Genomic DNA, 288358 nt, shown 5'->3' on the forward strand with positions numbered 1-288358 from the left:
TTGATCCCTTCTAATTTTGACTGGCATGTGAGTGAGTGCCATTTGGGAATCTATTTGAAACCAACAGCTACATCAGGGCGTCTTACATGTTTTCAGCATTATGCAACCGGTCTCACTTTTATTTGCTGCAACACTTAAAGATGTAGTCCGGGATCTTAAGCACAAAAATTCGTAACATATTGTATGAATTTGATTATAATGATGTTTTGGCAGTACATACTTTTAGTTATGTAGTGTATGTGGACAGCTGCTCGTCGTACATCTCCTTCCAAAATCATGGGCATTAATATGGAGTTGGTCCCGCCTTTGCTGCTATAACAGCCTTCACTCTTCTGGGAAGGCTTTCCACTAGATGTTGGAACATTGCTGTGGGGACTTACTTCCATTCAGCCACAAGAGCATTAGTGATGTCGGGCACTGATGTTGGGCGATTAGGCCTGGCTCGCAATTGGCGTTCCAATTAATCCAAAATATGTTCGATGGGGTTGAGGTCAGGGCTCTGTGCAGGCCAGTCAAGTTCTTCCACATCGATCTCAACAAACCATTTCTGTATGGACCTCGCTTTGTGTACAGGGGTATTATCATTCTGAAACAGGAAAGGGCCTTCCCCAAACTGTTGCCACAAAGTTGGAAGCACAGAATCATCTAGAATGTCATTGTATGCTGTAGTGTTACGATTTCCTTTCACTTGAAGGGGTGAAAGGGGGTCTAGCCCGAACCATGAAAAATAGCCCCAGACCATTATTCCTCCTCCACCAAACTTTACAGTTGGCACTATGCATTGGGGCAGGTAGCGTTCTCCTGGCATCCGCCAAACCCAGATTCGTCCGTCGGACTGCCAGATGATGAAGCATGATTCATCACTCCAGAGAACGTGTTTCCACTGCTCCAGATTCCAATGGTGGCAAGCTTTACACCACTCCAGCTGACGCTTGGCATTGTGCATGGTGAGGTTAGGCTTGTGTGCGGTTGCTCGGCCATGGAAACCCATTTCAGGAAGCTCCCGACTAACAGTTCTTGTGCTGACGTTGCTTCCACAGGCAGTTTGGAACTCGGCAGTGAGTGTTGCAACTGAGTTTTCAGCACTCAGCGTTCCCGTTGTGTGAGTTTGTGTGGCCTACCACTTTGCAGCTGAGCCGTTGTTGCTCCTAGACCTTTCCACTTCAGAATAACATTACTTACAGTTGACCGGGGCAGCTGTAGCAGAGCAGAAATTTGATGAACTGATTTGTTGGAAAGGTGGCATCCTATGGCGGTACCACATTGAAAGTCACTGAGCTCTTCAGTATGGCCATTCTACTGCCAATGTTTGTCTATGGAGATTGTATGGCTGTGTGCTCGATTTTATATACCTGTCAGCAACGGGTGTGGCTGAAATAGCCGAATCCACTCATTTGAAGGGGTGTCCACATACTTTTGTGTATATATAGTGTAGCTTAATTTATCAGTCTCCCATTTCTTCAGGTTTGTTGTGTGCAAATGAGTAACAAATGAGTAACTAAAACACAAATTATTGAGTAACTCTTTATAATACATGAATAATCCATTATACATGTTTATATATTTTAAATGCTTATGAATATTAATAATGCTTAAGCTATAAGTTTCTAAATGTTAACAAATAATTAGTTATTTAATAATAGTTTATAGTTAGACATGATTGAGCCAAAGCATTTGGGATAAAAGCTTCTGCCAAATTGCATACATTAAAAAAAAAGTAAATTCTGTACAAAAAAAACTGGTTTCAGGTTTGATTATCAGGTTTGAGAAATGTGCACTGAAACGAGGGTAAATGTGAATGAGAGGGCAGACAAACAGCTTGGGGGCATGCCACTCAACAGTGTGTTGTGCATTAGCACTCTTGATGGGAACACTCATCAATGAGCATCAGACTTATATTCGTCATTACATTCACTAAACAAACAGGTTAAAGAGGCTGATTGAACTTATCCCTTTAATCCATAGTCATGGAAACAGAGTGCTCTGCTGGATCTGGGCCCATATTTATAATGCTTGTCAGAGTAGGAGTTCTGATCTAAGATCATGCCCCAATCAACTTGGGCTTGTGCCTTACGATGGGGAGGGATCTACACTCCCCAGATCAAGGTATGATAACCAAAGCATGAAGAATTACTGTTGCTTCTACACTGATAACGATTGATCATAAAGTTACTGGTCCCCTCCCCATGTCAAACACTTCGATTCAGGAGGCAGGACTATTGAGGGGATAGGGTGACATCTCCCTAACTCTTACCTCAACTCCATCGAACACCTTTGGGATGAATTGTAACGCCAACAGGGAGCCAAGTCTAATCGCCCGACCTCACTAACACTCTTGTAGCTGGAGGCAATGTTCCAACATCTAGTGAAAAGCCTTCACAGAAGAGTGGAGGCTGTTGTAGCGGCAATGGGGGGGACCAACTCATTATTAATACCCAGGATTTTGGAATTCGATGTTCGACAAGCAGGTGTCCACATACCTTTGGTTTACGTATGGCTCAGTTGGTAGAGCATGGCACTTGCAACGCCAGGGTTGTGGGTTCGATTCCGACAGGGGAGTAGTAAGAATGAAAAATGTATGCATTCACTAAGTCGCTTTGGATAAGAGCGTCTGCTTAATGACTAAAATGTCAACGTAGTATATCATTCATGTCACTCAACACACACGGTCAACCCAATGTATGTTAGTTTTTTTTTATCATGTTTTTTTTACTTCTGTAGTACCTTGTGGTGGGGCATTTTAATAATACTCCAATATATCAGGGTAAATAAGCAAAAATATAAATAATATAAGACAAATATAAACAATACATTCAAATTCCATTAAACGATGACAGCAGCAGGAATATTAAGTTACCTTAACAAAAAAATATAAAATAATCATATTAATTAACATTGTATATGGCCTAATCAAGACACACGGGGTGGCAGGTAGCCTAGTGGTTAGAGCGTTGGACTAGTAACTGAAAGGTTGCAAGATTGAATCCCCGAGCTGACAAGGTAAAAATCTGTTGTTCTGTCCCTGAATAAGGCCCACTGTTCCTAGGCATCATTGAAAATAAGAATTTGTTCTTAATTGACTTGCCTAGTTAAATAAACGTTTTTAAATAACACAACATCCCACTGGGCACAGACATCAACATCTATTTCACATTGTATCAATGTAATTTCATTGAAATTACGTGGAAACAACATTAATTCAACCAGTGTAGTCTATACTGGAAAGAAAAAAACTAAGATGAATAAGGTTTATATAAAAATGAGGGACCTCGTGCCTATTGTCTAACATTCCAGTTTATCAGACATATATGCGTAGACTAGGGCTTTTTTGATTGTTGATTCCCTTGATTGTTGATTCCCTTGGATCCAGTCGGACAGTAGCTGCGCATGACGTTGCTGTACACTGCTTCACCGGCGATGCAATGGTTTATACACACAAACTGCCATGACAATCATCACCACCAGCAGGATAGATAAGACGCTAATAAGTACAACTGCAATAGAAAAAAAATACAATGTTACAAGCACATACATGAAAGAGATTTTAGACCATTCGTTGCGGCTCCGCCCTCTCACGAGAACACATCGCAAATAAAGAACTACAGGTAGGAGGACTTTGCTGAAAAAACATGGCACTTAATAGGCTTCAATTAACATTAAAATAACAAAATCATGGTTGCATACATCTACACACGTTATTTAGAAGATAAGCCTACGTTCTTATTTTATTGCCAACAGGTGCGCCCCTGTTGTCTAGGAACACGGGCCTGCAATAGGCTACACATTAACCCGCATAAAACCTTACCCAAATTTTGATTCTGTAGGACTACATACGGCCTTTCGTTTAGTTTAGAGTCACCTAGTTGTCCGTTCCCGTTCACAAACGCGCCAAAGGATAGAAAATACAGAATTAGGCTTTGTCGGCTAGGATACAACATGATTATGCGAGTGGGAAAATAAGCTTCCACTTTCCCAGCATAATAATAGCAAAGACAATACAGTATGAAGATGGACAGAAACTGCTTCTCCAATACAACATCCCCGATCACGCTTGTAGGTGACGTCATGTTGACGTTGGCTAGCTAAGATCATGCGCAGAAACTCGTCATCGAGTCTAACGATCGTCTCGCGCAGAACTGCGTATGTGCAGACCGTCAAATCGAAGGCAATCCTTTGATATAAAGTTGTTTTTCACGAAAATGAAAACCTTTCAGTTTATCACTTTCACAAGGTTGGAGTAATAACATGTTCAGCTACTTAAGACATTGGCTCGAATCTCGGTTGTGCCTTTAGATTTTGAGAAAATTAACAACCAAGGAATAATTTTTCACTTCTCTTATTGGCTTCTCAAACTCCATACTGCCGACTGGTCTGCCCATTGAGCTGAGTGTCTGCAGAGTCCCAGTGGCCAAGTTTGATTCGCATGCGTTCCCGGAAGTTTCGCGACACCCTCGTGATATCACATTAGCCTACACTGGGTCCTAAAGCTGCTAGGTAGTACTACAAATAAACAGTCTCTACGCCGCAGTATTTCAGTTTCATATCCAGTCTATCGCTCAGTGTTATCTAGTCTAATGATTGTACTCGGTTACTTATTTAATTAGGCCTACAGTGTGACTTGCGGATAATATATTTTTTAACTTCATTGTGATTTTAACTGGTACTGAATACGGAATTATGTAGAGGAGGGTTATCGGATAGAATATAAAGGATGTGTTACTCTTTCGGTATTTTGTTCTCGGTTCTCTTATATAAGGAATTCTATAGCCTAATAAACATCTGGTACAGAAAGAAAACAATTCAGTTCTTATAGTGCATATATAAGTCATTACTTTCCCTACGTTCCTGAAATGTCAAAGAGCAATGGGGTAAAGTTATAAAGGTTAAGATGCTTGGGGTTATAGAGACTTACATCATTACTGTGCATGACTGATGTATTTGGCCTTTACCACATCATCTGTTGCCACGAGTAAAGCACATGTACCAGTACCAATACAAACACTATTTTCTTGTAATGAGCCCCAGAAGCATAATTGTTTCTGGAAAGTGTCTCTCTACCAAATAGGTCTGGAAATAAATTTGGAGGCTTCCTGGCCCCATAAATCATCACTGCAACAAGGAACCTGTAGGGAAACCGAAAACGAAGCACCGTGGAACTAGACTTCGCCACCAGTGATTTTGTGCTTGGGGTAAGATGGGAGGGATGAGGTATTGTTCAGAGGCCAACGAGTTGGTGGGTTGATGTTACATTTTGCAAGGATGGGTGATTATGGCAATTATACATTATGCTTGCTCTCTCGCCCCCACCCCCTCCCCCTCTATGTTGTTCATTGTTGCTTAGGAGGTTTGACCGATGAGAAGGCATGCAATCAGGCTCTGGACCAAATTATCCATTTGTAAGCAATCACGGGCACATGTAGTAGGTTCCATCAATTGTCCGAACTCTGTTTTTGTCTTTAATTATGTTATTTTTCTATCTTTGGAACATTAACTTAGACCCCAGGTTAATTAACGTTGTATCTCTCTTCTTCCCTAAACACCAGATGGTTCATCTACTCTGTATTTACGCCTCATATTGATTGACACCCTTGAAATGAAACATGACAGATTGCATAGTGGTAGCCTAGAGGTTAGAAAGGCAGGACTGCAATTAGAGGGTTGCTACTTCGAATAGCAAAATCAAATCCCTGATCTGAAAATGACGAGACAAAATATTCCCCTTCTTGTTCGTCATGTTATACATTATACACTGAGGGTGTCCGCCTTTTGTCTAACATTGTGGCCAGCTGTGTAGTTCTTTTGGTGACAGTGTAGTCCTTAAATTTCTCTGCAGCGTTTCTTCACACAGTGAAGTAATAAGCAGATGGTAATATAGGAGCAGCCATTGAGCCAGCGCTCCTTTCATGTCTCTTCTGCAGGTCTGTTTGAGATACAAGTCTACTGCAACGGCCCACACAAAGGGGCTTTGATGTGTGGCGCTCAGCTCCCCTATGTAGAAATACCCAAATGAGGAATTGTGTAAACAAACCCATTGATATTCTGTTCTCCTCATACCAGAAGACCTTGACGCGATCAAGGTCCTCTGGGGCAGGGGGAGTTGTTCTGTTTAATAAAACATTTAATTAAAACCATTTGAGGCCGTTCTATTCCGTTGTATGTTGATGATTTCTGGATATTGCAAATCAGGCTTTTAATTAGAATCGCTCATTAGGGTGTACAGCGACGGCAACCACAATGACATGAGAGGGACAGCTATCTATAATGGACACTCCTGCCTCCGCACACGTTCAGCTCTGAACATTTACTTACGTTTACTGTTTCTGTCAAGTTGAACAGTAGCAAGCGATCAAATCATGGTTTTGTTGTTATAAAAAAAAATATATATATAGTAATGGTAAGAAGAAGAAGAAGACAAAGAATAAGAAAGTGGACAAAAACACAAGGATGTAATACATATGTTTATATATATATTTTACTTCTCATGACATGTATACGATAACATTTGCTGCCACATCCTACAAATACAGGGACCTACATGCTTCCTTTTCTATTTAGAAAGACCGAAATCACAAAACATTCCAAATATTATATAGCATAATTAAAACGGCTTACCACATTATTCTCTGAAGATAAATGAAACTAAGGTTGAGAATAAATGGAGACATGTTACAATCTCTGATAGGCTTTGATTTGGGATTGACTAACAGTTCAAACAGTCTTATCAAATAGAGAGACAGTAAAAGTTTTTTTGTTTTATGTCTGGAGAGGCGAAATATCAATACATGTTATATAATGCTTTGACCTATCTACAATATTTAGGCAGATTTAAGGCAGAAAACACTGGAAGTTGTTTATCCCAACAACAAACACTTGGGAGAAAATATGTTGTAGTCCCTTTGCAACTGGTATTTACTAAGAAACTGGTAAAATGGGTACCAACTGGTTCAAAACCATTGGGAAAGGCCCAGAAACCAAATGCATAACAATAATTATGTAAATATCATTTAACCTATATTTCCTAGTAAATTCCAGGTAAATAAAGGACTATGAAATAAAGCATAACCAAAAATGAAATACTTTTAGCAGCTTATTTGGTCTCATCTGCTAACTGCATTCTTTGAGGTAGGCCTAATCCTTTTAACTTACATCTTGGTGAGAAACTATTGTTGGTTAAAATCCATTGAAAAAACGTTTAAGACATCAACCATTTGTCAGCCACACAGTATAACTTGTTTTACTTATCACACATAACAAATTACATTATCTGTATGAAAAACAGTTATTGACATGTATATTAATACATATTTTTGGTTATTCATCTTATTGAACTAATACTCTTAAAAAATATCCCCTGCATTTTATGTTTTGGGATGTTGATGAGATATTTTCCAAAACTGCTTCTTACTGTGGTTGCTTAAAAGGGTACGCCATAAAAACAAAACAAAAATACAATGGTAATTTAATGTGACTGGGTCATGTTTTTGAACTCTTAATAATAACCTAGCAAAAATAAGTCATTGATGAGAAGTGACTGCATTGTGTCCTTCAGTCTTACAACCTTATCTTATTATGACAGTCTTAGTAAGATGCTCTTTGTGATTGTGTGGTTGTCTCAAGCTGTAGAAACATGTCTTGAGATCCGCCCTGCATTTTCTGTCCAAAATAAACTGTATTTTATGGATGCTTTCAGACTGAATATTCATTCAAATTTCATTTTATTCTCTTTACATTAAAGTCCCCTGCTACACTTTATTTGGATAGTCATACTATCAACAAACTATCTGTTGATAAGCAACTGCTTGCTAAGGTTACAGTTAGGGTAAGGTTTAGAATAAGGGTTAGGGTGAAGGTTAGAGTTAGAGCTAGGGTTGGGATAAGGGTTAAGGTTAGGGTTAGGATTAGTAGATAGTTGAAATGTTACCGATAGTCTGTAGATATTCTGTAGAGCATCTACAGATGTACTAACAGACTATTTGTGTTTATTGTACTCATTGAGCTACAGAAAAAAGATTTGTTGAACGCTCCATGAGATTGATCTGTGTCTGCTGATTTGGCTCTCGTTCAGAAGTCTGTTGGTAGCAACATAATGTGCCTGGCTGGGTTCTTGGCAACGTGGGTGCTTCTATGGAACAGTACTCATGTTGAGGGAGTCTGTGTGGATCTCTGGCATAATGGTCCTCTCAGGTCTCAGACACACAGCTAGGCGCTGGGGACAACAACAGGTAGACACCAAGGATGTGGAACAACAGATAGTTAAACCATGTGTCATCCACTTATCACATATTGATACTGTATACAGTATATAAGATATATGCTGCTTTTAGGACCACAAATTACACACTACTAATCTAGGTCTTGTCAATAGCCAGCACAGTGCATGACTGTACATACAGTTGAAGTCAGAAGTTTACATACACTTAGGTTGGAGTCAGTAAAACTCTTTTTTCAACGACTCCACAAATTTCTTGTTAACAAACAATAGTTTTGGCAAGTCGGTTAGGACATCTACTTTGTGCATGACACAAGTAATTTTTCCAACAATTGTTTACAGACACATTATTTCACTTATAATTCACTGTATCACAATTCCTGTTGGTCAGAAGTTTACATACACTAAGTTGACTGTGCCTTTAAACAGCTTGGAAAATTCCAGAAAATGATGTCATGGCTTTAGAAGCTTCTGATCGGCTAATTGACATCATTTGAGTCAATTGGAGGTGTACCTGTGGATGTATTTTAAGGCCTACCTTCAAACTCAGTGCCTCTTTGCTTGACATCACAGGACAATCAAAATAAATCAGCCAAGTCCTCAGACAAAAAATTGTACACCTCCACAAATCTGGTTCATACTTGGGAGTAATTTCCAAACGCCTGAAGTTACCACATTCATCTGTACAAAAAAATAGTACGCAACTATAAACACCACGGGACCACGCAGCCATCATACCACTCAGGAAGGAGACGCGTTCTGTTTCCTAGAGATGAACGTACTTTGTTGCGAAAAGTACAAATCAATCCCAAAACAACAGCAAAGGACCTTGTGAAGATGTTGGTGGAAACAGGTATAAAAGTCTCTATATCCACAGTAAAATGAGTCCTATATCGACATAACCTGAAAGGCCGCTCAGCAAGGAAGAAGCCACTGCTCCAAAACCGCCATAAAAAAGCCAGACTACGGTTTGCAACTGCACATGGGGACAAAGATCGTACTTTTTGGAGAAATGTCCTCTGGTCTGATGAAACAAAAATATAACTGTTTGGCCATAATGATCATTGTTAAGTTTGGAGGAAAAGTCGGGGAGGCTTGCAAGCGTAAGAACACCATCCCAACCGTGAAGCACGGGGGTGGCAGCATCATGTTGTGGGGGTACTTTGCTGCAGGAGGGACTGGTGCACTTCACAAAATAGATGGCATCATGAGGTAGGAAAATTATGTAGATCTATTGAAGCAACATCTCAAGACATCAGTCAGGAAGTTATAGCTTGGACGCAAATGGGTCTTCCAAATGGACAATGACCCCAAGCATACTTCCAAAGTTGTGGCAAAATGGCTTAAGGACAACAAAGTCAAGGTATTGGAGTAGCCATCACAAAGCCCTGACCTCAATTCTTTAGAATATTTGTGGGCAGAACTGAAAAAGCGTGTGCAAGCAAGGAGGCCTACAAACCAGACTCAGTTACACCAGCTCTGTCAGGAGGAATGGGCCAAAATTCACCCAACTTATTGTGGGAAGCTTGTGGAAAAGGCTACCACAAATGTTTGACCCAAGTTAAACAATTTAAAGGCATTGCTACCAAATACTAATTGAGTGTATGTAAACTTCTGACCCACTGGGAATGTGATGAAAGAAATTAAAGCTGAAATAAAGCATTCTCTCTACTATCCTTCTGACATTTCACATTCTTAAAATAAAGTGGTGATCCTAACTGACCTAAGACAGGGAATATTTACTATGATTAAATGTCAGGAATTGTGAAAAACTGAGTTTAAATGTATTTGGCTAAGGTGTATGTAAACTTCCAACTTCAACTGTACAACACCAGGCTGTATCAAGTCTTGTAGATTCCATTAGAGCAGTGCTTCTCAGCTGGTTTACTCTCGGCACCCAAACTGAACCAGGTTGTCTCAGTCGCGACCCAATATTGGCATTGCGAAAAATAATCGCTAAAATACAATTTGGGAAACTATTTGTAATGTAGTAAATGTAGCAATTAAATGACAAGGGAACAACATTCCAACTTCTTTGGAAGTCAATAATAACATTTTGTCCATATTCTTGATGAAGATTGTTAATAAACTCACTGGTTTGAGACACAAAGTCAACCAAAATAGTGCTGCTAATAGCTCTATATTGAAAATACTGTGATTGAAGAAAAACATTTCAGAGATGTTTAAAAATGTAAGTTCATTATCATTTCTACCACAGGAGGTTGGTGGCACCTTAACTGGAGCGGTATCACTGGAATGGCATCAAATACATCAAACACATGGTTTCCATTTGTTTGATGCCATTTCATTTACTCCATTCCAGCCTTTATTATGAGCCGTCCTCCCCTCAACAGCCTCCACTTATTTCTACACACTTTCTACCTGGTTTAAGCCGTTTAAGTTCAGACTGGAGTATTTTTGTTGTCAAAAAACAAACGTCCCAGGTCGCGACCCACCAGTTGAGAATCGCTGCATTAGGGCCTGACCTGTTTCAGTGATCCGGGGGTCCACACCAGCTTGTAGACCATATAGATGGGGATCCACATGAAGGACGAGGCACCGATGATGTAGCCCACCGTAATGCTCCAGTCTGGGTACTTGTAGTCAAAGAGTTGGAGGGGTGCAGGCTTGAGCAGGGAGCTCACTATTATATACTGTGAAAGCAGAGCGACAAAGACAATCAGTAAAGTCTCACACGCCACACTCATATTTTTCTCAATTAGAATTTACATGTGACAATGGCATGCACCCTATTAGATGCCCGTTGTGCCTCTACAAATGTTTCTCTTTATTTTGTGAGATGATCACAGACCATCTAGGGAGATGAGGGCAGAAACAATTTAGCCCATACAAAAAAGGGAGAATAATAAAGAAAGCTAGCTCGATGAAAATGTCAGCTCTTTCAGCAGCGGAAGGCTAAGAGATATTAAAGGAGATGTATGCAAAGTGAAGGCAGTGATATTAAGTTATGCAGGTGAATGAAATTGACATTTAGAAGGGTTCTATGCTGAAATGCTTAAATTCTGCAGGTATAACCCATTATGGTGTAGTTATAATACATTGTAATTCTTGCCATGTGCATTTATGACCCTTTTATAATGTCTTATAATCAACTCATAATGAGTCTGAGTAAATAACAACCATTTTGAGTCAGTTGAAATTATGATAGTCCTTAGAGACATAACATTTTACAAGCTGTATTTTAAGCCACTTTAAAGACTTATACATGCTTATTACAAGTTATAAAGCATTATACCTGTAGGATTTAAGCAAAGTGTAACCATACAGTCTCTGGCAAAGTCCAAATGAAATGTTAGCACATCTGATCCTACACTAACCATCCACCCATGTCATTTAACCTGCCATGGCCATTGGTATGTTAGGGCAAGTTACCCAAAAGGGCCATGTGGAAGATTTGACATTTGAGATCTTTGAGAGGTTTACAAAAAACTGATAGGGCGCTGTAGGTCAATCAGATTGAATCAGATTTGTGATCTAATGGATGGCTAACAATGTTAAATACGTTTTAATTGTTACAGTATGATGACAATGCTTGCTTTAATGTGAATCCAGTAGTTCATTGTACAATATATTCCATAATTTCAAATCTTATCGGTTGGTTGCCCTATGGTTGTGCTTACCGCTAGAAATGCAGGACTAATAGCCACCCAGCACACCTTCCAGAATAATCCAGGATAATAGCCTAACATGGATTTAATGTCATTGCTGAATCTTGTGATACCTGAAACAAATGAAAATTGAAGAGAGAGGGTTAAACAACACTATGACAACAACTTGAAAAAATTATTCTAAAAATAACTTTGTCATGTGCAATCTGAAAAATGTATTGTTAGCAGGATGCATAATGCATTTCTTCAGCTTTTACAACCACAACAAAATAGGGATTTACATGTTAGTCATTTTAGCAGACACTCTTATCCAGAGCAATTTACATTAGTAATTAGGGTTAAGTGCCTTGCTCAAGGGCACACCGTCAGATTTTTCACCGGATCGGGGATTCGAACCAGCGACCGTTTGGTTACTGACCCAACGCTTTTAAACGCTGGGATACCTGCAGTATAAATGAGGCAGTATGAATTAAAATGTCTTTCTAATGCAAGATACTACTAGGAGTATAGGAAGCATAAACTGTAATATCACCATTAGTTCACCATTCTTACCATAGAACCAGGAAACAGCGATGGCCTCAAGAAAACCAACAGCAATGATGGAGGAACCCACCCCAAATTCCTCCAGCAGTTTCACCACATAGGCCCCACCCTGAGAGAAACACATACTTGTCACTCGTTTGGCAAATGTATCATTCTAATCAAGTTACTCAAAATAGAACGGATTGTTAATTTACTACTAATTTATATTAGATTATTTAGCCTGTCTACAGTGCCATCTTGAGATGACAACTGTAGCATCAGCCGCTTCCACATCCTAGTCCTCAAGTGCCCTAAAAAAATATTTTCTTAACCTGTTGTAGTCTGTCTTCAAAGTGCTAAATTCTTATTTACATTGGTAAGAGTGCTGAGGGAGCCCAAAAAGCACACAACGACCAAGCCCAGTACAAACAGCTCCCGTCTGTGCGCCAGGTATTCAGGGTATTCATCCATCACAGCAGTAATGATAGCCTCCAGTCCTCCGAACTTAGACAGAAATTAGAGCGGGCTACGTCAATGAGAGTGACATACAACAATTAAAGATCACTTCATTTAGAGATAATCTGATAAATCAAGTTAGACAAGTCTTCATACCGTGCTGTCAAGCCCAAGAGTGATCATCATCACGAAGAAGATAATGGCGAAGAACGTTGATCCTGTCATGTTGGCTATGGCCTCTGGATATGTGATGAAGAGTAGGCTTGGACCTGGGGGGTGGGGATGAGGTAAATCCCAGGTTGAGAACAATCTCAAAGCTACAATGTCCTATTCTTGTTGTAGATATAGAAATACATTCTTATTGAACATGTACAGTCAGTTACAGCAGTGTATAAAAAACATATAAATACACTAAAAACAGGTATTGAAGAAACTTTTTAAGTGGTTTTAGAGAGTTAGAGAGTTTTGGCCACTTACCTTTGTCCCTGGCTACATCCTCCACATTCACATTTCTCTTCTCTGCCATGTACCCCAGCATAGTGAAGATCACAAACCCAGACATGAAGCTGGTCAGGCAGTTCACCAGGCTAGTCACTATGGCGTCACTACAGCGTCACAACACAGAGGCAAACATGGTGCCTGTCTGATCATCTCAAGTATTGTCATTCATATACCTTACTCTGGTTTGGTTGTGAACAGTTGTTACATTGGGATTTTGTAAATGTGGCAACTGTCCCCAAAATGGATTACCTTTGTAAGACATGTTCTTGACCAAACTCGCTAGCCAGCAAGCAAACATAGACAGTGGACCATTGAGATACACAGTATTCTAAATACCCTTTTTAATTTCTATGGGGTGGGCATTCACTTTCTTTTCATTAGGATAACCCTGTCAGCAAGAGTAAGTCCATTCACATTCTGTGTGATTCATGAATGTCTCTGAGAAGCAGCAGTGCCACAGTTTCCTCACCTCTACCACTGTTACACTACTAACCACATTAACCACGTCCACGCCAGCCGTCTTACAGGGAGCTTACAATTCAATTTCTCCTTCAGGTGAGCCCCGTCACCCATTCATCTCCCAGGACGCTGGACTCACCATTCCCTCTTTCTAATTATAATTACATTGTCTTAAAGAGTTGCTGTGGGACATCCGTTTAAGCCTATCTATTCAACACATTGTAAATTAATCCCTGTGGTTGGCCGGTGCTTCCTCCCTCCCCTCCTACATGGGGCTGATGTGTATAAAAGTGAGAGCTATAGTTAGCCTGCCCGAGACACATGTTTTAGTCACTGGATGTCAATGCATGACGGCCTTTTGTGAGAGAGATTGGAAACGCTATTGTGGAGATCCAGCCTCACTTCTACCTACCTCACTGGTGTGTGGGGCATTCAGGAGGAGGAGCAACTTCCTTTTCCACCCTGGACAAGCTTACCTCCTCTAAGTCATACTGGGTTTTACTTTTGAATTGTTTGGAAGTGATTGATTGATTGATTGATGTGGTTCACAGTTTCATATGCTCTCACCGGTGTGGCTCAGTTGGTATGGTGCTAGCAATGGAAGGTTTGTGGGTTTGGTTCCCACTGGGGCCATCCTTAGTGTAAGTTGCTTCGAATATAAGCGTCTACTAAATGGCATATGTGAATACAGGCAGATATACTGTAGCTTAATTTATCAAAGTCTCCCATTTCTCCAGGTGTGTTGTGTGCAAAAGACCCAAAAGATTGAGTAACACTTTATAATACATTTCATGAATAATTCATTATACATGTTTATAAGTGGTTTATATATTTTAAATGCTTATGAATATGAATGTTAATAAGGCTTAGGCTATATGTTTCTAAATGCTACCAAATAATTACAGTTATTTAATAATAGTTTATAAATAGTTAATTTAATGCTTTTTCATGAAGGTTATCACAAAGAGTTAGGCATAATTGAGCCAAATCGTTAGGGATAAAACTTCTGCCAAATTGCATACCTTTTTAAAAAAGTTACTTCTGTAAAAATAGATAATCAGAAGTGTGTATTTACTATTATTCAAAGGAGTTTTAGTATCAGCTCTTACCGATAACAGTTGTTGGTGAAGGGGTTGTAGCTAGAGAGGGCAAGGAGTACCCCAAAGCCTGGCCCCAGGGAGAAGAAGATCTGAGCCGCAGCATCTACCCACACCTACAAAACACATGGAGATTAATTACACTCACATGACCCAACCTGTGGGATTCTATCTCACCATATTCACTAAATAAGCACTTAGGAAATGTACCTGCACTCTCATAATGTCAGACTTGGTGCTTTGACCTGTAAAGTCAGCGTGCATTACTCGACAGAATGAAGACCTGTATCAAGCTACTGAAGCCTAACTGTTCCTGTCTGTCTGTCTCTCTACCTGTCTGTCTGTCCAACCTCGACTCAGGGATCGACTAAACATAGTAAATGAACATTTGTATCCCTCCATTTAGTATACAGTATGTTACTTTTCATATGGTATGTATTCATTTGTGGATGTCCATCATCCATTTCGTATGATATGTTAAGTACTGAATTTCATACAATATGTTACGAATTTGCAATATGCATGATATATAACTAATTCCAATTTGTTGTGGCTAAAGTTAGCTAGGTTCAGGCCCATGCACAGACCTTTGGTGGAGCAGGTGCTTAAAGTAAAAAAAGGGCACCCCCAAAAATACACTGAGTGTAAAAAACATTAAGGACACCTGCTCTTTCCATGTCATAGACCGACCAGGTGAATCCAGGTGAAAGCTATGATCCCTTATTGATGTCACTTATTAAATCCACTTCAATCAGTGCAAATGAAGGAGAGGAGACAGGTTAAAGAATGCTTTTTAAGCCTTGAGACAATTGAGACATGGATTGTGTATGTGTGCCATTCAGAGGGTGAATGGGCAAGACAACATATTTAAGTCCCTTTGAATGGGGTATGGTAGTAGGTGCCAGGCGCACCGGTTTGTGTCAAGAGCTGCTGGGTTTTCCACACTCAAGAGTTTCATGTGTGTATCAAGAATGGGCCACCACCCAAAGGACATTCAGCCAACTTGACACAACTGTGGGAAACATTGAAGCTAGCATGGGCCAGAATCGATGCAGCGCGACACATCTCCGTCGCATAGAGTTGATCAGGTTGTTGATTGTGGCCTGTGGAATGGTGTCCCAATTCTCTTCAATATTCAATGGCTGTGCAAAGTTGCTGGATATTGGCGGGATATCCTCAATGGGTTACATGTCTGGTTAATTTGCAGGCCATGTAAGAACAGCTTCAAGGAATTGTGTACAGATCCTTGTGACATGGGGCCGTGCATTATCATGCTGAAACATGAGATGAATGGCAGGGGATAAATGGTATGACAATGGACCTCAGGATCTCTTGTCACTGCACCTCTGTGCGTTAAAATTGCCATAGATAAAATGCAATTGTGTTTGCCTGCCCATACCATAAACCCACCGCCACCATGGGGCACTCTGTTCACAATGTTGACATCAGCAAACCGCTCGCCCACACGACGCTATACACGTGGTCTGCGGTTGTGAGGCTGGTTGAGGTACTGCCAAATTCTCTAAAACGATGTTGGAGACAGCTTATGGTAGAGAAATGAACATTCAATTATCTTGCAACAGCTCTGGTGGACATTCCTGCAGTCAGCATGCCATTTGCATGCTCCCTCAAAACTTGAGACATCTGTGGTATTGTGTTGTGTGACAAAACTGCACATTTTAGAGTGGCCTTTTATTGTCCCCAGCACAAGGGGCACCTGTGTAATGATCATGCTGTTGAATCAGCTTCTTCATATGCCACACCAGTGAGGTGGATGGATTATCTTGGCAAATGACAAATGCTCACTAACAGGGATGTAAACTAAATTGTGTACAAAATTTGACATAAATTATATTTTTGTGCATATGGGAAATTTCTGGAATCTTTTATTTCAGCTCATGAAACATGGGACCAGAACTTTACATGTGACATTAATATTTTTGGTCGGTGTATATCTATACAGTACCAGTCAAACTCATTCATGTGTTTTTCTTTATTTTTACTATTTTCTATATTGTAGAATAATCCAAACTATGAAATAATACATATGGAATCATGTAGTAACCAAAAAAGTGTCCAACAAATCTAAATATATGTTTTATTTGAGATTCTTCAAATAGCCACCATTTGCCTTGATGACAGCTTTGGATGCTCTTCACATTCTCTCAACCAGATTCCCCTGGAATGATTTCCAACAGTCTTGAAGGAGTTCCCACATACGCTGAGCACTTGTTGGCTGCTTTTCCTTCACTCTGCGGTCCGACTCATCCCAAACCATCTCCATTTGGTTGAGGTCGGGGGATTGTGGAGGCCAGGTCATCTGATGCAGCACTCTCCTTCTTGGTAAAATAGCCCTTACACAGCGTGGAGGTGTGTTGGGTCATTGTCCTGTTGAAAAACAAATGAGAGTCCCACTAAGCCCAAACCAGATGGGATAGAGTTGTAAATAAATCCCAGACAGTGTCACCAGCAAAGCACCCCCACACCATAACACCTCCTCCACACATGCGGAGATCATCCGTTCACCCACACTCCAATTTGGACTCCAGACCAAACGACAAATTTCCACCAGTCTAATGTCCATTGCTCGTGTTTCTTGGCCCAAGCAAGTCTCTTGGTATTATTGGTGTCCTTTAGTAGTGGTTTCTTTGCTGCAAATCGACCATGAAGGCCTGATTCACACAGTCTCCTCTGAACAGTTTATGTTCAGATGTGTCTGTTACTTGAACTCTGTGAAGCATTTATTTGGGCTGCAATTTCTGAGGCTGGTAACCCTAATGAACTTATCCTCTGCAGCAGAGGTAACTCTGGTTATTCCTTTCCTGTGGCGGTCCTCATGAGAGTCAGTTTCATCATAGCGCTTGATGGTTTTTTGACTGCACTTGAAGAAACTTTCAAAGTTCTTGAAATATTCCGCATTGACTGACCTTCATGTCTTAAAGTAACGTTGGACTGTCGTTTCTCATTGCTTATTTGAGCTGTTCTTGCCATAATATGTACTTGGTCTTTTACCAAGTAGGGCTATCTTCTGTATACCCCCCTACCCTGTCACAACACAACTGATTGGCTCAAACGCATTAATTAAGAAGGAAAGAAACTCCACAAATTAACTTTTAAGAAGGAACACCTATTCATTTAAATGCATTCCAGGTGACTACCTCATGAAGCTGCTTGAGAGAATGTCAAGTGTGTGCAAAGCTGTCATCAAGGCAAAGGGTGGCTATTTGAAAAATCTCAAATATAAAATATATTTTGATTTTATTAACACTTTTCTGGTTATTACATGATTCCATATGTGTTATTTCATAGTTTTGATGTCTTCACTATTATTCTACAATGTAGAAAATAGTAAAAATAAAGAAAAACCCTTGAATGAGTAGGTGTTCAAAAACGTTTGACCAGTAGTGTATAAACAGTGCATTCGGAAAGTATTCAGACCCCTTCACTTTTTCCACATTTTGTTACGTTACAGCCTTATTCTAAAATTGATTTAAAAAAAAAACAAATCCCATCATTCTACACACAATACCCCATAATGACAACGTGAAAACAGGTTGTTAGAAATATTTGCAAATGTATAATTTAAAAAAAACTTAAATACCTTATTCACATAAGTATTCAGACTCTTTGCTATGAGACTCGAAATTGAGCTCAGGTGCATCCTGTTTCCATTGATCATCCTTGAGATGTTTCTACAACTTGATTGGAGTCATCCTGTGGTGAATTCTATTGATTGGACATGATTTGGAAGGGCACACACATGTCTATATAAAGTCCTACAGTTGACAGTGCATGTCAGAGCAAAAACCAAGCCATGAGGTTGAAGGAATTGTCCGTAGCGCTCCAAGACATGATTGGAAGAAGTTTGGAACCACCAAGACTCTTCCTAGAGCTGGCCGTTCAACCAAACTAAGCAATCAGGGGAGAAGGGCCTTGGTAAGGGAAGTGACCAAGAACCCGATGGTCACTCTGACAGGGCTCCAGAGTTCCTCTGTGGAGCTGGGAGAATCTTCCAGAAGGACAACCATCTGTGCAGCCCTCCACCAATCAGGTCTTTATTGTAGAGTGAGATATGTAGTTGTAGATGTAAATGTAGATAACACTTTTATTTCCCCTTTGACCCCCATTTTAATTGCATAGACAATCAGGAGAAATCCAGATTATCAAATGTGTCAAACGAGCATGAGGATGTCGTGCTCGAAGAGGGTGTTCATGAAGGAACCAATGGGATGCTCGGGGGGGGGGGGGGGGGCGTTTATGCAGCAACCCATGGGATACGCCAATGGGACAAGTGCATTAGTGCATTGCTCTGCATTCACGGTGACGGAAGGGCAGAGGAGGGGACTTTTTTCAAGATTTATGAGTTTATGAAAAATTATCTAATTTGATGGGCAATTTGTTGCATTTAAAGTTACAAGGCCACCAATCAAGAGAGCACTTTTTTCACAGGAGGGCAAAAGGGCAGGCGCTCCAGCATCCCTATGGCTCTATCTGTGCACGTGCCTGGCTAGGTGGCTAGGTGGCTAACATTAGCTAGGGTTAGGGTTAGGGGTTAAGGTTATGTCTTTGAGGCCAGGCTGGTCTGCCTGCCTGCCTGCCTGCCTGTCTGTCTATGATAATCCTCTGCTATTCTAGAGATTTAAATGCTATGCAATTTATGTTCTCATTTTAAAATTGTTCAATTTCGGACAGCTGATTTCATCCAAGCATCAAATTATATAAAATCAAATCAAGCACAGTGTTTCTTGCTGAATACATAATAAATACCATGTAACACTTCAAATTAAAGTCTGCACATAATAATATATAACTTTTTATTAGCATGTATTCACCTTTATGTCTGTTTTGTAGTCAGGATAATGATAAGATATTTTAAAGGGGGTCATACATGCTGATGTCAAGTCTTGTATAATGCATAATGCATTATACCTGCAGCGTAAGCACAAATTAAAGGGTGTTCATTGAATTGAATTCCAAGATTGTAATTTTCTGTATTTTCCGATGGATTTCTGTGACCTGTTGTGTCCAGTGACAGTTGTGCTGAATAATAGCCTCATACGGATCCTATTTCACAGCTGTACTGAGTGATCTGAAGAGGAGCATGCATTTGGAGAGGGAGAGGACGAAAAGAGAAAGTGTATGTGTGATTGCGAGAGAATGGAGTGGGGGGCTTTGTTAATGTAAAAAACATCTAAACCAATTACGCATCTCATTATCGCATGCTGTGGCTTATTTATGCATCTCATCTCATCATTATTCCCTTGAACCAAAGCGCTCACTCATACTGAGCCACAACACAGCACTGGACCATCAGACACTAGAAATTAAAGGACATATGATAGACTGTTCCCAATATACTGGTTGCAATGAACTCAGGCTGCCATCCCCATCACCAGAAAGGCAAGTTTACAGATGCAGTATTTTTTGTGCCGCGCATCACAGCACAGCATACTGCACTGGCCTGGGTCAAAATCGCCTGGGGAAAAACATTTTACTGCATTGAATCGAAATAACAAATGCCACACATCCTCTTCATCACCAGGGAAATTACATTATTTTGTATGAGATTGACTGTGTTTGACCACTGCTGTGCACTTCCTTTCTTTGATGGATTTTGACACAGGCAGGTGTAGAATGCTGTGCTGTGACGTGCAAAAAAAACTACTGCGTCTGTACAACCAAATAATGACATAATTCTAACATCCCATGACAAATTTTTGCCCGCTCAGTCTACTATACCAACTCCCATTTAGTACCAAAATTATCAGACAAGCTATTTGACAGTGTTTCCTGCTCCAAACAGATGATCATATGGAATTGATGTGATCATGTGGAATCTTATCATAACTCACACTGGTCTCGAAGAGTTTCTCCCACTTGGGCTGGAGGTAGAAGACCACTCCCTTCCATGCACCTGGTAGGGTGGCACCACGGATCAACAGGATGAAGAGCACCACATAGGGCAAGGTGGCTGTCACCCACACTACCTGGCACGGGACGGGCAAAGCAGCAGACAGAGAGAGAGAGAGCGATTAGAAGGGAAGAGAAATTGAGATTATAGCCTTGTGAATCACACTGGACATGGTATTGTAATGACCCTAGTCTATGAATGTCCCCGACTGAAATATCTGTCTGTGGCCAGTGTGTTTGCCTTTGGGTCAAATGACCTGGTACTAACCACCACCGTTTTGCTATAATATGCTCTGGTAATTGACCCCACACACTGACACCCCTTTCCTGGAAGAGTGGCTTGGACTTGTTACCTTCCCTGATGTCTTCACTCCCTTCCAGAGACTGAAGTAAACGATAGTGAAGATGAGGAAGAGGCAGAGCATCAGCTGCCAGCGAACACCCCCCACGTTACGCAGCCCATCGGACTTGTGGATTTCCAGAACATTCCTCCTAAGGTGGAACAATATATGAGTTGTTTACATGTACTTCCTTTGTCTGTGAGCCTCGGCCTACATACACTGCTAAAACTAAGGCTGCTTTGTGGTTCGATATAGATCCTTTTTGAGGGCCATATAATACAGATGTAGGATCTTAATTTGATCACCCTGTTGCAGGAGGAAATATAATATTTGTAGTGTATTTGAGGTTTCAAAAGGCTTTCCACTTTCCACTTTGACATTTCAGACTTAATTTACCAAACCCTACAAAAATATCAATGAATTATAATCCACATAATAATTCACATCCTGTTGCTGCAGGATTATTTTCCTGCTGTAGCAAATTGGCTCAAATTAAGATGCTACATCTGTGTAAGCGAGCCATTTAACTATCATTGGTTAGCTAAATAGAGCACCAGTTCTTCTTGCAGTGTGCTAAGTTAATTTCCTGTTTTCTATATAGCTTTACATAATCACAGCATGTTTAAACACTTGTAAGCAAGTGTTTGATGAAAAAACGAAAATGACAATGCACTATTGTGAAATGTAAAAGATGTCTAAATATTTAAATGCAATGAAATGATAACAATGATGTCAACCCATTGACGTGGCTTTTCGAGATCATGGTAACAGTATTTCACCGTGCTGTCTGCCACTTACATGCACTTACGTGTAAAATTCCTCAGCAGGTGACCTGGAGTAGTTATTCCAGGTCACGTTGTCTTTCAGGAAGTAGTTGGTGCAGTTTTCAGTGTTCCAGGCATTGTCACAGTTGGTCCAGGGCAGGACGCTGGCGAAGGACGAGTAGAAGTAGAAAAGTGCCCAGGCGATGATGGTGTTGTAGTAGAAGGAGACGTAGAGCGAGATGACACAGATCGCATACCCAATGCCTGAAACCATGGACAGATGGATCAATACCATCAGAGAGTAGAGGTGTGTGCCTCAGTGTCAATAGGCCTATTATGCCATTTTGAAATGACCAATTACTTTGTAGTAGGCCTAGTGTAAATGTAATTGTACTGTACTTCAATTGACCCACTTTACAAATTATTCTACAGTCACCTTGTGCTGTAAATACACTGTAAATACACTGTTGAATTGTCAACAGTAAGGGTCACCACGTGAACGTGATAAGAAGATGTGTAGTATGCAGGTAATGTAAAGATGTGCACTAGTGTGGGGTCAGTGAGTTGTGAGGTGGGTTGTGTATGAAGGTAGATGATGCCAGTCCTACCTTTGAAGATGGGGCATATGTGTTTCCATATGGATATGGCACCAGTTCTGTGGAACTGTCCCAGTGCCAGTTCCATGTAAAAGAGTGGCACCCCTCCAAAAATCGCCATGACAATGTAGGGGATTAGGAAAGCCCCTGTACATAGATGTAGAGAGGCGAAATCACAGGTCTGACTCATCACTTTAAGGGGATCACATTGTGTAGATGAAGATGTAGGTCTAACCTCCTCCTCGGGCTATTGCCACAGCGCATAAAGTGTCTGGTGTGCAAGCTAAGATGTGAGACATATTAGGAAGGACAGGCCCTTTACAAATAGTTGCTTCTACTACTTCGTAGTTTAATATCTGAGTAAGAAAATCATCCATGGCATGCATTATGATGCAATTATAATGTATTGTAAGACTTTTAAGTCGTATATGAGGCACTATATTATGTATTATAATAATTTATTAATGATCTAAACTAAATAACAGCCAGTTTGATACAGTTAAGATGTTATGCATAGAGATACTTAACATATTATTTAGAAGCCTTGCTATAAGACATTATAAAGGCTCATACATTTTTATTAAACAGGTTATAAAGCATTATTTATCTTTAGATACACTTAAAATACTTTTTAGTATTTTATTCGAAAGGAAATGTTATTGCTCACATATTTGGGTAACGTTATAGCGTCTACGTTTTGGTGACAGATATTTTAATTGAAATTAATTACATTATTAAAATATGTGAAATATCTTTACTTTTCAAAATAATCCGCTAAATGATTGGAAGTTTTTTTATATATATATATATAAACTGTATATCCTACACATGTTATAACTTTAAAAAAAATATTTATTCAGAACAGTTATACATGCAAATGGCTACATGGGCTACTTTTAGAGAAGCAGTTCTGTCACTATGGTGGATAAAATCATTGCATCAAGAAATACTCCCTCGAGTCAAATTGCAAACGATAGTCTTCTACAAATGTGGTGTAAACATAACGGTACATACAGATGAGAGACAAAATAACACAAAAAAAGACATTAATCAGAGACTGTTTAATTCGTTTATAGCCTATAACCTCGATAGGATATACATTTTCCACTTTCCGTTTTCTATAATAGTGATTAGATTAGAGGTAGGCCTATGCTTTGTAGCCTCATTCAGCGTCCAACAACATTTGGGACATCGAAACTCGTCTCTTTCGAACTAATCTTGGCGGATGAACTCTCCTAGCTAATATTCTAGGCTATATTTCAATCATAAACAGGAAAAACTATGGTACTGTATACGTAGTTCAATGTTTTAATTTGAAGATGAACTAAAAAAAAAAAAATTAAGTTTGTTTCAGTGAGTTTATTATAGTGGGTTGCAGGCTATACACCCTGTGAAGCTTATTTCAGGACCATGGACAGCACAAGGTATATCCTGGCTACCCTGGTGCGCGCATAAGAGCAACTATCATTTTCAAATTCTTTATTACAAACAGGTTATGTAAAGAATAATATTTATTAATGGCAGCCTACTATCATATCTTCTATCAAAAAAGACGAGACCACATAAATGTAACTAAGGGCATAGATTAGCCCACTAAAATATAAAGCAAATATATCAGTAATTAGAAAAACTCTTACCGCCTCCGTTTTGGTAACAAATGTATGGAAATCTCCACACATTTCCCAAGTCTACCGCGAAGCCAATGACTGATAAAAGAAAATCCATCTTTTTGCTCCATTTGTCTCGTGTGTCCGTCTGTGTGATCACAGGTACCGGCACAGGGTTGGTGTTGTAACCGGGGTTTGAGGGGCCCTGGACGCTCAAGCTTCCCGCTGGGGCCGCTGAGTCTTGGCGGGTCATGGTTGGCGGACTATCAAAACTCAGTCCGCCGTCTGAGCAGGTAAGTTTTAAAAAACTGACAAGCTTCAGAGGCACTGAAGATTCTCGTATTGTGGGCGATGATAGGTCAGACTGGGAGGAGTAAATTGTCAATCACTAGGCTAGTGGAGTAGAACTCCCTCTGCGCACACTAATCAACAAAATGAGCTCCACTCCAACGTCGACGAGAATTTAGGGAACCTAGAAGTAGGGAACCTAATGTTCTAAAATAACATTTTAGACACCCCACCTTTTTAATGTTGAATTCAAAAGGCGTACAGCCTATTCAAGAGTAGGCCTACTAGGCTATTTGATAAGCAGTTTGGTTGAATTGATGTTTTGTTTTAGGTTACCAATATCATTGTTAGGTCACAACAAGTGTCATGATGTATCTTGTCAATATTAAATTGAGAAGGAATTTGACTGGCTGTGGATCTGAATGGTAACTGGCTATGGAGGGATGGAGGAACTAGCTGGCTACTCAAACTCAATGTTAGCAAATGTTCTAATCTGAAACATCTTTGAAGAGGTCTTGATGTTACAGTTCAGGTGGTAGTGTGTTTGCCCATGCAATGTCCCCTGACAAAAGATTACAGTTTTTTCCAATTGCTAACACACTAAAATGACATGCACAGCACAATTATTTAAACTGACACACAGAGAGCAAAACCTCTTCTCAAGTCTCCAAAAGTCTAAACACATTTTCTGCTTTACACACATTTTGCAATTCAAAATGGCACTTTTTAAATGCACTGCACACGATTCTCTGCATAAGACACAACAATCTGACAAAGTCACATGTTTGCCATTTCAAAACACTGCCATTCAAAATGACACTACATGAGCTAATTGGCCAATACATGCGCCACCTGGCCAAACACCTCAATGGTTAATTGTTACCACTTCAATCAGGAAGTAAGCACTATGAAAAGACCACAGGTGAGCACCTTTTGTTTTACAACAACAATTGAAACCGTTGCAGAGAGGAAGAAGAAGAGGGAGGGTGAGAATGAGAGGGGGAGGAAGAGTGAGAGGTAGGGGTAGAGCTGGTAGAGGAGTTCGTGGCCAAAGAAGACAACAACTTTCAAATGAAATCAGAGCAACCTTAGTTGATCATGTCATCAACCCTGGGCTGACAATGTGAGAGGCTGGACAGAGAGTGCAGCCCAACTTGAGCCGTTTTACTGTCGCCTGTGTTATCCGGACATTTAGACTGGAGTACAGGTATGTAACCAAAATTTCTTTCACACTATGTAGTACACCCCATGTCATGGTGTATCAGTTGGGTGACACCTGTTTACTTCATGAATGGCTGATGTCATACACTAACTGCACAAATTTCCTGTAGAATTTACTCTACTGTGGGGGAAATATATTTAGGCTGCATTGTCCAAGCCCTATATTTTAGTTTTTTTGTTTTTCTAAAGGACTGAGAGACGCAACCATGGTGGAGGAAGGGGCCAAATGTTCACCGGGGTACAGGAAGCTGCCATTATAAACTTGGTTTTGGAAAATAATGAAGTCAGATTACAATAAATTCAAAGCCACATCATCCAAGACAACACCATATTCAACAACATTCAACAAGTCAGTCTGTCCACATTGGCTCGCATTCTCAAGCGAAACCAAATCAGAATGAAACAACTTTATAAGGTGCCGTTTGAGAGAAACTCTCAAAGAAACAAAGAGGTCAGACGAGCATATGTGGATGTAAGTACAATATTGACTGCAGTACACTACACACAGCATTGTTTCCCAGTGTACTGGATAACACCATATTGACTGCTTTTGTTCTTTGTTTTCAGGGAGTACTGGAAATACATGCTCATGCAATCCCACATGAGTTCATCTTTATAGATGAGGCTGGGTTCAACCTAGCAAAGACCAGAAGAAGGGGGAGAAACGTCATTGGCCACAGAGCCATTATAGATGTTCCTGGCCAACGTGGTGGGAACATCACAATGTGCGCTGCCATCTCCAATACGCATGGTGTCCTCCACCGTCATGCCAACCTTGGACCATACGACACAGCCCATATTCTCACATTTCTGGACAGACTCCACAACATTCTCATACCACCAGAGCGTATGAATGATGCAGACCATCAAAGAACCCGGTACGTTGTAGTATGGGACAACGTGAGCTTTCATCGTGCAGCCCCAGTCCAAAACTGGTTTGCTGACCACCCACCATTTCTCGTGCAATACCTCCCACCATACTCACCATTTCTGAACCCCATAGAAGAGTTATTTTCGGCATGGCGGTGGAAGGTATACGACCGGCAGCCCTTTGTGCGCATGCCTCTTGTGCAGGCTATGGAAGAGGCATGTGATGAGATTGATGTGGGTGTGATTCAGGGATGGATAAGGCACTCAAGGCGCTTCTTCCCTCGATGTCTGGCAAGGGAAGATATTGCTTGTGATGTGGACGAGGCGTTGTGGCCAGACCCAGCTGTGGCCTGTGATGTGGACGAGGCGTTGTGGCCAGACCCAGCTGTGAGACGAGGCGTTGTGACCAGACCCAGCTGTGAGATGAGGCGTTGTGGCCAGACCCAGCTGTGAGACGAGGCGTTGTGGCCAGACCCAGCTGTGGCCTGTGATGTGGACGAGGCGTTGTGGCCAGACCCAGCTGTGAGACGAGGCGTTGTGGCCAGACCCAGCTGTGAGACGAGGCGTTGTGGCCAGACCCAGCTGTGAGACGAGGCGTTGTGGCCAGACCCAGCTGTGAGACGAGGCGTTGTGGCCAGACCCAGCTGTGAGACGAGGCGTTGTGGCCAGACCCAGCTGTGAGACGAGGCGTTGTGGCCAGACCCAGCTGTGAGACGAGGCGTTGTGGCCAGACCCAGCTGTGAGACGAGGCGTTGTGGCCAGACCCAGCTGTGAGGCGAGGCGTTGTGGCCAGACCCAGCTGTGAGACGAGGCGTTGTGGCCAGACCCAGCTGTGAGGCGAGGCGTTGTGACCAGACCCAGCTGTGAGGCGAGGCGTTGTGGCCAGACCCAGCTGTGAGACGAGGCGTTGTGGCCAGACCCAGCTGTGAGGCGAGGCGTTGTGGCCAGACCCAGCTGTGAGGCGAGGCGTTGTGACCAGACCCAGCTGTGCGGCAAGATGCTGCCTAATTATTTTTCTTGACTCTTTTTTTCTATATATTTTTTCTGAAATTTTTTTCTGAAATTTTCTTTTTCAGTTTACTGTTTTTTTGTGAGCATATTTTTATTCAGTCCAATGTAAATACACTGCTCAAAAAAATAAAGGGAACACTTAAACAACACAATGTAACTCCAAGTCAATCACACTTCTGTGAAATCAAACTGTCCACTTAGGAAGCAACACTGATTGACAATAAATTTCACATGCTGTTGTGCAAATGGAATAGACAAAAGGTGAAAATTATAGGCAATTAACAAGACACCCCCAAAAAAGGAGTGATTCTGCAGGTGGTGACCACAGACCACTTCTCAGTTCCTATGCTTACTGGCTGATGTTTTGGTCACTTTTGAATGCTGGCGGTGCTCTCACTCTAGTGGTAGCATGAGACGGAGTCTATAACCCACACAAGTGGCTCAGGTAGTGCAGTTCATCCAGGATGGCACATCAATGCGAGCTGTGGCAAAAAGGTTTGCTGTGTCTGTCAGCGTAGTGTCCAGAGCATGGAGGCGCTACCAGGAGACAGGCCAGTACATCAGGAGACGTGGAGGAGGCCGTAGGAGGGCAACAACCCAGCAGCAGGACCGCTACCTCCGCCTTTGTGCAAGGAGGTGCACTGCCAGCGCCCTGCAAAATGACCTCCAGCAGGCCAAAACTGTAATAACGACATTTACATACATTTACATTATTTAGCAGACGCTCTTATCCAGAGCGACTTACAAATTGGTGCATTCACCTTATGATATCCAGTGGAACAGCTAAGTGTGTGTGTATGTGTGTGAGTGTGTGAATGTGTATGTGTGTGTGTGTGTGTGTGTGTGTGTGTCTCTGTGTGTGTGTGTGTGTGTGTGTGTGTGTGTGTGTGTGTGTGTGTGTGTGTGTGTGTGTGTGTGTGTGTGTGTGTGTGTGTGTGTGTGTGTGTGTGTGTGTGTGTGTGTGTGTGTGTGTGTGTGTGTGTGTGTGTGTGTGTGTGTGTGTGTGTGTGAGAAATAAACCTTGACCATTTTGACCTCTTTAAGTAGACAAAGTCTCAAAGGGTCTTTGCTTCCTGAGTATAGGGAAATGCTTTTGGTGAGGAGACAACAGCTTAACTGAAGTAGTTAGGGAATCCACCACTTTTAGCACAGGCCAATTTCAAAAGTCCTAAAGAGTCCTAACCAAATATACATACTGTTGTAATCTTGCAGGTCATTGAGTCGAGAGTGCACCAAATTAGGTTAGTTTGGAAAATGGATATGACAACGAGATAGGACCAGCAGCATTTAAAGCCATCATGAACTTTACACTTAATGCGGTCTGACTTGTCGTGAAGAGTTCTAATGTAGGCTTCTGATGCTACACTATTGTTTTATACCATTTATAAAGCAAATTATTTAATTAGAACACTCTATGTGTCAAAAGCTGTCTTGTTTTTTTAATAATCATTCATATCTCATGATGAGGATCTTGTCAACGGCTCCTGTAGCTCAAACTTTATTATATTTCAAACGTCAACTCGCTGCCAACGCTGTGACTGGAGACTGAGGATAGGGTAAGGAGCTAGTCAGGGGGAAACGTCATGGCTGCTCAGGCAAAGACTGCGGGGCCCTGAGGGTCAAACCACTACAGTCACAGATCCTGCACTATATGGCACAGGCCATCTTCCACATACAGGCCTGTCAATCTGCGTTGGCACATGGTCAAAAGAACATCGGACTGACAGGGCCTCCCTGCACATGCCCTGGTGCCCATTAGAGACTGTCGACTCTGATCACACATGGACGTGTGCATGATGGCGGCCTTACACTCATATCTCAGGGGAGCTGTCACTGACATCACCGCTCCCACAATCAGAGCGATATGGATATGCACCATTGTTGTTTCTTTCTTACGATTTTTTGCATTTGTGGTTGCTGGCCTTATTCTTGTTGGTCTTGGTACTGTTATACATGTATTACTTCTTATTTTTCTTCTTGTTCTTCTTGTTCTTCTTGTTCTTTTCTGTTCCTATCCTCATTGGTGTCCGCATTGTTTTTCTCCGGTGCGTCAGAAGCCCAGATTTTTTTAACTGTCTTCTGTGAACTCATCCTTTCTGATTCAGAGGAATGCCCTATGTGTTGTTATCAATCTAAGCAGAGATTTCCAGCCATCTACTGGTTCTGTAGTCAGCCTGGGTTTACAGGGGATTCCAGACAAGCGATGCCATCATTTGGCTGCATTCCTATGAGGTTTAAGGGCATTAGGTACCAAACAAAAGAAAACAGACTGAAACATTGCTAAAAGCTTTAAAACAGCTTCTCTTGTGTACCTAATTGAATACAACCTTGTTGTGCTTTGTGTATTGTGCTGGTGTGAGCGTTGTGATGGCGTGATAATTGATGGGCCTCCCATCCATGAGTAAGCGAATGGAAGCTGGTACAATGTGTAGTCAGGCAGAAGTTCTGGCATGGCATTAAGGTTACTACATGATCTAAAGCAACAGTAATGAGTGAGTCAACCCAGGAGGGGAATCCCAGTTTTAAAGGCACACTACAGATTTTATGCTGTCGGTAGAAAAAGAGCAATCACACAATAAGTAATTGTGATTACAACATGATTATAACTCTCATTATTATCGCATTAGCCAGAATTTAGTGGAAGAAGAGCGCTGTCCTTTTGAGGCTGTGAAGAGGTATAATAATAATAATAATAATAATAATAATAGGGTAAGAAGAGGTATTACATTTCACTGCCAGCATAGCCACTTTGACAGGAGCCATTCAGTGTCTATTGGAATTGTGAAATTAGAGTACCTAGAAGCATGGCTATTTCACACTCTTAGTTTCCTAGTTATTTAATAAAGATAACTAGGAAGAGTTGGCAAATAGTGTCAGGCTCACCAGTGAAGAGGGTTGCAAAATCTGAGACAGTATCGCTTTCCCCTGGCTTTATTCCAGCTCCGAGTTCATTTCAAACTCAAGTGACCACACCTTGACCCTCTTCAAAACGAGTATGTGAACATGTCTACATGTCATGATGTAAAGCATGTGTCTCCTCTTTGGTATTTTGACAGGCATCAGAGAGTAGAAAGAATCAAACGTCCTCAGAGGACAGGAAGGCAATGAGAGAGAATGGTCCAGGCCCACAGAGTAGGAGGCCTGTGTCTGGCCTTGCTAAGCAATGTCCACCTCGTCCTCTGTCATCCTACATTACCTGCCTGCCCTTTCACCACCTGATCTAGCTGACAGGTTGGCCCCCCAGGGACTAGTGTTTTGCTGTTTACACTCCAATGGGCTGTTCCACCAAGGGTTTAGTCAAGTCCACAACCATCACATCCACTGTACTACCTGTCCTCGTCCTTAGACAAGCCCAAACATAGAGTTTCACTTACCGTGCTGTCAGTAAATGATACACACTGAGTTTTCTAGGACCCCCCCCCCCCCCCCTTGCCCTCAGAACAACCTCAATTCATCGGGGAATGTACTCTACAAGGTATCGAAAGTGTTCCACAGGGATGCTGGCCCATGTTGACCATCTGAATGACACACAAACACAATCCATGCCTCAATTGTCTCAAGACTTAAAAATCCTTCTTTAACATGTCTCCTCCCTTTCATCTACACTGATTGAAGTGGATTTAGGGATTTCACCTTGATTCACCTGGTCAGCCTATGTCATGGAAAGAGCAGGTGTTCTTAATGTTTTGTATACTCAGTGTAATTATGGGCCAACCAAACAGAAGAAACTACTGTTTGGTGCCATCTAAAATTATGCAGTAGGAAATCATTGTAACGTTAATGACTTAAGAATGACTCTAGCATGAAATATATGCATTCATGATCTATTTTGGTCTAGAAAAATTCTCACTTTCGTTCCTGAAGAAATAATTTCCAATGACACTGTCACCATCTACTGGACAATGCCAACTCTACAAGTTATTTCTCAAAAACGTCCATAAAATGTTTTAGGATTTCACCAATCAAAACGTAAATGTAAAAAAAATAAAATTGAATTAGGTATATGTATATGTATATGTATATATATAGGTATATGTATATATATTTTTTTTTTTACATATATATATATATACACTACCGGTCAACATTTTTAGAACACCTACTCATTCAAGGGTTTTTCTTTATTTTTACTATTTTCTACATTGTAGAATAATAACACATGGAATCATGTAGTAACCAAAAAGAGTTAAACATATCAAAATCTATTTTGTATTTGAGATTCTTCAAATAGTCACTCTTTGCCTTGATGGCAGCTTTGCAGACTCTTGGCATTCTGCCTAGAAGGCCAGCATCCTGGAGTGGCCTGTTCACTGTTGACGTTGAGACTGGTGTTTTGCGGGTACTAAACTCAGCAGAAAAAGAAACATCCCTTTTTCAGGACCCTGTCTTTCAAAGATAATCAGTAAAAATCCAAATAACTTCACAGATCGTCATTGTAAAGGGTTTAAACACTGTTTCCCATGCGTGTTCAATGAACCATAAACAATTAATGAACATGCACCTGTGGAACGGTTGTTAAGACACTAACAGCTTACAGATGGTATGCAATTAAGGTCACAGTTATGAAAACTTAGGACACTAAAGAGCCTTTCTACTGACTAAAAAACACCAAAAGAAAGATGCCCAGGGTCCCTGCTCATCTGCGGGAACGTGCCTTAGGCATGCTGCAAGGAGGCATGAGGACTGCAGATGTGGCCAGGGCAATAAATTGCAATGTCCGTACTGTGAGACGCCTAAGACAGCGCTACAGACAGACAGGACGGACAGCTGATCGTCCTCTCAGTGGCAGACCACATGTAACAACACCTGCACAGGATCGGTACATCCGAACATCACACCTGCGGGACAAGTACAGGATGGCAACAACAACTGCCTGAGTTACACCAGGAACGCACAATCCCTCCATCAGTGCTCAGACTGTCCGCAATAGGCTGAGAGAGGCTGGACTGAGGGCTTTTAGGCCTGTTGTAAGGCAGGTCCTCACCAGACATCACCGGCAACAACGTTGCCTATGGGCACAAACCCACCGTCCCTAGACCAGACAGGACTGGCAAAAAAGTGCTCTTCACTGACGAGTCGCGGTTTTGTCTCATGAGAGGTGATGTTTGGATTCGCATTTATCGTCGAAGGAATGAGCGTTACACCGAGGGCTGTACTCTGGAGCGGGATCGATTTGGAGGTGGAGCGTCCGTCATGGTCTGGGGCAGTGTGTCACAGCGTCATCGGACTGAGCTTTTTGTCATTGCAGGCAATCTCGACACTGTGCATTACAGTGAAGACATCCTCCTCCCTCATGTGGTACCCTTCCTACAGTCTCATCCTGACATGACCCTCCAGCATGACAATGCCACCAGCCATACTGCTCGTTCTGTACATGATTTCCTGCAAGACAGAAATGTCAGTGTTCTGTCATGGCCAGTGAAGAGCCCGGATCTCAATCCCATTGAGCACGTCTGAGACTTTTTGGATCGGAGGGTGAGGGCTAGGGCCATTCCCTCAGAAATGTCCAGTAACTTGCAGGTGCCTTGGTGGAAGAGTGGGTTAGCATCTCACAGCAAGAACTGGCTAATCTGGTGCAGTCCATGAGGAGGAGATGCACTGCAGTAATTGCAGCTTGTGGCCACACCAGATACTGACTGTTATTTTTGATTTTGAGCCCCCCCTTTGCTCAGGGACGGATTATTCCATTTCTGTTCGTCACATGTCTGTGGAACTTGTTCAGTTTATGTCTCAGTTGTTAAATCTTGTTATGTTCATACATATATTTACACATGTTAAGTTTGCTGAAATCAACGCAGCTGGCAGTGAGAGGACGTTTCTTTTTTTGCTGAGTTTATTTAATGAAGTTGCCAGTTGAGGACTTGTGAGGAGTGTTTCTCAAACTAGACACTAATGTACCTCTTGTCCTCTTGCTCAGTTGTGCACCGGGCCTCCCACTCCTCTTTCTATTCTGGTTATAACCAGTTTGCACTGTTTTGTGAAGGGAGTAGTACACAGCGTTCTTGGCAATTTCTCGCATGAAATAGCCTTCATTTCTCAGAACAAGAATAGACTGGCAAGTTTCAGAAAAAAAGTTATTTGTTTCTGGCCATTTTGAACCTGTAATCAAACCCACAAATGCTGATGCTTCAGATACTTAACTAGTCTAAAGAAGGCCAGTTTTATTGCTTCTTTAATCAGGACAACAGTTTTCAGTTGTGCTAACATAATTGCTAAAGGGTTTTCTAATGATCAATTAGCCTTTTAAATGATAAACTTGGATTAGCTAACACAATGTGCCATTGGAACACAGGAGTGATGGTTGCTGATAATGGTCCTCTGTACGCCTATGTAGATATTCCATAAAAAAAGCTGCTGTTTTCAACTACAATAGTCATTTACAACATTAACAATGTCTACACTGTATTCCTGATCAATTTGATGTTATTTTAATGGGCAGAAAATGTGCTTTTCTTTCAAAAACAAGGACATTTCTAAGTGACCCCAAACTTTTGAACGGTAGTGCATATATATGTATATTACCCTTAATGCACAGACAGTGCAGCCTACAAAAGGAACTGATCTTAAGGAAATGCAGAATGAATAATGTTTTTAGTACTCTTAGATAGCATTTCAATGCTTTTTTTTCAATCCTGTATGTGAATAAGTGCAGTTCAGAGGAGGCTGGTGGGAGGAACCAAAGGAGGACGGGCTCATTGTAAAGACTGGAATGGAATATCCGTGTACTCTAGGACAGTGGTTTCCAAACTGAGGGATCGGCAGGGGAGGTGCGGGGTCCCCCCCCCCTAAAAAAAATAACTATTGAAAGTTGTAATAGTACAACAATTTCAAAATTGGGTAGTGCATCATCAGTTTTCCTCTTGTCATGTCAGTCATTGCATACCTTAGAGAACTATTATTAACTTGTCAGAAATCAACTAGCCCATGCCAGCTAATGTTTTTTAGCTTGTTTTTTTTAGCCCATAGATTTTGTTGTAATGTTTGAGTCACTCAAATATCACATAAATACACTTTAGACATGGCAAAATGTATAGAAGTGCAAGAAAATTAGCTTTAAAATGGCAACATTTTCTCTGCCCCATGATAAAATGTGTAGAATTTCAGGAAATACGCTTTAAACTTACAACAACAACAAAAAATCTGCCAACAAGAGGGGTGTGAACAGTTTGTGTCATGAACAGTGCTTGTGCCCATAGAAATATATGTGGTGTGCACAGGGAGAGGCGGGGATGTTCCCCAAAACTGAAAGGGCAGCCTGAGTGGAAATGTTTGGGAACCCCTGCGTCTAGGTCTACCAGAATCACGGTTCAACATTTCACCACAAGACGGAGTAATAATAAAAGGAGATGCTACTGAGTGTCTAAAACAAAATACATGTGGAAACCGCACAGTTTAATTAAGCAATAAGACCCGAGGGGGTGTGGTATATGGCCAATATACCACGGCTAAGGGCTGTTCTTAGGTACGACGCAAACCCCCGATGTGCCTTATTGCTATTATAAACTGGTTACCAATGTAATTAGTAAAAATAGTAAAAATGTATGTTTTGTCAAACCCATGGTATATGATCTGATATACCTTATTATAAACTGGGTGGTTCGAGCCCTGAATGCTGATTGGCTGACAGCAGAGGTATATCAGACCGTATACCACAGGTATGACAAAACAGTTATTTTTACTGCTCTAATTACGTTGGTAAACAGTTTATAATAGCAATAAGGCACCTCAGGGTTTTGTGATATATGGGAAATATAACATGGCTAAGGGCTGTGTCCAGGCACTCCGCATTGTGTCGTACGTAAAACAGCTCTTAGCCGTGGTATATTGGCCATATACCACACCCCCTCAGGCCTTATTGCTTAAATATACACCGAGTACACAAAACACCAAGAATACCTGCTCTTTCCATGATTTAGACTGACCAGGTAAATCCAGGTGAAAGCTATGATCCCTTATGGATGTCACTTGTTAAATCCACTTCAATCAGTTTAGATGGAGGGAAGAAGACAAGTTAAAGAATGATTTTTAAGCCTTGAGACGTTTGAGACATGGATTGTGTATGTGTGCCATTCAGGGTGAATGGGCAAGACAAAATATGTAAGTGCCTTTGAACGGGGTATGGTAGTAGGTGCCAGGTGCACTGATTTGTGTCAAGAACTGGTTTTTCATGCTTAACAGTTTTCTGTGTGTATCAAGGATGATCTACCACCCAAAAGACATCCAGACAAATTGACTCAACTGTGGAAAGCAATTGGAGTCAACATGGGCCAGCATTCCAGTGGAATGCTTTCGACACCTTGTAGAGTCCAAGCCCCGATGAATTGAGGTTGTACTGAGGGAGGTCCAACTCAATATTAGAAAGTTGTTCCTATACACACACCTCAAGTGACATCATTTTGATTCACCAATGAACCAAGACTATATCCCTGTGGCATGTTTAATTAATTCTAATCTATATGAAAGAATGTTGTGTCCCCACTCTGCTACCTGAAGGCAAATGGGATATGTGAATTTAGATATGATATCCCCAGCGCACAAGATTCTATTCACACCACTATTGTCCACAGCTTTTGGAACTCCTCCTGACCACCACGGCTTTATTCAAGTCTAGAATAAACAACATGGATCTGATGATTTTTATTGCAGTATTTAATTCCCAGTGAGTCCAGATCAATGTCTTTAAACAGGAATATTGATTTCTCGGTATATGATAGTGTCATTTACCCCAGAGATAGAGGCTGTAAGACCAGGACACCAAATCTACTGGATCTGCTCAATTAGCTCTGCTAATATGTTTCAGGGGGTTGCTTAGCAACACATCTTATTGGTGAGGGAAGGCTTTTGTGTATTTTGTAACAAAATGTGCTCTAGACTAGGGCTCCGGATGTCTACTTCTCTGCAGGATATGGTGAGGATGGATAAATGAGACATTTGAAAATGGTAGGCCTAGAATTCTGTGTCTAAACATCTAGACACACGTGTAGGACAAATGTCCAAACATATCCAATGCATATGATTAGGCCTATGCAGAAAATACAGTATTTCCTGCTGTCTCTGGCTATTTTGTCTTCTCAGTTTTGTTATGGATGATGGTGCATCATCTGTAAAAACTGGCATACATGTGAAAATATGCATGAAGAATATGATGAAGCCATGATAAAAGTTATAGGAATGCTTCATTATTATGGAAATGATTCTAGAAATGAATGGTTAATGATATGCTCCTGACTTTATAAGGCCTCGTGAAGAATACGTCACCTGTTTGGACAAAATCAGGCTATTCAATAACGAATAGGTTACATAATGCCTAAATGGCACTGTCTTTGACTTGTACTCACAGACAATGCAGAACTAAATGTGAAACATCACGGCAAACATGTGTAAAAGAGTCACTTATTCTTCTTGTGTATAATTTTTATCTTGCGTTTCTGGAAAAAGTCTATAGACTTAATCGAATTTAAGAGATTACTGTAGCTTTAAGAGGTGTGCGTAAAGTCTCGAGCGCTGGCTCCTTCCTTTGCTCCACACAGCCACATTGGACTGATGGGAGCAGTGTGAAGGAGCTACATAAAGTGGACCCGATTCCATAGCAACATAAACAACAACATAAACAACAACAGCAGCAACCACAATGGCAGGTGAGAGAACACAGGACCGTATAGAACATAATCAAATTAAATATCCATCATGTGCTGAAGATGTAAATGTAAAAGGAAATGTGTTATAAAAGAAATGACATGAAACCCTTTCTGTTATGTTTTACAAGCAGAGACGCGACAGAAGCTGCTGCGCACGGTCAAGAAGGAGGTGGGTATTTTTTGGCCAGTTTGCAACAATTATCAAATAGGAGAAACAAACACTTTGGTTATGCGTATGGCTAAAATACTCCCTCCCTGAGTAGATACGCTATGCTTGTTTTTTGTTCATTCATTTACTTTTACAGTAACTGTTACCATTTTCTTTTTGTGTGCACATTTTATGAAAATAGTAGGCTACTTCATCCACTCGTGTATTTGCTGTCAATCTTTGCAAATAAGATGAACATTAGGACAAGGTGTAATATATATTTTGAAGTTGACCATATTCTTATAACTAATTAAGTATTTAATGATGGGTTAATGTATATAGTTGAACTATAAATAATCTATGTATAGGGAGGGTCCTGTCATGGAAATCCAGCTAGCCTGTAGAATGCAGTCATGCAGGACTGCATTTGCCCTCTAATGTCTTACTAGCATCTCATTATGATACTAACTAAACAAGCTATAGATGTTGAAGAATTGAAGAAGTGTTGCAAAGAAATGCTTGTCATTTTAAAGGTATAGTGCAGTTTTAGATCATTTTCGACTTCCCAAAACGTTTTTTCCCCGTGCATTTGAATGCACCGCTAACGGATACAATCCGTGACAACAAGTATTGCTACATTCCCCAAACATGTCTAGCCAAAACAACTCGAACATTTTTAAAACGGTTCAGAAGAAGATTAGCTAAAACGGTCAAATAAATTATTATCACTTTAATAATAAGGGCTCATACATGCGATAACAAGTGATACGGCATTATACGTGTCAGTTTTAAGTAAACAGTTATCAACCCATTTGGATTAAAGAGTCCACCCTAACCCCATCGCACAGTTGTGAAATCTTGTGAATAACTTTTTTTGTTTTATTCAACCTTTATTTAACTAGGCAAGTCAGTTAAAGAACAAATTATTATGTACAGTGATGGCCTACCAAAAGGCCTCCTGTGGAGACAGGCGCTGGGATTAAAAATAAATATATGTGCAGTGATGTGTCCTGCAAGGAGTATTGGTGGCAAATCTGATGGCCGAATGGTAAGGTACATCTTATCTGCCGATCTATCAATTACCTCTCCATAATCTAGCATGGGTAGGATGGTCATCTGAATCAGGGTTAGTTTGGCAGCTGGTGTGAAAGAGGAGCGATTACGATAGAGGAAACCAAGTTGAGATAACCTTAGCCTGCAGCTTTGATATGTGCTGAGAGAAGGACAGTGTACCATTGAGCCATACTCCCAAGTACTTGTATGAGGTGACTAACTCAAGCTCTAAACCCTCAGAGGTAGTAATCACACCTGTGGGGAGAGGGGAATTGTTCTTACCAAACCACATGACCTTTGTTTTGGAGATGTCAGACCAAGGTTAAGGGTAGAGAAAGCTTGTTGGACACTAAGAAAGCTTTGTTGTAGAGCATTTAACACAAAATCCGAGGAGGGGCCAGCTGAGTATAAGACCGTATCATCTGCATATAAATGAATGAGAGAGCTTCCTACTGCCTTAGCTAAATTATTGATATAAATTGAGAAGAGCGTGGGGCTTAGGATCAAGCCTTGGGGTGGCTGAGACAGCAGATGTTCTGATTTTATACACTGCACTCGTTGAGAAAGGTAGTTAGCAAACCAAGCCAAAAACCCCTCAGAGACACCAATACTCCTTGCACTCAACTCTGAAGTGGAGGCTGAGGTTTCCCCCGCTCTATTTCTATTGTCATCATCAGCATCTTCTTCATCAAACAATTTCAATCTTTCCAGGATGTCTTTGGGTCAGATTGTTAAACGTCTCAGACTTGGTGTAGTAGACCAATAACGGATCAGAGAAATTAAGTTATTTTCCTCTCCTGTCTTCAGGGGTTATTTGTGAAGTGATTGGTCGGTTTTGTCGGAAGATTCAGACTTTATCTTTATTGGTCTCATAAAAGCACAAGACCTTGTGTCAACCAAACAAAGGCATCAAATTGTCCAAGTCTGGGTATGAATGAAAGAGAGATTTAATCTCCCATCACTTACTCCTGATCTTCATAAATGCCTGTCACCAGCCTTATCAGCAGAGTACAGACCAACCCTGTATTTAAACCTACCTGTGTTAAGAGGGCCTACTGAGATTCACTTTCCCCAGGATCCCCCCCAGGTTTAGCTCCCTAGTGCTCAGCGCTTACAATGTAGCTGCTTTTTAAATAAACTGCAGTGGAGTGGAGACGGACCACATGACCAGAGCAGTCTGTGTTTCTCCAATTATACAATATGATTGCTAGACTCTCCAGCACACCACTGAGGCACACAGAACAGCCTGAGCCAGTGATATGATTGCTCAGTAGCAACTATTGGAGTGAAAATGGAAGTAAACGGATTTAGATTATTATTTTTTTAAAGCACAGATGCCTCTGAAAATATATCTTTACGCCAGGTGATATCCTCTGAAGAGAGCCTTTATGGTAAGAGGTAGAGCACCCTGCACAAGAGGTTGCTGAAAGGAAATGGAACTTGAGTCACTAAAAGTGGGTTAATATAAGCTTCTTTGTTTGCCATTTCAATGCAAATAGTAGGCATAAAGGACAAAGGCAGTGGGCATCTGTTGAGCTTTTAGCTTAATGAACATTCAGCTGCTAGGCTACATGCATTGTAAGAAACTATGTCATATGAAGCATACCACCAACAAATGTACATTTTAGTAATTTATCAGACACTCTTATCCAGAGCAATTAGGGTTAAGTGCTTTACTCAAGGGCACATCAACAGATTTTTCACTTAGTCATCTCAGGGATTCGAACCACCAACCTTTCAGTTACTGGCCCCATCACAAATATGATGCAGCAGGGAATGTTCACCTGGACATATAAGCCAGTAATGATAGTGATTCAGATGTACTCACTCTGTTTGTATTCATTAATTATTTCTCTAATTTCTTAGCTTGGGTACTGTTTGTCTGGTGGCTTGGCAGTGAATGCTGAAAGCTCTCCCTTACCAACTGGTTATGTTCCACTTTGTACAATGTCTACCTGGGTCTACACACAAAAAAAGTGCTTTATAGAACCTGAAAGGGTTCTTCGGCTGTCCCCATAGGAGAACCCTTTGCAGAAGGTCCCAGTTCCAGATAAAACCCTTTTTTGTTCCAGGTTGAACCCTTTTCGGATCTATGTAGAACCCTTCCACAGAGGGTTCTACATGGAACCCAAAAGGGTTATACCTGGAACCCAAAAGGGTTCTACTCTCCAAGGTGGCTTAGCAGTTCAGACGTCTTTTCCGTATTGTCTTGTCGTGTCCTGTATATATATATATATTTACACCTTTTCTTCACATATCTTTTATTTATTTTATTATCCAAGAACTCAACTACAAAAGCTTTCCTGCAAAAGCTTTCCTGCAACCCGCTTCACCAATTACAATTAAGTAATATTTACCTCAATCTGAAAATCCATCGTGGAAGATAGCCAGGGGCTAATTCAGAAGCTAGCCTGATAGCTAACCAGAAGCTACTCCGATAGCTAGCCAGAAGCTAATCTGTAGCCGCCCCGAAATTAGCCGGTTTGCTAGCTAGCGTTGGTGTTTCAGCTGCCCACGTTTTGCGGTCATCAGCTATTCCTTTAGCTCGATAATCTACCGGCACTTTTGTGCAACGCGACTCGGACCGGAGCATTCCGGGACTTTTTTTCTCCCAGTTTCCCCGGATTCCAACCGCAGGCTCTGGACACTTGCACCTTGATTTCGCAGCTAGCTAGCTGCATACCGTGTGACTATTGGCTTACGTCGACCCCGGAGCAAACTCAAATCATGCTGGAGCTAGCCAGCTGAGGAGTTCCATCACCATCCGGACCCGTTTCTTTTGTTGCTGCTGCAGATACGGAACCCCACCGGGCCTTCACGACTGACTGCCGACGTTATCTGCCCGAGGGATGTATCCAACCGGCAAATCCGTCCCGACGTTACCTGAACGCTCACCTGAGGCCCGCTAATCGTTAGCTGTCCTATCGGCTGCTATCTGAACAAAACCCCACTACACGGAACCTACCGACGGAAACGCACGAGGTATCTACAAACAGACCTCCATCCTATGCTGCTACCGATAGCCATATACCCGGCCAGCTGTCTGGATCGCCACGACCCCAACCAACCTCTACTCACTGGACCCTTACTGATCACTCGATTAAGCATGCCTCTCCTTAATGTAAATATGCCTTGTCCATTGCTGTTCTGGTTAGTGTTTATTGGCTTATTTCACTGTAGAGATTCTAGCCCTGCTCTCTATACCATATCCAACCTATCAGTTCCACCACCCACATATGCGATGACATCACCTGGTTTCAATGATGTTTCTAGAGACAAGATCTCTCTCATCATCACTCAATACCTAGGTTTACCTCCACTGTATTCACATCCTACCATACCTTTGTCTGTACATTATTCCTTTAAACTATTTTATCACCCCCAGAAACTTCCTTTTACTCTCTGCTCTAGTAGCTCTAGGCGACCAATTCTCATAGCTTTTAGCCGTACCATTATCCTACTTCTCCTCTGTTCCTCTGGTGATGTAGAGGTGAATCCAGGCCCTGCAGTACCTGGCTCCACTCCTATTCCCCAGGCGCTCTCTTTTGATGACTTCTGTAACCGTAATAGCCTTGGCTTCATGCATGTTAACATTAGAAGCCTCCTCCCTAAGTTTGTTTTGTTCACTGCTTTAGCACACTCTACCAACCCGGATGTTTTAGCCGTGTCTGAATCCTGGCTTAGAAAGACCACCAAAAATTCAGACATTTTTATCCCCAATTACAATATTTTCAGACAAGATAGAACGGCCAAAGGGGGCGGTGTTGCAATCTACTGCAAAGACTGCCTGCAGAGTTCTGTTATACTATCCAGGTCTGTTCCCAAACAATTTGAACTTCTACTTTTAAAAATCCACCTCTCTAAAAACAAGTCTCTCACCGTTGCCGCCTGCTATAGACCACCCTCTGCCCCCAGCTGTGCTCTGGACACTATATGTGAACTGATTGCCCCCCATCTATCTTCAGAGCTCGTGCTGCTAGGCGACCTAAATTTGAACATGCTCAACACCCCAGCCACCCTACAATCTAAGCTTGATGCCCTCAATCTCACACAAATTATCAATGAACCTACCAGGTACCACCCCAATTCCGTAAACACGGGTACCCTCATAGATATCATCCTAACAAACTTGCCCTCCAAATACACCTCTGCTGTTTTCAACCAAGATCTCAGCGATCACTGCCTCATTGCCTGCATCCGTAATGGGTCAGCGGTCAAACGACCTCCACTCATCACTGTCAAACGCTCCCTGAAACACTTCAGCGAGCAGGCCTTCCTAATCGACCTGGCCGGGATATCCTGGAAGGATATTGATCTCATCCCGTCAGTAGAGGATGCCTGGTCATTTTTTAAAAATGCCTTCCTCACCATCTTGAATAAGCATGCCCCATTCAAGAAATTTAGAACCAGGAACAGATATAGCCCTTGGTTCTCTCCTGACCTGACTGCCCTTAACCATCAGAAAAACATCCTATGGCGTTCTGCATTAGCATCGAACAGCCCCCGTGATATGCAACTTTTCAGGGAAGCCAGAAACCAATATACACAGGCAGTTAGAACAGCCAAGGCTAGCTTTTTCAAGCAGAAATTTGCTTCCTGCAACACAAATTCAAAAAAGTTCTGGGACACCGTAAAGTCCATGGAGAATAAGAACACCTCCTCCCAGCTTCCAACCGCTCTGAAGATAGGAAACACTGTCACCACCGACAAATCCACTATAATTGAGAATTTCAATAAGCATTTTTCTACGGCTGGCCATGCTTTCCACCTGGCTACCCCTACCCCGGACAACAGCACTGCCCTCCCCTCTGCTACTCGCCCAAGCCTTCCCCATTTCTCTTTCTCCCAAATACAGTCAGCTGATGTTCTTAATGAGCTGCAAAATCTGGACCCTTACAAATCAGCCGGGCTAGATAATCTGGACCCTTTCTTTCTAAAACTATCTGCTGAAATTGTTGCCACCCCTATTACTAGCCTCTTCAACCTCTCTTTCGTGTCGTCTGAGATCCCCAAAGATTGGAAAGCAGCTGCGGTTATCCCCCTCTTCAAAGGGGGGGACACCCTTGACCCTAACTGCTACAGACCTATATCTATCCTACCCTGCCTTTCTAAGGTCTTCGAAAGCCAAGTCAACAAACAGATTACCGACCATTTCGAATCACACCACACCTTCTCCGCTATGCAATCTGGTTTCAGAGCTGGTCATGGGTGCACCTCAGCCACGCTCAAGGTCATAAACGATATCGTAACCGCCATCGATAGGAAACAATACTGTGCAGCCGTATTCATTGACCTGGCCAAGGCTTTTGACTCTGTCAATCACCACATCCTCATTGGCAGACTCGACAGCCTTGGTTTCTCTAATGATTGCCTCGCCTGGTTCACCAACTACTTCTCTGATAGAGTTCAGTGTGTCAAATCGGAGGGTCTGTTGTCCGGGCCTCTGGCAGTCTCTATGGGGGTGCCACAGGGTTCAATTCTTGGACCGACCCTCTTCTCTGTTTACATCAATGATGTCGCTCTTGCTGCTGGTGATTCTCTGATCCACCTCTACGCAGACGACACTATTCTGTATACTTCTGGCCCTTCTTTTGACACTGTGTTAACAACCCTCCAGACGAGCTTCAATGCCATACAACTCTCCTTCCGTGGCCTCCAACTGCTCTTAAATACAAGTAAAACCAAATGCATGCTCTTCAACCGATCGCTGCCTGCTCCTGCCCGCCTGTCCAACATCACTACTTTGGACGGCTCTGACTTAGAATATGTGGACAACTACAAATACCTAGGTGTCTGGTTAGACTGTAAACTCTCCTTCCAGACCCACATCAAACATCTCCAATCCAAAGTCAAATCTAGAATTGGCTTCCTATTCCGCAACAAAGCATCCTTTACTCATGCTGCCAAACATACCCTTGTAAAACTGACCATCCTACCAATCCTCGACTTCGGTGATGTCATTTACAAAATAGCCTCCAAAACCCTACTCAATAAATTGGATGCAGTCTATCACAGTGCCATCCGTTTTGTCACCAAAGCCCCATATACTACCCACCACTGCGACCTGTACACTCTCGTTGGCTGGCCCTCGCTTCATACTCGTCGCCAAACCCACTGGTTCCAGGTCATCTACAAGACCCTGCTAGGTAAAGTCCCCCCTTATCTCAGCTCGCTGGTCACCATAGCAGCACCTACCTGTAGCACGCGCTCCAGCAGGTATATCTCTCTAGTCACCCCCAAAACCAATTCTTCCTTTGGACGCCTCTCCTTCCAGTTCTCTGCTGCCAATGACTGGAACGAACTACAAAAATCTCTGAAACTGGAAACACCTATCTCCCTCACTAGCTTTAAGCACCAGCTGTCAGAGCAGCTCATAGATTACTGCACCTGTACATAACCCATCTACAATTTAGCCCAAACAACTACCTCTTTACCTACTGTATTTATTTATTAATTTATTTTGCTCCTTTGCACCCCATTATTTCTGTCTCTACTTTGCACTTTCTTCCAATGCAAACCAACCATTCCAGTGTTTTTTTAGTTTTTATTTTACTTGCTGTGTTGTACTCACTTCGCCTCCATGGCCTTTTTATATTTTATTTATTTATACATATATCTGTTTGCCTTCACCTCCCTTATCTCACCTCACTTGCTCACATTGTATATAGACTTATTTTTTTTCACTGTATTATTGACTATATGTTTGTTTTTACTCCATGTGTAACTATGTGTTGTTGTATGTGTCGAACTGCTTTGCTTTATCTTGGCCAGGTCGCAATTGTAAATGAGAACGTGTTCTCAATTTGCCTACCTGGTTAAATAAAGGTTAAATAAAAAAATAAAAAAATAAAGTAGTGTATAAACAGTGCAGTCGGAAAGTATTCAGACCCCTTCACTTTTTCCACATTTTGTTACGTTACATCCTTATTCTAAAATTGGTTAAATAAAAAAAATCACATAATTCTACACACAATACCCATAATGACAACGTGAAAACAGGTTGTTAGAAATATTTGCAAATGTATAATAAAAAAAAAAAAATGAAATACCTTATTCACATACGTATTCAGACTTTTGACTGGTACTGTATATATTTTCAAATAACTGGCCTTTTTCTGGTCTCGCAATAGATTTTGAAAAATGTTCAAAAACAAATCTGTGCGGCCCTCAAAAAACCAATGTAGCCCTTGAGCCAAAAAGTGTGTTATTACCTGGGTGAGACACATGACGGATCACAGGAAAGGAAATCCTCTGTTGTCATTGATAATGAGGTAATCACCCAGGTTCCCATAGCTACATGGTTTTGCGTATTTAACCTATTTTACTCAGGGGAATGTGTTATCAAGCTTTGTGAATAAACAATGGTTATTACTAGTGTTGGCAGATTCATAATATACACTACAAAATAGTAATTAGTTGAACTACCTTTTTACCCTATTCATTTTACTGTGAATGAATTCATCAGTCTTGTCTCAAGTCTATCACTTCTCAGTATGATGTGAGTCATTCACTCTAAACATGCACTGTAGGAACTGTCAACAGATGATGTTAGCCACCTACAACCCTTTTCTGTCATATAAAATCTGTGAACAGTCCATGTAGGAGTATGCATTTGTATGCCTGAGTGATAGGTAAGTCGCTCTGGATAAGAGCGTCTGCAAATGAAAATGTATTCTTGGTAAGGCTGACATGATTGTGCAAGTTGTTTTTCACTATAACAGCCCATGGGGATGAGGAATGGTGTGTCTTCCCTCTGTTCTAATTGTGGCTGTAAAGCAGGAGTTCATGTGCAGACTGTGTAAATTCTGCATCTGCTCTATCCAAGCCCCCTTACGAGGTAGTGGAGGGTTGCCAGGTTTGATATGATATTGTCCCCACTGTGACAGCAGAGATGTAGAGTGATACTTGAGAGAGAACATACTGAATGCTCCTCATCTAATGATGCCAGCCCTTGAGGAACGCAACAGTAAAAATTCACATTGTTTCAGCATGGATGTGATCTTGTCCTTTGGGCATAAACAAGGCTGCTGTTAGCTGTCAAAACTATCATTGCTCATAGGGGGTACCAAATAGATTTAGTCTAAATGTCATACAAGAGAAATGTTAGAAAAGAGGACTCCAGCCTCAAACGTGCACATAAGGATGAAATTTCAACTTTTTGGGAAAGAATAATTTGCACAGTTTCCAGGGTCCAATATATTTATTGTTCTGGAATGATGAAATTACACAGTCTGTATCCTTCCACCTAACTGTTTCCTATCCTGATGAAAAGAAATGTGAACCAATGATTATGCGTGATACCAGTTATCTGTGTTATGAATGGGCTTGTTGACGTACTCTATCTCTCAGAGATAGCTGCTGTGGACTCTGCTCAGGTGACAATGTGACTCGTGCTGTCGCCATAGAAACCTGCAGCTTGTCTGCTAAGACATCTCACCAGTTAGATTCTGTGATGGCTGGATGGCATCCAGATTCTGACTGATGGGAGGATAGAACTGGTAAGACTTGAGAGAAGTGACGTGCCCTGCAGTTTGCACATTTACTTTAGCTGCCTACCAATCAATGCACATGAAATCAAAGTTTATTTGTCATGTACACAGATTTGCAGATGTTAAAGTACACTACATGACCAAAAGTATGTGGACACCTGCTCGTCGAACATATCATTCCAAAATCATGGGCATTAATATGGAGTTGGTCCCACCTTTGCTGCTATAACAGCCTCCACTCTTATGGAAAGGCTTTCCACTAGATGTTGGAACATTGCTGCAGGGACTTGCTTCCATTCAGCCACGAGCATTAGTGAGGTCGGGAACTGATGTTGGGCGATTAGGCCTGGCTCGCAGTTGGGGTTCCAATTAATCCAAAAGGTGTTCGATGGGGTTGAGGTCAGGGCTCTCTGCAGGCCAGTGAAGTTTTTCCACACTGATCTCGACAAATCATTTTTGTATGGACCTCGCTTTGTGCACAGGGGCATTGTCATGCTGAAGTAGAAAAGGACCTTCTCCAAACTGTTGCCACAAAGTTGGAAGCAAGGAATTGTCTACAATGTCATTGTATATATGCTGTACTTATACACTTCACTTCATTACACACTTCAAGTCTCAGTTCGCATACTTCATGAGTCACCAATATTTTCCACTTTTCAGAAAACTATGTAAAGCGACTTTCGGTCCTAGAAAAGCGCGATATACATAACATGTACTGTAGTAGTAATAACAATAATAATAATGATTAGTAGTAGTGGTAGTAGTATTTCTGAAAGCATATTGAAAATATCTACCCTATATGTTCACTGTTCAAATTGACAAATCTTACTATTGTCACGCCCTGACCTTAGTATTCTTTGTTTTCTTTATTATTTTGGTTAGGTCAGGGTGTGACATGTGTGATATATGTTTTTTGTCCTGTCTAGGGTTTTTGTATGTTTATGGGGTTGGGCCAGTCTAGGGGTTTTTGTATGTCTATGGTTGCCTAGATTGGTTCTCAATTAGAGGCAGATGTTTATCGTTGTCTCTGATTGGGAACCATATTTAGGCAGCCATATTCCTTGAGTATTTCGTGGGTGATTATCTATGTCTATGGTTAGTTGCTTGTGTCAGCACTATGATTATATAGCTTCACGTTCGTTTTGTTGTTTTTGTATAGTTCATTCCGTGTTCTTTCTTTATTAAAAGAAGATGCATTCAAATCACGCTGCGCTTTGGTCTCATCGCTATAACGAACGTGACAACAATATTGCAATCGTTTTTATTTCAAAGCATTTTGAAAATGTTTCCTAAAGATAACAGCCATATTAGTCAATGGCTAACGCTTCCTTTCAGATCTCAATCTGTCTGGAGTGACTCATAGATGGCGGGCACCCAAGAGCGAGTGCAATCAGGGCTAGTTTTATTATAGGGTTCTGTTGTTGTTGTTTTCTCTTGTTGCTCTCTCCATCAGTAGTCTTGTGGGAGAAAAGCAGGTGCTTCCTTTGAAATGACTGCTTCCTGCTTTCCAAGCACCTGGATGGGGAGGGCTCAGGGACAAAACAAGGGGATTTGGGTATTCAGAGCTACTTCACTTTTGTATAAAATGTATGCTTTTAATTTAAATTCTTAAAGAAAAACTACAGTATCAGGAGTACATTACAACACTGTGAAGCTTTGCTTCAAAATGTTAATAGAGGACAGACAATCCTGTAATCCGTTCCAGAGAAATATATTGAAGCACAAAGGTTAACGCACCAAAAATGACTTTGTGTGTGTGTGAAAAAAATAAAAAGATGGAAGGTGATATCTTCAGCCAGTCAACTAGTCCGATATCATATCAGTGATGTCAGACAAATGAGACAGATTTGCTCTCAAGGCCTCGGGTTGTCTCATTGAATCAGGGTCTGGAGAGAGTGGCAGAACTGTCAGGACAGGGCAGTCTGAACATTATACGCTAGCTAGCACACTGCGGGCTATTGTGTGTGTGTGTGTTGGGGCGAATAACACATTTAGTTCCTTTTTTTATTATTTTTGTACTTATATTTTTATTGTTTTTCAAGCGTGGGTTTACAGCACAGCAATTCATTATAGAGGTAGTGGAAACATCATGATCAGCGTCATCATTATTATTATCTGAATCGCCTACCCATTCCCCAGCTACCTTGAGTCAGTAGGCGTGATCTCCGACAGCAGCGGGGGTCTAGGTTGCTGTGTGTCCAGCTCCCGTACCCTTTCCCAACTACTGCGGAGTGAGTGTCAGTACTATGTGTCAGTACTGTGTCAGTATTATGTCAATACTATGTGTCAGTACTATGTGTCGGTACTGTGTCAGTACTATGTGTCAGTACTATGTGTCAGTATTATGTCAATACTATGTGTCAGTACTATGTGTCTGTACTATGTGTCAGTACTATGTGTCTCTACTATGTGTCTGTACTATGTGGCAGTACTATGTGGCAGTACTATGTGTCTGTACTATGTGTCTGTATTATGTGTCTGTACCATGTGTCTGTACCATGCGTCTGTACTATGCGCAGTCAAGATAGTATAATTAGTGTTTATGAAGTAAATACACTGCTCAAAAAAATAAAGGGAACACTTAAACAACACAATGTAACTCCAAGTCAATTACACTTCTGTGAAATCAAACTGTCCACTTAGGAAGCAACACTGATTGAAAATAAATTTCACATGCTGTTGTGCAAATGGAATAGAAAAAAGGTGGAATTAGCAAGTCACCCCCTGGCCGTGCTCCTCCTTGCACAAAGGCGAAGGTAGCGGTCCTGCTGCTGGGTTGTTGCCCTCCTACGGCCTCCTCCACGTCTCCTGATGTACTGGCCTGTCTCCTGGTAGCGCCTCCATGCTCTGGACACTACGCTGACAGACACAGCGAACCTTCTTGCCATAGCTCGCATTGATGTGCCATCCTGGATGAGCTGCACTACCTGAGCCACTTGTGTGGGTTGTAGACTCCGTCTCATGCTACCACTAGAGTGAAAGCACCGCCAGCATTCAAAAGTGACCAAAACATCAGCCAGGAAGCATAGGAACTGAGAAGTGGTCTGTGGTCACCACATGCAGAACGACTCCTTTATTAGGGGTGTCTTGCTAATTGCCTATAATTTCCACCTTTTGTCTATTCCATTTGCACAACAGCATGTGAAATTTATTGTCAATCAGTGTTGCTTCCTAAGTGGACAGTTTGATTTCACAGAAGTGTGATTGACTTGGAGTTACATTGTGTTGTTTAAGTGTTCCCTTTATTTTTTTGAGCAGTGTATGATGGATATTATTAAGGATATGGTCTTCTGAGATACAAACAGGTACAAAACAAACCAAATAACTATACAATTACAATTAGGAAAAATAAATAAATACCAAAGTCATCACCTTTATCATATATTTCATTGCTTTTTTTGACCATTTATTTAACTAGGCAAGTCAATTAAAAAAACATTTCACATCCTACCAAACGGCAAAAGGCCTCCTGCGGGGACAGGGGGGATTAATGTTATTTTATTTTTAAATATAGGACAAAACACACATCACGACAAGAGAGACAACACAACACTACATAAAGAGAGACCTACGACAACAACATAGCAAGGTAGCAACTCATGACAACACAGCATGGTAGCAACACAACATGACAACAACATGGTAGAAACACAACATGGCAGCAGCACAACATGGTAGCAGCACAAAATATGGTACAAACATTATTGGGCACAGACAACAGCACAAAGGACAAGAAGGTAGAGACAACAATACATCATGCAAAGCAGCCACAACTGTCAGTAAGAGTGTCCATGATTGAGTCTTTGAATGAAGAGATTGAGATAACATTGTCCAGTTTGAGTGCCTGTTGCAGCTCATTCCAGTCGCTAGCTGCAGCGAACTAGAAAGACGACCGACCTAGGGATGTGTGTGCTTTGGGGACCTTTAACAGAATGTGACTGGCAGAACGGATGTTGTATTTGGAGGATGACGGCTGCAGTAGATATCTCAGATAGGGGGAAGTGAGGCCTAAGAGGGTTTTATAAATAAGCTTCAACCAGTGGGTCTTGTGACGGGTATACAGAGATGACCAGTTTACAGAGGAGTATAGAGTGCAGTGATGTGTTCTATAAAGAGCATTGGTGGCAAATCTGATGGCCGAATGGTAAAGAACATCTAGTCGCTCGAGAGCACCCATCCCTGGCGATCTATAAATTACGTCTCCATAATCTAGCATGGGTAGGATGGCCATCTGAATCAGGGTTACTTTGGCAGCTGGGGTGAAAGAGTCTAGATTTAACTTTAGCCTGCAGCTTTGAAATGTGCTGAGAGAAGGACAGTGTACCGTCTAGCCATACTCCCAAGTACTTATATGAGGTAACTACCTCAAGCTCTAAACCCTCAGAGGTAGTAATAACACCTGTGGGAAGAGGGGCATTCTTCTTACCAAACCACATGACCTTTGTTTTGGAGGTGTTCTGAACCAAGGTTAAGGGTAGAGAATGCTTGTTGGACACTAAGAAAGCTTTGTTGTAGAGCGTTTAACACAAATTCCAGGGAGGGGCCAGCTGAGTATAAACTGTATCATCTGCATATAAATGAATGAGAGAGCTTCCTACTGCCTGAGCTATGTTGTTGATGTAAATTGAGAAGAGGGTGGGGCCTAGGATTGAGCCTTGGGGTACTCCCATGGTGACAGGCAGTGGCTGAGACAGCAGATGTGTTCTGACTTTATACACTGCACTCTTTGAGAGAGAGTGTTAGCAAACCAGGCCAAAGACCCATCAGAGACACCAATACACAAGAATGGAATGGGGAGTCAAAACACAGGGAGTCGAAACTTCCCGATTCTACTATTATAATGAAAATGTGCTAGTTCTAGCTTGTGGTTTGAATAATTGTGATGTTTATGATAAAAACGTAATGTTAAAATACTAATGACTACATGCCGTGGCAGAGCCAGGTTGAAATTCCCCTTTAAGTGCCTTTGAACCGGGTATGGTAGTAGGTTTGTGTCAAGAACTGCAATGCTGCTGGATTTTTCATGTTCAGTTTCCCGTGTGTATCAACAGTGGTCAACCACAAAAAGGACATCCAGCCAACTAGACACAACTTTGGGAAACAATGGAGTCAACATGGGCCAACATCCCTGTAGAATGCTTTCAACACCTTGTAGAATCCATGCCCCAACAAATTGAGGCTGTTCTGAGGGCAAAAGGGGGGATGTTTTAGCCAACAGAGCAACAAAACTGGAACTCGGGAAAGGTGGTGTCACCAATGTACTCCAGCCAACATGTTATGGGCAAATTTCACATCCACAAATTGAAATGGCTGATTTTATCCTTATGTGACCTGACCTCAAACTCCTGTTAGCTTGCCTCTTACACTTTACACCCCTTTGAGCTCTTTCTCCTCACAGAGACCATATACACCAATGTGACCATCTGGGTTCAAATACTGCGTTCTCCTGTATGCCAAAAGACTGTGTTTGCACACTGATCTGATTCTAGGGCATTAGCAAGTCTACAGGGGCAAGGTTACTCATCACATGATCATAGTTCACTGAACCACCTCTATTACACTTATGACAGATTATTTTACCTTCAGGGCCTGATTTCCCGATAGCAATTGAACTTGTGTTTTAACGATGCAACTTGTGTTTTAACGAAGTGTTTTAACGATGCAACTTTCCTACAATGGCCGAAGATGTAACATACATTTCCCAAAACACCATGCAGAAAGAACATTCGGTAAGTGTTAAGAAAGAAAGGCAGCGCTGCTGTCTGATCAGCTTTCTCCATTCAAATTCTACCTTAACATTATAATTTTTCCACAATACTGACGACGGATCAGCTCCTAGAGCAATATTATCACCTAATTGCTGCAAATATTGAGGTTGCTTATTCTAATGCTTACCCTATAATAATGCAATCAATCACAGATGAATTTAGCACATCATTGTGCACATGTTGTTACACATCATTCAATATATTTAGGCAAATTACAGGCAGTAGCCTACAATTAGAAAAATAGAACTCAATTGAATGAACATGAAATTGATTTCAATAAAAAAAATATATATAGGCCTATGTAGCCTATACTGTAGGCTATTTATATTTTACTGCAGTCATCCCAGTTTTCATTTGAAGCATCTTTTTATCCTTTGCTTGTTTTTAACAATTGCAAAGACATTGGCAACTCTGTGTTTGCAGTCAACTTCGTTTGGGGGTCACAGAGAGACAGTTAAACATCTTGATTCTATGTTTAGTGGATATCTTCTGTGTATAAAGTGATGTGGTAGGGAAAAAACACATCGAACGATGCACTTAGTGGTCTGAGGCAGTCGGTAAATAACAAGAAATTTCAAGTGCAACTTTAGAAACTATGGTTTTGGGAAACAGCTTGGCGATTTAACAATGATTCGTTCGAAGGTCCTAACGATGAACATAGCCTTAAGATGCTTTTGGGAAACCAGGCCCAGGTTTGTTTAACCATACTAGATTTACAATCAGAGATTGCAACATAGAGGCAGTTAAACAATCAAGTAATTATAAATATTTTTGCTTGAATGGAGCATTATTTGTTTAATCTGCCCCCTGTAGTGATATTCAAAGCTCCTCTATGTCTGCACAGATGTTTGGGTATCTGTGTGTTTGTGTGTGTGGCATTGTTCTCTAGGCAGGCACCACCTCTCTTTGTGCAATGTAATATCTCCTCTGAGAAAAGACCTATTACAACAGGAAATTAGTGCTATCTGGGCTGCTCTATCTGCAGGCTGATTTCCAGGATACAGAGCAATGGCAGTGCTAGGAGATGTCCCCATATTCAACAGGGTCAGAGTTATCAGGCATCTGGGGCGCAGGTCTGATGTTGTCTCTGTGAGCAGCCTGTGTCCGGGTCAGCAAGAGGGAAACCTTGGTGTTGATTAAACCAAACGTTTGTACTCTAAAACTCTCCTCCCGCTTGTTTTTCCGAAGCTGTGTGTTTGAGTGAAGTTTCTGCTGGTTGCGACGTCACTGAATCAATTAGAGGTGTCGTATAGTGCCAGCCCTGGTGAGACATGAAAAGCGTGTGACACTGTGCTCTCACTCTCTCTTTCTCAATTCACATCTAAAGAGGTTTGATTGTAAAGCTAGTCTGTGAGGTGGGCCCCAGAGGTGTGGATAAATTAGCCCCCCACCCACCAACATCAGCCCTCTTCAGGCCTATCCATCTGAGATCTGCTTGATGCGAGTTGGGTGACTCATCCTTCAAACTTTGCATGCACTCTTCCCGCTCAGCTTAATCTCTCTCTCTCTCTCTCTCTCTCTCTCTCTCTCTCTCTCTCTCTCTCTCTCTCTCTCTCTCTCTCTCTCTCTCTCTCTCTCTCTCTCTCTCACCCTCCCTTCCTGCCTCCCTCCCCCCTGTATGTTCCCAATGTAAAACAAATTCTGTACATGTTTCCTGATAAATCCTTCCCTCCTCCTCACTCCCGTAGATAAGGGGTTTTGTAGAGAAGGTCTGAGTGTCTCCTCCCCATGTCATTCACAGGTGAAGCAGATCATGGAAGAGGCTGTCACCAGGAAGTTTGTACATGAAGACAGCAGCCACATCGTCTCATTTTGTGGTGAGTTTCAACTATTGGGACATATTTGGTGGTATTTGCTCATTAATCACCTGCACTACAACAGAAAAAAAATCTAACCTTTTGTCATTGTGCCAATCAGAAGGAACAGATATCCTATCAGACACAAGTCAGTCAGATTTCAATGGTCAGGCTGTTTTTCCCAACATACAGTGCATTCGGAAAGTATTCAGACCCCTTGACTTTTTCTACATTTTGTTACGCTACAGCCTTATTCTAAAATGAATTAAATAGTTTTTTCCCTCATCAATACACACAATAGCCCATAATGACAAAGCAAAAACAGGTTTTTAGACATTTTTGCTAATTTATAAAAAATAAAAAAGTTTTTACATACAGTACCAATCAAAAGTTTGGACACACCTACTCATTCAAGGATTGTTCTTATTTTTTTACTATGTTCTACATTGTAGAATAATAACACATAATGAATAATGTAGTACCAAAAAATATATTTAAGATTCTTCAAAGTAACCATCCTTTGCCTTGATGACAGCTTTGCATTCAGGCTAAATAGTTCAATCTTGGTTTCATCAGACCAGAGAATCTTGTTTTTCATGGTCTGAGAGTCTTTAGGTGCCTTTTGGCAAACTCCAAGCGGGCTGTCATGTGCCTTTAACTGAAGAGTGGCTTCCGTCTGACCACTACCATTAAGGCCTGATTGGTGGAGTGCTGCAGAAATGGTTGTCCCCCTGGAAGGTTCTTCCATCTCCATAGAGGAACTCTGGAGCTCTGTCAGAGTGGCCATCGGGTTCTTGGTCGCCTCCCTGACCAAAGCTCTTCTCCCCCGATTGCTCAGTTTGGCCGGGCAGCCAGCGCTAGGAAGAGTCTTGGTGGTTCCAAACTTCTTCCATTTAAGAATGATGGAGGCCACTGTGTTCTTGGGGATCTTCAATGCTGCAGAAATTTTTTGGTACCCTTTCCCAGATCTGTGCCTCGACACAATCCTGTCTCGAAGCTCTATGGACAATTCCTTTGACCTCATGGCTTGGTTTTTGCTCTAACATGCACTGTCAATCATCAATCAATCAAGTTTATTTTATATAGCCCTTCGTACATCAGCTAATATCTCGAAGTGCTGTACAGAAACCCAGCCTAAAACCCCAAACAGCAAGCAATGCAGGTGTAGAAGCACGGTGGCTAGGAAAAACTCCCTAGAAAGGCCAAAACCTAGGAAGAAACCTAGAGAGTGTAACAGTCCTGACCTGTTTTATGTTGTTTTTTATGTGTTTATGGTCAGGGCATGTGTTTTGGGTGGGCAGTCTATGTTATCTGTTTCTATGTTGGTTTTGGGTTACCTGGTATGGCTCTTGATTAGAGGCAGGTGGTTTGCGTTTTCCTCTAATTAAGAGTCATATTTAGGTAGGGCGTTCTCACTGTTTGTTTGTGGGTGATTGTCTCCTGTGATGTCTCTCGTGTTCGTTGTATTTTCACATATGGGACTGTTTGGCTGTTCATTACGTTTCGATGTCGTCTGTTTCCTGTTCGTGAGTTTACGTTCAGTTATGTAAGTTTATGTTCAGGTTTCGTTCTACGTCGTTTTGTTATTTTGTAAGTTTGTTTAAGTGTTTGTTTTCGTGTTGCCATCTTCATCGTTGTTATAAAATAAAAGATGGCTTATTTCCCGCAAACCGCATTTTGGTCTGAAGATCCTTCTCTCCTCACCTCATCCGAGGATGAGGAGAGCGACAGCCTTAACAGAATCACCCAACCACGCTAAGACCAAGCGGTATGGGAATGCTCTACGGAGCAACAAGGACTTCTGGACTTGGGAGGAGATCCTGGACGGTAGAGGACCTTGGGCTCAACCAGGGGAATATCGCCGTCCAAAGGAGGAGTTGGAAGCAGCGAAGGCTGAGAGGCGCTGGTATGAGGAGGCAGCGCGACGACGCGGTTGGGAGCCCGTGAGTCAGACCAAAAAATTTCTTGGGGGGGGGCACACGAGGAGTGTGGCAAAGCCGGGTAGGATACCCGAGCCAACTCCCCGTGCTTACCGTGGAGGTAGAAGGCGTCGTACTGGTAAGACACCGTGTTATGCGGTAAAGCGCACGGTGTCCCCAGTACGCGTGCTTAGCCCAGTGCGGGCTATTCCACCTTGCCGCACTGGGAGGGCTAGGTTGGGCATCGAGCCGGATGTCATGAAGCCGGCCCAACGTATCTGGCCTCCAGTACGTCTCCTCGGGCCGGCGTACATGGCACCAGCCTTACAGGTGGTGTCCCCGGTTCGCCTGCATAGGCCAGTGCGGGCTATTCCACCTCGCTGCACTGGCAGGGCTACGGGGATCATTCAACCTGGTAGGGTTGGGGAGGCTCGGTGCTCAAGAGCACGTGTCCTCCTTCACGGTCCGGTAGACCCGGTGCCACCTCCATGTACCAGTCCTCCGGTGGCAGCCCCCCGTACCAGGCTGTCTCTCAGGGTTCTCTCTCCTGCTGTTTCCTCCTCTCCAGCGCAGCCAGTGCCTAGACCACGCACCAGGCTGTCTCTCCTTCTCCTTCCTACAGAGCCATCCGTCTCCCCAGCGCCATCTGAGCCATCCGTCTCCCCAGCGCCATCTGAGCCATCCGTCTCCCCAGCGCCATCTGAGCCATCCGTCTCCCCAGCGCCGTCTGAGCCATCCGTCTCCCCAGCGCCATCTGAGCCATCCGTCTCCCCAGCGCCGTCTGAGCCATCCGTCTGCCATGAGCCTGCAAAGCCGCCCGTCTGTCATGAGCCTGCAAAGCCGCCCGTCTGCCATGAGCCTACAGAGCCGTCCGCCAGACAGGAGCCGCTAGAGCCGCCCGCCAGACAGGAGCCGCTAGAGCCGCCCGCCAGACAGGATCTGCCAGAGCCGCCAACCAGACAGGATCTGCCAGAGCCGCCAACTAGACAGGATCTGCCAGAGCCGCCAACTAGACAGGATCTGCCAGAGCCGCCAACCAGACAGGATCTGCCTGAGCCAGAGCCGTCCAGCCAGGACCTGCCAGAGCCGTCCAGCCAGGACCTGCCAGAGCCGTCCAGCCAGGACCTGCCAGAGCCGTCCAGCCAGGACCTGCCAGAGCCGTCCAGCCAGGACCTGCCAGAGCCGTCCAGCCAGGACCTGCCAGAGCCGTCCTGCTATGACCTGCCAGAGCCGTCCAGCCAGGACCTGCCAGAGCCGTCCAGCCAGGACCTGCCAGAGCCGTCCAAACAGGACCTGCCAGAGTTCCTCAGCCAGGACCTGCCAGAGTCCTTCAGCCGGGATCTGCCCCTTGTCCCGGTGCTGCCCCTTGTCCCGGTGCTGCCCCTTGTCCCGGTGCTGCCCCTTGTCCCGGTGCTGCCCCTTGTCCCGGTGCTGCCCCTTGTCCCGGTGCTGCCCCTTGTCCCGGTGCTGCCCCTTGTCCCGGTGCTGCCCCTTGTCCCGGTGCTGCCCCTTATTCCGGTGCTGGTCCTTATCCTGGTGCTGCCCCTTGTTCCGGTGCTGCCCCTTGTCCCGGTGCTACCCCTTGTCCCGGTGCTGCCCCTTGTCCCGGTGCTGGCTGTTTATTTAGGGGAAGGTAGTTTTAGGGTGGTCAGTGGAAGGGGTAGACAGAAGAGGGGAGTGACTATGGTGGTGTGGGGAGAGCGTCCTGAGCCGGAGCCACCACCGTGGTCAACTGCCCACCCAGACCCTCCCCTGGACTTTGTGCTGGTGCGCCCGGCGTTCGCACCTTGAGGGGGGGGTTCTGTAACAGTCCTGACCTGTTTTATGTTGTTTTTTATGTGTTTATGGTCAGGGCATGTGTTTTGGGTGGGCAGTCTATGTTATCTGTTTCTATGTTGGTTTTGGGTTACCTGGTATGGCTCTTGATTAGAGGCAGGTGGTTTGCGTTTTCCTCTAATTAAGAGTCATATTTAGGTAGGGCGTTCTCACTGTTTGTTTGTGGGTGATTGTCTCCTGTGATGTCTCTCGTGTTCGTTGTATTTTCACATATGGGACTGTTTGGCTGTTCATTACGTTTCGATGTCGTCTGTTTCCTGTTCGTGAGTTTACGTTCAGTTATGTAAGTTTATGTTCAGGTTTCGTTCTACGTCGTTTTGTTATTTTGTAAGTTTGTTTAAGTGTTTGTTTTCGTGTTGCCATCTTCATCGTTGTTATAAAATAAAAGATGGCTTATTTCCCGCAAACCGCATTTTGGTCTGAAGATCCTTCTCTCCTCACCTCATCCGAGGATGAGGAGAGCGACAGCCTTAACAGAGAGGAACCAGGCTATGAGGGGTGGCCAGTCCTCTTCTGGCTGTGCCGGGTGGAGATAATAACAGAACAAGGCCAAGATGTTCAAAATGTTCATAAATGACAAGCATGGTCAAATAATAATCAGGAATAAATGTCAGTTGGCTTTTCATAGCCGATCATTAAGAGTTGAAAACAGCAGGTCTGGGACAGGTAGGGGTTCCATAACCGCAGGCAGAACAGTTGAAACTGGAACAGCAGCAAGGCCAGGTGGACTGGGGACAGTCAACTGTGGAACCTTATTTAAACAGATGTGGGCCTTTCCAAATCATGTCCAATCAATTTAATTTACCACAAGTGGATTCCAATCAAGTTGTAGAAACATCTCAAGGATGATCAATTGAAACAGGATGCACCTGAGCTCAATTTGGAGTCTCGAAGCAAAGGGTCTGAATATCTATGTAAATAAGTTATCTGTTTTTTATTTTGAATATGTTTGGAAATATTTCTAAAAACGTAACAAAATGTGGAAAAAGTCAAGTGGTCTGAATACTTTCCGAACGCACTGTATACAGTATATGGTATAAGAACCGTTCCGGTTTCCCTTTTTCTGATCCATTAAAAGACTTCTGTAAAACCTGACATCACAATGAAAACCTGTCAGAATTACATCATTGCAACTATTGCTGGGACGCCTCTTATGCAACACAGCCAGGGAACAAGGTCGTCAAGCCCCGTCAAGAGTTTAGTGATTTAACACTTTGTTGTTGGTAGAAAAAAGGCTTGTTGAAAGCATAAGTATAGGTGATAAATCAAATCAAAGTTTATTTGTCACGTGCGCCGAATACAACAAGTGTAGGTAGACCTTATAGTGAAATGCTTACTTACCAACAGTGCAATTTTTAAGTAAAAAACAGGTATTAGGTGAACAGTAGTTAAGTAAAGAAATAAAAAACAACATTAAAAAGACAGTGAAAAATAACGGTGGCGAGGCTATATACAAGCACCGCTTAGTCAAGGTTAATTGAGGTGGTATGTACATGTAGGTATGGTTAAAGTGACTATGCATATTTGATAAACAGAGAGTAGCAGTAGCGTAAAAGAGGGGTTGGCGGGTGGTGGGACACAATGCAGATAGTCTTGGTAGCCAATGTGCGGGGGCACCGGTTAGTCTGGCTAATTGAGGTAGTATGTACATGAATGTATGGTTAAAGTGACTATGCATGTATGATAGACAGAGAGTAGCAGCAGCGTAAAAGAGGGGTTGGGGGGGCACACACAATGCAAATAGTCCGGGTAGCCATTTGATTACCTGTTCAGGAGTCTTATGGCTTGGGGGTAAAAGCTGTTGAGAAGCCTTTTGGTCCCAAACGTGATGCTCTGGTACCGCTTGCCATGCGGTAGTAGAGAGAACAGTCTATGACTGGGGTGGCTGGGGTCTTTGACAATTTATAGGGCCTTCCTTCGGCACCGCCTGGTGTAGAGGTCCTGGAGTTCAGGCAGCTTAGCCCCAGTGATGTACTGGGCTGTTCGCACTACCCTCTTCATGTACAGTCACTGTGGGGACGACGTCCTCGATGCACTTATTGATAAAGCCAGTGACTGATATGGTGTACTCCTCAATGCATTCTGAAGAATCCCGGAACATGCTCCAGTCTGTAATTGCAAAACAGTCCTGTAGTTTAGCATCTGCTTCATCTGACCACTTTTTTATAGACCGAGTCATTGGTGCTTCCTGCTTGAATTTTTGCTTGTAAGCAGGAATCAGGAGGATAGAATTGTGGTCAGATTTACCAAATGGAGGGAGAGGGAGAGCTTTGTATGCGTCTCTGTGTGTGGAGTACAGGTGATCTAGAATTTGTTTCCCTCTGGTTGCGCATTTAACATGTTGATAGAGATTAGGTAAAACTGATTTAAGTTTCCCTGCAGTAAAGTCTCCGGCCAGTAGGAGCGCCGCCTCTGGGTGAGCGGTTTCTTGTTTGCTTATTTCCTTATACAGCTGACTGTGTGCGGTCTTAGTGCCAGCATCCGTGGTGGTAAATAAACAGCCATGAAAAGTATAGATGAAAACTCTCTTGGCAAATAGTGTGGTCTATAGTTTATCATAAGATATTTTACTTCAGACGAGCAAAATCTAGAGACTTCCTTAGATTTCGTGCACCAGCTGTTGTTTACAACAGCTGTAAGATACGGTGGCAGAAAGATACGGTGGCAGAAACATTATGTACAAAAGAAGTTACAGATAATGTGAAAAAAAAACACATAATAGCACAATTGGGTAGGCGCCCGTAAAACTGCTGCCATTTCTTCCGGCGCCATTTTAATTAGTGACTATCTGCTGTACTGCATAGGGGGGTGAAATAATAATTTCATAGTCCCTCAGACATTCTTCACAGGCTCATCAAGCCTCACTGACATCCTACCGAAGTCGCAGGATATTTTATCAACTGATAAAAGTGGTAGAGAAAAGGACCAAATCTGCATATCACATCAACCTGTGGGTGGAGGGTTTGAGGGTCTGCTAGCCAGGTGGGTGGAGGGTTTGAGGGTCTGCTAGCCAGGTGGGTGGTGGGTTTGAGGGTCTGCTAGCCAGGTGGGTGGTGGGTTTGAGGGTCTGCTAGCCAGGTGGGTGGTGGGTTTGAGGGTCTGCTAGCCAGGTGGGTGGTGGGTTTGAGGGTCTGCTAGCCAGGTGGGTGGTGGGTTTGAGGGTCTGCTAGCCAGGTGGGTGGTGGGTTTGAGGGTCTGCTAGCCAGGTGGGTGGTGGGTTTGAGGGTCTGCTAGCCAGGTGGGTGGTGGGTTTGAGGGTCTGCTAGCCAGGTGGGTGGTGGGTTTGAGGGTCTGCTAGCCAGGTGGGTGGTGGGTTTGAGGGTCTGCTAGCCAGGTGGGTGGTGGGTTTGAGGGTCTGCTAGCCAGGTGGGTGGTGGGTTTGAGGGTCTGCTAGCCAGGTGGGTGGTGGGTTTGAGGGTCTGCTAGCCAGGTGGGTGGTGGGTTTGAGGGTCTGCTAGCCAGGTGGGTGGTGGGTTTGAGGGTCTGCTAGCCAGGTGGGTGGAGGGTTTGAGGGTCTGCTAGCCAGGTGGGTGGAGGGTTTGAGGGTCTGCTAGCCAGGTGGGTGGTGGGTTTGAGGGTCTGCTAGCCAGGTGGGTGGTGGGTTTGAGGGTCTGCTAGCCAGGTGGGTGGTGGGTTTGAGGGTCTGCTAGCCAGGTGGGTGGTGGGTTTGAGGGTCTGCTAGCCAGGTGGGTGGTGGGTGCTCAAAGTTTAAAAAAGGCACCTTAATAACATTACATTTTCTGCAAAAATACACTCACTCATCACACATTGTAAGCTAAGCAAGCTAGAACCAAAGATGAAATTAACTAACTTTGCTAGAAGCGGGACTGGGCTTGGCTTTATCAGCTGATCATCACTAATCTGTGTTTCCTCTGGACATTTTTGTTGCAGTGTCGTTTATAGAACAACTGTGAAAAGGTCAGATTTTTGTTGCAGTGTCGTTTATAGAACAACTGTGAAAAGGTCAGCTCAAGTGACTTTTTAAAAGTACTTCCCGATTTGTTTTATTTTATGAACATGCCATAAGCCAACATGTCATTGCAATAAATTAGCTTTAAAACTGCAACATTTTCTCTCAGCCTCATGCCAAAAAATTTAGAATAACATGAGATTAGCTATAAAACAGAAAATGTTCTCTCTGCACCATGGTAAAATGTATAGAATTGAAGGAAATTAGCTTTAAAACAGCAACATTTTCTGTCTGCCTCATGGCAAAATGTGCAGGGTTGAGACTTGACTAGGTGAGGGGTGATATCTGAGGAGGATTGACAAAGTTACTAATATGTAGGCCATACCACAAACTATGGGCTGTCTCTAGGGAAAAATCTAATTTGCATACTCCTCGAGTAATCTCTCCAAAACCACATTGGAGGAGAAGATCAGAGGGGTGGGACCTCTGGCTTTCTCATCCAATGGGTTTTGAGAAGGAGAGAGGACGAGAGCAGTATGCAATTAAGATCTTCTCAGAGTCTCTCCAAAGACTAGTGCTCTGTCTTGAAGACAGTGCACTGAGTTTTCTGCACAGGCAGTTTTGGCTGCCACAGTGGCACAAAGAGCCAAATAACCTTTAAACCGGTGCTGTACTCGGACATATTATTGAAAGTATGTTTGGTAGAAATATTATGATGTAACATTTTAGTTTTTTTTGTTTGCAGTGGCTACAATTACCAAATGAATGAATGCAGCGGAAACAATGTTGCTAATGTTGGCTAGATTAATCAGCTAGTTAGCTAGGCTATGCTAATCTTTACTTGAATTTGTTATGCTACTGACAAACAGTCGAACTGCTGTTGCCCCCTCAGACAACACATGCTAGCAACTCCAAAGTATCCTACTACTGGCCGTATTAATTTCAAACTCACCGCTCTGCACCGGTGGGTAGCTCGTGCATGCAACGAGGAAGAGTGCAGCAATGCACTGCCGCTCTCACGGCCGCAGAAGGGCAGGGGAGGGGACTTTTTTTTTTTAAGATTCCTGCTTTTTATGAGAAATGATCTAGTTTGATAGGCAATTCGTTGCCTTTAAATTTACAAGAGAGAAAACAGATACAAAAATGTAATAAAAAGTCATTCGTTTTTTTTAAACGCCACCAATCATAAGGACACTTTTTTCATAGGAGGACAAAAGGGCAGGTGCTCCAGCACCCATAGGGCTCTATCTGTGCATGTGCCCACTGCTAGCTGATAACTGTGTGATCAATCTCCAAGGAAGGTCTCTTCCTCCCCGACTACAACAGGAGAGTATCCTGACTATTAACAGACCTCGAAGTAAGAGCTTTCCCTTTACCTCATATGGCTGTTAGTGTTAGCTCCCCCCACGTTCTACAATGCTGTCCCAGGTTTTACACCAAGCTGTCACACAAATATGTCTGTGTGCAGAGATCACAGGATGGAGATGGAGGGAGAGGGGAGGGGGAAAGGGAAGGCGTGAGGCGAGGACTTGCTCAGGCAGGTCACCGGGGAGTAATTAGCCTCTATCATCATGGTCAAATATTCAAGTCGCCTAGGCAGGAGCGCCCGGGAAATATCAAGTGTTAGTCACGCCCCGTCCCTTCTTCCTGTTCTCCTCACCAAAATAGCTATTTTTCCCTTCCCTTCACATTGCTGTGACAGAGATAGTAACCATAGACTTAGGAAATAGAATACTAATTTAATAGGATCTTTATTTAGTTAAGCCATCCAATTGTTAATGAAGCCAATCTTTAAATGTGTATCTTTCTCAACGTGGTCATGAAGTAGCCTGAGTGCCAATCTGTTTCTGCACTCTTATCAACTCGTTATGGAATTGCCATACCATTTCAATAAGGATATAGCAAGAGACCAGAAACAGACTGGCACCCAGGGTAGGCATGATGTTGGCATTGAATAATTAATCTAAGCCAATAGTGTGGTTGGCCGTATTTAGAATGTGTTGAGTGTGTCGTAGTGCTGAGAATTCCTGGTCAGTGGCAACACAGACACTCTGAGTCCCTTAATGTGTTCTGTTGCCACAGATACGGGGCTGATTAGGGGTCATTACTCCAGCAGCTGTAATTACCTTTTAAATAAGAGTGCCTCCTGTGTGGAAAGTGGACAGGGTCCAGCCACTCGTTTCCTTTAAGGGTTTATTTGACACAAAGGATATTGCTTTGGTTGTATGGCTCCCGGGCTTATGTTAGGCCAAAGTACCGCAAAGCCAAGGAGGTTTCACCCTCTGGAAATGCTGATTTATTTTCAATATTGCAGTGTATTTTCTAGTAGTTTGAAAGATGAGGGGCATCCTATTGAGACATCTTTGTCACGGAATTACATTTCTCGCTCCTCTAATAATAAGGAAGAAAACAGAGACGTGCACCAAGATAAAGAGAAAGGAAGGAAGAAAGAGAGAGCGAGGAAGAGATGAAGTACATACTGTATTAGTGAGAATATACACAACACTGCTCCAACATTAGGATTATAAAGCTACAGAATAGCTGGAAAATATAGTAAATATATACAGTACCAGTCAAAAGTTTGGAACACACCTACTCATTCAAGGGTTTTACTATTTTCTACATTGTAGAATAATAGGGAAGACATCAAAACTAGGAAATAACACATATGGAATCATGTAGTAACTAAAAAAGCAAACAAATCAAAATATAGTTTAGATTTTAGATTCTTCAAAGTAGCCACCCTTTGCCTTGATGAGAACTTTGCACACTCTTTGAATTCTCTCAACCAGCTTCACCTGGAATGCTTTTCCAACAGTTGTTGGCACTTGTTGGCTGCTTTCCCTTCATTCTGCGGTCCAACTCATCCCTAACCATCTCAATTGGGTTGAGGTCGGGTGATTGTGGAGGCCAGGTCATCTGATGCAGCACCCCATCACTCTCCATCTTGGTCAAATTGCCCTTACACAGCCTGGAGGTGTGTTGGGTCATTGACCTGTTGAAAAACAAATGATAGTCCCACCAAGCGCAAACCAGATTAGATGGCTTATCGCTGCAAAATGCTGTGGTAGCCATGCTGGTTAAGTGTGCCTTGAATTGTAAATAAATCACTTACAGTGTCACAAACAAAGCACCCCCACACAATCACACCTCCTCCTCCATGCTTCATGGTGGGAACCACACATACGGAGATCATCCATTCAGATTACATAGTTTTATGAACTCTGATTACTCGGTTTTTATTTAGATTTAAATACATTATAAGTAAAGTTTAGTTATTCAGTGCAATAATGGACATGGTATGGGAATTATTTTGATATAGGCTAGGTTATAGCTGTATTGGCAAAGTTGGTTGAAAGTACATCACAGGCAGAGAGAGATTCTCCCTCCACTGCTTTCTTTCTCAGCACTGGTGCACTCCATCAGCAGGGGTTTCCATGACAACCACGGGATTAGTCATGAGAGAGAGCTCAAATGTCAAAATTGCTCAAGGCACTGCCACATAGGCCTTATAGAAAGACGTGTCTGTTCGTGTGTATGTGTGCATGCGGTGCGTGTGTGCACTAGTGTTTACTGGATAAGCTCTTGGCTTAGGAAAATATAATTATGTTTAAGTATAACGTAATAAAAAGGATTGCCTTATTTGAACCACTTTCATAACAGCCTCAAGCCGCAGAACTTTGTCTGAAGTGTCCATCATACGGCTCAGTCACAATTACACAGAAGCTAAGTACTATAATAGGCAGATTCTCTATGGGTATTGAGAGATTTTTATTTAGGACCATGTATCATATTTTTTACAACACAGTATGATGGTGGATGTGTTTTTTAAGAATGTGAATCCCCTTCTATTGACACTACATGTGTGTGCATCACAGGAGGTTGGTGGCAACTTAATTGGGGAGGACCAGCTCTGGCGGCTCATAGTAATGGCTGGAACGTAATAAATGTAATGGTATTGAACTCATTAAACACGTAGTTTTCATGTGTTTAATATCATTCCATTCACTCCATTCCAGACATTATGAGCCGTCCTCTCCTCAGCAGCCTTCTGTGGTGTGCATTCATCATCGTATGTCATATAATGTATTGCATCTTGTAACTCAACACCAGCATCATACAGTGATATTACATTTTTAATAAAGTTTAATGAAATATTAAAATGCAGAACATAAATGATTCATAATGGTGACAAGTTTCAGTGAATTCTCAAACTGTTTCTCATCTAGATTTTGAAATGTACTATTATTTCTGTGCCTATTTGTGTGTGTGTGTGCAGCTGCGGTGGAGGCGTGCATTCTCCATGGGCTTAAGCGGCGAGCGGCGGGATTCCTGCGTAGCAACAAGATAGCAGCGCTCTTCATGAAGGTGGGGAAGAGCTTCGCCCCGGCAGAGGAGCTGTGCAGAAAGGCTCAGGAGCTGGAACAGATCACGGAGAGCAAGTGAGAGCACACACACCTTTGTACAGACACAAACACACCACCGAATCCCTGTACAGACACAGACCATAGCACTCAAAAGCAAAGAGCTGTTACTGTATATTACTGCTAACAAATCCTAAACATGATCTCTGTCATACATGACAACTCTACTCACACATAATTATAGTTTACTGATGCAATGCAGGTGTCACATAATAAATTATCACTGGTAGAAAATAACCAAAGGTAACCTCTGAGTTCCTCCCTCCCTCCCTCTCCCCTGTTTCTACGTTGCAGACGGAACCAAAGTTTGCCCAACCAGGATAGCTTACGGATACTGTCCAGGCTGCCCAGCCTCAGCCCGCAGGTGGTCAGAAACCTTTGGATCCGCACGGCCCTCATCGAGAAGGTGCTGGACAAGATCGTGCTCTACCTCGTGGAGAACAGCAGGTGAGTCACAAGAGGGTGAAATGGCATGGTCACCTGCAGGGAGGAGGCAAAGGAAATCCAGAAATGCACAGCTCACCTCCATAACGTTTTTATGTTCCAGTAAATTCTATGAAAAAGAGGCTATTCTGATGGATCCGGTGGACGGACCCATTCTGGCCTCTTTGTTAGGTAATGATTCCACATGGTTAAGCTTTTATTCATAAACATCTCATCTCAGACAATATACCAGTGTAGTAGGGGATTTCCTCTCACACGGGGCACCAATTAATGTAAGTGATTCTCCTCACACTGGGCACCGATGCGTCTTTTCACGCTATTATTCTGTACTCTGGCAGTGGGGCCCTGTGCCTTGGAGTACACAAAGATGAAGACGGCGGACCACTTCTGGACAGACCCCTCGGCCGATGAGCTGGTCCAGAGACACCGCATCCACAGTGGCCACTGCAGACAGGACTCCCCCACCAAGAGGCCTGCTCTCTGTGTAAGTTTCCTGGGAAGGGTAGGGGTTCTAAATAATGTCCCACTACTCTTCCAAACTCCCCCAAATAAGATTGAACATGACCACATTATCCCCTGGTATACATTTCTCTATTGATTATTTCATATCTTTGTTTTGCTGACACTGCACACTATTAGCTCAAACGTAGCGGGGATATCCGTGACCAATCCTGTCATTGAAGCCTCCCCCAGCCTCTCTCTTTCAGTAGAAGAAGACCTGCTGCTGTCAATGCATTAAGGAGCACATTGTGTCCTGTGGGAGAGGACAGAGTGTATTTTCTGGAACTACTCTTCACATTATCATTGACCCCTGCAGCTAGAATCATCTCACCATGTACCACCATTCTCATTCGACATTGACAACTGAGAGCTGTTTATTGCAGCACTGTATCTTTTGTACCCTAGAGGCAAACATAATGGGCTTTGTCATCAGAAACAGAGTGGCAAATGGTTTCCCATTTCATTTTTCTTCAATCAACCAAACACATTTCTGATGTTACATCGTTTGAGTCAGTGTAGCAGCCTGAAATCAAATACATGGCTGAAAGGGTTTCTAAGAGCTGTATAAGCTGGGTAACATTATAATACTTGATTAGCCGTTGCTAATTCATTCCCAGTGGATGATCATTGTGGTTAACTGTATGGAATAAACTAAATGTGCTCAATGGTGGATGAACAATATGGCATCATACATTCATTTTGCAACAGTGATGTGTGAAACTAACTGGCCAATATATGGAAGTTGGATGGACGGATGGGAGGATGGATTGAGATGGGGTAAATACAAACACACTCTCTGTGTTTCCAGATCCAGAAGAGGCATTCCAGTAACAGCATGGAGGAGCGGCCCTCACCTTCAGCGCGGGACTACGTGGAGTCCCTGCACCAGAACAACAGAGCCACCCTGCTGTTTGGAAAGAACAACGTGCTGGTGCAGCCGGTAAACAATTCATCCTCCTCTCATCTCTAGGAGGCTCACCAGTTTGAGTGTGTCAAGAACTGCAACGCTGTTGGGTTTTTCATGCTTAACAATTTCCTGTGTGTATCGAGAATGGTCCACCACCCAAAGGACATCCAGTCAACTTGACACAACTGTGGGAAGCATTGGAGTCAACATGGGCTAGACAAACTGAGACTAAGGGCAAAAGGGGGTGCAACTCAATATTAGGAAGGTGTATCTAAGGTTTTGTACACTCAGTGTATCTATAGAGAGATTCGCCATACCGCGGTTTCTGTGGAAGATGATCTCTCAGTGCCCCAACTCCTCCATATTTATGATAGCATTCAGAAACTCAAATATTCAGTGAAAGCAAATATGCCAGTGGTTAACACCACAACATAGTAGACCTATTTGGAGACACTGTGAATGCCAATCTGTAAAATCCAGAACAGCTCGGTAGGAGCTTATCTCCTGTTTTTGTAGCATAAGGCAGTTTGAAGTATATGGTGTCAAATCTGATTCAAAAGTCGAACGGGCACAAGATGAATCATCATTGCACGAGCAAACACTTGAGTGGAGAAAGAAGAAATGTGGTCGAGCGAGCAGAGGAAGGGTCCCCCGAGCGCAGGCCAGCGTGGTGCGCGCAAGTTTTTATTTTTTATTTCACCTTTATTTAACCTGGTAGGCCAGTAGAGAACAAGTTCTCATTTACAACTGCGACCTGGCCAAGATAAAGTAAAACAGTGCGACACAAACAACACCGAGTTACACATGGGATAAACAAACGTACAGTCAATAACACAATAGAAACGTCTATATACAGTGTGTGCCAATGTAGCAAGATTAGGGAGGTAAGGCAATAAATAGGCCATAGTGGTGAAATAATTACAATTTAGCATTAACACTGGAGTGATAGATGTGCAGAAGATGAATGGGCAAGTAGAGATACTGGGGTGCAAAGGAGCAAAAAAATAAATACCAATATGGGGATGAGGTAGTTGGGTGGGCTATTTACAGATGGGCTGTGTACAGGTACAATGATCGGTAAGCTGCTCTAACAGCTGAAGCTTAAAGTTAGTGAGGGAGATATAAGACTCCAGCTTCTGTGATTTTTGCAATTTGTTCCAGTCATTGGCAGCAGAGAACTGGAAGGAAAGGCGGCCAAAGGAGGTGTTGGCTTTAGGGGATGACCAGTGAAATATACCTGCTGGAGCGCGTGCTACGGTGGGTGCTGCTATGGTGACCAGTGAGCTGAGATAAGGCGCGGCTTTACCTAGCAAAGACTTATAGATGACCTGGAGCCAATGGGTTTGGCGTCGAATATGAAGCGAGGGCCAGCCAACGAGAGCATACAAGTCGCAGTGGTGGGTGGTATATGGGGCTTTGGTGACAAAACGGATGGCACTGTGATAGACTGCATCTAACTTGCTGAGTAGAGTGTTAGAGGCTATTTTGTAAATGACATCGTCGAAGTCAAGGATCGGTAGGATAGTCAGTTTTACGAGGGTATGTTTGGCAGCATGAGTGAAGGATGCTTTGTTGCGAAAGCCGATTCTAGATTTAATTTTGGATTGGAGATGCTTAATGTGAGCCTGGAAGGAGAGTTTACAGTCTAACCAGACATCTAGGTATTTGTAGTTGTCCACATATTCTAAGTCAGAACCGTCCAGAGTAGTGATGCTAGACGGGCGGGCAGGTGCGGGCAGCGGTCGGTTGAAGAGCATGCATTTAGTTTTACTTGCATTTAAGAGCAGTTGGAGGCCACGGAAGGAGTGTTGTATGGCATTGAAGCCTGTTTAACGCAGTGTCCAAAGAAGGGCCAGAAGTATACAGAATGGTGTCGTCTGCGTAGAGGTGGATCGGAGAATCACCAGCAGCAAGAGCGACACCATTGATGCATACAGAGAAAAGAGTCAGCCCGAGAATTGAACCCTTTGGCACCCCCATAGAGACTGCCAGAGGTCCGGACAACAGGCCCTCCGATTTGACACACTGAACTCTATCTGAGAAGTAGTTGGTGAACCAGGCGAGGCAGTCATTTGAGAGTTAAACTTGAGAGCTTGCGAGTGTGACTTTGAACAGCTCTTCCGCATGCAGTAAATTAATTTGAGAGCAGAGATTTTTGCTCACCTGAAGAAATACATACTACATGTCAAGACTGCACTCTCACAAACACGCCGTGTCCCCACATGGATGTCTTCTCTCCCTCTCACACCAACTTTCCAGTTTCCTCTCCAAAATCTATTTTGCTCTCACAACTGCTTACTATAATTGTATAATAGGTATAATTCTAACCAATGAACATAGCCTGTAGCAGTCTACTGAAACGCAATTGGTCAAGTTTTTGGACCAATCGCGTCTTGACTGCTCTTTAATCTAATTTTTTTACCATAGAGATGAAAGGGGACGGTGAAAGGTGAACGATGTCTGACAATGAAGAGGTAAGTTCCATAGTTTTTCAGTAGAGAAACTAGCTAACCAACTAGCTAGCTAATTAACTATGATTTCAATATTGAAATTGAGTAAGTAGTTATTTGATCTTCTGTTATTAAAGCAGGGTATTGATGAGGCAAGCTAGGTTAACATCAGCTAGCTAGGAAACGAACTAGCTAACGGTAGCTAGCTAGCTAACATTTAACCATGTGGTTTAACTACTGGATCAGTGTCCCGAAATCGGGAGAGTTGCTGCTCAATATGCGATATTTGACTAGAATGGCATTGTAAACAAAAGCCAACTTTCTGGGACATAGACATGTCTTATATGGTCAGAAAGCTGAAATGATTGTTAATCTAACTGCAGTGTCTAATTTACAGTAGCTACTACAGTGAAAAAATACCATGCTGTTGTTTGAGGATAGTGCACAACAACAAAACACTTTTATCAAGGCAACTGCTTTGATACATTCACCTGACGGTATATAATTTACTTACATTCAGTAATCTTGCTCTGATTTGTCATCCTGAGGGTCCCAGAGATAAAATGTAGCATTGTTTTGTTTGATAAAATACATTTTTATACCCTAACACGATCCATGTTGTATACAGCGTTTCGCATGAATTTCGACTCTTTCAACTTGCAACAAAACAATCTATGAAATCTAAACAGCAATCCTCAGACACTCTAGAAGGCAACCAAACTTTGTTTCATCATTCTACATTACGTATTGGCTACACAACATGTCTAATAGCCCACAAAGGACAGCCATCATAATGCACCAATGAGACGGGCAGTGTTCCCTTGATTGACAGTCTCTTGGGCCAATGACCACCTATCGTTTTGAAACATAGCTAGTTAGATAGCCAATGAGCTGGGCTTTACATGAGTATGTGATGGACCTTTGTTGGAGTAATGGCCATTGTCATATGGCTGCGTGCAACACAAGTCATTCTCCATTGAAAATCTATAGGACACAGGGGAGTTTACGTTACGCAGCGCTCGCTTTCTTCTACAAAGTTTTCTCAAAGTTAAAAAGTACAACATGGCTACTAACAGTATAAACTTCAAGTATACACATTTGGATGAGATTATTGAAGAAATTGACCGGGAGAGTGACACGAGAAGTCCTGCGCATAAGAAAGATCGGAAGGAGAAGGTAACATTGTTTTTTTAAATCAGTAAGTAAAATACGTTTTTGCTTCTCGTGCTAATCCAGTTTTTTAAATGGTTTCATATTAATTTAAGATTTGTCTTTGATTTCTATATATGTATATACAGTGTAATGTATAGACCTGATGCATACAGTATATTAGTACAGTCTATGTGTCTTATTGCCTATTGATCCAGATATTTCATTATAGTGGTTGTGTTCCCCATACTTTATATATATATATACACACACTACTGTTCAAACGTTTGGGGTCACTTTGGGAAAAAAGCACATATTTTGTCTATTCAAATAACATCATATTGATCAGAAAAACAGTGTAGACATTGTTAATGTTGTAAATGACTATTGTAGCTGGAAACGGCAGATTTATTTATGGAATATCTACATAGGCGTACAGAGGCCCATTATCAGCAACCATCACTCCTGTGTTCCAATGGCACGTTGTGTTAGCTAATCCAAGTTTATAATTTTAAAAGGCTAATTGATCATTAGAAAACCCATTTGCAATTATGTTAGCACAGCTGAAAACTGTTGTCCTGATTAATGAAGCAATAAAACTGGCCTTCTTTAGACTAGTTGAGTATCTGAAGCATCAGAATTTGTGGTTTCAATAAATGGCCAGAAACAAAGAACTTTCTTCTGAAACTCGTCAGTCTATTCTTGTTCTGAGAAATGAAGGCTATTCCATGCGAGAAATTGCCAAGAAACTGAAGATCTCGTACAACACTGTGTACTGTACTACTCCCTTCACAGAACAGCGCAAACTGACTCTAATTAGAATAGAAAGAGGAGTGGGAGGCCCCGGTGCACAACTGAGCAAGAGGACAAGTACATTAGAGTGTCTAGTTTGAGAAAGACGCCTCACAAGTCCTCAACTGGCAGCTTCATAAAATAGTACCCGCAAAACACCAGTCTCAACGTCAACAGTGAAGAGGCGACTCTGGGATGTTTCTCTGTACAGTGTCTGTGTTATTTTGCCCATCTTAATCTTTTATTTTTATTGGCCAGTCTGAGATATGGCTTTTTTTTGTAACTCTGTCTAGAAGGCGTGTGAATAAGTGTTCTAGAATGTGTATTTCTATGTTGGTGGTTTTGTATGGTTCCCAATTAGAGGCAGCTGGTAATCGTTGCTTAATTGGGGATCATATTTAGGAAGCCCTATCTCCCACCTGCTTTGTGGGATAGTGTTTGTGTTAGTGTATTTGTGCACTACGACTTCACGGTCTTTGTACGTTTTGTTTCTAGTTTCACTTTGTATTAAAAAGATGTGGAACTCAATGCATGCTGCGCCTTAGTCCGCTCATTTTGAAGATCGTGACAACACTGTATTTCTGATCAATTTGATGTTATTTTAATGGACAAAAACAAGGACATTTCTAAGTGAATCATCTTTTGAACGTTAGTATATATATATATATTGTTAAGGTCGGAAATTTACATACACTTAGGTTGGAGTCATTAAAACTTGTTTTTCAACCACTCCACAAATTTCTTGGAAACGAACTATAGTTTTGGCAAGTCGGTTAGGACATCTACTTTGTGCATGACACAAGTAATTTTTCTAACATTTGTTTACAGACAGATTATTTCACTTATAATTCACTGTATCACAATCCCAGTGGGTCAGAAGTTTACAGACACTAAATTGACTGTGCCTTTAAACAGCTTGGAAAATTCCAGAAAATGATGTCATGGCTTTAGAAGCTTCTGATAGGCTAATTGACATAATTTAAGTCAATTGAAGGTGAACTTGTGGATGTATTTCAAGGCCCACCTTCAAACTCAGTGCCTCTTTGCTTGACATCATGGGAAACTCAAAAGACATCTGCCAAGACCTCAGAAAAATTATTGTAGACCTCCACAAGTCTGGTTCATCCTTGGGAGTATTTTCCAAATGCCTGAAGGTACCATGTTCATCTGTACAAATAATAGTACGCAAGTATAAGCACCATGGGACCACGCAGCCGTCATACCGCTCAGGAAGGAGACGCGTTCTGTCTCCTAGAGATGAACGTACTTTCGTGCGAAAGTGCAAATCAATCCCAGAAAAACAGCAAAGGACCTTGTGAAGATGCTGGAGGAAACAGGTACAAAAGTATCTATATCCACAGTAAAACGAGTCCTATATCGACATAACCTGAAAGGCCGCTCAGCAAGGAAGAAGCCACTGCTCTAAAAGCCAGGTTTGCAACTGCACATGGGGAAAAATATCATACTTTTTGGAAAAATGTCCTCTGGTCTGATGAAGCAAAAATAGAACTGTTTGGCCATAATGACCACCGTTATGTTTGGAGGAAAAAGGGGGAGGCTTGCAAGCCGAAGAACACCATCCCAACCGTGAAGCACGGGGTGGCTGCATCATGTTGTGGGGGTGCTTTGCTGCAGGAGGGACTGGTGCACTTCACAAAATAGATGGCATCATGAGGTAGGAAAATTATGTAGATATATTGAAGCAACATCTCAAGACATCAGTCAGGAAGTTAAAGCTTGGTCGCAAATGGGTCTTCCAAATGGACAATGACCCCAAGCATACTTCCAAGGTTGTGGCAAAATGGCTTAAGGACAACAAAGTCAAGGTATTGGAGTGGCCATCACAAAGCCCTGACCTCAATCCTATAGAAAATTTGTGGGCAGAAATAAAAAAAGCGTGTGTGAGCAAGGAGGCCTACAAACCTGACTCACTTACACCAGCTCTGTCAGGAGGAATGGGCCAAAATTCACCCAACTTATTCTGGGAAGCTTGTGGAAGGCTACCCGAAACGTTTGACCCAAGTTAAACAATTTAAAGGCAATGCTACCAAATACTAATTGAGTGTATGTAAACTTCTGACCAACTGGGAATGTGATGAAAGAAATAAAAGCTGAAATAAATCATTCTCTCTACTATTATTCGGATATTTCACATTCTTAAAATAAAGTGGTGATCCTAACTGACCTAAGACAGGGAATTTTTACTAGGATTAAATGTCAGGAATTGTGAAAAACTGAGTATAAATGTATCTGGCTAAGGTGTATGCAAACTTATGACTTCAACTGTATATATATATATATTTTTATATTTTTATAGATGTGTTATATATTTGATGTATTGATGCAGTGCTCACCTCCTACTAAAATAAAGGATAAATAAAATAAGTCATAGTAAAATTGAGTTCTAACTGATTTAAAAAAAATCTTTAATAGATGTTAGAGAGTAAGATGACCTGTGGGAGCCAACTTCAAAGACACCTCATTCAAGTTCATCCCCCACTCAATCAAATGTAGGAACTGGTTTCTCCAGTCAGACCCCTCTGCTGTCTCTGGCTCCACACCCACCCCCGTCACGGCCATCTAGAGGTGTGAAGGTTAGTACCTTTTATGTACGGAAGCTAATGATCCATCATGTATGACATTCCTAGGAGTATGTTAACTTTAATTTTGTATTACCATAGCATTTTTGTATGTTCTCTATAGTTATGTACTTTGAAATGTATCAATTTACCATTTCGGCCACTTGGGTACATTTGGTTAAATTCGTGAGGGACACCTGGGAGACTTGATACAAAATATAATGTAGAGCTCTCATTCTTGAATGTATCAGTAAGAAACGTTGCACACCCACTGCTGCCCCTTGTGGACAATGCCTAAATTGCACCTAGATTCCTTGGTCAATGTATGGCCTTTATTTTGCATTTCAAAGATGATTTAGAAAACTGATGTTTTTTGTTTGTTTTATTTTTCACTAGATCTAATGTGTTATTCTCCTACATTAACTTCACATTTCCACAAACTTCAAAGTGTTTCCTTTCAAATAGTATCAAGAATATGCATATCTTTGCTTCAGGTCCTGAGCTACAGGCAGTTAGATTTGGGTATGTCATTTTAGGCGGAAATTGAGATGAAGGGTTCAAGCCTTAAGAAGTTTTAACCAAAGCCAAGGTAGTTTAGTTTTCTATACCGTCTCTGGTTAAAATAAGAGCATTGTTCATAAGTTGAGGAGGGATTTAGTAGAGTAGAAGGACTTGGAAGACCAGCAGAAGAGGGGGGAGAGGCAGGGTGAGAACAGATAGGGAAGAGGTCAGTGATTGAGGAGGGAGAGCCAAGAGAGGTCAGGCGCTGAACCAAATAATAGCCAATATTGTTAACGGCATAGCTACTTTGAAATCCAATCTGATTTAAATAAAGATTCAATAACTTTTACTCTGTCAGTTTTTGTGCAGTTGCAATAAATGAGAATGATCTCAAACCATTTCTCTCTCTCCATCCCTCATTCCATGCAGGTCCACTGTCACTAATGGTGGTGAAGTTGTTCTCTGCTCAGCTGACAGAAACAGGAGATACAGGAGTCCATTCTGTTCCAAGTAGCTTACCTAGGCTCTCCTCTATGCACAACTCCATAGTGGTTGTTCCTCTAATTTCTTTGACGCTGTATGAAGGCATTGTGCATAGGACATTTGTCAAGTAGAAAGATGATGACCAGCTGCTGTCTATCGTTTAGAAAGATAGTTCTATACTGAATGTATGTGATAGTCATTGGTAAAGAATATGAGCAGTGTAGGTAAGGGAAGAAGTGAAAACCTAGAGGAGGATATCTTTCCCACAAGGTGCGTTAGGCATGAAATGACAGCAGGCTGTTTAATACTGAGCCAAGCTGACTCACAAGTGGTATGTACAGGGTAATTCTACAGTAAGAGTGATGCTGACATACATTTTAAATTGTATGTCAAAGAAACCAATGATTGCAAATTGTTAAAATTAGTACTTGTGCATAGTTGTATTGTTTCACTTTGAAATCCTTGGTTTTTGTTTGACATACAGTACCAGTCAAAAGTTTGGACACACCTACTCATTCAAGGGTTTTTCTTTATTTTTACTATTTTCTACATTTTCTAGAATAATAGTGAAGACATCAAGACTATGAAGTAACACATATGGAATCATGTAGTAATCAAAAGTGCTAATCAAATCAGAATATATTTTATATTAAACATTATTATTTTTTATTTTTTATTATTTTTTAAAAAATTTATCCCCTTTTCTCCCCAATTTTCGTGGTATCCAATCACTAGTAATTACTATCTTGTCTCATCGCTACAACTCCCGTACGGGCTCAGGAGAGATGAAGGTCGAAAGCCACGCGTCCTCCGAAGCACAACCCGACCAAGCCGCACTGCTTCTTAACACAGCGCGCCTCCAACCCGGAAGTAAGCCGCACCAATGTGTCGGAGGAAACACCTTGCAACTGGCCCCCTTGGTTAGCGCGCACTGCGCCCGGCCCGCCACAGGAGTCGCTGGAGCGCGATGAGACAAGGATATCCCTACCGACCAAACCCGGACGACGCTAGGCCAATTGTGCGTCGCCCCACGGACCTCCCGGTCGCGGCCGGCTGCGACAGAGCCTGGGTGCGAATCCAGAGACTCTGGTGGTGCAGCTAGCACTATGATGCAGTGCCCTAGACGACTGTGCCACCCGGGAGGCATATATTAAACATTTTCAAAGTAGCCACCCTAAGTAAAGAGAAACGACAGTCCATCATTACTTTAAGACATGAAGGTCAGTCAATGCGGAACATTTCAAGAACTTTGAAAGTTTCTTCAAGTGCAGTTGCAAAAAAACATCAAGCACTATGATGAAACTGGCTCATGAGGACCGCCACAGGAAAGGAAGACCCAGAGTTACCTTTGCTACAGAGGATAAGTTAAGTAGAGTTAACTGCGCCTCAGATTGCAGCCCAAATAAATGCTTCACAGAGTTCACGTAACAGCCACATGTCAACATCAACTGTTCAGAGGAGACTGCATGAATCAGGCCTTCATGGTTGAATTGTTGCAAAGAAACCACTACTAAAGCACACCAATAAGAATAAGAGACTTGCTTGGGCCAAGAAACACAAGCAATGGACATTAGACCGGTGGAAATCTATCCTTTGGTCTGATGAGTCCAAATTTGCGATTTTTGGTTCCAACCGCCATATCTTTGTGAGAGACGCAGAGTAGGTGAACGGATGATCTCTGCATGTGTGGTTCCCACAGTGAAGCATGTAGGAGGAGGTGTGATGGTGTGGGTGTGCTTTGCTGGTGACTGTCAGTGATTTATTTAGAATTCAAGGCTCATTTAACCAGCATGGCTACCATAGCATTCTGCAGCGATAAGCCATCCCATCTGGTTTGCGCTTAGTGGGACTATCATTTGTTTTTCAACAGGACAATGACCCAAAACACACCTCCAGGCTGTGTAAGGGCACTTTGACCAAGATGGAGAGTGATGTAGTGCTGCATCAGATGACCTGGCCTCCACAATCACCCGACCTCAACCCAATTCAATCAATCAATCAAATTTATTTTATATAGCCCTTTATATCAGCTAATATCTCGAAGTGCTGTACAGAAACCCAGCCTAAAACCCCAAACAGCAAGCAATGCAGGTGTAGAAGCACGGTGGCTAGGAAAAACTCCCTAGAAAGGCAAAAACCTAGGAAGAAACCTAGAGAGGAACCAGGCTATGAGGGGTGCCCAGTCCTCTTCTGGCTGTGCTGGGTGGAGATTATAACAGAACATGGCCAAGATGTTCAAATGTTCATAAATGACCAGCATGGTCAAATAATAATAATCACAGAAGTTATCGAGGGTGTAGCAAATCAGCACCTCAGGAGTAAATGTCAGTTGGCTTTTCATAGCCGATCATTAAGAGTATCTCTACCGCCCCTGCGGTCTCTAGAGAGTTGAAAACAGCAGGTCTGGGACAGGTAGCACGTCCGGTGGACAGGTCAGGGTTCCATAGCCGCAGGCAGAACAGTTGAAACTGGAACAGCAGCAAGGCCAGGTGGACTGGGGACAGCAAGGAGTCATCATGCCCGGTAGTCCTGACGCATGGTCCTAGGGCTCAGGTCCTCTGAGAGAGAGAAAGAAAGAGAGAAGGAGAGAATTAGAGAGAGCACACTTAAATTCACACAGGACACCGGATAAGACAGGAGAAGTACTCCAGATATAACAAACTGACCCTAGCCCCCCGACACATAAACTACTGCAGCATAAATACTGGAGGCTGAGACAGGAGGGGTCAGGAGACACTGTGGCCCCATCCGATGATACCCCCGGACAGGGCCAAACAGGAAGGATATAACCCCACCCACTTTGCCAAAGCACAGCCCCCGCACCACTAGAGGGATATCTTCAACCATCAACTTACAATCCTGAGACAAGGCCTAGTATAGCCCACAAAGATCTCCGCCACGGCACAAACTAAGGGGGTGCGCCAACCCAGACAGGAAGATCACGTCAGTGACTCAACCCACTCAAGTGACGCACCCCTCCTAGGGACGACATGAAAGAGCACCAGTAAGCCAGTGACTCAGCCCCTGTAATAGGGTTAGAGGCAGAGAATCCCAGTGGAGAGAGGGTAACCGGCCAGGCAGAGACAGCAAGGGCGGTTCGTTGCTCCAGAGCCTTTCCGTTCACCTTCACACTCCTGGGCCAGACTACACTCAATCATATGACCTACTGAAGAGATAAGTCTTCAGTAAAGACTTAAAGTTTGAGACCGAGTCTGCGTCTCTCACATGGGTAGGCAGACCATTCCATAAAAATGGATATCTATAGGAGAAAGCCCTGCCTCCAGCTGTTTGCTTAGAAATTCTAGGGACAATTAGGAGGCCGGCGTCTTGTGACCGTAGCGTACGTGTAGGTATGTATGGCAGGACCAACTCGGAAAGATAGGTAGGAGCAAGCCCATGTAATGCTTTGTAGGTTAACAGTAAAACCTTGAAATCAGCCCTTGCCTTAACAGGAAGCCAGTGTAGGGAAGCTAGCACTGGAGTAATATGATCAATGTTTTTGGTTCTAGTCAGGATTCTAGTAGCCGTATTTAGCACTAACTGAAGTTTATTTAGTGCTTTATCCGGGTAGCCGGAAAGTAGAGCATTGCAGTAGTCTAACCTAGAAGTAACAAAAGCATGGATTCATTTTTCTGCATCATTTTTGGACAGAAAATGTCAGATTTTTGCAATGTTACGTAGATGGAAATAAGCTGTCCTTGAAACAGTCTTGATATTTTCGTCAAAAGAGAGATCAGGGTCCAGAGTAACGCCGAGTTCCTTCACAGTTTTATTTGAGACGACTTTACAACCATCAAGATTAATTGTCAGATTTAACAGAAGATCTCTTTGTTTCTTGGGACCTAGAACAAGCATCTCTGTTTTGTACGAGTTTAAAAGTAGAACGTTTTCAGCCATCCACTTCCTTATGTCTGAAACACAGGCTTCTAGCGAAGGCAATTTGGGGGCTTCACCATGTTTCATTGAAATGTACAGCTGTGTGTCATCTGCATAGCAGTGAAAGTTAACATTATGTTTTCGAATGACATCCCCAAGAGGTAAAATATATAGTGAAAACAATAGTGGTCCTAAAACGGAACCTTGAGGAACACCGAACAAAGGACAAACCATTCAGAGACAAACTGATATCTTTCCGACAGATAAGATCTAAACCAGGCCAGAACTTGTCCGTGTAGACCAATTTGGGTTTCCAATCTCTCCAAAAGAATGTGGTGATCGATGGTATCAAAGGCAGCACTAAGGTCTAGTAGCACGAGGACAGATGCAGAGCCTCGGTCTGACGCCATTAAAAGGTCATTTACCACCTTCACAAGTGCAGTCTCAGTGCTATGATGGGGTCTAAAACCAGACTGAAGCATTTCGTATACATTGTTTGTCTTCAGGAAGGCAGTGAGTTGAGATGGTTTGGGATGAGTTGGACCGCAGAGTGAAGGAAAAGCAGCCAACAAGTGCTCAGCATATGTGGGAACTCCTTCAAGACTGTTGGAAAAGCATTCCAGGTGAAGCTGGTTGAGAGAATGCAAAGAGTGTGCAAAGTTGTCATCAAGGCAAAGGGTGGCTACTTTGAAGAATCTAAGATCTAAACTATATTTTGATTTGTTTAACAATTTTTTAGTTACTACATGATTCCATATGTGTTATTTAATAGTTTTGATGTCTTCACTATTATTCTACAATGTAAAAAAAATAGTAAAAATAAAGAAAACCTTTGCCTATTACTGTACATTTTAAAGTGAAAAATCTGAGTGACAGAATCACTCTGTACCCTGGAATTTCCCTACAGCTCAGCTCAGTCCAGTCCCACATCCTGTGTTATCATTTATTTGGCAACATTCTTTTCCATAGTTGCATATTTTGATATAGCCACAGCAGTCTTAAAATTGACTGTTACCTTGAATGCAACATTTAAGATGTTAAAACATTTAAACTCCAATTGAACACTGGGACATTTCCTGACATCTTATTTTCCTCTCTCTCTCTCACTCCAATTGTTCTCAGGAGACCGGTCAGTGTGTGTAGAGAACACATTTGACCAGGTGGAGTCAGGTTTCTACTCAGGGGACAGGTCAGTGTGTGTAGAGAACACATTTGACGAGGTAGAGTCAGGTTTCTATTCAGGAGACAGGTCAGTGTGTGTAGAGAGAACACATTTGACCAGGTGGAGTCAGGTTTCTACTCAGGAGACAGGTCAGTGTGTGTAGAGAACACATTTGACGAGGTAGAGTCAGGTTTCTACTCAGGAGACAGGTCAGTGTGTGTAGAGAACACATTTGACAAGGTAGAGTCAGGTTTCTACTCAGGAGACAGGTCAGTGTGTGTAGAGAACACATTTGACGAGGTAGAGTCAGGTTTCTACTCAGGAGACAGGTCAGTGTGTGTAGAGAGAACACATTTGACGAGGTAGAGTCAGGTTTCTACTCAGGAGACAGGTCAGTGTGTGTAGAGAACACATTTGACGAGGTAGAGTCAGGTTTCTACTCAGGAGACAGGTCAGTGTGTGTAGAGAACACATTTGACGAGGTAGAGTCAGGTTTCTACTCAGGAGACAGGTCAGTGTGTGTAGAGAACACATTTGACGAGGTAGAGTCAGGTTTCTACTCAGGAGACAGGTCAGTGTGTGTAGAGAACACATTTGACCAGGTAGAGTCAGGTTTCTACTCAGGAGACAGGTCAGTGTGTGTAGAGAACACATTTGACGAGGTAGAGTCAGGTTTCTATTCAGGAGACAGGTCAGTGTGTGTAGAGAACACATTTGACGAGGTAGAGTCAGGTTTCTAGTCAGGAGACAGGTCAGTGTGTGTAGAGAACACATTTGACGAGGTAGAGTCAGGTTTCTACTCAGGAGACAGGTCAGTGTGTGTAGAGAACACATTTGACCAGGTGGAGTCAGGTTTCTACTCAGGACACAGGTCAGTGTGTGTAGAGAACACATTTGACGAGGTAGAGTCAGGTTTCTACTCAGGACACAGGTCAGTGTGTGTAGAGAGAACACATTTGACCAGGTAGAGTCAGGTTTCTACTCAGGAGACAGGTCAGTGTGTGTAGAGAACACATTTGACCAGGTGGAGTCAGGTTTCTACTCAGGAGACAGGTCAGTGTGTGTAGAGAACACATTTGACCAGGTGGAGTCAGGTTTCTACTCAGGAGACAGGTCAGTGTGTGTAGAGAACACATTTGACCAGGTGGAGTCAGGTTTCTACTCAGGAGACAGGTCAGTGTGTGTAGAGAACACATTTGACCAGGTGGAGTCAGGTTTCTACTCAGGAGACAGGTCAGTGTGTGTAGAGAACACATTTGACGAGGTAGAGTCAGGTTTTTACTCAGGAGACAGGTCAGTGTGTGTAGAGAACACATTTGACCAGGTAGAGTCAGGTTTCTACTCAGGAGACAGGTCAGTGTGTGTAGAGAACACATTTGACCAGGTAGAGTCAGGTTTCTACTCAGGAGACAGGTCAGTGTGTGTAGAGAACACATTTGACCAGGTGGAGTCAGGTTTCTACTCAGGAGACAGGTCAGTGTGTGTAGAGAACACATTTGACGAGGTAGAGTCAGGTTTCTACTCAGGAGACAGGTCAGTGTGTGTAGAGAACACATTTGACGAGGTAGAGTCAGGTTTTTACTCAGGAGACAGGTCAGTGTGTGTAGAGAACACATTTGACCAGGTAGAGTCAGGTTTCTACTCAGGAGACAGGTCAGTGTGTGTAGAGAACACATTTGACCAGGTAGAGTCAGGTTTCTACTCAGGAGACAGGTCAGTGTGTGTAGAGAACACATTTGACGAGGTAGAGTCAGGTTTCTATTCAGGAGACAGGTCAGTGTGTGTAGAGAACACATTTGACGAGGTAGAGTCAGGTTTCTATTCAGGAGACAGGTCAGTGTGTGTAGAGAACACATTTGACGAGGTAGAGTCAGGTTTCTACTCAGGACACAGGTCAGTGTGTGTAGAGAACACATTTGACGAGGTAGAGTCAGGTTTCTACTCAGGAGACAGGTCAGTGTGTGTAGAGAACACATTTGACCAGGTAGAGTCAGGTTTCTACTCAGGAGACAGGTCAGTGTGTGTAGAGAACACATTTGACCAGGTGGAGTCAGGTTTCTACTCAGGAGACAGGTCAGTGTGTGTAGAGAACACATTTGACCAGGTGGAGTCAGGTTTCTACTCAGGAGACAGGTCAGTGTGTGTAGAGAACACATTTGACCAGGTGGAGTCAGGTTTCTACTCAGGAGACAGGTCAGTGTGTGTAGAGAACACATTTGACCAGGTGGAGTCAGGTTTCTACTCAGGAGACAGGTCAGTGTGTGTAGAGAACACATTTGACCAGGTGGAGTCAGGTTTCTACTCAGGAGACAGGTCAGTGTGTGTAGAGAACACATTTGACGAGGTAGAGTCAGGTTTTTACTCAGGAGACAGGTCAGTGTGTGTAGAGAACACATTTGACGAGGTAGAGTCAGGTTTCTACTCAGGAGACAGGTCAGTGTGTGTAGAGAACACATTTGACCAGGTAGAGTCAGGTTTCTACTCAGGAGACAGGTCAGTGTGTGTAGAGAACACATTTGACGAGGTAGAGTCAGGTTTCTATTCAGGAGACAGGTCAGTGTGTGTAGAGAACACATTTGACGAGGTAGAGTCAGGTTTCTATTCAGGAGACAGGTCAGTGTGTGTAGAGAACACATTTGACGAGGTAGAGTCAGGTTTTTACTCAGGAGACAGGTCAGTGTGTGTAGAGAACACATTTGACGAGGTAGAGTCAGGTTTCTACTCAGGAGACAGGTCAGTGTGTGTAGAGAACACATTTGACCAGGTAGAGTCAGGTTTCTACTCAGGAGACAGGTCAGTGTGTGTAGAGAACACATTTGACGAGGTAGAGTCAGGTTTCTATTCAGGAGACAGGTCAGTGTGTGTAGAGAACACATTTGACGAGGTAGAGTCAGGTTTCTATTCAGGAGACAGGTCAGTGTGTGTAGAGAACACATTTGACGAGGTAGAGTCAGGTTTCTACTCAGGACACAGGTCAGTGTGTGTAGAGAACACATTTGACGAGGTAGAGTCAGGTTTCTACTCAGGAGACAGGTCAGTGTGTGTAGAGAACACATTTGACCAGGTAGAGTCAGGTTTCTACTCAGGAGACAGGTCAGTGTGTGTAGAGAACACATTTGACCAGGTGGAGTCAGGTTTCTACTCAGGACACAGGTCAGTGTGTGTAGAGAACACATTTGACGAGGTAGAGTCAGGTTTCTACTCAGGACACAGGTCAGTGTGTGTAGAGAGAACACATTTGACCAGGTAGAGTCAGGTTTCTACTCAGGAGACAGGTCAGTGTGTGTAGAGGACACATTTGACGAGGTAGAGTCAGGTTTCTACTCAGGAGACAGGTCAGTGTGTGTAGAGAACACATTTGACCAGGTAGAGTCAGGTTTCTACTCAGGAGACAGGTCAGTGTGTGTAGAGAACACATTTGACCAGGTGGAGTCAGGTTTCTACTCAGGAGACAGGTCAGTGTGTGTAGAGAACACATTTGACGAGGTAGAGTCAGGTTTTTACTCAGGAGACAGGTCAGTGTGTGTAGAGAACACATTTGACCAGGTGGAGTCAGGTTTCTACTCAGGAGACAGGTCAGTGTGTGTAGAGAACACATTTGACGAGGTAGAGTCAGGTTTTTACTCAGGAGACAGGTCAGTGTGTGTAGAGAACACATTTGACCAGGTGGAGTCAGGTTTCTACTCAGGAGACAGGTCAGTGTGTGTAGAGAACACATTTGACCAGGTGGAGTCAGGTTTCTACTCAGGAGACAGGTCAGTGTGTGTAGAGAACACATTTGACGAGGTAGAGTCAGGTTTTTACTCAGGAGACAGGTCAGTGTGTGTAGAGAACACATTTGACCAGGTGGAGTCAGGTTTCTACTCAGGAGACAGGTCAGTGTGTGTAGAGAACACATTTGACGAGGTAGAGTCTGGTTTTTACTCAGGAGACAGGTCAGTGTGTGTAGAGAACACATTTGACCAGGTGGAGTCAGGTTTCTACTCAGGAGACAGGTCAGTGTGTGTAGAGAACACATTTGACCAGGTGGAGTCAGGTTTCTACTCAGGAGACAGGTCAGTGTGTGTAGAGAACACATTTGACCAGGTGGAGTCAGGTTTCTACTCAGGAGACAGGTCAGTGTGTGTAGAGAACACATTTGACCAGGTGGAGTCAGGTTTCTACTCAGGAGACAGGTCAGTGTGTGTAGAGAACACATTTGACGAGGTAGAGTCAGGTTTTTACTCAGGAGACAGGTCAGTGTGTGTAGAGAACACATTTGACCAGGTGGAGTCAGGTTTCTACTCAGGAGACAGGTCAGTGTGTGTAGAGAACACATTTGACCAGGTGGAGTCAGGTTTCTACTCAGGAGACAGGTCAGTGTGTGTAGAGAACACATTTGACCAGGTAGAGTCAGGTTTCTACTCAGGAGACAGGTCAGTGTGTGTAGAGAACACATTTGACCAGGTGGAGTCAAGCTTCTACTTCATCACCTTGGACCACTACACCAACGAGGCAGAGGACACCAAGTTTGGACCAGTGAGTCACCAACTCATCTTAAGATTTACACATCGCACCGCCTTCCTCACACTTCAGTGCCCTACTTTTGTTAATCTTTTTACCAATGTCTATGGATTGTACAAGGGTTTTAAGTTGGGACTTGGACTCCATATTGCATTTAATTATATCTCCTGTATTGTTCTGCCCTCTCTATATATTGTGCTGATGCACCACTATAAGAACCTGGAGATCTTCACTGGTTCTGAGGGAGGTGACGTGGCCACAAACAGTGCCTGGGACACCTTCCAGTGCTACCACTGTCTGGAGAACAGCCAGAGGGTGGTCAAAACATCTGACTGGAGAACAGCCAGAGGGTGGTCAAAACATCTGACTGGAGAACAGCCAGAGGGTGGTCAAGACATCTGCTGCTACTTCATCTTAATTGTGTCAGCTCTGCTGCACCTGAGCGCTAAAGGTATGGCACCACACTCCCAACAGTCCTGTAGGCTTAAACATACTTGTATACTCATTGATGTGTTTCTTAAAGTGGCAATCAGCAGTTGAAACAATAACAAAGCGTCCACCCAGCCCCTGTTTCGGTAAAAAGCTGAGGGATGGGGCTGGAGAAATGTAACGACTCAAATTCATAGACAGAGCTATGGGTGCATAGGACTGACCATCGTGCCTCCTAAAACCCCACTAGAGGAACGACCCAAGGTTCGTCGCATCAGACATCCTCCAACGGGTTTTGAGAAGAATGCGAGTAGAGAGGAGGTCAGGAATTGAGCAGAGATTTATTAGGACAGAGCTCATGTCATTGTTTTAGGTGGAATCTGATGTTGAATGATACATTTATTCTGTTTGCACGTATATCTTTGTTATACTTGTGCTCTTTCCACAGATGGCTCTGGCTTGCTGATAACATCTGATCTGATGAAATTCTTTATGCAGTTTGACTCCTACTGATTGTATTCAATAAAACTTCGAATGCCAAATTGAAATAATTTGAGATTCTGTAATTGATAGACAATAGTAGCTACCAATCACATGATTATTATAAAACAAATGTTTTCCTCAGTTCACTGTTTGGTGACTGCATGGTGTTGTTTTGTCCTCAGTCCTCCTTTGAATGCTGTGTGTACTGATTCAGTTCTAAACAACCATCATCGAGTCCTTCCTCACCTCCTCCATCACTGCAACGGATTGTCCGGTCTGCTGAGAGGGTCATTAGCTGCCACCTGCGTTCCATCAAGGTCTTTCATGACTCCAGGGCAAGGAAGCGTGCAGGAAAGATCATCGCCGACCCCTTCCACCCCATCTTCCAAAGACTCCCCTCTGGCAAACGGTTCAGGTCATTCACAAACAAAACCTCCCACCACCTGAACAGTTTCTTCCCCGTGACGTGGCCTTCACCAACAGTCCATGATGATCCTCTCATCCATGGACTTCACACTCTGCATTATTCATTCACGACTATGCACCTTGTACTATCATCCCAGAACTGCACATTGCTCTTTGCACATCTCTTATATGCAGAATTTAGAACGTTGATTATTTAGAACGTCGATTATTTAGCGTTCATAGTGTACATACTGTATGTTTCAGAGTCAAATTCCTGTACATGCAAATATATTTGGCATATAAATCTGATTCTGACATGTTAACTTGAGTTTAGCTGGTTTATCATGCGAGTTTACGTTCTATTATTTGGGACTGGTTATGTACTGGATGAACTGTAGCAGGTAGCAGATTCTCCCCTTTGTGTCTTCATATAATTCAAAATACACTATGTGTGTTCTTGAGTTAATACCCTAAATATTGGCTCCTGCCTGCAATTAGTGGACTCGTTTTGTGGTGTTTGCTAGAGCTGACTGTCTGCTTTTCATTTTACAGACGAACGTTGCTGGCTAACAAGTAATTAGCTACCTAACGTTAGTACGTAGATTCCACTCAACTCAAGGTATAGTATACCTATTATAATGTATTTCCCAGTTCATTTGGTTATCAAGTTGCTGGGTTTTTTGGCGCTTACTGCTCAAGCCGGTTAGCTAGCTAAGCAGACTTCCCTACAGTGCATTGCAAACAGAAGGCTCGAAATAGCCAATCACAACACTGGACTGGCCAATGGCAGGAATTTGTTAGTTCGTCCATCACTCCGGTAAAAGTGACCAATCTAAGGTTTTAGACTCGCCTTTAAGCCTGCCCAAGGAACGCACTCGAGGGACCCGTCCTCTGGTCTGTCGACCACATTTCTTCTCTCTCGACTCAGTGTTTGCTCGCGCAATAATGTTTCTTCTTGCTCGTGCGGGTTCGACTTTTGAATCAGATTTGACACCATACAGGTACACCCCCTGGACAGGAAGCTAGTCAATCGCAGGGCCTAACCTCTGTCTATCTCCCTAATGCTGAGTGCCAAGTAGAGACACGTCACGTTCCATTTTTATAGTCTTTGGTATTCGGCCAGGGATCGAACTCCCAACCTTCCAATCTCAGGGCAGACATTCTAACTACAAGGACACTGAGTTGGTGAAACTGTAAAAAATATATATAATAAGAGGGGGAAAATTACTTTCAATATTGCCTCTGTATACTCTTATTAACAGGTATTAGTTATTTTAAAAAATATATATATATTTCACCTTTATTTAAACCAGGTTAGCTAGTTGAGAACAAGTTCTCATTTGCAACTGCGACCTGGCCAAGATAAAGCATAGCAATTCGACACATACAACAACACAGAGTTACACATGGAATAAACAAAACATACAGTCAATAATACAGTAGAAAAATAAGTCTATATACAATGTGAGCAAATGAGGTAAGATAAGGAAGGTAAAGGCAAAAAAAAGGCCATGGTTGCAAGGTAAATACAATATAGCAAGTAAACACTGGAATGGTAGATTTTCAGTGGAAGAATGTGCAAAGTAGAAATAATGGGATGCAAAGGAGCAAAATAAATACAGTAGGGGAAGAGTTGTTTGGGACCAGAGTTGTTTGGGCTAAATTATAGATGGGCTATGTACAGGTGCAGTAATCTGTGAGCTGCTCTGACAGCTGGTGCTTAAAGCTAGTGAGGGAGATAAGTGTTTCCAGCTTCAGAGATTTTTGCAGTTCGTTCCAGTCCTTGGCAGCAGAGAACTGGAAGGAAAGACGACCAAAGGAGGAATTGGCTTTGGGGGTGATCAGTGAGATATACCTGCTGGAGCGTGTGCTACGAGTGGGTGCTGCTATGGTGACCAGTGAGCTGAGATAAGGCGGGGCTTTACCTAGCAGAGACTTGTAGATAACCTGTAGCCAGTGGGTTTGGCGACGAGTATGAAGCGAGGGCCAACCAACGAGAGTGTACAGGTCGCAATGGTGGGTAGTGTATGGGACTTTGGTGACAAAACGGATGGCACTGTGATAGACTGCATCCAGTTTGTCGAGTAGAGTGTTGGAGGCTATTTTATAGATGACATCACCGAAGTCGAGGATCGGTAGGATGGTCAGTTTTACGAGGGTATGTTTGGCAGCATGAGTGAAGGATGCTTTGTTGCGATATAGGAAGCCGATTCTAGATTACATTTTGGATTGGAGATGCTTAATGTGATTCTGGAAGGAGAGTTTACAGTCTAACCAGACACCTAGGTATTTGTAGTTGTCCACGTATTCTCAGTCAGAGCCGTCCAGAGTAGTGATGCTGGACGGGCGAGCAGGTGCGGGCAGTGATCGGTTGAAGAGCATGCATTTAGTTTTACTTGCGTTTAAGAGCAGTTGGAGGCCACGGAAGGAGAGTTGTATGGCATTGAAGCTCGTCTGGAGGTTAGTTAACACAGTGTCCAAAGAGGGGCCAGAAGTATACAGAATGGTGTCGTCTGCGTAGAGGTGTATCAGAGAATCACCAGCAGCAAGAGCAACATCATTGATATATACAGAGAATAGAGTCGGCCCGAGGATTGAACCCTGTGGCACCCCCATAGAGACTGCCAGAGGTCCGGACAACGGGCCCTCCGATTTGACACACTGAACTCTATCAGAGAAGTAGTTGGTAAACCAGCCGAGGCAATCATTTGAGAAACCAAGGCTGTCGAGTCTGCCAATAAGAATGTGGTGATTGACAGTGTCGAAAGCCTTGGCCAGGTCGATGAATACGGCTGCACAGTAATGTCTCTTATCGATGGCGGTTATGATGTCGTTTAGGACCTTGAGCATGGCTGAGGTGCACCCATGACCAGCTCTGAAACCAGATTGCATAGCGGAGAAGGTACGGTGGGATTCGAAATGGTCGGTAATCTGTTTGTTAACTTGGCTTTTGAAGACCTTAGAAAGACAGGGTAGGATAGATATAGGTCTGTAGCAGTTTGGGTCTAGAGTGTCACCCCTTTTGAAGAGGGGGATGACCGCGGCAGCTTTCCAATCTTTGGGAATCTCAGACGATACGAAAGAGAGTTTGAACAGGCTAGTAATGGGGGTTGCAACAATTTCGGCAGATCATTTTAGAAAGAGAGGGTCCAGATTGACTAGCCCGGCTGATTTGTAGGGGTCCAGATTTTGCTGCTCTTTCAGAACATTAATGAATAGTGTGTCTATAATCTTTTTTTCTTCTTGGTCTTGGTTCCAGTAGTTCATATATTTTTTTCTAAGAGATTGTCAGTTGGATATGCTCTCTGTAAGGTTTTGTATATCTAACCTATCATATGAATATCCTTTTCTGACTCAAATTGGATTCCCTCAGATTGCTCTGATGTCCAAAACATTTCCAATAGAAATGTATTGATATGAAACTATTAAGTTGCATGTATTTGAAAATATCTACATTGGTCAGTCCAAAATTGCTTTTTATTTCTGTCATGGAAATAAATGTATTTCCTATTACCAAGTCATTTATGGTTTCTATGCTTTTAGTTTTCCATGTAGACCAATTTATCAGAGATTTCTGAAAAGCTATCCAAGGATTGTTCCATAAGGTTGTGTTTTTAGGGAGTGATATTGGTTCTTGTAGAATAGATTTAATGCTCTTCCATATTGTTATAGTGTTCTTAACTATGTAGAATAGATTTAATGTTCTTCCATATTGTTATAGTGTTTTTAACTATGTAGAATAGATTTAATGTGCTTCCATATTGTTATAGTGTTCTTAACTATGTAGAATAGATTTAATGTGCTTCCATTTTGTTATAGTGTTCTTAACTATGTAGAATAGATTTAATGTTCTTCCATATTGTTATAGTGTTCTTAACTATGTAGAATAGATTTAATGTTCTTCCATATTGTTATAGTGTTCTTAACTATGTAGAATAGATTTAATGTGCTTCCATATTGTTATAGTGTTCTTAACTATGTAGAATAGATTTAATGTTCTTCCATATTGTTATAGTGTTTTTAACTATGTAGAATAGATTTAATGTTCTTCCATATTGTTATAGTGTTCTTAACTATGTAGAATAGATTTAATTTTCTTCCATATTGTTATAGTGTTTTTAACTGTAGAATAGATTTAATGTTCTTCCATATTGTTATAGTGTTCTTAACTATGTAGAATAGATTTAATGTTCTTCCATATTGTTATAGGTTTTTTAACTATGTAGAATAGATTTAATGTTCTTCCATATTGTTATAGTGTTTTTAACTATGTAGAATAGATTTAATGCTCTTCCATATTGTTATAGTGTTCTTAACTATGTAGAATAGATTTAATGTTCTTCCATATTGTTATAGTGTTCTTAACTATGTAGAATAGATTTAATGTTCTTCCATATTGTTACAGCGTTCTTAACTATGACTTTCTTAGCTTTATCCGTAGAAAATATACATGCAAAAAGATCCTGGGGATTAGCATGCACATCTTAATTATGTACCCAATGTTCTACTTAAGTGCATTTAACTATATGTCGCAAGTGACAACTTGATACAATTCCAAGTCTGGAAGGTTAAAACCACCCCCTGACTTAGGAAGATGTAAAACGCTCCTTTTTAGTCTATGAGTTTTATTTCCCCATATAAAGTCTGTTATGATGAGTATACTTTTTCAAATAATGTCTTCGGTGGGGTAATTGGTATAGAATTTCTTCATAGTTCACTTTAGAAAACAGATCCTCAAACTATTATCCTTCTTGGCATTACAGAGGGATGACATGGAGGCTATTCCAGGATACCTGTCTCTCCACCAGACCGCTCACATCATGACGCTGAAGTGGACGCCCAATCAGCTGATGAACGGCTCTGTGGGAGACCTGGACTATGAGCACAGGTGTGGAGAGCAATTCACTAATGATCATATCTCTCACTTATGTACATCCAGATGGCACAACAAGGGGATGACTGTTTGTAGGAACACCATACACCACCTGTGTGTTTAAGTTGATGTCTACAGTTGGTGCAGCGGTTCAGTGTGACTAAATCATGCAGCGTGTCTGTCTGAGTGTTACTCAGGAGGGCTCTGTGTCCAGAGGTCAACTCTGGAGAGGGGAATATGATGAGGGTTGTTTGTAGGGGCAGCAGGGGGACATGTTCAAGCATACTTCAAAGTAACTAGTCATATCATTTTAGTGACTTTGGTTCTTAGCCCGTTGTATTGTTTGCTGTGTATCACTTAAGCTTTTATCAAAGAGCACTTTTGAGAGCAGCAAACACTCTACCTACTTATGCAAAATACTGAACCCCAACTTTAATAATTTCTACATTCAGTAACACAGACTGTATTCAGAGTTCTGCACACACCAAGAGAGATCAACAACACACATGTCCCTATGGCGATCTTTGTTGTTCAACTCAGTGTGACAAGGTGAGTGATGTCTCAATAACCCCGGCTTTGATTCCATCTCTTTCAGTGTGTACTGGGACTACGCTATGACCATACGTCTGGAGGAGATTGTTTATTTGCACTGTCATCAGCAGGGTAGGTCTACCAATGGAGGCTAGTGGAGAGAGACTTTGGGAGGACAGGCTCATTGTAATGTCTGGATTGTAATCGGCACATCTTGTATGGAGCTCAACTACTTGCTACTGCTATCAACGACAGCTAGTTCTGGTTCATTTACAGAGTTGTTCATATCATTTTTGGATATTTAAAAGGTCCATAAAATATATAAATTATTCTCTGCAGTGGACACCGGGGGCACGGTGGTGCTGGTGAGCCAGGACGGCATCCAGAGACCCCCACTGCGCTTCCCCAGAGGGGGGCACTTGCTCCAGTTCCTCTCCTGCCTGGAGAACGGCCTCCTGCCCCACGGCCAGCTCGACCCTCCGCTCTGGTCCCAGAGGGGAAAGGTCATTCCTATTTCATTTGATTATTTTTTTTAAAGACATCTTGAGTTATTTTAGCCCAGGTACATGTGTTAGTACATGTGTTAGACTGCTTAAAGCCTATATCATGTCTACTGGGCAGAATAAATAATGAAACCCCCCCACACAAGGCTGCTTTAAGCCAGACCTTATTAAGTATTGCTTAAATAGGCAGTCCTTCAGTTTGGTGAAAGTGTGGATGTTTTACAAATCTAGACTATTTAAAGACCCTGTGCTATCAAAATCTTAATTAACAAAGAATGCTGTTAATCATTTTAAATTTTGACAGTTTGTCATATTTTTGGGGAATTTACTGTATCTAACATTCCCCTAATTTCTGACTACAGGGGAAAGTGTTCCCTAAACTGAGAAACAGGTGTTCACAGGGATCCTCCGACTCCGTGTCTGATAAGGAGGAGGACGAGGCCACGGACTATGTCTTCCGCATCCTGTTCCCCAACAGCCAATCAGAGTTTGGTAAGTGACCTCAACCCCTCCTCCATTCGTGTGATCACTTCAGGTGGCCACGGAGTGATGTCCTCATTGTCCATTCCAGTGACTATAACCCAACCTCCCCGTCTTCCCCCGGGGGCTCCTCTCCTGTCCCGCTCCTTCTCCCTCCACCTGAGAGGACAGTCCCCAACCAAAGGGAACCTTGTGGTCCCTAAGCGCTCCTTCAGTTGTCCCGGAGACCCCCCATCGCCCACCACAGGGAACAGCTGTAACGTTACCACACCTCAGCTCCTCCTTCAGTCTGTACGTCCACTTGCTTTGCTTCAATCACTGCCTCGCCCTCTGTCTCCTTCCTGCAAAGCTTACAAATGAGTCCCCTAATCAAGCGCTCTCTGTCCTCTTCCCTTAACCTCAGTCCCTCTTGGATAATAGGTGGACGACTGACTGGCCATGGGCCTTCCAATAGAAAAAAAACACAGCGTTATGTCGAAGTACACAGTAGTTTACAGTAGTAGAAAAAGCTAATGTTGAGCAAGCAAATTGTCATGCTTAGGGACGAATTCTAACTTCAGATGCACACACTTAACATAAACATTTTGTATTAATCATGCCTTGATGTCAATGGAAGATATGCCTGAGAACTTGAGTTAGTATGTGCCCATAAAGAGAATATAGAAACATGAAGACCAATAAGAATGTCCTCATTACCATGCCAACAGACCGTTGTTCACCCTCCACAGATTGAAATGCCTTGATTCCCCAAATGTCATTGCTGATGTGCTTGATTTGCTCTCTAACGCCACCTCTATGGCAGCTATTAACCTCTCTGGGATATGTGGGACGCTAGCGACCAACATCCAGTGAAAATGTAGAGCGCCAAATTCAAATAAATTACTATAAAAATGTAACTTTCATGAAATCACACATGCAATACACCAAATTAAAGCTACACTTGTTGTGAATCCAGCCAACGTGTCAGATTTCAAAAAGGCTTTACGGCAAAAGCAAACAACGCTATTATCTGAGGATAGCACCCCAGCAAACAAACACAGACAATCATATTTCAACCCTCCAGGCGCGACACAAAACGCAAAAATAAAGATATAATTCATGCCTTACCTTTGACGAGCTTCTTCTGTTGGCACTCCAATATGAACCATAAACATCACATTGTTCGATTAATTCTGTCTATATATATCCAAAATGTCCATTTATTTGGCACGTTTGATCCAGAAAAGCACCGGTTCAAACTCGCGCAACGTGACTACAAAATATCTCATAAGTTACCTGTAAGCTTTGTCCAAACATTTCAAACTATTTTCCTAAAACAACTTTAGGTATTTTTTTACGTAAATAATCAATCAAATTTAAGACGGGATGATCTGTGTTCAATACCGGAGGAAAACAAAGTGTAGCGAGCTTTCAGGTCATGCGCCTCTAACAAAGAGTACACTTCTCTCTACCCTCATTCTGAACAGTGCTACTTCTTCATTTCTCAAAGGAAAAACATCAATCAATTTCTAAAGACTGTTGACATCCAGTGGAAGTGATAGGAACTGCAAGAAGGTCCCTTAGAAATATGGATTTCCAATGAAGATTCATTGAAAAGAGAGTGACCTCAAAAAAACAAATCTGAATGGTTTGTCCTCTGGGTTTCGCCTGCCAAATAAGTTATGTTATACTCACAGACATGATTCAAACCGTTTTAGACACTTCAGAGTGTTTTCTATCCAAATCTACTAATAATATGCATATCTTAGCTTCTGGGCCTGAGTAGCAGGCAGTTTACTTTGGACACGCTTTTCATCCGGATGTGAAAATACTGCCACCTATCCCAGAGAAGTTAACACTTCCTCAAATCAAGTTACAGATCTTGCCCAATTTGTCTAATTCAGCTGTGATCGTGTCTTGAGAATCGTCTCCAGAGGTGTCCAAATCATGACTGAACAATGTTATTCTGGCTGGGAGTTTGAACCTGTGCAGTTACAGTATAGCACAGAGTTTCAGACCAGGGTCAAATACATATACCGATGTAGGATCTTTATTTGATAAAAATCCTAAATAACAAATGTAACCTTTGTTTAGCCAGGCAAGTCAGTGAAGACAAATTCTTATTTACAATGACGGCCTACACCGGCCAAAGACTGACGACACTGAGACAATTGTGCACCGCCCTGTGGGACCCCCAATCACGGCCGGTTGTGATACAGCCTGTATTCCAACCAGGGTGTCTGTAGTTTGAAACAAATCAAAATATATTTCATATTTGAGATTCTTCAAAGTAACCACCCTTTGCCTTGATGACAGATTTGCATACTCTTGGCATTCTCTCAACCAGCTTCACCTGGAATGCATTTCCAACAGCCTGGAGGTGTGTTGGGTCATTGTCCTGTTGAAAACAAATGTATACCTTGAATTGTAAATTAATCACTGACAGTGTCACCAGAAAAGCACCCCCACACCATCACACCTCCTCTTCTATGCTTCACGGACGGGAACCACAGGTGGAGATCATCCGTTCACCTACTCTGCGTCTGACAAAGACACGGCGGTTGGAACCAAAAATCTCTCATTTGGACTCCTTGGTGTCCTTTAGTAGTGGTTTCTTTGCAGCAATTCGAACATGAAGGCCTGATTCACGCAGTCTCCTCTGAACAGTTGATGTTGAGATGTGTCTGTTACTTAAACTCTGTGAAGCATTTATTTGGGCTGCAATCTGAGGTGCAGTTAACTCTAATGAACTTATCCTCTGCAGCAGAGGTAACTCTGGGTCTTCCTTTCCTGTGGCGCTCCTCATGAGAGCCAGTTTCATCATAGAGCTTGAGATGTTAAAAGTTATTTTGTGGAATTTCTTTCCAAGGCACACCTGTTAATTGAAATGCATTCCAGGTGACTACCTCGTGAAGCTGGTTGAGAGAATGCCAAGCGTGTGCAAAGCTGTCATCAAGGCAAAGGATGGCTACTTTCAAAAATATCAAATATCAAATATATTTGATTTGTTTAACACTTTTTTTGGTTACTACATGATTCCATATGTGTTATTTCATAGTTGTGTTGTCTTCACTATTATTCTACAATGTAGAAAATAGTCCAAATAAAGAAAAATTCATGAATAATTAGGTGTGTTCAAACTTTTGACTGGTGTGTGTGTGTGTTCTGTGGTGCAGTGGCCCCAGAGCTGATGGACCAGGAGGCCAACATCTGGCAGCCCACAACCAGGAAATCCTCCTGCTCGTCCTGTACCCAGTGCAGCTTCTCAGACGGAGGGCCTCCCAATGGGTGCAACCATGAAAGGTCAGAGACAGAGACACACACTGCTGGTTACCCAGATATCATCCCTGGACTTTACCGATCCCACTGGCCTGAGAAGGATACAAGATCCCCAGACCCTGGTTCAAATACTACTTCAAATCTTTCAAATACTTTGGTATTTTTCTTTAACCTGCCTGGAGTGCCAGGTGGGCGGGGTATGCACTTTTTGGACTTTTCTATTGGTTCCATAGCAATAGGCACCCTTAATCAAGCACATATACAGTATTTTATATGATTTCAAATCATATTTGAACCCAGGTTTATTACATGTTGATACTGTAGTGCAGGGGTGTCAAACTCATTCCACGGAGGGCCTAGTGTCTGCAGGTTTTTGGTTTTTCCTTTCAATAAAGCCCTAGACAACCAGGTGTGGGGAGTTCCTAACTAATTAGTGATGTTAATTCATCAATCAAGTATAAGGGAGGAGCGAAAACCCGCAGACACTCGGCCCCCCGTGGAATGAGTTTGACACCTGTGCTGTAGTGCATGCATTTATCTCATCGTTTGAAATGTACTGTTTTATTACGCAATTACGGTTTTGATGTCCTTATGAACAGTGAATGGAGAAGGATATCTATTTAATCCATATTGTAGTTCATTTGAGGTAATATTTCATAAATAATTGGTAACGCTGGACAGTTACTTTAAAATGTTCTTGTGGAGAATAGAGACTGTTTGGGATCAAAAGGAAAGTCTTGGACATGTTTAAGACGAGGTGGAGCCAGTATGGAGAACACTTTGACTTGTGTGCTGTTTCCCTTTGCAGAGCCCCTTTGAAGCTGCTGTGTGACCAAATGAAGTATCAGATCATCTCCCGGGCTTTCTATGGCTGTATGTAATTGTGAACACAAATCTTGTATCTTCTGTCCCCCTAGATGACTTGCAACGTTTTGCAACAGATTTTAATTTAAAGCAGCTCATCAATTAGTCTAGCATCCAACTATTAATTAAATGTCGGATGTGTGATCGTCTTATTTAGATACTGTATCACATAAAATTTCGGAATTTGATAGCGGTTGTGTTTTTGTATTCCAGGGCTGGCTTATTGTCGTCACCTGTCCACCGTACGTACACACCTCTCGGCACTGGTCAACCACACTATCGTGACGCCCGACGCGCCCGGCGATGCCTTAGGGGGCCTCACTGCTGAGGTGTGGCAGAGGTTCCTTCAGGACTGCACCGTAAGCAGCATCACCGTCACATCATTAGCAGTGTCGCTAAGGTTGTCACTTAGTCATCACACACACACATTTTTTACATTTTACATTTTTAGTCATTTAGCAGACGCTCTTATCCAGAGCGACTTACAGTAGAGTGCATACATTTTTTACATTTTTTACACACACACACACACACACACACACACACACACACACACACACACACACACACACACACACACACACACACACACACACACACACACACTGTGCAGTACCAGATAGCTCAAACCCCCTGGCGACGAGATGCGCACACACACACATACGCACGCACGTACACATGCACACAAACACACTCATCTGTATTCATCCGTTAGTCATCACATTGCTCACACATTCTTAGTCACACAACCAGCCATATGCAAGCGTAACTAATGCCCTGCCTGTCAGCGTATCAACAGCATACATACATACATTTTCATTGGAGGGATTTTGTTGAATAATCAACCAATGGGAGGGATTCAGTTGACTTCGTCTCAAGTTCATCCACGTGTGTCCAATCTGTGTTTGTAGAGTTATACTGGATGTAGTCAATCTTGTCATTTTTTTCACAATTTTAGTTAAGTATTATTCATTATTCAACAGGGGATTAGGGCCCCCACTGGCATCCAGTGGTACACAACCATTCTGCACGTTGATTGATCAAATCAAATCAAATAGTATACAACAGGTGCGCCGAATACAACAGGTGTAGACCTTACCGTGAAATGATTACTTACACCAACAATGCAGTTTTAAGAAAAATGAAGTTAAGAAAAAATGGACTAAATAAACTAAAGTAAAAAAATAAAAGAGCAACAATAAAATAAGAATAACAATAATGAGGCTATATACAGGGGGTACCGGTACCAAGTCAATGTGCTGGGTACAGGTTAGTTGAGGTAATAGAGGTAATATGTACATGTAGGTAGGGATAAAGTGACTATGCATAGATAATAAACAGTGAGTAGCAATAGCATAAAAAAGGGGTCAATGCAAATAGTCCGGGTAGCCATTTGATTAACTGTTCAGCAGTCTTATGGCTTGGGGGCAGATGCTGTTAAGCCTTTGGGACCTAGACTTGGCGCTCCGGTACCGCTTGCCGTGCGGTAGCAGAGAGAACGGTGGCTGGAGTCTTTGGCAATTTTTAGGGCTACTGAGGGGATACTGGTGAAGAATTTAATAAGCCACTGGCTTCCTCTTTTGTTTTTTATACACGTACAGTACCAGTCAACAGTTTGGACACACCTACTCATTCAAGGGTTTTTCTTTATTTTTGCTATTTTCTACATTGTAGAATAATAGTGAAGACATCACAACTATGAAATAACACATATGGAATCATGTAGTAACCGAAAAAGTGTTAAACAAATCAAAATATATTTTACATTTTAGATTCTTAAAAGTAGCAACCATTTGCCTTGATGACAGCTTTGCACAATCTTGGCATTCTCTCAACCAGCTTCATGAGGAATGCTTTTCCAACGGTGTTGAAGGAGTTCCCACATATGCTGTGCACTTGTTGGCTGATTTTCCTTCACTCTACGGTCTAACTCATCCCAAACCATCTCAATTGGGTTGAGGTCGGGTGATTGTGAAGACCAGGTCATCTGATGCAGCACTCCATCACTCTCCTTCTTGGTCAAATAGCCCTTACACAGCCTGGAGGTGTCACGTTCCTGACCTATTGTTCCTTTTCCTTTTATTTATTTAGTTGGTCAAGGCGTGAGTTGGGGTGGCTTGTCTTTGTGTGTTTTGTTTAGCCTATGGGTGTTGTATGTGTATGGGGTAGAGAAGAGTGAGGTTGTCTAGTTATGTCTATGGCTGCCTGGATTGGGTCTCAATCAGAGACAGCTGTCATTCATTGTCTCTGATTGGGAGCCATATTTAAGGCAGCCATAGGCAGTAGGCTTTTGTGGGTAGTTGTCTATGTCTAGTCTATGTTGCATGTTTGCACTTAGTCATTTATAGCTTCACGTTCGTCGTTTTGTTTTTTCATTTGTTCTTCTTCAAAATAAAGAGAAGATGTATTTTGCACACGCTGCGCCTTGGTCCACTCTCTCTAAAGAAGACGTTCGTGACAGAACTACCCACCAACCATGGATCAAGCAGCAGGCCTACAGTGCGTCTCAGCCGGCCAGAGTATGCCGTCTGCCCAGCGGCGCCTGAACTGCCCGTCTGCCCAACGGCGCCTGAACTGTCTGTCTGCCCAACGCCGTCTGAACTGTCCGTCTGCCAAGTGCCGCATGAACTGCCCGTCTGTATTGAGCCTTCAAAGCCGCCCGTCTGCCATGAGCCTGCAAAGCCGCCCGTCTGCCATGAGCCTACAGAGCCGTCCGCCAGACAGGAGCCGCTAGAGCCTTCCGCCAGACAGGAGCAGCCAAAGCCTTCCGCCAGACAGGAGCAGCCAAAGCCTTCCGCCAGACAGGAGCAGCCAGAGCCTTCCGCCAGACAGGAGCAGCCAGAGCCTTCCGCCAGACAGGATCAGCCAGAGCCGTCAGCGAGCCAGGATCAGCCAGAGCCGTCAGCGAGCCAGGATCAGCCAGAGCCGTCAGCGAGCCAGGATCAGCCAGAGCCGTCAGCGAGCCAGGATCAGCCAGAGCCGTCAGCGAGCCATGACCAGCCAGAGCCGTCATCCAGCCATGACCAGCCAGAGCCGTCATCCAGCCATGACCAGCCAGAGCCGTCATCCAGCATTAAGCCATCATCCAGCCAGGATCCGCCAGAGCCAGCCAGCCAGGATCCGCCAGAGCCAGCCAGCAGGATCCGCCAGAGCCAGCCAGCCAGGATCCGCCAGCCAGCCAGGATCCGCCAGAGCCAGCCAGCCAGGATCCGCCAGTCATTCTGGTGTTGCCCCTCATCCTGGTGCTGCCCCTTATCCTGGTGCTGCCCCTTATCCTGGTGCTGCCCCTTATCCTGGTGCTGCCCCTTATCCTGGTGCTGCCCCTCATCCTGGTGCTGCCCCTTATCCTGGTGCTGCCCCTTATCCTGGTGCTGCCCCTTATCCTGGTGCTGCCCCTCAGTCCGGTGCTGCCCCTCAGTCCGGTGCTGCCCCTCAGTCCGGTGCTGCCCCTCAGTCCGGTGCTGCCCCTCAGTCCGGTGCTGCCCCTCAGTCCGGTGCTGCCCCTTAATCCAGTGGGGTTTATTTGGAGGGTGGCCATTTGGAGGAGGCTACTAAAGCGGGTAGTGACTATGGTGGGGTGGGGACCACGACCAGCGCCAGAGCCGCCACCGTGGACATACGCCCACCCAGACCCTCCCCTAGACTTTATGCTGGTGCGCCCCGGAGTTCGCACCTTAAGGGGGGGGTTATGTCACGTTCCTGACCTATTGTTCCTTTTCCTTTTATTTATTTAGTTGGTCAGGGCGTGAGTTGGGGTGGGTTGTCTTTGTGTGTTTTGTTTAGTCTATGGGTGTTGTATGTGTATGGGGTAGAGAAGAGTGAGGTTGTCTAGTTATGTCTATGGCTGCCTGGATTGGGTCTCAATCAGAGACAGCTGTCATTCATTGTCTCTGATTGGGAGCCATATTTAAGGCAGCCATAGGCAGTAGGCTTTTGTGGGTAGTTGTCTATGTCTAGTCTATGTTGCATGTTTGCACTTAGTCATTTATAGCTTCACGTTCGTCGTTTTGTTTTTTCGTTTGTTCTTCTTCAAAATAAAGAGAAGATGTATTTTGCACACGCTGCGCCTTGGTCCACTCTCTCTAAAGAAGACGTTCGTGACAGAACTACCCACCAACCATGGATCAAGCAGCATGAGCGGAACCAACAACAGCGGCAAAGTAACCAGGACTCGTGGACATGGGAGGATGTATTGGACGGCAAGGGTTGCTACACATGGGAGGAGATCCGAGCTAGAAGAGATCGCCTCCCATGGGAACAGCTGGAGGCGATTAGGAGAGCAGAGGCAACCGGAGAGAGGAACCGGAGTTATGAGGGTACGCGACTAGCAAGGAAGCCTGTGAGTAAACCCCAAAAATTTCTTGGGGGGGGCTTAGAGGGAGAGTGGCGAAGTCAGGTAGGAAACCTGCGCCCACTCCCTGTACTTACCGTGGAGAGCGAGAGTACGGGCAGACACCGTGTTACGCAGTAGAGCGCATGGTGTCTCCTGTACGTGTGCACAGCCCGGTGCGGTACATACCAGCTCCTCGTATCGGCCGGGCCAGATTGAGCATTGAGCCAAGTACATGGCACCAGCCTTACGCATGGTGTCCCCGGTTCGCCTACATAGCCCGGTGTGGGTTATTCCACCTCCCCGCACTGGTCGGGCGACGGGGAGCATACAACCAGATAAGGTTGGGCAGGCTCAGTGCTCAAGGGAGCCAGTACACCTGCACGGTCCGGTATTTCCGGCGCCACCTCCCCGCTCCAGACCAGTACCTACACCACGCACCAGGCTTCCAGTGCGTCTCCAGAGCCCTGTTCCCCCTCCACGCACTAGCCCTGTGGTGCGTGTCTCCAGTCCAGTACCACCAGTGCCTCCAGTCCCGGCACCACGCACTAAGCCTCCTGTGCATCTCCAGAGTCCTGTACGCACTGTTTCTTCTCCCGTACTCGCCCTGATGTGCGTGCCCTCAGCCCGGTAACACCAGTGCCGGTACCACGCACCAGGCCTATAGTACGCCTTGAGAGTCCAGTGTGCCCTGTTGTTGTTCCCCGCACTAGCCTGAAGGTGCGTGTCCTTAGCCCGGTACCTCCAGTTCCGGTACCACGCACCAGGCCTACAGTGCGTCTCAGCCGGCCAGAGTCTGCCGTCTGCCCAGCGGCGCCTGAACTGCCCGTCTGCCCAACGGCGCCTGAACTGTCTGTCTGCCCAACGCCGTCTGAACTGTCCGTCTGCCAAGTGCCGCATGAACTGCCCGTCTGTATTGAGCCTTCAAAGCCGCCCGTCTGCCATGAGCCTGCAAAGCCGCCCGTCTGCCATGAGCCTACAGAGCCGTCCGCCAGACAGGAGCCGCTAGAGCCTTCCGCCAGACAGGAGCAGCCAAAGCCTTTCGCCAGACAGGAGCAGCCAAAGCCTTCCGCCAGACAGGAGCAGCCAGAGCCTTCCGCCAGACAGGAGCAGCCAGAGCCTTCCGCCAGACAGGATCAGCCAGAGCCGTCAGCGAGCCAGGATCAGCCAGAGCCGTCAGCGAGCCAGGATCAGCCAGAGCCGTCAGCGAGCCATGACCAGCCAGAGCCGTCATCCAGCCATGACCAGCCAGAGCCGTCATCCAGCCATGACCAGCCAGAGCCGTCATCCAGCCATGACCAGCCAGAGCCGTCATCCAGCATTAAGCCATCATCCAGCCAGGATCCGCCAGAGCCAGCCAGCCAGGATCCGCCAGAGCCAGCCAGCAGGATCCGCCAGAGCCAGCCAGCCAGGATCCGCCAGCCAGCCAGGATCCGCCAGAGCCAGCCAGCCAGGATCCGCCAGTCATTCTGGTGTTGCCCCTCATCCTGGTGCTGCCCCTTATCCTGGTGCTGCCCCTTATCCTGGTGCTGCCCCTTATCCTGGTGCTGCCCCTTATCCTGGTGCTGCCCCTTATCCTGGTGCTGCCCCTTATCCTGGTGCTGCCCCTTATCCTGGTGCTGCCCCTCAGTCCGGTGCTGCCCCTCAGTCCGGTGCTGCCCCTCAGTCCGGTGCTGCCCCTCAGTCCGGTGCTGCCCCTCAGTCCGGTGCTGCCCCTTAATCCAGTGGGGTTTATTTGGAGGGTGGCCAGTTGGAGGAGGCTACTAAAGCGGGTAGTGACTATGGTGGGGTGGGGACCACGACCAGCGCCAGAGCCGCCACCGTGGACATACGCCCACCCAGACCCTCCCCTAGACTTTATGCTGGTGCGCCCCGGAGTTCGCACCTTAAGGGGGGGGTTATGTCACGTTCCTGACCTATTGTTCCTTTTCCTTTTATTTATTTAGTTGGTCAGGGCGTGATTTGGGGTGGGTTGTCTTTGTGTGTTTTGTTTAGTCTATTTGTGTTGTATGTGTATGGGGTAGAGAAGAGTGAGGTTGTCTAGTTATGTCTATGGCTGCCTGGATTGGGTCTCAATCAGAGACAGCTGTCATTCATTGTCTCTGATTGGGAGCCATATTTAAGGCAGCCATAGGCAGTAGGCTTTTGTGGGTAGTTGTCTATGTCTAGTCTATGTTGCATGTTTGCACTTAGTCATTTATAGCTTCACGTTCGTCGTTTTGTTTTTTCGTTTGTTCTTCTTCAAAATAAAGAGAAGATGTATTTTGGTCCACTCTCTCTAAAGAAGACGTTCGTGACAGGAGGTGTGTTTTGGGGCATTGGTATGTTGAAAAACAAATGATAGTCCCACTAAGCGCAAACCAGATGGGATGGAGTATCGCTGCAGAATGCTGTGTTAGCTATGCTGGTTAAGTGTGCCTTGAATTCTAAATAAATCACAGTGTCACCAGCAAAGCACCCCCACAGCATCACACCTCTTCCTCCATACTCACGCTGGGAACCACACATGCGGACATAATCTGTTCACCTACTCTGCGTCTCACAAAGAAATGGCGGTTGGAACCAAAAATCTCTCATTTGGACTCATCCGACCAAAGGACATATTTCCACTGGTCTAATGTCCATTGCTCGTGTTTCTTGGCCCAAGCAAGTCTCTTCTTCTTATTGGTGTCCTTTAGTAGTGGTTTCTTTGCAGCAATTTGACCATGAAGGCCCGATTCACACAGTCTCCTCTGAACAGTTGATGTTGAGATGTGTCTGTTACTTAAACTCTGTGAAGGATTTATTTGGGCTGCAAGCTAAGGTGCAGTTAACTCTAATGAACTTACATGCTGACCAGACCGGACACGTCGCTTGCGCAAGCGTCGGAAAATAAATGTAGAAATCCATGTTTTTCAATTATTGCACCCACACTGCTCGCCAAGAGCTAATATAGAAGTCATTCCTATTTCTGACGCAGATCGCGCTGCAAGTCCTGCCTCTCCCATCTCCTCATTGGTTTATAGAAGCAGGTACCCACGTGCCATCTCCTCATTGGTTATACCCACGTGGGTGATTGAAAGACGAACTTTGTTGCCGGTTGTCGTGGTAATACAATGAAAGTTTAGATGGATCACCATATAAATTCAAAGATGAAAAAGCCTGGAAGGAGGAGAGATGACTAGAAACGATTCGGTTGGCCGTTTTATGTCAAATCAAATCAAATTTTATTTGTCACATACACATGGTTAACAGATGTTAATGCGAGTGTAGCAAAATGCTTGTGCTTCTAGTTCCGACAATCCAGTAATAACCAACAAGTAATCTAACCTAACAATTCCACAACTACTACCTTATACACACAAGTGTAACGGGATAAAGAATATGTACATAAAGATATGTGAATGAGTGATGGTACAGAACGGCATAGGCAAGATGCAGTAGATGGTATAGAGTACAGTATATACATATGAGATTAGTAATGTAGTGTATGTAAACATAAAGTGGCATAGTTTAAAGTGGCTAGTGATACATGTATTACATAAAGATGGCAAGATGCAGTAGATGATATAGAGTACAGTATATACATATACATATGAGATGAGTAATGTAGGGTATGTAAACATTATATTAAGTGGCATTGTTTAAAGTGGCTAGTGATACATGTATTACATAAAGATGGCAAGATGCAGTAGATGATATAGAGTACAGTATATACATATACACATGAGATGAGTAATGTAGGGTATGTAAACATTATATTAAGTGGCATTGTTTAAAGTGGCTAGTGATACATGTATTACATAAAGATGGCAAGATGCAGTAGATGATATAGAGTACAGTATATACATATACACATGAGATGAGTAATGTAGGGTATGTAAACATTATATTAAGTGGCATTGTTTAAAGTGGCTAGTGGTACATTTTTACATAATTTCCATCAATTCCCATTATTAAAGTGGCTGGAGTTGAGTCAGTATGTTGGCAGAGGCCACTAAATGTTAGTGGTGGCTGTTTAACAGTCTGATGGCCTTGAGATAGAAGCTGTTTTTCAGTCTCTGTCCCAGCTTTGATGCACCTGTACTGACCTCGCCTTCTGGATGATAGCGGGATGTACAGGCAGTGGCTTGGGTGGTTGTTGTCCTTGATGATCTTTATGGCCTTCCTGTGACATCGGGTGGTGTAGGTGTCCTAGAGGGCAGGTAGTTTGACCCCGGTGATGCGTTGTGCAGACCTCACTACCCTCTGGAGAGTGTGGATTAATTGTCGGAGTAGAGGTCCTTGTGCATTTCAGGTTAAATAACAACTCAATGTTTATATCCGAGAACAAATTAGCTAGCAACAGCAAGCTAGCTAAATAGGACAAATTAACGTTAGCTAGCAAGTGCAAGCTAACTAGCTAAATTGCCATACATGTTTAATGCTTTTTGACCTGTCCCCAAATTAATGTAATTGGTTCAGAGTTTGTTTTGATATTTTAACCTGCGTGTCGTGATCGCGTTTGGTGTGGGGGGGGGCAAAATAAATTTATGCACGATAGCGCATGATGGCGCATGCACGTAGCCGGTTTGGGTTCCGTGTTATTCTCTGCAGCAGAGGTAACTCTGCATCTTCCTTTCCTGTGGCGGTCCTCATGAGAGCCAGTTTCATCATAGCGCTTGATGGCTTTTGCGACTGTACTTGAAGAAACGTTCAAAGTTCTTGAAATGTTCCGCATTGACTGACCTTCATGTCTTAAAGTAACGATGGACTGTCGTTTCTCTTTGCTTAGTTGAGCTTTAACCAAGTAGGGCTATCTTCTGTATACCACCCCTACCTTGTCACAACACAACTGATTGGCTCAAATTAACTTTTAATAACAAGGCATATGTTCATGTGAATGTTTTTATGTGCCAGTGTCTATGGTAACATTAGTGTATTCATGTGTGGGTACATCATCGTGTGTGCACTGTACAGTATGTCCAGATCTTTGGTACGCCAGACTCAATGAAATGCTCAAAACTAGTAACTGAAAGAAAACAACTGCTACTGGTATTTGAACTGGGTCTGTACGTAGGGCTTTCTATATCTGTGTGTGTTGTGGCTCAATGACTGAGGCCTCTCCCTCCTTGCTCTCCTTCCCTGTTCTCCCTCCTTGTTCTCCCTCCCGGCTCTCCTTCCCTGCTCTCCCTTCCTGCTCTACTTCCCTGCTGTCCCTACATCCTCCCCTCTCCTCCTCCCCTGCTCTCATTCCCTGCTCTCCCTCCCTGTTTTCCCTCCCTGTTTTCCATCCCTGTTCTCCTTCCCTGCTCTCCCTCCCTGTTCTCCTTCCCTGTTCTCCTTCCCTGCTCTCCCTCCCTGTTCTCCTTCCCTGCTCTCCCTCCCTGTTCTCCTTCCCTGTTCTCCTTCCCTGCTCTCCCTCCCTGTTCTCCTTCCCTGCTCTCCCTCCCTGTTCTCTCTCCCTGTTCTCCTTCCCTGCTCTCTCTCCCTGTTCTCCTTCCCTGCTCTCTCTCCCTGTTCTCCTTCCGTGCTCTCTCTCCCTGTTATCTCTCCCTGTTCTCCTTCCCTGCTCTCTCTCCCTCCTCTCCAGGCCTATAAGGAGCAGGAGCTGTTGCGCCTGGTCTACTTTGGTGGTGTTGACCCTTCACTGCGTAAGGAGGTGTGGCCCTTCCTCCTGGGCCACTATCAGTTTGGCATGTCTGAGGCTGACAGGAAAGAGGTTGGTGTCACCCTTGCCATCGGAGGTCACCACCAAACCCCTTGATCTCCGAACCCTGACCCTTGCCCTGTGACACTGTGCAGGTGGATGAGCAGGTGCGGGCGTGCTACGAGCAGACCATGAGCGAGTGGCTGGGCTGCGAGGCCATTGTGCGGCAGCGGGAGAAGGAGCAGCATGCTGCGGCACTGGCTAAATGTTCGTCCATCTCAGCCAGTGTGGATAATCCAAGCACTGTGCAGAGGATGATGCACCGTGACTCCAGCGTCAGCAATGAGGTGACACACACACACACGCCCGCCTGCCCATGCGCACACATTTTTAAATGTTATTTAAATTTTATTTCACCTTTATTTAACCAGGTAGGCCAGTTGAGAACAATTTCTCATTTACAACTGCGACCTGGCCAAGATAAAGCAAATCAGTGCGACAAAAACAACAACACAGGGTCTGTACATAGTCTTGTGCCACACAGGATACCTGGGAGACCAACATGTTGTCTTGACCAACATGTTAGCTCTCCATCGCCTTAATAATATGAAACTACAAAGCATATTGTGTAATGTTCATTTGAAGCACCAATAATACACTGCCTTTACAACAGTTACATATCATTACATACAGGCCTACAGAATGACTTGTCCACATGAGTGTTTTGTATGGATAGTGTTGTTCCAGGGTTTTATTGACCTGTTTTCTCCCCTGCCTGTTCTCTGGTACTACTCATGCCAGTCCTCCCAGAGCTGCTGCTCAGACAGACAGAGCCTGGCTCGCTTGCAGAGTGACTCTGACAGCAGTACCCAGGTACCCATTTAGACAGAGATCCTCTTAAATACATAAAATGTTAAATGCATTCCATATGTAATTCTATGCCCCTCTACACATAATTAACAGTAATGAATTATTTATAATTGATGAACAATAAGAATAATAACACACACAGAGTTGAATATACACTCACTTGTATACACAAAGGCTACTTAGTCTCACAGGACTGAAAAGAGAACTATAGAACAATATCCTGAGCTTACCCATGGTGTACAACTTTATTTTGGTCCACCAGTCACTATTCTAGTGGAAATATGTTGTATTTTGGCTTCAAGTTCAAAATCGAAGATCACCTCCGAAAGCTAAAAATAGTTCCATGACAGTTTTCTTAATATTCATACCAATAACACCTTTCATATTACAACTGTGCGATTCCTATTGTTCCAAAACTATGGAATTACCTTAGTCTTTTACAGTCTTTAGCTTTTTTGAACCAATATTCCTCAACCCCACACTCTTTCTCCTGCTAGTTCTTCACATCCTCCCATCCCTTCCCTTGGATTAGCCTGCTTCCCTTTGGCTTGTTCTTTCAGGTGTTTGAGTCTGTGGAGGAAGTGGAACAGATCGAGACAGAGCCCAAGAGCGAGGAGGCCAAGCCGGTTCCCAAGATCCCCAATGGAGGAGGCCTGCCCAACGTGGCCAGCTCCCCAGACTCGGGGCATCCCTCCTCTCGCAACTTCTCTGTCACCTCGTGCATGTCGGACCACTCTCTGAGCACAGAGGACAGCACTGTGCCTGACACCAACCCCAAAACCACCATCAGTACTCCTCCACAGCTGGCCCCAGGCCAACAGATCCCAGTCAAAGCCCATCAGGAAGTGTTGGAAGCAGATGACCCAAATTTCCAACCCCTGGCCCTGCAGGATGAGAAGGACCTCCAGGCCAAGGACTTGCCAGATAAGGAGGAAAAAGAGAAGGAAGAGAGTGTGACTGAAGTGGCCCAAGATACTGAGGACATCAAGACAGAAGATCCAGAGGTAAAAATGGGAAAAAATCCAGAGACAGCGGAGGACAGGGCAGCAGACCCAGCTGAGCTAGAGAGCCTGAAAATAGAAGGGAAGACTTCCATGACTCTATCTAATGAGAAAGATGAGGTAAGGACCTCTGAAAAGGAAGACAGCAAGTTACCAGAAGCAGAAGTGGATGCTGTAAAAGAAACAGTGGAGTCCAAAACAAGGGAGGCTAAAGAGCCTGATGCAGAAGTGATGAAAATGTTGGATGGAGAGCCAACCATGCAAGTACACACAGAGGAGATGCAGTCAATGGAACCTGGGGAGACAGGAGAAACAAAGGAGAACAAAGGACCAGAACCAGAGTCTGTAGATCCAGAAGAGAATAAGACATCCCAAGCAAACCATAGAGAGCCAAAGGGGGAGAATACATTGATATCAACGGTGACTGCAGAAGCAATGGAAGACACAGCATCAGAAATGGATGATGAAAGAACTTCAGACACAGGGTCTGGAGAAACAAAGAGTGCTGAAACAACGGAAGTAAAGGAAGCCAACGCAACAAATGTAGAAAAGACAGAAACTGAGAAGGAAGTAGAAGCCAATCAGACTTTTAAATCTGAAGAGGTAGTTGAAACAAAGGTGTATAAGACAGTGTCACCAGAAGAGGTTGCAGAGGCAAAAGTGGAGGAGATAAAAGAATCAGAGGAAGTGGGAAAAAGAGAGGAGAAGACCATACTATCTGAGGCCAAGCTGCCAGAGTCAAAGAAGAATAAAAGCCCTGTTGCAGAGACCAGGGTGGGAAGAGCAATGGATAGCACCACCAAGCTCGAAGAGGCTCTGGCCACCACAGAATCTGACGAGTCCCCTTCTGGCATTGAGATGGAGGAGATTTCCTCAGCTAAATTCTCCATGGCCCTACCGTGGGACAGGAAGTTCCTGTGTGAAAGCTCCGGGATCGGGGCTGCTCTCTCTGAGGGCTCAGTTCACCATCTGGAGCTCCGTTTGGAGGAGAATGAGAAGTGCAAGCCCAGCCCTGAGGGCACAGAGTCCATCATGTCTGAGGAGCCTGAGATGGAGAGCCTCTTCCCTAAATTTGAATTCCTGACCTTGGGAGGAGAGCTGAAAATCTCTCCAGTGCCATCCATCGGAACCACCTACTCTGTAGGCACTTGGCATTTCATTTTTTTGAATAAAAGTTTGGAATAATCGAGATGTATTTAGGTGTTTGGTTATTCTTTAACATTTGTGTGGTGGTTTTGCACCTTTGTTGTAGCAAGAGCTTTTGGACATGTACACGATCAACCTGCATCGCATTGAGAAGGATGTCCAACGGTGTGACAGAAACTACTGGTACTTTACCCCTGCCAACCTGGAGAAACTGCGCAACATCATGTGCAGGTAAAATAAAAACAATGCCATTCATGATTCTCTACTCCACTTTTGTAGAAAGGTTTGTAAGTAATCTAGGACTCATTATGTTATGTGTGGAGCGCAATTAATAAATGGAAAATTGGAAGAATGAATGAGTCACACTACACAGTACATGATGCTGACTTCTCTTCGCAGCTATATCTGGCAGCACCTGGAGATTGGCTATGTGCAGGGCATGTGTGACCTGCTAGCTCCCCTCCTTGTCATTATGGATGATGGTGAGTTAATGCTGTGAGTCAAGGCTGTGAGCTGTGTTGTGTTCCTCCCTCACTCTCCTCCTTGGTAGTTGTGATATTGATTCTGCGATGGCCGCAAAATGTGTCAACCTTCAAGATCATTTTTGCTTCTTAAATTTGATTTGTCTTGATCAGTACTTTTTTAAAGGGGGGCTGAACTCACCTATTCCGCATGTGTTTTTCTGCTGCTCATTAAGAAAAAAAAATGATTTGCATCATGTGGTTCAATGTGGGTGTGTTATGTTCGCTATAATGTACCCTGGCAGTTACTGTTGTTTGTCTCTATTGAGTAACGGTAGCAACATTTCGCCCTCAAAATAGTCAGAATTAATATAAGATAAATCAAGAAATCTGTAATTAATTTAGACGTTTTTGCCAAGGTGGTCTTAGTTGTGCAATTTTACATCTATCTAAGGTGCAGTATTTCTCAAGTTAAAAAAAACTTTATGAAAACTAGTAGTGCACTACAGAAAGTATCGAGTCAGCTGCTACTGCGCTCTGAACTGATTTCTGAGAACGTGTCTACAACTTATCATTAGCAAGCTGTCAAATTATCGTAAATAGAGCACAAGCTACACACTGTTTATCAGTGGCTTTTGTTTTTTTCTTAAATAACCATCTGTCTTATGTAACTATACCAAACGTAACATATCATACTAATTTGAGTGTCTTGGATTTACATTTACTATGTTATGTCGAGTCTATGAGAACAGGCTGGGAAGAGACCACTCCTATCAGGATAGAAATGCTTCACCATATGTTGAAAGTGTCACTCAGAATGGCTGTGTATTTATTGGCGTTTACCTTGCCCTCTAAGGGGTTGAGTGGCCTTAAACCAGGAAAATGCACCCCATACCATAACAGAGCTGCCAGATCCCCCATTTACACAAGTGTTTCCTTTATTTTGGCAGTTACCTGTAGCAGGCACATTGAGCAGGCAGGCCACGTTAGATGAATCAGCTTATCAAGTCACTGGCGAGTGACAAAGTGCGTCAGTGTAATTTTGTTGTTCAACTATTACCGTAGTGTGCGTCCGTCTGGCAGGGTTTTTTATGCTCATGAATGGGTTGACAAGTGGCAGTTGGGAAGCAAGTGCACATTGTCTCAATTCTCATTTGCCCACAACAGTGGCAGACTAGAGTGATCACTATCAAACAGATCAGCAAGTTGCCACTTGATAAAGGGCTTTATCGTGCATCGATGTGACACACTGATATGACGCCACCACGTCAGAAAATAATGCTGGGTTCTTGTTACAAGACGGTCATGGAGTAAAGACATGTTGAAGTTTACCTCGAATCCAGTTGATTCAATTCAGTATAATATCCTAACTTAGCACAAGTTGTAAGTATATGATTGAACAATGGCGACGAGGATAATGTTTGAAAACGATAATTAAATCTGAAAAGTGAGTTAAAGGGTCGACAAGATGGAAAGCACCGCGCCAAAGTTTGACTGCTACAGTGAACCTGCTACGCTGACGTTCTGCTCTTGAGCAAGGTAGTTAACCCCCAACAATAACTGCTCTCTGGGCACCGATGATGTGGATGTCGATTAAGGCAGTCCCCTGCACCTCTCTGATTCAAAGGGGTTGGATTAAATGTGGAAGACACATTTCGGTTGAATGCATTCAGTTGTACAACTGACTAGGCATCCCCCTTTCCATTGTGCCACAAGTGAACACGGCATTCGCGAGACTGACACAGAAAACTGGTGGGACAGTTCAGCAATTTGTTACTCATCTTAGACAAGCAGCTAAGGACTGTGACTTTGCTGGAGATAAGGACAATCAGATTAGAGGTGCCATACTGAGCAAGTGTTATACAGAATATTTGCGGCAAAAGCTATTGGAGGAGGGCCCTAGGCTAACATTAGCGCGGTTACTCGAGCCACAATGTGAAAGAACTGAAGTGCAAATGTCCACCATGCATGTGAGTACAGATGCGAAGGATGATGAGATCATGCTTACAACAAGGAAGGGAAATATCTCCCGGGTGGCGCAGTGGTCTAGGGCACTGCATCGCAGTGCTAACTGCGCCACCAGAGTCTCTGGGTTAGCGCCCAGGCTCTGTCGCAGCCGGCCGCGACCGGGAGGTCCGTGGGGCGATGCACAATTGGCATAGCGTCGTCCGGGGTAGGGAGGGTTTGGCCGGTAGGGATATCCTTGTCTCATCGCGCTCCAGCGACTCCTGTGGCGGGCCGGGCGCATTGCGCGCCAACCAAGGGGGCCAGGTACACGGTGTTTCCTCCGACACATTGGTGCGGCTGGCTTCCGGGTTGGAGGCGCGCTGTGTTAAGAAGCAGTACGGCTGGTTGGGTTGTGCTTCGGAGGACGCATGGCTTTCGACCTTCGTCTCTCCCGAGCCCGTACGGGAGTTGTAGCGATGAGACAAGGTAGTAATTACTAGTGATTGGATACCACGAAAATTGGGGAGAAAATGGGATAAAAAAATTAAAAAAATTAAAAAAGGAAGGGAATATCACAAACGGGACAGAGACAGAATGTAGATGGAAAATACAAATCAGAGAAAGTTTGCTACCTTTGTGGACATGATCATTTTGCAAAGGACCCTGCTTATTCATGAATGCGGGCAGACCTGCAAGAAATGTAACGGAAAGGATACTTTTGCAAAAATGTGCAAGACCAAAGATAACTCGAAACAGATTGTGAAATGTGTTGATTCAGAGGAACAAAACAGAGACTATGCATCTGTGCTTGAGAACTGTAACTCAGATAGGATCACGTTCTCAGTGGGAGGGGACAATTTATTAATGTTAATTGATTCTTGGGCCACAACTAACATGGTAGATGAGAGCACATGGGAAAAGCTGAAAGCCACAGAAATCAGGTGTCGTTTATCACTGACTGATAAAAAGCTATATGTATACTCATCAAACGAGCCAATACCAGTGAAAGGAGTTTTCACATGCTAAATAAAGCTAGGCAAGCGCAGCACACAGACTGAGTTCACGTATGTCAAGTATTATTGAAGTGTTGTGGTTGCAGATTTACCTGACACATCTAAAGCATTTTCGGCCACCAAGTGCTAACAGTCAGTATCTAAATAATATGTGTGAAATGCTTGATAGTGTATGTGATGTAAACAGAGAGGTCTTGTCACGACTTCCACCGAAGTCGTTTCCTCTCCTTGTGCGGGCAGTGTTCGGCGGTCAGCGCCACCGGTCTTCTAGCCATCGGCGATCCATTTTTAATTTTCCATTTGTTTTGTCTTGTTTTCCTACACACCTGGTTTCAATTTCCCTCATTTATTGTTGTGTATTTAACCCTCTATTCCCCCCCATGTCTTTGTGTGGAATTGTTTATTGTAAGTGCTTGTGCACATGTTACTGGTGCGCGTCGGGTTTTGTACCCATGTTTGTTTATTTCGTTGTGCCGTTGGTTTTACAATTAAACTGCTCCGGCTATTACCCAGTTCTGCTCTCCTGCGTCTGACTTCCCTGCCACCAGTTACGCACCCCTTACAGAATTCCACACCAACCATATGGAGTCAGCAGGAGCAGGTGCCCCTGGTATAGGGGCCAAGGAGCGCGTCCTGGAGCAAGAGGCGATGATCCACCATCTCGGCGCCGCCCTGGACCGCGTTGTCCACACCATGGACCGCTGGGAGAGACAGGGAGGTCCTCCAGCACCTCCCCCAGCACAACAGGGGCCTCCACTACTCACTCCTTCTGCACCCGGTTCCAGTGGGATTCGCCTCCCCCTCCCCGGGGAGTACGGTGGGACGGCTGCCCGCTGCCAGGGTTTCCTGCTGCAGTTGGATTTATACCTGGCAACCGTCCACCCGGCTCCTTCAGGCTGCGAGAGGGTGTCCGCCCTCATTTCATGCCTCTCGGTGAAAGCCCTGGAGTGGGCCAACGCCGTGTGGGTGGAAGGAGATGCGGTGCTGGACCACTTTGAGGAGTTCACCCGTTTCCGGGCAGTCTTCGACCACCTGCCCGAGGGCAGAGTGGCGGGTGAACGTCTTTTCCACCTGCGGCAGGGGACGAGGAGCGCACAGGAGTTCGCTTTGGACTTTCGGACCCTGGCCTCCGGAGCGGGATGGAACGACAGGGCCCTGATCGACCACTATCGCTGCAGTTTACGCGAAGACGACCGTCGAGAGTTGGCCTGCAAGGACACCACCCTTACCTTCGACCAGCTGGTGGACCTGTCCATTCGGCTGGATAACCTGCTGGCTACCCGCGGACGTCCAGATCTGGGTCTGTTGGTTCCATCCCCCAGCACCACCGCTCCGATGCCCATGGATTTGGGAGGTGCTGCGCTCAGGGAGACCGGAGGAGGTTCCGTCTCGGGCACCATCTGTGGCTGCAGAGGTCACACTGCCGGTCGGTGCCGGCTTGGTTCCTCTGGGGGTCGAGGCAGTAGGCAGGGCACTCTGGCATCACCCCAGGTGAGAAGGCACCATTCTCACCCAGAACCCTCTGTTGCACACATGTTTTTGTTCGTCACTTTTACTGAGTTTTCCCCGCATTCCCAGCATAAGGCGCTCGTCGATTCAGGCGCGGCTGGGAATTTTATTGACAGATCATTTGCCCATAGTTTAGGGATCCCCATTGTTCCTGTGGCTACGCCCTTCCCAGTTCACGCCTTAGATAGTCAACCATTAGGGTCAGGGTTGATTAGGGAGGCCACCGCTCCTCTGGGCATGGTGACGCAGGGGGGTCACACGGAGAGAGTCTCTTTCTCATTGACTCTCCTGGATTTCCCGTGGTGCTAGGCCTACCCTGGTTAGCTTGTCATGACCCCACTGCTTCATGGCTACGGAGGGCTCTCACGGGGTGAACGCGAGAGGGCTCGGGGAGGTGTTTAGGGGTTTCCGTAGGTGCTACTACGGTGGAAAGTCCAGACCAGGTCTCCACCGTGCGCATTCCCCCAGAATATGACGATTTGGCTCTCGCCTTCTCCAAAAAGAAGGCGACTCAATTACCACCCCATCGATGGGGGGATTGTACGATAAATCTCCTGGTAGACGCTGCACTTCCCAGGAGTCATGTGTATCCTCTGTCACAGGCAGAGACGGTGGCTATGGAAACATATGTCTCCGAATCCCTGCGTCAGGGGTACATTCGGTCCTCCACTTCCCCCGCCTCCTCGAGTTTCTTTTTTGTGAAGAAGGAGGGAGGTCTGCACCCGTGTATTGACTATCGAGGTCTTAATCAGATAACTGTGAGGTACAGTTACCCGCTACCTCTTATTGCCACTGCGATTGAGTCAATGCACGGGCCGCGCTTCTTCACCAAACTTGATCTCAGGAGTACTTACAACCTGGTACGTATCCAGGAGGGAGACGGGTGGAAGACGGCATTCAGTTTGACCTCAGGGCATTATCAGGACCTCAGTGCCTCGTCATGCCGTACGGGTTGATGAATGCTCCATCAGTCTTCCAAGCCTTTGTAGACAAGATTTTCAGCGACCTGCACGGGCAGTGTGTGGTGGTGTATATTGATGACATTCTGATATACTGCGCTACACGCGCCGAGCATGTGTCCCTGTTGCGCAAAGTGCTTGGTCGACTGTTGGAGCATGACCTGTACGCCAAGGCTGAGAAATGTCTGTTTTCCCAACAGTTTGTCTCCTTCCTAGGGTACCGCATTTCCACCTCAGGGGTGGAGATGGAGAGTGACCGCATCTCAGCCGTGCGTAATTGGCCGACTCCCACCACGGTAAAGGAGGTGCAGTGGTTTCTAGGGTTTGCCAATTACTACCGGAGGTTTATCCGGGGTTTTGGTCAGGTAGTGGCTCCCATTACCTCACTGCTGAAGGGAGGACCGGTACGTTTGCGGTGGTTTGCGGTACGCCACCGAAGCTCCACCCCTGTGCCGCCTTCTCAAGGAAGCTCAGCCCGGCGGAGCGAAACTATGACGTGGGGGACCGGGAGCTGTTGGCTGTCGTTAAGGCTTTGAAGGTGTGGAGACATTGGCTTGAGGGGGCTAAACACCCTTTTCTCATCTGGACTGACCACCGCAATCTGGAGTACATCCGGTCGGCGAGGAGACTGAACCCTCGCCAGGCAAGGTGGGCCATGTTTTTCACCCGGTTTGTTTTCACCCTTTCCTACAGACCAGGTTCCCAGAACTGTAAGGCAGACGCACTGTCCCGGCTGTATGACACAGAGGAGCGGCCCATGGATCCCACCCCCATACTCCCGACCTCCTGCCTGGTGGCGCCGGTAGTGTAAGAGCTGGACGCGGATATTGAGCAGGCGTTGCGTGCTGAGCCCGCTCCCCTCCAGTGTCCCGCTGGGCGTCTGTACGTTCCGTCTGCTGTCCGTGACCGGCTGATCTATTGGGCCCACACGTCACCCTCCTCTGGTCATCCAGGCATCGGTCGGACGGTGCGCTGTTTGAGTGGGAAGTACTGGTGGCCCACTTTGGCTAAGGACGTGAGGGTGTATGTATCCTCTTGCTCGGTGTGCGCCCAGTGTAAGGCACCTGCGCAGAGGTAATCTACGCCCCTTACCCGTTCCACAGCGGCCATGGTCACACCTGCCGATCGATTTCCTGACCGATCTTCTCCTATCACAGGGAAACACCACGATCCTGGATGTTGTGGATCGTTTCTCTAAGTCCTGCCGTCTCCTCCCACTGCCCGGTCTCCCTACGGCCCTACAGACTGCGGAGGCCTTGTTTACACACGTCTTCCGGCACTACGGGGTGCCTGAGGACATAGTGTCTGATCGGGGTCCCCAATTCACTTCGAGGGTCTGGAGAGCGTTCATGGAACGTCTGGGGGTCTCGATCAGCCTTACCTCGGGTTTTCACCCCGAGAGTAATGGGCAGGTGGAGAGAGTAAACCAGGATGTGGGTAGGTTTCTGAGGTCTTATTGCCAGGACCGGCCGGGGGAGTGAGCAGCGTTCGTGCCCTGGGCAGAGATGGCCCAGAACTTGCTCCGCCACTCCTCCACTAACCTCTCCCCCTTCCAGTGCGTACTGGGGTATCGGCCGGTTCTGGCTCCTTGGCATCAGAGTCAGACCGAGGCTCCTGCGGTGGACGCCGGGTTCCGGCGCGTGGAGGAAACATGGGACGCCGCCCATGTTCACCTTCAGCACGCCATGCTGCGCCAGAAAGCCGGCACAGACCGTCACCGCAGTTAGGCCCCGGTGTTTGCACCAGGGGACCGGGTCTGGCTCTCGACCCGAAACCTGCCCCTCCGCCTGCCCTGCCAGAAGCTGGGTCCGTGGTTTGTGGGGCTATTTAAAGTCCTGAGGAGACTGAACAAGGTGAGTTACAGCTTCCCCCAGATTACCGTATTAACCCCTCGTTCCATGTGTCTCTCCTCAGGCCGGCGGTGGCTGGCCCGCTCCAGGAGTCTGAGGTGCGGGAGGTTCCTCCGCCCCCTCTGGACATCGAGGGGGCCCCAGCGTACTCCGTTCGATCCATACTGGATTTGAGACGTCGGGCGAGGGGCCTTCAGTACCTCGTGGACTGGGAGGGGTACGGTCCGGAGGAGAGATGCTGGGTTCCGGTGGAGGACGTGTTGGACCCTTCAATGCTGCGGGAGTTCCACCGTCTCCGTCCGGATCGCCCTGCTCCTCGCCCTCCGGGTCGTCCCCGAGGCCGATGTCAAGGGGGGGTACTGTCACGACTTCCACCGAAGTTGTTTCCTCTCCTTGTTCAGGCGGTGTTCGGCAGTCGGCGTCACCGGTCTTCTAGCCATCGTCGATCCATTTTTCATTTTCCATTTGTTTTGTCTTGTTTTCCTACACACCTGGTTTCAATTTCCCTCATTTATTGTTGTGTATTTAACCCTCTGTTCCCCCCATGTCTTTGTGTTTAATTGTTTATTGTAAGTGCTTGTGCACATGTTACTGGTGCGCGTCGGGTTTTGTACCCATGTTTGTTTATTTTGTTATGCCGTTGGTTTTACAATTAAACTGCTCCGGCTATTACCTAGTTCTGGTCTCCTGCGTCTGACTTCCCTGCCACCAGTTAACTTCTTATGGCTGCAGTCCCGTTAACGCGATCGATATGACAACAGCCAATCGAAGTGCAGGGCGCCAAATTCAAAAAACAGAAATCTCATAATTAAAATTCCTCAGACATTCATGTGTCTTATATCATTTTAAAGGTAATCTTGTTGTTAATCCCACCAAAGTGTCCGATTTCAAATAGGCTTTTCAGCGAAAGCACTACAAACGATTATGTTAGGTCACCACAAAACCACAATAACCACAGCCATTCGTTTGCCCAAAGGGGAAACGAACGGTCTCCTGGTCAGGCTTCGGAGACGGGCACATCGCGCTCCACTCCCTAGCATACTACTCGCCAATGTCTAGTCTCTTGACAATAAGGTTGATGAAATCCGAGCAAGGGTAACATTCCAGAGAGACATCAGGGATTGTAACGTTCTTTGCTTCACGGAAACATGGCTCACTCAAGAGACGCTAACGGAGTTGGTGCAGCCAGCTGGTTTCTTCACGCATTGCGCCAACAGAAACAAACATCTTTCTGGTAAGAAGAGGGGCGGGGGTGTATGCCTTATGATCAACGAGACGTGGTGTGATCATAACAACATACAGGAACTCAAGTCATTCTGTTCACCAGATTTAGAATTCCTCACAATCAAATGTCGACCACATTATCTACCAAGGGAATTCTCTTCGATTATAATCACAGCCGTATATATCCCCCCCAAGCAGACACATCGATGGCCCTGAACGAACTTTATCTGACTCTTCGTAAACTGGAAACCACACACCCTGAGGCTGCATTCATCGTAGCTGGGGATTTTAACAAGGCTAATCTGAAAACAAAACTCCCTAAATTCTATCAGCATATCGATTGTGCTACCAGGGCTGGTAAAACCTTGGATCATTGTTATACTAACTTCCGCAACGCATATAAGGCCCTCCCCCGCTGACCACGACTCCATTTTGTTGCTTCCAGCCTTCAAACAGAAACTAAAACAGCAAGCTCCCACGCTCAGATCTGTTCAACGCTGGTCCGACCAATATGATTCCACGCTTCAAGACTGCTTCGATCACGTGGATTGGGATATGTTCCGCATTGCGTCCAACAACAACATTGACGAATACGCTGATTCGGTGAGCGAGTTCATTAGAAAGTGCATTGACGATGTCTTACCCACAGCAACGATTAAAACATTCCCAAACCAGAAACCGTGGATTGATGGCAGCATTCGCGTGAAACTGAAAGCGCGAACCACTGCTTTTAACCAGGGCAAGGTGACCGGAAACATGACCGAATACAAACAGTGTAGCTATTCCCTCCGCAAGGCAATCAAACAAGCTAAGTCCCAGTATAGAGACAAAGTAGAGTCGCAATTCAACAGCTCAGACACAAGAGGTATGTGGCAGGGTCTACAGTCAATCACGGATTACAAAAAGAAAACCAGCCCCGTCGCGGACCAGGATGTCTTGCTCCGACAGACTAAATAACTTTTTTGCTCGCTTTGAGGACAATACAGCGCCACTGACACGGCCCGCTACCAAAACCTGCGGGCTCTCCTTTACTGCAGCCGAGGTGAGTAAAACATTTAAACGTGTTAACCCTCGCAAGGCTGCAGGCCTAGACGGCATTCCCAGCCGCGTCCTCAGAGCATGCGCAGACCAGCTGGCTGGTGTGTTTAAGGACATATTCAATCAATCCTTATCCCAGTCTGCTGTTCCCACATGCTTCAAGAGGACCACCATTGTTCCTGTTCCCAAGAAAGCTAAGGTAACTGAGCTAAACGACAACCACCCCGTAGCACTCACTTCCGTCATCATGAAGTGCTTTGAGAGCATAGTCAAGGACCATATCACCTCCACCCTAACTGACACCCTAGACCCACTCCAATTTGCTTACCGACCCAATAGGTCCACAGACGACACAATCGCAACCACACTGCACACTGCCCTAACCCATCTGGACAAGAGGAATACCTATGTGAGAATGCTGTTCATCGACTACAGCTCAGCATTTAACACCATAGTACCCTCCAAACTCGTCATCAAGCTCGAGACCCTGGGTCTCGACCCCGCCCTGTGCAACTGGGTCCTGGACTTCCTGACGGGCCGCCCCCAGGTGGTGAGGGTAGGTAACAACATCTCCACCCCGCTGATCCTCAACACTGGGGCCCCACAAGGGTGCGTTCTGAGCCCTCTCCTGTACTCCCTGTTCACCCACGACAGCGTGGCCATGCACGCCTCCAACTCAATCATCAAGTTTGCGGACGACACTACAGTGGTAGGCTTGATTACCAACAACGACGAGACGGCTTACAGGGAGGAGGTGAGGGCCCTCGGAGTGTGGTGTCAGGAAAAAAATCTCACACTAAACATCAACAAAACAAAGGAGATGATTGTGGACTTCAGGAAACAGCAGAGGGAGCACCCCCCTATCCACATCGACGGGACAGTAGTGGAGAAGGTGGAAGGTTTTAAGTTCCTCGGTGTACACATCACGGACAAACTGAATTGGTCCATCCACACAGACAGCGTTGTGAAGAAGGCGCAGCAGCGCCTCTTCAACCTCAGGAGGCTGAAGAAATTCGGCTTGTCACCAAAAGCACTCACAAACTTCTACAGATGCACAATCGAGAGCATCCTGTCGGGCTGTATCACCGCCTGGTACGGCAACTGCTCCGCCCACAACCTTAAGGCTCTCCAGAGGGTAGTGAGGTCTGCACAACGCATCACCGGGGGCAAACTACCTGCCCTCCAGGACACCTACACCACCTGATGTCACAGGAAGGCCATAAAGATCATCAAGGACAAGGACCACCCGAGCCACTGCCTGTTCACCCCGCTATCATCCAGAAGGCAAGGTCAGTACAGGTGCATCAAAGCATGGACCGAGAGACTGAAAAACAGCTTCTATCTCAAGGCCATCAGACTGTTAAACAGCCACCACTAACATTTAGTGGCCTCTGCCAACATACTGACTCAACTCCAGCCACTTTAATAATGGGAATTGATGGAAATTATGTAAAAATGTATCACTAGCCACTTTAAACAATGCCACTTAATATAATGTTTACATACCCTACATTACTCATCTCATATGTATATGTATATACTGTACTGTATATCATCCACTGCATCTTGCCATCTTTATGTAACACATGTATCACTAGCCACTTTAAACTATCCCACTTTATGTTTACATACCCTACATTACTCATCTCATATGTATAGACTGTACACTATACCATCTACTGCATCTTGCCTATGCTGTTCCGTACCATCACTCATTCATATATCTTTATGTACATATTCTTTATCCCTTTACACTTGTGTGTATAAGGTAGTAGTTGTGGAATTGTTAGGTTAGATTACTTGTTGGTTATTACTGCATTGTCGGAACTAGAAGCACAAGCATTTCGCTACACTCGCATTAACATCTGCTAACCATGTGTATGTGACAAATACAATTTGATTTGATTAGATTTTTCCAGCTAAAGATAGCTTTCACAAAAAACAGAATAGAGATAAAAATTAATCACTAACCTTCGATTATTTTCATCAGATGACACTCATAGGACTTCATGTTACACAATACACGCATGTTTTGTTTGATTAAGTTCATATTTGTATCAAAAAATCTGAGTTTACATTGAGACGTTAGATTCACTAGTTGCAAAAACATCAAGTGACTTTGCATAGCCACATCGTTTCAACAGAAATACTCAACATAAATATAAATGATAATACAAGTAATACACATAGAATTATAGATATACCTCTCCTTAATGCAACCACTGTGTCAGATTTCAAAAAAACCTTACGGAAATATAAACCATGCAATAATCTGAGACGGAGCTCAGATGATTAGCCAAATTAGCCACCATGTTGGACTCAACAGAAACCAGAAAATACATGATAAATGTTTCCTTACCTTTGATGAATTCATCAGAATGCAGTCCTAGGAATCCCAGGTCCACAATAAATGCTTGATTTGTTCGTTCATGTCCGTTATTTATGTCAAATTAGCTACTTTCGAATTGTTTACCAAAAACCCAAACCAAAGTCTCAAAGCGCGACCACTATAACGTGACGAAATGTCCAAACGTTCCGTTACAGTCAGTAGAAACATGGCAAACGATGTACTGAATCAATCTTTAAAATGTTGTTAACATACATCTTGAATAACGTTCCAACCGGATAATTAAATCGACTTCAATTGAGAGAAGGAACGGAGCTCACTCTCACGTGAACGCGCCAGTTCAATGCGTGGGCACCTCATGGCAGTGATTACTTATTCCTGTCTCCTTCGAATCCCCTTCAAATTAGAGTCATCAGACTAAGTTCTATTGACTGTTGACATCTAGTGGAAGCCGTAGGAAGCGAAAAACCCATTCATATCTCTCTTTATATTCAATGAGAGCTTGGTTGAAAATATGGCACCCCCAGAAAAAATCCAAACAGGAAGTGGAACTTCTCAGGTTTATGCCTGCCATATGAGTTCTGTTAATCTCACAGACTTAATTCAAACAGTTTTAGAAACTTTGGAGTGTTTTCTATCCAATACTAATAATAATATTCATATATTAGCAACTGAGACTGAGGAGCTGGCCGTTTACAATGGGCACCTTTCATCCAAGCTACTCACTACTGCCCCTTCAGCCATAAGAAGTTAAGCACCCCTTACAGGTCTACTTTTTGGGACCTAAATATTGACTGTTTTTCATCAAGCTGTCCGTTTAAGAGGAAGGTTCTCACTGTAGCTAGTGCCTGTAATCTGGTTCAGGTTATTAATCAACCTACCAGGGTGTTTACAAACACTACAGGAACAAGATCATCCACATGTATTGATGACATTTTTACTAATAGCCGTATCCATACCCATTGGATGCAATGATTACAATATTGTAGCTATATCCAGGAACGCTAAAGTTCCAAAAGCTGGGCCTAAAATAGTGTATAAGAGATCATACAAAAGATTTTGCTTTGACTCATGTGGATGATGTTAAAAATATTTGTTGGTCTGATGTGATTAATGAGGAGCATCCAGACGCAGCACATTGATGAATTTATTAAATTGCATCTTCCAATTATTGATAAACATGCACCTGTTAAGAAACTGACTTTTAGAACTGTTAAGGCTCCATGGATTTATGAGGAATTTAAAAACTGTATGGTTGAAAGAGATGGGGCAAAAGGAGTGGCTAATAAGTCTGGCTGCACATCTGACTGGCTGACTTACTGCAAATTGAGAAATTATGTGACTGAACTCAACAACAAAAAAGAAGAAACTGTATTATGAAGCCAAGATTAATGATATAAAAACCTTTGTTAAATTGAAATGATGTGCAGAAAGACAAATTCAACTTCATCTTTCATGGAATCAGATGGTTTATTCATCACCAAACCATTTGATGTTGCCAAATTATTTTTATGTTTTCTTCATTGGCAAAGTGGGGAAACTTAGGCAGGAAATGCCAACAACAAATAGTGTGCCATCGTACTCATGTAAAAGAGAGACCAAAATCATGAAAGAAAAGCATTGCAAGTTTGAATTTTGTCAAGTTAGTGTGGGAGAGGTGGAAAAAGTATTGTATTGTTATCGATCAATAATGACAAACCTGACATTGACAACTTAGATGGAAAGCTACTGAGGATGGTAGTTGACTATAGCCACTCCTATCTGTCATATCTTTATCTGAGCCTAGAGGAAAGTCTTTGTCCTCAGGCCTGGAGGAAGCCAAAGTCATTCCGCTACACGAGAGTGGTAGAGCAGCCTTTGCTGGTTCTAACAGCGGACCTATAAGCTTGCTGCCAGCTCTTAGCAAACTGTTGGAAAAAGTTGTGTTTGACCAAATACAATGCTACTTCTCTGTAAATAAATTAACAAAATACTTTCAGCATGCTTCTAGAGAAGGGCACTCAGCATGTACTGCACTGAAACAAATAACTGATGAATGGTTGAAAGAAATTGATATCGAGAAGATTGTGGGAGCTGTACTGTTAGATTTCAGTGCATCATTTGATATTATTGACCATAACCTGTTGTTGAGGAAATGCATGTGTTATGGCACGATGCCATATCGTGGATTCAGAGGTATCTATCTAATAGAACTGAGAGGGTTTTCTTTAATGGAAGCTTCTCTAATGTCAAACATGTAATGTGTGGTGTACCACAGGGCAGCTCTCTAGGCCCTCTAATCTTTTCTATTTTTACCAATGACCTGCCACTGGCAGTGTCCATGTATGCTGATGATTCAACCATATATGCATCAGAAACCACAGCTAATGAAGCCTCTGAAACCCTTAACAAAGAGTTGCAGTCTGTTTCGGAATGGGTGGCCAGTAATAAACTGTCCTGAACATCTCTAAAACTAAGAGCATTGTATTTGGTACAGAGGTTCTAGACCTCAGCTGAATCTGGTAATGAATGGTGTGGCTGTGGAACAAGTTGAGGAGACAAAATTACTTGGTGATCCTTAGATTGTAAACTGTCATGGTCAAAACATTCTAGGCGTTACAGTCCTCTGTTAGTGGGCAAGTGGGCATGATCTAAATCAAAACCCACCCTCAAATATCCATTGGATCTAGGAACGTAACAGCTTCCCTAACACCTGTTTTGGAAGATACTGACTTTATGACCAAAATATGCTATTTACACTTTGTAGTCAATTTTAACACTGGAATCAATGTTTCTGACTAATATCGATGCCGTTTTCAACCAAATAAATATTTTTGGGGGTTCAGCTGCTCTATAACACACACACACAATCACGCTTAGTCAAACAACAGTTTGTCAGTGAGCCTCATCTTAGACTATCACTATATCATACAGAGGTATTGAGAAATAAAGAAAGAGTACAATGAATATAATATATATATAAAACAGAGGACAGGGGTTCTGTTGAGCTTCAGGTTGGACAACCGAAAGGGTGATAGAAGCGGACCGTTCAACATTTCTGTCTGTCTTTTCTCCCTCTCTCCATCTTTTCTCCCCCCTCTCTCAGAGGCCATGGCCTTTAGCTGTTTCACTGAGCTCATGAAGAGGATGAATCAGAACTTCCCCCACGGCGGGGCCATGGACACTCACTTTGCCAACATGCGCTCTCTCATCCAGGTGAGGCCACAGAGACCCTTTGTAACTTCTATATTTGTATATGTATTGGCATGCATCCAGTTATGGTCTCCACTAACCCCCATCCTCTCTTCCCCGACCCATTCCCTCTACTCCCCAACCCATCTCTTTTCCTTCAACTGTCTGTCTGGCTTCTCTTTTCTTTCAACTGTCTGCCCTCTCTCCTACTACTCCCTTCCTGCTCCTACCCTTCTGTAGATACTGGATTCGGAGATCTTTGAGCTCATGCACCAAAATGGCGACTACACCCACTTCTACTTCTGCTACCGATGGTTCCTTCTAGACTTAAAGCGTGGTAATAATGACATCCTGCTATGAGGGGACTTATTACTGTAGGGGCAAGACTGAGACTTTAAAATACATTCCAAACAAAAAACAATGATTGCAAAATTAAACAAACCATAGAAAAATACATTTATTTGAAGAACAGTACAGATGCAAAGTTTGGTAACAGAATGATGGAACAAACAGCACAACCCGTCATTCTGTTTCCAAACTTTGCATCTGCACTTTTCTTCAAATAAATGCATTTTTCTATGGTTTGTTTAACTTTGCAATCATTGGTTTTTATTTGGCATACATTTCAAAGTGAAAAATTGGAGTCTCAGCATCCCTCTGTTACCGTGGAATTGCCCGTAGCAAATGGCAATTAAACTTAGGGGATAGCGTGTTTTCATACCATGACCAAATATAAAACGGACATGAAGCAACACAAGTTAACAATACCTAGTTATAATAAGCTGCTTCCACATCAATGATGCGTCAGGCAGTAAGATCACTCAGGAAAAAGTGGCTTCGGGAGTTGGTAAGGAATAAGAAGATGGGTCACTACTGCGTGAAGGACACGTGAGGGCACGGTGAATATGAATCAATGGCTATCTCATTATCAATCACAGCCTCTAATCTCTCCCATCTAGGTGTTTATACCCCTCATATTCAAACACATTTCTATCTTCATTAAAAACCAAGAGCCGTGAACTCCAATCCCAACCATACTGACTCATGATTCATCCTCATGTACTGTACTTGCATTCTGAATCCCAAAGTCAATTTCATCTAGCCCAATCGGAGGGCAAGGTGAAGCTATTACAATTTGACTTATAGCTTCTCTTATTCTATCAGATTTAGATTTCCCTACCACTCCTACCTTAACTGACTCCTGCATCCCCCTGTACTTCTCTATTCTCAGAGCTGGTGTATGACGATGTGTTTGCGGTATGGGAGACCATCTGGGCAGCGAAGGACACCTCCTCCGGCCACTTTGTCCTCTTCATCGCCCTGGCACTAGTGGAGGTCTACCGGGACATCATTCTGGAGAACAACATGGACTTCACCGACATCATAAAGTTTTTCAACGGTAAACTGTCTAACAATGAATCAACAATTCATTCAGTTGTTTGCAGACCATTGAAGGTATGGAACTTTTCAACCAGCATTTCTGTATAAAAAAATGTCTCCATGCACTTGGAAAAACGATAGGTGTGTGCGTTCTATACCCTTTTAATGGTAAACTGTCTGCCACCTTGCAGCAGCTAATATGAAATACTCGACTGGGGCACAAACTCTAGATTTACAGATTAAGTGTCAATGTGGAGCATTGCATTTCAATTGCCTAGAGAAAGATAAACATAAAATGTATTTTTATTCATGTCCAACTTTGTCAAAAGCTGAAGGGGGAATAGTAACCTTGAATGGGTTCCTGTGCTGAGAAAATAAATGGTTTAATGAATAATGCACACAATTGACCCTTCGCTAAGCGTCGCCCCCTTGGTTACTGTGGCAACCTCAGACAATATTTTCCCTGGACGCCCAACCATTTAAGCCAATGGGGAAAGCCCCTCACAATGATCTCAAACTGTGTTTTTAATACAAAATTAAATTAAACACAGACTACCCCATCCTAATCAGTAGACTCTCGGTCTGTTGTGGTGAACTGACATTACAATTGCTTCACGTGACCCTGGTAAAATGAAGTTTGTAGTGTAGCTAGCCACTGGATGGCTCTGATTATGAACTGTCACCATGCAGTGAAAGCAGGGGCGAAAATCTGATATCAACCTTGGAGGGGACAATTACATGAAATTTTCTCAGGAGCAATTCCTGAGGGGGACAACAAAAGTAGTGCTGTAACACATAGCCTACGTTGTAATATGTTAAATGTATATTGAGGGACCATAATCACTACTACTGGATAATTGTTAGGTACAGTAGTTAACTGAAGGGTTGTCCCAACTTGTTTAAATCGTTATAATACTACTACTAATAATAGGTATAGCAGTGTTCCTTATCAGTCCAGTATGTATGCAGGTATTCGTACTTACAACCAGCAATATCAAGAAAGGCCATTAGGCGGCAATGGTACTATACACTGTATGGGTGTAGTTTTCATAAATACAATGAACATGGTGTGATCTCATCGTAAAGAATCTCCATTGAGAACCATCACAAAGTTGGTCTCCGTATTGAATTGACCTTTTAATTTGACTTTGTGATACATTTATATAGTCATTAAATATGTGCACCTGGCCTGAGTCTACTACAATATCTTTACAAGAACAAAAAGCTTAAAATAAGTACAGTTCTAAAAGCAAAATAACTACTTCAAGGAAAAACCCAAATAAATCAAACAAAATATCCTTCAGTCAGTGTCTCAACTCTTCAAACAGCAGCTATGGACAAGTATGTCACACAAAGTATGCAATTTTAAATAAAATAACATGAAATAATAATAATAATTTGTAAGTGTACTGTCATGTACTAAAAACTGAAAACTACTAAACAAAATAACAAATATCAATTACACCAGGGGTTCTCAAACAGGGGTCCATGGACTAATTGCAAGGTGTCCGTGAAATAAAATAAAGTGTAATGAACGTATTCAGTACCACAAGGTTTCCAGTAAGTTTACATATAATATAGAGGGGGTGGAGGTCCCTGAGGACTGCTCAAAACCTTGCCTGCCTTGCCTCAAAATATGCAGGGGTTCCAGTACCCAAAAAAGGTTGAGAACCACTGCTATACACACTACTGAACAAAAGAACCAAACATATGTTTGCGGGTTTCAATGGATCCAACAAATTGCTGGCAGATATTTTCCCTCTTGAGACTGTCCAGCCTGTCTTTATGTACATTACAGACAACTACGCCGTTCAGTCTCTCTTGGCCCATGCTGGCCCGTAGCCAAGTCTTTAACCTGCGGAGTGCACTGAAACTCCTCTCAGCCTCACATGAACACACTGGCACCACAAACAAAATTCTGATCAGCACCTCAACTTGGTCAAACAACCCCCGCACCTCCACTGGAAGCCTCCTGAGGACCTCTGCTGCCTCTCAACTGCTGCTACAGGGGTATTTGTTGTGAAAGAGAGGGATCTGCACTGAAAGAGAATCTATGTTCAGCTCAGGGTACTGATCTAGAGACTCATCCAACTCGCCCGTGAGAAGCGCTCTTTCCAACTTTTGCAGGACGTTTAGACTGTCCTGGTCAAAACGGTCGCCAAACTGAACCTCCACACCATCCAACACTTAAAAAAATTCTGCCCTATAGTGATCCACTGCTTTGCCAGCAAATCGTCTTGAGTGCGTCTCAATGGATTCAATAGAGTCAATCAAAGTTGTTGCTTTCTCATACAGTGCAAGGTAGCTTTCGTCATTTCTCTTGCCCCTAAGAGATGACCGCACACACTCGACTGCAGCCTGCATACCAGAGACAGGGTGTCGGAGAGTCCTCGTGAGGGACAAGGTCATGGTCAACATAACGCAGACAGACACTCTCCTGTTCAGCACCAGAGACATCTTGAGTACCATCAACAATTAATGAAAATTGTACAATCGGAAGAGACCTAATCTCAGCTGCAATGCCTCGAATGACTGTATTGGCCATGTTCAGAATTTCATTCTGTGCTTTGGGGCCTGTGTACATTGTGGTACGCTCTGTTAACCACTTCAGTAAAATGGGATCATCCTCTTCTGCCCTGAGTTTCAAAAGCTGGTATAAATTCCCACTGTCATCCGTGTGGCCTCTAAAGGCTTGTCCCTGTCTTACTACATGCCGCACCGAACTAACAATTTTCATCAAGCAATGCCTTGCGTCCTCCTGCTGTTTACCCCACGCGCTGGATAACTGGACACTGATTGGATTTAGCTGGTGTGCTGTTACAGTTACAAAGTGGCGGTGGGTTTGGCAGTTTTGATGTGCTGTGAATTTTTCAATGGCTTTTCTCCAGTTCCTAAATCCTGCACTAATGAAGGCAGCATCTGCTCTTTGGCCAAAAGATGGCTGGCTTGAAAACCCTTGGCTACAGTGAAAACACAACACTCCTTTTATTGATGGATTATAATGTAGCCAGGGGAAATCGCGAAACCATCTCTCTTGAAACGTCAGCACTCTGTTGGCAAGAGTTTGCGGTTCTATAAATTGTGGGTGTGGCTGATATGGTTTTGTGCCATCACTGAGGTAACTGGACGATGCTGTGCCACTGTCCCCTATACTGGTGCTGCTGGCAACAAGGGTGACACCTGGTCCTGCCGTGGCTGTGACACTGTCCTCTGAAGTCTCTCTCCTTGGCTCTTTCCCTTTCACCACCCTCACTAGAAAAGAAATAAGGTGTTTGCTGTACTCCTAACTACCGGTACCCAAAACTACACAATTAATCACAACAGCAATACCATTGCCTTTAACAAATCTTAGTTTAGTCACCAGTTTAAGTTGAGAGTGGGGGTATCCATGGCATTTTCCAATTATGTCCCTATTTTACAAATCTTTTTTTTTTTGAACCTTTCATAATGTTGCAAACAAACACTCAACAAACTTACCTGAGACTCCCTGTCTCTGCCAGTCTGTCCCTGCATATCTGTCCCCAACTCAGCTGTCTGTGTGCCATCTGTTGCCTGCTCTGCCTAATGACATCATTGTGAAACATTTCCATTAGCATTTCACTTCTTTCTTATGAACATTTTATCAACTCGTCTTTGAGATATTAGGCTACTAGAGTTCTTACTTTGCGTTTTGGTGTACTGAAAAATACTCTGATGTCCGTCTTTTTACTTTTTTCTGACATTTTTCTACCTGGCTGGCCGGTCTAGCTGCACACACACACATTTACACAACACATGCTGCAACCTTTTGTAATTTTAACATAGTTTGTTTCATATTGGCTAGCTTCCAACAATAGCTGAATTTGCAAAGCTAGCGAGCACCAATTCCGTTTCTGTGGTGTTTGCTATAATCTTTGCTACCTGGTTAAATAAAGGTGAAAAAAAATAAAAAATCACTAGCGACAATTTAGCTTTTGCAACGAGACCATTAAATATATTTAAGACAATGGTATAAGAGAGTGTAGTTCTGTTCAGTTTGGACTTCAGTTTATCGCTAACCTTATCACAGGGACTTTGAAGCACTACAGCTGCATGCTAATCTTGGAATAAACTGACGATAGCAAATATTCCATCTTTGACGACGCCACATAAATGGAATAGGTACTAGCTAGCTTGATAGTTAATGTTTGCTTTAGTTTGCGCGTTAGCTCTGCAAATTCAGCTAGTGTGTGAACCCTGCAACATTAGAAAAATATATACATTGCTATGGCGCAATTGACTGAATTACCTCACGTCAGTTACGTACATCGAGTGCCTTTCGGACAGTAGATACGAACCCTCTATTACCTTGCAAGCTAAAGAACTGGCAGTGGATCAAACCATCGTGAGGCAAAGGGCGGGGGGGTCGCAATCTTGTGAAACTTAAAAACGCGCTATTAAGTGTCTATGATCAGCACAAGTGCTTTCATTGCGTATTATTAATATTATTGAAATTACATAGTTATGTTTACAGTGATATATTGGGGGGGACAAGTCATATTTTTCCCAGGATGGGGGGGTCGTGTCCCCCCCGTCCCCCCTGGGATTTCCGCCTATGAGTGAAAGGTCATCCTCCACCTCTGAGAATACAGTTACAGGGGAATGCAGGGCTTACCCACATACATGTATACATAAAATAAATATGGTGGTATAGCCTTGTGCATTGATGCTGGCAGTGGTTCAGCTGGTTTGACATTTTCATCTTCTCTCGACTCCTTTCAGAAATGGCTGAGCATCACAACATCAAGCAGATCCTGACTCTGGCCCGGGACCTGGTGTGCAAGGTGCAGACTCTCATTGAGAACAAGTGATCTCCAGGAGCCATCCACTTCTCTTCCTTTATCCTCTTCCAGTTTCCGCTTAGTCTGTCTCAAGGCATCCCAGTCTGAACAGCTGCAACAGAACAGATAGATCAGGGTTGTGTTTATTAGGCACCAAACTGAAGAAATGGGACTGAAACAGGCAGGAACTACTTAGACTTGTCCTATAAGAAACGATCATTTTCATTTTCCTTCGCCAAATGTTTATAAATGTGTTCCATTGAGTGCCCTGGTGAACATGACCCAGATGCACTCAGATTAGGGGTCACCTCACATACTATTCTACACCACAGCCTTCTTCACAGGGTCACCACCATTGTTCACTATCTTCTCATCTATGGTGGCAGGTAACCTAGCGGTTAGAAGTTGACTAGGTGAAAAATCTGTCGATGTGCCCTTGAACAAGGCACTTAACCCTAATTGCTCCTGTAAGTAACTCTGGATAAGAGCATCTGCTGAATTACTAAAATATCAAATATATGTGAAACCAGCCAGGGTATACCATGTAATGCTATACCAGTACTTTGTCATTTCAGGTTTCGTCATGAAACACCAAGGGAATGATGACTTTTACCTCCAGTTATTCTGTCAGTGAAACAGTTTGGTTGATTTTTTATTAAACTGTGACACATATTTAGTCATAGGATTTGTATGCGGTATGCCTTGTAGACCTACTGTTGATTGAAGTGAGGTTAGTATATACATACACAGAGCTGGTTTCATAGACCTAGATACAAATATTTTACTCAAGAACTGAATATCAGTTAAACATAAATATGGACTATAGATAGTCCTAGAATATTTTAAGATGTGAAAGTTACCAAGTGCCATTCAGTACAGGAGTAGGCTTAACCTGGTCCAGTGAAACGTCCAAATGTTGGAGTTAAAACTCATATTAACAGACTCCGTCTGGAGCAGTAGTTTACCTGAGTAAATTACAGGTAGGGTACCAACCTACCTGATGTGCTAAAGGCCAGTGCAAGGAGCAAATTAGATCAGCTTAAATGTTATACTGTGTTGAATAAGTAGACTACCTTGCAAGTAACCCTGTCCCAAGTAAGTTGTTACTGAATGTAGTTTGGTAGGTACTGTAGGTGTTACCTTACAATCTATTTTGGAATTCCTTTAAACCAAAATTAAGTTAGATAATTAATTGGTTCCCTTAAAGCGGCAATCAGCAGTTGAAACAATAATAAAGTATACCCACTCCCCCCCACCAAACCCGTTTCGCTAAAAAGCTGAGGGATAGGGCTGGAGAAATGTAATCACTCTCAAATTGATAGACAGAGCTATGGATGGAAGTACTGACCATCCATGATATCTACATTCTAGCTTTAATCATGTTTTGAGGCCATATAGTGTTTGTTTATATTTACTGGGTTCTGATGGGCGATGACAGTTAAACTAAGCTCCTGAGGCTTTTATAAGTTATATTTTTCGAAAATAAATGGGTGCATATCATTAATTTATACGTTTAAAAAAAATGGATGTAGCAACCTCATATTGCCCTTAAGAAGGGTAAAATGGTTCATTTTTACATAAAGACACGAAAAGCCAAGACACATATGTTTTCTTTGCTCTGTGGTTTAATTAGGTGTGAAATAGGAAATCATTTTATGGATTTCTTAATTCAGGAAATAAGAACATCAGTTTTTCCTCTTCCTTTCATCTCAGACTAAATCACGTGTTTCTATGTCATCTGTATTTGCTAAACTCTCATTGTAGTCAGGTCCTATCAGAGACATGCCACTGTTCTGTATACCCTGTAAATCTGTGTGTATGGTCATGACGTGTGGCACTGCACACTGTTAGGAGTCATGAATCTGTTGAAACCATGACGGCAATTTAGTAATGGGCAGTGTTTTGATTATTTCCCATATTCTGCCTTGTTTGTCTATTCTATATTATGTCTGTATACCGTTGTGCGTGAATTGTACTGTAAGGAGAACTAAACAAATAAGGCCAATCTAATCCTAGTCAAAACTTATATTTATGACTAAGAACAACTTGTGATTGTACATGTGACTTATAGTTGTCTGGGCAGAAATGGATACAAAAAGCAACAAAAAGCTATTTAACTGTGCTCTGATTTCTTATTCCATTATTTATATATTCCAGTCAGCCACTGTGTATTATGTACATTGTGTGGCTTTCTCAGTACCTTGTATAGTCTTATGGCATTTTATGTTCATCTGTTTTTTTAAATCAAATTCATGTTTTTTTGTTGTTGTTTTGGAGAAGTGCTTGGCCTGGCCACCAAAATAAATGTGTATTTGCAGAGATGAGGAGAACTAAGAATAGAGTCCAAAGAATGTCAAATTCAGTCTTGCTTTAAAAGTTGGAATATGACGATGAATACCATATAACATAGCCCACCCATTGTGCTCTGTAACAATGTTTGCCAATTCAACAGTTGGGTGGATGCTGAGATCTCTGGCCAGTAGGATTAAGATAATATCGATATGAATGAATCTAAAAACAGGTGAAGTATTAGGGGTGTATTACTTTATCTTGATGTAGCCTCGCTGTTGAGATTTATGCAAGGGATTGTGTGCTTTCATTCCCTTAAATGATTATATCTCCTGAATCCCCATTCCTGTTTTTCATTGCCTAGGTAGAACATCACTTCAGTTTTACCAGTGTTGTTTCATGAATGTGTTATGCCTTGAGTGTTGGTGGTTGTCTGTGAATGCAAAGTGCTTTATGTTACACCAGAATAAGAATTATTCTGGTGTAATGAATTGTATTATCTTGTAACATGTATTTACTTGCTAACATATTTATTTATTCATTAAGTTTCTGCTTTTGTATGTAAAACTAATATACTTGATATTTTGTGGTCGGTAATAAACAAAATATATTGAAAAAAATCTTCAAAAAAGAAATGAATAACAAAATGATATATATACATACAGTATATATATATATATATATATATATATATATATATATATATATATATATATATATATATATATATATATATATATATACACACACACACATACATATACAGTTGAAGTCGGAAGTTTACATACACTTAGGTTGGAGTCATTAAAACTAGTTTTTCAACCACTCTACAAATTTCTTGTTAACAAACTATAATTTTGGCAAGTCGGTTAGGACATCTACTTTGAGCATGACACAAGTAATTTTTCCAACAATTGTTTACAGACAGATTATTTCACTGTATCACAATTCCAGTGTGTCAGAAGTTTTACATACACTATTTTACTGTGCCTTTAAACAGCTTGGAAAATTTCAGAAAATGATGTCATGGCTTTAGAAGCTTCTGATAGGCTAATTGACATAATTTGAATCAATTGAAGGTGTACTTGTGGATGTATTTCAAGGCCTACCTTCAAACTCAGTACCTCTTTGCATGACATCATTGGAAAATCAAAAGGAATTAGCCAAGACCTCAGAAAAAAATGGTAGACCTCCACAAGCTTGGTTCATCCTTGGGAGCAATTTCCAAACACCTGAAGGAACCACGTTCATCTGTACAAACAATAGTATGCAAGTATAAACACCATGGGACCACGCAGCCGTCATACCACTCAGGAAGGAGACGCGTTCTGTGTCCTAAAGATAAACGTACTTTGGTGCGAAGTGCAAATCAATCCCAGAACAACAGCAAAGGACCTTGTGAAGATGCTGGAGGAAACAGGTACAAAAGTATCTATATCCACAGTAAAACAAGTCCTATATCGACATAACCTGAAGGCCGCTCAGCAAGGAAGAAGCCACTGCTCCAAAACTGCCATAAAAAAGCCAGACTACGGTTTGCAACTGCACATGGGGACAAAGATCATACTTTTTGGAGAAATGTCCTCTGGTCTGATGACACAAAAATAGAACTGTTAGGCCATAATGACCATCTTTATGTTTGGATGAAAAATGGGGAGTCTTGCAAGCCGAAGAACACCATACCAACCGTGAAGCACAGGGGTGGCAGCATCATGTTGTGGGGGTTCTTTGCTGCAGGAGGGACTGGTGCACTTCACAAAATAGATAGCACCATGAGGAAGGAAAATTATGTAGATATATTGAAGCAACATCTCAAGACATTAGTCAGAAAGTTAAAGCTTGGTCGCAAATGGGTCTTCCAAATGGACAATGACCCCGAGCATACTTCCAAAGTTTTGGCAAAATGGCTTAAGGACAACAAAGTCAAGGTATTGGGAGTGGCCATCACAAAGCCCTGACCTCAACCCCATAGAAAATTTGTGGGCAGAACTGAAAATGCATGCGCGAGCAAGGAGGCCAACAAACCTGACTCAGTTACACCAGCTCTGTCAGGAGGAATGGGCCAAAATTCACCCAACTTATTCTGGGAAGCTTGTGGAAGGTTACCCGAAACATTTGACCCAAGTTAAACAATTTAAAAGCAATGCTACCACATACTAATTGAGTGTATGTAAACTTCTGACCCACTGGGGATGTGAAATAAAAGCTGAAATAAATCATTCTTCTATTCTTCTATTAATCATTCTTCTATTAATCTTAAAATAAAGTGGTGATCCTAACTAACCTAAGACAGGGAATTTTTTCAATGATTAAATGTCAGGAATTGTGAAAAACTGAGTTTAAATGTATTTGGCTAAGGTGTATGCAAACTTCCAACTTCAACTGTATATTAAAGTATATACAGTGGGGAGAAGTATTTGATACACTGCTGATTTTGCAGGTTTTCCTACTTACAAAGCATGTAGAGGTCTGTAATTTTTATCATAGGTACACTTCAACTGTGAGAGACAGAATCTAAAACAAAAATCCAGAAAATCACATTGTATGATTTTTAAGTAATTAATTTGCATTTTATTGCATGACATAAGTATTTGATCACCTACCAACCAGTAAGAATTCCGGCTCTCACAGACCTGTTCGTTTTTCTTTAAGAAGCCCTCCTGTTCTCCACTCATTACCTGTATTAACTGCACCTGTTTGAACTCGTTACCTGTATAAAAGACACCTGTCCACACACTCAATCAAAAATTGTAGACCTGCACAAGGCTGGGATGGGCTACAGGACAATAGGCAAGCAGCTTGGTGAGAAGGCAACAACTGTTGGCGCAATTTTTAGAAAATGGAAGAAGTTCAAGATGACGGTCAATCACCCTCGGTCTGGGGCTCCATGCAAGATCTCACCTCGTGGGGCATCAATGATCATGAGGAAGGTGAGGGATCAGCCCAGAACTACACGGCAGGACCTGGTCAATGACCTGAAGAGAGCTAGGGCCACAGTCTCAAAGAAAACCATTAGTAACACACTACGCGATCATGGATTAAAATCCTGCAGCACACGCAAGGTCCCCCTGCTCAAGCCAGCGCATGTCCAGGCCCGTCCGAAGTTTGCCAATGACCATCTGGATGATCCAGAGGAGGAATGGGAGAAGGTCATGTGGTCTGATGAGACAAAAATAGAGCTTTTTGGTCTAAACTCCACTCGCCGTGTTTGGAGGAAGAAGGATGAGTACAACCCCAAGAATACCATCCCAACCGTGAAGCATGGAGGTGGAAACATCATTCTTTGGGGATGCTTTTCTGCAAAGGGGACAGGACGACTGCACCGTATTGAGGGGAGGATGGATGGGGCCATGTATTGCAAGATCTTGGCCAACAACCTCCTTCCCTCAGTAAGAGCATTGAAGATGGGTCGTGGCTGGGTCTTCCAGCATGACAACGACCCGAAACACACAGCAAGGGCAACTAAGGAGTGGCTCCATAAGAAGCATCTCAAGGTCCTGGAGTGGCCTACCCAGTCTCCAGACCTGAACCCAATAGAAAATCTTTGGAGGGAGCTGAAAGTCCGTATTGCCCAGCGACAGTCCCGAAACCTGAAGGATCTGGAGAAGGTCTGTATGGAGGAGTGGGCCAAAATCCCTGCTGCAGTGTGTGCAAACCTGGTCAAGAACTACAGGAAACGTATGATCTCTGTAATTGCAAACAAATGTTTCTGTACCAAATATTAAGTTCTGCTTTTCTGATGTATCAAATACTTATGTCATGCAATAAAATGCAAATTAATTACTTAAAAATCATACAATGTGATTTTCTGGATTTTTGTTTTAGATTCCGTCTCTCACAGTTGAAGTGTACCTATGATACAAATTACAGACCTCTACATGCTTTGTAAGTAGGAAAACCTGCATAATCAGCAGTGTATAAAATACTTCTTCTCCCCACTGTATATATATTAAATGGTATATGTAATTTTCCAATTGCCTTTCTAATGTAGCTTTATTTCTGCATCTCATCTTGAGAACTACATTACACAGGCATGAATTACGGCTCCAACAAGAATGACGTTTTGAATATATATTTTTTTATTTTGAGGCCTACTGGATCCTAAAGCTTTTTGTTTTGCAACAAAAACTGTTTGAGGGGTGGTGGTGGATCACTAGCCTTGTGTGTCAGCCATGCTACTTGAGATCAGACTAAAATTTGTGGGAATATGATATAAGACCAATATATTAGTTATATACATGTATAAGTTATATTTTTCAAGAATCAATGGGTATCTGTAATTAAAATGACCATTGGACAGCAGTAACTATTGTAAGTTGCACCTTTAACATTAAACAGGAGTCTGCAAAGACAAATGTAGATTGAATTGGTGAATTATGCAAATAAACAGGTTTGATCCAATCAATTTGATGTCAACAGTTGTTCAACACTTAAATAACCAAAACCACACACAAAGAAAGAGTAAATCACAGGTAAATTATATTGCATGAATGACCAGTGGCTTGCTTTAGAGTTTGGAGTGGCCCGAGGGTCTAGAACACAGCCAACACACTATCTTATAAACAAAGAAATCTTTAAAAGTAAAATAATTTAAACATTAAAAAAACATTTCTAATACACATTATTTTGATATCAATTTAGCTGTGGGCTCATCTATCTCTGACTAACTGATGAGTCTGCAGTTTGAAGTGCAATTCAGTCAGACTTTAGTGGTGTAAAGTGCAGAGAGGGTTTTCACTCCGTGGAATCATTTGACGTGTCTCAACAGTTTCACAGTTAGTGGCTTCTGTTCCTTGTCTCCTCTCCTTCATCCACATTGATCTTATTTGACTTAGATTCACCTGACCTCTTCTTCTAGATCAGTGTGGACGAATGAAAAAAGTGGTTGATATGTGCTCGAGCCTCCTGGTCAGTAAGTGTTTCTGGGCACTTCAATGGAGTCCTCCTGGAATGAGCCTCTACTGGCCCTCATGGTAGAGCGCACCCTAGTGCTGCGGGGGTCAGAGGGTGAGAGCTGCCTCAGCTCCCTACGGGACAGACGGACAGGGGCCAGCTCCACTCTGGGAGTCTGCAGGCTGGGGCTGTCCCCTGCTCCATCACTGGCCCCCTTCCTGCCCTGAGTCTGCAGGTCTGGAGCCTGGGGGGGGAGCGATTTGGTGACCAGCTCTCGGAGCTTCCTCTTCAGCTCACGACTGGAGCTCTTATAGAAGAACAGGTCTCTCTCCAGCTGCTGCAGCCTAGCCTGGACCGCCTGACCACTGTTCCCTGAGCCTCCCTCTACACACAAACAGAAAATTAGCAGTGAGAATACTGTAAAACACACAATGAAAGGGCAGGAATTACCACACTCTCAAACATTTCCCACATTGATGCATACACACACACAGACACGGACCTCGGCACTGCTGCAGTAGTAACTGTATGCTATGTTGGTGCTCTCGATGCTGCTCAGTGAGCCGCCGGTCTGTGTCCAGAGTGAGGCGCTGTAGAGCTGCCTCCATCTCCCTGGTCACTGCCTCCTGCTCTCCACTCTGCAGCTCCAGCTCTTCACAGCGCAGCTGCAGCTGCTGCTCCGACTCCCTCAGACACACCACCTGGAGGGGCCAAGGGAATGCTTTCAACATTTGCCAGCTTAGTAGGAGGCTAATGGAAGGTTAGGAGTGTAGTACCATACCACCCTGCATACCACTACTGGCTTGCTTCTGAAGCTAAGCAGGGTTGGTCCTGGTCAGGCCCTGGATAGGGGACCAGATGCTGCTGGAAGTGGTGTTGGAGGGCCAGTAGGAGGCACTCTTTCCTCTGGTCTAAAAAATATCCCAATGCCCCAGGGCAGTGATTGGGGACACTGCCCTGTGTAGGGTGCCGTCTTTCGGATGGGACGTTAAACGGGTGTCCTGACTCTCTGAGGTCATTAAAGATCCCATGGCACTTATCGTAAGAGTAGGGGTGTTAACCCCGGTGTCCTGGCTAAATTCCCAATCTGGCCCTCAAACCATCATTGTCACCTAATAATCCCCAGTTTACAATTGGCTCATTCATCCCCCTCCTCTCCCCTGTAACTATTCCCCAGGTCGTTGCTGCAAATGAGAATGTGTTCTCAGTCAACTTACCTGGTAAAATAACGGTAAAAAAATAAAAAAATAAAAAAAATAAAAAAATAAAATAAATAGTGGATGTCTTATTTTGGCCTACGTAGAACTTTGAGATTACTCTGACATGAAAAGCACTATACAAATGAAATGTATTATTATCATCATCATCTCTTGAACCAGTCCCACTTCTGAGCCAAACCTTTTTCAAACTCTTAAAATCTCAATCCCAGCCCCCCAGCCTTTCCTCAAATGAGGGTTCTAATGCAGTGTACTGTCGACCAGATACCACTTTGTTGTAGGCATCACCTAGTTCTCCCTTTGTGGGCGTTTATCCGAAACAGCATGCATAATAGCATGTTCCACTATCCAGTACAGTCTCAAAGCTGACTAGGCTAGCGAGAACCTCCCTCTCCCGATTGGTTATCACAAAGCGAAGTCTCTGACGCTCATCAGATGTGGCAGGGCTTGCAAACCATAACAGACTACAAAAGGGAAGGACAGCCAAGAGCGGCCCAGTGACACAAGCCTACCAGACGAGCTAAACTACTTACATGCTCGCTTCGAGGCAAATAACACTGAAACATGTATGAGAGCACCAGCTGTTCCGGAAGACTGTGTGATCACGCTCTCCGCAGCCGATGTGAGTAAGACCTTTAAACAGGTCAACATTCACAAGGCCGCAGGGCCAGACAGATTACCAGGACGTGTACTGCGAGCATGCACTGACCAACTGGCAAGTGTCTTCACTGACATTTTCAACCTCTCCCTGTCCGAGTCTGTAATATCAACATGTTTCAAGCAGACCACCATAGTGTTCTTGGGCACAGGGACTAAGGTAACCTGCTTAAATTACTACCGACCCGTAGCACTCACGTCCGTAGCCATGAAGTGCAAAGGCTGGTCATGACTCACATCAACACCATTATCCCAGAAACCCTAGACCCACTCTAATTTGCATACCGCCCTAACAGATCCACAGATGATGCAATCTCTATTGCACTCCACACTGCCCTTTCCCACCTGGACAAAAGGAACATCTATGTGAGAATGCTATTCATTGACTACAGCTCAGCGTTCAACACCATAGTGCCCTCAAAGCTCATCAAGGGACCCTGGGACTAAACACTTCCCTCTGTAACTGGATCCTGGACTTCCTGACGGGCTGCCCCCATGTGGTAAGGGTAGGTAACAACACATCCGCCACACTGATCCTCAACACGTGCCCCTCAGGGGTGCGTGCTCAGTCCCCTCCTGTACTCCCTGTTCACTCATGACTGCACGGCCAGGCACGACTCCAACACCATCATTAAGTTTGCCGATGACAACAGTGGTAGGCCTGATCACCGACAACGACGAGACAGCCTATAGGGAGGAGGTCAGAGACCTGGCCGTGTGGCGCCAGGACAACAACCTCTCCCTCAACATGATCAAGATAAAGGAGATGATTGTGAACTACATGAAAAAGAGGACCGAGCACGCCCCCATTCTCATCGACAGGGCTGTAGGGGAGCAGGTTGAGAGCTTCAAGTTCCTTGGTGTCCACATTACCAACAAACTAACATAGTCCAAGCACACCAAGACAGTAATGAAGAGTGCACAACAAAACCTATTCGCCCTTAGGAGACTGAAAAGATTTGTCATGGGTCCTCAGATCCTCAAAACTTTCTACAGCTGCACCACCGAGAGCATCCTGACTGGTTGCATCACTGCCTGGTATGGCAACTGCTCGGCCTCCGACCGCAAGGCACTACAGAGGGTAGTGCGAACGGCCCAGTACATCACTGGGGCCAAGCTTCCTGCCATCCAGGACCTCTATACCAGGCGGTGTCAGAGGAAGGCCCTAAAAATTGTCAGACTCCAGCCACCCTAGTCATAGACTGTTCTCTCTGCTACCACATGGCAAGCGGTACCGGAGTGCCAAGTCTAGGTCCAAAAGGCTTCTTAACAGCTTCTACCCCCAAGCCATAAGACTGCTAAACAGTTAATCAAATGGCTAACCGGACTATTTGCATTGACCCCCACCCTCTTCTACACCGCTACTACTCTCTGTTGTTATCATCTATGCATAGTCACTTTAATAACTCTACCTACATGTACATATTACCTCAACTAACTGGTGCCCTCACACATTGACTATGTACAGGTACCCCCTTGTATATAGTCTCACTATTGTTATTTTACTGCTGCTCTTTAATTACTTGTTACTTTTATTTCTTATTCTTATCCATATTTTTTTAAACTGCATTGTTGGTTAGGGGCTCGTAAGTAAGCATTTCACTTAAAGGTCTACATCTGTTGTATTTGGCGCATGTGGCTAATAAAATTTGATTTGCATCTGATTTGAACTTTGCACAACTCTGGTCGTATCGCTCGCCAATGGTCAAAAAGGTTTCTTCATGTGGCCTCCTTCTTTCGAAAATGAGTGAATTACGGAATTACGAGCCCGGGTATGGGCGAGGGGACGGACGTAAAGTTAAACTGTGTAGGGTGCCGTCTTTCGGATGGGACGTTAAACGGGTGTCCTGACTCTCTGAGGTCATTAAAGATCCCATGGCACTTATCGTAAGAGTAGGGGTGTTAACCCCGGTGTCCTGGCTAAATTCCCAATCTGGCCCTCAAACCATCATGGTCACCTAATAATCCCCAGTTTACAATTGGCTCATTCATCCCCCTCCTCTCCCCTGTAACTATTCCCCAGGTCGTTGCTGCAAATGAGAACGTGTTCTCAGTCAACTTACCTGGTAAAATAACGGTAAAAAAATTAAAAAAATTTAAAAAACTGTCGCCCTCATTGAGTGGATGGATGGCCAACGTGATGAGCTCATCCTAGGCAGCAACATGATAAAACACCTCATCAGGGAGCTGAAGACGACCGGTGACTTCTGGGAGAAGATGTCATCATCTGAACACAATGGAGATGACAAACTGTTCCGTCTGCTGGCTAATGTAGAGAGATGGAAAGGGACAGAAATGCCGGGAAAGAGTGGGCACGGTAAGGCTGAAGCGGGCGGTCACATTGGAGCCCATGCAGGAAAATGTTGTCTGTGGCCGGTTGTGTACGCCTCAAAATGTATCTGCGGGCAGTGCTGTCGTTATTGAGCCTACGAGGGCACGCTCAAGACTGAAAAACGTTCTAGTGGGGAGAACAGTAGTGACATTGTGGAGCGATGGCTGGGTCCCTGTCAAAGTTATCAATCCCTCACCAAAGCCAGTAAGAGTGAGACGCAATGCCAAGATAGCGGACGTTTTTCCTTGCATGGCATTAAAGGACTTTGACACTGACTACATAGATGGGCCCACTGTCGAACCGGTCCCCCTGGTGCAGCAGATATACAAAATGGATGACAATCAAGACTTTGACAATGGCAGTGGAGATAGCTTGACCGTTAACAGTGCCGTAAAACCGCACAGAGTGACAAGTGAGGTGTTGCACGATTTAGGGCTAGGAGACATTGACATTGAGTCCACTCAGTTATCGCAACAGTGTAAGGCCCAGCTAGTTCAGCTTATAGCCCACTACGAGTGTATCTTCTCCCGTAACAAACTTGATTGCGGGAAGGCTACTGGATATGTCCATCGCATCAGACTCAGTGACACTAAACCTTTTAGGCTACCTTACCGTAGGCTCTCCCCTAACCATTATGACAAGCTCAGGCAGGCCTTGGATGAGATGGAAGAGCGAGAGATAATCAGAAAATCCAGCAGTGAGTATGCCTCCCCGCTCGTGCTGGTCTGGAAGAAATCTGGTGATCTGAGACTGTGTACAGACTTCCGATGGCTCAATGCTCGCACAGTAAAGGATGCTCACCCTCTACCTCACCAAGCTGATGCTCTGGCGGCCCTGGGTGGCAATGCATTCTTTTCTACAATGGATTTGACCTCAGGCTACTACAATGTGGAGGTGCACGAAGACGACAAGAAGTTTACAGCCTTCACTTCTCCTTTTGGGTTATACGAATATAACCGTCTTCCACAAGGACTATGCAACAGCCCAGCTACATTCATGAGGATGATGTTGAGCATTTTTGGGAATCAAAATGTTTCTAGCATTCTATGCTACCTGGACGATGTGCTGGTCTTTCCCCCGACTGAAGAACTTGGATTGCAATGCTTCTCAAGGCCCATAATCTGAAATTGGCTCCAAAGAAATGCCCTTTCATGAAGAGGTCAGTGCGGTTCTTGGGGCATGTCATCGGTGAAGGAGGTGTGGCCACAGACCCAGAAAAAGTGAAGGCTATTGCAGGGATGACAGAGAAGGATCTCACGGTCCTTTCTCGGAATGATAGTCTATTATCAGCAGTTCATTGAGGGGTGCTCCACCGTCGCTAAGCCGCTGCATGGGTTGACAACTGGGACGAAGGCACCACGCCATGGGAAAGGAAAGAGAAAAAGAGGAATACATAGGAAACTCACAGCAGCAGACTGGACTGGTGAGTGCAAACAGGCCTTTAGTCAGTTGAAACAAGCTCTCCTCGATCAGGTCATGCTAGCCCACCCTGATTTTAGTAGACCTTTCTTGCTGTCTGTAGACGCATCTAGTAATGGATTAGGTGCTGTCCTCTCCCAAGTGCCAGAGGATGGGTCTGCAGCCAGGCCCGTAGCATTCGCTAGCAAATCTCTTACTTATGCACAGTCAAAGTATCCTGCCCATAGGTTAGAGTTTTTTGCTTTACGCTGGGTAGTCTGTGAGAAGTTTAGTCATTGGCTAAGGGGCAAGCCTTTTACTGTATGGACAGACAACAACCCATTAACATACATCCTGTCCAAGCCGAAAATTGGACACCTGTGAACAGAGATGGGTTGCTAAACTCGCTCCATTCGAGTTTGACATAAAGTACATCCCCGGTCCCAAAAATGTCATTGCTGATGCACTCAGTAGACAGCCATTTGTGCAGCCGAGCGCTCTCCACCGTATCACAAGGGTTCCATACAAGGCCTTGCTGGAAGAAGCTGCGGGAGTACATGCTGAAAAGGTGCAAAATGTGTTCCGCTGGTCGAACCACCCATTCGACCTCGAAAGCTGCTCACCGTCAATTGAGGCAGATGCCTGTGAAATTGTCATGGACTGCCAAACTACCTCCTATCCTTCTCCTGGTTCGCTGTCAAAGGAAGCGGTGTCAGCAGTCCTGAGGTCGCTAGAGGAGGCTGGTCTACAGAACTGTGCACTGCTACTGCCTCAGCTCACTCAGTCACTGGTGCCATCTGAGATGTCAGATGTGAGAGTGCTGTCCCGTGATGACCTGATATCAAAGCAGCGCCAGGATGATGCACTAGCCAGAGTTGTCTTCTACGTGGACAGGGGCCGTAGACCTTCTAGGATGGAACGTGGCCATGAACCAATCGAGGCTCTGCGGATTCTGAAGACCTGGGAGAAGCTCACTCTGAAAATGGGTGTACTAAATCGCGTTACCAAACGTTTGCTGTCAAAGAGGAAGACGTATCAGTATGTAGTACCCACCTCAATGAGGGCGACAGTTTTGAAGGGTGTCCACGATGAAGCCGGTCATCAGGGGCAACAGCAGACGTTGTACTTGACGAGACAGAGGTTCTTCTGGCGTGGTCTGGAGTCGGATGTGAGAGAGTATGTCAAGACCTGCAAGAGGTGTGTGTTCAGTAAGGCCCCCGAGCCAGAGGCCAGAGCTCCACTGGAGAACATCATCACGACTGAGCCCCTCGAGTTGGTGTGTGTGGACTTCTGGTCTGCTGAAGACTCCAACAACAAGTCCTTGGATGTTCTGGTCGTCACTGATCATTTTACTAAGATGGCCCATGCCTTCAGGTGTCCGAACCAATCAGCTAAAGCAGTGGCCCTTCAGCTGTGGAACAACATCTTCTGTGTGTATGGTTTTCCTCGTCGTATCCACTCCGACCAAGGGGCCAACTTTGAAAGTAAATTGATTGCTGAGTTGTTGAGTGCTGCAGGAGTCCAGAAGTCGCACACAACTCCCTACCATCCGATGGGGAACGGGGGAGTCGAAAGGTTCAATAGAATGCTGGGAAACATGATCAGGGCTTTACCTACGAGAGCGAAGCACAGGTGGCCCCAGAAGCTGAAGTCGTTGACCTTCGCCTACAACTGTACAGTCCATGAAACCACGGGCCACGCCCCTTTCCAGTTGATGTTTGGGAGAATCCCACGTCTGCCTGTCGACATGATGTTTGGTACGGTGCTACAAGACTCAAATGTTGTAGACTATGACGAGTACATCAAGTCCCAGACGAGAGACCTGAGGGAGGCCATGGAGACTGTACAGGTGTCGGCAACCAAACAGCTGAAGAGGCATGCGGGCCTCTACAACAGGAAGATGAGAGGAGCTCCAGTGGAGGTCGGTGATCGGGTGCTGCTGGCGAATAAGGGTGAACGTGGAAAGAGGAAGCTGGCAGATCGCTGGGAGAACAACCTCTATATTGTTACGGAGAAGAATAGTGACATCCACATCTTCAAGATACAGCACATGTCGACTGGCCAGGAGAAAATGGTCCAATCTGATAATGCCTGTAAACTTCTTTCCTCTCCCTGACACTGCCTTAGAGAGACACCTAATACGGGAGACCGTGAGGATCAGAGTGAGGAGATGGAGGACTCATCCATGAACGATATACCAGAAATGGACATCGGTGAGAGGACTAGTGTGTGGGTATCAGAACAGACCTCGGAGGAAACACAGTCGGAGCCCTCTGAAAAAGAGATCCCAGATGTGCTGGAAGATGGGCCACTGGCGAGGGACCCTCAGAACTCACCACATTCTGAGGGTGCCACTGGTGGCACAAGCATGTCAGAGGTAACCTTTGGAGAAGAAATGTCCGAACCCTCTGAGGAAGAAAGGCATTCTGAAGATGCCGCTGGTTCCAGCAACAGTCACAGAACCCTTGACCTTGACTACCCATCGACTGTGGACAGTGACCCACCAATGGTGGTTGTAGTTGGACAGGTTAAACGTAATGATAACTCTGTTAGGACTGTCAGGTCAGGGGCTGGTCGGGTTAGGAAACGCCCAGTGAGACTCATTGAGACTATGCAGACAAAGAGGGTTTTTCATACAGATTTCATTAGAGTATCTGTGTGGGTGTAGGATTAGAATCAAAGTCTGTAGCCACCCCCCAAAAAATGTACTTTTAACTTTCAAGAGACCCCATGGAGGTAATGGGTCAGGGGTCATGTAGGCCAAGGTTTTTCTGTCTGAGGTTCTTATTGTCACTGAGTGTACTGAACATGTAACATGCATGTTTTCCTACGGGGTCTTTGAATTCCCCTAATTCTCTTTAGAGAATAGTCTTTGCACTGGAGTATTTGGTGACATATGTATTGCAAGGTATTGCATACCTCATTTAGTTTCTTTGTAGTATGCAAGTGTAATTCAGTAGGGGAGAATGTAACAGGGTTGGTTATGTTTCCACTTTCCTCTAAAGAAAGGTGTATTTAATGTTCAATCATTCTTATTGGTTAGTTCAACTCTGATGACAATAAGGTGTGTTGTGATTGGCCCCGCTTGCAGATAGGGGGAGATCGCGAACGTCAGGTTTTCCCAGTAGGAAAATGTGATGCAAGGGGTAGGTCACGTTCTGAATACTGTTTTCTATTTTCTACTTTACAATGTGTACAAGTTTGCTGTACGTTACTGATTTATACATGTGTGGGTATATGGTACCGGTTAGGGATTGAGGGGCTTTCTGGGATGTGCTTTGGCATATGATTGCTGTAAATAAGTGTGTTAGCTAGCATACACCGATGTCATGGTCACATAAGCCACTGCTAACACAGTTGTCTTCATGCTACAGATTTTGCCATCGACAGCCATCAATACCGTTAAGCCCTGCACAACTAACGTGCTGTTTCCCATTTAAATTTACACGTTATATTTTGTATTGTATTTTTGTATTTTGTTCACCCAGTAGGAAATTGTGATGCAAGGGATTTTGTCATCGACAGCCATCAACACTGTTAAGCCCTGCACAACTAACGTGCTGTTTCCCATTTAACAACAGAAATAAATGATGCTCAACTGGTACCACTGGCCGAAGTGATTTATTTTGAGAAAACACAACGCATGGAGAGTACATATACATCTGTTACATATGCAACCAATAAAATTTGATTTAGATTTAGTTTGGTCGCTCAAAGTAGTTTGTGGTGAGTGTGTGTGTGTGTGTTGGGACTCTGACCTTGTTGAAGTATTTGACCAACAGTGCAGAGGCCTCTGGAAGCGGCAGCTCCCTTAGCGCCCTCATGATGTCATCGTCTTCATCTCCATGGGCAGGGTTAGATGTGTCCCCGAGCTCTCTCTGTCTCTCCTGGATGGAACGGTTCTTAAACTCTACAGCAGCATCCAACGCCTCCAGGGCCTCCTCCAACTGCAGCAGAGCATGCTCCTCCTATACACACACACCATTGATCAGCCCCCTGCAATCAGAGTGACACCCAGCTGGAAGGAAGGTGGTAAACATTGAGCTCACCTCTGGCATGAGCACCCTGCCGTTTCTCAGCTGTGTGTCCAGGGTGTCCCTCCTCAGACGCAGGCTCTCCCTCTCCTTCAGCAGCTCCTCCATAGACACTCCACACAGCCCTGCTGCCGGGGAGGACAGTCTCCTCCTTACACCTCCTCTCTCCTCCAGCTCCTGATCCAAAGCTCCCAGACGAGCCGACACTCGCAGCAAGTCCTGACTCAGAGCCTGAGGAATACACATGAACGTACCCACACACACTTTCAATATCAGATAACAACACTGGAATGCTGTAACTTACACAAAAATATAATATACGTTTTTTTCCCCCAATACAATACTTTGGATTTCTATGCCCCGCTCTGTGTTTACCTGGCTGGAGCGGAGCCTCTTGATCTGCAGCTGTTTCCTCTCCTGGACACAGGCCTCTCGGTGCTGCAGCACTTCTTCTCTGTGCCTCAGCTCCTCCTCCAGCTCTTGCAGGCCCCTCCTCCTCTGCAGAGCACGCTCCTCCTCTTGCTCCAGCCACGTGCGTCTCTCAGGCAGCTAGGCATCATACACGGCCAAAACGAACACATCCACATTTCAAAACGCACAAACACAATTTGACTATTTTAAACTATGTTGAATATCCAAATGAGATCTAAGGAATCACCATGACTGCATGGTGAACAATGAAATAGCCTTTTTTGCCATAACAAACACAACATGCAGGGAGGGGCAGCCGAACCTAAACCTGTGATCATTTGCAGTTGTCATGTGGGCTCACCTTTTCCTCCGAGTCTTTACAGGCTCCATTTTGAAAGACAGCCATGTTGTCTGTCCCCAGGTCCTGCAACACAGCAGCATCAAACCCTTTAGCATGCTGTTCACATGCACATTACTACATTTGAAAAACAAAATGGCAGCCCCACCACTTGGTTTGCTATAAAGCTGAAGGATGGGACTGGAGAAATGTAACCACTTGCAAATTCATAGATGGAGCTACAGTTGAAGTCGGAAGTTTACATACACCTTGGCCAAATACATTTAAACTCAGTTTTTCACAATTCCTGACATTGAATCCTAGTAAAAAATCCCTGTCTTAGGTCAGTTAGGATCACCACTTTATTTTAAGAATGTGAAATGTCAGAATAATAGTAGAGAGAATGGTTTCTTTCAGCTTTAATTTCTTTCATCACATCCCCAGTGGGTCAGAAGTTTACATACACTCAATTAGTATTTGGTAGCATTGCCTTTAAATTGTTTAACTTGGGTCAAACATTTTGGATAGCCTTCCACAAGCTTCCCAGAATAAGTTGGGTGAATTTTGGCCCATTCCTCCTCAGTTACACCAGACAGAACTGGTGTAACTTAGTCAGGTTTGTAGGCCTCCTTGCTCGCACACGCTTTTTCAATTCTGTCCACAAAAATGCTCGTCCTTTGCTGTTGTTCTGGGATTGATTTGCACTTTTCGCACCAAAGTACGTTCATCGCTAGGAGACAGAACGCGTCTCCTTCCTGAGCGGTATGACGGCTGTATGGTCCCATGGTGTTTATACTTGCATACTATTGTTTGTACAGATGAACGTGGTACCTTCAGGCATTTGGAAATTGCTCCCAAGGATGAACCAGACTTGTGGAGGTCTACAAAAAAAATTCTGAGGTCTTTTGATTTTCCCATGATGTCAAGCAAAGAGGCACTGAGTTTGCTCCAAATGACTCAAATTATGTCAATTAGCCTATCAGAAGCTTCTAAAGCCATGACATAATTTTCTGGAATTTTCCAAGCTGTTTAAAGGCACAGTCAACTTAGTGTATGTAAACTGACCCACTGGAATTGTGATACAGTGAATTATAAGTGAAATAATCTGTCTATAAACAATTGTTGGAAAAATTACTTGTGTCATGCACAAAGTAGATGTCCTAACCGACTTGCCAAAACCATAGTTTGTTAACAAGAAATTTGTGGAGTGGTTGAAAAACGAGTTTTAATGACTCCAACCTAAGTGTATGTAAACTTCCGACTTCAACTGTATATGGATGCAAGGACTGAGAGTCTGATGTCAACAGTGGTTCTGTATTAACGCTCCTTGAATGGGTATCGCTATAAATAAAATGGGGCCAACATTTGACAGTGGGATAAAACATTTTTTTCAAAAAATTATAAATAAACAAATATAGGATTTTCATGCAGCTCCACATTTAGTTCCTCTCTAGGTTTCGGCCTTTACTAGGGAGTTTTTCCTAGCCACCGTGCTTCTACACCTGCATTGCTTGCTGTTTGGGGTTTTAGGCTGGGTTTCTGTACAGCACTTTGAGATATCAGCTGATGTACGAAGGGCTATATAAATAAATTTGATTTGATTTACTTGGACGAATAAAAGTGAATATATACAAATTGCCCTAGATCCACCTATAAAACAACCTAGGTCAGGACTATACATCCTTTAAGCAGAGTTCATACAGACACTGGAAAGTCACATTCAAAGACTTTTCTGTCACGATCGTCTTTATGTGGAAGAGAGGACCAAGGCGCAGCGTGATATAGATACATCTTCTTTTATTGAAGATGAACACGAAACGAAAGACACTGACAAACTATACAAAACAACAAACGACCGTGAAGCTATACAAACAAATAGTGCTGACACTACACAGACAATTATCCACAACCTACCTAATGCCTATGGCTGCCTAAAAATGGCTCTCAATGAGAGACAACGATAGACAGCTGTCTCTAATTGAGAACCCATCCAGGCAACCATAGACTTACCTAAACACCTACACTGAACACAACACCATACACTCTACAAAACCCCCTACACAATACACACACCCTAAACTAGACAAAAACACACAAACATCCCCCATGTCACACCCTGACCTAACTAAAATAATAAAGAAAATAAAGATAACTAAGGCCAGGGCGTGACATTTTCAGGGACTTTTTCTAGCACTTAATTATAATTTTGAAGGACATCAATGTTATACATTATAGAACCCCCCCCCCACACACACACAAAAAAATAGGCCTTTAACATTTACTATAAAAATAGTGCCGTTTCTAGGCCTTCCCAATGCATTGATATTGAAATGATTATGACATTCTACAATATGTGAGAATAATGTGGACATTGCCTGACTAAATAGATTGGATGCATGGATGGTGATTTTTCAGTAGCCTATGTGGCCGACGCAGGCACACACAATAAAGCCATGAATAGCGGTAGCATTAATCTCACCATCGCTATTTTTATAAAGTGACCAAAAACCAGGTTCCTTTTTTGATGTAAGGATTTGTATGGAAAGGCAAGTTGAAGCCAATATTATATGCTGTCGTCACCCTTCAATTGACGCGTCGGGAAACAAACAAGTGGCCCCATCTCTCACAAAAACTGATAAAAAATAAAATCACAGACAATTATAAGGGAACAGAAGAACTTACAAATTGGCTACAATAATTACAAGGACTTTTCAAGCACCAAATTGAGGAACTGTCTGATTATCAAGGTAAGCCTATTCCTGTACTTGAATTTCTGAGCAGACTGCAACAGATGATCAACATCAAGTCGCTAGGGAAATTAGATCTAACATGGATCCAGGCACAACTGTCTTCACATGCATAACGAATGAGACATCAAAATATTCTGGACATTCCTCATGAACAACCTTTTTCCAGTTCTTGGGCTGTTGTTGCATCATTTGATGATGTGTGAAAATACCGCAGCGTAACTAAATCAGCTGGACACCAAATGTGCATCCAACAAGTATTATGCATAATTATTAAAGAACCACGTTAATGACAGTGCATCCAACAAGTATTATGCATAATTATTAAAGAACCACGTTAATGACAGTATTAATTTAGGTTAAGAATCAAGGTAAAATGACTCGATTTGGCAATTGCATTTATTATTCAGGATTTGTGTGCCCATAAACTGTTTTCACCCCGTAACATACGACACCAAATGTTATGTAGTTACATTGCATTTCTGAGATCTCTATCCATCCAGGATAGATCGGATCGATGAGATCTCTATCGATCCAGGATTCAAGTTCAATGTCTAATTTAACCGATTAATGCTTAATATATTGCCACGTTCCTGACCTGTTTTCTGTTGTTTTGTATGTGTTTAGTTGGTCAGGACGTGAGCTGGGTGGGAATTCTATGCTGTGTGTCTAGTTTGTCTGTTTCTATGTCAGCCTAGTGTGGGTTCTCAATCAGAGACAGATGGTAGTCGTTGTCTCTGATTGAGACTCATATATAGGAGGCTTGTTTTGTGTTGGGATTTTGTGGGTGTTTGTTACCTGTCTCTGTGTTTGTGTTCTGCACCAGATAGGTCTGTATCGGTTTTGCACATTTGTTATTTTGTAGGTTGTTTGTAGTGTTTCACTTGTGTTTGTATTAAACATGTTTAACACTAGCCGCGCTGCATTTTGGTCCTCTCCTTCACCCCTGGAAGAAAACCTTTACATATATGATATCAACTACTTACACTGCCATAAATGCAAAGACAGAAAAGTTTTATCGCACACGATTTTGGACAAATCCGTCAAGACACCAAACATGACAAAGGATTAAACATAGGTTTTAAATCAACTCGTGAATTTTTATGAATATATCTATGATCCCCCTTATATCTTAACGTAATGGCATGAAAAAAATATCTATATTTTTATCAATGACTTATCAACAGCAGTTACAAGGAAAGGAAATCCTCACTGGTACCCTAGTTTATAGAAAGACCAAATGCTTTAAGACTGTTCAATGAGTGCTGTATAAATGCTTTATGACTGTTCTATGAGTGCTGTATAAATGCTTTATGACTGTTCTATGAGTGATGTATAAAATGTTCTCCGAATGTTGTATTGTTAGCACTGACCTTGGTCCTGTATAGATCCCTGGAGCCACTGGTCTGTGTCTCCGCCTGCTGTAGGCGCTGCAGATTCACTGTCTGACTCCGCCTCACTCTGTGCTCCTCGCGCTCTACGGAAGCACAGGCCGGGCTTAGCAATGAAACAGAAATGACAGGAAATATAAGACTCTTAAAGTGTCATATATCACTGTATTTACCTGTAGGGAGTTTTGACGGTTGAGGTAATTGGAGCCCATCCTGAATCTGGTTCAAATGAGTATTTTGCGTCTGGTTCTGGTTAAAACAGGCTGGGTTCGGTCTGCTCGTCCATGTGCGGTTCATAGAGCGCCTGCAATATAGATCAAAATTAAATAAGCATTGTGTCGTAAGGAAGCAGAACAATGACATAACTCAGAAGCAGGATATTATGGTATATTTCCACTGAGGATTTACCCCAGTGTTTTACCAAAAAGGCTCAGACTTTTGTGTTTCCACCTCCACGGCCCGGCTCCTGGGACTCACTGGGCCATGGCCTCAGTGGTCCTGCTCTGATTTGGGGCCAGGGCATGTCCGCTAAGGGCTTTTAGGGCGGCATTTACAAAACAATGGCTAACTATGAACATGGGTTTACACCTTTGACGGTTAACACCTTCTCACAAAGCAATTGTTTTGATTATGCAGATGTTGTTGATTCTGCTCTTAAAAAGTCCTCACTGTCAGCTCTAGCTATGTAAACACAATGTCCCTAGGATAACATCAGCTCTAGCTATGTAAACACAATGTCCCTAGGATAACATCAGCTCTAGCTATGGAAACACAATGTCCCTAGTATAACATCAGCTCTAGCTATGTAAACACAATGTCCCTAGGATAACATCAGCCCTAGCTATGTAAACACAATGTCCCTAGGATAACATCAGCCCTAGCTATGGAAACACAATGTCCCTAGTATAACATCAGCTCTAGCTATGTAAACACAATGTCCCTAGTATAACATCAGCTCTAGCTATGTAAACACAATGTCCCTAGTATAACATCAGCTCTAGCTATGTAAACACAATGTCCCTAGGATAACATCAGCCCTAGCTATGGAAACACAATGTCCCTAATATAACATCAGCTCTAGCTATGTAAACACAATGTCCCTAGTATAACATCAGCTCCAGCTATGGAAACACAATGTCCCTAATATAACATCATCCCTAGCTATGTAAACACAATGTCCCTAGTATAACATCAGCCCTAGCTATGTAAACACAATGTCCCTAGTATAACATCAGCCCTAGCTATGGAAACACAATGTCCCTAGTATAACATCAGCTCCAGCTATGGAAACACAATGTCCCTAGTATAACATCAGCCCTAGCTATGTAAACACAATGTCCCTAGTATAACATCAGCTCTAGCTATGTAAACACAATGTCCCTAGTATAACATCAGCCCTAGCTATGTAAACACAATGTCCCTAGTATAACATCAGCCCTAGCTATGTAAACACAATGTCCCTAGGATAACATCAGCTCCAGCTATGTAAACACAATGTCCCTAGTATAACATCAGCCCTAGCTATGTAAACACAATGTCCCTAGGATAACATCAGCCCTAGCTATGTAAACACAATGTCCCTAGTATAACATCAGCCCTAGCTATGTAAACACAATGTCCCTAGGATAACATCAGCCCTAGCTATGTAAACACAATGTCCCTAGTATAACATCAGCCCTAGCTATGTAAACACAATGTCCCTAGGATAACATCAGCCCTAGCTATGTAAACACAATGTCCCTAGTATAACATCAGCCCTAGCTATGTAAACACAATGTCCCTAGGATAACATCAGCTCCAGCTATGTAAACACAATGTCCCTAGTATAACATCAGGGTGTGTATACACTAGTGGAACAGCTGTTACAGTCTAAAAGCAGCATTACATTATTATATCAGTCTTTCTCACCTGAAAGCCTTACTCCCCCCTTGACCCTCCTCCTCCTCCTCCTCCTCCGCTTCCTCCTGTTCTCTTTGTGGGCAGATGACCTCGTCTCTCTCTTCTATCTGTGCCAGCAGCAGCTGACTGCGGGTCTTAAAGGCAGCCATCACCCTCTCCAACGAACAGGCCGGAGGACTAGTGTGGATCTGCATAAGAGACACACAAAGACAAACTTTGCCATTGTCGCACACACACACACACACACACACACACACACACACAGTTACTCTGGACACGTACCTTCCTTGTACCACAATGGCCTTGGCTGATCAGGGGAACACTGTGAGGTCTCTTCACAGACTTCCCAGAAGCCCCGGTTTCCAGCGAGGCTCCCGAGGATGCCATCCTGGAGGTCAGGAGGTCACCGCGGAGACGATCGATTAACAGCTGCTGCTCTACCAGCTGCTCGCTCTGCACACTCAAACAACGGAAAGCGTCAGTTGCCAACCAATGCAGAAATGCCCAATTCTATCTTTGGCTCTATGTTTCTCCATTTCTCATTATCCTCCAGCTCAGCTCAGAGTCTCTGTGTCACTCTCTCTCTCCTTACCTGTTTGCATCTGTGCTCCCTCTCCTCCTGTAAGGATTGGAGGTGTCTCTGTTTCTCCTGTAGCAGTGTCTGCACCTGCCTCTGCACCTGCTGCAGCTCTGCCTCCCTCTGGTCAAACACCTGCTCGTCTATAGCCAGAGTATCCTGATGGAGGGAAGGAGTGGGAGAGAGAGTTACAATTCATACCTCTAGTTAGAATACGGTGTAAAAATAGATAATAGTGAGGGAAAAAAGCTGAGAAACAGAGCCCACTACCTGGCACTTCCTGAGCTCTCGTCTGAGCTGGAGGATGGTGTTGTGGTGAGGCTTGTCCCCTGTGTCCCCCACAGGGTGCTGGTGATCAGTGTGGCAGGAATGGCTAAGCTCCTCGTGTCTCCCCAGCCATTCCTGCAAGCAGTGCTGCAGAGCAGGACTCAGGGTGGAACTCTGGAGCTCCTTCAATATGAAGGCAGCGTCCTGTGCAAGGCAGCAGTACTGGTGCTCCTCCACTAGGCCCACACCCCTGTGGTCACGCTCTTCCTGAGGGGTCTGTTTGGCGCTGTCAGTCATAAAGACCCCTCCCCCTGTCTTATCCCTCTTTCTCAGTGCCTCTCTCAGAGTCTGGACTTCCTGCTCCAGCTCCTCCACACGAGCCTCTCCAGGCTGCCAGCCCGGACATGCCCTGGCAGGACACAACCCAGGCTGGTTCTTCACGTGGCGTGCCCGTGAGGCAAACTGCAGCACGCTCAACGTCTCCGTGACATTGTGGTGGGAGGGGCTGACGCAGGCCACCATGAGTGTGTGGGCGGAGCCACCCAGTGAGTCCCGGAGGAGGCGTGTAATCTTGGCGTCACGGTACGGCACATGGTTGCCACGGCGATGGGGGTCAGAGAGTGCACGGATGACGTTGCCCAGAGCCAGCAAGCCGGTGTTAATGTGGACAGACTCTTTGAGGCGCAGGCCTGTGTTTCCAGTGCGCGCAGCCCGCTCCGACCCAGCCAGATCCACCAGATGGAGTTTAGAGGAGCGGACAGAGCCGTCGTTGTGGTTATGCTGCGTCAACTGCACGGTGACAATTGCGTGAGAGCGGCTGGAGCGCTCATTCATCTGAGTGGGGCCAGTGTGTCTCAGGGCATTGCCAGCCTCCAGGACACTCTGCAACTCCTCAGCTGAGGTAATCACAGTCTCTCTGGCCCCCACCACAACTGAAACACATTCATTTCAGTCAGATTCCTTACAGCATGTATGTTCACACCACCAGCCTCAGTATAACCTCTATCAACACTGTAAAACACAATGAATTCTGTCATACTGAAACCACACACACACCCTAGCACAGACAGTGAGGAGTGTTACCTGTGTTGCCCCTGTCGTCCTCTCTGATGTGTAGCTCTCTGTGTGCGGTGTGGAGCTCTAGCAGGTCCCTGAGCTCCTCCCGGTACAGTTCCACGTAGGACACCCTGACGTCTGCAGCCCTCCTCTCCCCCAGGAGCACAAACAGATCTGCTGCAACCTGACCAATGATCCCACTTTCCTCCTCCACCAGAGATGCTAACAAGGGTACAAGTATTACAGAGGGAGAGCAAGTTCCATGGTAAAAACACAAAAGCAGAGTTGTGACAATAAAAAGTGGCCTATAATCATAAAGTTCTCTGCATTTGCCTAAGGTTTTCCTCCTGCTCCAGTGACAGCTCAGAATCGTAGTGGTAGGAGATTATTCAAGGACTAATGTCCGAACATGATCATCCTTCAATGCACTTGTGGGTGTCTTCATGATGTCAAAGAGTACAGATAAGCTCATACTGTTAACTTACCAACATGTCCCCCGCAAAGGGTGTACGTCTTCCCAGAACCGGTTTGTCCGTAAGCGAACACTGTAGCATTGTAGCCGTCAACGAGGGATGCCACCAGAGGTTTGACACATGACTCGTAAAACTGATCCTGCGATGCAGTCGGTCCAAAGGCGTGGTCAAAAGAAAAGGTTCGGTCGCTTCCCAGCATCACCTGGGCGCTGTCGGGCACCACGCGCACACACACCTGATGATTGTGTAGCACCTCTTTGGGAAGCAAAGGTCTGATCCGAACAGCAACGCGCACACAGACTTCTCCCATGACCAAACAGGACGCTGGTAGCATTATAAACAAAATCAGTCACTGTACTTACCTCTATGGAGTTTCACACAGACACTCACTCCCTTTCCCTGAAGAACACATGTTTACAGAAAACAAAGTCTAACTTGCTCACTTCTTCAGCAACCACGACTTTCTCGCACTTCGGACGGTGAAGCGTAAAGTTGGCATATGGCGTTGATTAACAGTATTTGAAACAACAACGTTAAACTTCAACTAACCCTTGATTGCTGGGTTCGCTAATTACTGTAGCTAACTAGTTTTCCACAAATCTTACCGTCAGTCTCTGCTTTTGTTATTCTTCTCCGCTGATTTATGGCCGTTTTTTTGTCATCACTAGTTACTGCAGCCACAAAGTCATAAACCCCGCCTATTTCTACAATCTCTCTTCTTGAAATTGGATTTTAAACCTAACCCTAACTTTCACCAACCTGCTAACATTGTCTGACCCTAACCTTAAATTAAGACCAAGCTCATTTTGTTTTCTTGAATTTGTACGAAACAGACTTTGAGGCTGTAGTAACTAGTGAAAACGGTTTTTGTTGTCTCTCAGTTGCCATGGGATACCACCGACAAGTCAAAGAAAGCTCACGCTTTCTGTCCAAGAAAAGACACTTGTTGTCAAAGACACAATCCGCTGCTACAGCCCCGCTCTATGGCGGGGTTGTGCTACTGCAGGCAAAGAATATTTATTAAATTATTTATTTTACGTTTCCCCCTGTCCATCTGTGAAAGCATGTGGAAAGAAAGCGATGTGATAGTCTTGAAAATGTTGGTTATATTTTATTCTTAGTATTTTATTTATTTTATTTCCCCTTTATTTAACCAGGTAGGCAAGTTGAGAACAAGTTCTCATTTACAATTGCGACCTGGCCAAGATAAAGCAAAGCAGTTCGACACATACAACAACACAGAGTTACACGTGGAGTAAAACAAACATACAGTCAATAATACAGTAGAAAAATAAGTCTATATACAATGTGGGCAAATGAGGTGATATAAGGGAGGTAAAGGCAAAAAAAAGGCCATGGTGGCGAAGTAAATACAATATAGCAGGTAAAACACTGGAATGGTAGATTTGCATTAGAAGAATGTGCAAAGTAGAGATAGAAATAATGGGGTGCAAAGGAGCTAAATAAATAAATAAATACAGTAGGGCGAGAGGTAGTTGTTTGGGCTAAATTATAGATGGGCTATGTACAGGTGCCGTGATCTGTGAGCTGCTCTGACAGCTGGTGCTAAAAGCTAATGAGGGAGATAAGTGTTTCCAGTGTCAGAGATTTTTATAGTTCGTTCCAGTCATTGGCAGCAGAGAACTGGAAGGAGAGGCGGCCAAAGGAAGAATTGGTTTTGGGGGTGACCAGAGAGATATTCCTGCTGGAGCGCGTGCTACTTGTGGGTGCTGCTATGGTGACTAGCGAGGTGAGATAAGGGAGGACTTTACCTAGCAGGGTCTTGTAGATGACCTGGAGCCAGTGGGTTTGGCTACGAGTATGAAGCGAGGGCCAGCCAACGAGAGCGTACAGGTCGCAGTGGTGGGTAGTATATGGGGCTTTGGTGACTAAACGGATGGCACTGTGATAGACTACATCCAATTTATTGAGTAGGGTATTGGAGGCTATTTTCTAAATGACATCCCCGAAGTCGAGGATCGGTAAGATGGTCAGTTTTACAAGGGTATGTTTGGCAGCATGAGTGAATGATGCTTTGTTGCGAAATAGGAAGAAAATTCTAGATTTAACTTTGGATTGGAGATGTTTGATGTGAGTCTAGAAGGAGAGTTTACAATCTAACCAGACACCTAGGTATTTGTAGTTGTCCACATATTCTAAGTCAGAACCGTCCAGAGTAGTGATGTTGGACGGGCGGGCAGGTGCAGGTAGCGATCGGTTGAAGAGCATACATTTAGTTTTACTTGTATTTAAGAGCAATTGGAGGCCACGGAAGAAGTGTTGTATGGCATTGAAGCTCGTCTGGAGGGTTGTTAACAGTGTCCAAAGAAGGGCCAGAAGTATACAGAATGGTGTCGTCTGCGTAGAGGTGGATCAGAGACTCACCAGCAGCAAGAGCGACATCATTGATGTATACAGAGAAGAGAGTCAGCCCAAGAATTGAACCCTGTGGCACCCCCATAGAGACTGCCAGAGGCCCGGACAACAGGCCCTCCGATTTGACACACTGAACTCTATCAGTGAAGTAGTTGGTGAACCAGGCGAGGCAATCATTTGAGAAACCAAGGCTATCGAGTCTGCCGATGAGGATGTGGTGATTGACAGAGTCGAAAGCCTTGGCCAGGTCAATGACTACGGCTGCACAGTATTGTTTCTTATCCATGGCAGTTAGGATATCGTTTAGGACCTTGAGCGTGGCTGAGATGCACCCATGACCAGCTCTGAAACCAGATTGCATAGCGGAGAAGGTATGGTGGGATTCGAAATGGTCGGTAATCTGTTTGTTGTCTTGGCATTCGAAGAACTTAGAAAGGCAGAGTAGGATATATATAGGTCTGTAGCAGTTTGGGTCAAGAGTGTCCCCCCCTTTGAAGAGGAGGATGACCGCAGCTGCTTTCCAATCTTTGGGAATCTCAGACGACACGAAAAAGAGGTTGAAAAGGCTAATAATAGGAGTTGCAACAATTTCGGCAGATCATTTTAGAAAGAAAAGGTCCAGATTGTCTAGCCCGGCTGATTTGTAGGGGTCCAGCTCTTTCAGAACATCAGCTGACTGGATTTGGGAGGAGAAATGGGGAAGGCTTGGGCGAGTTGCTGTGGGGGGTGCAGTGCTGTTGACCGGGGTAGGGGTAGCCAGGTGGAAAGCATGGCCAGCCGTAGAAAAATGCTTATTGAAATTCTCAATTATAGTGGATTTATCGGTGGTGACAGTGTTTCCTATCCTCAGTGCAGTGGGCAGCTGGGACGAGGTGTTCTTATTCTCCATGGACTTTACAGTGTCCCAGAACTTTTTTGAGCTGGTGTTGCAGGAAGCAAATTACTGCTTGAAAAAGCTAGCCTTGGCTTTTCTAATTGCCTGTGTATATTGGTTTCTAGCTTCCCTGAAAAGTTGCATATCACGGGGGCTGTTCGATGCTAATACAGAACACCATAGGATGTTTTTGTGTTGGTTAAGGGCAGTCAGGTCTGGAGAGAATCAAGGGCTATATCTGTTCCTGGTTCTACATTTTTTGAATGGAGCATGCTTATTTAAGATGGTGAGGAAGGCATTTTTTTAAATAACCAGGCATCCTCTACTGACGGGATGAGATCAATATCCTTCCAGGATACCCCGGCCAGGTCGACTAAAAAGGCCTGCTCGCTGAAGTGTTTCAGGGAGCGTTTGACAGTGATGAGTGAAGGTCGTTTGACCGCTGACCCATTACGGATGCAGGCAATGAGGCAGTGATCGCTGAGATCTTGGTTGAAAACAGCAGAGGTGTATTTAGAGGGCAAGTTGGTTAGGATGATAAATATGGAGGGTGCCCGTGTTTACGGCTTTGGGGTGGTACCTGGTAGGTTCATTGATAATTTGTGTGAGATTGAGGGCATCAAGCTTAGATTGTAGGAGTGGGGTGTTGAGCATGTTCCAGTTTAGGTCACCTAGCAGCACGAGCTCTGAAGATAGATGGGGGGCAATCAGTTCACATTTGGTGTCCAGAGCACAGCTGGGGGCAGAGGGTGGTCTATAGCAGGCAGCAACGGTGAGAGACTTGTTTTTAGAGAGGTGGATTTTTAAAAGTAGAAGTTCAAACTGCTTGGGTAAAGACCTGGATAGTAGGACAGAACTCTGCAGGCTATCTTTGCAGTAGATTGCAACACCGCCCCCTTTGGCCGTTCTATCTTGTCTGAAAATGTTGTAGTTAGGGATGGAGATTTCAGAATTTTTGGTGGTCTTCCTAAGCCTATGATCATCCCCAGCCAGAGATCCAAAGCCAAAGTTCTTTGCATAAAGTTAAACAATAAGGACCGGACATCATTTTTAATTTTAATTTTTTTGATTCACAAAAATAGTTTCTTTGTGTAGGCCTGTCAATAATATATGCAGCGTGTGTGGTGTATGGGAATGTGGGCCATCTCTTTATGGTGCTGTTTGGCATAAGGCCAGAGATAAAAGTCAATGATGGCAGAGTTGATATTGCAGCTTTGGTCATCTCGCTCTTCAACCAGACTCCACAGGTGTGCCTTGATCTTCTCCACACACCAGATAGAGCAGCCACGAATCTCCACCTCTCTCCTGTCGCCTGAGCTGAGCAACTCACCTGAGAGAGAGAAGAGGGTCAAAGGAGGTTCCAACACACACACGCACAGCATAGAGGGGAGAAAAGACTAACCGTTCCTCAATGTCTCCATCAGGGTGTCTGAGTAGCGTAGTGCCCCCAGGTGGACCAGGGCCTGTGGTACTCTGTAGTCAGCAAACATGGTGAGGAAGTCCAGGTTTGGCATGTCCCCCTCTACCCTGGCTTCCATGATGCCCCAAAAATCAGCCACCAGAATCTGAGCTCGCTTGTAGAGTGAAATCCTCTTTCCCTGAGGTAGACACACAGACAATTCAGTTGACAAGACACGTTCACACAGAGACTGCTTTCACCATGAACATATCAACCATAGACATGCATATAGTGCATTCTGAAAGTTTTTACTCCCCTTGACTTTTCCACATTTTGCTACGTTACAGCCTTATTCTAAAATGTATTAAATAATTGTTTTCCTCATTAATCTACACAAAATACCCCAAAATGACAAAGCAAAAACAGGTTTAGACATTTTTGAACATTTATTACAAGTAAAACGCTGAAAACCTTATTTACATAAGCAGTCAGGCCCTTTGTTATGAGACTCGAAATTGATCTCAGGTGCATCCTGTTTCCATTGATCATCCTTGAGATTTTTCTGGAACTTGGAGTCCACCTGTGGTAAATTCAATTGATTGGACATGATTTGGAAAGGCACACACCTGTCTATACAAGGTCCCACAGTTGTCAGAGCAAAAACTAAGCCACCAGGTCAAAGGAATTGTCCGTAGAGCTACGAGACAGAGTTTTTTCAAAACACGGATCTGGGGAAGGGTACCGCAGCATTGAAGGTCCCCAAGAACACATTGGCCTCCATCATTCTTAAATGGAAGAAGTTTGGAACCACCAAGACTCTTCCTAGCGCTGGCCAAACTGACCAACTTGGGGAGAAGGGCCTTGGTCAGTGAGGTGACCAAGAACCCGTTGGTCACTGACAGGGCTCCAGAGTTTCTCTGTGGAGATGGGAAAACCTTCCAGAAGGACAACCTTCTCTGTAGCACTCCAGCAATCAGGCCTTTATGGTAGAGTGGCCAGACGGAAGCCTCTTCTCAGTAAAAACCCACTTGGAGTTTGCCAAATGGCACCTGAAGGACTCAGACCATTAGAAGATTCTCTGGTCTGGTGAAACCAAGATTTAACTATTCAACCTGAATGCCAAGTGTCACATCTGGAGGAAACCTGGCACCATCCCTACGGTGAAGCATGGTGTTCGCAGCATCATGCTGTGGGGATGTTTTTCAGCTGCAGGGACTGCGAGACTAGTCAGGATCGAGGGAAAGATGAACAGAGAAAAGTACAGAGAGATCCTTGATGAAAACCTGCTCCAGAGCGCTCCGGACCTAGGACTGGGACGAAGGTTCACCTTCCAGCAGGACAATGACCCTAAGCACACAGCCAAGAGAATGCAGGAGTGGCTTCGGGACAAGTCTTTGAATATACTTGAGTGGCCCTGCCAGTGCCTGGACTTGAACCCGATCGAACATCTCTAGAGAGACCTGAAAATAGCTGTACAGTGACGCTCCCCATCCAACCTAACAGAGCTTGAGAGGATCTACAGAAAAGAATGGGAGAAACTCTCCAAATACAGGTGTGCCAAGCTTGTAGCATCATACCCAAGAAGACTCAAGGCTGTAGTCACTGCCAAAGGAGCTTCAAAAAAGGACTGAGTAAAGGGTAAGAATACTTGAAAAAATGTGATATTTCCAGGGGGTTTTATATATACACACATTTGCAAAAATGTCTAAAAATCAGTTTTTGCTTTGTCATCATGGGGTACTGTGTGTAGATTGATGGGGGAAAAAATGATTTAATCAATTTTAGAATAAAGCTGTAACTTAACAAAATGTGGAAAAAGTCAAGCTGTCTGAACACTTTCCGAATGCACTGTATATTTTTTATTTTTTCATTTCACCTTTATTTAACCAGGTAGGCTAGTTGAGAACAAGTTCTCATTTGCAATTGCGACCTGGCCAAGATAAAGCACAGCAATTCGACACATACAACACAGGGTTACACATGGAATAAACAAAACATACAGTCAATAATACAGTAGAAAAAAGAAAACAAAATCTATATACAGTGAGTGCAAATGAGGTAAGATAAAGGAGTTAAGGCAATAAATAGGCCATGGTGGCGAAGTAATTACAATATGGCAATTAAACACTGGATTGGTAGATGTGCAGAAGATGAATGTGCAAGTAGAGATACTGGGGTGCAAATGAGCAAGATAAATTAATACAGTATGGGGATGAGGTAGATAGATGGGCTGTTTACAGATGGGCTATGTACAGGTGCAGTGATCTGTGAGCTGCTCTGACAGCTGGTGCTTAAAGCTAGTGAGGGAGATATGAGTGTTTCCAGCTTCAGTGATTTTTGCTGTTCGTTCCAGTCATTGGCAGCAGAGAACTGGAAGGAAAGGCGACCAAAGGAGGAATTGGCTTTGGGGGTGACCAGTGAGATATACCTGCTGGAGCGTGTGCTACGAGTGGGTGCTGCTATAGTGACCAGTGAGCTGAGATAAGGCGGGGCTTTACCTAGCAGAGACTTGTAGATGACTTGGAGCCAGTGGGTTTGGCGACGAGTATGAAGCGATGACCAGCCAACGAGAGCGTACAGGTCGCAGTGGTGGGTAGTATATGGGGCTTTGGTGACAAAACGGATGGCACTGTGATAGACTGCATCCAATTTGTTGAGTAGAGTGTTGGATGCTATTTTATAGATGACATCGCTGAAGTCGAGGATCGGTAGGATGGTCAGTTTTACAAAGGGTATGTTTGGCAGCATGAGTGAAGGATGCTTTGTTGCGATATAGGAAGCCGATTCTATATTACATTTTGAATTGCAGATGCTTAATGTGAGTCTGGAAGGAGAGTTTACAGTCTAACCAGACACCTAGGTATTTGTAGTTGTCCACGTATTCTAAGTCAGAGCCGTCCAGAGTAGTGATGCTGGACGGGCGGGCAGGTGCGGGCAGTGATCGATTGAATAGCATGCATTTAGTTTTACTTGCATTTAAGAGCAGTTGGAGACCACGGAAGGAGAGTTGTATGGCATTGAAGCTCGTCTGGAGGTTAGTTAACACAGTGTCCAAAGAGGGGCCAGAAGTATACAGAATGGTGTCGTCTGCGTAGAGGTGGATCAGAGAATCACCAGCAGCAAGAGCGACATCATTGATGTATACAGAGACGAAAGTCGGCCCGAGAATTGAACCCTTTGGCACTCCCATAGAGACTGCCAGAGGTCCGGACAACAGGCCCTCCGATTTGACACACTGAACTCTATCAGAGAAGTAGTTGGTAAACCAGGCGAGGCAATCACTTAAGAAACCAAGGCTGTCGAGTCTGCCAATAAGAATGTGGTGATTGACAGAGTCGAAAGCCTTGGCCAGGTCGATGAATACGGCTGCACAGTAATGTCTCTTATTGATGGCGGTTACAATATCGTTTAGAACCTTGAGCGTGGCTGAGGTGCATCCATGACCAGCTCCGAAACCAGATTGCATAGCGGAGAAGGTACGGTGGGATTTGAAATGGTCGGTAATCTGTTTGTTAACTTGGCTTTCGAGGACCTTAGAAAGACAGGGTAGGATAGATATAGGTCTGTAGCAGTTTGGGTCTAGAGTGTCACCCCCTTTGAAGAGGGGGATGACCACGGCAGCTTTCCAATCTTTGGGAATCTCAGATGATACGAAAGAGAGGTTGAACAGGCTAGTAATAGGGGTTGCAACAATTTCGGCAGATCATTTTAGAAAGAGAAGGTCCAGATTGTCTAGCCCGGCTGATTTGTAGGGGTCGAGAATTTGCAGCTCTTTCAGAACATCAGCTATCTGGATTTGGGTGAAGGAGAAATGGTGGGGGCTTGGGCGGGTTGCTGTGGAGGGTGCCGAGCAGTTGACCGGGGTAGAGGTAGCCAGGTGGAAAGCATGGCCAGGTGTAGAGAAATGCTTATTGAAATTCTCAATTATAGTGGATTTATCGGTGGTAACAGTGTTTCCTAGCCTCAGAGCAATGGGCAGCTGGGAGGAGGTGCTCTTATTCTCCATGAACTTTACAGTGTCCCAGAACTTTGAGTTTGTACTACAGGATGCAAATTTCTGTCTAGCTAGCCTTAGCTTTCCTAACTGCCTGTGTATATTTGTTCCTAACTTCCCTGAAAAGTTGCATATCACGGGGGCTATTCGATGCTAATGCAGAACGCCATAGGATGTTTTTGTGCTGGTCAAGGGCAGACAGGCCTGAAGTGAACCAAGGACTATATCTATTCCTAGTTCAACATTTTTTGAATGGGGCATGCTTATTTAAGATGGTGAGGAAGGCACTTTTAAAGAATAACCAGGCATCCTCTATTGACGGGATGAGGTCAATGTCATTCCAGGATACCCCGGCCAGATCGATTAGAAAGGCCTGCTCGCAGAAGTGTTTTAGGGAGCGTTTGACAGTGATGAGGGGTGGTCGTTTGATCGCAGACACATTACGGATGCAGGCAATGAGGCAGTGATCGCTGAGATCTTGATTGAAAACAGCAGAGGTGTATTTGGAGGGCGAGTTAGTTAGGATATCTATGAGGGTGCCCGTGTTTACAGATTTGGGGTTGTACCTGGTAGGTTCATTGATCATTTGTGTGAGATTGAGGGCATCAAGCTTAGATTGTAGGATGGCCGGGGTGTTAAGCATGTCCCAGTTTAGGTCACCTAGTAGCACGAGCTCAGAAGATAGATGAGGGGCAATCAATTCACATATGGTGTCGAAGGCACAGCTGGGGGCAGAGGGTGGTCTATAGCAAGCGGTAACAGTGAGAGACTTGTTTCTGGAAAGGTGAATTTTTAGAAGTAGAAGCTCGAGTGGGTTTTTTACATGTATGTAGACGATGTGGAATCACTTGCTATTTCTTAGTTCCGCTACAACGAGGACTCATAGTTGGAGCTCAATTACCCATAGACTGTATATACATTATATACAATTACCTCAAGAGAGCTGAAGTAGGGTCTGCACTTATTTTTGGCCAGGAGGGGGAGCGCTGAGTGCACTTTGCCTTTTAGTTTAGTCAAACGTAGAATGTCTTTATGCCACTGTACAGTCGTGGCCAAAAGTTTTGAGAATGACACAAATATTAATTTTCAAAGTTTGCTGCTTCAGTGTCTTTAGATATTTTTGTCAGATGTTACTATGGAATACTTAAGTATAATTACAAGCATTTCATAAGTGTCAAAAGCTTTTATTGACAATTACATTAAGTTGATGCAAAGAGTCAATATTTGCAGGATTGACCCTTCTTTTTCAAGACCTCTGCAATCCGCCCTGGCATGCTGTCAATTAACTTCTGGGCCACATCCTGACTGATGGCAGCCCATTCTTGCATAATCAATGCTTGGAGTTTGTCAGAATTTGTGGGGTTTTGTTTGTCCACCCGCCTCTTGAGGATTGACCACAAATTCTCAATGGGATTAAGGTCTGGGGAGTTTCCTGGCCATGGACCCAAAATATCACTGTTTTGTTCCCCGAGCCACACTTAGTTATCACTTTTGCCTTCTGGCAAGGTGCTCCATCATGCTGGAAAAGGCATTGTTCGTCACCAAGCTCTTCCTGGATGGTTGGGAGAAGTTGCTCTCGGAGGATGTGTTGGTACCATTCTTTATTCATGGCTGTGTTCTTAGGCAAATTGTGAGTGAGCCCACTCCCTTGGCTGAAAAGCAACCCCACACATGAATGGTCTCATGATGCTTTACTGTTTGCATGACACAGGACTGATGGTAGCGCTCGCTCACCTTGTCTTCTCCGGACAAGTTTTTTGCCGGATGCCCCAAACAATCGGAAAGGGGATTCATCAGAGAAGATGACTTTACCCCAGTCCAATCCCTGTACCCTTTGCAGAATATCAGTCTGTCCCTGATGTTTTTCCTGGAGAGAAGTGGCTTCTTTGCTGCCCTTCTTGACACCAGGCCATCCTCAAAGTCTTTGCCTCACTGTGCGTGCAGATGCACTCACACCTGCCTGCTGCCATTCCTGAGCAAGCTCTGTACTGGTGGTGCCCCAATCTCGCAGCTGAATCAACTTTAGGAGACGATCCTGTCGCTTGCTGGACTTTCTTGGGTGCCCTGAAGCCTTCTTCACAACAATTGAACCGCTCTCCTTGAAGTTCTTGTTGATCCGATAAATGGTTGATTTAGGTGCAATCTTACTGGCAGCAATATCCTTGCCTGTGAAGCCCTTGTTGTGCAAAGCAATGATGACGGCACGTGTTTCCTTGCAGATAACCATGGTTGACAGAGGAAGAACAATGATTCCAAGCACCACCCTCCTTTTGAAGCTTCCAGTCTTTTATTCAAACTCAATCAGCATAACAGAGTGATCTCCAGCCTTGTCAACACTCACACCTGTGTTAACGAGAGAATCACTGACATGTCAGCTGGTCCTTTTGTGGCAGGGCTGAAATGCAGTGGAAATGTTTTGGGGGATTCAGTTCATTTGCATGTCAAAGAGGGACTTTGAAATTAATTTCAATTCATCTGATCACTCTTCATAACATTCTGGAGTATATGCAAATTGCCATCATGCAAACTGAGGCAGCAAACTTTGAAAATTCATATTTGTGTCATTCTCAAAACTTTTGGCCACGATTGTATAATCAAAAGTATGGTAATGAATGTATAGCATAGATAACATACTGTATTGTGTGTAACTGAAACACATTTTTAACCCTTGCTTCCACATGGCACCATTTCCGCATTAATCTTACAGCACCTGAGGCACATTTGTGCTCTTACTCTCTACACAAGGTGAATTTGGAATGAGTGGGTCATCCCATTAACTGGGACAGCTTAATCCTGATGCGTTTATTTCTTGGGTATTAAGCCCTTGCAGAGAAACCACAAGATCAAAAACACATCACTTTATTCGTGTGACATCAGAGGAAAGCAGTGCAAGCTGCAAACAGGAAGCTCACCCCGCAAAGCACAAGTTAAGATCAGTGACATACCAGAAAAGAGTTAAGGTTATAAAACTGTCAAATAATGCACTGAGCCAAATTATGATGTAAATGTGTATACTATGTACTGGTGCATCAAAATACATTAAAAAGTTACCAATATTATGTTTCAATTTTGTAATTCAGTGATTTTTTTTTTTTTTTTTGTCCCGCTTTACCAACCACAGCTTGCTAAAGTAGGACATCATGGAATAGCTAAAGTGCGACAGTCGTATAGCCTTCTCCAATGGAGGAAAGAGATCCAGTAGGGACGCCCTGTACTTAGGTTAGGCAGGGCTCTGGTTATTGTAGTACTATATACTGTTAATTATTTATTGTAGTACTCTTGTTAGCACTGTTATTTGGGTGAATTCAGAAAAAGTGGGAGACTTTTTATAACCTCTTCAGACCAGACATCTAACATATTAGCCCAACAAATGATATATTTCTAAAATCTTCAGATGTTTCCTTATCACACAAAATGTAATTGTCATTGGGGTACAATTAGGACTATAATAATGGTGTCCCTGTTTAACCTACTATCCCAGTCCACCAAATGCAAACAAAAAATATGGTTTTGACTCAGTGTACACAAATGTGTGTCATGCCTCCTGTGAATATGATATAAAAATCCCTACCTTCAGGCTATGCCCAAACCCTACACCCAACCTCAGGCAATTTGGCCTTGCTACACCTACGGAAGGCCAGCTCCCGCTCAGCCCAGTCCAAGCTCTTCTCTGTCCTGGCACCCCAATGGTGGAACCAGCTTCCCCCTGAAGCTAGGTCAGCAGAGTCCCTGCCCATCTTCCAAAAACATCTGAATCTCTACCTCTTCAAACAGTATCTAAAATAATCTTCCTCACCGAGTGCTGTTTTTTTAAAGAAACAGAACTTACACTTGACCCCCCCCCCCCCAGCTCTGACTCTACTGACAGCTACGTTGAGGAAAATTTTTACTTTCTATGCCTGTGAAATGTGGTTGTCCCACCTAGCTTTCTTAAGTTGCTCTAAATGCACTAACTGCAAGTTGCTCTGGATAAGAATGTCTGCTAAATGACAAATGTAAAATAAATGAAGTGTAAGATTAGGAAACATCTTGAGTATTTCAGAAATGTATCATGGGCTAATATGTTGGATAGGTTACAGAAGACAGAAATTCAAAAAGTGTCCCACTTATTCCGAATTCACCCTACGTTATGTTGAAGAGGTTGTGTTTTGTGTATGACCTTGTATGTGGCCTCGTCCCTGTATGAGGGCAGGTTGTCTACAATGAGCTCCACCATCTTCTGAGCATCTCTACCGGCAGGGCTTATGAAGCTCCGGAAGCTCCCGCCGTGCTGCAGGAGCACACGTCCCCCCTCTGTGAGGACCTGGTGACGCTCCTCGAGCATGGGCATGGGCGTGTTGTTATCAGAGCGCAAGACACGGCCAAGCTCCTCAACACTCATCTGGGAGAAATAGGACGGTTCTGTGATGGGAATACCTATAGAGGGCATGGCATCTTGATTAGCTGCGTTCAGATGGACAATAGGTCATTGGAAATGTTATTGAAAATGTGTTAAGACTGAACGGTAATTTTTAGAACAGGCAAGAGTGTAATTTACTTCAAAGGTTTTATCATGCATGCATTCTGCAAACGAAAACAGTGTACAAGCAAACAGCACAGAGCAGTGTGTGTATGAGAAGACAGGCAGCCCTAGACAGAACAGATATAGGGCTGTAGCACTCACCCTCTTCTAGGCTTGGGCGATCTACCGTTTACCGGGGGTATTTTGAAATACCGATATTTTCAATACCATTTAATTTATTGTTTTTCGGGAGTGTTGGGGGCATCCCCGCCTCGCAGGGGCTGAGGGATTGTGTGCTACGCCACTGCTTAGGTTAAGTATAACTATAAGAAATCTAAGATGTGCTAAATAAATTATATCCAGCTCAGGGCTCCAGCTATGCATTTGGTTTGCTAACTTGCAAGCTAAGTGGCTAGATGTCAAGATCAAGCTTCTTGGTTACAGGAGATACATTCAATCCCCTCCTGGATCAAGATCCTTGTTGCCTAAATTTTTTGTGTGTAAAAAAACATTTTATAACACCCCTTGTGTGCACCTCCGGTAATACCATATGGTACAGAAACGGTATGAAAATCTGGATATCGCCCCTTCCTACCGTCTTCCATTGCTCTGGTGATGGCAGCACAGAGGGTCATGTAACCGTAGTAGGTGGTCCCACGGTACGTCACCTCACACTGCTGGTCCTCCTGTTCGGGCCAGAAGGAGAAGTTCATTGTGTCGACTACAAACACCCAGTTCAGGGCATGATCAGAGTTTGGGGAGGGGGCCAAGGGGTTGGCCTTCTTCCACCCACTGGCTGTGAGCTCCTCGCTCTTACGCAGGGCATAGAGCATCTCCGCTACCCTCCGCACGCCCTCCTCCTCCACAAACACATCCTGACTGTGTTCCACCACAAACCGGCCAGACTCCCGGGGGGGCAGTGGGGCCTCCATCAGCACTGCAAATACAAAGGCCAGTCACATCATCTTCGATGTTCAATGTTACACTTCTCACACCCTCTCTCTACATACACTTTTTTTTAAAATAGGTACACCGTACCACGACAAATTAAAATGTTCTCAAATAAAACTGAACAGAGACTGGGACATACCACCAGCATTGCATACATGGTAGTCTACTGTTCAAAACCACCTTCACTCTGCTATGTTTGTAAAAAGAAAAGGGCTTTATAAAATACATTGGATTGATTGATGTTGAGTCACGCTCGCGCTTCCCTCTTTTTATGGGAAAAACAAATGTTCATCTTTAATGGAAAAAGCACAACCCTGAATGACTCAAATGCTATATATAGCCCAGTATAGTCCTATACAACTAATGCTGCATTCATAACCATGTGGAAAGGTGGTATTTACTATACACGACTTGGGAAAAAAACAATTTAACGCCCCTCCAACTTGTATTTACTAGTGGGAAACTCATGGTGCGTTCAAGACAACTGGATTCTTCAGGTCGTTAAGTCTGAGCTTCAGATTTCTTTCCATGAGTTCCCAGTTGTCTTGAACGCATTGAAGTCAAAAGTCAGAGATTTCCCAGTTGTTTTGCGCGGGGCATCATCCATCCCTAAACTCAGAGACTTCTCCTACATGTTGACCTGACGTCACCTACTAAGGAAATTACCTTGATAACAGCATTTTCTGCAGTTAAATGCAACAAAGCACAATTTATAAAAAGCAATATATTCATATGGTTAAAATTTGTTTACCAGTATGATAGCTGTACTTTAGTTAATGGTTGACACAGCTTGTTGTCCATTAGCCAATCAGCGTTTGTCAACGAGTTCAAAATATGTGAATGTGTCCACTGGTATTAGGACTATACAACTGGTAATACCACCTTTCCATTTGGTTATGAAGGCAGTATGAGTCCACTGTGACAGGACATCGAGTAAACTGTCATAACTAAACTTCACGCAAGTAATGATGCGTTCAAATCAACTGGGATCTTGAAAGAAAACGAGCTAAGACTGGGAAAAATAGATTTGAACGGTCATCCAACTCGGGATCTCGGGACGCTTTTTTGAGCTCCGACCTGAAGATCACTGACGTAAAGATTTGACATCGTATTTTTCCGAGTTCCCAGTTGCTTTGAACGGGGCAAAATTACCCTGCATGTGAAATGCGTCGTTACCGTCCATTCTACATGATGAGTTTCTACGTTCTATGTTGGCTACATTGTAACATTACACCTGTACTTTATATCGAATGTAATATTACTAGATTGATAAATGAAACATTATCAGTTAAAAGTTCAAGGAAATCAACCGTTGTCCACGACGATTATTTTTTAAACATGACCAATAGTGTAGAGAGTTGGCCTTACCTTGACTTTAGGACTTGGCTATAGTAACGGCACAGACAGAAAAAAAAAAAATAGGCGTTGAGCGATAGTATAGCTATATCCGGTGTCTGTCATTCATTGAACAAATCAAAGTGGATCATTTGCCTACGTCAAAGCAACATCAACCAATTATATTAGAGCCTATGTCAGACGAATGCGGAAAAATAAAGAGGTAGCTTATAACGATTTCCTCAGATCCGGTATCTTTGTTTCCAAGGACTTTACAATCCCAAGGATATGCTGTTTCAGTTTGTTGTTCCTAGTTTTTTCATTTATTCATTAGTTTAGTAATTTTTTCGTTATTTTATCAGTAAAGTGAAACAAGATGGAGCTGTTTAGTTTGGATTCCCATGCTATTTGGCACCATATATCTACTATTGCACCACCACTACACTAAAATCAGCTATATGTAAAAAAATAAATACAAATGTCACATGATGAAACCCTTTGCTGCTATAGGCTACGACTCTACAACAGTGAAATGAGCATGAACATACATTTGAAAGACTGTCTAAATAAGGTCTAGACCAGGGGTGTCAAACATACGGCCCGCGGGCCGGAACCGGCCCCCAAGGAGGTTCGATCAGGCCCGCAGGATAATTTGAAAGTGGAAAAAATGCATAAAAGACATGGAATTAATATTTTTAATTCGCTGCAATTCATGGATTATCCGCTAAGGGGCGCACTCTTTCCATCAGAGTAGAAGACAAGCCGCATCACTGAGACAGACTGAAAACAGCAGACGGTATCAATGCGCCATCTGCTGCTTGTTACGACGTTGTTAATACCTTGGTCTCTACCTCTCCGCTACACCCTCATTAGCCAAAATGTCGTTATCCAAACGGAGAAAAGTAGATAAGGAGTGTTGAATTTTCAAAGAAAAATGGACCACGTCCTATTTATTTACAGAGATGCACGGAAAATCTTCGTGCTTGGTGTGTTTGCAACAAGTTTCGGTATTGAAGGAATATAATATTCGACGCCACTACGAGACTCATCACAGCGAAAAATATGACGGCTTGCAAGGACAACTGAGAAGAGATAAGATTAACGAATTGCTGGCGGGTCTGAGGAAACAGCAGTCAACTTTCATCCAGAGCCGAGAAGTCAGAAGCTTCTGATCTGCCGGTCGAAATTCAGCTAGAGATAATTGATTTGCAGTGTGATGCAGATTTGAAGGGCAAATTTACCTCTGTAGGTCTGGACAGATTTTATCAGTATCTACTACCAGGGTACCCCAAATTAACAGCCCTGGCTGCTAAAATTTTGTGCATGTTTGGGACAACCTACCTTTGTGAACAAATTTTCTCAGTGATGAATATCAATAAAACAAAAATGCGTTCAAGGCTCACAAACAAGCACTTAAATGACATTCTGAAAGTGACAGCTAGTCAGGACATGACACCTGGTGTTGATGCACTTGTACAGGCCAAAAGATGCCAAGTTTCAGGAACAAATACAAGTCCAGACTAGACTAACACCTTTAAAATGCTGCCTTAGATACTGTTTGCATTGAAAGAATACAGCTCTGTGAAGATGAATCCTTACTGTGGTGATTTAAAAAATGTGCACTTTAATGTTAGTCAGCAGCTTCAAAACAAAAGTTGTGTGATGGAATTCTACTGTTCATACAACTCCATAAATTTTCAGTATGTATTGTATGTGTATGTATGTTTCATGTATGAAGTTTACAGATTTACAGGACAGGCGAACACTTTCTTCATTACACATTTAAAATCACTCTCCTTAGTTTGTAAGGTGTACGCAGGGATTACATTTAGATTTTATATGCGTATGTGTAAGTGGTTTAAAAATTCCTTTCTTTAAAAGTCTCATTTAATCTTAAAGTGCATTACTATATTTTTCAGTACCAATTAAAGTTTTGTGCCTTTGTACAATCAGTGGGATCAGTTGCAATGCATATTTGTGAATGATAAAAGTAAATTGCACATTTGTCTAAGGAAATATGAGGTGTTTCATGAAATGTTTTGTAAAAGGATAGTTAATTAAATTTCAATATTTTCCTAATGTTCTTGTGCTTCTTTACACCAAAACAAAGGAAAGACATGATATTTTGGTTATTTATAGCAGAGTATGGTATAATTTTAATGGTCCGGCCCATTTGACATCTCCCTAGGCCGTATGTGGCCCACGATGCGAAATTAGTTTGACACCCCTGGTCTAGACGAGTGTGGTGACCATGATAATTTTGTTCCTGGACCTCCACTACATTACAATTTTTAAATAAAACCGTGCACGTAGCCTAATAACAATTGATAACATTCTTTATGACAACGTCCCACCCTGTAGCATCCTATTTAAACTGAGTTCCCAAACTGAGTCGGCAGGTTCGGTCAAACAAGTGGCATAAACTTTATTTTCATAGGACAAGTCAGTTTCTTAAGCTACAGCAGGGCAAGGGTCAGGCGCAGGGGGACATCATCACATTAAGAAAATTATTAAGCATGATGGATTCTGGAGTATATGTAAAGTCTAACACTAGGAGATACCGTACATACACCAAACATTGTAAAATGGTATTTGACCACTTCTCCCGGATTGTGCAGGACAGTCCCGCGTTTGCCTTTGTCCTGGCACTTTAAAACAGCAACCTCAAACACCACTAGTTAAAATAAAAGGCTGATTTGTCCAATATTTCAGTTAGACATTCCAACCGGTCTCTTGCAGTCATGCGTTAATGAATATAAACTCAGCAAAAAAAGAAAACGTCCCTTTTTCAGGACCCTGTCTTTCAAAGATAATTTGTAAAAATCCAAATAACTTCACAGATCTTCATTGTAAAAGGTTTAAACACTGTTTCCCATGCTTGTTCAATGAACCATAAACAATTAATGAACATGCACCTGTGGAACGGTCGTTAAGACACTAACAGCTTACAGACGGTAGGCAATTAAGATCACAGTTATGAAAACTTAGGACACTAAAGAGGCCTTTCTACTGACTCTGAAAAACACCAAAAGAAAGATGCCCAGGGTCCCTGCTCATCTGCGTGAACATGCCTTAGTCATGCTGCAAGGACGCATGAGGACTGCAGATGTGGCCAGGGCAATACATTGCAATGTCCGTACTGTGAGATGCCTAAGACAGCACTACAGGGAGACAGGACGTACAGCTGATCGTCCTCGCAGTGGCAGACCACGTGTAACAACACCTGCACAGGATCGGTACATCCGAACATCACACCTGCGGAACAGGTACAGGATGGCAACAACAACTGCCCGAGTTACACCAGGAACGCACAATCCCTCCATCAGTGCTCAGACTGTCCGCAATAAGCTGAGAGGCTGGACAGAGGACTTGTTGGCCTGTTGTAAGGCAGGTCCTCACCAGACATCACCGGCAACAATGTCGCCTATGAGCACAAACCCACTGCCGCTGGAACAGACAGGACTGGCAAAAAGTGCTCTTCACTGACGAGTCACGGTTTTGTCTCACGGTCGGATTCGCGTTTATCGTCGAAGGAATGAGTGTTACACCGAGGCCTGTAATCTGGAGCAAGATCGATTTGGAGAGTCCATCATGGTCTGGGGCGGTGTCACAGCATCATCGGACTGAGCTTGTTGTCATTGCAGGAAATCTCGACACTGTGTTACAGGGAAGACATCCTCCTCCCTCATGTGGTACCCTTCCTGCAGGCTCATCCTGACAATGACACCAGCCATACTGCTCATTCTGTGCATGATTACCTGCAAGACAGGAAAGTCAGTGTTCTGCCATGGCCAGCGAAGAACCTGGATCTCAATCCCATTGAGCATGTCTGGGACCTGTTGGATCGGAGGGTGAGGGCTAGGGCCATTGCCCCCAGAAATGTCCGGGGACTTGCAGGTGCCTTGGTGGAAGAGTGGGGTAACATCTCACAGAAATAACTGGCAAATCTGGTGAGGAGGAGTTGCACTGCAGTACTTAATCCAGATACTGACTTTTGATTTTGACCCTCCCTTTGTTCAGGGACACATTATTCAATTTATGCTAGTCGCATGTCTGTGGAACTTGTTCAGTTTGTGTCTCAGATGTTGAATCTTATGTTCATACAAATATTTACACATGTCAAGTTTGCTGAAAATAAACAGTTGACAGTGAGAGGACGTTTCTTTTTTTGCTGAGTTTTTGTATAGTACCAGTCAAAAGTTTGGACGCACCTACTCATTCCAGGGTTTTTATAAATGGTTACTATTTTCTACATTGTAGAATAATAGTGAAGACATAACTATGAAATAACACATGGAATCATGTAGTAACCAAGTGTTAAACAAATCAAAATACATTTTATATATGAGATTCAAAACAGCCACCCAATGTCTTGACATCTTTGCACACCCTTGGCATTCTCTCAACCAGCTTCATGAGGTAGTCACCTGGAATGTATTTCAATTAACAGGTGTGCCTTGTTAAAAGTTCATTTGTGGAATTTATTTTCCTTAATGCGTTTGAGCCAATCAGTTGTGTTGTGACAAGGTAGGGGTGGTATACATAAGATAGCCCTATTTGGTAAAAGACCAAGTCTTCTCCTGCAGAGGATAAGTTCATTAGAGTTACCAGAAATTGCAGACCAAATAAATGCTTCACACAGTTCAAGTATCAGACATCTCAACATCAACTGTTCAGAGAACGCATGAAATCAGGCCTTCATGGTCTAATTGCTGCAAAGAAACCACTACCAAAGGACACCAATAAGAAGAAGAGACTTGCTTGGGCCAAGAAACACAAGCAATGGACATTAGACCGGTGGAAATCTGTCCTTTGGTCTGATGAGTCCAAATGTGATATTTTTGGTTCCAACCGCTGTCGCTTTGTAAAACACAGAGTAGGTGAACGGATGACTTCCGTGTGTGTGGTCCCCAACTGTGAAGCACGGAGGTGGTGGTGTGCTTTGCTGGTGACACCGTCTGTGATTTATATAGAATTCAAAGCACACAACCAGCATGGCTACCCCAGCATTCTGCAGCGATACACCATCCTATCTGGTTTGCGCTTAGTGAGACTATCATTGGTTTTTCAACAGGACAATGACTGAACACACCTCCAGGCTGTGTAAGGGCTATTTGACCAAGGAGCGTGATGGAGTGCTGCATCAGATGACCTGGGCTCCACAATCACCCGACCTCAACCCAATTGAGATGGTTTGGGATGAGTTGGACCACAGAGTGAAGGAAAAGCAGCCAACAAGTGCACAGCATATGTGGGAACTCTTTCAAGACTGTTGGAAAAGCATTCCAGGTGAAGCTGGTTGTGAAAGTGTGCAACGCTGTCATCAAGGCTGAGGGTGACTACTTAAAACTGTGTTAAAACATGTGGTCAATCAGAATGAGTTCTTCCCCACAGAAGGGTTTTATCACAGACCGAAATACCCCCACAGACGATCCCGGATGTGAAGTAGCCAGATGTTGAGGTCCTGGGCTGCCGTGGTTTGCGCCTGCGAGGCCGGTCGGATGTACTGCCCCATTCTCAACAACATTTGAGAGAAATAAGCTTTTTGTGTGGAGGGAAAGTGTCTTGTCTTTTATTTCAGCTAATGAAACATGGGACCAACATTTTACATGTTGCATTTATATTTTTGTTCAGTGTAGTTAACAGCATCTGCTCTAATTTGCACACAAAAGTAATTGAAGAATATCTAAATGCATATTCCCATGAAACTGATATCAAATGACTGGCATGCAGATGCAGTTAGGAAATTTTGTGAAGAATTATAATTCACGATTGATGGTGATAGGCATCTTTGATTTCAAAATAGGCTAACTTGGTGTTTGAGGGTATTACAAATAATATAATTTTCTTGAGACAATGTGTGTGAGCATAGGCAGACATTGAAATTTGAGGATGTATTTTATGAATATTCTATAGGCTACCTCTGTCTCTATAGGCTACCTCTGTCGGTACAAACTTTGATGGGAAAAAAAGTTTACAGCCAGGAAATGTAATGAATAATAAGGATACTTGTGTATTTATAATCCCCCACCCCACATGCATCCTGAAAATACATTTAATTAACTGAAAAACATAACCAAGAAGTTCAATTTCCTACATTTATTTTTTTTAAATCATAAAATGTTCCTTACCACAACAAAAAAGAAAGCTTACATTCTGCACGTTGCACTGAGTGATAGTAAGGGGGTGGGTGAGAAACTCCAACACAGAGAGAACACACACACACGGGACAGGCTTATTACTCTACTGACAAACACACCATAGAAATCAACCCATCCAAAAAAATAGATAATGTTCACTAGTCTGTCAGGAGACTCCAAATATTTAGACAAATGTGTTTTAAAAAACAGATACAAGAGATGGAGTAGAGAACTACACTCTAAAAATGCAGAACGTCTACATTAAGCACAGGAATGTTGCCCTTTAAAAGAAATATTAAAAAATGCCCACAAACCAGGGGATTTGCTTCAATCTGAGTCTCCTTGTTTAGAGGAACTGACCAGAGGACTGCTTCACACTGAAATATAAAGAGTAAAAAGAAAAAATAAGAGAATTCACAGGAGTCAATTAAGATAGATAGGAGGGGTTGGGGTGGGAGAGGGGGACGAGAGTCAGAGACAGAGCACAGGATGTGGGCGTAGTCTGAGGCAAGGGTTAGTCCTGGTGTCCGAGCAGGTGCAGTGCGCTGAGGGAAGAGGAGGGAGGGAGGCAGGGTTAGTCACCATGGCTACGATGCAGCGTTAGCATATTAGCATATGCGCAATGAGACAGGCTGAGGGTTGCTGGGGAGACAGAAGAGGAGGAGCCTGTGCCGTTTGGCAGACTGTGATTTGTTGTCGATTCATCTAACTAAAAACAACAAAATCACTAGTCTTCCACACAGCAACAGGCAGGGAAGAGGTCCACTCCCTGCTTCACACTGAAACGGCTCATAAAAATCACAATTCACCAATCATATTCTTCAAAAACCAGACATTACCAATGAAAATATTGATCTCCAGTTTCATATCAATATAATAATAGTTATACAAGAATTCTGTACAATCAGTTTATACACAGACATTTCCCAAGGGGAAGCTCAAACTACCTGCACATTGCATGAGAGGAAATTGGTTAGTCACCATCAGCAGACAGAAATAAAATAAAAGGGTAAAAAAATATGTACATCTATAGACATATTTTGAGATCAAAAAGTGGGTTAAAAACAGGGAGTGTTAAGGCAGACATGATCTCTATTCCCTCAGAGGGCATCCAGAACTTGCCTATTCTGCAATAGGTACTGAGCGTTTTGGATCTGGTCCTGCGTGCCACTGATGGTGATGATGCGGTCTTCTGAACCCTCCAGTGGTTCGTCGATCTTAATGGAGGCGCCAGACTCATGCCGGATCTGCTTGATCCTCTGGCCTCCCTTACCGATGATGGAGCCAGCCAGCTGGAGAGAACAACTCCACAGTCAACAGAACGTGATGCACAAGAAAAGTGTGAAAATATGTGTGTGAGAGAATGTGGGTGTTGTTACATTAGGGTTTCATAGGCCATGGTGGATGAGACAGACCGAGTCATTACTCTATGTAATTTGTCAAACTCATTCCACGGGGGTCCGAGTCTGCAGGCGTTGGCTCCGCCCTTGTACTTGACTGATGAGTTAGTCACTAATTAGTAAGGAACTCCCCTCACTTGGTTGTCTAAGGCTTAATTTAAAGGAAAAAACAAAAACCCGAAGACACTATGCCCTCCATGGAATGAGTTTGACACCCCTGCTGTATGTGAACAGAGTATGTGAGGTAAAGAGTCATCCCTCTGGTTATACACTCACGTCTTTGGGGATCGTCACTTGTGTGGTGATGACTGGCCCTCCCATATCATTATAAGAACCGCGTCCACCTAACACAGACAAGTAGAGATCAGAGAAAAAGCTTGAGTAAGTGCAGAGGTTCTATTAACAGAACCGGAACATATTTAATGATACCACGAGCTAACAACATTGAATACCAGGCTGCCGAGACGCGTTTCTATACTCACCAGACTGATAGGAGTTCCAGGACGAGCTGTTATCTGTTTGAAAGGAGAGAAACCGAGAAAATAGATCTACACTTAGGGAAATTGGCCTTACAGGTTGAAGTTTATTAGAAAATATGCTTAAATCTACACATCCACAGCAGACTGGTACCATAAACAAATAAGTATTTACCAACCTGATACACAGAGTAGACCAACACATTTTAAAGACGATATCCCATAAAACATAGCTGAAGTAAAATGATAGTAGACTAGAAGCCCTGATGTAAAACAACATGCTCAAGACTTGAGTCAGTGTAATAGTAGCCTTATAGAGTAGACCAGTTGAAATCAGGTTCTAGAACATACACTGGAGAACCACTAGCCTTTGATGTGCCACTGGAGACAGCAATGACAAACAGAACTCAGACTGGCCTTCTAGACAGAACCCCATAGGAAGAACAGAACAACTCACCATATCCACCCCCACCCTGCAGAAAGACAGAAAAGAGAGGGGGAGCAAGGTTAAACCCACATCACAGATTTCCTTCTGATCTGTTGTATACACATGGATGCATGCAATCCCGGCTTTGCATGGTCAGGATTGAGTTGCCCAGCTTGTCCAAAAGCCCCTATTTGATACTGTAGAACCCTCCCCCTGCTTGCAACTCTAATCAGCCACTCACTCCACAGCTTTCACCTGCTATTCAGAGGCTCCTCAGTCACCAGGGCAACAAGCGATTCAAATAATCAGTTGCCGAGCAACCGGAGGCAGTTTCTGCTAGCTTTCAAAGAGAGCCCACTCATCTGACAAAGCATTATTAACACCTAGCAACCACAGCATAGTCCGACCCCCCCACGATTGAGTAGATGGTAGTGGTTATGGTGGTATGGGTAATTATAACTGTGGGTAAGTTACCCATTACCTGTGTTTATGTATGGTTTACTGTGGTAAACTCATGTTTATTACATTTCATGTTAGTGGTAAATGTATTGCTGGTATTTATTGTGTGGTTAGCTGTGGTCATTATCAGGCAATTGCAATCATTGTCTAGGAAAGACCTACAGCCCTTTCAGTCTATGATGATGCTTTCAGCCAATAAATGCCAAGAGGACTGCTGCATGCATTTAGTCATGTGTCACTAACCATGTTATCACCATAGCGATCTCCTGGTCTCCCTCGCCTGTCACTGCTGAGAGAAAATGCAAGTCTGACTTGAGGAAAATATTGGCAAGTCAGAGAGTGCTTTTCAGCAGATCTCTGATCCAAGTCAAACACAGAGAAAAACACAGCATTCACACAAAAGTAAGAGGTGATGACAGACTGATGGCAGAGCTGAGACACTGATGAGACCAGTAAATCAGAGGACCAGTCTCAGGCAAGACTGGCTGCCTGAGCACAGTGCTGACTGGCTGCCTGACCACAGTGCTGACTGGCTGACTCCAAACCAGGGGATTCTGCAGGAGAAGTACTTACTTTTGTCTGTCATCTGCACTGCCCCGATAGGAATCATAGGAGTAATGGTCATCTCTGTAAACAACGTGGAAATGGAACACACACATGAGCCCACACACACACTATGAATGAAATACATACTTAAATGGGATCATATATCTGCTGAACCTTTAAGAGCAAACAAAGCAAAATGGATTGCAAGAGATTTAGAGAAAGAGATGGCAATGGGCGATGGTGTAGCTCTCTTACCCTCCTCTATGTGGTGGGGCCAGCGGCAGGTTGCGGCCACGGCTCCCTCCCCTTCCCCCTCTTCCTGGGTGGGGTGGCGGGGGTCCACGGCGGGGGCTCATCTCCTCATAGTCCCTGCGGGCGGGGGGCATGGGCCCACCTCGACCACCTCGTCCAGAGGGCATCCGGTCAAACCCTCCGCCACCACGTCCGCCTCGCATGTGGAAGCCCCCCATGGGGCGCCGTCCACCACCACCAACACCCCCGCGCTCCTCAAACATCACGGTGAAGCCACCGTAGTCATATGTCTCGTCGTAGAAGTTAGGGTCGTAGGGCTGGGTGCGCCCTTTTATGGGAGCCTGAGGGGGACAGGATCACACAATTTCTACAGTTGACTGGCTGTGGTTTTTACACTGGTATGTTAAGCAGCTCAGTCAATGGTTCGATAAGAGAACCAACAGTTTGATCAGAACACCAACCTCAGCGATGAGATCCAGCATTATCTTGATGCACTCGACGACACGCTCAGACTTGCCGCTGACCAGAACCACACGGTCTGTGGACTGGGGACAGCACTCCTGGAACAGCTTGATGTTGGTCTGGGTGTTCTGCAATGGTCAAAGTAAACACTGGTCAAATAAGACAAAGCAATGTCATTGGTCTGAGAAGAACCCACAGAAAAACATGGAATCAGGGTCACCTGCAGTAAGCTCAAAGGAAAATGTGCATTCTTATGGGACAGGTTTATCTCACTGGTTTTAAGATGTCCTCCCATTTTTTTAGCTACTGAACATGACCCAGGTGAGAAGTTCGGTGTAACTGTACCTCTCGCAGCTCTTTGATCTTGGCTCCCTTCACGCCAATGATGCTGCCTGCCAGGCTCTGGTGGATCAGCAGCCTCAGCTCACAGTCAAAGTCCATCCCATTGTACTGTTGGTACTAAGGAGGATTGGGGGCAATCAGAGAAAAGGACTTTAGCATCACCATATTCAGATCGGTGCATTTGATATTTATATGTTATCAACAAACTCAATGTCTAGCTGTACCATAGGACTATCATTGAAAATGGTAGGCAGCCATTAGGCTCATCTCCAACCCAGGCTCACCTCCTCCAGAGTAGGGATGATCTTGAGCAGGATGTCTCCAACGGTCTCGATTTCCGCACCGATGCTCAGAATTCTTTAGAGACACCAATCACAGTGCAGGACATTCCCAGGAGGACCAATCAAATGGTGACGAGGGGCATAGAAGAAACAAACAGTATTTCAAAGCCGAGGTCAACTCTCCCTCAGCAAAACCTCCAACCATACCATCTAATAACGAATTAAAAACCCATTCCCTCCCACCCCCGCTGTGGGGGGTTAACCAGGTAGCACTCCCATTGAAATAGATTTACTAGAATGAGCATTCCCATTCAAGTCAATGTTCTGTGAAGAGTGTACCAACGGCCATATCTAGTATTTATATTTCCATGTGCACCCTCCAAAATCACAACTGAGGAATAGAAATGGACAGACCAAAACCCATTGATATCTATATAACGTAGCAGCAGATACCATACATAGACAAATAAAAACTGAAAAAAAGTAACCCCCTTCAAAGTGTCTGACAAAGAAGAGGAACCCAAAAAATAAACAGGTAAAAGGAACCCAAAGAAAGCAAGTGTGTTTTAGTGACCGCTGGAAGAGGGAGGGGGAGGAAAGGTTGGTGGGTGGTTTGCACCGATGGGGCCTGCTGCCAGCGCACTAAAGGAACTGTACTGTGGCTCAACATGGGAGAGAAAAAAAAGAAAAGAACAAAAGGTCAATAAAAAAACAACATGACAGTAGTAGCCGAAGCCAACAAAAAAAACAACAACTATGGAACAGTTTAAAGTTAACTTAAAGATGGGTGAGAGTTGGCAGGGCAACAGAGAGTTATGCTCCCCACTATTGGACAGAAGGATGTTGAGGGAAGGCAAGGGCATGGGCCACAGCCATGAGGTGACATAAGTTCATGTTCAACAGTTTCAACAATGGCAAAGATGATATGAAGAGTAAAGACAAGAAAAAGACATACAACACTTGAACACTAGCTGCTCTATGGCAGAACATTCTTTACAGTAATTACAGTGGTCAAACCGCCCACAAAAATCAAAGAGGGAACAAGAGGATATGGGGGGAATGTGAGAAACTAAAACAGACCAGCACACCGATTCTGAGAAGGAGGGAGGTGAGGAACGTGGAAGGGAAAGATACTGTCACTGAAATAAAATATAGAATGTTGAAATACGGTCATTAGAACAGAGGCAGGTTTAAAGTATTTGTTGAAACCCTCACTAAAAACAGAGGCTTATAATGCTGTCACTGAACAAATGGAGGAAAGTTTACATGTTTGTCACAGGAACAGAGGCAGATTTTGATATTGTCACTAGAACAGAGGCAGGTTTGTTTGTTTATTTCCTGTAGTCAGGTAGTGAGAGGGAGGAGCTTAGGGACATACCGCTCAGGCCCACTGCTGTCTGGGACTGACACACTGGCATTGAACTGCAAGGGCCGTGGGCGTGGCATGGGCAGGGGCCATTCGAGCACACAGATGTCAATCAAGTAAGGCGCCCATTTAGGGAGGGGCACGATTATGGGCAGGGCCAACCAGGGTGTCAGGTGGGCGGGCGCAGGAGGGGCGATCCAGAACATGGGCAACAGAGGAAGTGGGCAAAAATAAACAAAAATAAAAAACAGGAGAGGGAAGAGGGAGGGGGAAGAGGAATACATTTTAATACAGGCTAATATTCTTCATTGTGATTTCATTCTCTGAGATTTTTTTGTTTTAAGAGTGCAGAAGTGGAGATAGAAAAGGAGAAGACAAAGGTATTGAGGTAGAGAGAAAGACCGGTAGAATGAACGAGAAGAAAAGGAGGGGGAGATGTAGAGAGGAAGGTGAGAGAGCGATAGTGGTAGAGGAGAGGGAGAAGAGTGGAGAGTAGAGAAAGAGAGAGGTAATGACATTAAATTAGTTGAGAATTGGCCAGGTTGTTTATATACAAGACATTTCCTATAGAATGATGAATTGGCTTTGGGTGCTATAACAGCTCTACCCTAAAATACACTGGGCCCACTCAAGTATTAATGAGTCTTAGCGGTGTTGATGCCTGGTAGTAACATCACTATTCATTAAACAAAAAAAGGCCAGCTGTTTCATATAGATTTGCGGGCGCCATTTGATTACAATGACATTACACTTTGGAGGGAATATACCATAACCGGTGTAAATCAGGTCTCAATACACATATCCCTGCATTAACCGTTACCCCAAAACAGCATAGCTTTACTTCCCCAACCACAGTTAACAGACCAATTTTCTTAAGGCCAAACTACCAAATGTAAAATGCCTCAACTTTCACATATAAAGTATTAAAATCATACATTCCCAAAGTACATCCCAGTATAAGGGGGTGGGTACTGTTAATATAACCCGCGCTTACCCCAATAAGAAAAGGTGTAAATGTACTCACGTCTGTGCGCAGGGATTTTATGTTTTTACCACCCTTCCCAATCACGGCTCCTGCATTCTGAAGCAAAAATAGAGAAGTCAGATGATATCAAACTTGTTGTGATACAACATAAAAAATTAAAAAACTCAAGACATCTGCAAACTACATAATTGAAAACGGATCTTGACACCATTAAATCGGACAATGAACCACAGGGGGTAGAAAAATGTAAACGTTAAACTCCCAGATCTGGTCAAACAAAGGTTCAATAGAAGATTGGGGAGGAAAGAAGACAGGCTACATTGCAGGAAATGCCATGAGGAGATTGTGAATGAGGAACAGAAAGCGGACTGACTTTGCTCTGCAGGAGTATGCGGAGCTCCACCATGTCCTCTGTATTTCTGGAGCGCTTATAGGACTGCTCCTCATCAGCGTCCTCCGCAGGACGCTTACCTGAGAAGGAAAAATACTGAGTTTAATTTCCCACATACACAGGTTCTCTAGTTCTGCATTCAATTGATGTAAAAACAATACACACGTAATACTAATTTCCCACTCATTGTACTTGCATGTTAAAACTGTATAGATTTAATAGACATGGTTTCTTCACTACACACATCTGCTCTGAACTTTTTTTGGCACATATCTGGCAGCTACAATTTAGGAACTGAAATGCTTATATTTTACACCATTGATAAATAAGTAATGAATACAGGAGAGGACATAGAAGGTGCACAATACATATTACATTATTTAAAATAACTATACTGTTCATATTCATTTGATATACTAGTAACATATAATTAATACATGGAGCGATTATAACTCACCGTTGGTTTCTGTGTTGCTGAATGAGGTATCTTCTTCTTGTTGTTCAATTTCTGTCTCCATTGTCAGTTAACACCAGGCAGGGTAGGCCAGGCACCTCGGTCCTGGGAGCAGGTAAGAGTGGGGAGAAAGGAGAGGGCTCCTCGGTCTGACTGGCTGTGGGGGGACATGGTCGATGTAACTTGATGAGTGTGAGATTTTGAGTTTTCAGAACTGAAACAGTCAATATGGCAGATGAGACTAGCCTGGTAACCAAACACTTACCGCTATTTATTGCGAGAAGATGGGCGTGTTATGGGCGGAACGTAACAAGTCTCAGAGCCGCTGCTAACCTATTGAGAAAAAGCTTAGGTTGATTAACGTTAGCTAGTGCCATAAAAAACCGTGCCCAAGAATAATCTTACATGACACTGTCACGATTACAAAACTGTAATAAATGCGGATTAAGGTTGGGTAATGACACATTTCATAAAATAAAACAGCAGATGTGATGGAGGTGTAGCATCTGGAACAGCATTGATTCAAATGAATGCGTGAGTTGAGCTCTTTACAATCCTGGAAATAAAAATGTAACCTTTAAAAAAAATACCATATTTAACTAGACACGTCAGTTAAGAACAAATTCTTATTTACAATTACGGCCTACACAGAGGAGAACAGATGACAATTTACGTTACTTAACTGATCATACTGATGTGGAATTAATTGATACACATGAACATTTAATTTATGCATCTAACTTCAATCGCATGAATGAAGTTTCAATGCCGTTGCATTTGACAATATATTCAACCTGGCACAATGTCGAAACCTGAGTCTGGACAACTGAGAATGTCAATGCAGAGGGCTCGTCTCAGAACCATCTCGCACCGAGAATTATCTTAGCTACACTGGACACATGTTTAGCTAACTACGGTAAAAGTATGCGTTTCATCGGGCATAACGTTTGAGAACCCAACTATGTGGGTAGCTCTCTAAGCTAGACGAGAAAATGTGCACGCTAGCTAGGTGAGTAAGAACAAACTAGCATCCATCTTGGGAAGCCAGTAAGTGCATTCAGTTGGCTAGCTAACGTTAGCTTCTGTTGTTTAACTAGCTAGCCGTTGGGCTGCTAATATTATGTAGGTAGCTAGTTTAGTAGTTATGGGCATGAAAAAACAATGTATAACTTTTAATAAACCTATGACATCAATATCTACAATTGACGTTTAATATTCTAAATGTAGCCGTGTAAACTAGCTAGCTATGATGAAAACAGCTAGCTACAGTAACTTGCTAACGTTACACCGGATACAATAATTAGCTAACATTTGCTAGCTAGCCATGCATGGCTGGCATTACTTTGGTTATGTAGTTACGCAAATGATTTTGCTCATACCATCGCATTAACATGTAATCAAATGTAATGTATTTGTTACAGAGCTAAATATAAATGTGTGTAAAACAGACCTGCGCTACACCTTGTATTGCTACTCGTTTTCGACCCTTCTCACCCTGACGAAGAACGCAAGCACAAAAATGGCTCTGAAAAAGTGCACTAAAGAAAGATGTAGCCGCTTCGATTGAATTGTAAATAAAGAGCAAGCATTGGACAGCTCGTATGCCATTCACAGGATGGAGGCGTGTCTCAAACAATGTTGTCGCTCATTCTTCCGTGGTCCTTGCTGTAAGGGATCCTTGGGACGTCCATACCCCCCCAATTGAAGTTGTAACGTAAATTAGGAAATTGGGCTGGGTAGGGTTTAGGATAAGGACGTCCCAAGGATATCGGATTGCAGTGATGATATCTTCCGGTTTTCACTACCACAGCCACAAAGTCAAAATTGTCTATCGTACAAATTTATGAAAACAAAAATGTGCTTTTTGGTCATACTTTAAAGTTAGAGTTAGGCATAAGGTTAGCAGTTTGGTTAGTGTTAAGGTTGGAGTTAGGTTTCAAATCTGATTTAAGAAGAACATTTTACAAATAGGCGGGGTTTATGACTTTGTGTCTGTGGTAACTAGTGATGTGGTAACTCATTCTTCCGTACCTAGATAGTTTGGTTGATATGTAGCAGGCTTCGCGTTCAGTCTTGCTGATAATGTGAATACTTACTAGTTATGTTCATATAGGGATGTATCTTGCTAATTCTATCATAGTTCTAAAATGTAGATATCACACCTTTAGTATGCTTCGCGAAATGTCAAAAAAAGTATTATGGGAGCTTGCCTAAGTTCCTCACAAACATTTTCACTCTATTCTGCCTCCACATTTTTGGCGCCTTGGCGATTCGCCCAATGAAAAGCAGCTGTACTAGTCTTCTCGTACAGAAAGACTAAACTCCATTGTAAGTAAATTAAGGTTTCTCTTTTTTTAAGTGACTTCTGTCACTGTTTGATATTAAGTTATTTCTCTGACTGATTTTCTTGCTTTCCCATACATGCATGAACACTAGCTTTCTGTTTCTTCATACTGAAATGAATGTTCTCTTGTAGATACGTTCCATTCCCATTGAAAACAACCGTCCCGTTCTTATTATACTTCAGTACACAGATTGTCATCTGCATGGCCAGTGAGTCTGTTCTCACTCTGTCCTCTGGCACTTTGTAGGCCTATGAGACATTGCCTGGAGGTTCTGGTCAACTGTTAAGTGGCACCACCTGACAGAGAGGGGATGAGACCTCAGGATGTGCTAGCAACCCAGACCTGGCTCCAGTCCTCTTGGCAGGTCCAGGTGCCTTTCGCCTGGCTAGAGGCATGTGTGGAGTGGCTGCAGCAGGAAGGAGGAGGAGCCCCCCTGCCTCAACACCAGCTTAATCAGCAGGTACTATTTCATTAACCATTTTTCTCAACTCCGGTACAAATGAATTGAAGCTCTTTACACAAATTTAACATTTGTGTCATTGCAGGTCCTGGATCAGTGGCTGCTGACCGACCTACGTGACCTGGCCCACTCTGTGCTCCCTGCAGGGCTATCTCAGGCCCAGAAGTCGGAGCTCAGCGGCAGCTTCTGCGTGCAGCTGGACTCCCTACTGGACATTAGCCAGCCTGCCTATGGCCAGCTTCAGGGCTGGAGGGGCACTGACTGCACCAACGAGGCTGTGTCAGCCATCACCCAGGCCACCCAGCGGACCTGGGAGGCCAAACCCACACGCATGCTGCTGCTGCAGCTCACTGATGGTGTGCAGACCCTGGAGGCCATGGAGTACCAGCCCATCCCTGCACTCAGCACCACCCTCAAGCCAGGAGTCAAACTGCAGCTGCAGGGCCAAATAACCTGCCGGCTAGGGGTGCTACTGCTGAAGCCAGGCAACGTAAAGGTGCTGGGAGGGGAGGTGGAGGAGCTGGGTGAGAGGCACTCTCAAGGGAAGGTGCTATGCAGGGCTCTGGGACTGCCTGAGGTGGAGCTACAGGGTCCGGCTGAGCAGCCAGATGTCCCACAACCAGTTAACCAGCAGGCTGACAACCAGGACGACCTGGAGCTGCTGGCCAACCTGGAGACCCAGGAGAGGCAGGTGGGGTGGAGTGTGGAACCCAGCCTGGAGAGTGGCTACAGGACCCGCAGTGAGGAATCCTCTGCCTCTTACAGAAATGCCTCGTTGCAGAGTCGGATCATTGAAAGCCTTGCAGATTCTCTACTCGTAAGCTCTTCACCCCATGAGGTCCTGGAACTGGACAATTTGGACATCCCAGATGAGGACTTTGATGACCTTCCCCTGGATGAGCTTGATGGTATGATTTTCCAGGAGAGCCCAATCCAACTGACAAACAGGAGGGATAATCAAAGAGACAACCTGAGAAGGCAGGAAGAAGTATCTAACCACAACGCTCCACCATTAGATGACATGAGAAACAAAAGCCATTTTGACTCCCTTGATGAGAGGGATGGTCCTGTTTTGGACGAGGACATGAACTGCTTCTTCCCACCAGAGCCAAAAGCTCCTAGACATGAGCAAAGACGAGATAGTACCTGTGTCAGAGAACTGGGAACAGGCCAGCCCTCTGTGGCAGGAGCAGAGAGGCTCTCAACCAAAATCCCAGAGAGTGCGGTGACTGTGACGCTCGATTCATCCCCGTTTACGTACCTGTGTTTGCTGCAACAGGTTGCTGCGGGCACCTCGGGCCTGCTGGAGTGCGTGAGTGAGGTGTGTGTGAAAGCCTTCATCGTCACCCTGCAAGGGAACCTCAAATGCAGTAAGGGGGAGTGGCGGGTCAGCGCCTCCATCTCTGATGGAACTGGTTACATGGACGTTCACCTCTCAGACCAGGTTCTGACGGGCCTGCTGGGGTTCTCAGCGGCTGAGAAGTCGAAGTTAGACCCAGCCCGGAAGGACGCAGGGATGAAGGCGTGTCAGCAGGGCCTGGTGGACATGTGTTGCGTGATGACTCTGAGGTTGGACCCCGCCGGTGGGAAGGCTGTGGTCCTCAAGGCTGATGCAGTCACAGAGGAGGACTTCCGAGCCCTGGAGGAGCGAGTGAAAGGCAGGAGGACTCTGGGACATGGACCAGTGAAGGCTGCTGAGGGGAGGACAGCTCATAATAATGGCTGGAATGGAGTGAGTGAAATGGCATCGAACGTATGGAAGACATGTGTTTGATGTATTTGATACCATTCCACTCCAGCGATTACCATGAGACCGTCCTCCCCAATTAAGGTGCCACCAACCTTCTGTGATGTGGGCTATGGAGGACTGCTTTGGGGAATTCTGGGTTGTGATGACTGCCTTGGATGTATGTGGATTTCCAGCTCTCTGGCCCTGGTCCACTGTTGTAAAACTTCATTCATGCAGCCATCAGGCTACTCTTGAACATTTTTGAATGTTCAAGGGCAACAATGTTAATAAATATAAATTATTCTTAAAATAGCCTTTTTTTGTGTGTTTTGAATGAAGGAACACAAGCTTATTACAGTACTAAAATACAGTATTTTTAAGAAGTTAGCCTTCAGTATTTGATAGTAGGTATGCAACTGTGTAGATGTCCCTCACTGATGGTTGATTAGATTAACTGTTGCTAATGTATGACAGTTTTATTTTGATGGATAAATCCTATTTTAATGTTTTTCTCTATCCTCTGTACTCTTAGCATTACTTTTCACCATCCCTGCTTTTGCTACAGGTCAGTCCATGTAGTTTACTACACAATGACACATTTTCGGTCATATACCTCTGTTAGTCTTTGAGTTGTAGAGTGGTGCTCAGGCCATGGGCAATTCCCTCTGTTTCCCCGTAAAGAGACTGAGTAATAGTCGGCCTTGGCTCATTGCTATTCTGTGTTGTGCACACGCATCCAGAGCTTTCGTCTGATTTCATTCAGCCCTAACCAAAATTAGTAGCCTGCGTTGCATGTCATTATCCTGTTATGCGTTAATGACGGCCCACCGTGAGAAGGGTGTAGTCCAGAGTAGTGAGCACCCATAGGCCTGGGGAATTAGCTGCAGAATGGGACGACGGGCTTGGTTGGGTGGGTGGATTAGAGGGAAGCCACACATTGGTACAATGTTCTAACTGTTCTATGTCTTATTCATATTGTTACATGGATGAAATTGTATCTATAGTTTGAACGCTGTATTTATTTGGATACTGAAGCCAAACATTTGTGTCTTTACTCCACCATTTTGGATTTGAGATTGAAGTGTTTCATATGAGGTGACATTACAGAATGTCACCTTTTTATTTGAGGGTATTTCCATGTCTGTTTTACTGTTTGGAAATGAAATTACTTTATCTGCCACCCCCCCCACACCATTTTAAAGAAGCCATAAGGATTATGGATTATCATGAAGATCATACCCCCCATAATGCTAACCTGTTATTGGTAATGGTGAAGGGTTTATGATGTTGTAGCGTTCACTCATTATTCATGATTAATGAGTGTTCAGAAACATCTTATCTGCTCACTTAAAGAATTTTTCCGTTCAGTTACTATTGGACAAAACAAACTGCAAATTAGTCCAAGTTTGTAAAGTCCCAAACTTGGTGTAGTCATTGAGTGAAAGGTATATGGGCACAAATACAAAACTTTTCACTATGATACACTATGTGAATTTGGCTGAATAATTGACATCTTCACATGGGGGAACCAGATACATAGTGCTTTCATTTCCAAACGGTAAAACAGATATGTATGGAAATGCCCTCAAATTAAAGGTGACAATCTGTAATGTTGCCTCATATGAAACATTTACATTTCAAATCAAAAATGCTGGAGTGGAGGAGACAAATAAAAATGTTTAGCTTCGCTGTCAAAATAAATATGGTGTTCAGCCTCCAAATACCCTTTCTAGCTTAAAATTTCATCCATGTAACAATATGAATAAGTGTACCGGTACCTCTCTTCACAGTCCCCAAGTCCAGAACAGACTATGGGAGGCACAGAGTACTACATAGAGCCATGACTACATAGAACTCTATTCCACATCAAGTAACTGACTCGAGCAGTAGAATTAGATTTTAAAAACATAAACACCTTATTAAACAGCGGGGACTGTAAAGCAACACAAACATTGGCACAGACACATTCACACGATAACATACGCACTATACATACACATGGAATTAGTACTGTAGATATGAGGTAGGGGCCTGAGGGCACACAGTGTTTTGTGAAATCTGTGAATGTATTGTAATGTTTTAAAATTGTATCAACTGCCTTAATTTTGCTTGACCCCAGGAAGAGTAGCTGCTGCTTTGGCGGAAACTAATGGGGATCCATAATAAATACAAATACCTAAAATCCAAAATGTTGGAGTATAGAGCCAAATTAAATATTTTAGCTTCACTGTCCAAATACATACAGAAGGGAGTGTATATGCCGAGGATGATTACAAAGGCTCAGCTGGTTGGCGTATGGTGCTTGCAACAACATGGTGGTGGGTTTGAGTCGCTTGAATAAAAAGGTCTGCTAAATAGCAATACCGTATTAATGCATAGATACCTTGATCTACAGACCTTGCTCATGCGCTATTCTTATAATACATGATAAATAGTCTGAACTTCATGAAATAAACTCTTGTGTCCTAGCAAGGCATCTTTCCCCTGTTTTTAGGAGTAGTGTGAATTACTTTAGAAGCAACATCAGAACATTTTGACTTTGCTAATAGAGGCCATTTGCAATGTTATTTCCCTGATTTTATACCACCCCCCTGCTACACCCCCTCTTTCTGTTGCAGTCTGCCTTTACGTTCTCCAGCGAGTTTGTATGTTCCCGAATTACAGGTGAGTGGTGGTGGGTGCATGGAGAGACGTGCTAATTTCTCTAATGCTCGTACCACAGATATAGTGTACCCTTTTGGTCCTTTCGTTTTTAGAGGAAAAATGTACATCAGCAAACCAAACTAATACCCGCAGCTGTAATTTACCTTCCCTATTAGAGATGGGTAATGAAAAATTCACTTAGGCCTGGCCTCTTTGTCTGAGTTCCATGAAGATCAGCAAATGGGTTTCTCTGCCCGAGCCGTCCCTGTTTGTGTGTTTCCAAGTTGAAGATGCGCGTCATTAGGGAATAGAAATTACAGGAAAATTGGTCTCACAAAACATTTGGTACATTATTTTATCCAGACGTTGATGGGATGGGAATTATTAGGATCTAGCGGAGAGTGGGTTCAAGCAGAAGCAGAGCCATATCTCTTCAACTGACTGGGTTTAAGAGGTCAAATTCTGTGATGTTTGTTCATCGTTCTAGTACAGTATGAGTCATGCTAATGATGTGGCCATCATGAAATTCGTTTTTAGGCACACTAAAACGATCAAATGTTTTATCTAAATGAAGACAGTTTGTAGTTTATTGTCCCTCATTACTCATAATTGCATGTTCTATGAGCATCTATGATTTATGGTTGTTTACAATCATTGGACCTGAATAGTTTTTTGCATTGACTATCAAAACAACAATGTGAACATCTGACGACTGACAAATTTATGACCAGAGGACACTTGTGTCATGATCAAAAATATTGTTGGCTATGGCAGAGCTGATTTGTTGCAATAAAGCACAGTAGGATCAAGTATACTCTTTGTACTGCAGTATTGCAATAGAAGATAATTGAAGGAGAACTGCTCAATGACATGAAGTCTGAAGTTTTGTGGTACAACTCACTGGAATATAGCGTTCCAAAACGAATCATCCTTCCTGAATCTCTCACACTCTCCTGTGGAAACAAAAAAACAATACGAAAAGGAGTGTGAGTGATGTGGGGGTAAAACTGCAATTACTGAACTAAATTGATTTGGTATTTTGCCTCCATTCAGTGCAGCGGTGCATAGTTAACCTTACCAGACTAATGGGAAAGCCATACCCTGGGTGCGCTGAAAGAGCTTAAACAGCACTTCGACGAACAACTCACTGAACACAGACGTCATTTCAACGTCTTCCACGTTGGATCCACGTTGGAAAAAACATTAATTCAACCTGTGTGCCCAGTGGGAACGGCTTTTCCTCCCTTACCCACTTCCAAGGCACAGTCAGTCCATTCTCACACCATACGCAATAATTACATACATTTGAAAATGTATGAAAAGATTGAGAGAATGGGTGATTGAGACAAAAAAAGACAGAATTCATTGGCCTCCACTTGTCTTTCACTAAATGGGAGAGCGGTCTGTCAAGCTCATCAATTAGAGGGTAATTGAATGAAAGTTGTATAAATCATGTTCATGTTGACCTGACACCACCTCAACCCCCTTACCTTCCCAATTCTGAATAGCTGGAAGCCCTGTGTTGTGTTCATTAGGCACCAAAAGGAAGAAACGGACTGGGTTTTTGTGATTTGTTGAAAAATGTTTTCCATTGCGTGCCCTAACGAACACAAACCTGTTCTCCTGTGTTAGGGAGGAGGACATGATGTGATGGAGGTGAGGGTCATAGACCTATGCAAACAGTCTTTTATTACATGCCTCCTTTAGGGAGTTGACACAGACCCCCTCATGCCACCCACTGAACTGTCCATGTAGATATTGATCTAATCTCTGAAACCAGTACCAAATTCCACGTGTGCTGGACGGCTACTTAGTTTTTTTTCTGGGCGCTGAGGCGTTCAAATCGACACTGTACAGAAGCATTTTTTATGTTTGTTTGTTTGTTTGTGCATGTGTGTGTATTGACTTGCCTATGTGTGTTTATTGGTTTAGATATTGCCTTTCATTCATGATATGAAAAAGGTCATCAGGAAACCATTGAGAAAAGGATAAATGAAGGGAAACATTATACCTCAAAAGGAACTGTGTGTGTTAGAGAGAGGGGGCTAAAGTTGACTCCAACCCTCTTCTAATTCAGTCACCTTTGCCCCCATGGTCCCTATGTCTATGGTTCTTCGTCTGGATTAAAACAGGTGTGGTTGTTAACAGTGTTCTTAACAGTGAGGCACCAGGAGCGGGAACATCATGTCTACGAGTGCCACACAGCTGGAGCGACACGAGCCACCAGAGAGCCCGCTGCTAATCACTTAATTGTCGCCACACACCAGCACTCTGTCAACAACTAGCGCTTCGGCAACAGAGGTTATGCTGAATTATACCAACATAATTATGATCATCAGCGTCTCCCTCAGTCAGAAACACAGTCACTCTGTCTGGGGACTTGATTAGTGTTATTAATCTATTAAACCGAAAATGTAACAGCTGGCAACCAATAGTCTTATCAATTAGAGTAAATGATCATACGCTGGAGAATAACTTTTAAAGTACCCGTGTTTGTTTTCTTAATAGGAAATGTTGGCACATCTTGTTTAGAAAGTGGTCCGTTCTGCTGATTCAACTACTTTTGTATTTAATATTATGAAACCATTTAACTCCTTTAAAAAAAAAATACATTGAAGGGCAGCTTTCTGGATATGGAATCCACAGGGGAAAAGGAAGGAAGGGAGGATGAAAAAAACAAACACTGAAGTAGAGCAGAAAGATGGACTTCTCCTGAAATGAGATTGAGAAGACTGCCCAAAGTCGAATTTGCTGGAGAGGAATCATTGATGGCCTTTAGCCTAAGCAACAGTGTTTAATCGTCCTGGGTCGCTATAAAATAAAGGGGACTTAATCAACCGTATATTTTGGGTTATGCCAGGGTAAGACAGTCAGTTGTACTGAGCTCATATACAAGTTAGATTCTTCAAGAATCAATGGATATTAAAATGACTAACAGGAAATGTGCCGGATTATGTCTTTAAATGACAAGAGTTCAGACATGTAAGTCAGCAGGAGACAGAGTTGGATGGTGCATGGACTTGGTATCAATTAGACCACACAGAAAGCTTCTCCTGTGGAAGAAGGGAACAACCAAGAGCACATGTCCTTCCAGAAGCACCAGATGCTCTTTACCGAGGCCTCGCAAAACAGAAATTAACATCTCTGATTTGAGGGAAACATCTTTGAGAAATGTTCCTTTGCTGTAATTGAGATGCCTTTCAGACGGAAATCCAATTAATAAACTCGGCTAGAGGGGGGAAGAAAATGAAGTGGCTGATTGAATGGTTGTCTGCAAGTGTTCCCTGAAAAAAAGACCAAGGTCGGACCACTCGCATGTATGAGCTCAACCATGATGTCACCACACTTAGTGGAGTTCTTGTGCGTGTGCCCTGTGTGACCCTATCCTAGGGCTGAGTGGACGCACAGGCAGATCAAGGCCAGAAGTATGTAGTAGCTGCTGTATAACACCAGACTGAACAATACATTCTGTAGCTTCTTCACTTGCACATAGACCCAGACCTGTTAGGAGTTTTAATGATGCAGTCGGGCCAGTTGCATAACACATCTTAAGTTAATGTTCCCATTTTAATTTCCCTTAAGGTTCCCTTAACTTTAAGTTGCACAAAACATTTTAAGGTGATTTCCCCCTTAAATTAAGTGAAAATGTTAAGGGTGCTCATGAGGTCCCTTAAGTGCTTCATTCAGTATAGATACCAATGTAAATAGTATTTGTGGAGGTGAATGTTACTTTCCTCTGCCCTGGTTTCAAAAGGAAACCATCCTCCAACTAGCTAGCTACTTATTGTAGCTAGCTATCTACAGAATTTAGCTAAACAATGGAAGGTGCACTGTGCACAATCCATGGCTACAATGCTAGCTGGCTAGCTAGCTACCTACTCTGTAAATTAGCTAGACGTGCTAGAAAGTAATAGAAAAAAGTTACTAAAAGAAACTTATTTTATTATCGTCTGAATCAATTTGTTTCTCCTGTCTTGAATGTAGAGGTTCTATTCAGCCATTTTCCAAAATATATGAGATGTCTTTGACAAGAGGTTCAGTCAGTGAGTCAGATCGTCTCCATGGTAACCAGAGACTCTTTCTGCCATACATGCCTTCAAACTACCATAAAACCATTATTTTATGCCCTTACCTAAGGAAATGTTTGAGGGGCTCTATGCAACACCCTTAAACAATTCCCTTAGGTAAGGGAAAATTATTCCTTATTGGGAACACTTAAGATGTTTTATGCAACCTGGCCCTTAGCACAAAAAATTCATAGCATATTGCTTACTTAAGTACATTTATTAAAGTAATGATTTTATACTGCCAAGTGTTGTAGTCCATATGTTAATATTCTCTGATTTTACACCATGCAGTCCAGAGATTTACAGTTCAAGTTGAGCTATGTCAATGAATAAATAAATCCATTGCTGATGTGGCAGAGTGTGTGGGGCTTGCCATCTTAAGGCAACCATTCTCTTGGCTGCTGTTAAACCGGCAAGCCAAATCCTTTTCTGCCTGTATGTTAAATTCAGTGAAGAGTCATCATTAAGCAGTAGCACATTGGGCAGACATGAGATGGGTTTAGGCAAAATGCCTGATAAGGATGGAGCCACAGATTGCCAAAAGGAGAAAACCTCTGGGCACTCCCAGACCATATGAATGAATGTGCCAGGAGTACCCTGGGGGCAGAGCATGTAGACAGGTTGACTTTGTTCATCCTGAAAAGTTTTTTGGGGAGTTGCATAACTCATATGGACAAAATTGTAGTGGGTCATTTGGTGATTTGGGTTTCTTGTTGAGAATGTAATATTTATTGGACCAGACACTACTCGAGCATCATAATCTCTCTCTCTCTCTTATGGACACTGGTTGCCACGGTGGCATTAGTAATTCAGCAAGGGATATGGTGATATAGGTAAATGTCCACATTTACCATCAAAAAACCCTGTAAACACTTGGAAATCTCTGGAATAACCGAATGTGCGCTGTGAAATGTTTTTTTTATTTTTATTAAACAGACGTCTCTTCAACCAATACTTTATGAAGGAAAATATAGGCCTAATTTTAAACCAACTCGATTTGCAGTGCCATTTGTAAAAATGTAACAAAACAAAAAAACATCAGCAACCAGTAAACAGAGGATCTGTCTAATGAAGGCCTAGGGCAAAAGTAACGATGTGATAGAAATTCACCATAAATTAAAATCACTTAATGTAGTCCTCTGGGTTGAAGAGAGCAAGTAATCTAAAAAATAATGATCAACCCAACTGGTTAGGCCTCGAGAATTAGTGAAACCGAGAACACATAATGGCGCCGGTGCATTTCCCGAGAGATTGTGCGGACTAGAGCAGGAACATTCATGAGGAAATAAACAATGATTTAGGGTAAAACGCCACACCTTTGGTCTGCACACAGCATGTGGTCAACCAGGCCCCCCACTTGTCTCCGGGGAAACGTATATGAGCGCACAGTGGGAAGCTGAGCGCCCGTGCGTTTATAGGCAGTCAGACACTCCGCTTGCCAGAACCCGGGTTTTAGAATAAACACTTCTAATCTAAGGTTTTACAGGGAATTGCAAGTGCCACACGGTTCCCAGAACAAACAAGCAACACGAATGTGCGTGGGGCCAAATACATGAAAATAATACACGTTTTATATAAATTTTTATGCAGCAAATTTGGCTGTCCAATGCATTTCACCACCACCGGGGCAATAAAGTTGATCTTATCTTAAAAGTAGAATGAATTTGTCTGAAATGTGCCATAGAAATTATAGATAATCATGACCCTGAACTAACTTGTACAAAAGGCTCTCATTTTCTGACACTTTTTGGTTATCTGTGTCTTTTAATTGCACTTTTTAGTTAACGCACCCTTTAATTGCAGACGCCTCTGAGCCCTAGAGATGTGCAGAGATCGCTATGTATCAGACCTCAATGGCGCAGCCCATGCTATACAAGCTTTTGGGCACTAGAGACATCTCTACATATCTATATGCTTTGAGCGAACCTACAACCAATTCACTTGTTAATAAACACCTTCATTTTGTCTTTTAGTTCAGTGCCAAACAACCCATGGAGTTGTGAAGAATCGTCCCGCATTTGTCTTTGTTATCTGTGTGTCACAATATCCAAAGTGAGAAACCCGAAATATTTACGTTTTACTTCATTTTTATGTGTATAGATGCACATTTCAAGATGCGCTGTTGTATAATTAGCGGTAGGATGTTGAGTTGTTGCCGCGTGTGGATTTGAAAAGGAATGATAACATATGTATTGAAATGATCAGATTTATACATTTTATGAATATATTTTGTAAATGTTTAGGAAATAATTTAGGTTATATGAAATACTGTATGAATGTCGAGGAATATGTTTGAAGTAAAATATCCTAATGCAAATATGTGGTAAATTTTTAGCACACACTTATGGAAAGGAAATGGATAATTGAAAGGACTAAATAAATGGCAGCTGCAACTCTCTAAACTGATACCCCAACTCTCTGTCCTACCCTTGTCCTCTAACCGGGACACCTGCTCATGTATCAGCTCCTTTCCTTACACGCTGCATTCAGAATAGGCAACCTGCCATAAACTCCTGTTTTGAATTAAACCCATCCTTCTGTTTAGGCATATGGGTTTCTCCAATATAATAACATTTTAAGCACTAATGCCACAAAACTGCAGTTTTAAAGAATTACCTGCAATTCTACACATTTTGCCATGTTAATGATATCTGTGTGAGAGTGACTAACAAAATCAATGGTGGCCCCCTGGAGATCAGGGCACATGCTCGTTCAGTATTCAGCCATGATTCCTACAAGTTTAGATAATTGACTAGACTAATTTACCAATCTAAAAATGGTTAGCTGACATGGATAATTGATTGACTGTTGGTTATGCTTGGAGCCGGCCCTGGGTTAAGCTCTAGAAGTAATAGGCCCTACCAAAATGATTGAATTGTTTACATTGTTTCTCAAGAGTATACTTATTTTAGAGGAATCCAAACAAGTGAACAGAACTAAAAAGGTATTTACAATATGCCTGCATGTCTATTTGCATTAGTCACCTCACTTGCCCATATAATTTAGTATTGCAGCAGTATCAACAAAAAACAGTATACTTGTTCAACCACATGCTGTGTTTGTAATTAAAAGTAACACCAAAGAGTCAAACAGTTTGGTAAAACGTTTCAATGGTAGGCCACTCATGGCTTTACACTATGCAATAATGTCACCAAGAGCTCGATCTAAATGTTTAGTTGTGGCAGGACTCAAGTGAATGTTTAAAAATCCTGTTTAACAGTGCATACCACAATGGCCTCTATAGCAGATGTCAGGGTGAAATTAACATTTAGTGGAATTACAGATGTAGGATCTTAATATTTTAACCAGTTTGCTACAACAGGAAAACAATCCTGCAGCAACAGAAAATGTGGATTATAATTAATGGCCATTTTTGTAGAAGATACATTTTTCATAAGGGAAAATCAAGTCCGAAATTAAAACTTCAGAAGCATCGTTAAATCTGGAATACACTAGAAGTTAAATTCCTGCAATGCAGGAGAGTTCTCATGCAACAGGGTGATCAAATTTTAGATCATACATCTTTATTATACCATGTACGTTTGTAGCATCTCAAACTGTCTTTTTCCTACGTGTGTGAATATACATATATATACAGTGCTCAAAAAAATAAAGGGAACACTTAAACAACACAATGTAACTCCAAGTCAATCACACTTCTGTGAAATCAAACTGTCCACTTAGGAAGCAACACTGATTGACAATAAATTTCACATGCTGTTGTGCAAATGGAATAGACAAAAGGTGGAAATTATAGGCAATTAGCAAGACACCCCCAAAAAAGGAGTGATTCTGCAGGTGGTGACCACAGACCACTTCTCAGTTCCTATGCTTCCTGGCTGATGTTTTGGTCACTTTTGAATGCTGGCGGTGCTCTCACTCGAGTGGTAGCATGAGACGGAGTCTACAACCCACACAAGTGGCTCAGGTAGTGCAGTTCACCCAGGATGGCACATCAATGCGAGCTGTGGCAAAAAGGTTTGCTGTCTCTGTCAGCGTAGTGTCCAGAGCATGGAGGCGCTACCAGAAGACAGGCCAGTACATCAGGAGATGTGGAGGCCGTAGGAGGGCAACAACCCAGCAGCAGGACCGCTACCTCCGCCTTTGTGCAAGGAGGTGCACTGCCAGCGCCCTGCAAAATGACCTCCAGCAGGCCACAAATGTGCATGTGTCTGCTCAAACGGTCAGAAACAGACTCCATGAGGGTGGTAGCGGTCCTGCTGCTGGGTTGTTGCCTTCCTACGGCCTCCTCCACGTCTCCTGATGTACTGGCCTGTCTCCTGGTAGCGCCTCCATGCTCTGGACACTACGCTGACAGACACAGCAAACCTTTTTGCCACAGCTCGCATTGTTGTGCCATCCTGGATGAACTGCACTACCTGAGCCACTTGTGTGGGTTGTAGACTCCGTCTCATGCTACCACTAGAGTGAGAGCACCGCCAGCATTTAAAAGTGACCAAAACATCAGCCAGGAAGCATAGGAACTGAGAAGTGGTCTGTGGTCACCACCTGCAGAATCACTCCTTTTTGGGGGTGTCTTGCTAATTGCCTATAATTTCCACCTTTTGTCTATTCCATTTGCACAACAGCATGTGAAATTTATTGTCAATCAGTGTTACTTCCTAAGTGGACAGTTTGATTTCACAGAAGTGTTATTGACTTGGAGTTACATTGTGTTGTTTAAGTGTTCCCTTTATTTTTTTGAGCAGTGTATATACTGTACCAGTCAAAAGGTTGGACACACCTACTCATTCAAGGGTTTTTCTTTTTTTGTGCTATTTTCTACATTGTAGAATAATAGTGAAGACATAGATGGCAGACATTTTGTATGGCGTTGTGTGGGCGAGTGGTTTGCTGATGTGAACAGAGTGCCCCATGGTGGGGTTATGGTATGGGCAGGCATAAACTACAGACCACGAACACAATTGCATTTTATCGATGGCAATTTGAATGCACAGAGATACCGTGACGAGATCCAGATGCCCATTGTCGTGCCATTCATCCACCGCCATCTCATGTTTCAGCATAATGCACAGCCCCATGTCGCAAGGGTATGTACACAATTCCTTGAAGCTGAAAATGTTCCATTTCTTACATGGCCTGCATACTCACCAGACATGTCACCCATTGGGCATGTTTAGGATGCTTTGGATTGACGTGTACGACAGCGTGTTCCAGTTCCCGCCAATATCCAGCAACTTCACACTGCCATTTAGGAGGAGTGGGACAACATTCCACAATCCACAGCCTGATCAACTCTATGTGAAGGTGATGTGTTGCGCTGCAGGAGGCAAATGGTGGTGACACCAGATACTGACTGGTTCTGATCCATGCCCTTACAATTTTTTTTAAAGGTATCTGTGACCAACAGATGCAAATCTGTATTCCTAGTCATGTGGAATCCATAGATAAGTGTCTAATGAATTTATTTCAATTGACTGATTTCCTTATGAACTGTAACTCAGTAAAATCTTAAACAGTTGTGTTTATATTTTTGTTCAATGTAATATTGGCTTCTCTCTGTTCTCCATCTTAAGCTTTCTTTATCCCTGTTCCCTTCCTTCCTCTCCTTCCCTCCTTTCTCCAAACTATTCTGCTATTGCTGTCTGCATGCATATCTGAACTCCAGGACGTGATGGTCAATAGTAGAAGGTCCTTTGATGCAGGGGGGGAAAAGCCTGGCCATTGGGGACAGACAGACAGACACCTGGTCAACTGAATCGTAAACAAGCATGTATACCAACAAATTATACTGTAGTGTCCCCTAGTGGTCACACGCTATATACTGTAGGTTTCAGGAAAATAAAGAGTATCACAAATACTTAATCTAAAAACAGCAGCACAAATGACATCAATATGAAAATATCTTCACATTTAGAAAAATATACACGTCATTACAAACTTCCTCAAAATGGAAAACTATATAATTTCTACACCTGTGATAAGAGGTCAGGGTCCTTCCCCTCTCCATGCCCCTCTTTCTCTACATCCTCTTATCTTGCCTCTCAGGGGTAGACCAGGCTGCAGTTGAAGTGTGGGAAGGACAGGGTGGGGCAACAGCCATTGAGAGACGCCATACTGAATCCTCTTCCCAGAGTCACGTTAGAGGTTCTAACCACTGCACTGGGACAACACCCACCCACACACACACCCACACCCACACATCCACACCCACACCCACACACCCACACCCACACCCACACCCACACCCACACCCACACCCACACACACACACACACACACACACACACACACACACACACACACACACACACACACACACACACACACACACACACACACAGAGAGGTTTAGCAAGGTTGATAGGACATGGACACACACACAAACACACCATGTCCCCCACAAACACACACACTGCTGGTACCTGTGGCAGAGCTCAGCGCAGCAGGTGAGTACACTACATAGGGAATAGGGTGCCATTTCAGACACAGCTTATGTGTGTTTCAAGTTACGTTGCCGCGGTGAGTGCTTTTAATGACTGATGTGGAGTTAAACTCTTCCTTTAGGAAGTCATCACAGCAGCTCTGGGATATTCTGCATACCTGGGAACACACACACATGTAACCATGATGTCACCACCAAGGATAATGCATAATGATAAGTAGGGATGCACGATATATCGGTAAGCATATCGGAATCGGACGATATTAGCTAAAAATGCCACCATCGGCATCAGTCCGATGTCTAGTTTAATGCCGATGTGCAAAACCGATGTCAAAGCTGACGTGCATACCTATATGACGTAATGACGCCACGAGAAATATAGCACTACACATGCAACACAGCATTCCTAACCTAGCCCACAATGTCTGCTGTGTGGATCGAGTAGTCAACAAGTCGAACAGTCATTTGAAAGAGTAAGAACATTTCAGCGAGACAACTCAAAGGTGAAATCCATTAACACCAAGATAATGGAATTCATTGCCCTTGACAATCAACCATTCTCTGTCGTGGATGATGTTGGCTTTCGCTGACTGGTCGAACACCAGTACACTACCAAGTGGTTGCTATTTTTCAGATGTTGCCTTATCGGAGTTGCACAGTACTGTTGAAACACATCCATGAGCTACTTGCTATGGGCGTCACTGCTATTAGCTTCACTACAGACATTTGGACCAGCGATGTCAGCCCCATGAGAATTATGATTCTGACAGCACAGTGGGTCGACGAGGATTTCCTACTGAGAAAAGCCGTATTGCATGCTCAAGAATGTGCTGGTTCTCATACCGCTGCTGTCATTTCAATGGCATTTGAGAACATGTTTAAAACTTGGAAACATGAATACTCCTAGCTCCATTCGAACAATTGACTTGAGAAATAAGCTCAACTGTGTCTGCAGCAGACATAATACCCTGTCATGGCATTGAAACGCCTGCTCAACAAAAATACCAACACAGACCGTCGGGTTAACTTGGAAAAGTACTCTAGTAGAGGCTGTGAACAAGCGATTTGGTGGCATTCTTTTTGAGCCTCTACTGTGTCGCCACCATGCTAAATGCTAGGTACAAGGACCGCTACTTCAATGCAGACAAAAAACACGGTTTACGTGAAATGTTAAACACAGCTGGACAAGATGGAAACGGACAGGGAAAGTGCGCACCGAGGAAGAGAGGCCACGGACAACAGAGCTGAAACTTCACAGTTTGACATGTATGATGAAATCCTGGTTGAGACTGAACAAATGAATAACAAAACAGCACAGCAAATAAGTGAAAGAAATAGGTTTTGATTATGTTTTTCCGGTAATGGGGACATGTAAAATGCCAACAAAATAACTTTTTGGTCTGTCTGTGTGTGTGTGTGTGTGTGTGTGTGTGTGTGTGTGTGTGTGTGTGTGTGTGTGTGTGTGTGTGTGTGTGTGTGTGTGTGTGTGTGTGTGTGTGTGTGTGTGTGTGTGTGTGTGTGTGTGTGTGTGTGTGTGTGTGTGTGTGTGTCAACTATTTAACTGTACTAATTTTGATTATTGATATCGGTATAGTTTTTTTCTGGCAAGGAAAATATTGGATATCGGCCAAAAATGTCATAGCGGTGCATCCCTAATGATAAGATATACACGGAGTATATTAACATTAGGAGCACCTTCCTAATATTGTTTGACAACATTGTGTCAAGTTGGGTGGATGTCCTTTGGGTGGTGGACCATTCTTGATACACACAGGAAACTGTTGTGTGAAAAACCCGGCAGCGTTGAAGTTCTTGACGCAAACTGGTGTGCGCCTGGCACCTACTACTGTACCCCGTTCAAAGGCACTTAATGGCACACATACACAATCCATGTCTCAATTGTCTCAAGGCTTAAAAATCCTTCTTTAACCTGTCTCCTCCCCTTCATCTACACTGATTGAAGTGGATTTAAGTGACATCAATAAGGGATCATACCTTTCACCTGGATTCACCTGGTCAGTCTGTCATGGAAAGAGCAGGTGTTCTTAATGTTTTGTATACTCAGAGTATATCACATACACTATTTGGAAAATGACCTGCGATGCATGCAGTCAGGAAGCATGCAACTGTACCTGAGATAAGAGTTCTGATGGCACACCTGGAAATATTGGCCCCCCCGCACTGGGGCCATAGACGCTATAGCAGGAGGACATTACAAAAAGAACACTACATCAGCCAGAACACCACAGTACAGACACAACACACCAATATACAGAGACACAGTGTTACAGCCGAACAACATTGAAATGGTTTAGCATACAGTTACATAAAAGCGACGTACTAAGAACCTCACTAATGACACATTTTGTTGCAACATTACAGTGATGTCTCAACAACTAATTGGGCATTAGGTTACACTTTGTTTGGATAGTCCCCAATAGATGACAGTAGTTCAATATTTACTGAACATCTACAAACCATCTATACTAAACAAAAATATAAATGTCCCAGAAATGTTCCATACGCACAAAAACAGCATGATCATTACACAGGTGCACCTTTTGCTGAGGACAATAAAAGGTCACTTTAAAATGTGCAGTTTTGTCACACAACACAATGCCACAGATGTCTCAAGTTTGGAAGGGAGTGTGTAATTGGCATGCTGACTGCAGGAATGTCCACCAGAGCTGTTGCCAGAGAATTGAATGTTAATTTCTCTACCATTAGCTGCCTCCAACGTTGTTTTAGGTAATTTGGCAGTACGTTCAACTGGCCTCACAACCGCCACGCCAGCCCAGAACCTCCACATCCAGCTTCTTCACCTGTGGGATCGTCTGAGACCAGCCACCCAGACAGCTGATGAAACTGAAGAGTATTTCTGTCTGCCCTTTTGTGGGAAAACCTCATTCTGATTGGGTGGGCCTGGCTCCCAAGTGGATGGGCCTATACCCTCTCAGACCCACCCATGGCTGCGCCCCTGCCCAGTCATGTGAAATCCATAGATAAGGGCCTAATGAATATATTTAAATTAACTGGTTTCCTTATATGAACTGTAACTTGGGAAAATCTTTGAAATTGTTGCCTTCTTGCGTTTATATTTTTGTTTAGTATACTTGGTGCTATCCAAATAAAGGGTTACCTGGGGGAGATTTCTTTATGTAATCAATAGTGCTATATATGTTTAATAAGTTATTATTATCCTTGCTACAGAGAGCACTCATATCAGATATGACCTGATAATATCAGAACTGATATAAAGAGGGTATGATTCAATGTTCCAAAAATATTCCCCCCATTTGTGTACTTTGATGTAACTTAAGGATGAGCCACTGCATAAAGCCAAGGTAGTAGAGCACAAAGTTAACAGTGCTGAAGAACACTACAATGGACAAAACCTGAAGAGCGAGAGAATAAATTTGTATTTTCTCTTTTCTTTCCTCTCTCTGTAATTTTCTCAGTCTCACATATTCAGACATACTCATATGATCCTCTATCAAGAATACAAAGAGGTGATCTGTGTATTTGTCGCCAAAGACAAACTGAGAGCGGGTGTCAGTGTAGGACAGAAACACCTGGGTCACAGACTGAACTATTGAGGTCAGTCTTTACTAACAGGCCAACTTTGCTCTTTGTCTGCTGAGTGTACTGGGATAAGGGACTGGGGACTGCAGACAGGGGACAGAGACATGTGATTATGCTGATGAGAGGGACATTAGCTGTATGGTCAAAATAAAAACAAGGGCTTTTTTGCTGGGTGTAATTTGCAATATCAGTGATCCAATGGATTTCCATTTTACCCTTTGGCTGAGTATCCCTGGCTAGTACACAGTATGTGTATAGTATACAGTACCTACACTTGATGGAACAGCCAGTCTACAGCAGTGAATCCTGCTTTGGTTCTGAGGATGATGAGTCCAAATAAGAACTGCGGTACCACACCCCACAGTAAAGTTCGCCGTGACACCTATACACAGTTAAACGCACAGACTTGCAGGGAATCACACACAAACACATATAGGCACAAGATCTGTCAGAACTACAGCGGCCGGTCTTTGGATCCACGCAGAGTTGAAGTATCAAGGTGTGTGTGTGTTCTCGCTTTTCAATACACTGAATGGGTTCCCTGAGAACACCAGCATGAGCAGTACAAAGCAGATGACCGGAGAAAGACTAGCTGCCGTGTTCCCTGTTTGGCCGTGTCAAAGACCAGCCAGCACACCACTGCCATCAACAGACAGACAAACAGATAGACAGACACAGACAGAAAGACAGACAAGAGAGGTAGCGAGCAGAGGAACAACAATGGAAATCCCCAAAAAGGATGACAAAATACAGGAAAAAAATTGATATTATACAAAGAAAAGTGAGTGAGAAAGAAAGAAAATGCAGCTCTCACCATTTGAGCCAGACCCTGTGTGTGTGTTGAGGGTGCTCCTGGTAGGTTGCAGGCTGTCCCAGAGGCAGGATCTGTAGCGGCCCATGAGCCAGTCCCTCAGCAGGAAGAACACAGCCAACAGGGCCAGAGGCTGCTGCAAGTTCTGCACGCACGCTGCAATCACCGCGGCAACGTAACTTGAAACACACAAGTTGTGTCTGAAATGGCACCCTATTCCCTATGTAGTGTACTAATTTTGACCGGACCCACTTCGGACGAACCCCCAGACATCTCTGTATGAAACCTAGACAGCTGCAAACGTATGTGATTATCACACAGAAAGAAAAGTCCCACAGACATATGTACATACAGGGAGGCAAGAGAAGGCATCAACTTCCAACTATGGAGAATAACATCCAACTGTTGAGATAGGAGGAAAGTGTTGGATATAAACATATTAAAAAAAGTACAGAAACTCACAAATACACACAGTTGTGACGGTGATGAAAATGACCCACATCCCTGAGACAGCAGATATACGCGTAGTCTGTTGAGGCTCTCAACCAATCCTTACATTTTACCTGCTCTACCAGGAAGGAAATTCATTTCAGGGTCATATTCATTTGGTACCCAATTGATGTAAACAGACTGAATTAGGGAGGGAAATTGTACAATGAGAAATACTTCTTTTCAAACCACACCCTCCCTCAGTGATGGAAAACCCACTCACTCTGATAACCTCTGCAAACACTAGGTTATCACATTTGGGGGTGAATTGAATCACAAAGTATTCACATTGCTTTGAGACTCCTGTGGTCCTGTGTGGCTCAGTTGGTAAGATCATGGCACTAGCAACACCAGGGTTGTTGGTTTAATACCCTAAAACACCAATAACATAGACACACCTCTGATAAGAGTGGGTTGGTGTAAATGAAGTCATTCAAACACCTTAGATATGTGTCAGTGAACCAGGTCACATACATGTAGTTCTGTCCTTACATTTAGCAGATATCCTTATCCAGAACAACTTAAAGTAGTGAGTGCATACATTTTCATACTGGTCCCCCATGGGAATCAAACCCACAACCCTGGCGTTGCAAATAAAACCAAAAATGTAAAAGCGCCATGCTCTACCAACTGTGCTACATGGGACCACTTGAGGTGTTCTTGTCTATCAATGTTCTGTACTATGTATTATTTCATGTTTTGTGTGGACCCCGGGAAGAGTAGCTTCTGCTTTTGCACAGCTAATGGGGATGTAACGTAACGCAACGTAGTCAACCCTGCTAGCTAGCCAGCTAGCCACCGATTAGCAGCACTGTAGAAACGATTACATTACAACGGAACGACTTGATTTGTGTAGTGTTAGCTAGCTACATAGTTTTCTTTGCTATCTTTGTATCTAAGATAATTGTGTAGCTTTGAGTAATTATCGGTTAGCTAGCCAGCTATTTTCGCCTGCCGCGCTGCCGTCCTCCTACCTAGCCAACACTGCTAGCTAACACTGCTAGCTAGCCAACTTCTACCGAATAGCAGCACTGTAGAAACTTACATTACAACGGAACGACTTGATTAGCGTAGTGTTAGCTAGTTGTCTTTGCTGTCCTTGTATCCATGATAATTGTGTAGTTTAGAGAAATTTAGAGAAATTGTCGAGGTTACCTAGCCAGCTTCACTTTCAACAACGCAGCCACTGCTAGCCAGGCTACTTCACCAGCCAGCAGTACTATATCATTTTAGTCAAAAATATCTTTTTTTTTTTTTTTTTTTGCAACGTAAGCTTAACTTTCTGAACATTCGAGACGTGTAGTCCACTTGTCATTCTAATCTCCTTTGCATTAGCGTAGCCTCTTCTGTAGCCTGTCAACTATGTGTCTGTCTATCCCTGTTCTCTCCTCTCTGCACAGACCATACAAACGCTTCACACCGCGTGGCCGCGCCCACCCTAACCTGGTGGTCCCAGCCCGCACGACCCACGTGGAGTTCCAGGTCTCCGGTAGCCTCTGGAACTGCCGATCTGCGGCCAACAAGGCAGAGCTCATCTCAGCCTATGCGTCCCTCCAGTCCCTCGACTTCTTGGCACTGACGGAAACATGGCTCACCACAGATAACACTGCTACTCCTACTGCTCTCTCTTCGTCTGCCCACGTGTTCTCGCACACCCCGAGAGCTTCTGGTCAGCGGGGTGGTGGCACCGGGATCCTCATCTCTCCCAAGTGGTCATTCTCTCTTTCTCCCCTTACCCATCTGTCTATCGCCTCCTTTGAATTCCATGCTGTCACAGTTACCAGCCCTTTCAAGCTTAACATCCTTATCATTTATCGCCCTCCAGGTTCCCTTGGAGAGTTCATCAATGAGCTTGATGCCTTGATAAGCTCCTTTCCTGAGGACGGCTCACCTCTCACAGTTCTGGGTGACTTTAACCTCCCCATGTCTACCTTTGACTCATTCCTCTCTGCCTCCTTCTTTCCACTCCTCTCCTCTTTTGACCTCACCCTCTCACCTTCCCCCCCTACTCACAAGGCAGGCAATACGCTTGACCTCATCTTTACTAGATGCTGTTCTTCCACTAACCTCATTGCAACTCCCCTCCAAGTCTCCGACCACTACCTTGTATCCTTTTCCCTCTCGCTCTCATCCAACACTTCCCACACTGCCCCTACTCGGATGGTATCGCGCCGTCCCAACCTTCGCTCTCTCTCCCCCGCTACTCTCTCCTCTTCCATCCTATCATCTCTTCCCTCTGCCCAAACCTTCTCCAACCTATCTCCTGATTCTGCCTCCTCAACCCTCCTCTCCTCCCTTTCTGCATCCTTTGACTCTCTATGTCCCCTATCCTCCAAGCCGGCTCGGTCCTCCCCTCCCGCTCCGTGGCTCGACGACTCATTGCGAGCTCACAGAACAGGGCTCCGGGCAGCCGAGCGGAAATGGAGGAAAACTCGCCTCCCTGCGGACCTGGCATCCTTTCACTCCCTCCTCTCTACATTTTCCTCTTCTGTCTCTGCTGCTAAAGCCACTTTCTACCACTCTAAATTCCAAGCATCTGCCTCTAACCCTAGGAAGCTCTTTGCCACCTTCTCCTCCCTCCTGAATCCTCCTCCCCCTCCCCCCCCCTCCTCCCTCTCTGCAGACGACTTCGTCAACCATTTCGAAAAGAAGGTCGACGACATCCGATCCTCGTTTGCTAAGTCAAACGACACCGCTGGTTCTGCTCACACTGCCCTACCCTGTGCTCTGACCTCTTTCTCCCCTCTCTCTCCAGATGAAATCTCGCGTCTTGTGACGGCCGGCCGCCCAACAACCTGCCCGCTTGACCCTATCCCCTCCTCTCTTCTCCAGACCATTTCCGGAGACCTTCTCCCTTACCTCACCTCGCTCATCAACTCATCCTTGACCGCTGGCTACGTCCCTTCCGTCTTCAAGAGAGCGAGAGTTGCACCCCTTCTGAAAAAACCTACACTCGATCCCTCCGATGTCAACAACTACAGACCAGTATCCCTTCTTTCTTTTCTCTCCAAAACTCTTGAACGTGCCGTCCTTGGCCAGCTCTCCTGCTATCTCTCTCAGAATGACCTTCTTGATCCAAATCAGTCAGGTTTCAAGACTAGTCACTCAACTGAGACTGCTCTTCTCTGTATCACGGAGGCGCTCCGCACTGCTAAAGCTAACTCTCTCTCCTCTGCTCTCATCCTTCTAGACCTATCGGCTGCCTTCGATACTGTGAACCATCAGATCCTCCTCTCCACCCTCTCCGAGTTGGGCATCTCCGGCGCGGCCCACGCTTGGTTTGCGTCCTACCTGACAGGTCGCTCCTACCAGGTGGCGTGGCGAGAATCTGTCTCCTCACCACGCGCTCTCACCACTGGTGTCCCCCAGGGCTCTGTTCTAGGCCCTCTCCTATTCTCGCTATACACCAAGTCACTTGGCTCTGTCATAACCTCACATGGTCTCTCCTATCATTGCTATGCAGACGACACACAATTAATCTTCTCCTTTCCCCCTTCTGATGACCAGGTGGCGAATCGCATCTCTGCATGTCTGGCAGACATATCAGTGTGGATGACGGATCACCACCTCAAGCTGAACCTCGGCAAGACGGAGCTGCTCTTCCTCCCGGGGAAGGACTGCCCGTTCCATGATCTCGCCATCACGGTTGACAACTCCATTGTGTCCTCCTCCCAGAGCGCTAAGAACCTTGGCGTGATCATGGACAACACCCTGTCGTTCTCAACTAACATCAAGGCGGTGGCCCGTTCCTGTAGGTTCATGCTCTACAACATCCGCAGAGTATGACCCTGCCTCACACAGGAAGCGGCGCAGGTCCTAATCCAGGCACTTGTCATCTCCCGTCTGGATTACTGCAACTCGCTGTTGGCTGGGCTCCCTGCCTGTGCCATTAAACCCCTACAACTCATCCAGAACGCCGCAGCCCGTCTGGTGTTCAACCTTCCCAAGTTCTCTCACGTCACCCCGCTCCTCCGCTCTCTCCACTGGCTTCCAGTTGAAGCTCGCATCCGCTACAAGACCATGGTGCTTGCCTACGGAGCTGTGAGGGGAACGGCACCTCAGTACCTTCAGGCTCTGATCAGGCCCTACACCCAAACAAGGGCACTGCGTTCATCCACCTCTGGCCTGCTCGCCTCCCTACCACTGAGGAAGTACAGTTCCCGCTCAGCCCAGTCAAAACTGTTCGCTGCTCTGGCACCCCAATGGTGGAACAAACTCCCTCACAACGCCAGGACAGCGGAGTCAATCACCACCTTCCGGAGACACCTGAAACCCCACCTCTTCAAGGAATACCTAGGATAGGATAAAGCAATCCTTCTGCCCCCCCCCCCCCCTTAAAAGATTTAGATGCACTATTGTAAAGTGGCTGTTCCACTGGATGTCATAAGGTGAATGCACCAATTTGTAAGTCGCTCTGGATAAGAGCGTCTGCTAAATGACTTAAATGTAAATGTAAATGTCACGACTTCCACCGAAGTCAGTTCATCTCCTTGTTCGGGCGGCTTTCGGTGGTCGACGTCACCGGTTTCTAGCCATCGCTGATCCCCCTTTCATTTTCTATTTGTTTTGTCTTGTTTTCCCACACCTGGTTTACATTCCCTCATTATTCGATGTGTATATAACCCTCTGTTCCCCCCATGTCTGTGAATTGTTTGTTGTAAGTGTTTTGTGCATTTCTGACTGGTTGGCGAAGGGTTGTTTCAACCCGTATTTTGCAGTTCTGGGTGCCGTTTGTTTTTGCATCATTAAAGTGCTCCGGCTGTTACCCATTTCTGCTCTCCTGCGCCTGACTTCCCTGTTGCCAGTTACGCACCGCTTACAGGGGATCCTAATAAAATACCCCCAAAATACCAAATAAGGTGGACTGGTAACTGACACATTCAGTGCCTTCTGGAAACTGCAGTTACAATATTTCTGTATTTTTTATTTTTACTTAACTAGGCAAGTCAGTTAAGAAGAAATTATTACTTACAACGACGGCCTACCAAAAGGCAAAAGGCCTCCTGCGGGGACGGGGGCTGGGATTAAAAATAAAAATATAGGACAAAACACACATCACGACAAGAGAGACACCATAACACTACATAAAGAGAGACCTAATACAACAACATAGCACGGCAGCAACACATGACAACACAGCATGGTAGCAACACCATATGACTACAACATGGTAGCAGCAGAACATGGTAGCAGCACAAAACATTGTACAAACATTATTGGGCACAGACAATAGCTGTATGCAAGAAAGTAGAGACAACAATGCATCACACGAAGAAGCCACAACTGTCAGTAAGAGTGTCCATGATTGAGTCTTTGAAAAAAGAGATGGAGATAAAACTGTCCAGTTTGAGTGTTTTTTGCAGCTTGTTCCAGTCGCTAGCTGCAGCAAACTGAAAAGAGGAGTGACCCAGGGATGTCTGTGCTTTGGGGACCTTTAACAGAATGTGACTGGTAGAATGGGTGTTGTATGTAGAGGATGAGGGCTGCAGTAGGTATCTCAGATAGGGGGGAATGCGGTCTAAGACGATTTTATAAATAAGCATCAACCAGTGGGTCTTGCGATGGGTATACAGAGATGACCAGTTTCCAGAGTATAGAGTGCAGTGATGTGTCTTATAAGGAGCATTGGTATCAAATCTGATGGCCGAATGGTAAAGAACATCTAGTCGCTCGAGAGCACCCGTACCTGTCGATCTATAAATTACGTCTCCGTAATCTAGCATGGGTAGGATGTTCATCTGAATCAGGGTTAGTTTGGCAGCTGGGGTGAAAGAGGAGCGATTACGATATAGAAAACCAAGTTTAGATTTAACCTTAGCCTGCAGCTTTGATGTGTGCTGAGAGAAGGACCGTGTACCGTCTAGCCATACTCCCAAGTTCTTGTATGAGGTGACAACCTCAAGCTCTAAACCCTCAGCGGTAGTAATCACAAGAGTGGGGAGAGGGGCATTCTTCTTACCAAACCACATTACCTTTGTTTTGGAGGTGTTCAGAACAAGATTAAGGCCTAAGAGCAGAGAAAGCTTGTTGGACACTAAGAAAGCTTTGGGAGATGAAGGGTGGGAGATGAGGAAATGTTGGACGGGCAATGAGGCATGGCTGAGTCAAATAGGAATCCTGACTTAATGAAGTTGTGATTAAAGAGCTCAGCCACGTGCTCCTTGTCAGTAACATCCACATCATCAACATTAAGGGACATGGGCAGCTGTTAGGAGGAGGGGTTATTCTCCAGGTCTTTAACTGTTTTGCAGAACTTCTTAGGGTTTGACACACAGAGAGAGAACTACTCCTTAAAGTAACTAACTTTGACCTTCCGAATAGCCTGAGTGCATTTATTTCTCATTTGCCTGAACGAGAGCCAGTCAGCCTGAGTATGCGTGTGCTGAGTCTTTCACCAAATGGAATTCTTGAGGTGGAGTAACTCTGCCAGATCACGGTCGAACCAGAGGCTGAACCTATTTTTAATTAAAATGTTCTTTATGGGGGCGTGTTTGTTAACAATACCACTGAAAATATCAAAAAAGAAGGTCCATGCGTCTTTGACAGTGGGGATCAAGCTGATTCTATACCAATTTACAGAGGTCAGGTCATGAAGGAAGGCTTGCTCATTTAAGTTTTTTTAGCAAGCGTCTATGACAAATTCGGACAGGTCGTTTCACTGAGCAGCCATTACAAGCACAGGCTGTAAAACAGTGATCACTAAGGTCATTACATAACACACAAGACTGATACATATCAGGACTATTTGTAAGGAAAACATCAAGGAGATTAGCCTTTTCTGGGTGTTTGGAGTCATACCTTGTGGGATTGCTAATAATTTGAGAAAGATTTAGGGAGTCCCATTGCTTCAGGACTTGGTCAGGTGGTTCAAGCATGTCCCAGTTTAGGTCACCTAGCATGACAAATTCAGACTTAGTGTAAGGGGCCAGGAGAGATCTTAGGGCAGGTACGGTACAGGCCGGTGCTGATGGAGGACGATAACACCCAGCAACAGTCAACAAAGAGCTATTTGAAAGGTTAATGCTTAAAACCAGCAAATCAAATTGTTTGGGGACAGACTTGGTGGAGACAACCGAGCACTGAAGGTGTTCCTTGGTAAAGATTGCCACTCCACCACCGTTGTAAGATCTGTCTTGCTGAAAAAGGTTATAACCAGAAAGGTTAACATCAGTGTTCAAAACACTCTTTATTAACCACGTCTCAGTAATGACCAACACATCTGGATTGGAGCTGTGAACCCACACGTTAAATTGATACATTTTAGGTAATAAGCTTCTAGTGTTAATGTGAAGAAAACCCAGGCTTTTACAAGAGCTGAAATCAGTGAAACAGATATCAGAGCACAAGTCAGAATTGGGGCTCGCAACAGGGTGTACATGCAAATGCACAGATATCATCAGCAGTAATACAATCAGGGCACGGCAGAGGACAGGGAGAGCTTTGCAGTGTTGATTTGTTATGACATTTGAACGTGCATCAGATGGCAACAAGATCATATAGTACAGCAATTTCAAAAGCCAGTGATACAAAGCCAGTGAGAGGTGGTTAGAATAGGATGGGAGGCCAAGAGTCTGTGTAACCAATAGAGAGTCAGAGTCCCGAGTGTAGGAACAAACATCTGTCCCACGGTTGTATAAACAAGCAAGTTCATTGTCAACAAAGCATGCAGGAGTCATGAGGCAAATAGCATAAAGCACAAGAAAAAAATATAACAACTTGGGGCTAGTCATTGTAAGTTCAAAGAGTCACTCGCCCAGACAAGATAACTTAAGAGAGTAGCTCTCTATGAGTCCAGTAGGCTATACAAGTCTGAGATAAAATAAATAAATAAATAGTAGGCCCTTACTAGTTAATTAAAGTGTTTCTGAGTAAGCTCACATAATAAGCGGCATATGTTAATTAGTATACCTAAAATTCCAATCAGCCAATTCCGATCAGTCATTAGTAAAACCCTTTAGTAGATACAAATCAACAATGACTGTTACAGGAAACCCAAACTCCACGTATATACAATACATGATAGAAATCCACCCCCTTGTAATTACAGGAAATGTCATCATCAAACACCTAATGCAGTATCCACTAAAAACTATACTGTATAAACAGCTCATCACATGTCGGACTGATCAGAGGCCTGTATTTATTGTGGTAATTTACATGCAACCAAGACAAGGGCCAACACCAGTCTGATTCTAGACCTGTTCTTCCAGATATCGATGGACCCCGTTCATTTTCTTTTCCAAGAACCTGGAGGGATATCAAACAGTGCACACACAGTCACTTTAATAGTGCTGACTTGGGGGAATTTGTAGGAATTGCTGGAAAATTAATGACAGTTGATAAAACCAGACCTTTCCTTTGAAAAGTTCTGTCAATTCCTCTGTGAATTCTGCATCTTCTGATGGTGGATGAACAGCTTCCACATCAATGCAGACAGTGTCCTGTGACAAACAGACAGAAAGACAGATGGTGAGTGTATTATTAATTATTAATTAATTGATGATGTCCAGTAACTTTGGATGGGGAGAGTGCCTCACCTTCTGTCTACATTCAGAACCCACATATTTTAGCCAGAAGTTTCTCTGCTTGGGCTGCTCTTCTCAATGACGAGACATGAGAGAGCACTTGTGAGCTTTTAGCTACTTTTCCTCACTCTAAAATCCGACAAAACTCAAGGAACATTATTATGTTCTGGGAAATAATCTCTCCTTTCTTATATTTGACGAGGTTGAAGCACTTCTGAAACCATGTCATGATCTCATTCAGATATGACTGTACTGCAAAGCAGAGCACAAGCAAATAGCTCAGCTTATGATCTAAAACATATTTGATCTACAGTTAATTCGGAAAGTATTCAGAACCCTTGACTTTTTCCACATTTTGTTAAGTTACAGCCTTATTCTAAAATGGATTAAATATGTTTTTTAATCCTCAGCAATCTACACACAATACCCGTTAATGACAAAGTGAAAACAGGTTTTTAGACATTTTTGTAAAAGTATTAAAAATACAAAACAGAAAAACCTTATTTACATAAGTATTCAGTATTCAGACCCTTTGCTATGAGACTCAAATTGAGCTCAGGTGATTCCTGTTTCCATTGATCATCCTTGAGATGTTTCTACAACTTGATTGGAGTACACCTGTGATAAATTCAATTGATTGGACATGATTTGGAAAGGCACACAACTGTCTATAAACGGTCCCACAGTTGATCACAGCAAAAACCAAGCCTTGAGGTCGAAGGAATTGTCTGTAGAGCTCCGAGACACGATTGTGTCGAGGCACAGATCTGGGGAATGGTAGCAAAACATTTCTGTAGCATTGAAGGTCCCAAAGAACACAGTGCCCTCCATCATTCTTAGATGGAAGAAGTTTGAACCATCAAGACTCTTCCCAGAGCTGGCCACCTGGTCAAACTGAGCAGTCGGGGGAGAAGGCCCTTGGTCAGGGAGGTGACCAAGCACCTGATGTTCACTCTGACAGAGCTCCAGAGTTCCTCTGTGGAGATGGGAGAACCTTCCAGAAGGACAACCATCTCTGCAGCACTCCACCAATCAGGTCTTTATGGTAGAGTGGCCAGACGGAAGCCACTACTCAGTAAAAGGCACATGACAGCCCGCTTGGAGTTTGCCAAAAGGCAGCTAAAGATTCTCAGACTATGAGAAACAAGATTCTCTGGTCTGATGAAACCAAGATTGAACTCTTTGGCCTGAATGTGTCACGACTGGAGGAAACCTGGCACATATCCCTACGGTGAAGGATGGGGGTGGCAGCATAATGCTGTGGGGATGTTTTTCAGCAGCAGGGACTGGGAGACTAGTCAGGATCGAAGGAAAAATGAATGGAGAAAAGTACAGAGAGATCCTTGATGAAAACCTGCTCCAGAGCGCTCAGGACCTCAGACTGGGGTGAAGGTTCACCTTCCAACATGACAATGACCCTAAGCACACAGCCAAGACAATGCAGGAGTGGCTTCGGGGCAAGTCTCTGAATGTCCTTGAGTGGCCCAGCCAGAGCCCAGACTTGAACCCGATCGAACATCTCTGGAGAGACCTGAAAATAGCTGTGCAGTAACGCTCCCCATCCAACCTGACAGGGCTTGAGAGGATCTTCAGAGAAGAATGGGAGAAACTCTCCAAATACAGGTGTGCCAAGCTTGTAGCGTCATACCCAAGGGGACTCGAGGCTATAGTCGCTGCCAAAGGTGCTTCAACAAAGTACTGAGTAAAGGGTCAGAATACTTATGTAAATGTGATATTTCAGGGCTTGTTTTATTATAAATTAGCAAAAATTCTGAAAACCTGTTTTTACTTTGTCATTATGGAGTATTGTGTGTAGATTCATGAGGGGGAAAAACTATTTTATCCATTTTAGAATAAGGCTGTAATGTAACAAAATGTGGAAAAAGTCAAGGGGTCTGAATAGTTTCGGGAAGGCACTGTATTTGACACCAATATATATACAAATGACAAACAGCCCCAGTTTGGCCACAGTCACAGCTACAAGGTCTTTTCTATTCCCCAGTGATCCACTTTGTGGACATGTTTACTTGCTAAATGGCCACAGAGGGGCAGTACATGATTGGTATTGTCTTTAGTACTATGGCATTAAACTACAGTACCTTTGCCAGTCCAAACTGTAGGCCTAATTTGGGGATAATACCATAGACGAAGGGGAAGTTATTCATAAGCAGAGCCATATATTGCTTTGGTTATGGCCTAAGTATCTTTGACAATACCTTTGAAGACTGAAAGGACTCTGATATTTGGGGGGGTTGGGGTCCCCCCAGGAGGTCAGGCCCCCCAGATAACATATGAACACATCATAATCCATTCATTCTTTTTAAAAATTATTACAGGAAATTAGCTTTAAAACTGCTACATTTTCTCTCAGCCTCATGGCAAAATGTGTAGAATAGCAGGGAATTAGATCAGCAAAGTTAATTTCTATAGTGGATTTTATTTTATTCTGTTGCATTATTTGTTCTTAAAATGTACAGTTAGGGGAATTTTATAAGGGAAAATGTATTTAATTTGTACTTCAATATTATTAATTTCCATGTCAGCTCTATGCCTGGAAATGCCACAGTCTGGGGTAAACGATCCCAATGTTAAACTCTCCCAAATAAAAAGTGTTCAAATGTATTTATCCAAAACTATGATCCCTAAAAGATGTGTCTGAGATTTGGTTAAAATTATAAATTAATCAGAAATGAGCAGGGTCAGTTATACCTTAAGGACTCTTTATTCATGTCTTCATTACATGAAGTGCTGTAACGGTCCTGACCTGTTTTATGTTGTTTTTGTATATGTTTATGGTCAGGGCGTGTGTTTTTGGGTGGGCAGTCTATGTTTTGTATTTCTAGGTTGGTTTTTGTGTTCGGCCTGGTATGATTCTCAATTAGAGACAGGTGTGTATCGTTTGTCTCTAATTGAGAGTCATACTAAGGCAGCCAGGGTTTCACTGGGGTTTTGTGGGTGTTTGTTCCTGTGTCCACACATGGACGGTTGAAGGTTAGTCACGTTTGTTGTTTTGTAGTTTTGTAGTGTCTTGTTTTGCTGTTTTCATTAAAAGATGGCTTATTTCCCTCAATCCGCATCTTGGTCCTATCCATGCTCCTCCTCGTCTAAGGGGGAGAACAACAATGACTGCCTTTACAGAAACACCCACCATAACAGGACCAAGCGGATTGAGGAGAGAGAAAAGGAACTAAGGCACTGGACACAGGAGGAATGGTCTTGGGAGATCATGGACGGAAAGGGACCCTGGGGAAGGGTTGGAGAGAATCGCCGCTCTCGGGAGGAGAGGAAGGCAGCCACAGCCCAGGAGCGCTGGTATGAGGAGGCAGCACATAGGAGAGGCCGGAAGCCCGAGAGGCTCACCCCAAAAAAATTTGGCGGGGGGGCTAAAGGGGAGTGTGGCGAAGCCGGGTTGGATACCTGAGCCAACTCCCCGGGCTTGCCGTGGAGTAAGAGGGCGTCGTACTGGTCAGACACCGTGTTATGCGGTAAAGAGCACGGTGTCCCCAGTACGCGTGCTTAGCCCAGTGCGGGCTATTCCACCTTGCCGCACTGGGAGGGCTAGGTTGGGCATCGAGCCGAGTGCCATGAAGCCGGCCCAACGTATCTGGTCTCCAGTACGTCTCCTCGGGCCGGCGTACATGGCACCAGCCTTACAGGTGGTGTCCCCGGTTCGCCTGCATAGCCCAGTGCGGGCTATTCCACCTCGCCGCACTGGCAGGGCTACGGGGACCATTCAACCTGGTAAGGTTGGGGAGGCTCGGTGCTCAAGAGCACGTGTCCTCCTTCACGGTCCGGTATATCCGGCGCCACCTTCCCACCCCAGCTCAGTACCACCAGTGCCTACACCACGCACCAGGCTTCCAGTGCATCTCCAGAGCCCTGTTCCTCTTCCACGCACTCTCCCTATGGTGCGTGTCTCCAGCCCGGTACCTCCAGTTCCGGTACCACGCACCAGGCCTAGAGTGCGCCACGAGAGTCCAGTGTGCCCAGTTCCTGTTCCCCGCACTCGCCCTGAGGTGCGTGCCCTCAGCCCGGTACCTCCAGTTCCGGTACCACGCACCAGGCCTATAGTGCGTCTCAGCCGGCCAGAGTCTGCCGTCTGCCTAGCGCCAGAGCCGTCCTGCCATGACCAGCCAGAGCCGTCCTGCCATGACCAGCCGGAGCCGTCCTGCCATGACCAGCCGGAGCCGTCCTGCCATGACCAGCCGGAGCCGTCCTGCCATGACCAGCCGGAGCCGTCCTGCCATGACCAGCCGGAGCCGTCCTGCCATGACCTGCCGGAGCCGTCCTGCCATGACCTGCCGGAGCCGTCCTGCCATGACCTGCCGGAGCCGTCCTGCCATGACCTGCCGGAGCCGTCCTGCCATGACCTGCCGGAGCCGTCCTGCCATGACCTGCCGGAGCCGTCCTGCCATGACCTGCCGGAGCCGTCCTGCCATGACCTGCCGGAGCCGTCCTGCCATGACCTGCCGGAGCCGTCCTGCCATGACCTGCCGGAGCCGTCCTGCCATGACCTGCCGGAGCCGTCCAGCCAGGACCGGTCGGAGTCCCTCAGCCCGGACCTGCCGGAGTCCCTCAGCCCGGACCTGCCGGAGTCCCTCAGCCCGGACCTGCCGGAGTCCCTCAGCCCGGACCTGCCGGAGTCCCTCAGCCCGCACCTGCCGGAGTCCCTCAGCCCGCACCTGCCGGAGTCCCTCAGCCCGCACCTGCCGGAGTCCCTCAGCCCGCACCTGCCGGAGTCCCTCAGCCCGCACCTGCCGGAGTCCCTCAGCCCGCACCTGCCGGAGTCCCTCAGCCCGCACCTGCCGGAGTCCCTCAGCCCGCACCTGCCGGAGTCCCTCAGCCCGGACCTGCCGGAGTCCCTCAGCCCGGACCTGCCGGAGTCCCTCAGCCCGGACCTGCCGGAGTCCCTCCGCCCGGACCTGCCGGAGTCCCTCCGCCCGGACCTGCCGGAGTCCCTCCGCCCGGACCTGCCGGAGTCCCTCCGCCCGGACCTGCCGGAGTCCCTCCGCCCGGACCTGCCGGAGTCCCTCCGCCCGGACCTGCCGGAGTCCCTCCGCCCGGACCTGCCGGAGTCCCTCCGCCCGGACCTGCCGGAGTCCCTCAGCCCGGACCTGCCGGAGTCCCTCAGCCCGGACCTGCCGGAGTCCCTCAGCCCGGACCTGCCGGAGTCCCTCAGCCCGGACCTGCCGGAGTCCCTCAGCCCGGACCTGCCGGAGTCCCTCAGCCCGGACCTGCCGGAGTCCCTCAGCCAGGACCTGCCGGAGTCCCTCAGCCAGGACCTGCCGGAGTCCCTCAGCCAGGACCTGCCGGAGTCCCTCAGCCAGGACCTGCCGGAGTCCCTCAGCCAGGACCTGCCGGAGTCCCTCAGCCAGGACCTGCCGGAGTCCCTCAGCCAGGACCTGCCGGAGTCCCTCAGCCAGGACCTGCCGGAGTCCCTCAGCCAGGACCTGCCGGAGTCCCTCAGCCAGGACCTGCCGGAGTCCCTCAGCCAGGACCTGCCGCCCCTTATCCCGGTGCTGCCCCTTATCCCGGTGCTGCCCCTTCATTTAGGTGGTGTTAGTGGGAGGGTGGTCATTGGGAGGGGGATAAAGAAGCGGGGATTGATTATGGTGGGGTGGGGACCTCGCCCTCAGCCTGAGCCACCACCGTGGTCAACTGCCCACCCAGACCCTCCCCTGAACTTTGTGCTGGTGCGCCCGGCGTTCGCACCTTGAGGGGGGGGTTCTGTAACGGTCCTGACCTGTTTTATGTTGTTTTTGTATGTGTTTATGGTCAGGGCGTGTGTTTTTGGGTGGGCAGTCTATGTTTTGTATTTCTAGGTTGGTTTTTGTGTTCGGCCTGGTATGATTCTCAATTAGAGACAGGTGTGTATCGTTTGTCTCTAATTGAGAGTCATACTAAGGCAGCCAGGGTTTCACTGGGGTTTTGTGGGTGTTTGTTCCTGTGTCCACACATGGACGGTTGAAGGTTAGTCACGTTTGTTGTTTTGTAGTTTTGTAGTGTCTTGTTTTGCTGTTTTCATTAAAAGATGGCTTATTTCCCTCAATCCGCATCTTGGTCCTATCCATGCTCCTCCTCGTCTAAGGGGGAGAACAACAATGACTGCCTTTACAAGTGCAACAAGACCACTGATGGTCTGCAACGTTCTCTAGTTTTGATAGATTTAAACAAACAATATTGGAATCACCATGGTCACAAACATAAACTGTCAACTCCATCTGCCTGATAGAATATGAATTTTGGTTCAAATATGTTACATTTATTTAGGTTTCAGAGTCATAAAATAACTGAAGAAAAACTCAATTTCTACTGTGTATACCACATGAATGAAGAAGAAAAATTATATTTTTGTCAACTCCGTAAAACATCAACTCTGTCAGATCTTTGTCTAACATCCACTCCGTCATAGTGCTGAATGATCTGATAGAATGGTTATTTTTTATTGGGGATTTTCAAATTAAGAATTTTTCATATTCTACAAATGTTTGTATTGAACTTTATTTTTAGAGGCAAAAATATGTCTGTTTTGAGTGTCTGTCGTCAACTCCGTCAATGGCTTGTCAACTGAAGGGTAACCACCTCAAGATAGATTTTCTTTGTTAATATTTAGAAAAGTATTGTAATTACTGTTCTGCAACATAATGCTTAAACAATTGAAGTATTTGCTGTGCTAGACCTAAGGGATGTTTGCTTTATAAACATTGTTTTATGTTCTAAATCTAGAAAAACATGCCAAAATGCTAACAAAATTAGTCATGGAGCATTTAATAGTGATATGAAACAAAACAAAAAGAAGTTTGGAGATTTGTATTACATATTTGAATAATCTAATGTTATTATTAACATTTATTTACATTTAAGTCATTTAGCAGACGCTCTTATCCAGAGCGACTTACAAATTGGTGCATTCACCTTATGACATCCAGTGGAACAGCCACTTTACAACAGTGCATCTAAATCTTTTAAGGGGGGGGGGGGTGTCAGAAGGATTACTTTATCCTATCCTAGGTATTCCTTAAAGAGGTGGGGTTTCAGGTGTCTCCGGAAGGTGGTGATTGACTCCGCTGTCCTGGCGTCGTGAGGGAGTTTGTTCCACCATTGGGGGGCCAGAGCAGCGAACAGTTTTGACTGGGCTGAGCGGGAACTGTACTTCCTCAGTGGTAGGGAGGCGAGCAGGCCAGAGGTGGATGAACGCAGTGCCCTTGTTTGGGTGTAGGGCCTGATCAGAGCCTGGAGGTACTGAGGTGCCGTTCCCCTCACAGCTCCGTAGGCAAGCACCATGGTCTCGTAGCTGATGCGAGCTTCAACTGGAAGCTAGTGGAGAGAGCGGAGGAGCGGGGTGACGTGAGAGAACTTGGGAAGGTTGAACACCAGACGGGCTGCGGCGTTCTGGATGTGTTGTAGGGGTTTAATGGCACAGGCAGGGAGCCCAGCCAACAGCAAGTTGCAGTAATCCAGACGGGAGATGACAAGTGCCTGGATTAGGACCTGCGCCGCTTCCTGTGTGAGGCAGGGTCGTACTCTGCGGATGTTGTAGAGCATGAACCTACAGGAACGGGCCACCGCCTTGATGTTAGTTGAGAACGACAGGGTGTTGTCCAGGATCACGCCAAGGTACTTAGCGCTCTGGGAGGAGGACACAATGGAGTTGTCAACCGTGATGGCGAGATCATGGAACGGGCAGTCCTTCCCCGGGAGGAAGAGCAGCTCCGTCTTGCCGAGGTTCAGCTTGAGGTGGTGATCCGTCATCCACACTGATATGTCTGCCAGACATGCAGAGATGCGATTCGCCACCACCACCACCACGATCAACATTTACATTTACATTTAAGTCATTTAGCAGACGCTCTTATCCAGAGCGACTTACAAATTGGTGCATTCACCTTATGACATCCAGTGGAACAGCCACCATCAAGGCATTTAAACAAGGCAACTGTTTAACCGAGTTGGTGTGTGCAGTTTTATAGCTAATCTACACATTTTGCTATGAGGGTGAGATAAAATGTTACTCTTCTATAGTTCAAGGATTCTTGAAAAACTGGACAACATTTTCCACAAATGTCTTAATTCACCATAAAATACATTTTTTATTATTTTTTATTATTGTCCAACAATTTCAAGAATCCTTGAACTCTAGAAGAGCAACATTTTATCTCACCCTCATAGCAAAATGTGTAGAGTAGCTATAAAACTGCACACACCAACTTGGTTAAACAGTTGCGGTGCAAGAGCCAGAACCACAAACTCACCTGGGCTCTAAAACTGAAGCGTTACAGATTCCGCTATAGACATGTAAAGTTAAATTCAGATTGAGCCGACATAATGCAGTGTTTACCGTGAACATAGTCTCAGCTAAATTTACATTTCAATCATGCTGTTATCATAGCCTTGTAACGGTCCTGACCTGTTTTCTGTTGTTTTTGTATGTGTTTATGGTCAGGGCGTGTGTTTTGGGTGAGCAGTCTATGTTTTCTGTTTCTATGTTGGTTTTGGTTGCCTCGTATGGCTCTTAATTAGAGGCAGGTGTTTTGCGTTTTCCTCTAATTAAGAGTCATATTTAGGTAGGGTGTTCTCACTGTTTGTTTGTGGGTGATTGTCTCCTGTGTCGTCGAATGTATGTACCATACGGGACTGTTTGGCTGTTCGTTTATTTTGATGTAGTCTGTTTCCTGTCCGTGAGTTTTACGTTTAGTTATGTAAGTTTATGTTCAGGTTTCGTCTACGTCGTTTTGTAATTTTGAAAGTGTTTTGTTTTCGTGTTGCCGTCGTGTCTAATAAAAGATGGCTTATTTCCCGAATGCTGCATTTTGGTCCACTGATCCTTCTCTCCTCTCCTCATCTGAGGAAGAGGAGAGCGACAGCCCTTACAAGCCTGAAAAATCTGAATAAAAAAATATAATATTTGAAACAAAGGTAGTGCACTGGGCCTTTAATAGTATTAGCGGACGATATGGACATCTACAGCGCCGGCCCCCAAAAAATCTGCTTCTCCAGTTTTGACAAAAAAAGGTAGTTGTATAATTAAGAACAGTATCTTGCAGGATTCAACAGTTGTAATTGTAAAAGTTGTTGCCCTGTCCCTTTCTTTGCAATTGTCATTCTAATGGAATCCAGAAAGAACAAAACCCTGTCCTAAAATATTTACATCAAAAGGTGCAAAGTTATAGGCAGACACAAAACTCCACATCAAATTAAATATTTGTCTTGATCAAATAACATGGAAAACAACCACTTTTTGTGCAGTATTAATTTACCATCCTCACAAACCATTACTGTATTGTACATAGGCTGTTCATCTAGGTTTGTACCTGTAGACTTGGTACCTGTAGACAATACACAATACAGTAATTTATTACTTTGAGACATCAAGTGGTTTGTGATGATGTGATCTGATTAAGTGGCTCAGTTGGTAGAGTATGGTGCTTTTGCAATGCTAAGATTGTGGGTCCGGTTCCCACGGAGGACCAGTATGAAAATGTATGCAGTCACTACTGTAAGATGCTCTGGATAAGAGTGTCTACTAAAATGGAATGAATAGACCATTTCAGTTCACATAGAAATAAGCTGCATTTGCAAAGTATTTCAAGAAACTGGTATATATTCCACTCATCTGCCCTACCAAGAGACAATGGAGCAAGTCATTACCACCTGCCACCTGCTTTCTGATTTACTGTTGACTTGGACTTCAAGGAAAAGTTGCATTAACTTGAATTACATGGAAAAATTGTAGTAACTTGAATTTCAATTAAGTTATGTTAACTTGAATTTCAAAGAAAAGTTATATTAACTTGAATTTCCAACACATATATGTACTGTGACATAATAGAATGAGATATAGGATGAGAATGCCATGGTCAAGTCAGACATAAGTCAGAAACTCCTGAATTTGATCAGAGATACTGATGTTCTTGTCCATGTAAATTTGATCAGATTAACGGTTTTGTACAGATATTTATCAGACTCAAGTTACAAATGCTGGTAGACACTCAAATAGATCTCTGATAGTGCCGGTGTTGTGGCGAAAATCTCCCCCCTGACAGAATTCCCCCCCCCCCCCCTCCTCGCGTGAACGATCATTGCTGCGCCTTGTTTGCTAGTTGACATTTCTGCTCTTCTCTCCGTTGTCAGTTTAGTCTACATTTCACTGATCTTCGTAGCAGAAAGCATTTGTTTATATGTGTCCTATGCTTTCTGCTACTAAGATCAGTGAAATGTAGACTCAACTGACAACGGAGAGAAGAGCAGAAATCTCAACTAGCAAACAAGGCGCAGCAATGAATAATTGAGTGGCATATAGGTACATATAGGTACCTATAATATAGCACATCATTTGAATCATGTACCTGAGCTATGGCATGCACCCTGGCCTATGGCCTATAGGGGCTACATCGTGTGTAAACATATTACTGAATGCACTGTATATAGCCTGCACCGTACTGTGCCCAACTCCAAGTTGGAGACACCCCTATAGATTTGTAGAGACAGATTCAGCTCAGTTAACCTAACGTAGTAGGCGTAAAAAGACGCCTGAGCGGAGTTCCCACTTCCGGATGTTAGCATCTTCTGTCGACTCCGCATTGGCTACAGCTCAGTAGCGTCTATGTTCCTCAATTCAGACCAAGGCTACATCTTGTGCGTCAGTGCTTACGTCACATCGTGTCTGCACATGGGAAGAGCGCGCGACTCAGAACTGGTGTGTGTGTGTGTGTGGTGTGAAGGAGCCAAGGAGGCAGATTTATAACTCCATTTGTAAGGAGTCCAGCGGGTGAATGACATCCCTCCGCTGCAGTCAGGTGACATGTTATTGATTCAGTGCACACGCTGGCTAAAATCTTTATGGTTATGAAATACAGACTAATGATTTAATAAGGTGATGGAGGTTGGTACACAGCAGCTAAAGAGGGAATGATTGGTGACTGTGTAGGCTAGTGCCCCATATGCCCCGCTGTGCCAGTGGGATACATCAAATGTGATTTTAGCAGATGCTCACCTGGCTGTGCTGTCATTTAGTTTTTTAATTAACACACGACTTTCTATTCGAATACACTCAGGCTGTAAACCCAGCCCCATATCGCTCATGTTCGAGCTTATGCTGTTTGTCCGTTATACAAGGACACAAGTCTAAAGACAAGGCCTCAGGTGAATGACCAGGAGGAGAGGGGAGCACTTTAACCCCTGACCATCTGGAGCAATCGCAGTAGAATTGTAACGATGGCTGGAGGGCGTATTCCTGACGGCGTCGACGATCTATAACATATGTTTTGATGCTGGTACGCGCGCCGCCTCCTCCTCAGTGCATTGACTGAACAACGCGACAATAGCCTAAACGGTGTGTGCTTTCGGCTCCATCGTTTCTGTTGGTTATCTATTCATCCACGGCTCTGAATCTGGCAGACCTGCACAGGACATGGTGTTTTGTGTGGAATTAGGCCTATCAGTGTCATCTGTCTGAGAGGCGGGAGAGGGAAAGAGAGAGAGAGAGAGAGAGAGAGAGAGAGAGAGAGAGAGAGAGAGAGAGAGAGAGAGAGAGAGAGACGGCGCAAAGGAATCCTTGGCATAAACACACGTCGGTGTCTCGATGTGATTTTGAGTGACTGGCTGCATTCTTGTGGCGACGAGCGGAACGGATAAACCCATTTTCATCGTCGCACCCATTTGCGCGGATAGCGGCTGGTGCATGCCCGTCTGGGTTGAGCATCTGACAGCGTCTCTTTCTGCTGGAGCTTGGCTGATCCGAGCTGTCCTGGGTCGGGCGTGGAGGGAGCCGAGATGAGCGCCTTTCGGAGGGGTAGCTGGGTATCTCTGTTGGAGTTGTGTTGGGTATTAATGGGACTGTGGAGGCTCGGGGCCGCCTGCCCTGCGTCCTGCTCCTGCAGCGGGACCAGGATCGCCTGTGTGGACCAGGAGCGGGGCATCATGGCTTTCCCAGTGCTGCAGTCTGAGCTGGAGATGGACAACATCACGGACATGTGAGTCACTGTCAACGATCCATCATCACTGGACCCAACATATATGACAGACATAGCATGCCTGCCTTATTGGCACACAATAATGAGGTGAAAAAAGGCTATGCGTTTTAGTCTATAAATATGAGTAGAATTGAAGATTCAATCGAATGGTCAAGTCTCAGTCAGTAATTAGGCTATTTGAATTGGCCAATAAAACCTATTGTATAGTTTTTCACGGGTGATCTTAGGAAAATAAATAAACAACCAAAAAGCAACAATTATAGACAGTGTGTGTGTGTGTGTGTGTGTGTGTGTGTGTGTGTGTGTGTGTGTGTGTGTGTGTGTGTACACGCGCTCGCGTGTTTATGTCAGTGTGAGAGAGATGGGGACACCTGAACGGTGAGAGACTGTTGTGGTGCTATCGGTACCGATTGACGCTCTTCCGTGGCCCCGGGAAGAAACAGAGCGGAGTGGGGGAGAGGTGTAGTGCTACTCCCGCAGAAACCCATACAGTAGCCTAGTTCAAATATTAGCAAATAGGCTACTACCCCCCAGACGTTTGGCTCCGATAATAGGCCCAAAAGCCTAGAAAGACTAGAATTTTCTATTCTGAGAAATGTATAGCTTAGGCCATTTTGCTTCCATTGTGAACTAAAACTAATAGGCCTAGACTAAATTAATCTCCACCCACGTTTCAGAGCTGTTCAGATTTAGCATAGCCTAATTGAAGACAAACAGAGAATCATCAGGGTTATTTTAAACAAAAGTAGGGCTACAGCATTTAGAATGCATGATGTTACGAGGACATGATGGGAGCGTCTTTCTAAAGACCATAGCCGATCCTTTGATATCCATAGCATACTGTCACCGTTATAGGATTTTAAAGATACAATACAAGTAGCCTAACAATGTTTATTTTGTTTATATAATAATCGACTGTTAAAAATGACAATAATTAGACGACTTGAGTAAAGGTCTATTGGAAGGTTCCTCTGTATTTCCAAACGAACTTGACAAAAATCTTAAACAAAAATCTCCCCGAAAAACACATCAACATCATTTAATATCGTTTGAAATGTGCTGCATACGCGTGCACTTGTCGTTCAGTGTTAGCCTACTACTTACTATTCTCTAACTTTTTTTCCCAATTTAATTTTTAACAGATATATTGCAAATCAGAGTAGCTTCTCATCCATCAATGACAAAGACCTGCATTATTACCGGAACCTCACGAATCTGTAAGTCTGTTATGTGATATTTTATACTTGTGGTCATGATGGAGCCCAGATTGGATTGGTGTTGGCATCCTAGGGCAATATGATGATGTTTTTGTGTATATTTGCTTTGCAGAACTGTGACTAACAGCAGGCTTACCTATGTCTCTCGACTGGCTTTCCAGAACAACCTCAAACTTCAGTATCTGTGAGTGGCTTTTATAAGGCTAAATGAATCTCAATTTGAAGGTCAAACTACAGTTCTTACAAAAATAATTGTATCTCGCAAGACAGACAAGAACAGTTGCTGGAATGGTTGTACAGTTTAGTATTTCTTTTGGATATGTCTTTCAACTAATCGTTGATAATAATGTACATTCTATTCTGATTGACAGGAATCTGAAAGACAACAACTTGTCATCTCTGTATTGGAGGATATTTCGACATTTAAACATATCAAATCTGTGAGTTGATTCTTTCACCCCCCGACTGACAATGTGTCATCATGGATAATAAAAAATAAGGAATAAAAAAACATTAGTGCATGTGTGCGCATACCTTCATACATGTGTGTGTTCGTGTCAGTGTGTGATTCAACACTGTGTTTCTGTGTGTGTAGGATTCTTTCAGGGAACCCGCTGCACTGTTCCTGTGAGAACATGTGGATGAAGCTGTGGCTGGGAGAGGAGGCTGATGTTCAGGAGCTCAAATGTATAGAGGAGGGTGGCGGGAGGAAACCTCTGACCAGGCTCAACCCCCCTTACTGTGGTAATGGCCCCAAAATACACACACACACGCACACCTCCCAATGATCCTCAAAACACACACCGTGGATCTTATCTTTTTCCACAAACCACTTGCTTTAATTTAAAATATATCCTTCCCAGCCAAAATTTTAGAAAAAAATCCCTTTAATTGCTTTTCTGAATAAACTCTCCTTAGATTCACATGCGGTATCATAATGACAAACCATTATGATTACCCACAAACCAAAGCTGGTCTAGGATCAGTTCCCCCCTTCTACTCAGTAATACTCACCAGTGTGTGTTGATAACAAAGAGGAACCTGGGCCTGAACTAGTGTGCTCTGGGGCACAGAGGCTATATAACGACAATGATAACACTTATTGATCCGGCAGTCCAGTCTCCACTCCATTAGGCTGCTATTTTCCCCATCGCCACGGTTACTTGCAGGCCCCTGGAGAGATGGCAGGGGGACCCCTGTGTGAGTGACATATGAAGACGACTCAAGGGAGAGGCATGTGTACGATGCGCCAGGCCTGCCAGGCAGCTAAACACAATGAGAACCTTGCAAATCCCCCTTTTCTCTATTTTTCTCTAACTTTTTCTCTAACATTCTCTCTCTCTCTCTCTCTCTCTCTCTCTCTCTCTCTCTCTCTCTCTCTCTCTCTCTCTCTCTCTCTCTCTCTCTCTCTCTCTCTCTCTCTCTCTCTCTCTCTCTCTCTCTCTCTCTCAACATCTCTTTTTCAGGGCATCTCTGTCATTCTTTCTCTGTTCATATCTCCCGCTCTCCTTCTGTCATCCTGTACTATATGAAATCCACAGCTCAGTGCAGTAGTTTTCATGTGTTGGATGCAGAGGTTATCTGAGACTAAGCTATGGCCTTCACTGCTGCCTACCAATATTTATATTGGAGATGTTGATGCTGTAGGTTCTAGTGTCTAAAACTGGTTACAACCAGTAAACAATCATTGCAACCAATTTAGCCCACGCGGTGTGTTTTTAAAGATAGACACATTGTAAAGGCATACTGTGCTTTACTAGTGTACTGTAGCTTGTTGAGTGGGTAGGGTTAACACCGCAGCTGGCAGTGCTTGTAAGAGAGCAACTGAGACTGCTCAAGCTGTAAGGGTTGATTTACTGAAGGTGCTTCAGATGGTATGGTCTGAGTGCTGAAATGAATTGTTTTCTGGGTTCTAGAATCATTGAGAGCGTTGCCATGCTGATAAGAGTCTTGGCGACCTCCCTTAGTGGAGATAAGAGATCTGTCAATTTTATCAACCAGGACTGTCGACACTGGCCCTTCCTCGCCTTACGCTCCCATGCCATTGGCTGCGGCTAAGAGGCAGCCAAGCTACTGATTGGACACGTGGGTCACCTTCAAGTCACAGTCCCATCCTCTCCACCTTTGGTTGTGTTGTTGTCTCCACTTAGCGAGGCTCCAAACTGTGTCTAATTAATTTTATCTGAGTTGCGAGACACATGGAGTTGTAGTCTGTGTGTGACCATCGCCGTGTTTATGCTGTGATTTTGAACTAAGATTGCATTGAATCTCCCCTTCGTTGTCATTGGCAGTGGTTCCCATGGCGACTCTGAGCCCGTCCAAGGTGACGGTGCAGGAGGGTGCTGATGTGGTGTTGACATGCAACACCTCCGGAGCGCCCTCTCCTGAGCTCATCTGGAACATGACCCCACTCGTCTCCTACAATGAGGTCAGTCACCACCGTCGCCTGCCACCAAAAATCCCATGTCTGCATCTCAAATGGCACCCTAGGTCAAAAGTAGTGCACTATATAGGGAATAGAATGCCATTTTAGATGCACCCATGAGTAGGGCCAGGAATTTTACTGACCACGTGAGATGACCCGGAAAAACTCTGTGCCCATGTTACTAAGGCCTCTAACTTGGGCCCAGAGTTGTTCCTGCTCACGTAAGACTCCTGGACCTACCCATCAGCGACAACACCAATCCACCAGTTAAAGGCACATTCCTTCTGTTAAAGGGCGACTGCACTTCCTGATTTGGCCTCGTTTTAGATTTTGTTAATTAAGAAATGCTATGACTGATTTCAAACGTGAGTTGGTTTCAGGGTGTGGTTTGATGTGGGTGTCTCTTGTGTGTGTTCGCAGGTGGGAAGAGTTAGCCAAATGATTTAGCCAATAAGCTTCAGCCGGCTGGTGTGCAACCGTTTCTATAGATTTTGGGATAGTTAGGGACCATCCATAAATTACACAATGTAAATGGCTCTTTTAGTTTCCTCATTCAATTCTTTCAATATTTGTAGTTGGTTTGAAGTTAAGTTATTGAAATTGGCAGCTATTGACCTTTTAAAATATTGTCCCATGTACATTGTATAATTTAGTGATGGTCCCTAACTAGCCCCATAGGGATATCAAATGTCAAACCAAATTCACCATGGGCATTATGATCATCTCTTAATTGATTATTACTTTATGGGTGCTGCCAGCTGTGGGCATGTGGGCAGGATTGAAATAAACCAAACCCAAGGAAAACTGTTATGGTACCCTTCATTCCTTGACACCATTTTTTACTATCATTTCGCAAATCTCAGTTTTGGACGAGACTGACTTTATGACCAAAATTATACTATTTACACTATGTAGTCAATTTTGACAATATAATACATTTTTTCGGACTCATATCGATGTCACATGGGACATTTTCAGAACGAGAAGTTGCTTTTTAGTGTCAGTCGCTCTTTAAGACAGAGAATCTGGCAGCCTATTTAGTCAGAGGTGCAAATGTAAAAATAAGTGGTATTTATTTAACAGTAAAGTTGATGAGAAGACTGGATCCAGAGATGTATTTACAAAATATACAAAGGCCAAAAAATTTACAAACATTTGTTAACAGAAAGAATTAACTTGAAAAAACAAAGTTACTTGGCCAATAGCAGAATTAGCTCAGCTCGAAGGAAGACTAATGTAAAACGCCTATAAACTCACACGTCTGAGTATATGGCAGAGTTATAGCATCAACATGTTGCCTAGACAAACAGCTCTACATGAATGAGGTGAACAAGGATCCTAACAAAACCTACCCTTACCTGGCATAAACCATTCTCACCTTTAAACAGATCAATTCTTAATGAACAGGGATAATATACACTTTAACGGCAGTACTGTTTCACACTATATATATATTTTACAATGGCCTTGGCCAGCTTTATATAATGCAGATATTTTAACACTGAGGCTTTTAACCAATTATTAACCAGCATTGGCCTATAATGTTACTTGCTAATCTAGGCGTAACACCATTTGTTTAGCATAGGTGCTCAGAAGAACCAACACTGTGTCAAAAATTAACAAGACACTAGGGAAGGATATCTGTTAAGAAATGGTTAACAATAATCTTACAATAGCACTAATAACCAGCAACAGGTGTTGTGTTGAAAAATAGTTTCAAGATAGTTGTGGATGTGTAAAAGCATTGGTACGATGGATGAGGTGGGTGCCTGACTCACTGTGTCTCTGCATGGTCCTCTGCAGATTGAGGCCTCAGGGCAGGTGTCTGAGCTCCATCTCTATAACCTCTCCTCACTGGACAACAACTGTAAGATCACCTGCAGCGCTGAGAACATTGTGGGCGAGAATGAGTCCTCAGTCTTCCTCGACATCCTCTGTGAGTTCCAAACATGACTCTAGACATGGAGGGACTAGAATGAGAATAATACCGTTGTCTTAACTAGTTTTTCTTCTGGACCATGTTTTGTCTTCATGTTTTGTCCCCTTTTGCTTCTCCCTCGATCTTTCTCACTCACCCATTCTCTCTTTCTCACTCACCCATTCTCTCTGTCCCTCTATCCCTCCCCCAGTTCCCCCTAACATCAGTAAATTGAGTGATGCCTACTCAGACCACCACTGGTGCATCCCATTCAGTATGTCTGGGAACCCAAAACCTGATCTCCGCTGGCTGTTAAACGGGGAGCCGGTAAATGAGGGACCCTACATCATGACTATGATCCATGACTTCTCTGAGAGGGAGTACCACGGCTGCCTGCAGCTGGACAGCCCCACACACATCAACAACGGACCGTACACTCTGCTGGCCAGCAACAAGTACGGACAAGACCGCAAGACCGTCGAGGCTCACTTCATGCTTGACCCCTTTGATGGAGGTATGTGGTGTGTAGTCAACCCCTATCCTACTTGTGTCAATCTGAGAGGATTGGATAGTCTGTAATACGGCAACAATTCCACCTGGCCTATCAAAGGGCAAAATGGAGCTATTACCATATTGCTAACACCTATATGTCCAATCCTCTCAGATCTACTCAAGTGTTTAGGGGGTAGGGGCTAGGGGTCAAATTACACTTAGGACAGGGGTGTCAAACTCAATTCCTAGAGGGCTGTGTGTCTGCTCATTTTTGTTAATTATTTTTCAATTTGTGTCCAATTAGACCTAGACAATCAGTTGAGGGGAGTTCCTAACTAATCTATGACCTTTATTTCTCAATCAAGTACTTTTTGTATTTTACCCAACAGGAACAGTGACAGAACCACTTTACTATGGTGAGTGGCTCTTCAAATATTTACATGCAACATTGACTGTCTAAATCGCTCATTGAACTGTTGAGAATCATTCAATGTTCTTTACTTTCCTGAATACCAGATGTCTTGACACTAAAGATGATTGATTTCTGAGGTTTGCTTTTTGTGTTATTGAGTGTTAATAGTTTATTTTCTGTTCCCTCTCCTCACACCCTGGATCTGGGCACCACAGACCCAACTACAGGTATAGTTACTCTCCCGTCACATTACCCAATCACACAGCAGAGGTTAACAAGTACATAGGCCTATGTCACTCTGACACTCAGAGGGAACACTTTACTTGAAAGGTAACTATATAAGGACTTCATAACACATTCATTACCCAACCCATATATACTGAATTCATAAGTAGCACATGCTTATGTCAACAACCACAAGACATAATACAAATATTGTTATGAAGTGCTTATGTAGGTATCCCTCAAGTAACGTGTTACCCACAGGGACAGGGACATTTAATCAACTTCACTATAAATGAGGGATACTGTAGCATCTGCTGTCTTCTCTGCTCTTTGAAAACAGAGGACACACCTCTAGAGCCACCAGAAGACAGAGTTGCTGTAAGTCACACTCTAAGTCACCTCTTTATGTGTGTGTTTGTGGGAGCCTGTAACTGTTGTGGGGGCAGTGCTTATACCATTTTGTTTATGTTTTTATACAATATATTTTACCACTACTTTTAGTAGTCGTACTACTATCTAGTATGTTTAGGGTTGACAGTGTGTTTAAGTTTTATATTTCATGTTTTTATATGGTAGGTGTATCTTGGTGGTAGTAGGCTACACGCTGTGACACATTGTATTTTGGAGTGGTAGTGGTGGTTCTAGCTCAACAGCTTTGTCATTCTTTCAGGTATATGTGGTCGTAGGGATTGCAGCAGTAGCCTTCATGGGTTTTCTATTGATGCTGGTCATCTTGAAATTCGGGGGAAACTCAAAGTTTGGAATCAAAGGTAAGTCCCTTTACACAGTATACTACTGTAGCCTATGTCACTTATTAGCATAGAAAGACAGGGTCTTTCTCTCCAATCTGAAATTGCACCCTATTCCCTAAATAGTGCACTTATTTTGGCACTGGCACAGTATAGGAAGTAGGGTACCATTTGGGATAAAACCATAGAGTGGGGTCTGAATGGTGGTAAAGAGGTACTCAGACATTTCTAGTGAATAACATGCATGTGGATCTCCGTCTCAATGTCTCACTATACCTTGTTCCATACTAATCATCCGCCCATGCAGATAACGCTGCACTGTAGCTCGTCTCTGTCTTTACTGATGCTGCTATTGTATAACGCAGAGGGACTGAAGAGGATTTAGATACTAACCTATATTAGGAATAACAATAGAGGTGTAAACTGACTGTCACTCAAATCACTTATGTTGTATTGTTTCTACTAATAATTAACCATACTGGGAAATTATATGAGGATCAAAGTGTGACTATGAATTCAAAAATACCTTTTGAACGCAATCCTGAAATCCTCTATTTACAATGGATTGAATTCCGACCTGAGTGTGTGTATTTTGAATGAGATTGTGTGTGTAGGAGTATGGGAAGGCCAGGGCTGCCTCAGTGTGGTCAGTTATTTTGGTGCTGATTGATTTATTGCCCCTCTGAGGGGGACGGGTGTGAAAGGAAGAGAGGGGGAGAAGTGGTATCTCCTTTCCTCTGCGGAAGTGGAGGATGAGGTTCCACTGGAGGCGTCAATTCCTCTCCTTCCTCTGTACGTGTATGTGTGTGCTTTTCTGCGTGCACGTGTGAGTATCTGAGTAGGAAGTTAGCTGGAGTTTCAGCGTTGTGTGTATCTGAGTATGAAGTTAGCTGGAGTTTCAGCGTTGTGTGTATCTGAGCAGGAAGTTAGCTGGAGTTTCAGCATTGTGTGTATCTGAGTATGAAGTTAGCTGGAGTTTCAGCGTTGTGTGTATCTGAGTATAAAGTTAGCTAGAGTTTCAGCATTGTGTGTATCTGAGTATGAAGTTAGCTGGAGTTTCAGCGTTGTGTGTATCTGAGCAGGAAGTTAGCTGGAGTTTCAGCATTGTGTGTATCTGAGTATAAAGTTAGCTAGAGTTTCAGCATTGTGAGTATCTGAGTAGGAAGTTAGCTGGAGTTTCAGCGTTGTGTGTATCTGAGTATGAAGTTAGCTGGAGTTTCAGCGTTGTGTGTATCTGAGTATGAAGTTAGCTGGAGTTTCAGCGTTGTGTGTATCTGAGTATGAAGTTAGCTGGAGTTTCAGCGTTGTGTGTATCTGAGTATAAAGTTAGCTAGAGTTTCAGCATTGTGTGTATCCGAGTATGAAGTTAGATGGAGTTTCAGCGTTGTGTGTATCTGAGTATGAAGTTAGCTGGAGTTTCAGCGTTGTGTGTATCTGAGTATAAAGTTAGCTAGAGTTTCAGCGTTGTGTGTATCTGAGTATAAAGTTAGCTAGAGTTTCAGCATTGTGTGTATCTGAGTATGAAGTTAGCTGGAGTTTCAGCGTTGTGTGTATCTGAGTATGAAGTTAGCTGGAGTTTCAGCGTTGTGTGTATCTGAGTATAAAGTTAGCTAGAGTTTCAGCATAGTGTGTATCTGAGTATGAAGTTAGCTAGAGTTTCAGCGTTGTGTGTATCTGAGTATGAAGTTAGCTGGAGTTTCAGCGTTGTGTGTATCTGAGTATGAAGTCAGCTGGAGTTTCAGCGTTGTGTGTATCTGAGTATGAAGTTAGCTGGAGTTTCAGCGTTGTGTGTATCTGAGTATGAAGTTAGCTAGAGTTTCAGCGTTGTGTGTATCTGAGTATGAAGTTAGCTGGAGTTTCAGCGTTGTGTGTATCTGAGTATAAAGTTAGCTAGAGTTTCAGCATTGTGTGTATCCGAGTATGAAGTTAGATGGAGTTTCAGCGTTGTGTGTATCTGAGTATGAAGTCAGCTAGAGTTTCAGCGTTGTGTGTATCTGAGCAGGAAGTTAGCTAGAGTTTCAGCGTTGTGTGTATCCGAGTATGAAGTTAGATGGAGTTTCAGCGTTGTGTGTATCTGAGTATGAAGTTAGCTGGAGTTTCAGCATTGTGTGTATCTGAGTATGAAGTTAGCTAGAGTTTCAGTGTTGTGTGTATCTGAGTAGGAAGTTAGCTAGAGTTTCAGCGTTGTGTGTATCTGAGTATGAAGTTAGCTAGAGTTTCAGCGTTGTGTGTATCTGAGTATGAAGTTAGCTGGAGTTTCAGCGTTGTGTGTATCTGAGTATGAAGTTAGCTGGAGTTTCAGCGTTGTGTGTATCTGAGTATGAAGTCAGCTGGAGTTTCAGTGTTGTGTGTATCTGAGTATGAAGTTAGCTAGAGTTTCAGCGTTGTGTGTATCTGAGTATGAAGTTAGCTGGAGTTTCAGCGTTGTGTGTATCTGAGTATGAAGTTAGCTGGAGTTTCAGCGTTGTGTGTATCTGAGTATGAAGTTAGCTGGAGTTTCAGCGTTGTGTGTATCTGAGTATGAAGTTAGCTGGAGTTTCAGCGTTGTGTGTATCTGAGTATGAAGTTAGCTGGAGTTTCAGCGTTGTGTGTATCTGAGTATAAAGTTAGCTAGAGTTTCAGCATAGTGTGTATCTGAGTATGAAGTTAGCTAGAGTTTCAGCGTTGTGTGTATCTGAGTATGAAGTCAGCTGGAGTTTCAGCGTTGTGTGTATCTGAGTATGAAGTTAGCTGGAGTTTCAGCGTTGTGTGTATCTGAGTATGAAGTTAGCTGGAGTTTCAGCGTTGTGTGTATCTGAGTATGAAGTTAGCTAGAGTTTCAGCGTTGTGTGTATCTGAGCAGGAAGTTAGCTAGAGTTTCAGCGTTGTGTGTATCCGAGTATGAAGTTAGATGGAGTTTCAGCGTTGTGTGTATCTGAGTATGAAGTTAGCTAGAGTTTCAGCGTTGTGTGTATCTGAGCAGGAAGTTAGCTAGAGTTTCAGCGTTGTGTGTATCTGAGCAGGAAGTTAGCTGGAGTTTCAGCGTTGTGTGTATCTGAGCAGGAAGTTAGCTGGAGTTTCAGCGTTGCCTGCAGGGACTTTCACCACGCGTCTCTGTCTCTTCACTGCAGTTTCTATTCTCTCCTTTCTGATGGAGGAAGTGACACTCCTGTCACTCAAAATCATGATCCACACTAAAATAAAATGTCTGGGAAACTTGAAATGCCCAAGACACACACTTTCACTATTATGACCCACATACCGCAATCTTTATAAAGACACATTGAAGCCAAGTGAAGACTGACTGATCTCCTACTGTGTATGACTAAAGAAGTGCTGCCTTCACAAGGGGCTTGTATTGCTTCTCACTGCAGTCCTTGTATGTAATGTATCCTGCTCATAGGCTGGTGTACAGAAGTGTAAAGCAAAAGACTTTCCCAATCCACTAACATTTAGCTAATGTACACACACACAACAGACAAAAGGTGTGAAGAGACCGTACTGAACCCTGTTCTGTTTGTGCTCAGTCAACTGTTCAGGAGCATGTGAGACATCTAGACACAATTTCTCTGGATGCCTCGGTGCACAACACACACACACACACACACACACACACACACACACACACACACACACACACACACACACACACACACACACACACACACACACACACACACACACACACACACACACACACACACACACACACACACACTGTAAAAGGGTGTACATGGTGGAATACATGATTCAAATTAACCTCTTCTGTCATCAATAAGATGTGGTGTACAGTAAGGATCAGAGGTTACTCTTTTTTACTCTACACTGTTTTATGTGCGTGTAGATTTAAGTTATTGTATTTTACCATTTGTGAGAGTTAATAGGAGTGTGTGTGTGTGTGTGTGTGTGTGTGTGTGTGTGTGTGTGTGTGTGTGTGTGTTTTCAGAGAGTTAAGGAGGCAGATTTCTGTGTTACCAATTCAGAAAATGTTGTCTCCATATAGAATAAGTTCTAAATACTTTTCTGTGATGGGCATCATAGAAAAATAAGTTTGTCAGGTATTGGTCAAATGTTCTAAATCTGTGTTTGTTTGCCAAAATACATTTTAATTAGAGTATCTGAAATGGTCTTTACAAATATGTTGTTACATGAGAAAACAGACCTAAACCTGTTTGAAATTCCTCTGACCCTTAAAGGCCCAGTGCAATCAAATACATGATTTACCTGTGTTTTATATACACTGAGTATACAAAACATTAGGAACACCTTCCTAATATTGAGTTGCACCCCCTTTTGCCCTCAGAACAGCCTCAATTCATCAGGGAATGGACTCTACAAGGTGTCGAAAGCATTCCACAGGGATGCTGGCCAATGTTGACTCCAACGCTTCCCATAGTTGTGGCAAGTTGGCTGGATTTCCTTTGGGTGGTGGACCATTCTTGATACACATGAGAAACTGTTGAGCGTGAAAAACCCAGCAGCGTTGCAGTTTTTGACACACTCAAACTAGTGAGCCTGGCACATACTACCATACCCCGTTCAAAGGCACTTAAATCTTTTGTCTTGCCCATTCACCCTCTAAATGGCACACATACACATTCCATGTCTCAGTTGTCTCACGGCTTGAAAAATATGATTTAACTTGTCTCCTCCCCTTCATCTACACTGATTGAAGTGGAATTAACAAGTGACATCAATAAGGGATCATAGCTTTCACCTGGATTCACCTGGCCAGTCTATGTCCATAATGTTTTGTACACTCAGTGTATATTTCCACACTATAAGGTTGGTTTAACACTGTGACATTTTGTTGGGATGGAGTTTTGGCCTTCCATGGTGACATCACTAGACATTAAATTAGGTAATAGACCAATAAGAAATAGAGTTCCAAACCTCTCTGCCAATAACAGCTAGTTTTCAGTTTTCCCCTCCCTACTCCCAGACAGTCCTAGTAAAATTCTTGCTTGAGAAATTGCTCTTTGAAAACAATCACAGTAAGGTACTTAATTGTTTCTCAGAAATAATTTGATATTGAGATAAAAACAGCTGCGTTGGACCTTTAAAACAACCTTGGTTGGTTTGATAATTAACTTTTCTTTGGAATGGCAAAAAAGAGAGAAGAGCAGCAGAAAAAATAGATAGATGGAGAGAGAGGGAGCGAGCACTGTATGCTTATCAATGATTCAGGAAGGCAGGTATCAGTTTTCTCTGTGTTTGGAAGAGTGCCGGATGATCAATACATCTCTCTCAAGGTCAGAAGTATCTCTGATAGGACTCGACAGACCATGCTCACGCTGCGTGTTCTCCTCCTCCTGCAGAGCACACTTAGGCCCTGTTCCATTCCTGCCTTCATGGACCTCCCTCGCTCCCTGCACTACCTTTTTGGGGATCTGTACAGAACAGGGCCCATGGTTCCATAGGTCTCCAGAGGACCATAGGCACAACGGCGATGAGTAACCTTGCCAAAGACCGGAAGTTTTGTGCTCCCAGAGCTGATGTAGTCTTTAGCTCAATGGGCTATCCGTATGGAAGTATGCAAATGACCTGGGTTCAATGCCTGGGAGGACACAAACATGATGCAGGGGGACACACACAAACACACGCACAATGTTCCCCCTGAGTGCTTGAGACATGTGTGGAATGCTTTTGTAACAGCCTGTGGGAGTTTGAAGTCACTTGTCTCTCGTTGGTCAATCACAGATAAAGTGCCCACTTGAGGGGTCAGAGGTCAATGTGTGTATGAGAGATGTGCCGACTGGACAGGCAACAGCAGATCTCTTCCCTCTCCCATAGCGACAGGAAATATGTGTTGGAGTGTGTTGGAGTATTAACTCAGGGCCTAGTCACAACCTTCTCTTCCACCTTCTAGAACAATTTTTCCTGCTCAGGCCACATAGGAAAGGATAAACTCCTGGCTCTATGACATACTGGGGCCATACGTGCCAACATTAGAAAAAGTTTAGCTTTAACCTGGACCCCCGTCTCAAAATGCGCATCAGCCAATTAAAATCACTGACGTAGTTGGACGTGATCCAACACTTGTTAATGAAAGAACACATAACAGAAGTCCAACGGTACGTTCTGGTACTAGATCACATGTGTTTGACTGATTGGTCATATACACGGTGTACAAAACATTAAGGAGACCTTCCTAATATTGAGTTGTACAACCCCCCTTTTACCCTCAGAACAGCCTCAATTCGTCAGGGCATGGACTCCACAAGATGTCAAAAGCATTCCACAGGGATGCTGGCCCATGTTGACTCAATGCTTTCCACAGTTGTGTCAAGTTGGCTGGATGTCCTCTGGGTGGTGGACCACTCTTGATACACACAGGGAACTGTTGAGCGTGAAAAACCCAGCAGTGTTGCAGTTCTTGACACAAACCGGTGGGCGCCTGGCACCTACTACCATACTCCGTTCGAAAGAACTTGTCTTGCACATTCACCCATTGAATGGCACATACACAATCCAGTTTTTCCCCCTTTCAAATGTAGATTTACATTTATTGTATTAATGTGTTGAGAAGAGAAGAATAAATGTGATGAGGAACTTCTTGTTGGAGTCCCTGTTGCAGCCCGGCATGTAGGCTTCTGGCACTGCTACATAAATAATCCTCACTATTATAGGCTATATTACATAGACGTGTAGGCTACACTTACATTTATATGCATTATTGTAAATATCCACTTAGTCACATATGCGTTATTTGAATCTAGCATCGAGGACCAGCAGTGAACAGTGTTTTCTTTAACAAAAACGCTTGATGCGAGGAGGGCTCGAACCCACAGATAATGTTTTTTTAAATGTTTTTATTTTACCTTTATTTAACTAGGCAAGTCAGTTAAGAACAATTTCTTATTTTCAATGACGGCCTAGGAACAGTGGATTAACTGCCTTGTTCAGGGGCAGAATGTGCACTGTTGTTTTAAAGTCAACCGATTTAGCAGTGTGTGCCACCAGGAAGCAATGATGACGATGGTACATGACAGCTTTTTGACAAGTCCATAAGGTTTTTTGACTTAATATATATATTTTTTTAATGATGTACGACAAACTGAATGTTGTATAGACCTCCTTTATCTTTTTTTCCGTAAAGGCACATGGATTTGTGTGAAACAGATGAGCAAAAACGTGGGATTTTATATATGCAGAAACGTTTTGAATTTTGTCTAACGTTAGTAGCTAGTAGCCTAGTCGAAGATGCATCATCATGCAATATTGTCACTCTACTGTACACTGGTGGCCAAGTTGACCTATTCTAAGAAATGCCATTGGTTGGTGGATATAAAATCTAAGATCTTTGATAGGCTGATTTTGTTTTTGTTACAGGAAGTAATCATGGTCAGCTGGTGAGGTTAGCATAGGGCTAATGTGTACCAGGTTATCTGATGGGACCAGCTACAATGTAGCGTTCTATTACTTGCAACTACGTCGACGATTGTAATTGGCTGATGCGAAGGTTAAATACATTTAAAAAATGTAATGTTTGCAAGTATAGAACCCATCAGTTTTACTTGGGCTCACCTAGGGCTGTGGCGGTAAAGAAATTTCATCAGCCGGTGTCACGGTAATTGACCGTTAATTAACATAAACACATTTATCATCTCCTGGCTTCCACACATAGCTTACAAGCCACTGATGCAGACCTTTGGAACGTCTACGTTTTAAAAAGTCTAATAAATCCATGTAATATAGCCTACACCTTCACAATAAATCCATTATTTATTTTAGACTGGTCTAAAGAAGCATGATATGAAGAAAATGTAGTCTATTTCAGAAGAACAGAATAGCATACTCTGAGTTGTCCTTATGTGTTACGCCTTGACCTTAGAGATACTTTTAATTCTCTATTTGGTTAGGTCAGGGTGTGACTAGGGTGGGCAATCAATGTTTTCTATTTCTTTGTTGGCCGGGTATGGTTCCCAATCAGAGGCAGCTGTCTATCGTTGTCTCTGATTGGGGATCATACTTAGGCAGCCTTTTTCCACCTGTAGTTTGTGGGATCTTGTTTTTGGTACTGTGCTGTTTAGCCCTACTAGACGTTACGTTTTGTATTTGTTGTTTTTTCGGTGTTCATTTAATAAATTGAAATGTACGCCTACCACGCTGCACCTTGGTCCGATCCTTCCATCGACGAGCAAAACATTATGTTAGGTCCTGTTCTGGCTATGCCAAATGGCTGTGGGCTACACTAGTTCATTTAGCAGACAAGATTTGCATAGAATTCCATGTCATTTGTTTATATTATTTTATAGTATGAAGAATACAATTGAACATACAAATATTTTCTCCAAATGATTTGAGTGCGCACATGCGGCTATTCTGTGTTGAGTGAAAGTAAATAGGTACTCTTACATGCTTAATTTAGAGTTATTCATGTAACTTTAGTTGTTCTACAAACGTTGGGCTGTATGTTTTGATTTTTAATACATTGTAAGGCTGCATGATGAAACTCTAGGGATGATTTTAAAAAATTTGCTTGAAAGGCATAAGCTCTGCTTTGTTTTTTGCGCAGGCTGTTGACACTTCAATAGTCTCTCATTCACAATCTGACAAACACTTGATAAAAAGTCGCAACAAAAAAAAGGCCGTTTCTTATTCTGTGATGATATATAACTCTCGAGTGATAGGATAATATTGTCACCCATCAGACTATTCTTGATTTAATCTTGTCTTTACATATACTAAATAATATATGTGTGAAATTTGTTTTGATTTAGAATGGACCATTATCATGCAACTGTCTTGAAACGGGGGCAGCGGCAAAAAATACATGTCATCTATGCACTTAAATAGCGAATGGAGGACGCTTTTCCTGTGGTTCATTTTCAGGCCAGACCGGTAGGCTATACTCCTGTTGTAAAGATAAACAATGTGCTTAATATTAGGAAAGTTGATAAATAAATATAGTAGTCCTAGTCTACAGAAAGCTGATGGGATCCTCCTCTTTTTAGTAGAGGCCATCACTCTGTGTTCTCGCGCAATTGCATAGCCTATAGAAATGTTGCACAACATGAGCTCATGGGTTCTCATGAAGTGTTTGATTAGATTTTCGATTACATTTGCATTGATGTCAGAGTGATTAGAGGGACAATAGTGTGCTGAGTACTAGGCAGTTAGCAAGTTTGGTAGGCTACTAATGACCATCAGCAGCATCAGAGCCTGGAGAAGCCTAATTACCGTGACTAAACAGTCACGTGGAATTTGACTGCCTTCATGACTCATGACAGCCGGTGTGGCGGTAATACGGTCACCGCAACAGCCCTAGGCTCACCCCTATTGGTGGCCCCTCTTTGCATCGATGCATTTATCTTGGACCTTGATCAGTTTCAGCATTGTAAATGTCCTGTAATAGTATTTATCGAGCGGCTGTGTGTCATGCTGCTCTGAGGTACTCCTCTTTCCACCTCCAATTCACCACCACAACGTGTCTGTGCAGTCACAGCTCTGTACAGCGCGTTGGGCTTTGCTATTGGGAACTGCACTACAGCAGATAGAGCTTCATTGATCGATTGATCTCAGGCCTGTCTGTCTGAAGCAGATGCCTTTCTCAGGCCTATCGAGTCTTGGGCCTTCCCATCACTCAGGTCAGCAGCACTGCTCAAGCGCTCAGTCAGAGGGGTGTGTGTGTGTGTGTGTGTGTGTGTATGTGTGTGTGTGTGTGTGTGTGTGTGTGTGTGTGTGTGTGTGTGTGTGTGTGTGTGTGTGTGTGTGTGTGTGTGTGTGTGTGTGTGTGTGTGTGTGTGTGTGTGTGTGTGTGTGTGTGTGTGTGTGTTCTAGTACTGAGTGTTCCCTAGTGGGGAGAAATCAGCTGCAGTTAGTAGCTTTCAATGAAGGTACTATTGAATACTAAGTAGTAAATTAGTGTTAACTGGGACAGATGTCTACCAATTGACTGAAATACTAATTTGTGTTGATGAGTATCAAAGTATTCAGTGTTGTTAAGTTGTGTTGATCAGGGTCCGGTGTTTCTAAGTTGTGTGGAGTAGTGTTGAGTCCTATTGGATGTTATTGAGTTGCGTCAAGCAGTGTTGAGTGGCATTGAGTAGTTTTCAGGAGGACTGCAATATGACACAGGAGGGGGACGGCTCCAGTAGCCCACTGCATGCTGTTGCCATGGATACACATGTCATCACCAGCCTTGCTCCAAATATGAATCATTATCGCTGGCCAAGCTTAAAGACTGAATCACCATCACCATCACACACACACACATGCGCGCACACACACACACACACACACACACACACACAATCAGTGGAGATGGATACAGGTGTGGTGAGTTGGCAAGGAAGGGCCGTGGCTAGAGAATGATGTTCCGAAGATTTTGATGGGGCTGCCGTGAGCCACTAGGACACCTAGGTTGTGTAACATGTTTGTGTGATTGTGGAGCAGCTGCTCTTCTGTCTAAGACAGTTGATGGTTTCGACACAAGGAACAAAAAGCATTCCAATCCCTCCTTACTGTTCCAGTTATCAACCTGATGGCAATGAAGGTATGTTTTTTTAGCTAGCTCCTTGCCCTCCACTCCTCCACCCCCAGGCAGATGGATAATAATAATCATCTGGCAGCTCCCGTTCTGCCACTTCGATTCATTTCCAATAACAAGCCAGGGGGAAACCGTTGTGTGTGAGCCATAAAAGTCTGAGAAGAAGAATGTTGCGTTGTTTTTTGGGGTGTGATGACAGTGTGTCTTTACATGTCGTGGTTCAGCCTCGGTGAGAGGGAAAACAGTTAAAGGTGACTTTGGAAGTTGAAATTAATTTGTTTATGTTTTTATTGTTGTTTAATACTGTCACTTTGCCCCATCCGTTTATGAGCTGAAAAGACAAAGCGTTCTTTTGAAAGATGAGATTCTGTAGAAAAGACCCAGTGAAGACCGGTTTGGATGTGTGTGTTACTACCTGAACGTGTACGTCTCTAAATTGCGTCGAATACTTGCACCATGCTTATAGTACTGTTTAGCTCTGCGCTGTAAACCCTTTAACATTCACATCCATTTACACCCTTCCTGTATATATATATATCTACAGTACCAGTCAAAATTTTGGACACACCTATTTATTCAAGGTTTTTTCTTTATTTTTACTATTTTCTTCCTTGTAGAATAATAGTGAAGACATTAAAAAATATTAAATAACATATGGATTCATGTAGTAACCAAAAAAGTGTATATTTTATATTTGACATTCTTCAAAGTAGCCACCCTTTGCCTTGATGACAGCTTTGCGCACTCTTGGGATTCTCTGAACCAGCTTAAAATGTTATTTTTATTTTATTTAACTAGGCAAGTCAGTTAAGAACAAATTCTTATTTACAATGACGGCCTACTCAGCTTCATGAGTAATGCTTTTCCAACAGTCTTGAAGGAGTTCCCACATATGCTGTGCATTTGTTGGCTTCTTTTCCTTCACTCTGCGGTCCAACTTATCCCAAACCATCTCAATTGGATTGAGGTCAGGTGATTGTGGAGGCTAAGTCATCTGATGCAGCACTCCATCACTCTCCTTCTTGATCAAATAGCCCTTACGCAGCCTGGAGGTGTGTTTTGGGTCATTGTCCTGTTGAAAAACAAATGATAGTCCCACTAAGCACAAACCAGATGAAATGGCGTATCGCTGCAGAATGCTGGTTAAGTGTGCCTTGAATTCTAAATAAATCACAGACAGTGTCACCAGCAAAGCACCCCCACACCATCACACCTCCTCCTCCATGCTTCACGGTGGGAACCACACACACAGAGATCATCTGTTCATCTACTCTGTGTCTCACAAAGACACAGCTGTTGGAACCAAACATCTCAAATTTGGACTCATCAGACCAAAGGACAGATTTCCACCGGTCTAATGCCCATTGCTCGTGTTTCTTGGCCCAAGCAAGTCTCTTCTTATTATTGGTGTCCTTTAGTAGTGGTTTCTTTGTAGCAATTCGAACAATGAAGGCCTGATTCACGCAGTCTACTCTGAACAGTTGATTTGTGTTTGTTACCTGAACTCTTTAAAGCATTTATTTGGGCTCCAATCTGAGGTGCAGTTAACTCTAATGAACTTATCCTCTACAGCAGAGGTAACTCTCTGGGTCTTCCTTTCCTGTGGCGGTCCTCATGAGAGCCAGCTTTATCATAGTGCTTGATGGTTTTTGCGACTGCACTTGAAGAAACTTTCAAAAATGTTGACATTTTCCGGATTGACTGACCTTCATGTCTTAAAGTAATGACTATCGTTTCTCTTCGCTTATTTGAGCTGTTCTTGCCATAATGTGGTATTTTAACAAATAATGTTATCTTCTGTATACCACCCCTACCTTGTCACAACACAACTGATTGGCTCAAACGCATTAAGGAAAGATATTCCACAAATTAACTTTTAACAAGGCACACCTGTTAGTTGAACGGCATTCCAGGTGACTATCTCATGAAGCTGGTTGAGAGAATGCCAAGAGTGTGCAAAGATGTCATCAAGGCAAACGGTGGCTACTTTGAAGAATCTCAAATATAAAATATATTTTGATTTGTTTAACACTTTTTTTGGTTAGTATATGATTCCATATGTGTTATTTCATAGTGTTGTCTCCACTATTATTCTACAATATAGAAAATAGTCAAAATAAAGAAAAACCCTTGAATGAGTAGGTGTGTCCAAACTATTGAATGGTACTGTATATGTACCGTATCGTTCCACCTGCCTCTGCACTGAAGGACTAATTCACTAAGCGACCTTAACCCACCACTCAGTGCTGTTGATCCCACTAACTCTACTAAGCACTGATGTCTACCATCAACTGGGACCTACTTTCTACTTTTGGGGGATGTTTTACAATTAGGTATGCATTGAATGTATAATTTCTGATCACACAGGATTTGTTTTAATATTTTGATCACTGTCATGATTATGATGTAATTTATGTTGCTGCTCATTTCATTTATTTTGTTTGTGTTTTCCTTCAGGCTTTGTGTTATTTCATAACGTTCCACTGGAGGTGGTTGGGCGCTAGGAGAAATGGAGTCCCAAACACACACAGAGAGACAGAGACAGAGAGAGAGCTGGAACCCATTACACAATAAACACTCAAACAAACAAAAACATGGTTAAACATCAATTAAAAACACCACACCAAATCTTCCTCCACAGTAACTAAACACAACAACCTCTGAATACCCCATATGCTCATAAACAGCCCAATGTTATTAACCAGTTTGTAATAGGCAAACTCAACCCTCTGTCACGCTGCCAACATCCCCTCCAGCATGCCCACCACGTCCACAGACCCGTCACCGAATACTGTTCTTTCGTGTCTTCCAAATTGCTAATTTAGCTGCCCCTGACACAAAGTTAAGTAAGAGAACTACACCCCTTCGACTAAACCTGTACTTTGGCCCAAATATAAACAGTTGAGAAGAGAAAACCTCTCCCAGAGTACCAACTAGTAGAGGTCGACCGATTATGATTTTTCAATGCCGATACCGATTATTGGAGGACCAAAAAAAGCCAATACCGATTAAATCGGACAATTTTTATATATATATATTTGTAATAATGACAATTACAACAATACTGAATGAACACTATTATTTTTACTTAATATAATACATAAATAAAATCAATATAGTCTCAAATAAATAATGAAACATGTTCAATTTGGTTTAAATAATTCAAAAACACAGTGTTGTAGAAGAAAGTACAAGTGCAATATGTGCCATGTAAAAAAGTAAATGTTTAAGTTCCTTGCTCAGAACATGAGAACATAGGAAAGCTGGTGGTTCCTTTTAACATGAGTCTTCAATATTCCCAGTTAAGAAGTTTTAGGTTGTAGTTATTATAGGATTTATAGGACTATTTCTCTCTATACCAGTTGTATTTCATATACCTTTGACAATTGGATGTTCTTATAGGCACTATATTAATCTCGGGAGTTGATAGGCTTGAAGTCATAAACAGCGCTGTGCTTCAAGTATTGCTAAGAGCTGCTGGCAAACACAATAAAGTGCTGTTTGAATGAATGCTTACGAGCCTGCTGCTGCCTACCACCGCTCAGTCAGACTGCTCTATCAAATCATAGACTTAATTATAATATAATAAACACACAGCAATACGAGCCTTAGGTCATTAATAAGGTCAAATCCGGAAACTATAATTTCAAAAACATAACGTTTATTCTTTCAGTGAAATACGAAACCGTTCCGTATGTTATCTAACGGGTGGCATCCTAAGTCTAAATATTGCTGTTACATTGCACAACCTTCAATGTTATGTCATAATTATGTACAATTCTGTCAAATGAATTACGGTCTTTGTTAGGAAGACATGGTCTTCACACAGTTCGCAATGAGCCAGGCGGCCCAAACTGCTGCAAAAACCCGGCGCGACAGCGCTTTTGTTAAATCATCACCCGTTTGGCGAAGTAGGCTGTGAATCGATGATAAATTAACAGGCACCGCATTGATTGTATGCAACGCAGGACAAGCTAGTTAAACTAGTAATATCATCAACCATGTGTAGTTATAACTAGTGATTATGTGAAGATTGATTGTTTTTTATAAGATAAGTTTAATGCTAGCTAGCAACTTACCTTGGCTCCTTGCTGCACTCGCGTAACAGGTGGTCAGCCTGCCACGCAGTCTCCTTGTGGATTGCAATGTAATCGGCGTCTAAAAATGGCGATCACCGATTATTATGAAAACTTGAAATCGTCCCTAATTAATCGGCCATGCCAATTAATCGGTCGACCTTTAGTGAACATCAACAGTGACAATATTGTGATCAGAAAAACCTACAGGAGTAATGTCACACCTTACAACCCCACCACAGTAGTGCTCAGATACATACAACCTGTCTAACCTTGCTGCACTGACACGACCTTCATTAACTTTTAGCCATGTGTACTGCCTAACTTTTGCATTTCTTACTCTCCACACATCAGAAAGCTCAAACTCAGTTAATAGACCAGACAGGCAAATTTGTGACCGCAGGTGAGGTTCTTCAGCAGTGCGATCAACAGTAAAATCCACTGTACAGTTCCAGTCCCACCTAAAACCATACACCCCTCTTGGTCACACTGTCTTAAGGTTTCCTTTATTTAATCAAATACGGAAATACGCTCTGTACCCTCAATAGGAGCATTAAAATAAACATAACATCCGCCTTAACCAATAAAACCCGACCCTTGACTTCCATCCTTACCTCCTAAAACAATATTTTTCTGCTGCACATCAGATGTAATGTTCTCCTCTGGTACAAGCTGCAACTCAGTACCCTCAACAACAGGTGCTTGTGGCTGCTCTACCACAGTCGGCCCACCTCTCCTTACATCAGTGGTCCCAGGCGTTACGAGGACCATCTGCGTCCCGCCCTCCACCTTCTCCCTTTTTGGGCAAGCATGTTGCTTATGGCCAACATCCCCACACTCAAAACACTGTTGAATACTCGTACTAGCATACGCCATATACAATCTGTTGTCATACTTGACTTCAAACAATAACTCCAAAGTCTGCTCCGGTGAGTCCAAAAACATAAACACCTGTCGCCGAAACGGCATAACCTGTTTTAGAGCCAGGTGTTTGCAACCCAGCGGGACAATTTTAATTGAACTTGCAAACTTCTCAAACCGCAATGGCTCGTGCTCCAATAGCTCATTGGGAATAAACAGTGTTACATTCGAAATCGTTACTCTTGTTGACGGAGAAAAAAGTGGCGTAACTTGAATAAACATATCTTTAAGAAGTACACCTTGCTCAACAATACGATCAACAAGACGCTCTTCTTTAAGAAAAAACTCCACCGCTTTATTCATCCGGGATGCATAAGCAACATTTTGATAGCCTACCTTCTCTCCTACGGCAACCAGAAACTCCTCCACAGTGACAGTGGTTTCAGTAACACACCTGAACAGGTGTCAGAGACAGGGACAGCATCCCCATGTGTGTCGCCATCACCACCAAAACCAGGGCAATTCCAATAAGAAATACAATAAACCTAATTCTACCACTGAAAAAAACGACCTTAATCAGACACCACTCACACTCGCTCATACAATTCCCAGCATGCACCAACGAGAGCGAGAGAGAGAGACAGAGAGAGAGAGAGCGAGAGAGAGAGAGAGACAGAGAAAGAGAGAAACAGAGAGAAAGAGAGAGGCAGCGAGAGAGAGAGAGAGACAGAGAGAGAGAGAACTAGCAGGATGTTGTCATGTAAATACAGTTTGATGGTTGAGGTGTACACTGGGTCCAGTAGGGGCACCTAGCCATGCATACTGTATATTCTATACATATCTCCACATGCTAACACATGAACTAAAATATACCATACCAATAACCTACATCTCAGCACCCATAATACTTTCATCAGACATAAAAGTGTAAAACACACATACACACTCATTAAAGCTGCAGTTCAAATGGAAGTCAGGTTTGATGTATGGAGAGTATTTCATTGAGGATGTTTCAGGGTCACTGTTGAGACACTTTTATCATACAACTTCCATGAAATACAGTTACACACCATTACACTTCCATAGCAAAATAAAAGACAGGTTTTCATAAACCATTAACCTTCTTTTACCTTCTTTTGTACATATTTAAGTGCTATATTTTTGGAAGAGAAATTAGATAGTCATTCTAACACTATTAACTAACATTTATTAAACTTGAAGTGCATCTTTAAAAAAAAATCTACTGGAATATGTGTGTACACTCCGATATGCAGTATAAAATGTGTTTTTATACTTGCTGAAATATCCAGGGTCAAGAGCCTCTTGTAAGTGTGTTATGTGGTTGTTGTGCTGTACATGATGGCATTGATTGCTGTAGTGTTTTACGTCACATTTAGTTATATTGAGGCTGACTCGTAGACAATAAAACTATTGGAACACAGTGTACATCCTGATAATTTAAGTGAATGCATTTTTCTCCAGTGTCCTCCCTCCCCCTCTCCAGAGTGTGTGTGAGTTTTGTTTTTGTAGAAGCTCATCCACACATTCTGATCACACACTGACCCTGAGTGATGCAGGGACATCACACACACACACACACACACACACACACACACACACACACACACACACACACACACACACACACACACACACACACACACACACACACACACACACACACACAAATGGGGCATTCAATGCCCTCAATGACCCTCGGACTGGACTGTCAAAATGTAATCCATCCACTTCTATGTGTGTATTAAAGTTGCCATTCAACATGAGGAATCATGGAACCTGCTACGGAGTGCACCACCACACACAGCCTTTAATTCCCAAGACAAACAATGGACAGCTAATAGTGTAAGGAGAAACAATGTATGCTCTTTGTCTGTCTCTCTTTCTCTTTGCTTCTCATTATTCCCCCTGTCCTTTTCTGTCTCGTCACCTTCACATGTTTTAAGTGGGAGGAGGTGAGCCAGTCTCCCTGGTGTCACATGAAAAGTTGAATGTGGTTTGTTTATTAAAAATAGAAAAGCACTGACAGAGAGAAAGAGAGAGAGACAGAGAAAATCTATATTTTTACATGGAGGGGGAGGTCAGTTAGGAATCTGATATGCTGCAGACTGTGGCTAGGTCCTGTTCTGTCAGGTAGTGAGGGCTGGATTCCGAGCCTGCCATTAAATTGCAGTGTAAATGAAATTGTATCCTTCCTTCCATCTCCATTAGTCTTCATCCCTTCATCCTTCTCTCTCCCCTGTTCAATTCATTCATCTGTCCATCGACCCCTACTCATCTCCTCCACCCCCATCTCTCCCTGCTCATAACCTTCCTTTCTCTTCACCTCTACTCTCATTCCTTCACATGTTTATCTCTCTTCCTATCCCGCCATCCCTCCTTTTCTCTGTGTCTGTGAGATCAATAGATCACTTCATGTGTTCAGCGAGGTTAGAGGTGCGTTTAGAGAGCAATATGCTCAGGTTACCCTGCTGGAGGGCAAGGGGGCAGGCCACGCCCCCTTGCGTGGCCCCTAGGGGAGGCTCTTAGGGACAGAGGGATGACAGGACACTTTACCGGTCATCACTGCCGGTTAGCACTAAGAGTGTAATAAGTGGACGAGAAACACATTGTTCCTCCTGCCTTCGTGAACATATCTATCTCAAATACCTCATACCCCTGCACAGTGATCTGGTACTGGTACTCCCTAGCTCCCTGCACAGTGATCTGGTACTGGTACTCCCTAGCTCCCTGCACAGTGATCTGGTACTGCTACTTCCTGTATATAGCTCCCTGCACAGTGATCTGGTACTGCTACTCCCTGTATATAGCTCCCTGCACAGTGATCTGGTACTGCTACTCCCTGTATATAGCTCCCTGCACAGTGATCTGGTACTGCTACTCCCTGTATATAGCTCCCTGCACAGTGATCTGATACTGCTACTCCCTGTATATAGCTCCCTGCACAGTGATCTGGTACTGCTATTCCCTGTATATAGCTCCCTGCACAGTGATCTGGTACTGCTACTCCCTGTATATAGCTCCATTCTTGCATTTTATTCCTCTATTGTGTAAATAATTTTTCATTGGTAAGGGCTCGTAAGCAAGCGTTTCACGGTCAAGTCTACACCCCTTGTATTTGGCACGTGGCAAATAAAATGTAATTTGATTTCCTCACCGTGGTTTAAGAGATCATCAGCATCTCACCTCGTTTTAACGACACTGACTCGCATGATGTCCTTTTAAACCGTTTAATACACTCCATATGTCCATAACCCCAGCAGCCCTCTAATCCCATATCCAATAAATGGTCTGCTGCTGTCAGTCTGTCTGTCAGTCTGTCTGTATGTCTGTATGTCAGTCAGTCTGTATGTCAGTCTGTATGTCAGTCTGTATGTCAGTCAGTCTCTTTGTATGTCAGTCTGTTTGTATGTCTGTATATCAGTCTGTATGTCAGTCAGTCAGTCTGTTTGTTTGTATGTCTGTATGTCAGTCTGTATGTCAGTCAGTCTGTTTGTATGTCAGTCTGTTTGTATGTCAGTCAGTCAGTCTGTTTGTTTGTATGTCTGTATGTCCGTCTGTATGTCAGTCAGTCTGTTTGTATGTCAGTCTGTTTGTATGTCAGTCAGTCTGTTTGTATGTCAGTCTGTTTGTATGTCAGTCTGTTTGTATGTCAGTCTGTTTGTATGTCAGTCAGTCTGTAGGTCAGTCAGTCTGTTTGTATGTCTGTATGTCAGTCAGTCAGTCAGTTTGTATGTCAGTCAGTCTGTTTGTATGTCTGTATGTCAGTCAGTCTGTATGTCAGTCAGTCAGTCAGTCTGTTTGTATGTCTGTATGTCAGTCAGTCTGTTTGTATGTCTGTATGTCAGTCAGTCAGTCTGTATGTTACTCAGTCAGTCTGTTTGTATGTCTGTATGTCAGTCAGTCAGTCTGTATGTTACTCAGTCAGTCTGTTTGTATGTCTGTATGTCAGTCAGTCAGTCTGTATGTTACTCAGTCAGTCTGTTTGTATGTCTGTCAGTCAGTCAGTCAGTCTGTTTGTCAGTCAGTCAGTCAGTCAGTCAGTCTGTTTGTATGTCAGTCAGTAAGTCTGTATGTCAGTCAGTCAGTCAGTCTGTATGTCAGTCTGTTTGTATGTCTGTATGTCAGTCAGTCAGTCTGTTTGTATGTCAGTATGTCAGTCAGTCAGTTTGTTTGTATGTCTGTATGTCAGTCAGTCAGTCTGTTTGTATGTCAGTCTGTTTGTATGTCAGTCTGTCAGTCTGTTTGTATGTCAGTCTGTTTGTATGTCAGTCAGTCAGTCAGTCAGTCAGTCAGTCAGTCAGTCAGTCAGTCAGTCAGTCAGTCAGTCAGTCAGTCAGTCTGTCTGTCTGTCTGTCTGTCTGTCTGTCTGTCTGTCTGTCTGTCTGTCTGTCTGTCTGAAGGAGGAGCGCTTAGCAAGCCAGAGGAGATCAATATAGTAACATAGTCTCCGCCCCCCAGCCCACCCCTGCATTAGAGCAGCTCTGTCTGTTAAAGTGTGTTAGGTCAGGACCTGACCCCACTTATGACCCCCGTGGCCCACCGACCTGTTCTGTGCCCCCCCCCAACCCCTCCGCTTCCCTCCTACAGGCTAAATAGGGTTTATAACGATCTGACCCTAGACCTCACCACTAATGATGAGTCCCCCCGACACGCACACTTACAGCAATAACCTGCTTAGGATGCGGTGTGTGTGAAATAAATACTAATTTTAAGCACATGCCCTCTCTAACATCATGGCTGAAAATCATAAAGCACTAGTTACTGTAGTATCTGCTGTTTGATTGAGATACAGAACTAAGAGAAGTTGAATGCTCCCAGATTGTGTCAAGCCTAGAGTGTATTTCAGTGGGGTTCAGAAAGGCCTGTCTGTGGGCCGCTTGACATCACTGTCTCTGGTAAGTCATATACAGTACATCACCTAACTGTCTGTTGTCTACCAGGCTGTCTACACTGCAGGTCAACCTGATTAGACCAGCCATTCTTGCAGGATCACTGCTCTCAGTTAGAGAAAATCCATACATATGTCTCCAGTCAGATCCAAGATGGATGCCTCTCTGGTATCCACAATGCATTGCAGTGACGCCACTACTGTACAATGGATGCCTCTGGTATCCACAATGCATTGCAGTGACGCTACTACTGTACAATGGATGTACAATGGATGCGTCTCTGGTATCCACAATGCATTGCAGTACTACTGTACAATGCGGCTGCGTAATGGCTCTTCCAGAGGAGGTGGAGGAGGAGGCGTAATGGTGGCACATAATTTGAGCACCCACGGGGGAGAGAGAAGCCTGTTTGTGGTGAAACCACTCAACACATTATCGGTGGAGAATCAAAGAGCTCCTCTGTAAAGCTCTACCGTCAGTGCACCGCTTGAGACTCCACAGACGGTAGCCACCAAAGAGGAAAGCAGAGCAGGACTGGACGAAAAGAGGTGCGATGTTTTGAGATTGTAAAGTTTAGATGGATTATCAAACCGGCAGGAGGCAAGCCTTACCGTGTGTCATGATCTAGGGCCCCCATAGAGGTTTTCCTGGTCAGGTTTCGTGGTGAGGAAAACACTCCAGGCCCCAGACAATAAGAAATAAGGTCAATCATACAACTAGGTAATTCTTCCAATCGTTAACCTGCCAACCATTGCTCCACTAGGGTTAACCCTCTTGGGGGAGATTTTAACTAGCCTACCTTGGTAAGGGTCACAACAATACTTTTCATGAGTCTTGCAGTCATTTGTCAGAGATTGTGTTGCTTCCTTTCAACACAATGCTGTAGGTCACAGAGAGTAGAGGTCATGGGAGCTAGTTTGGACAGATATGTGCTTTGACTCCATTATTCATATTTCACCACAATCTGGTGATCAGCGTGTATAAATGGCAGCATCCACCCACACTGTCACATACGCACGCACGCACGCACACACACACACACACACACACACACACACACACACACAATCTTATAAGCCTACTGAGAGACAATCCCTCTTTGTTTCTCTGTCCTGTTCCGTTGCCTCCTCCTGCTTAGGAATGCACCACTGCTATTCCTCTAATGCTCCAACACAACACCGTGGTGTGTGTGAGTGCATGCGTGGGTGTTTAGAGATTGAGACTGTGTGTATGAGAATAAAATATTAATTGTTTATTTTGGGATAGAACTGTAAACCAGAGAAGAAACAACATTTGGTCCACAGATAAATGATAAACAGAAAGGAATGAGCACAGGCTCAGAGTCCGACCGTCATTCTCTCCGCATTCACAAAGTACTGTATCAACACATTCTTTCTCATCATGACCTAAACTACTATTGTACATTCATTAGCCCTGAGGGGAGACAATTTAATGACATTTTGGAGAGTTTGGTTCCTAACTTCCACCAGTTTAAAGACCACATTTCTGTTCGTGGGACAGATGAGAAAGAGGCAATCCTTGACATTAACAAAAATGTACTCAAACATACTGTATTTAACAATATTTGAGTATTACTTGTGGTAACATTGCATATGAAATGCAGTTATACCCATATTGCGTACTTTGGATATGGGTTTTGACATGCACATCTACGGACGGATATAGTGTCTTAGGTTAGGGAGGTTAATAATATCATGATGATAATGTGATCAGTGATACCTCATATCTCAGAAACTCATGAACAAAGGAAGGATGTGGTGATTGGTATGGAATTGAGCCTCATACTTTTTGTAAAAACAAAAACATGCCTCTTCCATTTTTTTTAAATGTCATTCTTCCACTTTAAATTTTCCTCAAACACCACTTCTCTTCTCTTCTGCTCTCATCTCTTCTCCTCTTCTCTTCTGCTCTCATCTCTTCTCCCCTTCTGCTCATCTCTTCTGTTCTCATCTCTTCTCATCTTTTCTCTTCTCTTCTGTTCTCATCTCTTCCCCATTTCTCATCTCCCCTTCTCTTCTGTTCTTATCTCTTTTCTCCTTCTCGTCTGTTCTCATCTCTCCTCTTCTGTTCTGTTCTCATCTCTTCTCATCTCTTCTGTTCTCATCTCTTCTTCTCTTCTGTTCTTATCTCTTCTCCCCTTCTCTTTTGTTCTCATCTCTTCTCTTCTGTTCTCATCTCTTCTCTTCTCTTCTCTTCCGTTCTCATCTCTCCTCTTCTGTTCTCATCTCTTCTCTTCTGTTCTCCTTCTCATCTATCCTCTTCTGTTCTCATCTCATCTCTTCTCATCTTTTCTCTTCTCTTTCTGTTCTTATCTCTTCTGTTCTCATCTCTTCTGTTCTCATCTCTTCTGTTCTGTTCTCATCTCTTCTGTTCTGTTCTCATCTCTTCTGTTCTTATCTCTTCTCTTCTGTTCTCATCTCTTCTCTTCTGTTCTCATCTCATCTCTTCTCTTCCGTTCTCATCTCTCTTCTGTTCTCATCTCTTCTGTTCTCATCTCTCCTCTTCTGTTCTCATCTCTCCTCTTCTGTTCTCATCTCTTATCTCTTCCGTTCTCATCTCTTCTCTTCCGTTCTCATCTCTTCTCTTCCGTTCTCATCTCTTCTCTTCCGTTCTCATCTCTTCTCTTCCGTTCTCATCTCTTCTCATCTCTTCTCTTCCGTTCTCATCTCTTCTCTTCTGTTCTCATCTCTTCTCTTCTGTTCTCATCTCATCTCTTCTCTTCCGTTCTCATCTCTCTTCTGTTCTCATCTCTTCTGTTCTCATCTCTCCTCTTCTGTTCTCATCTCTCCTCTTCTGTTCTCATCTCTTATCTCTTCCGTTCTCATCTCTTCTCTTCCGTTCTCATCTCTTCTCTTCCGTTCTCATCTCTTCTCTTCCGTTCTCATCTCTTCTCTTCCGTTCTCATCTCTTCTCATCTCTTCTCTTCCGTTCTCATCTCTTCTCTTCCGTTCTCATCTCTTCTCATTTATTTTTTTCTTTTCTCATTTATTTTTTTTTCTCTTCCTCTTCCTTTTAATTCCACTCTCCTCTCTCTCCTCTCACTCTCTCCTCTCTCTCAGGTGCGTCATCAGTGATCAGTAATGATGACGACTCGGCCTCTCCTCTCCACCACGTGTCCAATGGCAGTAACACTCCGTCCTCCTCTGAGATGGGCCTAGACGCGGTCATCATCGGCATGACCAAGATCCCCGTTATCGAGAACCCTCAGTACTTCCGCAGCAACAGCATGCTCAAATCAGACACCTGTGAGTACAACAAGACCATAGCTTACACACACACACGCACAGACACACACACGTATTTACACTCGCAAGACACACATACAAATGGCTTTCTTTAACACCAGTTCCTTTTAATGGGTAACAAGATATAGCCTACTAGACTGTAGCAAAGAAGAATAGCCTGCAGACTAGGAGATCTCAAAGGATCTGAGTGCTGACGTCACCATGAATCTGTTGCACCGACACATAGACGCCATCTAAGAACCCACACCAGAATGTACGTATGTGTGGGTTGCCTTAGCAACACTCTCCGCTGCTATGGAAATGGCACTGGAGCTGCTGATAAAATGTGTTGAGTGGGACAGGCAGCGCTCCGTGTGTGTGTGTGTGTCAATCACACTTGTCAGCTGTGTAGTTGGATCTATCTAATCTATCAAATTAGATGTCATGCTTCTTAAAGAGGACACAAGTTCCTGAGCAGATGATGTACGGAGGCATCTACAATAGGACTGTGTCTCTGTGTAGGTCTGTGTTATACACAGTGTGTGTCTCCACTGTCTTTACCTGTCTGGGACAATGGGGAGAGAGCTGTGGTCTGACTTGTGTCTGCAGCAAATCACCAAAAGAAATTTATGAGCCCCAGAAAAACATAAAATGTCAGTCACTACTGTACAGCTGTGTGTGTGTCTGTGTGTTTGTGGTGTGTCTGTAAATGCTGTATTCATTTTGATGAAAAAGAGAGAAAAGGTGTAGGTAAGGTATTATGTCAGGAGAGTGGGTGTGACTCTAATATCTTAGAAACAGATCAATAGCCTCCATTAGTTTGTGCACTCCATTAGAGTGGACAAAACTCATTAAGAACAAGAGATGTACACACACACACACACACACACACACACACACACACACACACACACACAGAAAGTATTCAGACCCCTTGACTTTTTCCACATTTTGTTACAGCCTTACTCTAAAATGTATTCAATTGTTTTTTTCCCTCATCAATCTACACACAATACCACATAATGACAAAGCAAAAATAGGTTTTTAGACATTTTTGCTAATATAAAACTGAAATATCACATTTACATTCAGACCGTTTACTCAGTACTTTTTTTAAGCACCTTTGGCAGCGATTACAGCCTCAAGTCTTCTTGGATATGATGCTACAAGCGTGGCACACCTGTATTTGGGGAGTTCCTCCCATTCTTCTCTGCAGATGCTCTGTCAGGTTGGATGGGGTGCGTTGCTGCACAGCTATTTCCAGGTCTCTCCAGAGGTGTTCTATCGGGTTCAAGTCCAGGCTCTGGCTGGTCCACTCAAGAACATTCAGAGACTTGTCCCAAAGCCACTCCTGTGTTGTCTTGGCTGTGTGCTTAGGGTCATTGTCATGTTGGAAGGTGAACCTTCATCCCAATCTGAGGTCCTGAGCACTGGAGCAGGTTTTCATCAGGGATCTCTTTGTACTTTGCACTGTTAATCTTTCCCTAGAACCTGACTAGTCTCTCAGTCCCTGCCATTGAAAAACATCCCCACAGCATGATGCTGCCACAACCGAGCTTCACCGTAGGGTATGGTGCCAGGTTACCTCCAGATGTGACGCTTGGCATTCAGGCCAAAGAGTTCAATCTTGGTTTCACCAGACCAGAGAATCTTGTTTCTCATGGTCTGAGAGTCCTCCAAGCGGGCTGTCATGTGCCTTTGACTGAGTAGTGGCTTCCGTCTGGCCACTCTACCATAAAGACCTGATTGGTGGAGTGCTGCAGAGATGGTTGTCCTTCTGGAAGGTTCTCCGATCTCCACAGAGGAATTCTAGAGCTCTGTCAGAGTGACCTTTGGGTTCTTGGTCACCTCCTTAACCAAGGTCCTTCTCCCCTGATTTCTCAGTTTGGCCGGAAGGCCAGCTCTGGGAAGAGTCTCGGTGGTTCCAAACTTCTTCCATTTAAGAATGATGGAGGCCACTGTGTTCTTGGGGACCTTCAATGCTGCAAAAATGTTTTGCTACCCTTCCCCAGATCTGTGCCTCGACACAGTCCTGTCTCGGAGCTCTACAGACAATTCCTTCGATCTCATGGCTTGGTTTTTGCTGTGACATGCACTGTCAACTGTGGGACCTTATATAGACAGTTGTGTGCCTTTCCAAATCATGTCCAATCAATTGAATTCACCACAGGTGGACTCCAATTAAGTTGTAGAAACACCTCAAGGATGATCAATGGAAACAGGATGCACTGGAGCTCAATTTTGTGGCTCATAGCAAAGGGTCTGAATACTTATGTTAATAAGGTATTTCAGTTTTTAAATTTTTTATAAATGTGCAAACATTTCTAAAAACCTGTTTCCAATTTGTCATAATGGGGTATTGTGTGTGTAGATTTCTGAGGAAAACATTTATTTAATCAATTTTAGAATAAGGCTGTAACGTAGCAAAATGTGGAAGGCACTGCACGCCGGGCCGATAGACACACCCACAGACACAAATGCACTGTCAACTTGCATGTCTTGCAACTGAAGGACTAAAGGCCAATGCAACAGAGCTTTCCTCCTTTGTTAGTGCAGTCTACTCTTCTCTCAACCCCTCTTTCTTCCTCTTGGTCTCTCCATCCTGGTCTCTGGGTTTAGAAGGCTTAGCATTGTACTGGAAATTGTGATTCACAAATGTATTTTCATCAAGTTGTTTACTCTTCTCCTGTGGTATGTCTCCCATTCACCAATGACATCAGAACACAGTGACTAAAGTCTAAAGCCAACCCCTACACCACCGTCCAGAAGTGAGGCTTTGGAAAAGCCACAACTAATTAGATAAAACTCTAAGGAGAATGATAGACAGGGGAAGGGGTGTGGTTTTGTCTCTTCTTGACATGTATTCACTTTTGGTAAATGTTTTCTTAACTCTTCTTGAACTGCACTGTTGGTTAAGGGCTTGTAAGTAAGCATATCGCGGTAAGGTCTACACTTGTTGTATTCGGCATGTGACAAATAAAGTTTGATTTGATTTGTACTTACTGAGAATGATACGTGTAGTAAATGTGTGGCGTTTGGTTGTGGAAATGTACATTTACTGTACATGAATTGGCAGGAATGGTTGAGTTGTATGGTTGTAATGACTGTAATGGTGGAAATAGTTGAGTTGGGAGTAGAAAGTGTTTGAGTAACAGAGCTATATGATAGATATTAATATGTGTGTATAAAGAAGAGAGTTAGTAAGCAGTGGTAGTGAGTTGTGGCTTTTTTGGGTAGATGTTTAGGGAATTGTGGGTACTTACATAATTCCCTGAGCTGTGGTTATGACAGATGTGATGTCATCAGGTTAACACACACAAGCACACCCGTACACACGCATGCACACACACAGGCACATGCACACACACAAACACACACACACACAAAGCTGTGCTCAGGTCTTGAGTCTGTACATTCTGGCCTAATGGCCTATGCTCTCTCTCTACCTCTCCCTATCTCTTTAATATTGGGTTATGGTTCTCAGTAAGTTAGTGCAGCTCGATACAGCTTCAAAGTCTAGCCCTCCGCAATGCAATAGACTGAGTGGTGAGCTTTTCTTCAAATGCATTTCTTAATCAGATCAGAAATAAATCTTGACGTTTTGTGTCCTGTTTCTCTCTGAAGACAGTAACCTGCTGATGAATATGTTTTGGTGTTCTCCACTGTACTTGCGCTATAGAGAGTTAAGTGGGTGCAGCTCTGGGAGAAAGCACTGGGAAAATCCCGCTACTGTATCACCACCAGCCAGATTTCAGCGTTTGTTCAGTAAATAAAAATCGCAATTTCAAATAGACTTTCAAACATCTCTTTCTGACGATTCCCACATGATAGCTATTATGCTGAGAGACGGAGCTGACATGATGTTACTATAATCACAATAAAAAGACACAACACACAACTAATTGTGCAACTTTTACTTTTGAAAACACAGTGATCAGACAATACAGCTCATCACGATCAATATCAAGACAACAAAATAGTAGATAGATCATTCGGTACAACAAATGACGGCTCCCAGTCCCCTAATCCAACCATATATCATCATCTCTTCTCATCTAAGATATATACTGATTACGGCATTCATATTCAGAAGTCACACTGATATATGTAATAACTAGGTTCTCTTTGTGTTGCAGTTGTCCAGCACATCAAGAGACACAACATAGTGCTGAAGAGGGAGTTGGGAGAGGGGGCGTTTGGGAAGGTTTTCCTGGCTGAGTGCTATAACCTGTCTCCTGAGCTCGAAAAGATCCTGGTAGCCGTCAAGGTAACGCTGCTCTTTCCAGTCTATCACAACCCACTGTAGGCTACATCGTTTCGTCAATTCCAAATGGACCCCCAAACCTTACCCCCTAGATACTCCTGTAGGAAAATCGGCCAATGGCCTGCTTCCATCAAGAATTCCAGCATTCAAAGTATGTGGTGAAATGAGATCTTATAGGAGAGTTTTAATTTAAAAAACATGACATGGCAGAGAACCCCCTCCTCATGACTTCCTGTCTTTCCTTCCGGTGTCCCACCGCATTCTAAGTGTGATGTGGGGCTTGAGTGGCATGGCAGTATGTCCTGTATCTACTAGAAACCTGCCATTGAAGGTGATAGATGTCACTTTGCACTTTCCGAGTTGCCGCTTCTACTGTCTAACATAGTCATATCCACTAATGGTAGGGGTTTTACATGCAAACATTGGACAGGCATGTACAAGCATGCAGCCATATATGCTAAGCTTCCATGTTTATGGTCAAACTCACAAGGGAGCCATCGATCACGATACAGAACAGTAGTGACATTAGCTAAGGCGTTGGCAGTCATGCAAAGATGCTAGCAGTCACACAGGCGATTTAATTCTCCAACGTCCCGGCAGTCATACAGCGTCATAGGTAAATCGCATTCAGGGGTGAGTTTCCTGAAATCTTTGTAGCTAATTTGGCACTTTTACTCCTCTGAACAACCCAGCCGCGAGAAAGTAACAATGCCAAATCAATGTTTAGCGGTCAATCTTCTAGTTGTGAATGAACTTCAGAATTTTTCTAAGCACTTGAATGTTCTCATAGTGGCGTGGGTCTGGGTTGTTAAGAGAAACAAGGTGCCATGTTAGTTCTGAGGCTTTTAGGAAACTCATCCACTTCCAGTTCTGTTCTGATCAAATTGATGAGTTGTTTCCTGAAATCTAATTGGTTGAAGATGGGGGTGGAGGAATCTCTTTTTCTGCCATCTCAGCGTTCTAGCTGGGGGTCAGAACAGAGGGTCATCCTTTGGCTTCCTTAGCTCTATCCTGTTCCTATTACATTTCCTGAAACACTCTCTCTCTCTCGCCTCTGCACTTAAATCGCTATGACAGATTTCATGATTTACGATCACTAATGCAAAGATCAGAACACGAAAACCAACCACACTACTTCTGTAAATAACACTGAACTTACTGTACAGAAGTACACAACATCTCTGCTTGGTCATTACCAATAAGATAAAATTGTGGGCTATGGTTAAGTTCCTATAACTCACTTTTACTTTAAGAGTTACTTATGCACTTGGTGGATTTGAGCCAAAAACATCTTGTGGCAGAATATTCCCAGTAAGTAGTCTCCGTGCACAGTGTGCAAAATGTTTAAGTATGATGTTTTCGGTGTCTAACAAACTCAATTATGAGTAAAAATTGGATAGTAACCTGTGTGCGTGTGTGTTCAGACCCTGAAAGAGGCTAGTGAGAATGCAAGGAAGGACTTCCACCGGGAGGCCGAGTTGCTGACCAACCTGCAGCACCAGCACATTGTCACGTTCTACGGTGTGTGTGTGGAGAGCGACCCCCTCATCATGGTTTTTGAGTATATGAAGCACGGGGACCTCAACAAGTTCCTCAGGTAAACCATTCTGTGGGCACGTTCATATTAAGGCCCGATTTAGACTTAGACAATTTATGCCTTTCCTATACACTCCTTTCCTACACACTCCTTTCCTACACACTTCTCAGTAGGTGGTATTCAGACTTGCCTTATGCAGGTGTGTAAGGCAAGTCTGGTTCCCTTGCACGCACTGAATATATATAATTAAACTGCTGAAAACCCTCCCACTTGCTGGCCAACAGATTTTCTCCTGGAGTTTTAGTTCAATAGGGTTTTCAGTACATTTATCTTAAGGCATCCCTTTAAATACGATCTATCTTTAATTAGAATTTTATCGACAGACTCACAAAAATACTTAAAGAGAATGGGTTCAGAATACAGGGATCAATGAAAGAAAGCCATCTAAATATATGCATACTCGTCTCAATTTCAGCACCAACTGGTAGATTTTAAATTACTCTGATCTTGTAGATTATTTTGGCAAATTTGGGGGACAGGAAAGAATGTATGAAACATTTTATTAAAGTATTTATGCACAATATATATTGATGAATCCAAAATACAGTGGCTTGATTCATCTTGAAGGTTGTCATATTCAAGTTGAATCCATGAAATATTTGAAGGTAGAAAAAAGTGTACAATAGGTGTTGAACAATAGTCCTAGAAATCTACTCTAATCCTCACTAATCATGGAACTGTATGACAACGGTCCAGTCACCGTGAACCGCCGTGCACCAGGCTCCAGGTTTAACCTGCTAGGTGTGGTTCCAGTTCCATAATGATTCAAATAGGCTACATGTCCCAAATTATTGCACAACGTTAGCCTGATAGGATCCACTAATGCTAGCGACCCACAGGAACAACTACATGGACATGACAGAGGAAAGAAAGGTCAACTTAATTGAATGATGCAAAAGGTAACTAAATTAACCGTTACAAATGTTTGTGGGTATTACTGATGGTGGCCTCCGATAGTGGCTAATATTTAACATGATACAAGTTGTAACATAAAGTGGAGAAAAGCACAGGCCTATAATTAAAACATTTTAAACTGCATACATCAACTTGGCAGGCTTGGCCCTAAAGAAGTCTATAGCTTGGGTCTCCAAATTTCATCCACACAGATTATGAGGGCATACAATAAAAATTCTGAATAACGGCACAGCTATTTATACCCTACTTCACTGTGGAAAATGGGCCGCAATACATGTCATATTGATATGATTTTCAGTTTGCTTCCATATGACTGGTTTCACATTCGTCTTCTGGGATCATAAGGAAAAATCATCTAAAACAATTTACTATGTGTATTTTCAATCCCCTTCTCCAAACCGATGACTAATTTACCTAGCTCTCATCAGTAGTTCTTATCAATTTATAAATTACAGAGCATGGAGAATACTTTAATTTATATCGTAAAAAAATTAAGTAGATGCTTTTTCCATTTGGAACCGGCAGGTTCGCTCCAACTTATTCATGGTTGCCTCTTGCATAACGGTGGTGGAATTATGAGGGAATTAAGTCAAGGTCAGAATACGGCGTATCTGTATACACACCTCCCCACAGATTCATTTCTTTGATCTCCAACCCCAACGAATAGCGGGTTAATAGCATACTATTCTAATGCTTAAGTTAAAGGTCCGAATACGTGTAGAGAGATAAGTGCAGAAAATAGAATTACGTTCCATTTCCGGGAGTTTAAAGATGCACTATGCAGAAATCACACCGTCATTTCCTGGTTGATAAAATTCTAAGAGTTCGTCTCTTTTCAGTTTATAGTGTAGAGAATCATTGTACCATCTAAACTGCTGTGAAATATATTTTACATCGTACATTTTACATACATTACATATTGTATTTTCAGCTGTTTGAAACTGGTGTACCAAACCTAAAGTACAAGATGGAAAAAACTCAACTTAAGAATGGGAAGCATAGAAATAACACACATAGAACACATATACTGATTTCAATGACAATGACAGATCTGTAACTCACATTTCTATGTGAATTTGGTCGGGTTACCTAAAAAGTTAGATATTGCCGCTTTAACTCGGGTCGGAATCCCCCCCACCCCACCACCACTGCATAAAATCCCACTAAATCTCTATTGACTGATGTTGGTCATGATCTATTTCATGGAAGCCATTACAGGAAGTGAGTTTAAACTCCCAACGCAAGAAGTAAAACATTTATAAATAAAGTTGAAAATGAATGTCACCTTTCAGGTTGTGATTCGGAATTTCAATGGAATTCCTCTCATTCCGTAGGGCTCACGGTCCCGACTCCGTGATGATGGGTGACGGTCCTACCAATAGGCCCGTGGTGTTGACCCAGTCCCAGATGCTGCACATCGCCCAGCAGATTGCTGCAGGCATGGTCTACCTGGCCTCCCAGCACTTTGTCCACCGAGACCTGGCCACACGTAACTGTCTGGTGGGAGAGAACCTGCTGGTGAAGATCGGTGACTTCGGCATGTCCCGAGACGTGTACAGCACGGACTACTACAGGGTAAGTGTATGTGTCGCCCTCTTTTTTCTTGGCCCCCTACTACTTCCCTTTGCATGGGCCTCTCTCTCTCCCTGCATGGGCATGAATCGATCAGTAGGCCCTGGGCCTGGTATGTTTAAGAATTTGTTCTCAACTGACTTGCCTAGTTAAATAATGGTTAAATAAAAATATATATATATCTAGAAGATGAAAGCTGCATAGAGCAGTGTTTCTCAACGTTCTATGTTCCACCAGACCAGCAGGCTATATAGTCTGCCTACGTCTCAGAACTGCTTCAATAACAAATAGTATTGAATTGGTACCAGCTAACTAACCAACCAAGTATTTAACTAACTAATTGATTGGTCGGTCAGCGGCAACATTCTTTATGGACTGTCCCGAACGGGAGGTTGAGAAACACTGCAGAGGCCTTATACGTAGATGTCAGTGTATAGATGTCACAGACCCTATCTCTTCCACACATTCTCCACCTGCTTCCCTGCCTCCCCCTCTCTTTGATTTCACTATTAGTGTGTGACAACATACAACTGCTATCCACCTCCCCATACACACACCCACACACACACACACACACAAACATACACACCCTCTCAGTAAGGTTTACCACTGGAGGAGTCGCCATAGCAACGGGCAAAGGCAGCACAGAGCATAAGTTATATCAGACAGTCCCTATGAAAAAAGTAATTAAATAACTTATATTAGTATGCAGCTCCACTACTACAGAGAGAGAGAGAGAGAGAGAGAGAGAGAGAGAGAGAGAGAGAGAGAGAGAGAGAGAGAGAGAGAGAGAGAGAGAAAGGGGGAGGGTTGGGGCAAGTTAAATAAATCAACACAAAAAAAGATGCAAGAGGAGGGGTATGGGAGAAAACAGAAGAGAAGGGGGGATTCAGAGTGGAGAGAAGGGACCGAATGTGGAGAGAAAGACATGAGAAAAGAGAGAGGAGACAATTATAGATAGAGATAGAGACTGAAAGCTGCTTTCCCCCAACAGTTGGGTGAAAGAATGATGAACAAGGATGTAATAGGAGGGATCAAAAGGTAGACCAGCCCAAGTTGCTTCCTGTCTAGAGATTATGCCTGACAGTGGCTGCATCTGAAATGGTACCCTATTCACTATAGTGCCCAGTGATGTCACATTGCACCCTCCCAGGGCTTTGATGGACAGCTGCGGAAGCCAACCAACCCACCCGCCCACCCACCCACCAACCCAAGAGCAGCCTCTTTTATAATTTCTCTTTAATCCACATGAATACGCAAACCTGTATGCTCTTTAATTACAGACCGACAGACAGGGCTTCATTGCACCCACTCCTGGGTATAAAAAACACAGTAATTCCCAGTAGAATGACCATCTCCATAGAAACACAGGGCAATTCAGTTCAGTCTACTGGAACAAGGAGGAGGAGGAGGAGTCTCCTAGTGAAGCCCCTCCCATGCAGCCAGTCTAAAGCATCCCAAAAGCTCCCTTTCAAACCCGCCTGGTTGCCATGGATACCGCGGCCTCTAAACTCTAAATTCACAATTCCTTGTTTTCTTCTTCTTTGAGGTTTTCTGGCACAGACAAGCAGTGGGTTAGTTATAAATATTCATTAATAATTCTGAAAGCAATAAGATCTCATGGTCTGACTTCAATATTCAACATATTTCTGTCAAGACTCGGCAGTTAAGTTTAGGCATTAATTCCGACTGGTTAAGGTAAGGGTTAAGGTTTGGGATAGGGTTAAAATGGAAGGGAAAAAAACGAGTGCCTAGCACTGGGATGGAACCCGCGATCCTCGGAGCCGTAGCTCAGATTGAACCCGCAGTCCTCGTAGCCATAGCTCGCATTTTAAGCCCTTCCTCTATCCCCATCCACAACGCCCTAGCAAGCCGAGAGCCTACTAGATTATATTGTTTATAGGCGCTCATGTTGCCCCTAAGAATACTGAAGTGGATCTGCCTCGACCCGGCTGGAGAGAGAGCTCTGGTGAGCTCTAAAAACCATTGGGCCCTCTGAACAGGCTAGTAAAACTGCTTCTCTTAATATTTGATGAACTCAGGATGTTAAGAACAATTAATCAGGGGATTTTCTACATCACAAAGTAACACACAAATGCACAATCACACACATGCACACACAGAGAAACACAAACAGTCACACACACACAATCAAACATGCACATACACACAGAGCCATAAACACAAGCAAGCACATACAAACACAAGCAACAAGCATACACACAAAAAGTGGAGACACTAAGATCAGGAAAGCAGCATTAATATTTCAAACTAAACCACACTAACTAAATGAGACACTCACTGGATGTTGGCCTCAACCCCACTTGACCGTGAATTTATCGCAACAAACATACACACGCAGTATCTCTCCTTGGAAACTCAAGTGGGGTTTAAGTTATGTGAAAACACTTAAAGTGAGTTATGTGTTGAGGAGGAGGAAAGAGCCTTTGAGAAGGCGGACTAGAGCTAGATTGGTTTTCACAGAAAAACACACACACCGGTGATGACTATCTCTTGGCTTTAATGGACTAGTAAAGTAAAGGCCACTCTGACGGAGAGAGGAAAAGACCATTCAGGGCTGAGTGGGCGACAGACAGCAGTGGCCAGTCACAACTTCCTGTCTTGCGCAGTGTCTGGGACGGTAAGACTGTAGCTACAGTCCTAGGCATTAACAAGTCCACCTGTACTGCAGCGCAGTAATAAACATGTTCTTCAAAGTGGATGGAACTGCACCGTCAGGGTCAGGGACATATTTCACACATGTATTTTATTGCATGGGTTATTGTTAGATGATTGCTTATTTGTCATATTAACTATGTACCTTGCTGCAGTAAGGCATTTTGAAAAACTGAGCATAACCTTTTAGTGCTCATAACTATATTTGTCTGTGTGTTAGACACAACAGTTGGAAAAACAATGTACCCTATTATTTTACCATTTGCAGTTTTGAATAACTGCGTTTCTTTTATGTTTATTTTATTTGCACTTTATTTTAGGGTCCTGTTTCAACCAGGATTGGAACCAAAATAATTTTCCAATCATTTCGTTCTGAACAGAACCATTCTTTTGTCGTTCCGTTCTACTGTTCCGACCAGCAAAATACAATATTGAACTGATTCAAACCCCCAAAATGTAACGCTTTATGTCATTCCTTTTAAATCTCTGAGATATTTTTTTCTGCATTTTGCTCAACATTTAATTACTTCACCAATCAGTGAGGATAGAGCAGCTTAAGCTTGCTATGTAGCGGGCAAGCTATAGTTGTTTAGACTACATGCATTGGACAGACAAGTGTAGAGCACGAGATTTGACTGACATTTTGTGTGTGGAAAGAACGAGAGAGGGTGGAGGAGAAGGCTTGGCTTGAAGCACTGGGCATCTTGTTATGACATGCATTATCTGAATTAGTCCCACAGAGTTATACCTATGGAGGAGCGGCTTCTATATAGGATCTTCCGAGAGTTGTCTTAACTGTGGACCCAAGCTTGTGTGTGCAGCGCGGCACCAGAATTAAAATAAAAACATATCTTGTCCAGTGTGAAAAGTGATAAATATAGTATCTTTAACTAGCATTGAAAAAGTGAATCCATTCTTCTCTAATTAAAAATCGCACTCCCTAATTTCTGAATCATGCTTGTAACGTCACTAGGGTACAGTAGCCTGTTTCATGGGGGGAGGGGCAGGTAGCCTGGACACACGCTGGCAAGGGCTTTGCATAGGCACTTTGTTGCGTTTTATTGTGTGACTGGAAAAAAATGCCCGGAATGTAAAAGAACGTTATTAAAACCAGTTCCCATGCTTTTAAAAATAACGGTCCCTTTTTTTCCCGTTTCTTATTCTGTTCCTCGAAATTGCGTTCTTTTACGATTTTTGGTTCTGAACCAGTTCCAACCCCTGGTTTCAACTGGCATTTATTGACCTAATTTGTGATTGAAAAGTATGGGATTGAGATACCAATAGGTTGGGGTTAGGGTTACATTCTTACCTCAACGAATGCAACACAACTGGTGACTTGGTACCAAATTATGCATAGTTGCAATTGATTTAATGAATTGCAAATAAATAAAAAGTAATTTGAAGGTCATTTATGTTTTATGACCATTTTACCAAGTAGTTTCACAGAAAATATATTGTCATTTCTGTACCGTTCAAATAAAGCGTCCAGGCTGACTGTGTTTGTGTTGATGTAGGTGGGCGGTCACACCATGCTGCCCATCCGCTGGATGCCTCCAGAGAGCATCATGTACAGGAAGTTCACCACGGAGAGTGACGTGTGGAGTCTGGGCGTGGTCCTCTGGGAGATCTTCACCTACGGCAAACAGCCCTGGTACCAGCTCTCCAACAACGAGGTCAGTCTCACCTCTAAGCTAACCGCAACCCTAACCCCAACTCACTGACTATACTCTACCTCCATCGTAGCCTGGGTGCAAGTCTGTTTCTGTTCTCTTGCCGCCACCTTACAACAGTTCCATGAGGAAGTGGCAAGAAAGCAGAACAGACTAGCATCCAGGCTACCGCTAACTGGAGTCTACCCTCACAGTCATTCCTTTGGCAAAGCTTTCCAACAAAATGGCCAATTATATTTTACAGTACCTTTAACCCCCAACCTTGACCCTATCCTGGTTGTGACTGGATGGAGTACAGCTACGACCGGAAGTGACTTTTCTTAGCAGGTTAGGACAACATTTTAGCTAACCCTGACCCTTTTCATAACCTGCTACGTTAATTCTTCTAACCTGCTACGTAAGTTCTCCTAACCTGCTACGAAAAATCCCTGCTGGTCGTAGCTGTGTTCCACCTAGTCAGAACCCCCTAACCCCTAATCCCATCTCTGGTTACTTCCCTAAAAAAGGCTGTAACCCCCTAACCCCAATGCCAAATTGACCCCTAGCCTTAGCTTATACCCCCAAGGCACGTGTATAGATCTGAAAGGCTTCCATCTGGCCTATCAGATGGCAAGATGGAGCTATTTGCTTACAGCTTGTATATCAGATACTTACTGATCTATACTGAACAAAAATATAAACGCAACATGTAAAGTGTTGGTCCCATGTTTCATGAGCTGAAAAAAAGATCACAGAAATGTTCCATATGCACAAAAAGCTTATTTCTCACAAATGTTGTGTACAAATTTGTTCACATCGCTGTTAGAGAGCATTTCTCCTTTGCCAAGATAATCCATCCACCTGACAGATGTCGCATATCAAGAAGCTGATTAAACAGCATGGTCATTACGCAGGTGCACCTTGTGCTGGGGACAATAAAATGCCTCTAAAATGTGCCGTTTTGTCACACAACACAATGCCACAGATGTCTCAAGTTTTGAGGGAGCATGCAATTGGAATGCGGACTGGAAGAAATGTCCACCAGAGCTGTTGCCAGAGAATTTAATGTTAATCTCTCTACCATAAGCTGCCTCCAACGTCATTTAAGAGAATTTGGCAGTACGTCCAACCAGCCTCAGAACTGCAGACCACGTGTAATCACGGCAGCCCGGGTTCTTCACCTGCAGGATCGTCTGAGACCAGCCACCCAGACAGCTGAGGAAACTGTGGGTTTGCACAACCAAAGAATTTCTGCACAAACTGTCAGAAACCGTCTCAGGGAAGCTCATCTGCGTGCTCGTTGTTCTCACCAGGGTCTTGACTTGACTGCAGTTTGGCTTTGTAACCGACTTCAGTGGGAAAATGCTCACCTTCGATGTCCATTGGCATGCTGGAGAAGTGTGCTCTTCACGGATGAATCCCGGTTTCAACTGTACCGGGCAGATGGCGGCGTGGGGCGAGCTGTTTGCTAATGTCAACATTGTGAACAGATTGCCCCATGGTGGCAGTGGGGTTATGGTATGGGCAGGCATAAGCTACGGACAATGAACACAGTTGCATTTTATCAATGGCAATTATCGTGACGAGATCCTGAGGCCCATTGTGTGCCATTCATCCGCCGCCATCACATTATGTTTCAGCATGATAATGCACGCCACATGTCACAAGGATCTGTACACAATTCCTGGAAGCTGAAAATGTCAAAGTTATTCTATGGCCTGCATACTCACCAAACATGTCACCCATTGAGTTTGGGATGCTCTGGATCGACGTGTACAACAGCGTGTTCCAGTTCCCGACAATATCAAGCAACTTCGCACAGCCATTGAAGAGGAGTGGGACAACATTCCACAGCCTGATCAACTCTATGCAAAGGAGATAAATGGTGGTCACAGCAGATACTGACTGGTTTTCTGATCCACGCCCGTACCTTTTGTTTTAAGGTGTCTGTGATCAACAGATGCATATCTGTATTCCCAGTCATAGATTAGGGCCTAATTTATTTATTTCAAGTTACTGATTTCCTTATATGAACTGTAACTCAGTAAAATCTAAGAAATTGTTGCATTTATATTTTTGTTCAGTGTACATAAAGTGATCCTAACCTTGTGTCTCCCCCACACCCACAGGTGATTGAGTGTATTACACAGGGGCGTGTCCTGCAGCGGCCTCGCACCTGTCCCAAAGAGGTGTACGACCTGATGCTGGGGTGCTGGCAGAGGGAACCCCACATGAGACACCACATCAAGGATATCCACAGCTTACTGCTCAACCTAGCCAAGGCCTCTCCTGTCTACCTGGACATCCTCGGCTGAGAGTGTGTGTGAGTGTGTGTGTGTGTGTGTGTGTGTGCATGGTTGAGTGTGTGTTTGAAGCTACGATCAAACACTAAGGCAATCAGAAGATTCCCCAACTATTCCCTTGTGCCCTACCCTCTCTCCCTCCCTCCCTCATTCTCTCTCTCTCATACTTTCTTCCTACTTCTACTCTGTCATGCATCTCTTTACCCAACATCTATTTTCTTCCTGCTCAAAAGACATTAAGAATGGTTTGCAGTGGGAAGGCTTCTCCCATTTCTTCAAAGGCTTTTTAACTGCGCCTAAATGGTCTACTGTAAATGGCTAAGAGGGCTGTACTATAGTATATACGAGCAGGCAGTGGGAGGTGCCATTTGGTCCAATTGGTTTCTGGAAACTCCATCCTTCTGTAAATAAAACCCCTGGAGTCCAGAAGAGGCGCCTCCACTGCAGATGGGTGATTTCTTCTCTGTACATACCGGACATACAGCTACCAGACCCCAGCGATAACCTGAAAAGACTTGAGACGTTTGCTCCATCTGAGGAGACATAGAAGCAACCAGACTATTATCTCCCGTCATGTCAACAAGGCATGACATAAGACATTTCCCCTCATGCTGACAAACAACAACAAATGAAATGCTATAACTAAGTGGTATTCAAAGTCAGGGCAACAAATGGGGTGTTGGGGGGGACCAAAAAATGAAGAGCACAGATTATTGTATGGGATGTATTTATGGGATGTATTTTTCAAATAAGATCATTTGAAAAACAACATTTTACTCAGTATATTTATTAATTTGTTTCTTTTCATTTTGGTAAGAGATGAAAATGCAATTAATTTAATGTTAATTGTGAATGTAAAAATTCTATGATTTTAAGGTTGTGTCATAATTTTGGGTGGGGTCATGAGAAATTCTTGGGGGGAAAAATGGGATCCTCATAAATTCTGATGGAAAAAATGGGGTCCCCACTAAAAAAGTTCTAACTGAGAAAGAGAGTTTGGGCGGGGTCTGTGTGAGATGGTCCTTACATTGTTAGTGGTGAAGATCTCCGTTTAGGCGTGGTTGGGTCAACTGTGGTAGAATCATGACACAAACACACACATCTCCACCCCCTACTACATAAACACTGAAAAGGCTTCTGAAGGAAATTTAATTGTGCATGTTTTATTATTTTAGTCCCGGCCACAGTGCTTCAGCCACGCAGCCCCAGCCCTTGTCAGTAATGGTGTAATGTATATTTCATTAAGGAGCTCATGTTGGCCATTAGCACAGTCTCCCCTCAGACATGTAAGACATTGTTTTATGGGAGGGAAAGGAGATGAGGAAGTGGGGAGAAGGAGAGAGAGACAGCGAGATAGAGAAGACGGACGAGGCCTGAATGTCTGCAGGGAAATAGAGAGATAACATCCATCATAGTGCGGTCTGGACGGTTTTAGAACCCACTGCTCTTTACTTCACACACCTCGCATTTCTATGGGCTCCTCAACCCCCCCTCCCCCACACATACACACACACAGCATTTTATTGGTTTGGTCATATGCTCATTGCTATTTGTTTTGTTCTATTTATCATTTTTGATATATACTCTATGTTCACCATACCCATTTTGTATTTAATTTTCCAGTTTTCTGATTCAAATCTTCTGAGGTCTAAGTCAATTCTTTGGTCTGAATCGAGGTCTGAATCAAATTCAAAGTGAGTTTCTTATGTTGACAGTATTGAGTGTGTATGTGTGCATCCATAATTGTGCACTACTTTTTACCAGGACCCATATTGGGCTTTGGTCAAAAGTAGTGCACTATATAGGGAATAGGGTGTTATTTTAGACATAGACTGTGTGTGGCTGTTTGAGTCCTTGCACACAGTCACTGTTGAATTTTCCTGCCTGCCACATGATACACACAGTAGGTCCAATAAATATCATCCATTCCACAAAGACAATGGATATCCGTCTGTACCAGAGCAAATGGAACAATGCTATACAGGTATTCAACATTGGTCATACAATGATGTTGTGCATTACAAAGCAGTATTGTGTGCATGGGCCTTCGGTGTGGGTGTAGTTGGCAGTGAGAGAACTGCCAGTATGAGAAAGAGCACTGTGTGAATACGAATGCGCCATCGAACTAAGGAACCACTCTTAATGCTCTGTGTGGATCTATCCTACATGAACTGGCTAAAGTCGGACATGGTAATGGTTGCTAATGAGGGAAGAAGCTTATCAAAGGACTGCAATGGAAGACATTTCTATGTAACTCTTCCATCACAATGGACCCAGTCTGAGTCTACTGTACATCCTGGTCCAGTTACTGTTATTAATGGAACCTTCCCAGAATACTCTCTGTTGTAGGGTCCAATTACCGATATGCTCTAGGCAATGGGCGGCACCAATCGCAGTGCTATTGATCTCTTTGGTCAGAAATTGAAATCTCAAAAGGAACTGACAATCACAACCCTCAACAAGTGACCTGTTGCATAGTTACAAACCTCCTCTAGTTACAAATCTCTTTTAGTTACAACCTCATCCATGCTGTGTACGTGATAGTCCTAAACATTGGTCTTTAGCTGTGATATACCATATTACTTTTCTTAAATACAAGAGGGCAAAATGAACAAAACTGTATAAAGGTTAAAACCCCCTCAGACTGTCACTCTTTAGATTGGAATCTTCTTTGTCTGACAAGGACAAGAGAGATGGACAGTTGCCATTGGCCACATAACAATGTCTTCTGTTTCACGGATATACAGTATTTTGCTTGCAAACAAACCTATACAGCCCCATATAACCCTATACAATGTCACACATCCCTATCCAACCCCATACAAACCCATATATCCCTATCCAACTCTATCCAACCCCATACAACCCCATATATCCCTATCCAACCCCATCTAACCCCATACATCCCTATTACAACCCCATACATCCCTATCCAACCCCTTACATCCCTATCCAACCGCATACATCCCTATCCAACCCCTTACATCCCTATCCAACCGCATACATCCCTATCCAACCCCATACATCCCTATCCAACCGCATACATCCCTATCCAACCCCTTACATCCCTATCCAACCGCATACATCCCTATCCAACCCCATACATCTCTATTACAACCCCATATATCCAGATTCAACCCCATACATCCCTATCCAACCCCATACATCCCTATCCAACCCCTTACATCCCTATCCAACCGCACACATCCTTATCCAACCCCATACATCCCTATTCAACCCCATACATCCCTATTCAACCCCATACATCCCTATCAAACCCCAGACATCCCTATCCAATCCCATTCATCCCTATCCAACCGTATACATCCCTATCCAACCCCATACATCCCTATCCAACCCCATACATCCCTATCCAACCCCATACATCCCTATCCAACCCCATACATCCCTATCCAACCCCATACATCCCTATCCAACCCCATACATCCCTATCCAATCCCATACATCCCTATCCAACCCCATACATCCCTATCCAACCCCAGACATCCCTATCCAATCCCATACATCCCTATCCAACCCCATACATCCCTATCCAACCCCATACATCCCTATCCAACCCCATACATCCCTATACAACCCTCTTCCAATGGAACTGAAAACTGTGACTGAGCATTATCCTCTCTGGAATGTATCTTCACTGTCCCTTTCTTTCTTCTTTCTTTATGTGTTCTCTCCCAGCTGTTACACTGTCCAACTGTGACCTCCCTGATGGGTCAGTGAGAGGAGCGTGTGTGTGTGTAGGCTTGGAGCAGAGCAGAACAAAATGTGCTGTATACAACCCATCTGGCTCTGATGGCTTTAGCCTCAGTGCTGTGACAGGTGTTCCATAACGTGTGTAATAATGTGATCAGCTTTTCTCAATGAAACGGACAACTCTGTTGTGACACGGTGTCCTTAATTAAAGTGTTATGTCTTACCTCATCCTGAGCAGATCTGATGTCTGGTGTCTCTGTGTGAATGAGGGAGTGTTAGCGCAATGAGTGTGTGTTGGGAGTGTTTGAGTACAGTAGCCTATAGAGCACTTTAAAAGAGCTAGAACATAGAAACAAGTGGCCTTTACTAGGCCTACACATTGATGCTTTACAAATCAGTTATAATGTCACAAAGGGTGATATAACAGGTCCATACATCTAGAGCTTTGCCAAATGTGGCATAATCTTTATAAAACTCTTTATACTGTGACATCTGCTAACAAACCATTTGTGAAGCATGTATATACAGTGGGGAGAACAAGTATTTGATACACTGCCGATTTTGCAGGTTTTCCTACTTACAAAGCATGTAGAGGTCTGTAATTTTTATCATAGGTACACTTCAACTGTGAGAGACGGAATCTAAAAAATTCCAGAAAATCACATGGTATTTTTTTTATTTTATTTTATTTCACCTTTATTTAACCAGGTAGGCTAGTTGAGAACAAGTTCTCATGTGCAACTGCGACCTGGCCAAGATAAAGCATAGCAGTGTGAACAGACAACAACACAGAGTTACACATGGAGTAAACAATAAACAAGTCAATAACATGGTAGGAAAAAGAGAATCCATATACAATGTGTGCAAAAGGCATGAGGTAGGCAATAAATCGAATAATTACAATTTAGCAGATTAACACTGGAGTGATAAATCATCAGATGATCATGTGCAAGAAGAGATACTGGTGTGCAAAAGAGCAGAAAAGTAAATAAATAAAAGCAGTATGGGGGTGAGGTAGGTAAATTGGGTGGGTAGTTTACAGATGGACTATGTACAGCTGCAGCGATCGGTTAGCTGCTCGGATAGCAGATTTTTAAAGTTGTTGAGGGAGATAAAAGTCTCCAACTTCAGAGATTTTTGCAATTCGTTCCAGTCGCAGGCAGCAGAGAACTGGAAGGAAAGGCGTCCAAATGAGGTTTTGGCTTTAGGGATGATCAGTGAGATACACCTGCTGGAGCGCGTGCTACGGGTGGGTGTAGCCATCGTGACCAGTGAACTGAGATAAGGCGGCACTTTACCTAGCATAGCCTTGTAGATGACCTGGAGCCAGTGGGTCTGACGACGAACATGTAGCGAGGGCCAGCCGACTAGGGCATACAGGTCGCAGTGGTGGGTCGTATAAGGTGCTTTAGTAACAAAACGGATGGCACTGTGATAAACTGCATCCAGTTTGCTGAGTAGAGTATTGGAAGCTATTTTGTAGATGACATCGCCAAAGTCGAGGATCGGTAGGATAGTCAGTTTTACTAGGGTAAGTTTGGCGGCGTGAGTGAAGGAGGCTTTGTTCCGGAATAGAAAGCCGACTCTAGATTTGATTTTGGATTGGAGATGTTTGATATGAGTCTGGAAGGAGAGTTTGCAGTCTAGCCAGACACCTAGGTACTTATAGATGTCCACATATTCTAGGTCGGAACCGTCCAGGGTGGTGATGCTAGTCGGGCGTGCGGGTGCAGGCAGCGAACGGTTGAAAAGCATGCATTTGGTTTTACTAGCATTTAAGAGCAGTTGGAGGCCACGGAAGGAGTGTTGTATGGCATTGAAGCTCATTTGGAGGTTAGATAGCACAGTGTCCAGGGAAGGGCCGGAAGTATACAGAATGGTGTCGTCTGCGTAGAGGTGGATCAGGGAATCGCCTGCAGCAAGAGCAACATCATTGATGTATACAGAGAAAAGAGTCGGCCCGAGAATTGAACCCTGTGGTACCCCCATAGAGACTGCCCGAGGACCGGACAACATGCCCTCCGATTTGACACACTGAACTCTGTCTGCAAAGTAGTTGGTGAACCAGGCAAGGCAGTCATTAGAAAAACCGAGGCTATTGAGTCTGCCGATAAGAATATGGTGATTGACAGAGTCGAAAGCCTTGGCCAGGTCGATGAAGACGGCTGCACAGTAATGTCTTTTATCGATGGCGGTTATGATATCGTTTAGTACCTTGAGCGTGGCTGAGGTGCACCCGTGACCGGCTCGGAAACCGGATTGCACAGCGGAGAAGGTACGGTGGGATTCGAGATGATTTTGATGATTTTGATTTTTAAGTAATGAATTTGCATTTTATTGCATGACATAAGTATTTGATACATCAGAAAAGCAGAACTTAATATTTGGTACAGAAACCTTTGTTTGCAATTACAGAGATCATACGTTTCCTGTAGTTCTTGACCAGGTTTGCACACACTGCAGCAGGGATTTTGGCCCACTCCTCCATACAGACCTTCTCCAGATCCTTCAGGTTTCGGGGCTGTCGCTGGGCAATACGGACCTTCAGCTCCCTCCAAAGATTTTCTATTGGGTTCAGGTCTGGAGACTGGCTAGGCCACTCCAGGACCTTGAGATGCTTCTTATGGAGCCACTCCTTAGTTGCCCTGGCTGTGTGTTTCGGGTCGTTGTCATGCTGGAAGACCCAGCCACGACCCATCTTCAATGCTCTTACTGAGGGAAGGAGGTTGTTGGCCAAGATCTTGCAATACATGGCCCCATCCATCCTCCCCTAAATACGGTGCAGTCGTCCTGTCCCCTTTGCAGAAAAGCATCCCCAAAGAATGATGTTTCCACCTCCATGCTTCACGGTTGGGATGGTATTCTTGGGGTTGTACTCATCCTTCTTCCTCCAAACACGGCGAGTGGAGTTTAGACCAAAAAGCTCTATTTTTGTCTCATCAGACCACATGACCTTCCTCCTCTGGATCATCCAGATGGTCATTGGCAAACTTCAGACGGGCCTGGACATGCGCTGGCTTGAGCAGGGGGACCTTGCGTGCGCTGCAGGATTTTAATCCATGACGGCGTAGTGTGTTACTAATGGTTTTCTTTGAGACTGTGGTCCCAGCTCTCTTCAGGTCATTGACCAGGTCCTGCTGTGTAGTTCTGGGCTGATCCCTCACCTTCCTCATGATCATTGATGTCCCACGAGGTGAGATCTTGCATGGAGCCCCAGACCGAGGGTGATTGACTGTCATCTTGAACTTCTTCCATTTTCTAATAATTGCGCCAACAGTTGTTGCCTTCTCACCAAGCTGCTCGCCTATTGTCCTGTAGCCCATCCCAGCCTTGTGCAAGTCTACAATGTTATCCCTGATGTCCTTACACAGCTCTCTGGTCTTGGCCATTGTGGAGAGGTTGGAGTCTGTTTGATTGAGTGTGTGGACAGGTGTCTTTTATACAGGTAACGAGTTCAAACAGCTGCAGTTAATACAGGTAATGAGTGGAGAACAGGAGGGCTTCTTAAAGAAAAACTAACAGGTCTGTGAGAGCCGGAATTCTTACTGGTTGGTAGGTGATCAAATACTTATGTCATGCAATAAAATGCAAATTAATTACTTAAAAATCATACAATGTGATTTTCTGGATTTTTGTTTTAGATTCCGTCTCTCACAGTTGAAGTGTACCTATGATAAAAATTACAGACCTCTACATGCTTTGTAAGTAGGAAAACCTGCAAAATCGGCAGTGTATCAAATACGTGTTCTCCCCACTGTATGTCTGATAAAGGTCCTGAAGGCTTCAACTTTAGTTTGTTTATTAGTGTGTTCAGCCTCTAGATCCTATGCTCTCACATACACAGCCAATCCAATTATAGTTATCACAATGGGGTCTGACCATGTGTGGATGAAGTTTCGAGTTTTTAAATCCCTCACGCAATTAAGACATTAATATAAGTACCTTTATCTTCTTATTCCACTGAACAAAACCTTTGTCGAAAATGAAATGAGAAGTGTATAAAGGGTAAAATCATCCCCTGTATCGGTGTGCATGCTGCGTGTGTGCAAGGACAAGAGTGAGGGATAGTAGAATTCTCTTTGGTGTGTATAAAATAGAATCTATGGACTCTGCACTCATAAAAATACTTTTAATCAGTGCAGAGTAGTGAGGCAGAGAGAGGCCATAAACGCAAATCAATGTCACAGACACACAGAGGAAAAGCCAACAAGCTCTCACAGTCTCACTTCAAATTTAGACGTTTATCCATGTTTCTTAAACGTCAAATTTTGAAGTGTTTGGTTACTTCTCTGTATCATTCCAAGGTTTAGTATAGGCATTAACTCCAAATTCATAAGGTTAAGCAATAACTCCGAATTCTAAGGTTAGGCATTAAAGTGGAAATTACAGCATTTTAGCAACATGAAATCTTATTAAAAATCTGTTCATACCCCCAGGAAGAATATGACATTTAAAAAATGTATTCTGACAAGCGATCACTTAGATGTGGCCATTTTCACGGTTTCATACATTCTTAGAACGTTTGGGAATTACGTATACTAAGGCATTTATGAAAATTCTATAGCAATATAGAGTGGGAAAGCGTATGTGGAAGTATGTGGACATCCCTTCAAATTTGTGGATTTGGCTATGTCAGCCACACCCTTTGCTGACTGACAGGTGTATAAAATCGAGCACACGACCATGCAATCTTCATAGGAAACATTGGTAGTAGAATGGCTTTACTGAACACTACTTGCTCGAATGCATAATGCTAACTGTAAAGTTTGGTGGAGGAGGAATAATGGTCTGGGGCTGTTTTTCATGGTTCGGGCTAGACCCTTAGTTCCAATGAGAAGAAAAATCATAACGCTACAGCATATAATGACATTCTAGACAATTCTGTGCTTCCAACTTTATGGCAACAGTTTGAGGAATGCCCTTTCCTGTTTCAGCACAACAATGCCCCCATGCACAAAGCGAGGTCCATGCAGAAATGGTTTGTCGAGATCGGTGTGGAAAAACTTGACTGGTATGCACAGAGCCCTGACCTCAACCCCATCAAACACCTCCGATTTCAGAGCACTCTCGGGCCTCAGTTATGTACATCAACAACAAGATCAACAACTAATACTAACCAGACCAAGATGAACTAAAATATAACGAAGGAACATTAGATAAACCCTCTCAAACTTGTTCAGCTAGTTGGCCATCAAAATTGCACTGATAAACAATTGGGAATTGTAGCCTACTCGTCCTTCTGCAGCTTTCCTGCCTGGCTAAAGTTGGCTAGCTTGCTAGCTAGCTACTTCCAGACACAAATGAGAAAACAACTCACTCTGACCATTTTACTCGCCATAGCAGAGCTGGTTAGCTAGGCTGTTTACATGTTATCTAGAGCGTTCGTGATTAACTATTGTTTTGCCTACGTTTACTGACACCGGTCATATTCAGCAGGTCTTGCGTAAATTCATCCGTTATTCTGCGCTCTGGAACACTCAGACGAGAGTGCTCTGAAAACGGAGTAGATAGCTAGAGTAAATTTGCGAAATCAAGAGATATGCTGGATAACTGGATAAGAGTCGTTCAAGTTCTTGATAGCTAACCAAATGACACCTACATCTCTAGCTGTGTATAGCCATTGAAAAACGATATGAGGGGAAAGTCAGTCAATCACCCACTCCTCCAATGACATGACATCCTCCTAGCGTTAGCTAGATAGCTGTTACATTCCGTGTTTTAGCTTCCTACATGAATAGATATGCTAGCCTATTAGCCACATTATAACTGACTTGTGATCATTGCCCTTGCTAGTTTGATTGCATTGACATCCCCAGCCTTAGTTACATTTGTCAATTTTCCCCCAAAATATTGAGTCATTTAAACTGAAACAGTGCATCCTGAATAGAGGCAGCAAAATATGTACCAGGCCAGATGTGATTTACAACCTGCTTGCAATATTTTTTGGACTACCAAGAGCTGTATTGGTGAATTATATTTATCATGCATTGAACTGCATCCATCTATTCTGCCAAAAATGCCTCAGTGAACGCCATGGAATGTTGAGTCAAATATAACCTATTTTTAAAACCTCTTATAAAGTTGATTTTGTAGCATAAACTGGGAATTATATATTTTTTAAACCAATATTATGATTGTCTGTTTGTATCATATCTGCAAAGTAGTTTAACCGCTGTCAGTTCCACTTTAATTCTGAATGGTTAAGGTAAAGGTTATGGTTTGGGATATGCTTAAAACAAAAATATAAATACACAATTTGTAGTTACCCAACTTTGGGCATTCAAGTTCTGCTAACATACATTCCTGAGTTATCTCAACACATTTACCAATGTTGAGTAAACTAGAAATAGTACTGCAGCTAGTTGCCTTGATTTTTTAAAACATTTATCAACTTTTGATTTCAAGTCCTCTCAACTTAAAGATGTAAGGGTATCAGATGAACTATACATTTATGTTGGATGAACTATAATATAGATGTTTCCTCAACTATGGAATTACTTTGTTATTGACAAGCATGTTTTGTTTCAGACAAGCATGTTAATTTTACACTTACAATCCCCTTTGACTAATTTCTATTTTCAGTCATGATCTAATTACTGGACCAGAAAGTTTTTTTCTTTCAAATACTTCCTGACTAACCCCAGAATGCGTCCTGACTAACCCCAGAATGCGTCCTGACTAACCCCAAACTACGTCCTGACTAACCCCAGAATACGTCCTGACTAACCCCAGACTAGATAATCAGTTACAACAATCTCACTAATGGTTCAAACAAATCAATTTTGGGGCTATATCTGTTGTAATGCATCACATTTTAGTCTATATGTTATAATTGTAAACTGTCCCTGACAAGTATATTTACTAAAATAATGCAGAATACAACTTTCTAAAAGCACTCCAGAAAACATGTTAATGAGACATGTATTTTAAGCCAACACAGTATTTTAAATTGGGTCTTAGCAAACTAAACTCTTTTGTGTGATCAACTCAGCTATATGTGTTGCAAAGATAAACTTCAATATTTAAATTCACACAACATTGTTTTTCAAATTCAACTCACATTGAACAGAAATCATTGGGTTAGAGGAGAATTTCATGTCAACTCAACAATTTCCCCATTTTAAGTCTAGCCAACTTGAATATTTAAGCAACATGGAATTTTCTTAGTTGCATTTAAAAAAAAGTGTAGGTGGAGTTGAAGAGGAAGGATGAAGTGGAGGGAGAGGAGGGAAAGGGCTGGGGGTAGTCGAGGACCTCTTGTCCCCATGCAACCTCTGTTCTACAGAGCACCCCTGTGCCTCTCCATTGAGATGTTTTGTGTAGTGTGTAGTGTGTGTGTGTCCTAGCAGATGTGATTCCTCCAATGCCAATGAAGGCAGTTTGACTGGAGCTCAAGAGAGAAGGCTTAATGAATGTTCACAGTGTCACCATGGAAACATTTGTTTGATACTTTTTAGGCCAGAGAACGTGCAGTTGGCACTCTCTCTGTGTGTGTATGTCCGTGTGTGTGTACGCATGCACGCACGCTTGTGTGTATGTCTGTGTTGGGAGAAGGCACTAGAACAAAAATGTCCTTTTGTGTTAGAGAGGAAGTTAGAGACGCCACCTTTTGGTTGAAGTGAAAAGTCATCAGTTTACTATCAAAGTGTTCCACAATATTTTAGTTTTCTTTTCTATCACTTTAGTACTGTTTTCACAAGTAATGTGGTGATGTTTTTTGGGGGCCCAGTGGCCCTGTCTAACTTAGATGTTTTGCAAAAATATATAATTATCTGGCTAATAACGGGGGCTTCAAGGGATACAAATGGGCCGGTATGGTAGAAATGCCAGGGCCAATTTCTGGTCCCAGTCCGCCCGTGTATGTGCGTCCGTGCTTGCGTGTGTGCATGTGTTGCATACTGCTCATCAAGCTTTGATTATTTTAATCATGCATTATTGTAATACTAGGGCAAAAACCAAAAT

At 43.7% G+C, this 288358-nt stretch overlaps 7 protein-coding genes, 1 long non-coding RNA gene and 1 pseudogene across 17 annotated transcripts; 3 read left to right on the forward strand and 6 right to left on the reverse strand.

Annotated features, from left to right (window-relative positions):
• Window positions 1-6445: 6445 nt before the first annotated feature.
• Window positions 6446-24527, reverse strand: LOC129853195 (sodium-dependent serotonin transporter-like). Its single transcript, XM_055918952.1, has 13 exons — window positions 24122-24527; window positions 22497-22631; window positions 21933-22152; window positions 21137-21275; window positions 20726-20860; window positions 14886-14989; window positions 13294-13421; window positions 12973-13085; window positions 12733-12864; window positions 12391-12490; window positions 11851-11951; window positions 10696-10863; window positions 6446-8206 (listed from the first exon to the last, which is right to left on the reverse strand). The coding sequence occupies exons 1-13, from the start codon at window positions 24342-24344 to the stop codon at window positions 8123-8125; spliced, it is 1782 nt and encodes a 593-aa protein (XP_055774927.1). The 5' UTR covers window positions 24345-24527; the 3' UTR covers window positions 6446-8122.
• A 12488-nt stretch (window positions 24528-37015) lies between these two features.
• LOC129853198 (small G protein signaling modulator 1-like) lies at window positions 37016-135197 on the forward strand. 4 transcript variants are annotated; one of them, XM_055918957.1, is made up of 26 exons: window positions 37016-37119; window positions 37248-37288; window positions 54319-54394; window positions 66318-66480; window positions 66757-66909; window positions 67010-67077; window positions 67245-67390; window positions 68216-68347; window positions 91890-92014; window positions 92595-92662; window positions 92870-93033; window positions 93396-93525; window positions 93605-93769; window positions 96669-96795; window positions 97580-97644; window positions 97849-97994; window positions 107517-107645; window positions 107729-107920; window positions 108375-108446; window positions 109004-110584; window positions 110697-110821; window positions 110990-111072; window positions 126024-126133; window positions 126350-126446; window positions 127341-127508; window positions 132230-135197. In XM_055918957.1, the coding sequence occupies exons 1-26, from the start codon at window positions 37113-37115 to the stop codon at window positions 132316-132318; spliced, it is 4422 nt and encodes a 1473-aa protein (XP_055774932.1). In that variant the 5' UTR covers window positions 37016-37112; the 3' UTR covers window positions 132319-135197. The 4 variants fall into 4 exon arrangements, with proteins under 4 accessions (XP_055774932.1, XP_055774928.1, XP_055774929.1 ...); XM_055918953.1 differs by lacking the exon at window positions 93605-93769; XM_055918954.1 differs by lacking the exon at window positions 93605-93769 and having other exon boundaries at window positions 37251-37288.
• LOC129853199 (uncharacterized) lies at window positions 66317-131910 on the reverse strand. The gene is made up of 2 exons (XR_008759097.1): window positions 130967-131910; window positions 66317-66942 (listed from the first exon to the last, which is right to left on the reverse strand). It is a non-coding gene; the product is annotated as an uncharacterized LOC129853199 (long non-coding RNA).
• A 3436-nt stretch (window positions 135198-138633) lies between the features above and the next one.
• LOC129853200 (kinesin-like protein KIF27) lies at window positions 138634-159155 on the reverse strand. 2 transcript variants are annotated; one of them, XM_055918959.1, is made up of 15 exons: window positions 158872-159155; window positions 158279-158590; window positions 157821-158015; window positions 156741-157669; window positions 156486-156629; window positions 156176-156346; window positions 155903-156081; window positions 154168-154298; window positions 153977-154080; window positions 149881-149943; window positions 149484-149657; window positions 149124-149339; window positions 148833-149042; window positions 139973-140171; window positions 138634-139854 (listed from the first exon to the last, which is right to left on the reverse strand). In XM_055918959.1, the coding sequence occupies exons 2-15, from the start codon at window positions 158574-158576 to the stop codon at window positions 139487-139489; spliced, it is 3381 nt and encodes a 1126-aa protein (XP_055774934.1). In that variant the 5' UTR covers window positions 158577-158590; window positions 158872-159155; the 3' UTR covers window positions 138634-139486. The 2 variants fall into 2 exon arrangements, with proteins under 2 accessions (XP_055774934.1, XP_055774933.1); XM_055918958.1 differs by having other exon boundaries at window positions 158279-159155.
• Window positions 159156-159361: 206 nt separating this feature from the next.
• qng1 (Q-nucleotide N-glycosylase 1) lies at window positions 159362-173983 on the reverse strand. Its single transcript, XM_055918967.1, has 5 exons — window positions 173730-173983; window positions 172006-172347; window positions 171069-171325; window positions 162919-163114; window positions 159362-162846 (listed from the first exon to the last, which is right to left on the reverse strand). The coding sequence occupies exons 2-5, from the start codon at window positions 172340-172342 to the stop codon at window positions 162617-162619; spliced, it is 1020 nt and encodes a 339-aa protein (XP_055774942.1). The 5' UTR covers window positions 172343-172347; window positions 173730-173983; the 3' UTR covers window positions 159362-162616.
• A 5797-nt stretch (window positions 173984-179780) lies between these two features.
• Window positions 179781-189231, reverse strand: LOC129853202 (heterogeneous nuclear ribonucleoprotein K-like). Of its 6 annotated transcripts, none has more exons than XM_055918964.1 (17): window positions 189128-189231; window positions 187943-188010; window positions 187681-187834; window positions 187206-187303; window positions 186872-186928; window positions 185860-185903; window positions 184485-184557; window positions 184204-184317; window positions 183858-183986; window positions 183400-183737; window positions 183172-183225; window positions 182842-182884; window positions 182170-182185; window positions 181719-181751; window positions 181513-181580; window positions 180959-181128; window positions 179781-180213 (listed from the first exon to the last, which is right to left on the reverse strand). In XM_055918964.1, exons 3-17 carry the CDS (start codon window positions 187739-187741, stop codon window positions 180183-180185), a joined length of 1329 nt encoding a protein of 442 aa, XP_055774939.1. In that variant the 5' UTR covers window positions 187742-187834; window positions 187943-188010; window positions 189128-189231; the 3' UTR covers window positions 179781-180182. The 6 variants fall into 6 exon arrangements, with proteins under 6 accessions (XP_055774939.1, XP_055774938.1, XP_055774937.1 ...); XM_055918963.1 differs by having other exon boundaries at window positions 179781-180381; window positions 189128-189230; XM_055918962.1 differs by having other exon boundaries at window positions 182842-182887; window positions 189128-189230.
• A 96-nt stretch (window positions 189232-189327) lies between these two features.
• On the forward strand, window positions 189328-192727 carry rmi1 (RMI1, RecQ mediated genome instability 1, homolog (S. cerevisiae)). Its single transcript, XM_055918960.1, is given in 4 exon segments — window positions 189328-190005; window positions 190269-190482; window positions 190568-192140; window positions 192143-192727. Coding segments are annotated over 3 exon segments (1761 nt in total). The 5' UTR covers window positions 189328-190005; window positions 190269-190332; the 3' UTR covers window positions 192181-192727.
• A 12728-nt stretch (window positions 192728-205455) lies between these two features.
• Window positions 205456-218771, reverse strand: LOC129852800 (solute carrier family 28 member 3-like; annotated as a pseudogene).
• Window positions 218772-229677: 10906 nt separating this feature from the next.
• On the forward strand, window positions 229678-280624 carry ntrk2a (neurotrophic tyrosine kinase, receptor, type 2a). The gene is made up of 18 exons (XM_055918968.1): window positions 229678-230705; window positions 231848-231922; window positions 232035-232106; window positions 232294-232362; window positions 232518-232666; window positions 234214-234350; window positions 236151-236283; window positions 236477-236779; window positions 237153-237173; window positions 237385-237396; window positions 237735-237772; window positions 238065-238164; window positions 261542-261727; window positions 265843-265973; window positions 267395-267567; window positions 269817-270057; window positions 274245-274403; window positions 276509-280624. The coding sequence occupies exons 1-18, from the start codon at window positions 230506-230508 to the stop codon at window positions 276692-276694; spliced, it is 2385 nt and encodes a 794-aa protein (XP_055774943.1). The 5' UTR covers window positions 229678-230505; the 3' UTR covers window positions 276695-280624.
• Window positions 280625-288358: the final 7734 nt, after the last annotated feature.

The sequence above is a fragment of the Salvelinus fontinalis genome, chromosome 4 (genome assembly GCF_029448725.1).
Source record: "Salvelinus fontinalis isolate EN_2023a chromosome 4, ASM2944872v1, whole genome shotgun sequence".
NCBI classification, from domain to species: domain Eukaryota; kingdom Metazoa; phylum Chordata; class Actinopteri; order Salmoniformes; family Salmonidae; genus Salvelinus; species Salvelinus fontinalis.

What these genes read in the sequence shown, in the direction of transcription:
- LOC129853202 (XM_055918962.1), bottom strand. Translation starts at nt 187,741, where the DNA reads ATGGAGACAGAAATTGAACAACAAGAAGAAGATACCTCATTCAGCAAC. An exon ending in AGATCAAAGAGCTGCGAGAG is followed by an intron (nt 183,987 to 184,203) that starts GTACAGTTACAC and finishes TGACCATTGCAG; the next exon opens with AACACCCAGACCAACATCAA. An exon ending in AGTGCAGATGACAGACAAAA is followed by an intron (nt 182,888 to 183,171) that starts GTAAGTACTTCT and finishes ATTTTCTCTCAG; the next exon opens with CAGTGACAGGCGAGGGAGAC.
- ntrk2a (XM_055918968.1), top strand. Translation starts at nt 230,506, where the DNA reads ATGAGCGCCTTTCGGAGGGGTAGCTGGGTATCTCTGTTGGAGTTGTGT. An exon ending in GCTCAACCCCCCTTACTGTG is followed by an intron (nt 232,667 to 234,213) that starts GTAATGGCCCCA and finishes TGTCATTGGCAG; the next exon opens with TGGTTCCCATGGCGACTCTG. An exon ending in CACCAGAAGACAGAGTTGCT is followed by an intron (nt 237,773 to 238,064) that starts GTAAGTCACACT and finishes TCATTCTTTCAG; the next exon opens with GTATATGTGGTCGTAGGGAT.
- qng1 (XM_055918967.1), bottom strand. Translation starts at nt 172,342, where the DNA reads ATGGAGGCCCCACTGCCCCCCCGGGAGTCTGGCCGGTTTGTGGTGGAA. An exon ending in CACCAGAGCAATGGAAGACG is followed by an intron (nt 171,326 to 172,005) that starts GTAGGAAGGGGC and finishes TGCCCTCTATAG; the next exon opens with GTATTCCCATCACAGAACCG. An exon ending in GGGACGAGGCCACATACAAG is followed by an intron (nt 163,115 to 171,068) that starts GTCATACACAAA and finishes TGTCTACCTCAG; the next exon opens with GGAAAGAGGATTTCACTCTA.
- LOC129853195 (XM_055918952.1), bottom strand. Translation starts at nt 24,344, where the DNA reads ATGACCCGCCAAGACTCAGCGGCCCCAGCGGGAAGCTTGAGCGTCCAG. An exon ending in GAGTGAAGACATCAGGGAAG is followed by an intron (nt 20,861 to 21,136) that starts GTAACAAGTCCA and finishes GTCCCGTGCCAG; the next exon opens with GTAGTGTGGGTGACAGCCAC. An exon ending in CTCTTGGGCTTGACAGCACG is followed by an intron (nt 12,865 to 12,972) that starts GTATGAAGACTT and finishes TTTCTGTCTAAG; the next exon opens with TTCGGAGGACTGGAGGCTAT.
- LOC129853200 (XM_055918958.1), bottom strand. Translation starts at nt 158,600, where the DNA reads ATGCTACCAGCGTCCTGTTTGGTCATGGGAGAAGTCTGTGTGCGCGTT. An exon ending in GGACGACAGGGGCAACACAG is followed by an intron (nt 157,670 to 157,820) that starts GTAACACTCCTC and finishes AATGTGTTTCAG; the next exon opens with TTGTGGTGGGGGCCAGAGAG. An exon ending in ACCGTCAAAACTCCCTACAG is followed by an intron (nt 154,081 to 154,167) that starts GTAAATACAGTG and finishes GTGCTTCCGTAG; the next exon opens with AGCGCGAGGAGCACAGAGTG.
- LOC129853198 (XM_055918957.1), top strand. An exon ending in GGTTCCTTCAGGACTGCACC is followed by an intron (nt 97,995 to 107,516) that starts GTAAGCAGCATC and finishes CCTCCTCTCCAG; the next exon opens with GCCTATAAGGAGCAGGAGCT. An exon ending in CCTTGTCATTATGGATGATG is followed by an intron (nt 111,073 to 126,023) that starts GTGAGTTAATGC and finishes CCCCTCTCTCAG; the next exon opens with AGGCCATGGCCTTTAGCTGT.